Raw genomic sequence first — 288,358 nt, 5'->3', positions numbered from 1 at the left:
AACTAATAGAGCACTTGCATAGGAGTGGAATTGACATTTTGAGATTCCATGATTGTTTACAACCCTTGTCTCCACTGTTGAGGAACAGTGTTTTGTTGTTTTTTTTTTTTTTCTCCATACTATTTGTTTAACTCTTTACTTAGTGTAGGGTTACTCTTATGAGTATAAATTAAACTGAAAATAGATCTTTGTAAAAATTAATAGTGAGACTAGAGGGAGGAGGAAGAAGGGTGGAGGCAGGGTAGCGTGGGAAGTATCACTATGTTCCCAAATTTGTTTATATGAAATACATGAAACTTTTTTTACAGGCAAAGTGGACAGTGAGAGAGAGACAGAGAGAAAGGTCTTCCTTTTCTGTTGGTTCACCCCACAATGGCCGCTGCAGCTGGCGCGCTGCACTGATCAGAAGCCAGGAGCCAGGTGCTTCTCCTGGTCTCCCATGCAGGTGCAGGCCCAAGCACTTGGGCCATCCTCCACTGCCCTCCCGGGCCACAGCAGAGAGCTGGACTGGAAGAGAAGCGACCGGGACTAGAACCCAGTGTGCCGGCGCTGCAGGCAGAGGATTAGCCTAGTGAGCTGTAGCACTGGTGAAACTTTTATATCTTAAATAAAAATTCAAAAAATGAATAAAATAGATTTCAGTCCATTTGTGTCCCTAAGTTTTCTGGTCCCTGAGGTTGCTGGTATTAGTTGCTTTATTATGACAGTCTGTCTTCTTAAATTGAAGTTTAAAAAAAAATCATTGTCTAATGTGTCTATTTAATGCTTATAATTCTAAATTCTACCCCCTTAAATTTTTTTTTTGATTGGGGCCAGTGCTGTGGCGCAGCAGGTTGACGCCCTGGCCTGAAGTGCCAGCATCCCATATGGGCGCCGGTTCTAGTCCCTGCTGCTCCTCTTCCAATCCAGCTCTCTGCTATGGCTTGGGAAAGCAGTAGAAGATGGCCCAAATCCTTGGGCCCCTGCATCCACATGGGAGACTGGGAAGAAGCTCCTGGCTTCGGATCGGCGCAGTTCCGGCCATTGCAGCTAACTGGGGAGAGAACCAGCATATGGAAGACCTCTCTCTGCCTCTCTTCTCTCTGTGTAAGTCTCTGACTTTCAAATAAATAAAAATCTTAAAATTGATTTTTTATTTTATTTTGAAGGGAGGAAGTAAGGGAGGGTTGGGGGGTGGAGAGAGAGAATATGGATCTCTTATCTCTCAACTCACTCCCCAAATCTCACAACTGCTAGGGCTGGACCAAGCTGAAGTCAGGATCCAGGAACTCCATCAGGGCCTCCCACTTGATTGGCAGAGACCCAGCTATTTGAGCCCTCCCCATTGCCTCCCAGGGTGCCTATCAGCAGCCAACTAGAATCTGAAGCCAGGACCCCATCCCAGGCACTACAAGGTAGGATGCAGGCATCCAGAGCTGTATCCCGACCAGTATGCCAAGCACCCACCCCAGTTCTACCGTCTTGGATGTTAGTATTGCCAGTGTGCTCTCCGATTCTTCTAGTCTAGAATCTCATGGCTTATTCCTTTTCAACTTTTCTATTTTGTTCCAAGTGTGTCCCTTATAACAAATATAGAACAGATTTTATTTTTACCTTGGTCTGATAATTGCTGCTTTAAATAGTGGTGACCAGCTTGCCAGCATGTCATGTAACATATGTGACTATAGTTCATCCACATGACATCATTCCTGGTTTATATTCTTTAATTTCTTATTTTGCTGGTTTTCCCCACATTCTGTTCATTTCCTCTGTTCCCTCTTGCACTGTGGAAGTCCTAGTGTTTTCTCCTCCACTAGTGGTTGCCTAACTTTCCTCCGCAGACTCCTGCTGTGTGAAAACAAGATGTAACTGACTCCCAGCACATGGTGGCTGTGCTTTTTCTGCCCCAGAAGATGGGACCTTTTTCTCAACATTCTTCCCACTCCTCGCTCCCTTTCAAGGCCTTGCCTTCCCAGTCTCTCTTCCCCTTCCCCATCTCAACTGTTAGACATCCTGGGGAGGTTTAAGATTTTAATTCCCAAGATTGATGGATTTTTTTAACCTATAATGTATCTCTTCTATTGTAAAAGCTGTTTTTTAACACTCAGATTACATAGTCCCATTCTTTCATTAGCCACTTAAATAGAATTTCATTTAGCATAAATGTAAATATATAACAGATTTTGACATGATTTATGCTGTTTAATTTACATACATATGAGTAATTATGTTTTACTCACCACTTTTTCCACTTTCGCCTTCCCCTACTTTGAAGTCTGTCCTGATTCGCCTGTTGGTATGTTGGCGAGAAACCCGCGGAACCCCCGAGTCCTTGCTCGCTTGCAGACACTGTTACTTCACTTGGTCAGAGGAGCCCCGACTGTGTGTCAGATTCTCTGGCTTCAGTTCTCTTCTGCCTGCAGTACTTCCGCATGCCTCTGTCTTCACTCTTACAGCTAAGAAGCCTTAGGTCAATTTGACTTTTCTTTGCACAGAGTTTCTTCTGTTTGGAAACTTGAATCATTTTCTGTCTTCAAAGTTGGGGATTTTACCAATTTATATATGTGTCTTTTCTCTTCTGCCTGGAAGTTGAATTTTTCAAATGAAAGTTCAAGGCTTTCTTCAGCTTAATTTTCTTCCATCACTTATTAATTGCTGAATCTCCTGCATCCATTCTTCTTTCTTCTTTGGGCCTCTGATTGGTCTCCTGGTTCCTCTCTTTCCTCTAATGATTTCTGCCGTTGGCATTTCTACTCTGTGTGTCGAGACATTTCTCCCACTTCATCCTCAAGGTCATCGGCAGTCTTTTATTGGACACTATTGTCTCACTCAACTCAACAATTTTTTTATCTTAAAGATCCTGGGAGTTTTTTCTTAGTTCTAATTTGATAAAAATAAATTGGCTATGGTACATTCAGGTTTCCTTAGGTTTTCTGCTTATATTGTGCTTGTTTAATAATTTGTAGATGGGAGATTCAAATATCATAAAATCAATCCATTCAAAGTGCATGATTAAGTGGGAATCAATACAGTCACATTATTGTGCACCAGCTCAGTGTAATTGCAAATCATATCTGTCACTCCAAAGTTAAACCCCTTACCCACTCAGTAATTTCTTCACATACCTGCTCTTCCAGTCCCTGGGAACTGCCAATCTGCATTCTCTCTCTTTGGATTTATCTTTATCTTTTCAGGATATCTCATGTAAATAGAATCATATAAAATGTGATCTTTTGCGCTAGAATCTTTCAGTTAATGTATTTTTGAGGTTCATCCATATTGTAGCATAAATCAAGATTTCATTTGTTTTAATGACTGAATAACATTCTACTTTAAAAAGATATGGAAATTTTTACCCCTTCATTTGGTGATGGACATTTACACTGCTTCCACATTTTGATCATTTTGAATATCAGATATATGATGTGAGAATACTTTCTCCCACTCTGTGGGTTGTCTTTTCACTTTATTGATAATGTTCTTTGATCTACAAAAGTTTTAAATTTTGATACAGCCCAATTTATTCTATTTTTTCTTTTGTTGCTCATGTCTTTTGGTGTTGTATCTAAAAATCTATTGTTAAATTCAAGGTCATGAAAATTTATTCCATGATGCCTCCTAAGAGTTTTATGATTTTAACTGCTACATTTATGTTGCAGATGCATTTTGAGTTAATAGTTGTATGTGGTATGAGATGGGGATTTAACTTGATTCTTTCATGTGGGGAAATCCAATTGTCCTGGCACTTATTTATTGGAGAGATTATTCATTCTTCATTAAATGGTCATGGCATGACTGTTGAATATCAGTTGGCCATAGTTGCAACGCTTGCTTTCTGGACTCTCGCTCTATTCCATTGGTCTACATGTCTGTTCTGTTGTCAATACCGCACTTATTTGATAATTGTAAGACTGTAGGAAGGTTTGAAATCAGAAAATGTGAGTCCTCTGACTTCATTTGTTTTTCAAGATTGTTTTGGTTATTAAAGAATGCTTGTAATTCTTTATGAATTTGAGAATTGGCTCTTGCATTTCTTAATCATTGTATTTTTTGAAAGGAATTGCATTAAGCATACTGATTTTTGGGGTAGTTTAGCATAATTAAATATTTTTCAGTTCATAAACACTGATGTAATTCACTTTTTTAGATTGTCTTCCATTTCTGTCAACAATATTTTAGTTCTCAGCATACAAGACTCTTATTTTTTTATTTTTTTTATTTGACAGATAGAGTTAGTGAGAGAGACAGAGAGAAAGGTCTTCCTTCTGTTGGTTCACCCCCAAAATGGCCGCTACAGCCAGAGCTACACCGATCCGAAGCCAGGAGCCAGGTGCTTCTTCCTGGTCTCCCATGCGGGTACAGGAGCCCAAACACTTGGGCCATTCTCCCCTGCCCTCCCGGGCCACTGCAGAGAGCTGGACTGGAAGAGGAGCAACCAGGACAGAATCCTGCGCCCATATGGGATGCTGGCGCCACAGGTGGAGGATTAACCAAGTGAGCCACAGCAACGGCCCAGCATTTAAGACTTTTAACTGTTAATTAGTCAAGGCTCTTGAGCGATCCAGAACCAGTAAGATAAACATAGATGTAGAGAAAGATTTATAAGGTGGGATTGGCTCACACAATTAAGCCTCATGCAAGTTGGAAGCTCAGAGAAATCGATGGTATAGATTTAGTTCAGATTTAAAAATCTGAGATCTATGGGACTGATAGCATAAGTCTTGAGCCAAAAAGCTTGAGAACCAGAAGTGTCTATGAGGGCAGAAGTAGATGTGTGTTCCAGCTAAAGCAGAGAGCTAACTCATTCTTCTTTCACATATGCATTCTATTCAAGCCTTCAGTGGATTGGATGATGCCCATCCTCATTGGCGAGGGTGATCTTCTTTACTCAGTCTACCAACTCCAGTGCTAATCTCCTCTGGAAATACAATCAGAGATACATCAAGGTGTAACATTTTACTATTTATCTGAGCATCCCTTAGCCCAGTCAAGTTGATACACAAAATTAATACCACAATCTCCTTGGCTAATTTTTTCTAGGATATTTTCTTCCTTTTGATGCTATTATAAATGAAATTGTTTGTCTAATTTCTCTGAGTTTTTGGGGGAATATATAGAAACATAACTAGTTTCTGTAAATTGATCTTGTACCTAAAAACTTTGCTAAATTACTTATTAGCCCTAGTAGAATTTTGTGTGGATTTGAGGATCCCTTACATATAAGATCACATCATCTGGAAATATAAGGAGTCTTCATAGTTAAAGGAAATGCAAATTATGGTAAAACTCTACATGGGTTTGAAATTTTTTTTTGCACCAAAGTAAATTTATCTTGTAATTCCATGAGTATTTATTTCATTCAAGATGAAAAAAGTTCCCATCTCTTGCTCACTCCCAAATACCTTCAATTATTAGGGCTGGCTTGGGACCAAAGTCAGGAGCAGAGAGCACAATCCAGTTCTTCCAAGTGAGTTGTAGGAACCCAATTACTTGAACCCTCACTGCTATCTCTAGGGTCTGCATTACCTGGAAGCTGGAGTCAGGAATCAAATCCAGGTACTCCAATGTATGACACAGGCATCCTAACCACTAGGCTAAATGCTCACTTCCTGAAATTCTTGAAGTGCCCTCATAGAGATCACTTTACGTCCCCTTCCCCCATTTGGATACTTTTCACTTCTTTTTCTTGCCCAATTGCTCTGGCTGGAACTTCCAGTTTGATTTTAAAATGTAGTCATACAAGTATCCACCCTTGTCTTGTTCCTCACGACACAGGCTTCACTCAGATTTCCCCAAGTCACACATCAGTTCATCAGCCAACACATTCACAACTTCAAGGACTGTATTGCTAATAACTTTTAACACAAAGATGATATTTATTTTGGAAATCTTGGAAACAAAAAATTATCAAAAAGCTAATGTTCATGTGTATGCCCACTGATGACTTTACATTTCAATGCTGATCTCTTATGAATGTATACATACTCAATAAATATATTTTATAAATGACAACCCCTGGGGTTGAGATCACACTTTACATATTTTGAAGTCTACTTTCTATAATAAGTAAACCTTATAAAACTTTTAAACATACTATTGTTTTGTACATCTTTAAATTGGAACTCTACATTGGTGTAATAGTAATTACGCTATTACCCCATGTCCAGAACAATTATTTCTTACAGATACCAAATTGTTCCTCAAATTTTACCTAGGTACTTTTAAGAATATACACAATTCTTTACATAATTAAAAGGAATTAGTATACTAGTGGCTTAAACTCATAATGGTTATGGCCTTTAAAAGGTGAAAAGCTTTTAGTTGTTTTTTAAATTTTTAAACTCTGAAATCTATTAGCATTTTTAAAAATATGAGTCCATAAACAAGCTCCTGTGTAAATTTGGTGGTGGTGGCTTGTATGTTTTAAAGGCAAGTTTAGAAGATAATTCTAAATGGTGAAAAGTATTTAAGACTTCTATAACTTTTAAAAAAATTTTATTAATACAAAGAGAATAGATTTTATTTATTTCATAGGTACAATTCTAAGAAGGTAATCATATTTCCCTCCTTATCTCTCTCCCTTCCTCAATCCCCCTCTTTCCTTCCTTTTTTTTAAGTTTTGCAAAAACATTATTACAATCCAATCTATAATCATAGGCTTAATGGATTACTAACCCATTAAGAAAAACACAGTTCCACAGGAGTATATACAAGGGCTAAAGACAACAATCAAATCAGAGCATGTCTGTTTCATTCCTATACATTTTTGTATTCTATATTAATTACCACATATCAGAAAACATGATATTTTTGGACTTGCTTCTTTCACTAAGCATAATGGTTTCCAGTTGCATCCATTTTGTTGCAAAAAAAAAATTCACTCTTATGCTGAGTAGTATTCCATACTACCACATTTTCTTTATCCAGTCATCAGTTTATGGTCATCTGAGTTGATTCTATAGCTCAACTAATGTGAACTGAACTGCAAAAAACATGGGGGTACAAATAACTCTTTGATATGCTGATTTAATTTCATCTGAGTAAATTCCAAGGAATGGGATGGCTGGGTCATATTGTAGATCGATTTTCAGATATCTGAGGAATCTCCATACTCCCTTCCATAATGGTTGTACTAGTTTACATTCCTGCCAACAGTTAATTAGGGTACTTTTTCCCCACAACCTCATCAGCATTTACTATTTTTTTGATTTTTGAATGATAGCCATTCTAATTGGGGTGAGGTGAAATTTCAACAGTGGTTTTTATTTGTATTTCCCTGATGGCTATTGATCCTGATCATTTTTTCATGTGTCTATTGGCCATTTATATTTCAAAGGATGAAAGACTTCACTAACTTATAAAAGTTAAAAGTACCATCCATAAGTAGAAAGTAAATTCCTTTCTTTTGTTTTGCATCTGGTTTATTTAAATACTTCCTTTTACAATGCTTATTTAGAAAATAACTATGAGCCCATTAAGAAAAAAAATGGTACATTTCTCCACATACTCAATATCTGATTCAAAAAATTCTGTTTAATCATTGCTGCTTCTATTGTTGATAAAATTGGTAAGAAAATGATCTTGCTTTCTACTTTATTATTCCTCAATAATTTGGAAAAGTTAATATAAATTTCTTTATGATCAAGATGGAGTTCAACAAATATGAAATAATAAAGCAAAAAAGAATTCTAGGCTTCAGTGTTTGGCAGAAATATTAAAGACTTTGGAAGCAAGGCCATAGAAGTCGACATGGGAGAGAAATCTTGAGTGCTCATGTCCACAGGCAAAGATTTTGCAGTGGACAACTTGCCACCCCCTCATCTCTCTGGCCTTTCCCACACTCTAAACTGCCCTCAGCGCTGTAGCCTTCACTCTACAGACAATGTCTTTTATGACCATCATTATAGCTTTTAAACACCTTGTATGCTCAGAATCAACTCTTTTTTTTTTAACTTTTATTTAATGAATATAAATTTCCAAAGTACAATTTATGGATTAAAATGGCTTCCCCCACATACCGTCCCTCCCACCCACTACCCTCCCCTTTCCCACTCCCTCTCCCCTTCCATTCACATCAAGATTCATTTTCGATTATCTTAATATACAGAAGATCAGCTTAGTATACATTAAGTAAGGATTTCAACAGTTTGCTCCCACACAGAAACATAAAGTGAAAAATAATAGATGATTTTTTTTAAATGATGATGAAATCAGATCAGACCTATTGTCATGTTTAATCCCAGTGAGAGTCAAGTTGGGAGTTGATAATTTCTTTTTTTTTTTTTTTTTTTACAGAGGATCAGTTTAGTATACATTAAGTAAAGATTTCAACAGTTTGCACCCCCATAGAAACACAAAGTGAAATATATTGTTTGAGTACTCGTTTTAGCATTAAATCTCAATACACAGCACATTAAGGACAGAGATCCTACATGAGGAGTAAGTGCACAGTGACTCCTGTTGTTGACTTTACAAATTGACACTCCTGTCTATGGCATCAGTAGTCTCCCTATGCTCCAGTCATGAGTTTCCAAGGCTATGGAAGCCCTCTGAGTTCTCTGACTCTTACCTTGTTTAGACAAGGTCATAGTCAAAGTGGAGGTTCTCTCCTCCCTTCAGAGAAAGGTACCTCCTACCTTGAAGACCTGTTCTTTCCACTGGGATCTCACTCGCAGAGATCTTTTGCCAGAGTGTCTTGGCTTTCCATGCCTGAAATACTCTCATGGGCTTTTCAGCCAGATCCGAATGCCTTTAGGGCTGATTCTGAGGCCAGAGTGCTATTTAGGACATCTGCCATTCTATGAGTCTGCTGAGTATCTCACTTCCCATGTTGGATCACTCTCCCCTTTATTTATTCCATTGGTTAGTGTTAGCAGGTACTAGACTTGTTTATGTGCTCCCTTTGACTCTTAGTCCTTTCATTATGATCAATTGTGAACTGAAATTGATCACTTGGAATAGTGAGATGGCATTGGTACATGCCACCCTGATGGGATTGAATTGGAATCCCCTGTTATGTTTTTAACTCTACCATTTGGGGCAAGTCAGCTTGAGCATGTCCCAAATTATACATCTCTTCCCTCTCTTATTCCCACTCTTATGTTTAACAGGGATGACATTTCAGTTAATTTTTAACACTTAAGAATAACTGTGTATTAATTACAGAATTAAACCAGTCATATTAAGTAGAACAGACAAAAAAACTACTAAGAGGGATAATGTATTAAGTTGTTCATTAACAGTCAGGGCTATGCTGATCAAGTCACCGTTTCCCATAGTGTCCATTTCACTTCAGGAGGTTTCCTTTTTGGTGTTCAGTCAGTTGTCACCGATCAGGGAGAACATATGGTATTTGTCCCTTTGGGACTGGCTTATTTCACTCAGCATGATGTGTTCCAGATTCCTCCATTTTGTTGCAAATGACTGGATTTCGTTGTTTCTTACTGCGGTATAGTATTCTAAAGAGTACATATCCCATAATTTCTTTATCCAGTCTACCGTTGATGGGCATTTAGGTTGGTTCAAGGTCTTAGCTATTGTGAATTGAGCTGCAATAAACATTAGGCTGCAGACCGCTTTTTTGCTTACCAATTTAAATTCCTTTGGGTAAATTCCAAGGAGTGGGATGGCTGGGTCGAACGGTAGGGTTATCTTCAGGTTTCTGAGGGATCTCCAGACTGACTTCCATAGTGGCTTGACCAGTTTGCATTCCCACCAACAGTGGGTTAGTGTCCCTTTTTCCCCACATCCTCGCCAGCATCTGTTGTTGGTAGATTTCTGAATGTGAGCCATTCTAACCGGGGTGAGGTGAAACCTCATTGTGCTTTTGATTTGCATTTCCCTGATTGCTAATGACCTTGAACATTTTTTCATGTGCCTGTTGGCCATTTGGATTTCCTCTTTTGAAAAATGTCTATTGAGGTCCTTGGCCCATCTCTTAATTGGGTTGTTGGTTTTGTTTTTGTGGAGTTTCTTGATCTCTTTGTAGATTCTGGTTATTAACCCTTTATCTGTTGCATAGTTTGCAAATATTTTTTCCCATTCTGTCGGTTGTCTCTTCACTCTCCTGACTGTTTCTTTTGCAGTACAGAAACTTCTCAATTTGATGCAATCCCAATAGTTAATTTTGGCTTTGACTGCCTGTGCCTCCCGGGTCTTTTCCAGAAACTCTTTGCCTGTGCCAATATCTTGAAGGGTTTCTCCAATGTTCTCTAGTAACTTGATGGTGTCAGGTCGTAGACTTGGGTCTTTAATCCATGTTGAGTGGATTTTTGTGTAAGGCGTAAGGTAGGGGTCTTGCTTCATGCTTCTGCATGTGGAAATCCAGTTTTCCCAGCACTATTTATTGAATAGACTGTCCTTGCTCCAGGAATTAGTTTTAGATCCTTGATCAAATATAAGTTGGCTGTAGATGTTTGGGTTGATTTCTGGTGTTTCAATTCTGTTCCATTGGTCTATCCATCTGTTTCTGTACCAGTACCATGCTGTTTTGATTACAACTGCCCTGTAGTATGTCCTGAAGTCTGGTATTGTGATGCCTCCGGCTTTGTTTTTGTTGTACAAGATTGCTTTAGCTATTCGAGGTCTCTTGTGCCTCCATATAAATTTCAGCACCAATTTTTCCAGATCTGAGAAGAAGGTCTTTGGTAGTTTGATTGGTATTGCATTGAATTTATAAATTGCTTTTGGGAGAATGGACATTTTGATGATATTGATTCTTCCAATCCATGAGCATGGAAGATTTTTCCATTTCTTGGTATCCTCTTCTAGTTCTTTCTTTAAGGTTTTGTAATTTTCATCGTAGAGATCTTTAACGTCCTTGGTTAAGTTTTTTCCAAGGTATTTGATTGTTTTTGTAGCTATTGTGAATGGGATTGATCTTAGAAGTTCTTCCTCAGCCATGGCATTGTCTGTGTATACAAAGGCTGTTGATTTTTGTGCATTGATTTTATACCCTGCTACTTTGCCAAAATCTTCTATGAGTTCCAATAGTCTCTTAGTAGAGTTCTTTGGGTCCCCTAAATAAAGAATCATGTCATCTGCAAAGAGGGATAGTTTGAGTTCTTCCTTCCCAATTTGTACCCCTTTAATTTCTTTTTCTTGCCTAATAGCTCTGGCTAGAACCTCCAGAACTATATTGAATAGCAGTGGTGAGAGTGGACATCCCTGTCTGGTCCCAGATCTCAGTGGAAATGCTTCCAACTTTTCCCCATTCAATAGGATGTTGGCTGTGGGTTTTTCATAGATTGCTTTGATTGTATTGAGGAATGTTCCTTCCAAACCCAGTTTGCTTAGAGTTTTCATCATGAACGGGTGTTGTATTTTATCAAATGCTTTCTCAGCATCTATTGAGATAATCATATGGTTTTTCTTCTGCAGTCTGTTAATGTGGTGTATCACATTGATTGTCTTGCGCACATTAAACCATCCCTGCATACCAGGGATAAATCCCACTTGGTCTGGGTGGATGATCTTTCTGATGTGTTGTTGCATTCTATTGGCGAGAATTTTATTGAGGATTTTTGCATCTATGTTCATCAGGGATATTGGTCTGTAATTCTCTTTCAGTGCTGCATCTTTTTCCGGCTTAGGAATTAAGGTGATGCTGGCTTCATAGAAAGAATTTGGGAGGATTCCCTCTTCTTCGATTGTTCTGAATAGTTTGAGAAGAATTAGAGTTAGTTCTTCTTTAAATGTCTGGTAGAATTCAGCAGTGAATCCATCTGGTCCTGGGCTTTTCTTTGTTGGGAGGGCCTTTATTACTGTTTCAATTTCTGTCTCAGTTATGGGTCTGTTTAGGTTTTCGATGTCTTCCTGGTTCAATTTAGGTATGTTGCATGTGTCCAGGAATGTATCCATTTCTGATAGGTTTCCCTGTTTGCTGGCATACAAGTCCTTGTAGTAATTTCTGATGATTCTTTTTATTTCTGTGGTGTCTGTTGTTACGTTTCCTTTTTCATCTCTGATTTTATTGATTTGGGTCTTTTCTCTTCTTTTTTTAGTTAGTTGGGCCAATGGGGTGTCAATTTTGTTTATTTTGTCAAAAAACCAGCTCCTCGTTTGGCTCATTTTTTGTAATGTTTTTCTTGATTCAATCCTGTTGATTTCTTCTCTGATTTTAATTATTTCTCTTCTCCTACTAGATTTGGGTCTGGTTTGCTGTAGGTTTTCTAGATCCTTGAGGTGAATTGAAAGCTCATCTATTTGGTGCCTTTCCAATTTCTTGATGTAGGCACCTATTGATATAAACTTCCCTCTTAATACTGCTTTTGCTGCGTCCCATAAGTTTTGGTATGTTGTGCTGTTATCCTCATTTACTTCCAGAAAGTTTTTGATTTCTCTTTTGATTTCTTCTATGACCCATTGTTCATTCAGGAGCATGTTGTTCAATCTCCATGTGTTTGCGTACGCTCTAGGGATTCCTGAGTTGCTAATTTCCAACTTCATTCCTTTATGGTCTGAGAAGCTGCATGGTATGATTCTAATTCTTTTGAATTTGCTGAGACTTGCTTTATGGCCTAGTATGTGGTCAATCCTAGAGAAGGTTCCATGTACTGCTGAGAAGAATGTAAAATCTTTAGCTGTAGGATTGAAAGTTCTGTATATATCTGTTAGATCCATTTGGGCTATAGTGTCATTTAAATCTACTGTATCCTTGTTGATCTTCTGTCCTATTGATATGTCTGTTTCTGAGAGTGGAGTATTGAAGTCCCCCAGTACTATTGTATTGGGGTCTAAGTCTCCCTTTAAGTCCGTTAACAAATCTTTTAGATAAACCGGTGCCCTGTAGTTAGGTGCATATACATTGATAATTGTTATATCTTCTTCTTGTATTGATCCCTTAATCATTATGTATTGTCCCTCTTTGTCTCTCTTAACGGTTTTTGTGGTAAAGTTTATGGTGTTTGATATTAAGATGGCTACGCCCGCTCTTTTTTCATTTCTGTTGGCATGGTATATCTTTTTCCAGCCTTTCACTTTCAGTCTGTATGGATCTTTGTTGGAAAGATGTGTTTCTTGTAAGCAGCAAATAGATGGGTTTTGTTCCTTAACCCAATCAGCCAATCGGTGTCTTTTAACTGGACAGTTCAGGCCATTCACGTTCAATGTGACTAATGATAAGTGGTAACTTTGCCCTGCCATTTGCCAAAGATAAGTTCTAATATATGCTTTGAATTCCCTGTGATCTTTTGCTGTGAGCTTTCCTTCCTTGGTTTCCTTCCTTTACCTTCTTTCATATTGATGACCGTGTTTCTTTGTTTCTGTGTGTAACACATCTTTAAGCATCTTTTGCAGGGCTGGACGAGTGGCGACAAATTCTTTCAATTTCTGTTTGCTATGAAAAGTCTTTATTTCACCTTCATTCACAAATGATAGCTTTGCAGGATATAATATTCTGGGCTGGCAGTTGTTCTCTCTTAGTACCTGGGCTATATCTCGCCATTCCCTCCTAGCTTGTAGAGTTTCTGATGAGAAGTCAGCTGTGAGTCTGATTGGAGATCCTCTGAGAGTAATCTGACGTTTCTCTCTTGCACATTTTAGGATCTTTTCTTTATGTTTCACTGTGGAGAGTTTAATTACAACGTGTCGTGGTGAGGATCTCTTTTGGTCATGTTTATTAGGGGTTCTGTGAGCTTCCTGTACTAGTATTTCTCTGTCCTTCTCCAAACCTGGGAAATTTTCTGCTAATATCTCACTAAAAAGGCCTTCTAATCCTTTCTCCCTCTCCATGCCTTCAGGAACTCCTAGAACCCGAATGTTGGTTTTTTTAATAGTATCCTGAAGATTCCCGACAATATGTTTTAGATTTCTAATTTCCTCTTCTTTTCTTTGGTTTGACTGTATCCTTTCCTGTTCTCTGTCTTCTAAGTCCGATATTCTCTCTTCTGCTTCACCCATTCTGTTTGTAAGGCTCTCTATTGTGTTTTTCATTTGATCTATTGAATTCTTCACTTCAGTCACTATCCCAGTTTCCTGTTGTACTAGTTGTTTCGTTTCATTTTGATTCCTCCTTAATATTTCATTTTCACGAGAGAGATTTTCTATCTTGTCCATTAAGGATTTCTGTAGTTCAAGAATTTGTTTTTGAGAACTTCCTAATGTTCTTATCAATTTTTTGAGATCTGCTTCTTGCATTTCTTCTATGTCATCATCCTCATAATCTTGAATTGGGGTGTCTTTTTCATTTGAGGGCTTCATGGTGACTTCCTTGTTTTTTTTTTTTATTTTTGACAGGCAGAGTGGACAGTGAGAGAGAGAGACAGAGAGAAAGGTCTTCCTTTGCCGTTCGTTCACCCTCCAATGGCCGCCGCGGTAGGCGCGCTGCGGCCGGCGCACCGCGCTGATCCGATGGCAGGAGCCAGGAGCCAGGTGCTTTTCCTGGTCTCCCATGGGGTGCAGGGCCCAAGCACCTGGGCCATCCTCCACTGCACTCCCTGGCCACAGCAGAGGGCTGGCCTGGAAGAGGGGCAACTGGGACAGAATCCGGCGCCCCGACCGGGACTAGAACCCGGTGTGCCGGCGCCGCTAGGCGGAGGATTAGCCTAGTGAGCCGCGGCACCGGCCGACTTCCTTGTTTTTATTACCTTGGTTTTTGCGTTTGTTATTTGGCATATTGGAGATATTTCGTTTCTTCACTGTGGTGCTTTTTCTTGTTATACTATGACTCTAGATTAAGTGGACTATCTGTTTTTGATGGAGCCTTAGGGCTTGAGATGGGTGTGGCCTGAGAGCTCTGTTTGGTGTGCCAAAGGTGACACTCCCAGGTTAGGCGTGGTAAACCTCTCTCTCTTTTTTCTTTCTTTTTTTGATTCAAAAGGGAAGTTATTCTGCACAGCTGACTGAAGTTGGAGGTAGTTAGCAGGCAAATGATATACCCACAGGAGCCAGCGATCGGAAGGTCTTTCCCAAGGACCACACAGGGAATCTGTTCAGCCCTCATAGTGGGCTCAAATTCTCCTTCAGTCTCCCACTAGGTTGCCAAAGTTACAGAATTGTAGCGTCTCTGGAGAGTGCTCACGTGAATTCCGTGAGTTCTCTCCCCCACCGTCTCTTTTTTCACAGTCTCAGTTCAGTAGCACCACAAATTTACTAGGTCCTAATCTCCTGTTAATTCGCCCCGCCCAGAGTCAGGTTTTTCTGCTAGGCTCAGGGCCGGTGCAGAGCTGAGGTCGCTCTGCTTATGACGTATGTCCAAGATGGCGCCTGCTGTTTGTCTTGCTCGCCCTTGAGAGGTGAGCGGAGAGAGAGAAACCCGTGTCCATACCAGTCACCTTTTTTTTTTCCTCTCTCTCTCTTCCAGTTAGCCTGGTGAAGTTCCCCCCTCCCCGGGGGTCGTTCCCTCTAGTCTCCTCTCTCCGCTTGCCTGCCGGTGTCTCGGGCTATTGAGGTTCGGCTCACCTCGCGTTCCAGCGCTGGTGTGTTGAGTCTGCCACTGGTGTCCCGAACTGTGGGCTCCCACGCTCTCCACGCAGGTCCGCTCCCCTTCCAGCGCCGATGTGTGGACTTGGAGCCCTGGGCGTCCCAAGTCTCCCCACTGTTGTCTGTGTGGCACGCACTCCCCTTCGAGCACTGCCACGCAGACCCTGCAGCTTGCGCAGCTCGGTCCCACGGCTCGGCTTCCGCGGCTCGGTCCCGCGGCTCAGCTTCCGCGCGGTGGGCGAGCTTGTTCTCCCAGTAGGTCCTCCGATTCACGGCCACTGGATCCAGAAGAGTTTCCTCTGCAATATTTTCCTGGTTCTTTTTTCTGAGGCTACCGTAACTCCCCTTTTATTAAACTAAATTTTCCCGGACTATCGGTGCGCGCCCTCACTATTCCGCCATCTTGGCTCCGCCCCCCCAGAATCAACTCTTTTCTGTAGAATTCATCAGTTCAGCTACAGAGTAACAACATGTCCTTGGCATTCAACTCATTTATTGGTACTTAATATTAAAGGAAACAAATATGATCTGAATGTCATTCCTGAACTCCAGGTACTAGAGTCGTGCCATGGACCCAACTACTATGGCCATTTTCTACTGCTTTTTCCAAGCACAACAGGGAGCTGTATTGGAAGTAGAGCAGCTCAAACTGGCACCCATATGGAATGCTGGCATTGTAGATGGCAGCTTAACCCACTGCTCCACAAAGTGGGTCCTGAAAGCTCAAGTTGATACAATTGCATTGTGTTGGGTGTGCTTCCATTATACATGATGAAGCCAGTAGTCTCCCCGGATCCTGAAAGCAAAAATGCTGAGGCTTTGTTAGATTATCCTTGTGATCCTATAGAGTCTAAGGCATAATGGGTAAAATGGTCCCAATACTAAGTCTTGTTTAATAGTCTCCTAATCTACATTTTACTTATTACCATTTCAGTTACCTGCAATCAACTGTGAATCAAAATTATAAAGTGCAAAGTTTCAAGAATAGAGAGTTCATAGGTTGTAAACTGAATGCTGTTCTTGGTGGTGTCATGACACCACATGCCATTGTGCTCTGTCCTACCCAGAGTGTGAATCCTACCTTTGTCCAGTGTATCCAGGCTGTCTAAGTTACCAGACCATTGGTCACTTGATAGCTGTTTCACTTACTCAGGTCAGCCATTGTGGTATGCAGTGTGTGTGTTCAAGTACCCTTACTTCACTTCATAATGGCCCCTAAGTGCAAGATTACTGAAGCTGGAAATTTTATTATAATATATTGTTACCACTATTCTATTAGTTTTTATTATTCATCTATTACTGTGCCTAACTTTATCAATAGTATGTACATATAGGAAACATATAGGGGGTTTGGATTATCCATTGTTTCAGGCAACCAAGGGGGAAAGGGAGTCTTGTAATATCCTCATGAATAAGTTGTGACTACTGCACTTCTCTTATCTTAAATTTCTGTATCTTTGCATTGAGAATAAATGTTCTCAAAATGTCTCTAGCAGCCTACTATGTGAGCTACTACCACTTAAAACAGAGTGACACAGTGAGGTCCAGGTTAAGGTGGAGGGGTAACTAAGGATAATCAGAAAAACTCTATGGATAAAAGGTCTCTACATATGTACATTCTTGCATTTATGGTCCAATGATCTAACTCAATGACTTACTGCAAAATGCTTACACTGACTTATTGAAATTCACGTGATTGAGTTTATGATGCTGAACAGTAAAACCCTGGCAATAGTTTGTCAACATTTTCCTCATTCTTAGAAACTTTCCTTATATAAACTTTTATTTCTTTGCCCCATTCCAGCTTCCATCACTCCCACTCTATATTAAGCCTATGCATGCCTAGAGTCAGAAATGGAATTATCTTGTCAGTCTTCTCTGAGTTTGCATGGATCCAGTTCACACTCTTTGAAGATACCAGATATGTATTAATTAGAGTGGCCACACTAATGATATCATCAGACTGCAGCTGATCTAGCCCTCTCAGTGTATTACTTTGAAATGCCCTAGCTGGCATGCATGAGGGTATTGAAAAATATCAACCCTTGGGAACAAGATTTATCACCCCTGTCAAATAACACTCACATTGATGAATTCTGACATTCACCTCAATATAAGTCAGAATCCACTTATTATTTAATTAGCTAATCCTATGTAACTTTTGCCATTAGGTCTGACAACACAGGCAGCCTCTCTCTTTTCCTGTATCATGGTGTAAGCCAACATGAATTAAAAAGGGATTTAAAATTGAGAGTTCAGCCTTCAAAGTCATTTATTCTTTGACCTTCAGCTTAGCATCCTTTGGGTGATATGAGCTTCTATGAACTGAAACCTGTTGTAGCACTGTAAGGTCTGGTCGCATTTTGAAAATGAAATTTTGACATAAAATTGAATAATTTCTAGAAGGAGTAGCTTATGAGGGAGATAATGGCTCATGTGGTTTATCTCAAATATGAATGTTCTAAATCAAATAGTCTTTGTCCCTAAAATCTATGTATTGACAAACTGAGCCAGACCTTCTAACTCTCCGAGAATATCTGAGTTTACCAATAGAATCAAAAGTGCTTGTAACTCCATTTCTTCTATCACCAATGTAGTTAGATCTCCAAGAAGAAAGTGGATAACCATTCAATTAAACACCTGAATGTATTTAAATCTTAATTTTTTTAAGCAAGAAGAGTCAGAATTTGCTAGGTCATTTGGGACACAAATAGTTAACTTCACACCTGGCAAGCTGAACCCCAGTTAGAATGACCCCGAGAATGTCAAGATGGCACTTTACAGCCCAAGAGCCTGCTGGCACTCTGGCTCTTAGAGCTACCCACGTGCCCTGAACATATCAAACTGACAAGATCATACATCGTAGACAAGTGGTCTTTTGCTCATTCAAACCTACTTCATTGCAGTGTGTAGGTTTCTGCACATCCGCATGTTCCCCACCCAACAAAAAGCATAAATAGGCTGTTGCCTCCTGCATGGTGGGCTGAATCTCTTCTCAGACACCTGCTCATTGTCTGAGCATAAAACTTAATTCTACCATGGTGTCCTATCTGCAATAAAAGGCCTTTCTGCCTTAACTAGTTGCCTCCTTGTCTCTTTGAACCCTAAAAAAAGCTTAAACAAGATGAACCTACCAAAATCCTAACATCTAGTAATCCTCACAGGGTACAATGAACAGAGTTGTTCTGTTAAACCAGCGACCTGTCTCCCATGACATTAATCTACCATTGATGTTCCTTTCCTTTGTGGAATTCCCTTTCTTCTCATCCCAGTCATGTGTTTCTACTGGTGACTGCCATTTATATGCTACTATTCTAGCCAAAAGTTGGGTGAGCTCCTGTCTCATCTTGAGCCCAATTTATCACCCAATTCTAAAGCCTACACTGATGTTCAAATACGAAATAGGTGATTCAAGCTGGACCAGAGGACATCTTAGCAGAATATAATTGCGAGTGTCAGGATCTCCCTTTTTGGCTCTTGAGTAGATGAAAGGGTTTAGTCTAGCGTGTCCAGAGCTATGTTGCCAAGTATGGAAAAAAAATCATTTGGAATAGGAAAATAATCTCATGCAGAAAGAATCATAGCCAAGAGGCAATAAGAGAAAAGAAATCTGATTGCATAAACTCCGTCAATCTAGTGATCTGTGTCCGGTTCCACCCTTTTATTTTCCATGCACTGGTAGTATGAGACAATGAATTCTTCATACTTGCATAAGTTAATTGGTTAGAGGTTGTTTTTTTTTTTTTTGTCACTTGAAACTACAAGATATTTAAATTACTGTGGAACTCCTGAAAGCTTAATATTTTTCAAGAAACCTAGTGGTTTCTGATGAGCAGGAAACTTTTTGAAAAGAAAGAAAAATTTACATTTAAGCATAGATTATATGCAACACACACAGAGTACATATTGTTATAACAAAGTAATAACTACCCCCAGTGATCAGTCCCAAGAGGGAGTTGACATTCATGAAGATGTTCAGATCATGAGGTTTTCCCACATAATCTGAATCCTGGTTGTGCCACATACTAGTACCATATACCTTCAGGCAATTTTGTAATTTCCTTAATTTCTATTTCTTTATATGTAAAATAGAGATGATAATGCATAGCTCACCTGATTCTTACAGTGTATGGTACACACAGCATACTCCAAAGTGGTATCTATGATGAAATCTCAGCTAACTGAATTTAGGTACTTAGAGTAGATAGAACTAAGATATCCCAGAATCGTAAGTGTGAAGAAACTTGTTAATTTAAAACAGTTACTGGGGGTTCGCTATTTTTTTTTATATTTATTTATTTGAAAGGCAGTTACAGAGAGGTGGGGCGGAGGGAGGAGAGGTTTCTTCTATCCACTGGTTCACTCCCCAAATCACTGCAACAGCTAGAGCTGGGCTGATCTGAAGCCAGGAGCCAGGAGCTTCCTCTGGGTCTCCCACGCGGGTGCAGGGGCCCAAGGACTTGAGCCATCTTCCACTGCTTTCCCAGGCCATGGCAGAGAGATGAATCGGAAATGGAGCAGCCAGGACTCGAACCAGCGCTCATATGGGATGCCAACACTGTAGGCAGTGACTTTACCTGCTACACCACAGTGCTGGCTTCAGGAGTTTACTACTGACAAAGATAAATGGCTTACAGCCTTCTCTCATGGAAGTTAGTTTTCTAGGAGACAGCATTAAATACAAATATCTTGTGGAATTCTACATAGTTGGAACGTTATTAGTGACCCGGGAAGCAGCACACAGTATAGAATTATTGTGTCTGGAAGTTCAACATGACAGAGTTATCTAAGAAAGCTCTGTGAATCCTGTCTGAGCCAGGTTTATAACAGACTTCTCATCAGAAAACATAAAAATTATCAGAGGAAAAAAATAATGTCGGATTTGAAGTATTGAAAGAAGAAAAGGTTGAGAATGATCTTATTTACAGTAAGTTGCAGAAATTAAGGTGAAGGATCAATGTCATCAAGATGACAGAATAGGAAGTCCTAGAGACATACCAATCCAACTGTCATCCATGAACACAAAAATTTTGAGAGCTCTGAAATGCATGTGGAAAGTTCCAGGACGCTCATGCAGCACAAAATCTTAGCGCAGCTGCTGCACTGTAAAGATAAGAACAGTTTCACTTCACTCATATCATTCCTGCACAAGCTGGCACAGGTCAGAGCCAAGAAAGAACCCTCAGCACACTGTTGATTCCTCCTACAGGGGGAATGATAGTGAAGAGAGCATCCAATTTCCCTAGACTTTGAGCTGCTTCCCAAGAGGCCTTCCTCTCTATCACCTCACTTCACCTAGGACACTGAGGAAATCATCATAATTAGGACACGTAGGGGTAAGTAAGAACAAAGGAAATGGCCAGGTGCTCATGTCAACCAGCCCACAAATCTCAACAACTTCCCTGTGGATTTAACCAGCCAGCTGGTAAACATATGGTACACAGCCACTAGCCTGGGTGTTGACCCAAGCATTCAGCCAACCTATGGATCTTAGAAGCTTATGTTCTACACACCATTGGAGCTGGCACCAATACACTTTGTCCAAGAATGTGTAAATTTTAGATCTCAGAAGTGGGCTCAATTTCAAAGGGTTGGGAAAAAGCACAAAACCTTGAAACTGCTCTATCAAGAGGGATGCAGCGAAGTACAGCTTTCACCCGGTGCTCAGATCTTTCAAGACATTTCCTGGGCATAGCCACATGACATTGCCCTACACACTGAATGAAAGTCTCACCATATCCTGAGAATTCTCCCTCTAGAGAGAGCAAGAGGAGTGTGTGTTCATTCATAACAAAAGGTTTGAGAGACCCTAAAAATCTCCATACAGGCTGACTGCTAAAGGACTTTCCCTGTCAAAGCCATCACAAAAATTCCAGAAGTTGACAACATAAAGAACCAGGGAAATTTGACCCCACAAAAAAAAAAAAATAATAAATAAAAGCCATGGTAACTGAGTCCAAGGAAATGGAGTTCTACAAATTGCCTGACAAAAAGCTCATCATAATTATTTTTAAGAAGCTATTGAGCCGGCGCCGTGGCTCACTAGGCTAATCCTCTGCCTTGCGGCGCTGGCACACTGGGTTCTAGTCCCGGTCGGGGCGCCAGATTCTGTCCCGGTTGCCCCTCCTCCAGGCCAGCTCTCTGCTATGGCCAGGGAGTGCAGTGGAGGATGGCCCAAGTGCTTGGGCCCTGCACCCCATGGGAGACCAGGAGAAGCACCTGGCTCCTGCCATCGGATCAGCGCGGTGCGCCGGCCGCAGCGTGCCGGCCGCGGCGGCTATTGGAGGGTGAACCAACGGCAAAAAGGAAGACCTCTCTCTCTGTCTCTCTCTCTCTCTCACTGTCCACTCTGCCTGTCAAAAAAAAAAAAAAAGCTATTGAACCAGATAACATAGATGGACAATGAAATGATATAAATAAAATAATATGTGAGCAAAATCAGATATTCAGTAGATAGAAAGAACAAAACCAAAATATCGGAACTGGATAATGCAAATACCAGACTTAAACAGAAGAAAAAAATCAGTGAACTAGAAGACAGGTCTTTTGAAATTATCTAATCAGAACAGGAAAAAAAAAGGATGAAAAAAAATGAATAAAGCCTACAGGACTTAAGGGAGACCATTGAGTGACCCAGCAGAATTTATTATGGGAATCCTAGGGAAAGAGGGAAAAATAAAAGAACAGAAAGCTCTCAAGAAATAATGTGTGAAAACATCCCACATCTGAAGATAAAATTCATCTAGATCCAAGAAGCCAAAAGGTCCCCAAATAGACTGAATGTGGGAATAATTTTTATAATTATGTGAAAGGTCAATATACGAAAAGCTGTTGAAACTAAATAAAGCATTTTTAAAATGTGTACATATAAGAATGTTATTAATTTGTCACTTCTCTACCAAGTTAATCTGTAGTTATTTTATCCAATATGATATTCAGGATTAAGATGTGTTATAAATGTAAATATATACAATATTTCAATGACTTGGTGCCAAAAAGAATTTAAAATATCACATCAATATTTTTATATTGATTACAAGTTGAAATTGCAATATTATATTAGGGTAAAAATAGATTTTTAAAATTTACAGTTCTGGGTTTTTTTCTTTTACTTTTATAGTGTGTTTATCTGAAAACTTTAAATATTATATTCCCATTGGTCAGCCTTGATCCATAGATTTAATACAATTCTAATCAAAGTCCCCATAGGCTTTTTGTTAAAATTGACAGACTAACTATAAAATTTATATGGGAATGCAAAGAATCAAAACAAACTTTTTTTAATATTTTAAATTTGAGAGACAGACATAGAGATATATAGAGTGAGCTGTCATCTGCTGATTCATTCTCCAAACACCCAGTGGAGTTAGGCAGAGACTGAAGCCGTGAGCCAGGAGCGCATGAGTGGCAGGAATCCAATTACCTGAGCCATCATGCAGCCTTTCAGGGTCTACATTAGCCAGAAGCGAGAGTTCAGAGTCAGAGCAGAGAATCAAACATAGACATCTCAACCAGAGCCTTAACTACTAGGTTAAATGCCTACCGCCAAAACCTTTTATAAAAAGCAATTTTGAAGGACTTGCACTACTCGATTGAAAAGCTTATTGTAAAGATACAGTAACCAAAGTAGTGCAGGATTTGGCATCGAGACAAAAGGATCTATAGAGTGGAATATAGAGTCCAGAAATTGGGACCCACGTCGTGGCATAGCAGGTAAAGCTGCCACCTGCGATGCCAGCATCCCGTAAGGGCACCACTTCTTGTCCTGGCTGCTCCACTTTGGATCTAGCTCCCTGTTTGTGGGCTAGGAAAAGCTGTGGAAGATGGTGCAAGTGTTTGGGGCCCTACCAGCCATGCTGGAGGCCTGGAAGGTTATCTAGCAAATAACTACACACTAATTTTCAGTGAGATATGATAGTAAATCAATGAGGAAAAGATAACTTTAAACAATTGGTGTAACAACTAGATCACTGCAAAGGAAGGAAAATAAACCTTTACCTCTGTCTTACGGTACACACAGTTCATTAGAAATAGAAAACAACATGTATGAGAGGTCAAGGTCCTTACTGAGCTCCTGCATTAGGCACCAACAGACTGGAACAAACAATGCATTCACTTGTGCCAGGTTCCACATAGTCAAATTGGACTTTAGGCCGGCGCCGCGGCTCACTAGGCTAATCTTCCGCCTTGCGGCGCAGGCACACCGGGTTCTAGTCCCGGTCGGGGTGCCGGATTCTGTCCCGTTTGCCCCTCTTCCAGGCCAGCTCTCTGCTATGGCCAGGGAGTGCAGTGGAGGATGGCCCAAGTCCTTGGGCCCTGCACCCGCATGGGAGACCAAGAGAAGCACCTGGCTCCTGCCATCGGATCAGCGCGGTATGCCGGCCGCAGCGCGCTGGCCGCGGCGGCCATTGGAGGGTGAACCAACGGCAAAGGAAGACCTTTCTCTCTGTCTCTCTCTCTCTCACTGTCCACTCTGCCTGTCAAAAAAAAAATTGGACTTTAAAATGGGTTCCTTTCCATCTGGAAAACTTCATGTTGAGTGAAATAAGCCAGTTCCAAAGGGGCAAATATCATAAGTTCTCCCTGATCGGTGACAACTAAGCACCAAAAAGGAAACCTGTAGAAGTGAAAGTGACACTATGAGAAACTGACTTGGTCAGTCCTTGTGATGACTGTCAAGGAACAGCTTACTATTTTATTCTTTTTAGTATTTTTCTACTTAATACCATTGGTTGAACTCTTTAACACCCAATTATTCTCAGGTGTTTAAAGTTAACTGAAAATTGATCCCTGTTAAAAATAAGAGTGGCAATAAGAGAGGGAGGTGAAGTACAATTTGGCACATGCTCACTTGGACTTACCCCTAACGGTAGAGCTAGAAATGTGCCAAGGGACTCCAAATCCCATTAAGTTGGCATGTACCAATACCATCTTATTAGTTAAAGTTCATAATTGATCAAATTGATCCGTTTAAGTTTATAATTGATCATAAAGATAGGACTAAGTGTCAAAGGAATCACATAAATAAGACCAGTGTCTGCTAATAATAATTGCTAGAATTAAAAAGGAGAGAATGACCCAACATGGGAAGCAGGATATACAACAGACTCATAAAATGGCAGATGTACTGGACAGCACTCTGGCCTCAGAATCAGCCCTTACGGCATTCAGATCTGGCTAAAAAGCCCATGAGAGTTTCTCAGGCATGGAAAGCCAAGACTCTGTGGGAAAAAAAAAGACCTAAATGAAAGATCTCTGTGAGTGAGACCCCAGTGGAAAGAAGGGGCAGTCAAAGAAGGAGGTACCTTTCTCTGAAGGGAGGAGAGAACTTCCACTTTGATTATGGCCTTGTCTAAATAAGGTCAGAGTTTGTGAACTCAAAAGGCTTCCATAGCCTTGGCAGCTCATGACAAGAGCCTCGATGATTATTGATGTCATAAATAAGAGTGTCAATTGTTAAATCAACAACAGGAGTCACTGTGCACTTACTCCCCATGTAGGATCTCTGTCCTTAATGTGCTGTACTATGCAAATTAATGGTAAAACTATTACTCAAACAGTACTCTATACTTTGTCTGAATCTTAAGAATGAGATGGGAGAGGAAGTAGGAGATGGGATGGTTTGAGGTGGGAAGGTGGTTATGGAGGTAAAAAACCACTATAATCCAAAAGTTGTACTTTGGAAATTTATATTTATGAAATAAAAGTTTTCTTAAAAAAATGGGTTTCTTTTCAAAGAAACTGGAAATACAAGCAATCTGTTATAAGAAGCCCTGTTTATTTGAGCTGACATGTTAAGGAAGTCTACTCTGTTTAAACCCTGTCAGGAATATAATTTTGAAATGACCAATCTACTTTGGGAACCTTATTTCTGCTTTCTTCAGCCTTTTTCTGCCTAAAAGGCCCACCCCCTTTTTTCAGCTCAGTAGATTACTTATCCATCCTAAGTAAGTAGGACGCTGCCCATTCAGAATTGCTTAAAAGCCAATTGGACCTTTAAACTTTCTTATAAATGACAAATATTCAAACCATAAAAGAAAAAATGATTGGATCTCACCAAAATGCAAAACTTCCTGTGTAAGAGAGACACAATTACCAAAAAAATGCTGGTCACAAACTGAGAGAAAATATTTATAATAAATACGCTCAACTAAGGACTGGGTACTTACAGAATACGCAAATGATCCAAAATTGTTAAAACGCAATAATAAGAAAATTAGCAGTATAATTACAATTAGACAAAGGTTTTAACAAAAACGCCACACAAGATGGTTGACAAATAAAATAAAAATACATTCAATTGTTATTAATGAAATACAACTTAGAAAAATAATGTGAAACAACCACAGACACATGAAAATGGGTAAAATGCTTTGATATTGGTAAAATACTAAGTGTGAGTTAGGAAATAGAGATACAGGAATTCCAGTGCATTGCCGGTGGGATGTATGATGTGGCCGCCACTGTGGGAAACAGCTTGACAGCTTCTTGAAGGTTAAACATATACTGATCACAACTCAAATTCATAGGTGTTTACCCGAGAGCAACAAAAATCAGATCCAGACAGAGATTTGCTCATGCAATTTCAAAACAGATTTATTCATGATAACTCCTAACCAGAACAACTCACTGGCTATCAACAGGTAAGTGAATTAAAAAAAATTATGGGAACTGGTGTTGTAGCATAGCAGGCATCCCATGTGGGTACTGGTTTGTGTACTGACTGCTACACTTCCGATCCAGCTCTCTGCTAAATGGCATGGGAAAAGCAGCAGAAGATGGCCCAGTTTCTTGTGCCCATGCCATCCACACAGGAAGCCCAGATGAAGTTTCTGGCTCCTGGCTTGGCTTGGCCTAGCCCCAGCCACTGTGGCCATCTGGGGAGAGAACCAGTGATGGCAGATCTGTCTTCCTCTCTCCCTCTCTTCCTCCCTCTCTCCCTATGTCTCTGTAACTCTGCCTTTCAAATAAATCTTTAAAAAGAAAGAATTATGGTACCCATAAAGTGGACTATGACTTAGCACTGAGAAGAGACAGACTTCTGATATGCACAGCCAACTGAGTATATATTGAAAATAATGCATGATGAGTTGAGGATTTTAGATAGAAAAGAGTACATACCTTTTGATTTTTATATGAAACTCCAATATAGGAAAATCTAATCTGCAGGGACAGAAGCATCACTGGATGCCTGGAGTCAGAATCAGGGTAGAGTTTGACAAGGGAAGAGCACAAGGTAATCTTTGGGGATGTTGGACATGTTCTATGCTGGTTCCATGCGTGTAAATAGATTTATCAAAATGCATCAAATATTTCATTAAAATGAGTGCATTCATTTTACATAAATTAGACTTCAATAAAATTGGAAAGTTTTATAATTAGTCAGAACAAAAGAAATTTTAGAAGTAGGGTTCTGAGAATACTTTTAACTTTTATTTAGGGCAGGTGTTTGGCACAGAGGTTAAGATGGTGCTTCAGACACCCACATCCTCTATTGCAGCACCTGGAACGAATCCTGGCTCCACTTCCAATTCCAGCTTCCTACCAATATGCACGGCAGGAGGCATCAGGTGATGGCACAAGGACTTGGGTCCCTGCCACCCACACAGGAGACCTAGACTGTGTTCCTGGCTCCTGACTTCAGCCTGGTCCACTGCCAGCTGTTGCAGACAGTTGAGTGTAAACCAGTATATGGGGATCTCTCCTTAATCTACCTCTCTCTCTGTTGTCTGTCTTTCAAAAGAAAAAAGTAAGGTTTAAAAAACTTTAATGCTTCTTATAATTTTTATTACATAAATTTTTGCTGATAACATTCTCTTTCTTTCCACGCTATTCTTAAATTTACCTATATAAATATTTCTCCTCACTTTGTGATTTTGGTCTATCACCCAATATAGCAACAGTGTTAAGAAAGTCAAGTTTTAGGAATACAAAAAATTAAGAGACAATTTGAACACAACTTCATAAACCTAAGAAACTATGGCATCTTAGCCACTGGAGAATAATTTCGTTATAATGAAGAAAGGAAGAAACTCCCTTCAGAGCGCCAAACTACTGATGCATATCTACACAGGAAAAGTGGCTTTTGCTGATAGTCTGAGAATAATTTCCTGGCAGCCAAGTGTTGTAACCTACATACTAGATGAAACATCTTTGTGAAGAAATGAAAATGCAATCCCTAAGACAAATTGTTATAGCTATTGTCATTTTTTTTCCACCAGAGAAAATAAAGTTAAAGAACCTCAAGTCATAAATACATGGATCATAGCTTGTGAGTTTTGTAACATTTTATCAACTATAAAAGAATCTAGTGAAGCTAAGCATGTACATTTTTTTTGGTTGGTCTTTTATGCCATTCTTGAACTATTATCTTTCAGTAGCCAAAAAAATACCATTCATGCTTACTAAAGGTGAGGAAGTTCAACTTGTTTATCAAGAAAGAAATATTTTATTGCTTATGTTTTCCACACTGAAGCAAACTGATAAGCTTTAAAAGAGGAAATCCACTCATGCTAGGAATATGATAGAAGAAATTATCTTTGGGCTTAACCTTCCCTTCCTTCTTGGTATAGGCATACAGAATAAAATTTTCAAAATGCATTCTTTCACATCACATGCTAGCAGTTCATATTTCAATACATTCAGCATATAAAGAATAGTCCAGTCTGCACTGATAAACAATTTTTAAAAAATATATCCTTTTTTTATTTGGTTATAGATCTACAACTCTCACATGTCCAACCTGAACTATAACTATAGTTTTCTTTCCAACTCATGATTTTCACTTCTCAAAATTATATAAATGTATGACAAGACAATGGAATTAAAGTAGATGACAACTAACAGTCTGAAGACATATGCATACTAAAGTAAAGGTCAGATGGCTATCCATGCCTGTGAATGTCCTGCACACTATACATGATTCTAACGTGGGCTAATTTCATTGTGTTCACTGTAATGAGACATCCCTTTAGCTTTTTTCCTTTCTTTTTCCCCTCTCCCTTCCAAAAGGTGTTTGGCTCTGCAACGGAAATCACTCATCTCCTTTCCTGTTGTTTGATGAAGATGCCAATATGTGCTGTATTTCACTCAAAAGAACTGAAACCTTCCTGTGCCAGTCATCTTCCACCCACCCGGCTGCTTACATACATCTCCTCTCTCTGAAGTTTCCATGCTAATTGGAATATTTAGCAATAGATGCCGAAGAGTGTTGATAACTTTATTTTAATATTCATAGGACACCTGATTACCCATGTGGAAGAAATGTGTGATTAAGTCCTTGCCCCCTACCGTACCTAAAAGTCCATTACTGAAGGAATAAAAAGATCCACGTTCTCAGGGTAGGAAAGTTTTTAAGAAATTCACAAAAACTCATAAAAGATGAATCATACTTATTAAGAGTCTGTTTATCAGTAAACATACAAAGTAAGTAAAAAGTAATACAAACAAGTGACTCATAAATATAAAAGACTCATTAACAGTTATTGTCAGAAAAAACGTAAATTAAAAATATAATTTGATAATTTTTGGTGCTTCCTATATTGGCATAACTTACAAACCTAACAATACCATGTATTGTCTACAATAAAAATCATCAAGGAAGGCCAGCGCTGTGGCTCACTAGGCTAATCCTCCGCCTAGCGGCGCCGGCACACCGGGTTCTAGTCCCAGTCGGGGCGCCGGATTCTGTCCCAGTTGTCCCCCTTCCAGGCCAGCTCTCTGCTATGGCCCGGGAAGGCAGTGGAGGATGGCCCAAGTGCTTGGACCCTGCACCCCATGGGAGACCAGGAGAAGCACCTGGCTCCTGCCATCGGATCAGCGCGGTGCGCCGGCCACAGTGCGCTGGCCGTTGCGGCCATTGGAGGGTGAACCAACCGCAAAGGAAAACCTTTCTCTCTGTCTCTCTCTCTCTCTCTCACTGTCCACTCTGCCTGTCAAAAAAAAAATCATCAAGGAATTGTAGACACTGTTGATGTGAACACAAATTGGCACTACTCCTTTGGAAAATAATTTTTGAATTGTGAATTTGTGATTAATCATATTCTCAACAAACCAGGAATTTCCTTGGGAATGGAGCAACTCTTACATATATATACATATATGAAGGAGATATATATAAGAAAGAGCAACATAGTAACAGAAAAAAACCTAAACAAGCTAAATTTCTATCAACAGGAGAATTAAAACACATATATCCGCATAGTAGCCACCTGATGAAACTACACAACAGTAGAATGAGTGAACTATACTTAGTTGCTTCAGTGTGGGTGAATCTTGGACACATATTTTTTATTTACTTGACAGAGTAAGGCAGTGAGAGAGAGAGAGAGACAGAGAAATGTCTTCCCTCCGTTGGTTCACCTCCAAATGGCCACTACGGCCGGAGCTAAGCCGATCCGAAGCCAGGAGTCACATGCTTCCTCCTCTTTTCATAATACTCAAACTATACATTCATGTGAACTTATGTACACAGTCACATGTAATTAGCATATAAAAAAGTAAGTAATTGATAAATGAAATTCAGGACAGCATTTACTTTGTCAAGAAAGAACACGTGTTGGCAACAGTATTTACTATGTTCTAAATGTTAAACTGAAATGTTTTTTCATTGTTTATGACTTATATGTATCAAGTATTTTGTATCTAAAAACAAATGTACATTATGGGCTAAAGTATGCCCTTCCCCTAAAATTCAGATGTTGAAGTCATAACCACAAGAATCTTGGAGCATGGATGTATTTGCAAAACAGGGTCTTCAGAGAAAGAATGAGGTTAGAATAAGCCCACGTGGTGTGACCTAATGCAATGTGACTGATGCCCTTAGAAGGGTGAGTGGGACACAGACACACACCCAGGAAAGCCTGTGTGAAGACAGAGTGGGAATCCTGCTATCGAAAGGGCCTCAGGAGACATGAAACCTGGTGCCACCTTAATCTCAGACCTCATTTTCCAGAGCTGTGAGAACCACCCTGCTGTGTCATTTTGTTATGGCAGCCCCAGCAAATGAATGCAATAGAATTGCATTGTTGTAAATGACATTTTTGAAAGCCTCACTCCCCTGCTCCAGAATGGTCCTGTGCTTGCGAACAGCTTCAACTATAAAAGCAGAGAAATGTGATAGGGCGTTTGAAGTGGGGCTATGGCACCCTGCATAGGTGCCCGTCTGCCTTAGCCTCTGGTTCCAGACAAAGGCAGGCTGAGGGGAAGGATATGGTGCCCCAAAGGGATCTGCTAACGACACATGTCTCGCCCACCTAAAGACAGTCTGTGCACTGCTCACGATGCCCTAGCAAGCAGTGTGTTAGCCCACTGCCTATTACCTATGGCAGGGAAGTGATGGTATTAGGGACACCACACAACTCTCCAATACCAAATCCATGACACCTGCAAAGAAAACAAATTTTAAATAAATCAGTACTTAATTGATTGCTGTCTGGTTTCCAAGCAGTGAAACTGCCAAAAGGTTACAAGTTTTGAATTACAAATAATTGAGCCTTAGAATAATGATAATAAAATCAAGTGAACACTTTCCAGATTTCGGAAGAGGGGTTTAAGCTAAACTTACAAGTAATATATCACAAAGAAAACTGTATATCTGATTTTATACATAAAATATCAAATATAAAATACAAAGCCAAAATTCTCTACTGCTTCACTGATGATAATATCAATTGATATCATACTATTCTAACCTCTTTTTTCCATGTAATATTTCTCTCTTCTCTGGCTAAAACATTCAGTGACTAACATCAGTGTTGACAAACCAATGAATAAGTTAAACAATTTTAATCTGTGTCAGTGCAACACTTGAAAAGCAAGCAAATAGAATTTGTTTTTACCAGGATCCAGAGATTCCTTAAATAGGTGAGTCTGAACTGATGTTGCAAAGCTACAGAAAATTACCATAATTAATGATGTAAAACATCTTCCCATTTAGAATATAACCTTTGCAAAATGCATAGACATCTATCACCACCTCTGATTTAAAATTTTCCCGTACGCCCTCAAGAGTCATGCTTTGGTTAGTGTTTTCTCTATCTATATGCTGTTTCCTATAGTTGTAGAGACTAAATACTCCTCAATGACCACGGAACAGCTCGAAACTGCTCTTTTTCTTATTCCACCATCCATGCCCTTGGAAGTAAATCCTCCCTCAGGTCTCTGACACTTCTGGAGGCGCTTTAGCTCTGTATGACCCATACACACACACACACACACACACTTAAATGCAGAATGCACCTCTGACTTGTCTCTGAGTTTCTAGTGTACCTTAGAAGAATAGTTTTGTATGTAGGGAGTTCTGATATTTATTGGCTCAAAAAGTTACAAAAACTGATGCATCTGTACCCGAAGCTGCCATAAGTTATTCGATGTTACTTCTTTCTGTATCTCGCAGACCACTTTAATCCTGACACGTGAAAAAGTCGAGTTCCTTTGGTCCACTTTGTCTTCGATATTTTTTCACTTTAATTCACAAATTGGTTATTGTTAATGACTGACCATTGGATTTGCTCAGGTTACCAAATAAGAATAGATCCTTGGAATATCAAGTTCAATCCTATCAGAGTTGACAGATTCATAAATGATGAGGAATCGGCCTCCAAATGAAACACTTAAGAAAGGGACACTTGCTTGAAATTTGAATTTCAGGTTTTTTCTTAAATATTTTCTTATTCCAGATATTTTTGAAATTACGATACTTTCATCCATAGAAATTTTTAAAAACTAAGTGGCAATTCTTGCCAATCAGTGCTTCTGAAAGAGAATTCTACAGGAAATTGGGACAAAGAGAAACTTGATGGACTTCGCCAGCTGACAGAGCTAACCCACGCATACCCTTCTTTTTTCTTTTTCTTCTCTGTAATGTCATTCAGAGAAGGCAAGAGTCTGTCTAATCAAGGAGACTGGAATAAAACCCCCTTTTGAAAAACTTAAGGTTTCCTCAGTTTAGTCACTCTGAAGCCACACAACTTACCTTTACATTCCAAAAATGATGACTGCAAAGAAAGCAAAGAGCCAGCTTCTGTAGAATAGTCATGATTCTATTATGCTAATACAGCAACCTGATGTGCTAAATCTGCTGAGAATGTTTCCAGGAAGATCTTACGAGATGAACAGAATTACTAAGCTTGCTACTTCTTTCTAGTACCTATCACTAGACATCATCATATTGTCCCAGCTTAATTTCAGTTTATGGAGAGAACTTTGGATATGTTTTTATGAACACTTAAAAATTTTTTTCTAAAGGACCTAATATTGAATCTAGAAAACATTGTCAGACTATAAATTTTACCAGACATCTCAAAAAGACAGATTTTTTTTGAACCTTATTTACCAGAACAGTATTTCTACAGGATCAGCATCTTAACTTTTTACAGAACTGAACCAAATGCTTTTAATGATATTTTAATTCTAGGTCCATGCTGTCCAAAATGGTAGCCACTAGTCAAACGCAGCTATGGAGCACTTGAAATATGGCTAGTCCAAACCAAGAGAGATGAAATGTAAAATACAAGTCATATGTTGGAGGTTGATGTTAAAAAAGCAACTGAAAGCATCGCATTAATAATTTTACAATGATTATATGTGACAATGATATTTTAGAAATATTTGTGCAAGTAAGGTAAACATTATTTTGCCTGTTTATTTCTTCTTGTATAAATATGACTAATAAACACTTTAAAAGGTGAAAGATTTATATTATCTAAAGATAAACCAGATCATAACAAAAGCTTTTTTTTTTTTAAAGATTTGTTTATTTATCTGAAAGAGTTAGACAGAGAGGAGAGGCAGAGAAAAAGGTCTTCCATTCGATGGTTCACTCCCCAGTTGGCTGGCTGCAATGGCCGGAGCTATGTCGATCCGAAGCCAGGAGCCAGGAGCTTCTTCCAGGTTTCCCACGTGGGTGCAGGGGCCCAAGGACTTGGGCCATCTTCTACTGCTTTCCCAGGCCATAGCAGAGAGCTGAATCGGAAGTGGAGCAGCCGGGACTCAAACTGGAGCCCATAGGGGCACACCAGCACTTCAGACCAGGGCGTTAACCTGCTGCACTACAGTGCTGGTCCCCATAACAAAAACTTTAAATGACATATATGGGTGGCTTGCTTTGTAACTCACATATTACTTTTGTGCAACATTGTTCTCACCTTGACCTAGTTTTGCTGAAATCAGAAATATGCAACTATTCAATATTCTGGATTAGGAAATTTAAGGAAACAATGGACAAGGGCTGATTTTTCAAAGATGGGTCCATGTTTAAGAGGTAATAGTTTGCCAAGAGTTTTCTTCCATCAATAATTGTTTTTGGATCTCATGACAATTTTTTCACTTGGGTTGTCTGCAATCTTTGCATGGCAAAATCATGTTGTGTGGTACAAGATGCATACAAACACTAAAGTGCTGAGCAGCAAAGTAGGGGAGCCACCTCAGGTGCCACTTCCACTGCAACCTTCAATGTCTGATAATCACAGCAATGTTACAGAATGCTGCACATTCAGAACACCCATATAACAAATGAAGAATTCAAAAAGTAGCTCAAAGTCTTTAAAATACAATCGCCATAGATAAGTGAAACACAACTATTAAATTAAAGGGACATGCTTCCTTTTCTTCTCACAGCACTTAATCCACAAGTTGTTTTTTAGCCGGTGCTGTACAAAGAATAATTTTTAAATGTTAAAGACATAATGGGAGTCTGTCTTACCATTATTATTAGAACTCTGGCTGTCTTAAGTTCTTTACCTCTTTGTCTTTGAAAGCAGACATTACTTCCCAGCATCATCTAATGAACAGTACAAAAGCAAGGACACACAGATAATAGGAGAAAGATGGCTTTGGAGGCGCCTCCGAACATAGAAAGTATATTGCACACTCTTCAGATTCCCAAATTCCTTTTAGACCATGCTTGTTTGCTGTAATTCCACCCACTAGAAATGATTCAGAATCAGACACTTAGCATTCAGATTCTCCATCTGTGTTATTTAAACCAGAGGGAAAGAGACATGAGCAGTGAATAAGTAGTGTGGCTCTCCTTACACGGTTATTGTTGCTAGGGAAACCACTTCCTTCTAATCCTTGTGTTCAGCCTGTCCATCCCACTATCTGGTATCATCGCCTCTTGAGGAGAGCAACATCACAGCATGGCATAAGAAGAGGAAACAAAAGGGACAAAAACCAGCACATTATCCTGCTGTACACAACATTTCTCAGAAAATCTACACCGTAGTGACTTCTGAGAAGTGAAAACCAGAGCCAATCCCCTAAAAACTGCTGTCTGCGCATGTGCTAGTGGCTCCACAGTACTGCATTCACACATAGAAGATGCAAAAACACCAATTTCCAAGTCACATCTGTTATTGCAGAGGAGAAGCAATGTGTGAGGCCTGGACAGGACAGGGCCTGGCAGAGCAGCCTCTCGGGGCATGCTGGGTTGGAAATGGAGCCCTCATCTTTCTGAGAGCTGGAGTCACGGGCTGACAGTATGACCGGTCCAGTGACTTTGTGGGAGTAGATCCTGAGAACCAAGCTAAGGAGGACTGAGACCCTCTAGGTCCTAGGGCCAGGCTGAGATACAGAATAGAAGATAGCCCACCAAGGGCATCATGAAAGAATAAAGAAAAGCTGGCATATGCTGGTCAAAGCACCTCAGGCCACAAAGGCAACTTTTCTTACAAATCCAATAGTCATTCCCTTCTGGACATCTTAACAACTCATTCAGGACCCAGACTGGTTTTACAAAACAAACAAAACCTTGGAACATAATACACAGTAACTAACCCTGAATGAATATAGTTAAAAAGAAAGTTCTACTCTCAACTATGTAGAAGATATCAAAAAGTCAGTTCCTATATTAATTTTGGTTTTGGTCTGTTATTCTGGTATTTACTCCATGCACACATAAACATGTCAAATTGAAGTGAACATACAAGACAGTGGCTGTAAAGGGTCAACATTGTCTACCAAATTCCAGAGCCAGCTGGCAATATTAAACAGTTGTGGCCCCAGCAGATCATTATGCAACCGATTCAGTTACAAGGCTGCAAAATAAAATATCTTGCACTGTTCCAAGAGAACCACAACCCAAGGATGCTTATTAGCAATCAAGTGAACAAATGGGTACAGCTTGATATGAGACAACGTTCAAAGACTACTCAGCACAGTCTGTTTGCTTAATTCTTTTATGAACCATACCACATGAGACTTGGTGGTCTTGCTTGTGCTTTCTTTTGGAATGATAATCAAGGGTAATCCTTGACCATGGCTACTCTGAAGAGTGCCTATGAAGACCACCGTGGGACATCATGCCAACACAAAAGGGGCTTTGTTCAGCCCTGCTATGCAGTCCCAGAAGACAAGCACTTAGAATGCCCCCCCCCCCAAACCTAATAACAACTTCTCTACTGACTACATGGAAACAGAAGCAAGTTGTCTGAAGTTCTATATCCTTGAAAAGCAAAATCCATTCACTATTCCTACCTGCCTTTCTGGGCTGTGTTACAAAATTGAAGACACTTTTGAATTCTGCTCCCTGTGCTGTGAAACTTACTTTTTAACCTGTTTATGCCATCAGTTTTGAGACTTTAAAAATGTGTTAATGATCTCTGAGAGAAATCTAAATCTTTTAAGGATTATGTACATTTTTTTCAGAGGAGTTCATTTTTATAAAACTTAGAAGCTTACCTTTTACACAGAATCATTAACTATAATGTTAATTTCTTGTAAAACATGAATTAAGAATAAAATAATAAATTATTATAGATCATACTTGTTTTAATTCCATTTTTCTAAGTAAATACTCTGCCCTGTGACTCAAGACTAAATAGAAAATTCCCTTCCTGATAATGTGAGGAGTTAGCTGCAAGTCTAATGAAAATCCAATACCCATGCAATGTAGAAGATACTTGGTCCACCATGCCAGAGTGGAGAGAAAATCGGAAGCAAGTGGTATCAAAGTGCCCCATGGGTGCTCTCCAAACCGCAGCCTTAGCACCCCAGTGCCAAAGACAGGGTCATCCATGCAAAAAGTGCTCCATAATCTGATGTACAGACTCAGCCTTTCATGATCTTGTCTTTCTTACACCCATAATATTCCAAATATGAGCATGACTTTATTTTATCAGAGGGGCCAAAGCACACATACAATTTAGTAGTTCAGTTCTGAAAGCCATTATGAAGTATCTACCATGTGGTAGGCCAACTATTTATGAGTTCCAAATTCTTGAATTAACTTGCAGTTTATTTGATTGGTTCACTATCAGTCAACAGTGCACAGAAATAGTACTATTTGATCAGACTGCATGTATAATGAAATAATTTTTTGCCTTGGTGGATATCCAATGAGACAAGAATTGTTTCGTAGAATTTGTACTCTTGCCTGTCCTCATTCCCCAGTGAAAGTGCATTTCTCAGAGAGAAGGGAGAGGGGAAAGGAGGAGGCTAAGCCCACACTGGCAAGTCCTAAAGGAACCAGTAAAAGCCAAATCTGAACAATGGAGAAGTATTCTAAGGAGTGGAAATTGGAACCTGGGTATTGATGATATCAAGGAGGACTTGACTGTGCCTAAGTAATTAAGTGTGCCTTTTAGTATTTGTATTTACACAGATGTGAAATTTACTTTATGTAAAAAGCCACATAAAAAACACAAATAGTTTTTATTTCCATTTATGTCTGAACAACATTTTATGGTGCTGAATGCCCCTGATCATCAACAGTAACCGAGGCAAAGGTCTCTCTAGTCTCACCTGTGACTGTGCCCACACACAGTGGATGCAGCTATATTCTGCACAAAGCCTTAAGGGAGGAAACAAAGGCAAGTTCAGGAACCAAAAGGATTTGTAACAATGGGTTAACTAGGTTCACAGCATAATATATAAGTAAGTACGTATCTTTAAGTTATGAGACTAAACTTTTATCTGATACACATACCTAAATAAAAATTAAAATAAACTTTAAAAAGCCAAGGATGAAGTTCAGTTCACAGGAGGCTGAATGCAGTGGGAAATGACAAAGTCTCTGGAAAACTCCATGTGAGGAATGGAGGAGGCACAGTGGACAATGGGTGAGGGAACATGAGAGCGAGAGGAGTCTTGAATCCCTGTTCAAGGTGTTCTGAAATGCTACAGCATTGCAAAGCTAAACCCTTGAGATCTGTTGCATGAGCAATGTTCATAATAGTGAATATCTGATATTCAGCTATGAATTTCTTGGGATGAAATTTCTCAAACCCAATTTTTCCTCTAAAAAACAGGGAAAAGAAAAAGAACAATTTTGTAAGTTGGAAGAATATAGCAGCATCATATTTATATGTAACACTCAAATTGCCTTTTCTCCTGTTCAATGTATAGAAGGTTGTCCTTGCCCACTCGGCCTTAGCTTGAGCCACAACTGAAGTTAGCTAACCTGAGAGCTTCCTCCAGCTTCCCCTTTTACATTTTGCCTTCTTTCGAGGTAGCCTCTTTCCAAGTGATCTTTCAACAAGCTAAATAGTTTCTTCAGTACATGGGTACCTTGGATGATTTGGCTGTAGTAAGTAGTCTTAGCAAATAGATGGTTTTATCAGGCCCTTTAAAGTCTGAAAAAAATTTAAATTTCCCTTAGATGGCCTCAGCTGAAGGTTGGACTATGTTATGGAGCCCCTGGCAAGGCCCAAATGCCCTGATTAGAAATCAGCAGAACCGGCTGGATGATGTGCTGAGCACCATTTTTGAATGTGGCTTTCTCATCTTTAGGAATATTTCTGAATGCAAAATTGGCTGTAGAATATCTAGTCTTCACTGGGCTACACCAAAACCAAACAAGGCAGACACTGCATTTCCATTCCTGTAGCTTAAAGAATGATCCGATGGGAAGTTTTCACTGAATATTATTAGAAAACAATGCATAGGATTGGGAAGCCATGATATGCTCTGGTGACTCTGAACTGTTCTTAGCACGCTCAGAGTTTATATTTTTCCTTCAACAACTTCCTGCACTGTACTTAAAACTTATACTTCCATATCTATTTCTGAAATTTCATAAGCAATTTTTAAAATATAAAAATATGTTCTTAACATTTGATTTTACAATTAAAGATAGAAAATATCACAGAAGTTTTCTCAGCTTGTTGGGTGAATCAGATTTCTAAATGTGTGTGTTAAATACCACATTTTGAAAGTTTTCTACTAATTACTGCCTTTCAAAATAGTTGTTACATAATCAAGTGTGGCATCTAGGACATGACTTTTTGAGAAATAAAATTTTAAAGCACAATCACAAATACATAAATAGAGAATCACCAACAACAGCAAAGAAATTCACAGAAAATACATCTACTAAAATCAATTAATAACCATCAAAATTGACTGCTGAGTTGACTAAATTTACCAAAAATTATTTTAAGAAATATTATTTTGGAATGTATTTAAAGAAAATGAATCCTTTAAACATATCCCCTGAATCTAATCATTTTTCTCACCATCTGTTAAGAACTTAAAAGATATCAGGAATGATTTTTATATGTCCTACACAAATTATGAAGTATATTATATTATCCCATTTATAGAGAAGGAAACTGAAGGCCAGTCATGATGGAAAATTTGTCCAAGTTTAGATGGCAAAAAACTGCAGAGTTTGGCCATACCTTTCTGCCACATAACATGATATTCACCACAATTATATTAATTGATATTTTTAAGAATGTATACATCTGGCTGGCGCCACGGCTCAATAGGCTAATCCTCTGCCTGTGGCGCTGGCACCGGGTTCTAGTCCCAGTCAGGGCACCAGATTCTGTCCCGGTTGCCCCTCTTCCAGGCCAGCTCTTTGCTATGGCCCAGGAATGCAGTGGAGGATAGCCCAAGTCCTTGGGCCCTGCACCCGCATGGGAGACCAGGAGAGGCACCTGGTTCTTGGCACCTGGTTCCTGTGCCGGCTGCAGCACGCCGGCTGTGGCGGCCATTGGGGGGTGAACCAATGGCAAAGGAAGACCTTTCTCTCTGTCTCTCTCTCTCATTGTCCACTCTGCCTGTCAAAAAAAAAAAAATGTATACATCTAAAAATAAAAGCATTAAACCTAAAAAATTGCTTAAAAGATTTATTAAATCTTGCTAATAATACTGTATCATAAATGGATAAAACTTGAGTATAATAATATAAAAAGAATATTCCCTAAAAATATCATCATTTTTGTTTTAGTCCAATCATTAAATCCCACAATGAGGAGAATTAAGATCCACTTCTTGAAAAGAGATTCAGAGTTTATTGACAAGTTTTAAACCACCATACAAGGAAAACTTAACAGAGTAAACCTTAAACATAGAAGACTCTATGAGGACCTCGCAGATTAAGCTTGGCAACTCGATGTTTTGGAGTTCTGGCAAGATGCTGACTAGAGGCACCAGAAACACTTCCCTCCCACAAAAAAATGGATCAAAAATGAAGGACAAACAGATACTTTACAGCTAGAATATTCTGGACAGAATGGGTGATACAGTGCAGATGAAACAAAGAAATGGGGACACAGACTCCCAAACTTTGGGTGAGGAAGGGAACCAGTGCCCACAGTGTGGACCAGTCTGAACCTGGACAAGTCCTCTCCATGAGCAAGAGGTAAACGGAAGGCCAATAGCCAATATTGGCACCAAGGACCACTCGAGTTATTGCTGCTGGGGGATCCTGCAGCTTTCTAGGCCCCAGTTAAGGATCTGTTGGGGAGTGCAGAGCATTGCACTGCTGCAAAGAGGAATCCAGTTCACCACGTACCCCCTCCCCCAGCCAGGCTGCTGCATAGGTACCGCGTTGACACCAAGCACAATTGCACCACCTCTACCGCTGTGAGCAACTCGCCCTCCAAGGCTGTTAGAGTGGCTTCCCCTCTGTGCCCTTCATGGACACTGAGAGCTGCAAGCCACATAAGCTTTGCCATAAACCCAGCAAAGATATAAAAATATGCAAAAGATTAAAACTACCCCCTACCCCACCTCCCAGGCTATACAAAAAAATCAACTCAAAATGAAACAAAATATCTAAATGCGAGATCTGAAATTATGAAACTGCTAGAAGACAACATGGACGAAACACTTCAAGACATTGGCATCAGCAATGGTTCTTTGGATAGACTCCAAAGCACAAGCAACAGAAACTGACAAAATCTCTGTCATGCATTCTTCTGCAAAAGCAAAAGAAACAGTCAACAGAGTAAACAGACAATAAACAGAGTGGAAGAAAATATTTACCAGAAACTCACCTGAAATGGATCAATATTCAGAATATATAAAAAAAAGTAAAACTCAACAAAGAACCAACTAAACATTGAGAAAATAATCTTAATAGGCATATCTCAAAAGACTAAATACAAATGATCAATGAACTCATGAAAATATGCTCAATAACATTTGCCATAAAGGAATGCAAATCGAAACTGCAATAAGATATCACCTAGAATGGCTGTCATAAAAAAGACAAAAACTAACTAGTGCTGATGAGGATTTGGAGAAAATGGAACTCTTTGCACTGTTTGCAAAATGTGAGTTAGTACATCTATTGTGGAGAACAGAATGGACGTTCTCCAAAAAACTAACAATAGATCTTTCATATGGTCCAATTCTCCCAATTCTACTTATATAATCAAAGGAAATGAAATTGTCATGTGAAAGAGAAGCTGCACTCTCATGTTCATTGCATCACCATTTACCACAGCCAAGATAGGGACTCAACCTAGGTGTCCATCAACAAATGAATAGATAAAAACAATGTCGTGTATATATAAGACTAATTTTCAGCCATAAAAAAAGAATGAAATCCTGTTATTCACAGCTAATAGATGGATCTAGAGGACATTAAGTTAAGTTAAATAAACCAGAAGCAGAAAGAAAAATACTCCATATTTTCTCTCCAATATAGAAACTTTAAAAAAAATGATGTGGAGGTAGATGAGTAATTACTAGAACCTAGGAAGAGTGTGGAAGGTGGCAGTGGGAGATTGGATAGCAAGTACCAAAGAAGTTAGGTAGAAGGAATAAGTTCTAGTGTTTCATAGCATAGTGCTATGAGCTAGTTCACAAGAATGTATTATATGTTTTATGAAGAACTAGAAGAGATGAGCCAAAATCTTCAAACATAAAGAAGTGACACAGAGATTGAAATGATAATGACCCTAAATTGACAAATACATGGTGTATTCCTGTATTGAAATATCACACTGTACCCTAAAAATACATACAATTATTAAATTTCAACAAATAGAAAAATTTAAAGGGAAAAACCTCTAATTAGATGTGCTATGAATATTTCACTGAGATTAAGAGTTTTCCTTTTAAATATTTTCTTTTAAGACCTACATCCTCAGTTCATTAGCAGCTTCAAATTTTTTCAATGCTGAAAAGTCTGCAGCTGTGGGCAATGGCACGGAATGTTTCAGGCAAGAAGATCTTTTTTGCATAAATCACAAGCAAAATCTACTCCTTGACAAGATTATCAATTTGCTTTAGTAACAGAGGGACTTATGTAAGTTTAAAAGTTTGCTCACCTCCTACTCTGAGTCATGTCTTTGTTTCAGGGTTCTCAGATTTCATGAGAATCTCAATCCTAATCTACTATTGGGTTATCTATTTCATATCCAGTCCATTTTTCCCCTCTAAATTTACTTAAGTCCGTTACAGAATCATCATTAGGTTCCTTCTCAGAACTGCAGTAATCAACCTGGGGGGAAATTTAAGAATTAGGGTCACTCAACTCCTCCCAGTGTTTGCTGTAAGATGACTACATGGACATTGCTGATTACTCTGTGTGCCGTGCTCTTAATGTGCACACATTGGCCATTCCTCCTCTCAGTATCGGAAAGAAAATTCGTTTTTCTGATATAATTGATTTATATTTGTCTTGTGGACACGAGAATCACAAAGCTGACTCTGTTTTCATCTTTCATTGTCAAGTAGAAAGTTGAGAGCCTTACTTCTTCCACTCTTTTTTTAGGATTTTATGTTGTGATTTTTGAAACAACTTGTTCCTGCTAAATCATTTTCCTCCCACTTTCTGCTTTTGTCCTGTTTTCTCCATTGTTTGTTTTACAGTTTATGATATTACTACACTGGATTGATTTTTCTAAATTGGCTCAATTACTAATCAGATTTCTTGACATCATGACAATTCAAACATGATTTTAACATAAATTTCCCAATTTTCACCTAAATACAGCCAAACTTTAATGAATGCTTCTTCAAACACCTTCTCACATTTAATTTTCTACTAGGGCACCTCCTGCTCATTCATGTCTTGCATTAATGCCTGTACTCCATGCGACAACCAGGAAAGTCCATCGCTCAGATCTCCCTTCAAGAAAGAACTTGCTGTTCAGCAGTGAGAAGGGCTGTTAAGGGACAGCCTCCAGCTGCAGTTCCTTCCAGACTCACTAGTGCCTCAGCCTAGACCTTTTCCCCTGGCCAGCACCCAGCCAATGACTGAATGGTACCAGGGCCTGCCTAATGAGGGAGCCCTCTAATGGTCAGTTTTTGATCTGCGGTTCACTGTTGAGTGGGCCAGGACTTTGTCCAGCCTGCAACACAGTTTGAGGCTCTTTTTGCCCAGTGCTGGCTCTTTCCTGTCAGAACAACATTGTGGTCTGAAAACATTCCATGCCCAAACCCCCATATCTTGTAGGAATCATCAACCCTTACACTGCTGACCCATAAACCTCATTCTGCCTAACTCCAATCAGCATCTTAATCTTGAAGAACACAGCAAGACACACTAGATAATTCAAAAATGTATATACTGCCTCATTCCAGACTATTTAAGTCATCTGCGGAACGCCTCAAAGACACTTTCGGTAGAATCTAGCCACATTGAACTCATAATCTCTTTTTTTTTTTTCCTGTTCTTCTTTTCCTATCAGTTGACATGACTAGTATCCATTTGGTTGTACAAGTAAGAGACCTGGAAGTTATCCTTAAGGTTTCTTCATGTTTACTTCACAGATTCAATGTATCACCAAGTCATGTAGGTTGTACCTCCTGAATTCATTCCTCTTTCTGGTTATCTCTACTTCCATTGCAATAGTCTTGGTCTAGAATACTGTCCATCACCTTTTGATTTTATTCTATGCTTACCTCCAAAGAACCATATCCACTATAATCATCATCCAATCCATTTTCCATACTGCAGCTAGAATTAGTTTTAAAACACAAATCGGACCTTGTCACCACATAGCTTAAATTCCTTCAATTATTTCTCATTGCTCTGACAATAAAGACAAAATTCTTTGGGGGCCTGCATTATAGCACAGTAGGTTAAGCTGCCCCTTGCAATGACAGAATCCAGTATCAGAGTACCGGTTCCAGTCCTGATTACTCCACTTCTGACCTGGCTTCCTGTAATGTGACAAGGAAGGCAACAGAAGGTGGCCAAAGTACTTTGGACTCCAACACCATTTGGAAGACCAGAAGGGAGGTACTGGTTCAGCCTGACCCAAACTTGGCTGTTGTGGCCAATTGGAGAGTAAACGGATCTTTCTCTCACCCTTCCTTCCCCCAAAACTCCCATTGCTCTGCCTTTCAAATAAATGAATAAATCTTAAAAAAAAAATGTAAAACTGTAACACAGTCCATAAGCCTCTGAGGTCAAGTTCCACACTCCCTGCTGCATTGTAACTCCATGATGGCAGAGACTATGACCATTTACATTTACCATTTTATCTCCACAGATTTCTTGAGCACCTGGTGCATATACCTGTTACCAGGTGTTCAATATTTAGTTGGTTAACTCACAATTAAATGGCTGAGTAAATAAATGAATCAAGAAATTGCATCTATGCACAACCCACTGCATACTTTTTGCTTATTCATTGTAGTACACTATGTCAATGTTCTATCTAAATATCCATCATACATAATTCTCAACAGAAATATCACCTCCATAAAGAAGGCTTCCTTGGTTTACCTAGCTGAAAGTAGTTATGTTAACCTACTATAAATGCCTACATTCTCTTTGTATGTTATGCTTAATATTTAATCATTTGGTTCAAAGTAATTATTATAAATCATATATCTCACTAAAGACCTATATTCCTTGTAGTGAGGAGCCTATAATTTTATGTATTCTGAGCATGAACTAACATACATACATCTATATGACTGTGAGTTCTCATTGACTGAATGGTTTGATTAACTGATTTGGCAACATCTGGATGATTTTCCCTGCCACTAGAGAAACATGATTGTGATATTAGAAGGAGTGGATAAGGCTAATAAAAATGTGATGGCCCAGTAAAAATGTTGGTAAAGCAATATATCTCTTGAATCTAATGTTAAGTATCAACAAAAGGAGACTCATTTGGCCTATAAATTTTTGTTGGTTTTCTAAGCTCAAATGTCATAAAATCTACTTTGTAGCCACAAAATGTGCAGGAACTATGTATTTTTAAGAATTTCTTAAGCTTTATACTTGAGAAGGTTTCCAAAAGAATAATAAATGTACTACTGGGAACATAAAAGTTGATTTCAGACAGCCAATTTTGCAAACTGTTTTAAAATCTTTAATTGTTATGATATATTTTAATATACACTGCAAAATAAAATATCACATCAGAAACATGATATCATAGTATTGTTTTGGATGGGGTTAAGCAGTTTGTTTCAGAAATAATCATTCAAAATTAAAATATTAAAATAATAACTGATATCAGAATACAGCCAAACCTCTGGCTGCAGCATGAGAAATACTGTTTTGGAGAACTGAAGTATTAATCTAATGCTTCGTTGAAATCTAAGTTTCCATACCTATCAAAGTAATTGGATCTGCTATGCATTTATTTGTAAGATATTTATGAAGCACTGACTATGTGTAAACACAGGCTCAGAAATAGATTATTAAATGGTTAAGAAAGCTTCCTTAAGCAGCTTGCAACCCCAAAAGGAAGACACCATGGGAAAAAATAAATAAGCCCAGTGTAAGTGTCCTAATAGAAGCATATCTACACATACCATACAGAAAGGTCAATTATGGAGGAGAAACAGTGGGAATGATCATCTCTGCTTAGTGAATTGATGCCAACAAAAGGGAGCTTCATTCAGAAAGCTGAGAAGCTCATCCATTAAATGAGTGAGGTCACATCACTTCAGATTCACATCATTCAGATCTCTTACGCCAGAGTACCATTACTACAACAAAGACTAATTCCAAATGGCTAGAGCCTGGGGTGCAACCTGGTTGGTATAGGAATCCAGCCTAACATAACTGTAGCCATAATGGTCATAACCAACACCTTTTTCTTTGTTGATCCTAAAAGTCAACCCAGATCCTCTAGGATAGGCAAAGTCATCAAGATAATCTGCCATTTTGTGCCCAGAATGTCTCATATCTGATGCCTGAAATGTCAATATTTCTTGAGAAAATTGAGTTGCGTTACAGCTACAAACTCCTTTTCTCCTGCCTCATGGCATGATAAACCGCAGGTATTGTGACCACCAAAGATGCATTTCTAGCCATAAGTCCCTGAAAAACTATGCTCTATGTGAATCTTGTTCACCTCTCTTGGATTTCACCTTCTGTGGGGAGCAACTCGGACTAGACTAAGTTACTGGAATTAAGACTTAATTCTATGCATCTGCTCTCCCACAATATGGCGCTGAGAAGGGAGAAACAGCTTCTACACAGCTGCCTCCAGTTCAACCAATAGACTATGGGACCTGCTCCTGATTGGAGGAGAGCAGCGTACTCGGCGTGTGGGCAGCCGAGTTGGGATTGGTGGAAGAGGACTATAAAGGAGGAGAGAGACAACATGCACCAGGAACATCTAAGGGGAACATCTGAAGGAACACCTGTGCAGCCCCCGAGAGAGCCGGCCGGCAGTGTGCTGCTCCCCCGCGGAAGTGGGGAATGTGGCAGGGGGAACCGCCCTTCCACGGAGGTGGAAGGGACGGTAGCCAACCTGGAAAGAACCAGCAGCAAACCCGGGGAGGGCCGAGCAGACGAAAGAACAGCGCAGGGTCCTGTGTCGTTCCTCCACGAAGACGGGGAGCGACAACCTTCCATCTTTATTGCTTCGTTTCAATACATCAGATTTTTACTTAACAATAGGGTCTGAAAACCATAGCAAAGTAAAGAGTAAATAAAGACATAGCATGCTATGCCAAGGAATTGCTCCTATACCTGAAAGGTGAAAGGTGATAGAACACCAATATGTAGGACAGACATATGATCAGGGTCTTTTTTTTTTTTTAAAGTTTCATGAGAATTTTGTACCCATATGGATTCCAATGAGAGAAGTTTAAAAAGTGTTTTTATAGTGAAGACCCTTTTATAAAACCCATTTTCTCCAAAATTCCCAAAAGTGAGATTTATTCTAGGGCTACAAGGATGTTTCAACATACAGAAATCTATAAATGTGGTATACACATTCACAGAATGAAGAACCAAAACCATAGGATCATCTCAATACATGCAGGAAAAGCATTTGACAAAATTCAACATCAATCATGACAAAAGCTGTCAACAAACAAATAGGATATCAAATAAATCTATCTCACCACACTAAAGGCTATATATGACAAGCTGAAAGCTAACACTATGTTCAATGGTGAAAAATTGAATGTTTTGCCACTTCTGTTCAATATAGTACTGGAAGGTGAAGGTTGAGCAACCAGATGAGAGAAAGGAATATAGAGGCATCTAACTCGGAAAGAAAGAAGTTAAATTCATCCTGTTTACTGACGAAATGTTCTTATACATTAAAAACCCCAAAAGATTCCACCAGGAAACTGTTGGAACCAATAAATGAATTCAGTAAAGTTATAGGATACAAAGCCAAAATGCAAAAGTCAGTAACATTTCTATTCACTAAAGCAAATAATCTGAAAAGGAAATCAAGAAAATAATTCTACTCACACTAGCTATGAAAAACATGAATGTAGTTAAGGAGAAAGACTACACTAACAACTATAATTAAAGACTATAATAAAAACTATGTTATTTAAAAAATCTGAAGACACAAATAAATGAAAAGACATTCCATGACTGTGAATTAGAAGAATTAATGTTAATCTGTCCATACTGCCTATATATATATATATATATATATATATATATATATGCTTGCTCCTGATTCCATCTTCTTGCTATGCAGACTCTGAGAGGCAGTGGCTATGGCTCAAGTAATTGCATTCCTGACACCTGCATGGCAGACCTGGATTGAATCCCCACTTCCCAGCTTCAACCCTAGCCAGGGACATTGCAGGCATGTAAGAAGAAAGCCAGAGGATTGGAACTCTCTGTCTCTCTCTCTCAAGTAAATACATAAAAAGTAAAGTTTTCAAAGTGAAAATAGACATGAGATTATATCAAACTTAAAAGCAAAGGAAACAATCATGAGTAAAGAGAAAACCTATGCAATGAGAAAAAAATTGCAAACCATACAGCTTATAAGAAGATAATATGCAAAATATAGAATGAAACCCAACAACTCAATAGAAAAAATGAAAACAAAGCAGTTAAAAATGGACAAGGTCTGGCCGGCGCCGCAGCTCACTAGGCTAATCTTCCGCCTAGCGGCGCCAGCACACGGGGTTCCAATCCCGGTTGGGGCGCCGGATTCTGTCCCGTTTGCCCCTCTTCCAGGCCAGCTCTCTGCTGTGGCCAGGGAGTGCAGTGGAGGATGGCCCAGGTGCTTGGGCCCTGCACCCCATGGGAGACCAGGAAAAGCACCTGGATCCTGGCTCCTGCCATCGGATCAGCGCGGTATGCCGGCCGCAGCGGCCACTGGAGGGTGAACCAACGGCAAAGGAAGACCTTTCTCTCTGTCTCTCTCTCTCACTGTCCACTCTGCCTGTCAAAAAAAAAAAAAAAATGGACAAGGTCAACACAATGATAAATGTTTTCAATGACAGTTACGCTAATTACCCTCATCAGAACATTATACCACCATATGATCTGAAACATCACATAAATCAGAACGATCGTTATGTAGCAGTAAAAATATAAAGTGACTAAAGTAACGAATGTTCAATGCTATGGTACCTTGTGACTTCCTCTGCACAGGAAGTAATCTACTTAAAGAGTCTGAGACAGAAGGTGAGATTTTCTAATCCCTATTTTGTCAGGGACAACCCAGCTTCTCTAGTCTATAATACAGGACCTTGAAACGTGCCACTGCAGTGAAGTCTGGAGTGACCTCTAAACAAACCCTGTTTGCTGTCTCAGCTCACACAGTTTGTCTGTAGGTTCCGCACTAGGAGAAAAGATCTGGTTAGGTATTTCTCAAAATAAGGCACACAAGTGTCTAAGAGATATATGAAAAAAATGCTCACCATCACTAATCGTGAGGGAAACACAAATTAAAATAATGAAATATCTCACATCTGTTAGAATGGTTGTTACAAAAAAAAAAAAAAACGTTGGCAAGGAGGTAGAGAATATGCAAACTATTGATGACAGTATAAACTGGTACAGCCATTGTTGAAAACAAATTTTGTTTCCTAAAATGGAGTTTCCTAAAGCATTTAAAAAGTGGAACTACCATATGATCTAGCTATCTCACTGCAGGCTATATATCCAAAAGAGATGACATCAATAAGTCAAAGAGTTGTCTGAACTCCCATGTTCACCACAGCATTATTTATAATGGACAACATGTGAAATTACCCTAAATAACCAACAGCAAATGAATGAATTTTAGAATGTGGTATATGTACGCAATGGAATACTTGCTACCCAGCTATATAAAAAGAAGGAAATGTATGAACCCAGAGCGGGGGGTAGGGGGAGCATCATTACGTTAGGTGAAATAAGTTAGAAAGCCAAATATTGTATGACCTTATTTCTATATGGAATTTTTTAAAGTTGAACTGAGAGTAGAACGGGGTTTACCAGGAACTGAGTGGGAGGGGCTTGAGGGAAATGCTGGTGAAAGGACACAAAATTTCAGCTGGAGAGAAGGAGTAAGTTCAAGAGATGATCTGCAACATGGTGATCATAGCTAATAACCATGTGTTGCATTCTTGAAAACCACTAAGAGATCCTTTTTTATTTTGCCATCCTAATCCTTCCCTAATTTTTTCCCTTCTTATTTACTTGAAAGGCAGAGAGACAGCAAAAGCAGAAGCAAAGATATTCCATTCAGTAGTTCACTTCCCAAATACAACATCCAGGACTGGGCCAGGCCAAAAACCAGGAGCTCAGAACCCAATCCAGGTCTCCCACAAGGGTGACAGAACCCAGATGCTTAAGTCATCACCTACTGTCTCTAAGAGTGTTCATAAACAGGAAAGAGACCCAGGACTCTAAGTGGGCACTCCAATATAGGATGCCGCAGTCTCAGGCAGTGTCCTAACTGCTGCACCACATGCCTGCCCCTAAGAGAGTAGATCTAAGTGTTCTTATAGCACATCAAGAGTATGTGAGGCAGGGCATACGTTAATTATCTCTGTAGAGTCATTCCACAATGTGTACATGCTTCAAAATTTATTGTACATGAAAAATACATATACTTTGTCAGGTAAAAAGATTAACAATGTGAAAAAAATCTAAAGTACTATATGAATTATAGTATCATTATCAGCATTTATATCACATTAATGAAAGAAATCTTAAAATTAAAGGTGATAATTTTTAATAAAAAGGGACAAGAAAAAAGAGACAAGGCAAATACAGCACAATATGAAATCTTTGACCAAATCTCAATTTACAAAAAAGATCTATGGGGGCCAGCTCTGTGGCATAGCAGGTGAAGCCGCTGCCTGCAGTGTTGGCATCCCATATAGGGGCCAGTTCAAGCCCAGCTGCTCCACTTCTGATCCAGCTCTCTGCTATGACCTGAGAAAGCAGTAGAAGATGGCCAAAGTCCTTGGGCCCAGCACCCTTGTGGGAGACGTGGAAGAAGCTCCTGGCTCCTGGCTTCGGGTTGGTGCAGGTCAGGCTATTGCAGCCATTTGGGGAGTGAACCAGTGGATAGAAGATCTTTCTGTCTCTCCTTGTCTCTCTGTGTAACTCTAACTTTCAAATAAATAAATTTTTTTAAAAAAAGCTACGAATGGCATGGTTGAGCAAATGGAGCATTCTGAGCACAGACTGATAGTAATGTTACTGTTGTTAAATTTCCTGAGTGCAATAGTTGCATACTGTATATTGAAGAATATCCTTGTTCTTTAAGAGTTTCAGGCAGAAAAATTTAGGGATAAAATTTCATAATGTGAGTAAGTTATCCTCAAATATTTCAGAATAAAAAAACACAGTAATGCTTATGTAAACAGAGAGCTAAAGTAAATGTTTGGAGGGATGGAGGTGTTGATTTACTCTTATAAGTCCTGTATGCTTGATATTTTTTTCAAAATGTTGGGGAAAAAATTGACACCTGAGTCCCACATGGAAGTTTCTGACTTGATTGGCTGAGGGTATAGCTAAGCATGGGGATATGTTGAAGCTCCCTAGATGACACTTAGGTGGAAAACTACTGCAGTCCCTCAAAATCATTACTTCACAATTATGTGGGGGTGAAAATGCCAGTTCCTCAAACATGGCAGTGTTGAACTCTGACCACATGCAGACACTCACACAGGCATTTCTCATGTGGTAATTGACTGCCTTAACCAACAGGGAGGGTAGAGGCTTGAACAGACATTTGATTTCAGTATGTTGTCCCTTTATATAAGCTGTATCTATGTGAGTGATCTACTTTGCAGTAGAAACACAAACCATTCCAACTCAGAAATAAGCCCAGCCCATTTAAATAGCATCTGCCTGGATTATGGAAACTGTTAGACCAAAAAGTTAAAATTTGAAAACCCCATATGAAAAACTCAAAATTATATGTAGTATTGATATATATCACTGCAAGCCAGAGTTTTTCACACACAAAATTAATGCAAGAAAAGAGATGATAAAATATGTACACAGTTAAACACTGAAAGTGATAGAAATACAAATTCAAAATCAATAGACTAGTAAAAAAAATTGAAATTTCTATCTAGCCTTCATCCAATATAAAAGTGAAAATCTCCAACTAAGGCATATTTTATGTTACATTTTCAAAAATATCTAATGGATGATATAGTATCAAAGTAACTTTATATCACTCTATCCACATATAAAATTTAGATTTCATGTGGCCTGATTTCAGAGATTTGTGTTACTTGCTTTGGGAAAATTAGACATCATCTGAAGCTATAATTACATCCTATTTTTGCCGTGACATTTGTCAGCTAGTCAGTGCTCTTGCTCTTTCCATGTTTTTGCATGTCATAAATTAAATGGTAATATTTCCATAAAAAGAAAGATTATAAGAATAGAAAATATTCTTCAATACAGCAGATTCATAATCTCTAGGCTTACATAGTTCCAAACAATGTATTTATTATTATTTTGGTAATTTATCACTAAACAAAAGTTTATCCTTTAATAAAATGAATTTAGTTGGTCCAGTACTTTGCTACATTTGTGTTAAGTAAGTTCTAGTTTCACAGCCAAACTTTAAAATCTAATTGAGTGCTTATTTGAGACTGTCAGGTGCTCTAAGAGTCTTCACCTTCTAATGTTCCTTAACGAAAACAAATTTAATTTGGCTGTTAGTGCAAATGTTATTCCAAAGAAACTCATTCCTCTGATCATTATCTAGAAAAATGAAATCATTTTCCCTGTCCCTTGCTTCTTACCACCATCTACCCTCCCACCCCCACCAAGACCAGAAAGAGGTTTATAGGTTCTTTAAGAGCTATAATGACCATGTTTTGGCTTTTCATTTACACTTCTGGAATCAGTCATGAAGAACTCCTTGAACAAATTACTTACTTATACCCAGTAGCCTTAAGAGAAACAATTTAGAAATGGGCAAGCAGCAGCTGGCATCGTGCCATTCAGGTTAAGCTACCACCTGTGACACTGGCATCCCATATAGGTGCAGGTTTGTGTCCACTTCTGATCCAAATCCACTTCTGATCCAGCTCCCTGTTAATGTGCCTGAGAAAGCAGCAGAAGATGATTTGAGTGGTTGGGCCTCTGCCACCCATCTGCAAATCCCAGATGAAGTCCCTGGCTCTTGGCTTCTGCCTGGTCCAGCCCTGGCTGTTGTGGCCATCTGGGAAGTACACCAGTGAATGAAAGAGATCTCTCTCTCTCTCTCTTTCTCTCTTTCTCTTTCTCTTTATTCTCCTCCCCCTTGGTAACTCTGTCTTCAACTTAAAGAGAAGAGGGGAGGGAGTAAATGTAAAGAATTAACCATCATGCAAAGTTTGGCATGGTTATTATGTGGAAAGTTATAGTGAAGGAAAGGAAATTATTTCTCTTCTTCCTTATGAATTTACCCTTTCCTGTCTATGAACATCAATATTTTCCCAGGGGAGAGATGCGTGTATGTGTGTGATCCGATAGCTGTTCACTGCACACTGAGATTATACATGTTCATGTGCAACTCACATCCTTGGTGAGATTTTGAGACCAGGATTGTAAACACAACACCCATTCTAGACATTCCCATGGGAGTTGAGTTGCAAGTAATAGATATGAGCTGTTCTTCTTGCGGTCCCAAGGGGTTATTCTAAAATCTAAGTTAGAATATACTTCGATAAGGGAGGGAAATAGATTATGGAGGGTGATTAACTTTTGTGGGAAAGCAATAGCGTTTCTCAAAGTAGACAGAGATTGGCAAGGAGATAATCTAAGAGATCTGGAGATGGAATGGGGTCAGGAACTGGGGCCCTGCAGGAACGGTGGAAACTCATGGCAACTCTGCTGCTTCACTGGACGGGAGCCATGGCTAACATACTCAGCTGCAGGTCTTACTCCCTTGCTTTTAGTTTTCTTCAGTACTTAAACACATCCAGATACAAACTTCATATTGTTTCTGGTGCTTGTGATGGAGAAGTAACCAAGAAATAGGGCCATGGAGACAGTTTGGATTTTCAGCCCTTTCACCACACATAGCCTCTGCAGAGGACTTTGGGAAATAGCACCATTTTCCTGAGGGGGCTGAAGTACATGAAAGTGATATTAAAACAAAAATAGGAACAGTAAGATCTGGCATCTATTTTTTCCAATGTATGGCACTGTCAGCCATGTTTCTTCTTCATGTGTACTACATTAGATACTGTGAAAAATATTTTTAAATGAAAGTTCTTTTTTCTTTCCCTTTTTGATGATAAAATATCAAGAAATAACAAGGCTGGCATTGTAGCATAGAAGGTTAAGCCTCTGTTTGCAGTGCCAGCATCCTATATAGATGCTGGTTTGAGTCCTGGTTGCTCCATTTCTAATCCAACTCCTCATTGATGTGCCTGGGAAAGCAGTGGAAGATGACCCAAGTCTCTGGGCCCCTACACCCACGTGGAAGACCCAGAAGAGGTTCCTGGCTTCAACTGCAGCCATGTGGGGAATGGACCAGCAGATGGAAGATTCTCTCTCTCCTCTTTCTCTTTGTATTTCTTTCAAAAAAAATAAATCTTTTAAAAATAGGAAATAGCATAGAACTTTGAATTTCTACTCTGAAAACTTACTTCTTTAAAATGCCTCTAAAGATGAACATGGGCTACCACAAGATCATCATTAGAAGCTTGGAAATTTGGATAATAAAGTAATATAAAAATATTTCAAGTCAGTATAAGAAGAAAATGCGATGGTTTTTCATTTGGGAAAATTTCTCTTAAAAACATGTATGTAAGTATAAATGTGGTTTAAGCAAGTGACTGGACCACGTCACACAAGTAGTAAGCAGCAATTAAGAGTCTATCCCGGACTCTTGGTGTTTCCCATGATGCAGTGCTATCCTCTAACTGTATAATGTTGGTCTTCAAACCCAAGTGACCAGAATGAACTTGTCAGTTTCTTGGGACCTGACAGGAAATCCTGCTACAACCTAAGGGGCAGGATATGACAGAATCACTTTTTTTTTTAATATGTAACAGAGTTTTATCAGTGGCAAGCCATAAAATGACACTAAACCTTTTTGGTTTTCTTTTAGGATTAAAAAAGAGACATGGGAGCCTCCAGAATAACATGTAGCAAATTCTCCTGATGGCAGTCCTAAGAAACAGTGAAACTGAGGGAATTAAAAGGTGACTGGCAGGAGGACCCATTGTGTTCTATGCATTGACACATAGATCAGAATGTTGGGAAACAGTGCAACTCTGAATACAGGAATATAGATTTCTTGTCATATATCATGTTGAATAGATGTTTTTAATATTCACTATTGAATATTAAAATTCTATTCCCTTGAAGCAGGAGAGGCATCAAGAAAGAAAGAAAAATGACATGTTATCTTTTTTGACTGGGTGAACACTGAAGAAGACTCAGAATAAATACTATCTTAATCATGACAGGTGTGCCAGGGGAAAGCACATGGTATTCACTGCAAGCACAAGAGCACCAGATGAGAGGTCCAGTGAGCCCAGCTCTGTGGCTGTCACACCAAATATACAACCTTGAACAATCTATATTGCTTACCTTGGTTTCCTCACCTGCCAAAGGCAGCTATTTATGTGGCTTTTGTATACCTTTTAGCTTCATGTAAGGAGCAAATTAAAAAAGGGATATGACTACAGAAGACCATGACAAAAATATAAGTGGTTCTAGCAGCTTAGCAGAATAATACATCTGTGGTATGGACATTATACTTGTCAACCACAGAATTATTTTAATGAACAACTGCAGATTAGCTGAGCCACCCATACAGAATTAGAAAATATAATTGTTAAATACCTGAGAAGTAAATAAATGAGATAAAATAAATAAATGAGAAAAACATCAAAACTATTTTTGAGTGTAGTTTCAGGCAATGACATAGATTCCACATATGACATAGATTCCACAAATAAATATAATATCAGATTCTTGGGGGGAAATTATTGATAGTATAAAAGTAACATTTTTAATTAATGAAATTCAGAGTGGTAAAATGTTTTGAAAGAGGAAATAGAGCAAAGAATAAACAAACTGATTTTCAACTCTAAGTGTTTACAAAACACTTAGAAAAAATTGCTGGAATTGCAATATTACAATGGTGGCTGCAGGATGCACATTGTCTCAGTATGACTGGGTTGCTAAATAAAACGCCACTGACTTGGCTTTTAAACCACAAACACTTCTTTCCCGTGGTTCGGGAGATTGGGAAGTCTAAGACAAAAGCACCAGCCTAGTCAATGTCTGGTGATAGCCTGTCCCTCATAGAAGGCACCATCCAGCTGTGTCCTCACATGGTGAGAGACAGAACAAGCCCCCCAGGAGCTCTTACATCAGAGAAGTAATCCCTTATATGGATTATGAGATGCCCTCATGACCTAGTTGTCCCCTAAAAGGACCCACCTCTTAGGGAGATCACATTGTGCATTAGGTTTCAATCTGGGTATTGAGGTGGGGATGGCTCCAAACATTCAGATCATAGGTCACAGGGTTGCATATTTCCAGTGCTATAAGGATGTCATTCTTTAGAGTGTCTTCCTCTACATTTTCTAAGGCCTACTAATTATGTCTCGCAGTGGACAGGCCCAGCAATGCCATCCAAGTAAGACTTCCTGAGCTTAAATTATTAACCACAAGGCATTCATTCCTCATTTCTGCATTTCAGCGAAGTGTGATCCTATTCCTGTTGCAGCATTCAACCAAATGCCCCAGAAGCCTTGGGGTTCATGCTGATGGGCTTATCCTAGGACACCCTGGCTGACTCCTATTCCAGAAGGGCAGACTGAAAGATAACTCCCAATGTGTAGCATCACATTTTTTGTCAGTACCACACAAGGTTGGGTTATTAGAATGGCATCAATAGCAGCAGACAGTTGTCAACACTGTTAGCCATAAAAAAAAAAAAAAAAAGTTCCAGACTTGGGCTGCGAAGAATGCACACCTGAACCAAGGGTTTGATCTCTGTATATGGGCTAATGCATGGGCTCTCAATCATTTCTTTTCTGACCACAGGGCTACCTTTGTTCTACACTACAAGGTGTGCTTTAGCCCAGACACCCTTGGCCACTGACCAGTGGGGCAGTCACCTGTCCCTAGTTCAGGCTCCATGCTATGTACTCAGCAGCCTCCTGGGTTCAGTCCTACTCATTTACTCTGAGAGCTTTGAGTTAGTATCCAGTCTTGCCATGGATCAAGGGGGTAGTACCATGTTATTCTGAGCAACACTGCACATTCTTTTTTTTTTTTTTTTTTTGACAGGCAGAGTGGACAGTGAGAGAGAGAGAGACAGAGAGAAAGGTCTTCCTTTGCCGTTGGTTCACCCTCCAATGGCCGCCACGGCCGGCGCGCTGCGGCCGGGTGCACCGCGCTGATCCAATGGCAGAAGCCAGGTGCTTCTCCTGGTCTCCCATGGGGTGCAGGGCCCAAGCACTTGGGCCATCCTCCACTGCACTCCCTGGCCACAGCAGAGAGCTGGCCTGGAAGAGGGGCAACCGGGACAGAATCCGGTGCCCCGACCGGGACTAGAACCCAGTGTGCCGGCGCCACAAGGCGGAGGATTAGCCTAGTGAGCCGCGGCACCGGCCCACTGCACATTCTTGTTCTGTATGCCTGATTAAAAATTTCATACATCTCAATACTGATTAGCTTCTGGAACTAGTCACAGAGGTAGTAAGTAGGTCAAAATGATTACAGGGATGGAGGGAGGTACTAAATGGTCTGTACAACATTTTTTGTAGTTTACTCAAAAAGTCCTATACCCTTTATCCTTGGCTCCTCTCATCTATTGCAACCCAGTGCATGTACAAATGTTCTCTTGGCCCATCTCATCAGACTGTGAGACTTGGCAAGGAGAACCGATGCAAATACACTGATGCTCACTGTTGCTTGCTGTGCAATGAGCAATTAAGTTCTTTGTCTCCGAGCCAGATGTCTCCTGTCTTTTGCCAGAATCCTTAAAATAGTAGCAAACTAACTGGCTAGAGTGCTTCTAGGGTAAACTCAAAATCTTCACAGTTCTTGGCAGATATTACAAAGAAGTTTCAGATCCATTGATTAGAAAATAAATGCATAAAATTTTCTATTCATTTTTATAAATTTTATATATACTATAACTCATGTGGGTCTGTGAATTTCATAACACATTTTAAAGTCAGATTAACCACATACATAGGAGCCTGTTTAAAAAAAAAATCTTTTTTTTTAACTCAGCATGCACTAGGAATGGGCCTTGGTTCTCATTATCTGAACGCCTACTTATACTGATAAACAGAAAATATATCCAAGTTGGCTTAGTTGTGAAACCAAGAATCATGTTTATTCATTGTTAGAGTTTTCAAAGCATGTATATACAAGGGATCATAAAAGATAATAATGAAAAATAATAATTCTAGCTTTTATTTGTTATATTCCAGGGATGGGTCAAATGTTTAGTATAGAATATCTACTTAATCCTAAAAGCCTCTTAACCTCAATTTTTTTTTCCAATTCATTACCAACATGTCTGAAGTTCATCACTTAGTGAATATTTTACAACATTCAACTTAGAGGTATATATGGATTTAAGCTTTGGACGAGGAGGATGTCAAAGGAGAAGGTGAATGTATTGCACATATATTCAAAGGACACTAGATGAGCTCAGTAAGAACAACCAAGACCAAGAATGGCAAAAAGTTTTCACAGACCTCCAGAACTGGATCTGGAGCTGTGAACACTCTGCTCAGGACTGTTTATGGTCGTCTTTTCTTTGGTGCCCTCTGGTAGCCCTCAATCCAAGGCTGAACTGCTGCCACTGGCTAACAGTGGATTAAGGTCCTCACGTTTTCACTACTGGAGAAAAGGGCTCGTTCCTCTCACTTAGGTTTAAATTCTTAGGAAGGAGTTGGACATGACATACGTCAGGTGCCCACTCCTTGGACTGATCACTATAGCGCAGTGGACTATGACTGGAGACATTTACTAAAGAGAGTGTGTTAGGCTCAGAAAAAAAGGAAAGTTGCCAGGCAAATCAAGTGAAGAAATATCAGATCAAACAACTACGAGTCTGGTTTATCCTTTACAATTCTGAACTAACCATATCAATACCATTGATTTACTTTTTGTAAGAAAAGATGAATTGTTACTCTATAACACAAATTACATGGCATTTTGAGGGGCTGAATCCACATGTCTAAGAACCTGTTAATACTTCAGAGTATAGCACAGAGATGACAGGAAAAAGATGTTCTTATATCCAAGAAATGCATTCTAAACACATTGTAGTCCTCAAGGATCATCAACCCTAAAATATTCCTACCACCAAAAGGAGATCCCCTCGTATAACCAATAAAAGCAGCAGAGTTTATTCATCTTTAATAATGAATTATATTAAGCCTATTCAGTGTCTCAGAAATTTGCTAATTGATTCAGCAGCATGTTTAAATTTACATTAGAAAGGCAAAATCTCTTGTTTAGAATATGGATGATATTTATATGCAATACTAATCATGGATTTTGACGTCAAATGTGTTCAGCTAAATGTGAGCTGTTTGCAATGATTAACACTTTGAAAAACATTTATTGTAATAAATTTAAACTATGGCAACTTCTTTCACTAGAGTATATTTAAAAAGACTATTCCTGCCTGGCGCCGTGGCTCAATAGGCTAATCCTCTGCCTTGCGGCGCCAGCACACTGGGTTCTAGTCCCGGTCGGGGTGCCGGATTCTGTCCCGGTTGCCCCTCTTCCAGGCCATCTCTCTGCTGTGGCCCAGGAGTGCAGTGGAGGATGGCCCAAGTGCTTGGGCCCTGCACCTGCATGGAGACCAGGAGAAGCACCTGGCTCCTGGCTTCGGATCAGCGCGGTGCGCCGGCCACAGTGCGCTGGCCGTGGCGGCCATTGGAGGGTGAACCAACGGCAAAGGAAGACCTTTCTCTCTGTCTCTCTCTCTCTCACTGTCCACTCTGCCTGTCAAAAAAAGAAAAAAAAAAGACTATTCCTGAGACTATCAAGTGTACATAGCAGGACAGTATTATTTGTGCGACCTTACCCATTTTTAATATTGGCACCTTTGTATTAGCACATTAAGATGTATTTGTTTAGGGCCAGCACTGTGGCATAGTGGGTAAAACCAGGGCCTGCAGTGGTGGCATCCCATGTGAGCCCCAGTTCAAGTCCCAGCTGCTCCACTTCCAATCTGGCTCTCTGCTATGGCCTGGGAAAGCAGTAGAAGATGGCCCAAGTCCTGGGGCCCCCACACCCACATGGGAGACCTGGAAGAAACTCCTGGCTCCTGGCTTGAGATTGGCACAGATCTGGCCATTGCAGCCATCTGGGGAGTGAACCAGCAGATGGAAGACCTCTCTCTCTCAAAAAGATGTATTTGTTCAAGAACAGTAATTTCACTTGCCAAGTGACTCACTCAGTTATAAGAAAGCTACCTGACAGTGTGAAAAATCGGTTTGAAGTGATGATTTGGGCATTTTACAGTGTGTGACATGCGAATACCCTGCACTTCTCCAGGGGTCAGTTGGAGGGAATGAGGACTATATTGGAATAGATATTGATGGGTCAGAAAATAAATAGCAGCTGCTGTCAGCACTGTGTTGCCCGGCAGCCACATGTGAGGAGATATTTTAGAGCTGGAAGGCCCCTCCCTAGTTCCCCTGAAAATAAGTTCCACATGACTGCCCGACATCAAACATTTTGTCCTCATGGACAAAAATTTTAAAAATGTAAAATATTAATCAAATAATTACAAATTGTATTTTATCATGGTGTTAGCAATAAACATGAGTTTATTGCTAATTCATATCAAAATGTTTTCTTTGATCAAAGGCTTATTTCTTTTTTTTCTAGTTGAGAAGATACTAAAACATGTTGATGAGCGTCTGAAAGCATGGAGGCTCCTGGACGCTGTGCTGGCTGTGCCTAAAGGAAAAGATGGAGCTGACTAAAATCACACTACTTTCTCTTCAAGGACAGCCAGCCTGGAAAATTGCATTCATTTAGGCTCATGTGATTTGTAGGATAAGAACTACAATGAGACAAAATTTTCCAAGCGATTAGCCAATGAGTATAAGGATCAAGTCATGTTTTGTAAAACTAATATTTGCAACATAACCCATGTGCAACAGTTCATTTTCTGTTGATTTAAACAGAAATGTTAGAGTTAAGAAATTTAGGTTGAGGAGTCTGCTTTGTGACTCAGTGGGTTAAGCTGCCAATTAAGGCTGGCATCACATATAAGCACTAGTTTGAGTCCCAGCTGTACCACTTTTGATCCAGCTCCCTTACTAATGCACCTGGGAAAGCAGCGGAAGATGATCCAAGTGCTGGGGCCCCTACCACTCACGTGAGATAGAGCTCCTGGCTCCTGGCTTCAACCTGGCCCAACCCCAGCCACTGCTGCCATTTAGGGAGTGAACCAGTGGATGGAAAATTCTCTGCCTTTCTCTCTCTCCCTCCCTCCCTCTGCCTTTCAAATAAATCTTTTTATTTCTCATTTAAATTTCTTTTTTTTCAACTTTTATTTAATAAATATAAATTTCCAAAGTACAACTTTTGGATTATAGCAGCTTTTCCCCCCATAACCTCCATTCCACCCACAACCATCCCAACTCCCATTCCCTCTCCCATCCCATTCTTCATCAATAAATCTTAAAAAAAAATTTTAGTTTAAGAAGACGTTCAACATAGAGGCAGCTATTTCTAAGGGAGCTTCAACTTGAGTTGAATAAGTTGGCAGAACAAAGTGTTTTCTGCAGAATATACTTAGCATTTCTTGGCTGATTTGATGTCACATTCTGAATGCTAAGCCACAAATAGGTAAGCAAATACTTGTGAGTTGTTTGACAGAAGTAAATATCAATGCCTAAATAAGAAGATGCCACTTTACATTATTCGATTAGTCATCAGAAAAACATTAATTAATGCCTACTGTATTACTTTTTAGGGACACTGGCATAAGTCTGGAGGTATTAACAGTCCTAATGAGCTTAGGCGCCTACACGTCATTCTGTAGGCTGGGTCTCTGGATGTTGGAGGTGGGAGATGGTGATGATACTGCTGGAAAGGCAAAGGTGAGATGCTGAAAGGATTGTTTGCCTTGGCAGAGGAGTTACTCAAACTAAAGCTGTTGGGAGCCGATGACTGATATTTTTAAGATTTATTTTTATTTATTCAAAAGGCAGAGTTAGAGAAAAAAAGAGAGACAGAGTCTTCCATCCACTGGTTCACTCCCCAGATGACCACAACTGCCCAAGCTGCTCCCATCTGAAGCCAGGAGCTTCTTCCAGGTCTCTCACATGGGTGCAGGGGCCCAAGGACTTGGGCCATCTTCTGCTGCTTTCCCCATAGCAGAGAACTGGATTGGAAGTGGAGCAGCCGGGACTTGAATAAGCACTCATAAGGGATGCTGGCACTGCAGGCTGCAGCTTTACCCACTACATCACTGTGCTGGCCCCCAGTGGCTGATTTTTCCTGGAGGAATAGTATGAGTATTTATTATTGAAAAAGGTATCTAGAGTAGTAAAATGATGCATTGGATTACAACCTTACTTTTAGGAAAGCACCACCTGTGGAGTTCTTAAATAAACCAGTGCCAAGGCACCACCTTTGAAAGATACCTGTTCAATTAGCCTGAAGTAAGGCCCCCAGCCTAGGGGTTTCCAAAACAGCCCAAGTGATTGTAAGCTGCAGATAAGGTAGGAGAACCACTGCTGTAGAATATGGATCTGAATGGAACAAGATCGCACTATGCTCAGGGGGGAGATAATAAGGAACTGCACTAATAGTATCATGGCAAACTGGGTGCAGGAAGAAGAAATTTGATTGGTTGGATTTACCATGAATTATTTCAAAACAATAAGGATAATAAAACGGGTGTCTCCAGGTTCTAGCCACATGGCTCCACCGTGTGGACAAATGGTGATGCACCAAGTCAGTCGGTTGACTGCTTTTTTGCCTCTGATCCTGGTTGCTGTTACACAAGAATATTAGCATAAATAAACTCAAAAGCCAAAAACAATGTGTTGATTATGAGAAAAACATATTGACACCTGAAAATACTTAGATTTCAAATACTTATTCAAACCTGATAGGATTCTTTACAAATGAATTATTCTATATAATTTTTCCTTGGGTATAACATTTATGGAAAAGGGATTTACTTGTATCCACTAAATTCAAAATGTATTGACTAGTAAAATAGCCACAGATATTTTGGGTAAAAGATTAAAAGTGGTGCTTCAAGGACTTCTAAAAGGCCAAACATTAACTGCCCTTTATATTTATTTGTAAGATTCTTTGAAAGTAGTATTAAAATCATGCCATCCTTATTCTGGGGATATACTGAAATAATTCAAGTAGAAATTTTAAATTGATAAGAATAAAATAAATTGACTAATTTTTATGACTGCAGAAGTTTCTCTTATTAACATTCCATATAATTCTCTTCAAAAGCTGGAAAGTATACTTCTTAATGGCAAAATAAAGCATTTTCAAAGTCTATAAACTTTTATACATGATTGGCTATTGCAATTTATCAATATCTCTTCAAGCAAATTCTGAAAATGAGATGATTAAACTAGTGAAATTAACATTACATTTCTAATTCTCCAGCCTCCAGACAATTTTCACAATAAGCAGTTTTTCAGTTCATAATTAAGGTGTACTTTTCATTTCAAGGCTTGAATAAAGCTTAAATTTCAAGTCTATGCTCTGATTTGATTTAATATATCAATCCAAAGACTTATATTTTTATTCAATATGGTTTTGTTCTAGAAGAAACATAATCCTTACTGCTGAAATGTTTCAGAATTTATTTAAACAAAGAACATAGGGGCCAGTGTTGTGGCACAGCGGGTTAAAGCCCTGGCCTGAAGCGCCGGCATCCCATATGGGTGCCAGTTCTAGTCCCGGCTGCTCCTCTTCTGATCCAGCTCTCTGCTATGGCCTGAGAAAGCAGTAGAGGATGGCCCAAGTCCTTGGGCCCCCACACCCGCCTGGGAGACCCAGAAGAAGCTCCTGGCTCCTAGCTTCGTATTGGCGCAGTTCCAGCCATTGCGGCCATCTGGGGAGTGAACCAGCAGATGGAAAACCTCTCTCCCTGTCTCTAGCTCTCTCTGTAACTCTTTCAAATAATAAATAAAAATAAAACTTTAAAAATAAAGAACACAAATTAGTTCTAAAAATGTGTCAATGGATAAGAATATTACCTCCTTCTTGTGATGATATCCTGTTGATAAAAAATGTCTTTTCTACACTTGGAACAGTAATTAACTTAATAAATATTTTGCAATATATAAGGTATTATTTGGTCTAAAAACAAGACCCCTTACTTTGAGAGAGTTTAAGTCTTTTGAGGTAAAGGCAGACACAGATAAAACAGGGATGGGCATTTGACCTGGTCATTAAGATGCTTATGTCCCATGTTGAAATACCTGAGAATAATACTTGGTTCAGCTTCTGACTTCAGTACCCTGCTAATGCTGACCCTGGGAAGTCACAGCGATGGCTCAAGTAATTGGGTTCCTGCTACCCTTGTGGGAGATCTGGATTGAGTTCCAAGCTCCTAGGTTTGGACTGAACCAGTCCCAGTCAGTGTGAGGCATTTGGGGAGTGAAGCAGAAGCTGGGAGCCTTCTTTGTGTGTTTTTCTGTCTCCCTCTGAAATTTAGGGGAAAAAAAAAGTAAAGTTTTAAACAAGAAAGCAACACGGAACATAGTTTTTAAAAAGCAGAGGAGTGAAACAAAGTAAATGCAATGTGTAAGAATAGTTCATTAGTTCATGTTTCTAGAATGCCCAGAACTAATACTAAAAGAACTTTGTATAGGCAGGGGTTTAAGGCTCTGCTGTCGTGCACTGTGACAAGGACAGACACTGAGAAATCAAATGTGCTTTACAGTCTAGCAGCATTGACCTCATCCAGGAGCACTACAGAGGTGGGGAATCTTGACTCTGACCTCCTTAATCAGAATCCACATGTTAGCAAGATTCTCTGGGTGATTGTGGGAGCTCTCTCTTATAATAATAGTGGGCAAAGTTGTTTTTTTCCCTGTAAAAAGCCAGACTGTAAGTAGTTTAGGCTTTGATGGACAGGTGATGTCAGTCTGAAACACTCAGCTATGCGGCTGTAGTGTGAAAGCAGGCACAGGTGATAATATATGAATGTGGCTCAGTTTCAATAAAAATTCCTTCCTGAGGAGGTTACTTTATGGGTCAACCTGACTGGGATACTTGATTGAATGTTGTTCTGGGTGTGTCTATGAAGATGTCTCTGAATGAGATGAACATTTCAATGAGTAGACTGTGAATGAAGCAGGTTACCCTCCCCAGTGTGAGTGAGACTTAGTCAATCCTTTGGTGGCCTGAATGGAACAAATGGCAGGGAAAAAGGAGAATTTTTTTCTCTCTGCCGGGCTGTTTTCTTCTCCTGCACTAGGACTTGAAATTACATCATCGACTGTCCTGCTTCTCAGGACTTCAAACTCACGCTGGAACCTGCACCATGGGTTCCCCAGTTTCACTGGCCTCTTCAGAGTTACACTGAAACTACACTATCAGCTTCTTGGGTCTCCAGGTTGCAAAAGGCCAGCACAGATTACAGGATCTCTCAGCTCCCATAATTGTGTGAGCGGGTTCCTTATTATATATGTAGATACGCACTGAAAGTCCATGGCATGGGTTAGTAATAGAATTATATGAAGTATGACTGCATGGGATACTCCTAATCAATTACTTACGAGAAGCCAGGAGCTGGGTAGCTGTGAATATACTTTTGACTTTTTTTTTTTTTTAAACTAGTCAATTTAATGAGGTGGCTGGTTGCTCCAGTGTTGCTGGACAAGGTGATGGAAGAAGGATGAACTCAGGGATTCAGATTCTCAGCTCCAACACCACATACATGGTCTGAAAGCTCTATGTGTGCCTGAGGAAGACCTTCATCTCCTGAGGCTTCAGGGGCTGGGAAGACTGAAAAGTCAAATGCAGAATCTCATCCTCATTACAACTCAAGTTGAATTCTCAGCCTTTCAGGCTGTCTACTGTGAAGGCGAGGGAGTTGACCCAGAAAGAAGGAGAACCTTTAAGTTGGGATGGGGATGGGTGGGAAGACACAGATAGAGCCAGGGACATTGAGCTGCGAAATTCTGATGAGTTGCTGCCAGCAGAAGAGACCTCCCCACCACGAATTGTATCAGATTAACTGCATTGCCTGGAGAAACTACTGATTTTTCTCTGAAGCAGCTGCCAAGCAAATGAATGCAGATTCTCCCCCAGATCTTTCTCCCCTTTTCTTCTGGACCTATTGCTCAATACGTTGATAGGTGAGGTGCAAAGTGTGACCTTGGGTTTGTATGCTACCTTCCAAGAGAGTTACTTAGGTTTTCTAATTGACATAGACAAAAATTGAGGAACTAAATGTGAGAATGGGTTCAAAGTAAGCAGAAGGGATTTGGGCCAAATTTATTGATAGGGGTTCACCACGCAGAGATTGTGGGTTTAAAGGTACAGTTTAGAAAGTTAGAAAAGGCGGCCGGCGCCGTGGCTCACTAGGCTAATCCTCCGCCTGCAGTGCCAGCACTCCCGGTTCTAGTCCTGGTTGGGGCGCCAGTTCTGTCCCGGTTGCTCCTCTTCCAGTCCAGCTCTCTGCTGTGACCCGGGAAGGCAGTGGAGGATGGCCCTAGTCCTTGGGCCCTGCACCCATATGGGAGACCAGAAGGAAGCTCCTGGCTGCAGATCAGCGCAGCCAGCCGTAGCAGCCATTTGGGGGGTGAACCAAAAGAAGGAAGACCTTTCACTCTGTCTCTCTTTCTCACTGTCTAACTCTGCCTGTCCAAAAAAAAAAAAAAAAAGTTAGAAAAGGAAGTAACAGTTCGACTGACTGAAACAGGTTCCATGGTCCATAGTGAGTGAGCTGCCTTGGATTAATGTAGAGGAAACAATTCAAAGGCCTAGGGATCTTGGAATATGAGAGTGGATTAGTCAGTTAGGTCCTATTCACCCACTGTAGAAGAGACCAGAAACACAGCCTTTATCCATCAGAAACAGGTATGTAAAGGGAACCCTTGCATCTTTTAGGCAGGCAGAGTTAGACAAAGGTCTTCCTTCCGTTGGCTCACCCCTCAAATGGCCGCTTTGGCCTGCGCACTGTGCCGATCCGAAGCCAGGAGTCAGGTGCTTCCTCCTGGTCTCCATGCGGGTGCAGGGCCCAAGGACTTGGGCCATCCTCCACTGCCTTCCAGGGCCACAGCAGAGAGCTGGACTGGAAGAGGAGCAACCGGGACAGAACCAGCACCCCAACCGGGACTAGAACCCGGAGTGCCGGCACCACAGGTGAAGGATTAGCTAGTGAGCCTCAATGTCAGCACCCTTGCATCTTTGAAAGGCTTTGTGATAGCTCTTCTCTGTGAACTAGACCTTATAGTGGGCACTGAGAGCCTTAGTACCCCAGAAATGAATTTGCCTTACCTGCATGCAATGTATCTGCCAAAACTATGACCCATGGATTTACCCAATGACTAATCTACTGGCACAGCATTCTGCATAGCATTGCTTCTCATCAAGAAGTTTACTTCACCCTAAAGTATGGTAATAGGCCCATGCTCAGAGAATTTATTGGTTCCATGTTCCCCAACATCCTGAAGCATTGTGTGTGACAGGATATTGGGGTGGCTTTTTGAGGACTCAGTCACAGTACCAGCTAGGTGGCAACACTTTGAAATGTTGGGGCAAGACTTTTCAGAAGGTTGTTCCTGCTCTAAATCAGCCTGTAATATGTGATCTGCTTGTTCCATAGCAAGGATTCACAGGTCCAGCCATCAGGGGGTGGAAATAGGAGTAGTACCTCTCACCATTATTAATAGTGACCAGATAGAGAATTTCTGATTCCTGCCCCTATGACCTTATGCTCTGCTGCCTTGGAGGTCTTAGTTCCAAAGGGAGAATGCTACTACCAGGGGACACAATGATTCTGTTGAACTGGAAGATAACACATCTGCCTGGCTGCTTTGAACTCATTACACCTCTGATTAACAGGCAATGAAGAGAATTAGCATGAAGCCTTCATGACTGAGCAGGATTACTAAGGAGAAAGTGGATTGCAATACCACAGTGCAGGTTAAGAATGATCATGTCTGAAGTGCAGGAGATGCTGTACGCCACACCTTAGTAACTAAGAACAACGGAAAATTACATCAACCTAATCTAGGCAGGGCTACTAATGTCCCAGGCCCTGCAGGAGTGAAGATGTGTGTCACTCCACTAGGTGAACAACAAACTGAACTGCTACTACAGGAAAAGGAAATACAGAATGGATAGTGGAAGAAAGTACTAGCGAGCATGTTACAATCACAGGGCCAGTTACAGAAATGAGGATTGTAACTGTTAAGAGAGTTGCTCTTTATTTTGTTATGAATACATTTGAGGTACATATACACACAGATATATACAGATATTTCCTTATATGTAAATATCTTTATCAAGCAATATAAGATGTATTGGCTTATCATATATTAGGTATTGGTATTTAAGTATTTGAGTTATGAGATGTCAAGAAGAGTAAACATCATTCAAGGATTTTGCCTTTTCTGGAGAAGGGGCTAGCAAATGTTCAGTTGTATGTTGGACATCTGTGTCACGTTAAAGTGGAATTATGACCTTATTATTGTGTCTATTTGGCGATAAAATGGGAGCTAAGAAAATGTCTGTAGCTGCCAAGTTGATAAAGGGGCTTGTAATTGTTAACTTTATGGGTCAAATTTGCCAGGATGTGTGATATCGAGGTATTGACTGAACACAGTTCTGGGCTTGTCTATGAGGTGTTGTTTATGGATGCTAGAGTTTGAACATGATTTGGCTCCTGAACTCATGTAGGCCTTCAGATCACAAAGTTCTAAGTTAATGGTACTAAGTGAATGGACACTTAATGAAGTTATGGTATTTAGGAAGTGGGCCTCTTGGATGGGCATGAGGTCATGGGGGGTGCACCCTCGTAAGTCAGTTCTTGTTAGAGGACTAGTTATAAAAGCCTGACTTGGGCCCAGTCCCTGTGTCTGCTTCCCAGTTGGTCATCCTGTCCATCCTCTACCTGTGCTCCAAGCTTCATTGTGGCCACCTGCATCAGAGGCTAAACCAATGGGGACACCCAATCTTGGATCCACACCTGCAAAACTATGAGCCAAATAACACTTTTCTCTATAATGTTTGCTTTCTTAGTTATTTTGGTGTGGCAAGGAAAAGCTGCCTAAGAAGATCAAGCTTGACATCACTAGGCTGAGTGAAGCAGTTTGCCCTCCCCAACACGAGCAGGCGTCACCCAATCTGTTCAATGTCTAAATGGCACAAAGGGTTCAGTAAAGAAAAACTGGCACTCCACACCTCTTGTTTGTTTATTTATTTGAAAGGCAGAACAATGGGTGGGAGAGTGGGGGGGGGGGAGATCTTCCACTTGCTTGCTATCTAAATGCTTGCAATAGTCAGGCTGAAGCCAGGAACTCTGTCAGCGTTTCTCATATGGGTGACAGGGATGCAAGTACTTGAGTCATCATCTGCTGCCTCCCAAGGTGTGTATTATCAGGAAGCTGGATTGGAAGTGGAGGCAAGACTCCATCCCAGGCACTGTGATATGCAATGTGGGCATCTCAAGTGGTGGCTTAACCCATTGTGTCATAACCCCTGCCCCTGTACCTCTTTAAGATTGGGCATTGATCTAATCCTGCGTTTGGACTAGAACATACACTACCAACATTCTTGGATCTCTAGCTAGACGGCAGTAGTAGTTCATAGGATTTCTCGGCCTCTATAACTGCATCAGCCAAGCATATAAGCCAATTCCAATATATAATATTATATATTACTTCTATTTGTATTATCCTATTGGTTTTGTTTCTCTGGAGAATCTTAATATAATTATGAACAGCAAAATTTGATTTTCATATAGTCTCCATTTTTCACATGCCATGAAATATTATTGTTTTTGAACTTTTAAAACCATTTAAAATCATAAAAACCATTCTTAGCTTGCAGACCACACAGAAAACAACCACTGGTTGGATTAGATCTGTGAGCCACAATTTGCTGACCCATATCCTAGAACATAAGCAGTCAATAGAGGAACTGAAATAAGTTACTGTTTTTAATTATTTTTATCACCTAAATGCTAGATTCTAAAATAACAAATAACTAAAGAGCCTGATGGCTTTTATTGCTCTATAATCAAAGGGTGTTTTAGTCCAACTGTGGGACAATGAGTTTATGAATTTCTTTCTTCACTACTTGTAGCCAGCCAGAATGTGCTCATCAGTTTTTTTAAAATGTGCATTAAACTTCACTGTGGTCATATCATGTATGTGAGGCCAACAAATGATTTAGCATCTTCCTTTTCTTTTTTAAAAAAGATTTATTTACTTGAAGGGGTTACACAGAGAGGAGAGGCAGAGAGAGAGAGAGAAAGATCTTCTATCCACTGGTTCACTCCCCAATTGGCCGCAAAGGCCGGAGCTGCGCCAGAGCCAGGAGCTTCTTCTGGGTCTCCCATGTGGGTGCAGGGGCCCAAGCACTTGGACCATCCTCTGCTGCTCTCCCAGGTCATAGCAGAGAGCTGGATTGGAAGTGGAGCAGCCAGGACTCGAACTGGCACCCATATGGGATGCCAGCGCTTCAGGCCAGGGCATTAACCCGCTACACCATGGTGCCATCCCCTAGCATCTTCCTTTTCTAAGGGTAGCAAGTAATAAAAGCATGATTTCTTTCAATCAGCCTAACAGAATGGGATAAAGGCTCCCCATTACACAAGCTGTAAAGATCGTTTACCCAGTGCTTCTTTAAGTGTGGCCCATGTTCCCAGCACTACTGGGAATCAATTAGAAAAACACACCTTTCAGTCTGCCCAACACTGGCTTAATGAGAAAATCATCAGTCTGCTTTAACAAACTCTCTAAATGGGTATAATGAATATGAGAGTTGAACTCGTTAGGAATGATTTATATATAAGAGTTCCACATCAGCTTGACCAGATTGGATCTCTGTGGTTTTTTTGTTGTTGTGACTTTTTTTTTTTTTTTTTTTTTTTTTTTTTTTTGAGACAGGAGGAATTATCATGTGCTGGTTCACTCCCCATATGCCCATGATTGCTGAGACGGGGACAGGTCAAAGCTGGAGCCTGGAAAAGAATCCAGGTCTCCCATATTAGGTGGCAGGAACACAATTACTGAGGCATCACCATTTTCTCCCAAGGTCTGCAAAAAAAGCAGGAACTTGGAGTCAGAGCTAGAACCAGCCATTAAACCCAGTTACTCCGATGTGGGATGCAAGTGTCTTAACTGATATTTTAATCACCATGTCAAGTGCCAGCAAGTTTTGTTAGGAAAAGAGGCACAGAATAGAGAGGAAGCAATGTACGAATTTACAGCCAGACTGAATTTATTCAGAGAAAATAAATCTGTAGAGGTGGGTGACCAACTGCCCACGTGCATACTTAAGGAACAAGTAGCAGGAGGCCAGACTCCAGGGGCCTGGCCTTTTTATATTTTAGGAGGTCTGGGGATGGGGGTGGGGTAGGGGGTTCAGCAGGCAGAGGGGAATTCGTGCAACTGGTCTTTCAGGTGGCTGTAAGGGGTGGGGTATGAAATCAATAGGGCATGAGACCCAGTTGAGTTTCAGGGGCAAGAAATACATTCCAGTGTTTATCTGTTTTGGGCAATGAGAGAGAATGGCTGAGGCCGATGTCCTTATTCCATCATGTTTTGTTTTTTTTTTTTTTTTTGTTAATTTATTTGAGAGGCAGAGATTCAGGGAGGCAGGAGAGAGTTTCTTTCCATTTGTTCCCTTTCCAAATGCCCACAATGTCTGGTGCAGGGCTAGACCTGAAGCCAAGACTCAGGAGCACAATCGAGATCTCCCACATGGGCGATAGGGACCCAATTACCTGATCCATCACTGGTGCCTCCAAGGGTCTGTATTACCAGGAAAGTGGAGTCAAGAGCAGAAGCCAGGACTCAAACCTAAGCACACCAATGTGGAGCAGGTCAAATGCCCACCCTTTCAGGGCCTTGTAATGCCACCACTGCATCCAACTTGTAGGCCTTTGAAAGGCTGAATAATTTTATGTTCGCAAAAACTTCCTCACCTAATGTTAATCTTTAGAAAAACCTAAAATTTTTATCAACAATGATTTCTAAGCCATGCTTCAAATTTCACATCAAAATATATAATGTATTACCATCACATTGCATATGTTACATGATAAAGATGCTACACTATGTATTGCTCTACCTAGGAGCATGATGAAACATTCATTTCATAATCCAACATCACATCCAGCTAATCTGAGCACAGATATTGAGTATCACTATGGAATTTATCCCTTCATTCTATTTTCTTTTAATGAGGATTTTGTAAAGGACTCTTTATCAAGACAGTCAAATAATTTCCAGAATAAAGTGATGCAACTCTAATCATTTTACTCTTAAAATTTTTTACTCATTACACACATGACTCAACTTGACATTAAAAACCCTGTGCAAATCTTCCTGCTAATTCAAATCTCATTTAGAGTCTCATTTAGAAGCATGGAAATTGTACTTTGAAAATATTGGGATAGGGAATGGGTGTTTTCCCTGACAACTGGAATGTCTGCATTCCTGCATCCTATATAAAAATGTTGGGTTTAATTCCTAAATCTGTCTCCTGACAGCTTCCCACCAGTGCATATCCTGGGAGGTAGTATGATGGCTCAAGTAATTGGATTGCAGCTACCGATGTGGGAGACCTGGATCGTATTTCAAGCTCCAGCCCTGCTGCAATAATTCAGAGTAATACTACTTTTTAGTTGGAACTCAGAATGCAAATAGGTAAAGGCACCAAGTTCTAAGTCCCCACTCTGCCTTCAATTAGAGAAGTAGAAAAGAAATAAACTGGTGCTCAATGGAGTGAATAGTAAAAAAATATCACTCAGGCTAAGTGACTAATGCCGCATCCAGCCTGCTCACTTTATTAAGAATTGTACACAAGCCTTAACATTAGCCTATCACCAACTTTATTCCACAGATGCTTGGATACAGCCCAATTCCTACTATACCTGAAAAAGACAGTTAATTTTCTTAGACTACGATTTGTTTAAGGTTTAAAAAATAGACCAGGAACACCAGGTTTTTCATATTTATCTTCCTAAATGAACCATGACACTCAACAATTTGACTTAGATCCCTGTGGAAATCATAGTCTGCCAACTCTGCCAAATGCCCGTTTGTAGCTGCTTCTATTTAAAACGAAGGAGTTGTCAAATAGCTCACAGAAGAACAAAAGCCACTGAAATGATGCACAGAACTGCCACAAACCCAAGATTGCACACACATACTCTACTTATCTGGATTACTTCTCTCCCTGCCTGCCTTTTGTACCTTTTTCTTTCTTCCTTGTAAGTTCTTCTTTCTCCATCTCCACCAGCTCTTAGTTGTCCATAGTGCATTGGACTCAGACCGCCATGTCCTCTTCAGCATCATCACGTCTTCTTCCCTCTTCCCTACTTTTTAGCAATGCACTGGTCTAGACTACGGACACATGTTCGATGGCACGGATCTCCAAAATGATCAACCACAAATGATAAAATTTAAGGAATTCTAAAACCGTAGCAAACCACAACTGCACCAAAAAGGGGGGGGGCTCCCCCTTTCTTAAATTTGTAAGACATTTTCATAGAAAGCAGAGTAAAGTCATCTTCCACCTGCTTTCACCCCTGTGGACGTTTCAAGACCTAAACTCCGTGTCTCGTCATCATCATCTGATTTTTGGATGAAATTTTCCTGGGGGCTTTGATACACAGAACTAGGTTTCCTTAAATGCGACAAACAGAACTGGCAAAGACTTAACTAATACGGATTTTGTACCTCAAGTGCAATTTTGGAAGCTGTAAACCTCTGTGACGGTAGTTATCGTTAAGACTCCCCAGAGTCCTTTACGAAGATGAGAATCTCAGGAGAACCCCGCAACCACCAGGACTCCCGGCTCCCGAGAGGAACTGGAAGCGGGCGCAAGCGTTACCCACAGGAAGGCAGGGGAGGCGGACAGACGAGGCCCCACTAGTGGCAAGACGGCAGCGTCCCACGTGCACTGCTCCGGTCGGCCAGCCCTGTTCTGCTCTCGGATGGTGACAGGGCTCCCAGGACACTGGTGTCCTCGGCTCTCCCGCCAAACACCCACGAACGCCTCCGCTGCAGGCCTCAAGGACGCAAGATGGCTGCCGACTTCGCGGCTCCCTCGGCGGTGCCCCGCCTCTCCTCAAACACCTTCCCCTTCAACACGGTCACCCTCCCTCGGGAATCTCCCTCAGCCTACTCCTCCCCTCACGCCTCGTCCCCTTCGGGTGCCCTCGGACCAGGCTTCCTTAAGCACCGGCTACAAGGGCCAACGCGCAGTCCCCAGCTCCCTGACCCGAGGGGGCGGGAAAGCCCGCGGCCCCGCCCACGTGCGTCGCAGGAGCCGCGCCGCATCCCGCCCTCCCAGGTTGCTCCGCGCAGGGCTCGGCACGTGATCGTGACGTCAGCGCGCGCGCCGCCGGCCTGGCGCACTCTCGGCTTCCGCGATCCCGCCGCGCTCGGGCTCGGACTTCGCCATGTACCACAACAGCAGCCAGAAAAGGCACTGGACTTTCGCCAGTGAGGAGCAGCTGGGCCGACTGCGGGCCGACGCCAACCGCAAATTCAAATGCAAAGCGGTGGCGAACGGGAAGGTGAGATTCCCCTCGAGGGGCGAGGGGCCGGTGCGGTGCGCGGCTCTCAGCCTGGTCGGCGGCGGGAGCTCCCCGGGCGCCCCCCGCGGCCTCTGCCTCGGCGGCGCGGGTGTGCGTGCGGGTGTTGGACAAGTGGGCGGGCGCCTTGCCGGGGTCCGAGTCGAGCCAGCGCAGTCCCCGCGTCGGGAGGCAGACGAGTAACTAGTGCTCGTAGCACGCTGAGAGCGCGCGGGCGGGCGCCTTCCACTCGCCCCGAGGGGATGGCGGGGAAGGCTTTTCCCCCGGGTGCAGGGTGCGGGAGATCGCGCGGGTGAAAAGTGGGCGGCGAGAAGTTGCCGGGCGGTGCGAGGTGTGTGGCTGCTGCTGCGGAGGGGGGGAGGGGTGGTCGCAGGGGCTGGGGAGGGCAGGCGAGGGACTTGGAATCTGTACTGAAAAGGCGGGAAACCTTGCAGAAATTCCAGCGGGAAATTAACTTTCTGGGATCTTGGTTCTGGAAGGCGATCTCAGGCAGCCTGGAGGGGAGCGCGTCAGGCGAGGCAGAGAGGAGACCCTGAGCCCAGCCAGTTGAAGACTGCCCACGGCCCCATAGCCACATCCCTTCCGTTAGGGGTCCCCGCCGGCTTTAATCCGTCAGCTCCACCCCTACCCCACCCCCCACCCACCCAGCACACGCCTCACTCCAGCAAGGGTCCCATGCGCCAGACCTGTTGGTACTGAGCTGCTCTAACTCACGTGTGTTTGCTATCACTGTGTTGCACCTGTGCTAACGATCGAGCGCTACTTTTAAAATAAAGTGCCCAGGACTGGGTAGCTTACAACAGCAGAAGTAGTGAAGGTGCTTACTGTTTCCTGTCGCAGCTGTGTGACATGATGGTTGACGGACAGAGAGATGCTGGAAGTTTGCCAACCACTGGAAGACCGTGTGCTTTTCGATTTATAATCGATGGCATCAGATCTGTTAGCATACGTATGCACGGACTTGGCTTCATGAAGTTCAGCTGACAGTCTGAGGCATTGAAATGACCACATACACTCTGACATGTTTTCCTGAAGCTGTTTTGTTTATGATGAGCGAGTCTAAAGAGAAAATGAGGCGTGGTGTATTTGTGTTTGTTCGAGAGGAAAGCTAAATGTAGTAAGAGAAGGCTTTGACGGTATTTAATTCACTGAACCTGTGCTCTGATTTTTGATCAAAAGGTTCTTCCAAATGATCCAGTGTTTCTTGAGCCTCACGAAGAAATGACACTCTGCAAATACTATGAGAAAAGATTACTGGAATTCTGTTCCGTGTTTAAGCCAACAATGCCAAGGTCTGTTGTGGTAAGTTATGGTGGCTTTGGAGTTTAATGTCCTTTTAGTGACTTATGAAATCTGACCTCTTTGAAATCTAATAAATTTTCTGTTGACTGCTCAAAAATTTACCTTGGTTTTAATTGTTCAGTTTTTGCTGTATATTTTTCAATAAAGGCCAAAAATTATGAATTACTGTATTGTGTCTTGCAAAGTATTTCTTAGTCACATTTCATAGTCAAAAGAGCCTAGAGGTCTAGTAGACAGGCAGTGACAGCTCATTCAATAGAAGAATAAAAAATCAAATTGCTTTCCAGTTGTTCACTAGTGAACAGTAGAACTGGAACCAGAACGCAGACCAGTGCTTTTTCAAAGGTACCTGTTTGAAATACTGTGTTCATTTATCAGTTGTAATCATATGCTGCAGCTGAAATTCATGCCACAGATTGGTTTTTAAGATTTATTTGTTGGAAAGGCAGACTTGGAGAGACAGGCAGAGATGTCCATCCGCTGCTTCACTCCCCAGATGGCCCCAGTGGCCTAGGTTGGACCAGGCCAAAGCCAGAAGCTTCATACAAGTCTTGCACATGGGTAATCGGGACCCACTTGGATCATCCTCCACTGCTTTTCGCAAGTCATCAGCCAGGAGCCGGGTCAGAATAAGATTCCAGCATTGCTGGTAGCAGCTTTTACCTGCTAAGCCACAACAACGGCCCTGACAAGATTTTTTTAAGATTTATTTATTTATTCAGAAGGCAGAAGATCTTCCATCCACTGGTTCACCCCACAAATACCCACAATAACCTGGGCTGGGGCAGGCTGAAGGCAGGAGCTAGAAACTCTGCCCAGGTCCCCCACATGGGTGGCAGGGTCCCAAATACTTGGACCATCATCTGCTGCTTTACCAAGTGCATTAGTAGGAAGCTAGATCGAAAGCAGAGCAGGGGCCAGTGTTGTGGTGTATCGGGTTAAAGCCACCGCCTGTGTCGCCGGCATCCCATGTGGGTGCCAGTTCAAATCCTGTTTGCTCCACTTCTGATCCAGGTCCCGGCTAATGTACCTGGGAAAGCAACAAAAGGTGGCCCAAGTCTTTGGGCCCTTGCACCCATGTGGGAGACCTGGAAGACACTCCTGGCTTCGGTTTGGCCCAGCTTCGGCTGTTGCAGGTATTTGGGGAGTAAACCAGAAGATGTAAGATCCCCATCTCTCCCTCTTTCTCTAATTCTGCCTTTCAAATAAATAAATCTTATACACACACACATAGATATATTAGAGCAGCCAGGACGGGAACTGATACTCCTAAATGGGATGGCAGTGTTGTAAGCTACAGCTGTTGCAAGCTGTGGCTTAGCCCCCTGTGACACAATACTGGTCCTCATAAGGTGTTTTTTTTTTTTTCTTAATTAGTGGAAATGCTGCAGGTTTATCTTTGGTTTTGAAAATTCTTATGATTGATTGAGGTACATGGTTTTCAGGACCTTGTTTTTTTATTTGCCAGGGTCAACAATGATAAGGAAAACTAGGTAGCTGAAACTAAAAAACTGAAAGATAAGAGCTGGCATCGAGCAATAGTGTATAAAGCCACCACCTACATCCCTGGCATCCCCTATGGGTGCTGGTTTGGGTCCCAGTTGCTCCACCTCCAATCCAGTTCATAATGCCCTGGGGAAAGCAACAGAAGATAGCTCATTTGCTTGGGACCCTCCCAGCCTAAGTGGGGGACCCAGATGAAGCTCCTGGCTTTGTCCTGGCCCAGCTCTGGCTGTTGCAGCTATCTGAGGAGTGAACCAGCAGATGGAAGATTTTCTATCGTTCTCTTTCAAATAAATCTTTAAAAAAAAATTTAACTCCTAAAGAGTGAAAAACCAGAGTGGAGAAGTAGAGAGGGTGTGGGAAATAGTTTTACTTTGCTTATTACCCATTTATTATAAAGATCAAATGTGAAAATCTTAAGTTTTAGAGTAAATAACTTCATGTCCCAGTAGCGAACAACTTTCAGTATCTCTGTAGTTGAAAAAAATTGAAGTATATTGGAAAAGTTAAGAACAAAACTATTTATAGTGTTTTTGTAGTTTACCAAGCTTTTATCTGAGAGAGCAAAGATTTAAGAATTTTAGATAAACTTGATTTGTATCTTTCTCCATGTTTGGTTCTGTTTTGTTCTAAGAGAACTGCAAAATGAAGTATTTGGTTTCAGTTGTCTTTTTTTTTTTTTTTTTGAGATTAATTGATTTATTTGAAAGAGTTACACAGAAAGGAGAAGTAGAAGCAGAGAGAGGTCTTCCATCTGCTGGTTCACTCCCCAAGTGGCCACAACGGCCGGAGCTGTGCTGATCTGAAGCCAGGAGCTTCCTCCAGGTCTCCCACATGTGTGCAGGGGCCCAAGGACTTGGGCCAGCTGCTACTGCTTTCCCAGGCCACAGCAGAGAGATAGATCTGAAGTAGAGCATCCAGGACTTGAACCGGCGCCTATATAGGATACCGGCACTGCAGGTGGTGGCTTTACCTGCTATGCTGATGAGTGGTCATTTTGGATGAAAAAACAGATTCCTTGAGTGAAATTTTTTTGGGAATTTATCCAACACATTTATTTATGATTGAAGAATTTTGTTTCATATAAAGTGATAAAATGATAAATAATTTAAGTGAAATACTTTTTTTCTACGATAAAATAAGTAAGAGGTTATTGTCACTGATTCTAGCCAAGTGATTTAATGATTGAAAGTACATACAAGTCTTAGTTGAATCCAGCCCTGTCCCTTATTAGATGTGTGAGTTCAGCCTTGTTGATACTCAGTTTCCATCTCTATGGATATACTAGTACTGCACCAGGCTGTATAAGAATTGAAGTAGGATGATAGTTTTCTGCTTGGCAGAGTCTGGCGTTCAGTAAATGGTAGGTGCACATTTTGTGGTTCTGTGACAGTGATCATGGTTATATGACACATCTGAAGTACATTTACAGAGAAGACTTAATACCACAACTGTTGCTAGTATTTTTTCAGGATTGGCACATTTGTATTCTTTTGGTTTTCTAATTAAAAAAATTTTTTGTTGATGTGAATTATAAAATACATAACATTTTTAAAATCCAGGGACCATAGGGAAGATAGCTGAGGGTGGGCTGGGAAAGAGCAAATAACTGGTAGAAAATGTCTTTGGCTCTGTTTCTTTCATTTTTCAGCACAGTTTATTTTGATTAAAGAATTAACAGGTATTGGTATTTGTACACTGAACCATTACAAAGAAACATGTAACATGTGAATAGAATAATATAGATATGTATTTTTTTTTTATCTCAGGGGACAGCTTGTATGTATTTCAAGCGTTTTTATCTTAATAACTCAGTAATGGAATATCACCCCCGGATAATCATGTGAGTTTAAACCTCTCATTTGTTATTTTCACTAAAGACTTTAATGCTGTTTGAGTACTGTGTGAGTGTGTGTGTAATGTGTATGTGTATGTATATTTGTGTGGGAGGCTGTGTGAGAACTGACCTTCTAAAGGATAATTTAGGTTTGCATTCTTTTGTCCACTCAGAACTTAAGATCCTTGATTACCTGTACCTCATGTAATACTGATGGCATTTGAACTTCATCCTGTCCACATTCAAATTTATTTTTCTCAAACTTGCTATATCTTGTTAGTGATACTTTTGTTCTCCCAGTTGCTCAGAAACTCCTCTCCACGTTCAGTCACTTTACAGATCCTATAGCTTCATACTGATTTTAGTTGAACAAAGGTCTAGTTTTCTTTCTGCTCTATGCTGAGCACTATGGTTATAATTAAAGATGAAATTAATGTGCAGTTCATCAAAGAGCTTGCTGCCAATTCCGTTTTCCCGCTTGTTTTTGTTTTTATTCTGGTTTCCACCAGTCAAGGTTAGGCCCTTGGTTTTACTTTCAGTATATTGATTTTTCCAGTGACTTTATTACTGGTTTCCTGCTCTAAACTTAAGGCAGTGGCCACATGAGTTTGACAAGCTTCTCCCTTAACTAATGATCTCCTGTCTACACTTGGAGACTTCCCACCGAGAGCATTCAGCAGTAGTCCTTTGACCTTCTTTTGTTCCATTACTATTAAGGTGCAATGTGTATATTCTTATATTTTTAACTATTATGTTGTCTATATCTCATGCAAAGTATTTAGTTATTTTGTTTTTCCAAGGTGCAGTTGAACTATACCTGTATAATTGCCATTGAGCCAATGATGGTTGAATGCTATGGATAAATTAGGTGGTTCAACCTAATTTTATAGTTTGTTTACTGTTTCATAATAAAAATGTGAGCAGGAACTACTCTTTAAAAATATTTCCTTCATTGTCTAGCACAGTCATTTGTTAATATGCCATTTTAGAAAGTACTTCTAGAAATTTAGATATTTCTCACTGTATGTACCTGTCCTTCTACTTACTCCTATCTCTCCTCCCCTTATTTTTTTCCTTTAGGCTTACATGTGTGTTTTTGGCCTGCAAAGTGGATGAATTCAATGTATCTAGTCCTCAGTTTGTTGGAAATCTTCGGGAGAGTCCTCTTGGACAGGAAAAGGCACTAGAACAGATTTTGGAATATGAACTACTGCTTATACAGCAACTTAATTTCCACCTTATTGTCCACAATCCTTACAGACCGTTTGAGGGCTTCCTCATTGATTTAAAGGTAAACTTGCTGCTGAAAAGTAAACTAGTACAGTGTACTTCTTTGGTGTTGTTCATTACTCCTCCTCTTCCCCCCAAATCCAAAACTTTAAGACCTGTAATGTTACAACATGGATGTAAACTGAGTTCTGGCTCAGACCTCTAGATTGTAAACTTTTGGGTGCATCTGAATTACCTGGAGAGCTTGTTAATTCTGTTTTTGGGTGAGACTTGCGGAGTTTCTCATTAGTGATCTGCAAGTCCTAGTTCAGCCAGCATAATGAATGCTTTTAAGCAGTGAAGGTTACTCCTCTAACCTGAAGTATGTTGACACAGATCTAGGCTGGGTGATTGAAAGACTCACAAAAAGACCTTAATTTTCAACTTAAAAGATTGCTAATTCTGTTTGATACTGAGTGAACTAGAGTCAGTAAGTAGGCATCAAAAATAGAAGCAAGTCAAAGGCAGTCTAAGTTGTTTGGCCCTGAAAGAAGTTAGGTAGTCAGAAAGGATCATTTAAAGTGAAATTCAGAGCAAGGATAAGAATTAGGTTAGGGAAGAGCATCCAGGTAAGAGGGACCTTCCTGGTCAAAGGCTCAGATCAAGAAACTCTGATGCCTTTAAGAACCTAAATGTAGTCTAGAGATACAGGGTGACAGGTATCCCGGAGAGCTGTTGTCTGAGTGGCAAGCAGAGTCCAGACTCCAGAGACAGATGCTGGAAGACTTTGAATAAAGCAAAGGAAGCCAGTGAAAAGTTTAAGTTCATCAAGTGGCATGATTGAGTTTGCAGCTTTAGATTGTGTTGGGTTGTATTTATTGCTCGTATGTATGGGTCAGGCTTAATGTGAAGAACAAATTAGACTGGGTGATAGGATAACAGTGCTGTTAGACAAGTTCAGACAAAAGGTAGTGATTGGCTTTACTTATTAAGTGGCAGTGAGTACAACGAGAGCTTAACTGGGCATCTCAGCTCCTTTGTGGAATCAAAGGAATGTGAGGATTGATGGCATACAGAGAGTGAGACTAGAGTAAGACTCTGAATTTCTGACCTTGAGCATCCAAGTTAGATAGTAGTGCACTTCACAGCTCAAGGAAACATTGGCGCAGGAGAGATTGCTTGATGATGAAGGAATTTGCCTTACCTGCAGGACATCATTTGGATGTGGAGGTCAGAGGAGGTGACCAAGCTAGACATAGAGACTGCAGGTCACTGTCCGGGAGGATTTAGAGTGGCTTGGTTACAGGCCAGTAGAGAAATAAAGAAGCCAGTAAGGCTGTTGAATATTTGCAGAAGTAGGATTTGTTTGACAAGCAAAGTGGAGAACTTTAAAAGATGAGCATGGGCAGCTCTGCCACTCAGTTCAGGCAGAGCGCAATAAAATGGTCTTGTTTGCTGGATTTAGAACCAGACGTCACTTGTGATCTTGCAGAAATTGGTCTCTGGAGTGTGGAGGCAGAAAGCAGATTAGTGCTGTTTGGGGGAATAAATGGAAAGTGAGAAAAAAAGCAGTCATGCCTCACTAAACAATGGGGATACAGTCTGTGAAAATCATGGTTAGGTAATTTCACTGTGTGCAAATCCACAGCAGGGGTGGGGAACAGAGAGCCTGCAGAGTCTTGGTCTGGCAGCCAATTTCAAGTACTTGAAATTCAGTAAATTGGTAGCAGGCTAATTTTTAGGTTGATAGTTTTGTATGTCCTGTGAGTGCTAACTATCCAGACGGCCCTCAGCAGCTAGTTTCCCCACTCTCGTGGTTAGAGTGTACTCACGGAAACCTAAGTACTACTGCCAGCTTTTAAAGCTTGGCTGTTAGACACACGTTAGGCTTACACAGGGTCAGGGTGCTCAGTAGCACTATCTTCTGAATCCACATCTTGTCACACCTGGAGGTCTTCAGGGGACACTAAACTCATGGAGCTGTGCTCTGCTGTAACAACAGTGCCTTCTGAGGGACCTGCCTGATAAGGCTTTAGTTAGCTCTTCTTGCATATATGAGTACACTTCGAAATAATGACGAAGTAAATAGTAAATGAGCAGTGACGTGGTCATTCATTTTTCTTTCTCAAGTATACCGTTCATAGTTGTATGTACTTTTATGTGACTGGCAGTGCAGTAGATTCGTCTACACCAGGATCTCCACAAACATGTAACGCCAAGCGCTGTGTCACTAAACGGTGCTTGGGACCACTGTTCTATATGCGGTCCATTGTTGACTGGTGCGTCTGTGTGGTACATGATTGTACATATAACTGGGATTCAAAACCTTCCTTGAAGTTGGGGAAGAAAAAGATGGAAAGGTTGAGAAGGTGGGGACACTGCTGGAAGTAGAGGGAAGGGAGGGTTTTTGTTTTTTTCATTTCATTTCAAAGACCAATGAGTATTTCAGTGTTGAAGCAGGGAGCTAGTAAAGGAAAAATGGTAATATATAGTTCATTTTCTTTGGAATTAGGGGTTGGTATTGGAGAATGAGCTTCGAGGGCATAGTAACTGTTTCTTGTAATAGAGGGAAAGCTGAAAGTGTTGAGGGGTGTTGGTGACAGGAAGTCACGTTTTTCTTTGTTAGGAATGGACATTGTTTTCTGAGAGTGATGCAGTGTCTTGGAATCATCAATGACATTGAAACAATTGAAAATGTTTACCATAGTCACTGGGAAAAAGGGAGACCAGATTTTCTGTGAAAACATCATTGCTTGGCAGTGTTAAATGACTTGCTGAGCTCCTTAAACATGAGTTGAAGTAACATGGTCAAACCTTTTGGTCACGTGGTTTTCTCTGACAGTACCCAGAAATCTGAATGTAGTTGCAAAGACAACATACATCTGTCTGTCTGTCTAAAGTTTTGCCAGAAATGTGTTGGCAGCATATTGGGGCAGAGAATTCAGGAGAAAAATGAGGACCAGAGGACAGTAGTTAAGTGGGGGCAAGTAGAGGGATAACTGACCAAAGGTTCTGAGGAGGGAGAACAAACATTAAGTAACTGAGCAAAAATGTTTGGAAAAAGGGACATTTATGGTCAGAGTGGAGTGTCTGAATTTGTCATATCAGAGATTAGGCATTTGGGGATACTGGATGTAACTAGACAGTTGATTCTAAAGTTTTTTTATCAAACCAAGATTGATTTCCATTTACCTCTTTGCAAAAGTAAACTTTTAAATAGAGGGATTTTTATGATAAAGTGAGATGGGGCTGAGGTTCTGAAGTGTGGCCTTACATCTGAACCATCTTGATTGCCTGGGAAGCATTTATTTGGGAATACATCAGTTTACACCAGCAGAATGTCCCAGTGCCTCCCCTTCCCTTCCTCCTCAGGTGGAAAGTACAAAGAGAAGGGAGTAACATAAACTGAGTATAGTGTGAGATACTGCTCTGCTGGCAGCTTCAGATACATTATCTTAAAGCATACACTTCTTGTTCTGCATTGTGTTCAGAAAAATTTGAAAACCATGAGTTAAAGGGTAGTATCAAAGAGGACAGATTATTAAATAAAATATTCATAACTTAATGATTGCAATTTTGCTACATGGTGAATATGCCTACAAAACAATCTTATATTGTAAGGTTGTCTTTTGGGTATAGGAAAAGGAGTTACATTTATAAAAATCTCCTGCACTAGTGTTTCCGGAATAATATAGTGTTGAGCTGTTGTTTGTCGATTAAACTCCCAGAAATGATGATACTTGCCAACTCTTTTTCTAGACTCGCTATCCCATGTTGGAGAACCCAGAGATGTTGAGGAAAACAGCTGATGACTTTCTTAATAGAATTGCACTGACGGATGCTTACCTTTTATACACTCCTTCCCAAATTGCCCTGACTGCCATTTTATCTAGTGCCTCCCGGGCTGGAATTACTATGGAAAGGTATTTGTGTTTTACCTTAGATCAGATTCAGTCAGCATGTTTTCTTTATGAAATCTGAATTGTAAAACAGTTTCTTAAATTTTTATGTTAAAAAATTTAAGACATAAAAATTGTATGTATCATGGAATTTTTGTGCAGTGTCCATTCAGGGGTAAATGTATTTTATCCTTTCACATTTCACAAATTTAACATTTCTTCCAGGTGGAAAGACCCAAAAATCCTGCCTTTTTTTTAATAGATAAATATATAGAAAATTAAGATTATTTATGTTCGACCTACTGTGCAAAGTTCTTACCATATAGCCATAACCTAGTGCCTATCAATCAACCTTTCTCAGTTCCTCCCTACTTCGCTCTGCAGCCTCTGGTAACCGCAGTTGTATATTTTACTTCTGTGAAATCCCATGTGAATGAAATCATGTGATACTTGTCTTTCTGTTTTTGGCTCATTTGATTTAACATAGGGACCTCCACCTCCATCCATGTTGCAGATGAAAAGATTTTATTCGTTTTTTAGGACTGCATAATATTCCATCATCTGTGTGTGCCACATTTTTTTAAAATCAGTTCGTCAGTGGATGGGCCTTTAAGTTCCATTTCTGGGCTGTTGTAATAGTCCTGCAATAAACATGGGGGTGCAGGTATCTCTACAATAAATGGGCTTTTGTTTCCATTGGATATATACCCAAAAGTAGGATTGTTGGGTCATGTGGTAGTTCTATTTTTAGTTTTTGTGTAACCTCCATACTGTTTTCCACAATAGCTGTGTTAATTTATATCCCAATAACAGTGCAGCTCTTCATATCCTTGCCAACAGTTGTTACGTTTTAGCTTTTAGTAACAGCCAATCTAACTGGCTTTCTCAATGTGGTTTTTATTTGTGTTTCCCTGATGAATGATACTGAGCATTTTTTCATATACCCGTTGGCCATTTCTGTGTTTTCCCTTGAAAAATGTCTGTTTAGAACTACTGCCCATTTTTTTAATTCTATGGTGGGTTTTTTTTGTTTTTAGTTTTAAACATTCTGAGTATTAATTCCTTATCAAGTATACAGCTTGCAGATATTCCATCTATAGGCTGCCTCTTCACTCTGATTGTTTCCTTTGCTGTGCAAAAAATGCCTTGGTTTGATGAAATCCTATTTGTCTATTTTTACTCTTAGTTCTTGTGCTTTTGGGGTCTGATCCATAGAATCTTTGCCTCTTCTAATGTTCTGAAGTGTTTTCCTCTAATGGTCTCTAAATTTCAGGTCTTAGGTTTATCTTTAATCCATATTGAGTTGATATTTGTGCATGGTAAGAGATGGTTATTCTGTTTGATTTTTCTGCATATGGATATCCAGTTTTCCCAAGTAGAATATAGGTTAGTGTTGGCTGGAGTAGTTTAATGATGGTGAGAATAAATGATTCTCAGTGATAAGTAGAATTTGACATACATGAAATATTAGAGAATAAAATATTTAGAAAAACAAAGACAGAATATGAAGATCTAATATGTTACATTTTTTGGAGGACCACTAAACTAAATTAGCATGCAGTAGGAGAATGGTGAGAAGACATTGGACAGGGTAGGGAATTCTGGCATCTAATGTTGCGTGGTTACCGTAGAAGCTGATTATAGAGTGCTTTAAGCCAAAGGCTTTTTTGCCTACATTATGAAGTTTTTTGTTGTTGTTGTTTTTGTTTTTGTTTTTGTTTTTGTTTTTTTGACAGGCAGAGTTAGTGAGAGAGAGAGAAGGGTCTTCCCTCTGTTGATTCACCCCCCCCCCCCCCAAATGGCCGCTACGACCGGCCGATCTGAAGCCAGGAGCCAGGTGCTTCCTCCTGGTCTCCCCTGCAGGTGCAGGGCCCAAGAACTTGGGCCATCCTCCACTGCCTTCCCAGGCCACAGCAGAGAGCTGGACTGGAAGAGGAGCAACCAGGACAGAACCGGCGCCCCAACCGGGACTAGAACCCTGGGTGCCGGCACAGAGGATTAGCCAAGTAAGCTGTGGCGCCGGCTGAAGTTGTTGAGTGAAATACTCTTTGGTGTTCCTAAGCATAGTTACTTGCTAGCTAGCCTTTAAGGAAAATTGACATGAGTTAAGGGGACCACTCAGTCCAGAGACATTACAGTAACTTACGCTTACAGTGACTAAAGCTGGAATCACAAAAAAATCAAAGATCCTAGATTATAGATGAAGACACCATCTGTCTGGCTTAATCCACAGGTAAATAAATATTCATGGATATGTATGAATTGGTGTACAATATATATAGTTCTATTTCCTTCGTTAGTTTAGAGAAGCTAAAAGGAACCATACCCCAGCAGCAGTGGGCATATTCAGTGCCCAAATCTTGATTGCTCAGACTGTTCTCCAATAAAAGGAACTGAGAATCTTTGGAGAAAATCATTGAGTCTGTGTGACAGTTTGGTCAGTGAAATTGCCACATCCCAAAATAATTCCACATGAGAATTCCCAAATCCTGAGTAAGTTGTGTTAAAGGACAGGAGAATTAAGGTAGCAGGTAGAGCTAAGGTTGCTAACCAGCTGACCCTAATTTAGGGAGATTTACCATGTATTTACCATGTGTCCAGTAGAATAAGAAAGGTTCTTAAATGTAAAAGAGGTGATCCAGAGAGATGGAAGCATGAAAGGGAACCAACCCCACATTGCTAGCTTGGAAAATGGATGACTGGGCCCCTGGGCCAACGATGCAAGGAGCCTTTAGAAGATTGAAAAAGAAAAAAAAAATATTTTCTCCCTAAAGCCACCAGAGGTGATGCAGTTAGTCTTTCCTATAACTTGATTTTAGCCATTTTTGTAATTCTCCAGTTATTAGATAATAAACTTATTATCCACCAGTGTTTATAAAAATACCATCCTGTTAAAAAAAAAAAACAGTTGGCAGTAGAGATATGAATTTACTCCTAGGGTTCTATTCTGCTCCATTGGTCTGTGGATTTCGTTTTATGCCAGTACCATGCTATTTTGATTACTGTAGCTTTGTAATAGATTTTACAGTCAGGAAGTGTAATGCCTCCTACTTTATTTTCTTTACTCAATGTTATTTTAGCTATTCAGGGTCTTTTGTGGTTCTGTAAAACTTCTAGTAGAGTTTTTCTAGTCATTGGAATTTTTATAAGGATAACATTTAATCTGTAAATCACTCTGCACGGTATGATAATGGTTTTTCCAAAACATGGGATGTCCATTCCATTATTTTGTTTTTGTTTTTGTTTTTTGTCTTTGTATCTGTACATAAATAGTTGTTTTTTTTTTGTTTGTTTGTTTGTTTTCGTTTTGGTGCAGTAAAGTTTGTTTTGGCAGGAGGAGGAAGCACTTGAGAGAGTGGGAGGATTGGAGTAGAGTGGAGACCTCTGGAAAGTGGTGGGAAGGAAAGCACTGAGTGAGCTGTCTGGAGGCTGTGGATGGGATGCGTGGTGGGGGAACAGGAGCAGGACCAGCATGTGGAAATAGAGCGGTCCCTTTTTGTTGTTAAGGCTGTAGCTCTGGCAGTTAATGGGGGATGGCATCTTGGCTGCATCTGCTCTGAAGCTCTGGGAACACTTGTCCTACAAAGACAAAAAGGTAGAGATGAGCCCCAACTAAGAGAAAGAAGTGTCAGTGTGGAGAATCCATTGGGTATCCAGTTTGACAGTACCAAGCCAGTGCTGCTTAGGGATTTAGCATTTAGACCATGAAGACTCTGAGAGCCGTAAATCCCAACCTCTTCCCTGGCTGCCTCTTCTACTCGCTTTCTGGTAGAAGCTTTTCGTCTTGGCTGACCACATGTGTAGAAAGAAGTGTCTACACAACATTATGTCCTGCCAGCCTGTACTGTGCCAAGCACTGACAGGGAGAGCATGGGATCAGGGTCTTCCATCTAGCCTCCAGCTTCGGCTCTGCTTAAGTGAATTACTTTGATTTACCATCTGTGACGTTAAGGACACCTACTTAAATTTTATGGTTGGTGAAGGTTAAATGAAGAGTGTGTAAAATGGCACAGTGATTCCCTCAGGCACCACAAAGCTTACAGGGACCTGGTTGGTGGTCCCTGGTGAGGAAGCGAAGCTAGTGTGGAATTTGAGAAGCAAGATACAGACTTCACTATTGAGCCCCCTCAAATTCCATCATTTTCCTCCAACTTAGCCACCATTTAACTCTGGCTTATGGTTCCCTCCTGCCTGCAGTCAAGTCTGCTATGGCCTGGACCTTCTATAGCAGAAGCTGGAAGCAACTCAGTGAATAGTATTTACTGGTCTGTCAGGGTCTGTGACTTGGAGACAACGTGTTAGAAGGAAGAGGCTGGAATTAGCAGAGGCTGTGATTTCTATCACAGCTGCAGAGAGACCAGACCCCTCAGGCAGGAGGCACAGCCTGCGTTCCATGAACTTGTAGATGACCTGTGCGAGTCATTACATACATTCCATTATTCTGTAGCCCCTTCTGTTCCTGTTACAAGTGATGTATAATTTTATTATAGATATCTTTGACATTTATGGCTAAACTTATTCCCAGACTTTCTTTTCTTTTTTTTCTTTCTTTCTTTTTTTTTTTTTTTTTTTTTTTTTTGGTAGCTAGTGGAAATGAGATTGCTTTCACTATTGGTGTATAACAGAGCTACTGATGTACGTTAACTTTCTGCCATGCAACTTTGCCAGATTTGTGTATGACAACTTTTGGTGACTCCTTCGGGTTTTACATATAGAAGTAAAACCCGAAGTGACTTCCTCCTTTTGCATTTTGGATACCCGTCATTTCTTTATCTTGCCTATTTGCTCTACTTGGACTTCCAGTACTAGGTTGAATAAAAGTTGTCTTGTCCCTTGTCTCGTTCCAAATCTAGCAAGGAATTCTTCACCTTTTCTGTTGACTTGTTATATGGCCTTTATTATGTTGAGGTATGTGCCTTCTATACCTAATTTGGCCTGGGTTTTTATCATGAAGTGATATTGAGTCTTATCAGATTACTTTACTGCACCTTTTAAGATGATACAATTTTTGTCCTTCATTGTGTTGATGTGCTGTATTACATTTATTTATGTGCGTATGTTGAGCCATCCTTGCATTACTGGAACAAATCACACTTGATCATGGTGAATGATTTTTTTTAATATCAAGATCATTATTTTATTTTGTTTTTTAAAGTCTTGTTTATTTGAGAGGCAGTTAGAGGGAAAGATACAGATCGTGGATCTACTGTTTCATTCCCCAAATGGCCACAAGAGCCAGGGCTGGGCTATGCTGAAGCCAGGAACCAGGAACTTCATCCAGGTCTGCCACATGGGTCAGGGACCCAAGCACTTGGGCCATTCTCTACTACTTTCCCAGGAGCATTAGCAAGGAGCTAGATTGGAAGTGTAGCAGCCAGGACCTGGACCTGTGCCCATATGGGATACCAGCAGTGCAGGTGGCAGCTTAACCTGCTGAACTACAGCGCCTGCCCTGAATGATCTTTTTAATGTGCTGTTGGATTCAGTTCCCTGGTATTTTGTTGGAGTTTTGTTTCTTTAGCAAGGATATTGATCTGTAGCTTTAAAACAAATATATTTGAAAGATAGAGTTACTGAGAGAGAGAGAGCTCTTCCATCCTCTCAAACACTCACCAAATGGCTGTAGCAGCTGCTGCTGGGCCAGGTGGAAGCCGGGAGCTTCTTAGAGGTCTTCCGTGGAGGTAGAGAGGCCCAAGCACTTGGCCATCTTCCACTGCTTTCCTAGGCATATTAGCAGGGAGCTGGATCAGAAGTAGAACAACTCGGACTCAAACTAGTGTCTATATGGTATGTTGGTGTTACAGGCAACAGCTTCACCTGCTACGCCACAACACTCGCTCCATCTTTGTTTTTTGGTTCTGTCCTTGTCTGGTTTCCATAATGCTGGCTGCGTGGCCTCAACTTGGAAGAATTCTTTGTTGTATTTTTTTCAAATACTTCAAGAAGAATTGGCATTATTTCTTTTGGTAGAAATCAGCAGTGAAGCCATCCATCTGGTCCTGGGTTTTTCTTTTTCATCCCCCCCCCTTTTTTTTTCCTCTCTCTCTCTCTCTCTCTCTCTCTCTCTCTCTCTCTCTCTCTCTCTCTCTCTCTCTTTTATATTATTTATTTGAAAGGCAGTGTGACAGATCTCCCATCCTCTGGTTCACTTCCCAAATGGGTGCAACAGCCAGATCTGGTCCAGGCCAGGATCAGGTACTCCATCCTAGTCTCCCAGTTGGGTGGCGGGGACTCAAGCTGTTGGGTCTTTTGCTGCCTTTCTTTGCAGGAAGGTGAATCAAAGCAGAGGAACTGGGGACCTGGAACAGGCATTCCAAGATAGAATGCCGCAGTGTTGTAAACTGGTTTATGCCACTGGGCATACCACCAACCCCGTGGGCGTTTTGTTTGCTGCAAGATTTTTTATTACTGGTTCAGTTTCTACCTGTTACTGATCTGTGTAGGTATTCCATTTCTTCATGATTCATTCTGGGTAAGGTCCAGTTAATCTAGGCTGTAATTTAATGCTTCTGTTTTTGTTTTTGTTTTTGCAGGGGGTAGGTGGGTGATCTGTCCATATCTGAAATTGGAGTGTTAAATCCTCATACTATTGTTGTATCACAGTCTGTCTCTCTCCAATGTTAGTAATTGCTTTATGGATTTAATTGCTCCAGTATTGGGTTCGTATGTATTTACAAGAGTTATTTCTTCTTGCAAGATTGAAAGCTTTATCATTGTACAGTGACCTTCCTGATTTCTCTTACTGCTTTTTATTTACAGTATACTTTATCTAAAAGAAGTATGGCTACTCCGCCTTCTTTTCAGTTTCATTTGCATTGAGTATCTTGTTATACGCAGACATAGGGATCCTTTTTTCTGCCAAGGGTCATCTGGACATTTATAACATCTGTGGGCCATATCACAGTACCAACTTAAACATTAGACTGCCATATGTTTATGGAATTTTGAGTCTTGCCCTTGGTTAACCTGGCAGGGCCTTAAGTTTTTGCCCTTGGGCCAGACATTTCTCACCCTGATATAGAGGCCTGTTGATATTTAAGGTAATTATTGATAGAACAGGTCTTAGTACTGCTGTTTTAAGAATTCTGCATTTTTATTGTAGAACCTTCCTTTCTTTATCCATGAAATGTAATCTGTAGGTAAATGATTTTCTCCAGTGGTGTACTTTCTTTTCATGGTGATTATCTTTCATAAGTCAGTGAATGTATAGGTTTTGCTTTGTGGTTACCTCAAGATTTAAATGAAAAATATCTTTTGACCCTAACAGGCAGTCTTGAAATTATAACATTGATTTTACACTTGATCTTAGCCAGAAGGCTGAGAAGCGATATAGTATTGATTTTAAAGATGGAAAAGGAAACAGATAAAAAACAGAGATATGAAATATTAGTAAAGCTCCATTCTATTCCACATTATGAGTTTTTGTTGTTACATTTGACTTCTTTCCATATTACCTGTCTCTTAACATTTTGGTGTAGTAATTGTGTTTGTTTTTAGTCTTCACAGCAAAGATATAAATGATTTATATACCATGTTTTGGTATAGGTAATCTTACCAAGTGAATTTGCTGCCTTCTGGTATTTTTTCCTTACTTGTTAATAGCTTAGTTTAACAATTCCCTTTAATGTTTGTTTCTCTTAACCTAGGTCTGGTGATGATAAATGTCTCAGCTTTTGTTTGCAAATGCCTTTATCTCTCCCTCATATCTAAAGGATAACTTTGCTTGATACAGTCTTCTTGGCTGCCAGTTTTTCTGCTGTAGTTCTGTGAGAGTCTCCTCTCACTTCCTCCTAGGCAGGCATGTTGGGATCTCTTTGTTGTTTACTTCTTATCTCTTGGAGCTTTGAGAATCCACTCTTCATCTTAAACCTTGGAGAACTTGATTATAGTATGTCTGGGGATAGACTGGGTTGGTTGAATGTGAATGCTGACCATTGACCTTCCTTGTACATGGCTAGTTGTATATTTCTTGAGGTCTGAGAAGTTTTTTCTCATTTCTTTCTATGCATATGCTTCTTTTTTTTTTTTTTTTGGACAGGCAGAGTTAGAGACAGAGAGAAAGGTCTTCTTTTTTCCATTGGTTCACTCCCAAATGGCTTCCACGGCTGGTGCGCTGCGGATCCAAAGCCAGGAGCAAGGCGCTTCCTCCTGGTTTCCCATGCGAGTGCAGGGTCCAAGCACTTGGGCCATCTTCCACTGCTTTCCCAGACCACAGCAGAGAGCTGGACTAGAAGAGGAGCAACCGGGACTAGAACCCAGGGTACCAGCACCACAGGCGGAGGATTAGCCAAGTGAGCTTCCGTTGTGGTTTTGATCTGCATTTCTGTTACAGCTAGTGATCCTGAGCATTTTTCATGAGTCTGTTGGCTATTTCTATTTCCTCCTTTGGAAAATGCTTCTTTAAATCCCTTGCCCATTTCTTAACTGGGTTGGTTATTCCTTTATTGTTGAGTTTCTTGATGATCTCTTTATATATTCTGGATATTAATCCTTCATCAGTTGTATAGTTTGCAAATATTTTCTCCCATTCTGTCAGCTGTCTCTTCACCTTGCTGATGGTTTCTTTTGCTGTGCAGAATCTTCACAATTTAATGTAATCCCATTTGTTGATTTTGGCTTTGATTGTGCCTCTGCTGTCTTTTCCAAGAACTCTGTCTATGCTGATGTCTTGTAGGGTTTCTGCAATGTTCTCTAACAATTCGATGGGGTCAGGTCGTACATTTAGGTCTTCAGTTCATTTTGAGTAGATTTTGGTGAAACGTGTCAGGTGAAGGTCTTGATTCATGCCTCTGCATGTGGTGATCCAGTTTTCCCCGTACCGTTTGTTGAAGACTGTCCTTGCTCCAGGGGTTGATTTTAGCTCCTTTGTCAAAGACAAGTCTGTTGTAGATGCTTGGATTGATTTAGGGTGTTTCTGTTCTGTTCCATTTGTCCATCTGTTTTTGTACCATTACCAGGCTGCTTGGATTATTACAGACCTGTAGTGGGTCTTTAAATCTGATATTGTCATGCCTCCGGCTTTGTTTTTGGTATATGATTGCTTTAGCTATTCTGGTTCTTCTGTGTTTCCATATGAATTTCAACATCATTTTTTCTATATCTGAGAAGAATATCTTTGGTATTTTGATTGGTATCACATTGATGGAAGATTTTTCCATTTTTCTGTTTCTTCTGTTTCTTTAATGTTTTATAATTCTCATTGTAGAGATCTTTGACGTCCTTGGTAAAATTTATTACAAGCTATTTGATTTTGGTAGCTGTTTGAATGGAATTGATGTTAGAAGCTCTTTAAACATCTGTGGCAATGTCTACATATACAAAAGCTGTTGATTTTTGTGTGTTGATTTTATATCCTGCTGCATTTCCAAGCTCTTCTATGAGTTCCAATAGTCTCTTAGTGGAGTCTTTTGCATCCCCTACGTATAGGATCATGTCAGCTGTGAATAGGGGTAGTTTGACTTCCTCTTTCTCAATTTGTATCCCCTTGATTTCTTTTCCTTGTCTAATGGTTCTGGCTAGAATTTCCAGGACTGTATTGAAAAGCAGTGGTGAGAGAGGATACCCTTGTCTGGTTCCTGATCTCAGTGGGGTTGGTTCCAACTTTTCCCCATTCAACAGGATGCTGGCTGTGGGTTTGTCATAAATTGGCTTGTTTTGAGAAATGTTCCTTCTATTCCCAGTTTGCTTAAAGTTTTCATGATGAAGGAGTGTTGTAATTTGTCAGATGCTTTCTCTGCATCTGTTGAGATAATCATATGGTTTTTATTCTTCAGTTTGTTTTTAAGATTTATTTTATTTATTTGAAAGAGTTACAGAGAGAGGCAGAGACAAAGAGAGAGGTCTTCTATCCGCCGGTTCACTCCCCAGAAGGCCACAACGGCCAGAGCTTCACCGATCCTGAGCCAGGTGCTTCTTCCATGTTTCCCACATGGGTGCAGGGGCCCAAGGACTTGGGCCATCTTCTACTGCTTTCTCAGGCCATAGCAGAGAGCTGGATTGGAAAAAAGAGCAACTGGGACTAGAACTGGCACCCATATGGGATGCTGGCACTTTAGGCCAGGGCTTTAACTCGCTATGCCATAGTGCCAGCCCCTTATTCTTTAGTTTGTTAATGTAGTGTATCACATTGATGGATTTGCAAATGTTGAACTATCCCTGCATACCAGGAATAAATCTCACTTGGTTTAAGTGGATGATCTTTCTGATATGTTGTTAGATTTGATTGGCTAGTATTTTGAAGATTTTTGCATCTATGTTCATCAGGGAAATTGGTCTGTAGTTCTCTTTTCTGTTGAGTATTCCTCAGGTTTAGGAATCAAGGTGAGGCTGGCTTCATAGAAAGAATTTGGGAGGATTCCCTCCTTTGAATTGTTTTGAATAGCTTGAGATAAATTGGAGCTAGCTGTTTCTTAAATGTTTGGTAGAATTAAGTGGTAAAGCCACCTGGTCCTGGGCTTTTCTTGGTTCAGAGAGTCTACTGATTCAAAAGCTGTCTTGGTTATTGGTCTGTGTAGGTTTTCTTTGTCTTCATGGCTCAATTTAGATAGGTCATATGTGCCCCGGAATCTGTCCATTTCTTTTAGGTTTCCTGTTTTGTTGGCATACAGTTCTTTATAGTAATTTCTGATGATTTGTTTTATTTCTGTGGTGTCTGTTACGTTTCCTCTCATCTCTGATTTTGTTAATGTAGGTCTTCTCCCTCCTTTTTTTGTTTAGGTGGTCCAGTGGTGTGTTAATTTTTTTTTCCAAAAAAAAATACCAGCTCTTTGTTTTGCTGGTCTTTTGTATTTTATTGACTTTGATGTTGTTCTGTATTTATGTTCTGCTTCTAGTTTGGGGCTTGGTTTGCTGTTGCTTTTCTAGGTACTTGAGATGCATTGACAGCTCGTTTAATTGGTACCTTTCCAATTTCTTGATGTAGGCTCCAGTTACTATAAACTTTTCTCTTAACACTGCTTTTGCCGTATCCTGTTATAGTTTGATGTATTATCTTCATTGTTTTCTAGAAATTTTTTGATTTGTTTTTTGATTTCTTCAATGACCCACTGTTCATTCAGGAGCATGTTGTTCAGTTTCCATGTGTTTGCATATGTTCTGGGGATTCTTGAATTGTTGATTACCAACTTCATTACATTGTGGTCCAAGAAGATGCATGGTATGATTTAGATTTACTTTTTTGACAGGCAGAGTTAGTGAGAAAAAGGTCTTCCTTCCCCTCTCACCTGGTCCATGGGACCAGCTTTTTTCCTTATTTGCTCTTGTGGTGTGGACCAGGACCACCTCTGTTGTTCTCTCTGGGTTACCCAGTGCGAATTCCCCATGGCTTTATATCAGGTGTGCAGTTTCTACCCTTCTTCAAATTAATTTTGCCCCACGTGATTCAGAACATCTTGTCGCTATTCCACCATCTTGGAACCCTCAATATATCGATTTCCCAGCTTCCAAGGTGTCCCTGTGGGATCCTTGTAGCTTCCAGTAGCTCAGGAAGCTCCACCGGGTCCTCTCAGCGGCATAGCTAGGCAGCACCATGAAGAACCCACGTGATTACCTGTTGATGCCTTCTGTCACATTTTATATTTCATTTGGTATATTTTTCTGTTGATTTTTTTATCTCTTGTTTTTTTTTATCTCTTGATTTTTTCCAGAAGTACATTTATAAATTATTAATAAATGGATGAAATGAGGATATTGGCCAGAGAAGGAACGACCTCATTTAGAAAACGTTGAGAGTATTGAAAGTATTTCTTTGTACTTTATTTTATTTTATTATTATTATTATTATTTTTTTTTTTTTTTGACAGGCAGAGTGGACAGTGAGAGAGAGAGACAGAGAGAAAGGTCTTCCTTTGCCGTTGGTTCACCCTCCAATGGCTGCCGCGGCCGGCGCTGATCCGATGGCAGGAGCCAGGTACTTATCTTGGTCTCCCATGGGGTGCAGAGCCCAAGCACTTGGGCCATTCTCCACTGCACTCCCTGGCCACAGCAGAGAGCTGGCCTGGAAGAGGGGCAACCGGGACAGAATCTGGCGCCCCGACCGGGACTAGAACCTGGTGTGCCAGTGCCGCAAGGCGGAGGATTAGCCTAGTGAGCCATGGCACCGGCCTTTTTGTACTTTAAATTATGAGTCTTGTAAAAATAGAATACAATATGGTAGTACATCATGAGCAGAGATAGTAGCATCCTTTGCAGATGTTTTGCTGGCATAGTCAGACATTTTTTCTCATGTAGGTTTAAGAGCTGAATGATACTTCCCACCCATACTCCCACCTTCCCTCCTTTCTTATTATTTTCTTTTAATTTTTACAGTGACCTAGCAGTTTATTTTATAATCACAAGCTTAACCCTCCACTAAGTAAAGAATTGAAGTATTAAGTAGAAAATCCACTGTTCCTCAGGGGTGGAAACAAGGGCTATAAATAATAATCAAATCTCAGAATGTCAGTTTCACGCATGAATATTAATTTTTTTGTACTCTGTATATTAATTACCACAAATCAAGGTAAACATGTTTATCTTTGTGGGACTGGCTTTTTTTCAGTAAGCATATGGTTTCTAGATGCATCTATTTTGTTGCAAAAAAACAGGATTTCATTCTTTATTACTGAGTAGTATTCCATAGTGTGTATATACACATTGTCTTTAGTCATCAGTTAATAGATGCCTGGATTGATTCCATATCTTAGCTGTTGTGAATTGAGCTGCAATAAACATGGGGTACATGTTTGATACTTTTTTTTTTTTTATAAAGATTTTATTTCAGAGGTAGAATTACAGAGAGTGAGAGGGAGAGACAGAACGGTCTTCCATCTGCTGGTTCACTCCCCAGTTGCTGCAACAGCTGGAGCTAGCCAATCTGAAGCCAAGAGCCAGGAACTTCTTCCAGGTCTTCCATGTGGGTGCAGGGGCCCAATGACTTGGGCCGTCTTCCACTGCTTTCCCAGGCCTAGCAGAGAGCTGGGTCAGAAGAGGAACAGCCAGGACTGGAACTGATACTCAAATGGGATGCTGGCACCACAGCCAGAAATTAACCTACCATGCCACAGTGCCGGTCCCTCGTATACTCTTTGATTTTTTTTAATTACTTCTGTCATTCTGTTAAATCTTCCCATTAGAATATTGCATCATTTCTCTGTTCTCTTGAATTTTGAGTTTCCTTAAAACAGCTATTTTTAAATCATCATTTAAGCATTTAGAAATTTCAGTTCCTGCCGGCACCGTGGCTCACTAGGCTAATCCTCTGCCTTGCGGCGCCGGCACACCGGGTTCTAGTCCCGGTCGGGGCGCCAGATTCTATCCCGGTTGCCCCTCTTCCAGGTCAGCTCTCTGCTGTGGCCCGGGAGTGCAGTGGAGGATGGCCCAAGTACTTGGGCCCTGCACCCCATGGGAGACCAGGAGAAGCACCTGGCTCCTGCCTTCGGATCACCGTGGCAGTCATTGGGGGGTGAACCAATGGAAAAGGAAGACCTTTCTCTGTCTCTCTCTCTCACTGTCCACTCTGCCTGTCAAAAAAGAAATTTCAGTTCCTAGTTGGTTGGCTCTGGCACCGTGGTTTGCTCTGTAGGTGAGAGCTCCTTGAAGTTCTTGATGCTTTTTGGAGAAGAACATTGTCTGCACAGTAAAGAGTTAGTGTCTGCAGTCTGGCTTCTGTGTCTGTCCTATAATTCCTGTGCTGTTTGCCGTGCTGCGGAACGGGGCTCACTGCCCAGTGCTGTGCCTGTGCAGCACTGCTGATGCTGCCCGGCCGAAGCTCCAGACGCTCTGTCTGCAGGCGTGACCAGGACCATGGGAACCAGCTCAGCTGGGGCTTACCACCCAGGCACTGAGTTCCAGAACAGCAGCTGGAGCTCCTTAGTCAGCTGCCATCTTTTGTGACTCGAGTGCTTTATATCCTATGTGGCTGGGAAGGTTGGTGCGGAAAGAACATTATTAAAAACAAAGCAAAGTAGCGTTGCACCAAGAGGATACATACATGTATGACTAATGCAGAACTAAAACAAGTGATCCTCGAAAGACTGTATTTACAAGTTTTATGAACTGCTAAGCAAATATGTGCCTTGTTTTATCATTGTTCCCTGCTTAGTGTGTGTGACACATGGCACTCAGTAAGTGTGCTGAATGAATAATGCTTCAGAGGGAGTGCAAAAGAATTGCAATTGAATCATAAGCTGATAGTGGTTAATATAAATGTTCATAGAGAACCAGGCTCTTAAAATCACTTGGTTCTTAGAACAGTATCTTTTACACAGCTTTTAATATTTTTTCTGTATTACTGTTATTAGATTTGTAACTACCTGAAACACAGGTTAGCACATCAAACCAATTTTTTCTTGATGTATTTAATTTTTTTGTTTATGACCTTTGACTTTTTTTACTTCATTTGTGAAATCATTCAGCTGGACATGGCTAAATACAGGAGTTGATAAAATTTTGTAAATAACTTCTGCAAGTTTATAATCATTTCTCTGTAATTTCAAATTCTGTGAAAGTGACAATAGATAAGAAAGATGTAGTTTAATTTTTCTGGCAGTTAATGGAAATATTGTTAGAATTCTTTGCAGAAATATTAATATTCCTGAATACAGGAAGCTGTCTTGGCATCACATTTTGTAGTTTATGCAGTAGGTTGCTTTTCTAAGATACAAACAGCTATGACTCTCAAACCACATGTGCATCCAAGATGCGGGAGTGTGTGCTTGCTGTATAATATTTGTGGTATAACTCTTTACAAACATAGCTCACCAATTGCATATAAATATATACTTAATTTGCATTTGCTAAGCAAACATGACGTGTGCTATGTACTATTTGTGTGTTTCCTGTACTCTGCGTCGCACTACAGTTTAGGAACGTAAGAATGAAGCAGATACAGGTGTTTGGCATAGTGTTCAAGATGCCAGCTAAGATCTTGTGTCCATAGCGGAGGGTCTCACTTTGATGCCCGACTCTGGTTCCTGGCTCTCCTTCCTGCTGTTGCAGACCCCGAGAGGCAGCAGTGGTGACTCAGTAACTGGGCTGCTGCCACCCACTTGGTAGACCTGGGTTGAATTCTGGCTTTATCCCAGCCCAACCTGGTCCTGACCGCTGTGGGCATTTGGAGAGCTAACTAGCAGATTAAAGCTCTGTCTGCTCTGTGTCTATGTTTATCTTTCTGTCTCCACCTCTCAAATAAAAAAAAATTGTTTTTAAATAATGAAGAGGACACAAAATCCCTGCCCTGGTTAGTAAAGATAGCCACGTGAATAATTGATGTCTGTGAAATTTAGATATGCAGCTTCCAGTCTGTAATGAGAAAAAGCACGCTTTTCCACAGTTCACATCACCAAACTTTTGGTTGATAATGTGCAGTGTAGATGCATTGTCCTGTGGTGCGATTTTAGTTACTTAGTCACAGTGGGAGGAAGTATCCTCAGGGCCAGATTTGAACTGATGTTTACATCTTAGAAATTCACTTATCCTACCAGATACCCAAAACTGAAATTGTAGTACCTTGGGCTAATTGCGAATTAAAGAGGCCCTTGTAGCATTCTGCACCACTGTGGACATGTGGGCATTATTTCCTTTAGGGAAATGCTTCACAATGATTTTTGGTTTACAACTGACTTGTAGGTCAGCCTTTGGGGTGTATGAGTATTGCATTTACATTTTTTGCTGATTTCAGAAAGGGGAAGCCCTGTGCTGCGGTTATATTCTAAATGTTGCAGCAGATTATTAGCTGGAGGATGTTTTGTTATTTCTTGGTTATTCTTACTTGTGGACTTGTAACTTTAATTCTCAGCAGTGATAATGCTGCCTATTTATTTTTTTAACTGAAATATGAAAATTCTAAATCAAAGTTGAGACTGAGTTGCAAGCTCAAACTTGATGAAGAATCCGGTCATTTAATTCTTAGGAACAATCATGTTGTTGTTTTGCTTTAAAAAGAAAAAAAAAGGAATAAAGACAAGTAAAGATGGAGAGTTTGTTGTAGGGGGTAAGCCATGGCTTGGGACCCCCTCTGGTGCTAGAGTGCTAGTGCAAGCCCCAACTCCCCGCACTGATCTGCTTCCAAGTCAGCTTCCTGCTAATGCACAGAGAAGCAGTGGATGATGGCTGAAGAGCTTGAGTTCCCTGCCATGCAGCTGAGAGATCCAGATGGAGTTCTGCCTCTTGGCTTCAGCTTGGCCTAACCCTAGCTGTTGTGACCATTCGGGGTACAAACCGGTGGATGGAAGATCGACTGCTCAATCTCTGTCTGCTTTTCACATGAAAAAATAAATCTTTAAAGACAAAATAGAAATGAAAATGACAGAAGTTTAGGGAGAAAAAGGAAAAGCTAAAAGCTTATTTATTTTGAATTACTTAGAAATTCATAATTGTCAGGGTAGTTACTGGTTTTCATAGCCAAAAGCAATTCTTTGAATAGGTGATAAACTGTCAAAACTTTGTAATGAAATTTAAATAATCTGGATAGTTTAAAAGAGCAACAAAAATTTTTTTGATATTTTTGTAACTTTATTTCACCCAAGAGAAAAAAAATTTTTGCATTCATGTTTGAAAGATGACTAGTGCTTTGAGAATCTGTTCACTTGGTATTTAACAGTGATAAAACCTTAAAATAGCTAAACATTTAAATACAGAAATTTTTATACTGCTTTCAGCGGTCCTGAGAAAAACAGGTCATTGAGCTTTACATTATATCTATGGAAAAATGTTATTACCTTTGATTTGAATTTGGTACAGATAGAACATAATAGCTTTATACAGCTTGGGGTGAGAGGCTAGATATTTGAGTGCCTGTTAAGTCCCAGGAAGTGCAACTGTAGACAACCAGCCTTGATATTAAGGAGAGAGAAATTGCCAACAAGTGCCAGATTCCACCTCTACTACTTCCAACCTTGATGGCTTTGGGCAAGTTAAGAAGTCAAGATTTATCTATTCCCTTAACTCAGATTCCTCATCCATAAAATGAGGTTAGATTTAAAGGGTTTCTAATTTAAACAGTTTTATTATAGTATTGGCTATTATTGGTGTTGTATTGCTATTCCTCTGAAAACTTACTTAAAGTCAACTTATTTAAATTTTATAATATCTCCTAATGTAAGGTGATAAATCCTTAATACTGTGAGAGTTATAGATAATACTTTAACAGAGTTCAGATGCTTTTAAAATGAGTTCATTTTAAAACTGCCATTGAAGAAATGAACATGGAAGAAACTCATTTGTCATTTTTTCTCAATATGCTGCGTATTTTCAATAGAGTAAATCCTTTTCCTTTCTTTATCAGTTACTTATCAGAGAGTCTGATGCTGAGAGAGAACAGAACTTGCTTGTCCCAGTTACTGGATATAATGAAAAGTAAGTAAAACCACACTTCTCCACATGACTTTCTTACATAATGACCATTTCAGCATTTCAGGAGATTGGAGCAGATTCTGAGCAGTTTCAGTGAGTAAAAACAGGGTGATGTTAAAGGGTCTGCATGTATATGAAATGGGCACTGAACACATCTGAAGGGAACCAAACTAAGGGTAATGTTTTATTTTGGAACTTCTGTAGATAAACTAGTTTGACCTAGTCATTTGCTAGTTCTCTTGTCCGTTGAAAGTAAAAAGGCTGTCACACTGCAGTGTCTGGAGACATTCTGGATGTCAGCTTAGAGCGTGGCAATGGCTGCTCTAGGCATCTATCTGGTAGGGCAGAGGTCAGAGCAACGCTGAGCACTCTGCAAGGCACAGGGCCTGCCGCTGGGCTGAACAGTGCTCCCTCAACAGTGTCCGTGTCCTCGCCCCCAGAACCTGTGAATGGTACTTCATGTGGCAGAACAAACAAGAGCTGAGGAGGTTTTGCAGATAACCTAAGGAGTCTGAGATGATGACATAAACCTTGATTATTGAGGTGAGGACTAAATGCAAGCATCCTGATGAGAGAAGGAGGACGATTTGACATGGAGGAGACAGTTACAGACGGGAAAGATGCTGGCTTTGAAAATCGCAGTGATGTCACAGTAAACCACAGGACACCAGCGGCCGCCAAAACTGGAAGAGGCAAAGAAAGAATTCTCCCCTAAGACTGCAAGAGAGTGTGGCCCCACCATCTTCCTTTGGCTCAGTGAAACATTTCAGACTCCAGAGCTCCAGAAGTGTTGTGTTAGGCCACCAAGCTTATAATGCTTTGTAATGGCCGCCCCAGGAAAGGAATCTAGCCCACTTTATTTTTGGAGTCGGGGTTAAGAAACTGCCTTAAAGGTTGAGTAGTGTCTGCGCTTCACTGCCCAGATGAAACTGCCAGTCTTCTCTGTATCTCCTGCTCGCCCATGGCTCTCTGAATGCTCATGGCTGCCAGCCTGCTCTTAGGGTTAAAAGTCATGTGTTTGTGTGCCCAAACCTTTTTGTGCCTATTGTTAATTAAGTTTTAAATATAAGTATTGAAAAACTCAATAGAAAATTAAAGATATTGATCTTAGATGACAGTAAATAGGTATACATTTTGAATGTATTATATTTTAAAACTTAAGATTCTTAAGGACATAGGTGTTAAGTCTTGATTGTCTTGATTTTCTTGATTGATCTTGAGGCCTTTTCTCATTGAGCATGGTGATTTGTGGTCTATGAATCGGTAACTGTAGGCCTTCAGTTAAACCACTAGGGGGTTCACTTTGAAAGCTAATTGTGGTTTGGCCATAGCTATTAGGATCTTAGGATTTAGTAGATAGAAGAGGTCCTAAAAGAGAATTCACCATACTCATTTTATTGCTTACATCTTTATTACTGATTTCCTATAACCTTTATTTTGCTTTTTTGATAGAAAATAAGAATCATCCTTCATAAAAGAATGTTTTAATAATTCAGTTTTTTATAACACAGGTATTATCCTATAGATGTGCAGTTATAGGTGTTAATTCAGTTAAACACTGCTTTATTTGCATTATAGGCATTATGAAATAAGTCATTAGGAACACATGGCTGGCTAATCCAAATCTCTGATCATTCTCATCATAGATCTTTAAAAAAAATTTTTTAAGTTTATTTTCTCTCTAGAGAAAAGGAGAAAGAAGGTAGAAAAAAAAGAAAAATCTTGCATCTACTGGTTCACTCCTCAAATGTCTGCAACAGCTGGAGTTGGGCCAGGCTGAAGCCAGTAGCCAGAACTCCCATCTGCATCCCCCCTTTGGGTGGCCGAAGCCCAAATACTAAAGTCCTCATCAGCTGCCCCTCAAGATGCATTAGCAGGAAGCTGGGTTGGAAGTGGAGGTGTGAGATTCCAACCAGCACACTTATGTGGGAAGTTGGCAGCCCAAGTGGTAACCTAACCTACTGCACTGTAATGCCTACCCCATCTGCTAATGAATCCTAGGTGTAGTGTAGTTGTGTAGCAAGATGAGCTAAAGCATGTTTCTGCAATTGTAAAGTTACTGATGAGCTAGTTTGCGTTTAATGTAGTCTTCGTTGAGTTAAAGCACAGGATCACCCTTGGGTTTTCACTAAGCATCCCCTTTGTATGTTGACAAGTTTCCTTGTAAACTCTTGGCCTACTATATCTGTACCACAGACTGTTATAAATACTGAGGGTGCAAAGGAACAAAGCATATTCTCAATCATTTAAGGGTTTTGTTTTTTTTTTTTAAAGCCTCAAAACTGTAAGAAGTGACCATAGTAAAATGCCCACCCACCAAAAAAACGACACCTGCTATATTAAATAGTAAACTTATGTTTATGCTGTACATGATATGGGCTAAACAGCAGACAGCTATAATTCTTGGAATTAAAAGTATGGTGTTTGGGGGATTTTAACGAAGAATGATACAAATACTGTTAAGAATTTTAAGTGTTTTTTCTTCTTGTTTCCTATAAGAGATGGGAGATTATTATTCAGCTCCCTTACTATGAGAACAGGGCTTTATATTGTTCAACTATTATTCTATTTAAACCCTTTTTAACCCCTATTTAAACCCTCCATATAGGCATGAGAAACTTAGTAAAAAAGTATGAACCACCCAGACCTGAAGAAGTTGCTGTTCTGAAACAGAAGTTGGAACGATGCCACTCAGCTGAGCTTGCACTGAATGTAATTACGTAAGTAGAAGTGCCAGTGTTACCCATTCCACCTAGTACTTAAAATATAGGTTCATCTAGGGAAACTGGACGCATTAAGTCAGATTTTTATTAGGTGGCTATTTCTAACAGTGTTAAATCCAGGATGATAGTTTGGATCTCATCATGCTCTTCTGACAATGCTGTGACGCATGTGTTCTTTGGCTTACAGGCTGTGCCCTATCCTTTCTGAATCTTGGTGCCCTATCCTTTCTGAATCTTGGGCATCCCTCAACTTTGTGCTGCCCTTTTCATCTTTGGTCTCTTAGCGAGTCTGGTATCTGGTGTGAGGAACTAGTATACTGGTCCAGACTAATTTCTGTTAGCTACAGTAGGAAATTGGCATAGTTGCTTTCAGTGACAGACGTTGTGCTGAAGACAGGATTGGTAAGGAAATTGTGCTATTAGATTTTGTCTTGCAACAGGACCATCTGAAATGTTTCTGAATTGATAGAGCCAAAAGTAGAAATCACTGTAGAATTTGCATTTCATGCTTTGCAAATTGAAGGATCCACTTAATCTCTTAATTTAAGCGGTTAGAGATTAGGGTAGGTAATAGGAATGCTGAAACTGACATTTTCTATTTCCTGAAGAACACATTCTGATTCTAAAGTTCTTCCTAGCTCTAGCTTTGGCTCACCTACCTAGTCCTAGCTCTTGTGGGCATTTGGGGAGTGAAAAGCAGCAGAAGAGAGCTCTCTCTTTGCCTCACATAAATTGTTGTAAAGTTTTGTTTGGAAGACTTAATGAGAGTGAGATGCATTTATGACAGTTGGATCTCTACAGTTGATGAATCTGCTACAGGATGTGTTTGAGAAGCAAGAAACATTCAGGGTCTTCAGATCAGGTACATGTTAGCTGTACAATCACAGGAGGGTAGTATCTAGGATACACCAAGTGTGCAAAATAAAGGACTATTTGTTGTTATAGCTGTAACTGCAAAGTATGACTTAGTATGAAAGTTGAAGTGGTAAATTTTACTCCTGGGTAAAAGAAATATAGTGAGAAGTAAAGAAAAGTGGACTTCAATGAATAAAAGTATCATAGAACTCATCATGTTATTTTCATGGTGATCTTGAAATGGGCTAAGAACAGAGGTTGGTTACTTAGGCCTACAGGCCAAATCTGACCTCTTACCTGCCTTCCTCAGAAAGACAGTGTTGCAGGAACAAGGTATACCTAGTAATTTACATGTGGGAGTTCTTCCAAAGTTTCACGGAAAATGCATATTATAACGAGTACATGGATTTCAAAATTTCTACACCAAAATAAACTTACCATTTAATTCTTCCATTGCTCATGAACTTCCTGATGCTCCCTCATATGAGCAACTGTGCCATGGTAGAAAAGTTGAGTGGTTGTGACAGAAATTGATTATGGCCTCCAAGGCCTAAAATATAATTCCCAGCCCCTTTAAAGAAAAAACTTTATCAACCCCTGGATTAGACCTTTGGACCGTTCATGCTACCTTGGTAGCTAGGTCACTGACAGGACCATGATTCAGAATTTTTGATTGCTAGAGTTTACCTCCAAGTTACCTTCTGCTTTGTATCCACATATCTATGAGTACTTGCGGGGCACTTCTCAGATGTCTGTGAAGGGCTTTGGGGGGGGGGGGGGGACTAGCGACATCTACTTCTGTAAAATACAGTAAAAATGAATTACTAGAAAAGTGAAATTAAAGGCATAGAAATAGATGCCCAAACTTTATTAGACTCAACAACCATGAAGGTATCTGTTAAGCTGTTATAAAAATTTCTAAACACACAGTGTCTCTAGTATTGATCTCACTGCAGACTGGAAATAGTTCATAGACCAGACACTAATGAGTAGTACCACTTTAGGACAAAATACTTGTTTTCCTTAATCTTTAATGTTCTTTTCTTTTCCTGTAATTACTGCATTGTTAGTGGAATATGGATAAAACCTAAGTTTCCTCTGAAAAAAAAAAAAAACAAAAACAGATTTCTGCCAAGAATTCGTTAAGTTTTATATCCGTGTTCACCTGCCCCAACTTTTCCTGTAGGGGTGTGTGTATCAGAAAAGTTCATTTTCTTTGCATTCATATTCTCATACTGTACAACATTTAGTGTGATGAGTATTTAGTAACTCGTCAGTCTGGGTGGAAAGAGTATTGTCACTATGGTAATTTAATTTCGTGTTTCTTGGTTTACTATGTTTCCATGTTAAGTGGTTCTTTGTATTTCTTCCGTAGTGTTTATTTAGAACTCTTAATGATTCTCCAGCATTAATCTGTATATTCATCTTCTTAAATATGATACAGCTGTTACACTTTTTGATAGAATCTTTGGCCTTATACTTTTACATATTCATGTGATTTTTTTCACCCTAAAGTAACCAGTATTTATTTTGCCTTTTGTTTAACTGTTAAAACACTCAGAATATTTGTGAATGATGTGGATTAAAGATAGAGCAAACTTTAACTATTAACTTTCATCGTAGCTCATTTTGGACTATTTCATGGTTTTCCTAGTTACTTGAAATATGACAGATTGAATTCCTGTGTGTAGTCATTTTTTGCCTATCAAATCGTTAATGTTTGTTAAATGTCTTTGTTGTTATTGCTCTTGTTGTATTTGAAATGTAGAGACACAGCTCTCTATCCACTGGTTCACTCCCCAGATGCCAGGGCACCAAAGCTGGGAGCTGGGAAATCTAGGGTTGGCAGGAACCCCTCTGGGTTCTGCATTGAAAGATTGACTTGAAAAATGTTGCCTTCCTATTCATAACTCTTTGTATCTGTCAATGTATCCATGCTTGTTCTACACTAGATACACAGTAATGCATATGCCCTTGCTAGTTCATTTCTAAATAGTTACTATTACCAGTACTGGATTGCTGCTTATTGATGGTTGATTCACTCCAGGAAGAAGAGAAAAGGCTATGAAGAAGATGATTATATCTCAAAGAAAGCCAAACAGGAGGAGGTATGTTTACTCCAAAGATGAACAGTCAAGTCTGTTTCCTCTTAAGATTTATTGTTCTGAAGTACAGGCATTACAAAAGTGTGGCTTTTTAAAGTCTTCATTTTTTGCATGCTTTTTAATGTACATTGTCCATTAGGAAAGGGGGTTTTCTCAGTAAAGTACAGTGGTTACTTGATAAAGAATCAGTCCTGTTTTCACAGAAGAGGGCAGGGATACACGTAAATGCCCAATTTTTGCTTTATTTCTTATTCTCTAAGGTTTTTTCCTTTGCCCCCCTTTTAAAAATTGTACCTGGAAACTCAAGAGATAAATAACTAAAGGTCAGGCCTGTGACTTTGATTCCTCATTGAGGCAGTCAGATGAGACCATGCCAATACTACTGTAAGTTTGAACTACTTCAGATTTTCCTAATTTATTTCTCTTCTGTAATCAGCATAGGTAATGAGACTTTGCTTAAAAAGAGGAACCTTAGTAAACAATACTGGTTATGCTGTAATGTTAAGTATATCTCAATTTTTTTTTTCCTTCTTAGGAAGAATGGACTGATGACGACCTCGTAGATTCCCTCTAGCCCTTTAAAGTTGATTTGTCACTGCTAACTAATCAGCAGAAATAGGAAGCATATCTGGATTTTAACTGCATTTAAAAAGTTCATTGTGAAAAATCCAATCTTTTCTGTTATTTAAATTGTTTACCCTTTATGGCAGCTTTGTGTAAAATAAACCCAGAATAAAATAAACCCAGAATAATACCAGGTTTGGATATTCTTGCCCTACCATGACTAATGTCAAATTAGTCTCTCTGGTAGGCAAACTGAAGTCGCAGTTTATTTGCCTGTATTTCATACAGAATCTGACAGGCAACCCCATCCTTTTTGGAAAAGGCACCAGAGAAACCAAAACCACGTAGAGTTTCAAAGCTGGTAAGGAATGTGTTTTGCCCTTCAGGAACTTAAATGACTTCCGATGCCCTGGTATCCACATTGCTATTGAAGTGCACAATGTATTTCAGTTGCTACGTGGCTCTGAAAGCTGGCCATTCTAGGTAATGAACATTTGATATGTTTTCTTCAGTTACTGGAGAACATGTTTGAATGGGTTTCTCAGTAAAAATCATATTGAAGTGAGTTGATGTGAAATATATTATCTGCCTATGAATCCAGGCTGCCTCTGCTGTACCATGTGACCTTCGTAGGTCATTAAACCTCTGTGGGCTAGTTTCCCAGTTTACTCATGGAATCAATTAGAATACTGCTGGCATTTAGTAAGCATTCAATAAATGGTAGCTATTATAGTTAGAACCAAATTGTGGCTGTTGTATACGGGAACAATTTTTTTCCTGGAAAACTGGCTTGAAGGAATTCTAAGGAACTTTGCTGCCCTGAATCTTCTTAAATGGTCTGAAAGAAAACACACCTTGGACTCCGTGCTTGCAATTTCCATGAGGGTAGGTAGCATTTTAATCACATCTTGGTATTTGAAGGTAGACCTTATATGCATATTCATGTGTCATTTTCTATGATTTAGGCTTCAGTGTTTTGGGATTTGGGATTTGGGGGTGAAGGGGTTGGTTGGTTTCCTTCTTACGTTGGAATGAGAGGGTAGATCATGAGAGCAGAGGGAAAGAAGCTGAAGGTTGAAACCCTCAGTGCAGTCTAGGCAAGCAGCTGTGCCGCTGGGCTCCAGAAGGAACAGATGTTCAGTCCACCTCCTTTTTCCTTCCAGACACCTCCCACTCGGCCCCACTGATGAAAACTCAAGAAATACAGTCTGTCAGATGGTCAGCTAGTTACTGCAGGGCCCACAAAGGTAAGTGACAAAATTCCCCATCTAACTTAAAACAGAATGTTTCTAAAATGTAAAGAGCAGGGTGCTGTAATAAAAGGCATCAGATGGTTGATAATGGGTGAAGACCAAGGTGTGATTAGTGGAAGGGAACCAATGCTTGGAAGTAGAGTTAGGTCCTTTTTGCTTGGTGTCAGAAACATCTTAGGAGATAACTGACAGTCCATATCCTTTCCATCCTGTGAGGAAAAGGGGCGAGGGATGTGGTGGAATGCTTGAAGCTATTCCAACGACAGGATTGCTCTTTACAGCCAACACTATGCTGAGCGTAGTTTTGTGATTGGTTATTAATGTTTTTCCCCTGTATTTTATGCATCAGAGGAATGGAATAAACTCGGTATTTAACAGGGGAACTGCTTTTCCTAAAACCTCAACTACTTTGATTTTTAGTGAATGATATTCTGTCCTACTTTTTGTTTGCTGCATCTCCCCTGCACAAGTATGATAGGTTAGGAATTGTTGCCTTATATAGAGAGTGAATCCATGGAATCGTTTTTAAAGCAACCCTAGTATCGAAAATTCTGAAGTTTCTTCTCCCTGGGTAGTCCTTCAGTGCTAAAACTTGGACTGCCCTTAAGGGAGAAAGAAATGAAATGCTTATGTTTAGATAGAAGTAAATGTATACAAGATATCCCTTGGTTTTATTTTAACTTAGCCCTTGTAAGCACTTCACAAAAGTACACATACAGAAGTAAATAAAACTATACAAACTAAATATCCAAGTAATCTAATTCAGAGATGATGGATCAGTTGTTAAATGGCTGATGAGGCTGTCTGCATGAAAAAAGGGTAGCACAAAAGCATGATAGATTTTTTTTTTGCATAAAGGAAATAGGTAAATTGCAAAATGGCTGAATGGATAACATGCGTTGATCAGTACAATGACCAATACTATTTATTGAATTCAAACTATTTACTGTTGTAAACATTTAACAAAAGCATTTGACAATTCCAACAAAATAAGTGGTATGTTTAAAAAATAAAGCTGATGAGCAATAGATCCATTCTTATATATTTTCTTTTAACAGTTTCAGCAAGAGAAATAGCACAGTATTTTAAAAAAGTATACAGCAAAGATTGTTCCGATTATAATGGCAAACTCTGGAAACTGTAAATACAAATAAAGTCATTGAACAGTCAAATGGTCATATTCCTAATCAGGAAGAAGGTACAGTGAGAACAGTCTGCAATCCAGTTATACTCTAAATCTCGTCAGCAGAGTCCATAGCTTGTCTTTTCCAAGAGACAGCAGAACTTTGGCAATTGGATGTACGGAAAATATATGTTCCAAGTTCAGTATGCAGTCATAGCATTTTGTGTATGGTGGTCTGTACACCAAGGCTCAGAGGTTGGTAAATGTGGAAAGGGTGCAGATACCCTGCACCAGTAGCTTACCAAGTTGCTGGCACAGTTACTCACCAGCAGCATCTTGGGTTCTGTTTGCATAGTTCACACATCACTGGAATGTGGAAAGGTGTGCTGTTTTTTTGGCAAGAGCAAAAGAGACGTTATACTGACGTGAATTGACATGCTGAATCCATGCAGAACACTGGGGTGAAGGCTGCTACCTGACATCATTGGTTTTTGTATACTGGTTTTGTTTTTGTTGAAGCAGTTCTGTGATAGCCAGGAGTTTTTTCAGTACATGCTAGACAGAAAAATAAAATGAGAACTTGGTCAGAGATTTGAAAAGTGTTAGTGAAAGCTTTAGTCCTTAACTGAATATTTTTGTTGACATTTATTTAGCATTCATCATTTTGGCTGAAAATAATGTAAGGAATTAATATCTGAAACCATCTTAATCTAAGAAGAAAAACAGGATTTTAGAATCACTCAGTGTTTTCAACCTCTTCTACAGAAGAATCCTTGCCAGTGGGCCGCCAGTGCAATGATCGTGTTCACTAAGATTTTATTCTAGACATGGAGTTAGAAATACGTATCAACTTTGAGAATCTCTTGGAAAGTCATTTTCTGTCTCTCACATACAGGAACTGGCCAAACTGGAAGAAAAAAATATCCTATATTGTACATGTGCATGAATGCACTACTCTTGTCCACTAGAACTAATGTTTTATTAGACTCCAGAGCAAGATGTGTGCAGTATCATCTTTGTGATCTTCTGAGTCAGATTCTTATCAACGGTTACCTTAGGGAGTGTGGTGCTGACACTCTGCCTAAGTGTTAATGAAACAGTGTGAATAAAGGCAACCCCCTACCTGCTGTGCACCACGCTCATTGCTGAGTGTTCGCAGTTCATCGGAGTGAGCCACACAAATCTCGTGCAATGCTGCTAAATCGCGGGATAGATCAGTTCTAGAATGCTCTGTAGTGTCTGGAAGTTCAGGTACGTTCTTTAAGGGAATCATAAGACTGCATTTAGTCTCTTGTGTAAAGACCTTTACAGTTTCTAACATAAGAAATAATAACTGCTAAACTGGATTAAATGCTACTATGCTTAAAATTCTTAGACTATATTAAGAGTATAGCATTTAGCATAAAAGCAGGAACGTCATGACAGTTTTGAAATTAGCTGTGGACTACATTTAAAATAATTGCTATGTGGAAATGAGGTATCTTTGGATTAGTTTTATGAAATAACTTACAAGTATTTTTGTATAATTCCCAATCCTTTCACTCCCTAATGGTGACAATATTTGTATGCATTCTTTGTAAAACAACTGGAATGACGAAAGGGTTAGATATAAATACTGCAGTATTTGCTTTCAGACAGTTTACAGACAAAGTAAGCCAACCATAGCAGCACAGACTTAGAGACCACAGGTATACAGGGGGCAGGAGAATGGTCAGCCCCAAGACTGAATAAAATACCTAAGTTTCAGATCTGTAAACTCTATACAGTTGGAAGTAATAGCTCTTCTTTCACCCCCCCCCCCCCCCGGTTACTCTTGTCACTGAGTAGCTACTTTTTTCTAATACATTTTTGATATTTGCTAGGAATCACTATTATAACAATTTAGAAATTAAGAGACAAATGATAAGTATGGAGCTATGCATGCAATAGACTGTCCATTGACTGGTTTACTCTCGAAATGGCTGCAACAGCCAGAAATGCATCCAGGGCTCCCCCAAGGGGGGAGCCACCTTCTACAATATTCCTAGGCACATTACAGTAGTGTGTAGGTGCCAGGACCTGCCACTGCTCTGAGAGGGGATGCCAGCTTCTCAAGGCTTGGCTTAACCCACAAAATCAAATTGCTGCCTACAGCTGACTTAAATTCTCCTACCCTTGCCCAAGTTTACTTCCCTATACTACTTTGCTGTTTTCTCTATTTGTATACTGAATTGTTACTATTTAAGAAAATTTACTAGGAAATCAAATAACTCAGTGCTTCAATCTTTTCTACAGAATCCTTATCAGTTGGCAGCCAGTGTAAAGATAGGGTTCATTAGATGACAGCATTCAATCAGAAATTATAAAACTAGGTAGGGCTATCTTATAACTTATCAGGCCCCAATGAGGCATAAATATTCACACTGAATGTAGCACAACACCAAGTCCACATACTTGGGAGAAGCCAAAGGCTACTCATTCTCCACTCGAGCATTATGTAACCTGCTCCCATTTGTGGATCATCCATGTTGTTTCAAAACCCAGAAAGCAGCAGCAAAGTTAAAGGTGCTAATAGGCATGAGCATATCACAATAGAGACAAAGCTTGAAAGATAGTGTAAGGCCAGGCAGAAACACATGGCAGATGTAGTCCAAAAGCCATAATAAGAAGGCAGACAAATAGGATTTTCAGTTGTGCGTGTAAAATCTTTCTAAATAGGTCTCACATTTTTTTGACAATTATATACCTACCCCAAGTTCATCTAAAAACATGATCATGCGGTGTTTGTTGCTTTTGATGAATGGATTGACACCTTCCATATATGGCTCCTAGAAGAAAAGTTTACACTTAGGAAACAAACATCAATCTCTAGTGAGAACCATACACATGGCAAGGATTTTCATGAAACTGATGTCCATCAGCAGAGCCCACGGTCCTGAGAATTAATTTCATCATGCACTGAGTTATGTTCTAGTATAAGCGGGCAGCTACACTGAGGAACTCGATTATTTTTAATCAAAGAAGGAGAAATCCTGGCTCAAAACACACATCACAACAGAGTCTGGCAGACACAAACTGCTTACACATACATTCATTCAAAAATAATGGAAAAGCTATTACTTGCCCAGCACCAAAACAAACGGGCCCAAGCCACAGGTTAGAATACAGCAAAGGTTATAAGGAATGAAAATATAGTGTGATAAAACCTCAAAATGAAAACACATTATTCATAACCTGCCACAAGATTCAGATAAATTCTAAAGCCAAATCATACTAGTAAGCTGCTCATTATACTCAAAATCCTAAGCCTACTGAAAGAAATGCGCTATAAAATAGGAATACTAATGCAACTCTTAAAAGTCCATGACATAAGGGCCTCAATAGGCAATTCCAAAAATAAGAAAGAATACCCACTGAGTTTTGATAAGGCTGTAGGGAGCAAATACATTGCAAAAGCTTAAATTTTGCTCCAAACCTACGAAATATGGTAAGGGGTGACAGTATGATCTCAACCATACAAGCAACAATTGTTCAATCTGAAATGTGATCACATGTGGGTATTTTAGAACCCCTTTCACACAGGCTGAGGAGATGGAACCATATAGTGCATGGTGATACCTGTATCTTTTAAGGTCAATGAACTGATTTGCAAGTGTGGGTGTGGCAAAATCAGCAAGAAGTGGACTGCCTTCACAGGTGATACTCGGCATCTTCATGGAGGATTTGATCAGGAGATACACTGTTGGAAAGAACTTTCAGGAAGCAACTGGCTTCCTGTAGCCCTTCAGGTTATCTTCCTCATAAGGTGGGGTGAAGACAAAGACCCCACCCATTTAGCAGAAGGTGGAGATGATTTGGTCTGCTCTGTTGCCAGTACTAGGCTTGCTAGAAGGATGAACTAAGGTGTCTACCGCATTATGCTTGATAATGTGATCACTTAGTAACAGTGACTGCTCCCGAATACATTTTTCTTTTAATGTTTACAGTGAAATAAAGTTACATTTTAAATCTTGCTCATTGGTCTTTATATTTAAAAGGGAGAATATAATCTTCTCTGTTGGCTAAAAATGAAAGCTTTTAAGTTCATTTGTTAAAAATAGAAAGTCCAAATATTAAAACATAGCAAGTGAAACAGAATCTTTATAAGGTATACACTGTTTTGTAAAATTATTTAAGCTATATTTCTGTATCACAGTTTGATTCATAAAGTATCAAGATGTTTTTACCTTAGCTCCAAATTCCACAAGATTTGCTAAATTCTGCACAGACTTGGCCACTAATATCAGTGTTCTTGCAGCAATAGGAGATGGTGAATCTGTAGGAGAATTGGCCACAGCTACTGACACAGACTGCAAAGGCACTTGCAAATAAACCATTATGTATTTACCGGTTACTGCTGTTAGTAATTCAGTAACTCTTAAGTTTTTGAGAAAAAGCAGAGCTACACATGAAAACCTCAATATATTTATTAGTACTTTAGCTTTATGAAAAGGGTCCTCTAAAAACTAGGTGGTGGTATCAAAGCTTAAGAACAAAGAGATTTTTGACACCTTTATGTGGAGGAGAAAAACATGCAATTTAATAAACATTTACATAATGTAGATAGGATAGAAATGCAAAGTATTGTGGCTATTAAATACAGACTCTGAAGTTTAGAAATGACCTGGCTGCCTGATTTTGGATTATACTGTCTTAAGGCACTAAACTAAATACTATGGAATAGTGGTTCAGAGTCCAACATTCAGGTACATCTCTCCAAATGATCTTTAATTCTTAGCTGATGAAATGCTTGAGCCCGTTAAGTAGCAATAAAAGATATTAATGGTAACTCATCATTGTATTCAATGTCACAAACATACCACATCACGTTTACTGGAGTTTAAAATGGCCAATGAACATCACATTGTCTATAGATACACACACAACACTCCTGCACCTGTACATGGAATTTTATTTTGATCTTCAAGTAGCTCCAGCTTGAGTAGTTTTGCATGGGCTAATTACAGAGAGTTTGCCACCTTGAAAAGCCAAGTTACAAACTCTTAAAATATCATCCTAAGATTTTTGGATACAAAGAGGTAGATAAAAAATGGAATGCATTGAATCTTGCCAGGTCAGGTTTCAGACTACACAAAAGCTAATAATGAAGGAGGAAGAAAAGGGAAGAGTACTTTAGAATGTTTTAAACCAAGTCTTAGAATTTGATCATTTGCAATACATTTAAAAAGTGATTATTCATCTTAAATAACATGAAATTGCTTCTTTTAATCAAAACTTGTAAAGATTACCTGAGATGATATTAAACATCCGAGGATTCAGAATCGCAGGACAGATAAGCCGCAGGAATACAAAACCACTGAATACCAGGTAAAAAAAAAAAGTTTTAGAGAACTACAGATATTATATGAAAAGGGAATTTAATACTCAGTTATTTTAGGCTACTATTACATTCTATACTTAGGGAAGCGGCATCCTTAGGAATCAAACATTTCTGGAATACTACAGGAGTACCTTTTATAGGCATGTAACTTGAGTAACATTCCAAAAATCAACCTTTGATTTACTACATCTGAAGTATTATTCCACCATACTTAATAAAATTCCTTCTAGAGTCTAACATAATTGTTAGTCTTTCTTCTCTGATTCGATAGCCCAAATTCTCTGCATTTGCTAATAAAAAGTTAGTTAGCCAAGTGGCACATATTTTAATATCATAAAAACCTGAGTATGTTACTTTTCAAACAGCATTTATATTCATGGCAATCACATAATTCTTTAAGCATTTTGATACTTAAGTATGTTATTCTGCAAACCTCTTAACTGTGCTGAAACACTATGCTTATAATTGTTTTCTGTTCCCCCCATCATCATGAAAGCCAAGAAAAACCAAATCTACACTTCTTAAATATTTATATCATAATTAACCAGGAGATTTTTACCTGCTAGGATTAGAAGCCCCTTGACAGAATATAGGTTGGAGGCAAGATTAACACACATTTTCAAAACTCATGGTACATACTGGCATCTTTAGTGGTTTCCTCTAGGTTTTCTCAGATAACATGACTGGCAGTATATATTCCATATAATAAATCATTAGAAAACAGTTACATTCTCTGAGACTTTTGCACTATGCTTCCAGTTATCTTCAACTGGTTAGGGTATGCTTAACAAAAGCCTGCAACAATGTTATGGATATTGGATTGAGTTTCAGAAGGTCTCCTTTAGCTCTGCTTCCGCCACTGACTTTCCCTATACATAATCTTAGACAAATTATTTACCCTCTCCAGGTCTGCTTCCTTATTGGAAGAGTAAGAAAAAGAATAATAATCAAGTCTTTTTATAAATTCCATGAGTTGCCAAAGCAGTTCGTAATAATTGCACAGTGAACATACTGAAGCACAGTTTCAGAACTAGAGGCTCTGACGGGAGACTAACCAGTTACAGGTCGTGTTTCAAGCAAATTAATGTCTAAGTGACTCAGTGTTCTTCCTTTTTACTATGAAATCAGTCACGCATACTGCGTATACAGAGGGTACTACATGAAGTAAGCTACAGATTTTGTATTTAGCTTTTAACCTCATTCAGTAAGACTTAACTGACAAGCATTCAGGTCTGTATAAAATGTAAAAGTAGCTAAATGTCTCCTAATAACTTTGAAAAAGGCAGCTGAGTATTTCTGAGTTAGATGGCCCCTCAACAGGACTTTGACATTAAAAAAAAAAGAAAGAAAAAGGCCTTGATTTTGTAGTGTTACCCTTAGAATTTTCAGTTAATTCATTTGACTCATACTGGTGCACACTACATGCAGTGATAGAACAAATGAATTGATAAGCCTTACCTAACAACTCTTGTTCTCATGGTAGTATTTGTAGGCCACTTGTGCTGAACAGATTTCTGTAAACACCCATAAATATATCTCAGTGTCCTGCCAAAATAACACAATCATCTCAAAAAGGAAAGCAAATAAAAATTCTGATCTCATGGCAGCCAAAGCTTGATTTACATAATTTAACACTTTAATCCAAATGGCCACTTCTAAAGTATTTTGCCAAAAGTAAGGAGAGACATTTACCAAGAAGTAAGGTAAACTTAGTTTTTAACTATCTCCTTGACACTTATTTTGGGAGACCTTTTACTGTTTTTGTCCAACTTCTAGGAAGAAGATAAACAGAAACTAACATGGAACAAGTTGTGAAGGAAAAGATTTTATCTACCTGATCAAGTCTGTTCACTAACACTGGAGGCCTTCAAGCAGATATTGAGTGATAATCTGATGTACACTTGAGTAAGAATTCAAATACAGAGTAAACATGTTTTCTGTGATCTCAGATCTGAGACTATAAGCCTCTTTATTCATTCCCCAGGCTACAATATAAACCACATATGCTGGTCGGTCTGGTTTAAGTCACTGCTTTCCTTAAAACTTAATTTACCATGTAAAGATTAAAAAGCATTAACACAGAAAAGTTCTCACATAGTTCAGAAATAGGACTTATTCAAAACATGGGTACAGAATTTTTTGTCAAATGAAAATTTCACCACTTACGGTGGAAGTATTTCTGAAGCCATGAATATTTTCTCCACAAGCTCTGAAAGTATGTTCAATAGATGTGCTAAATTAGTGTTCACATCTTCATTTTTTTCTAACTTTGATGGACTTAACTAAGAAAAGGAATAAATCAATATAAATGCATTTTGGCAGTGATAATACAAATGAATCAAGGCAACACTTTTAAAGTACTTCATGAAACTCCTACAGGGGTTTTTACCATTCGTTCCAACTTATAAGCAGTGATTATTTAATTCTAATTATTTGAAGGGAAAAAAATGACTCAAGTGAAAACCTTAACTGATTCAGACTTAATTTAGTAACTAATAACATACCAAATACCTTAGACAGAATTATGAACCTTTCTCAAAGCTTCTCCAGTAACCCCAGACACCTAAGAGGCATTAACATCCAGGCAGTATATATGAATGCCCTAGCCTCCTTCCAAAGACCAGAGACTCCATACAGACTGTGTCAACCTTCTTACTTCTTACAACTCTACATTTATCCCTATTTTCCAATATCAAATAATCCTCACTTTATTAGTAAGAACTGACAATTTTAAAGAATTAGCATTTGACAGCTCCCAGTGTACATAATCAAAAGTAATTCCTTACTTTAAAAAGTTTGCATCAGATCTACTAAACTCATTTACTATCTTCTGTTATAGTTCTACCATCAAAATGACAGAATATAAGTACAATTCCACTCTATCTTAATGGCTTATGAATTTACACTGAAGCCTTAATAATTAATCCTAAAAAGATCCTTTGATTTGCTCCTGTGGAAAATCTTACAATTTCGCTCACTTTCCCCAAAAAACCCTTCCAGGACGAGTGCTCGGAAGCAATGCATAAGCCTTGCAGCAGAAGTCCCTCTGTATGTTGTGCACACTTTGTGAACAGAGGATCATTACTAAGAGAAATGACAGAACATTTAGTTTCTGACACAGCTGTAGGTTTTCTAATCCCAAGATAAAATACGTGTTTTTAAGAAGCTTGCTTGGCCAAAAAGTTATAAGCACATTTATAGAAGATGCAACTATTCTGATGAATAAATTTAAAAAGTCACTATTTTCCTTTAACTATATGAAGTATTGCCTACTGAAATATGCTTTTCCCAGAAATGTTTAAAACACTATGTTCTTACCTCACAAGACTGCTTACTTTCCATTATTTTTAAAATAGAGTCTTTCAAAGCATGATGAACAAACTGTGTAGCTGTGGCTTTCATGTACTGCTCCATCAAGGTGCTTGCAAGGGTTGTGGCTCGAAACAGGGTAGTGGCTTCATCTATACAAATATTTATATTACAAGATTATTTGCAAAGGGCTGCATTCATGTGGCACACTGATAAATAAATTCATTTTCCCTCAACAGTCATTCAAATGTACTTTTTACCTGCGGCACTGTGGTACTGACTATAAAGACATCTTGCATTTATATTAAACTCTTAAGACTTTCATATGGATTGCCTGATTTGATCATAACAGCAAAGGGTATTAACATGTTCACATGAACAGTTAGCCAGTTAATGATAAAATGAAACGAGCCTGATTGCTTGCTCACTGATCCCAGTCCTCAAAAAAATTGAGTTAATTCCCAAAAAGATAATTTCAGTAGTCAGTTGACTGGCCTAAAATATGGGTATTCTTTTTCAATAAATTTTTAATAAGGCATAAATAATGTTAGGAGAAACAATTTCAGTATAAAATAGGCACCACTGTTTTATCTAATCCTTGACACCTATACTATTTTTACATTTTTCATGTATAAGAGAAAATAATTCTATACTTTATAATTTTTTGGAGATCCTACACATGAGGACTGTTCCTGAATCAAAGTGCTGGAGATAAATGGATTATTCTGGCATATGTGTAAGCTATTTTGTATCCAGTAACCTAGGAACTGTCTGCAGAAGCTAGAAATAAAACAGCTGATAAAACCTCCTTTGCAATGAATTAGTATTAAAAAAAAAAAAAAAAGGAACCAAACTAATAATAATTAAGCCTCATGGGCCACTGGCCTAGGCAGAGAAATCACGTTTTATAGTTTCCAATACTAATCTGTCATGACTAAAACATACATTAGAAATACCAGCTCCAGGGCCCGCACCGTGGCTCACTTGGTTAATCCTCCACCTATGGTGTTGGCATCCCATATGGGCGCCGGTTCTAGTCCTAGTTGCTCCTCTTCCAGTTCAGCTCTCTGCTGTGGCCCGGGAAGGCAGTGACCCCTGCACCAGCATGGGAGACCGGGAGGAAGCACCTGGCCCCTGGCCCCTGGCTTCAGATCGGCACAGCGCTGGCCAAAGCGGCCATTTGGGGGGGGGGGGGGGGTTGAACCAACGAAAGGAAGACCTTTCTTTCTGTCTGTCTGTAACTTTGTCAAATACCAGCTCCTTACTAACCAAAGAATCAGAAATGATATCCCAACTGCAATTTTTAATTTCCAAAAATAAAACTCCAGTACAAATTAACTGATTGGCATGAAACACAGCTATCTGATTTAAGTTATCTTGAATAACATTTTGCATTATGATGTAATTTTAATATATTCAAAGAAAATCCATGTAGGCTTGATAATGAAATGTAACTAATTTTAAAAGTATCATACTAACACCAATACTATACCTTCCATGCTTATTTCTCTGTCATTTAGTGTACATAACAACAATGATTCAAGCTTTTCATGAAGAAAAATCCTCAGCAAGATGCTAGCCAGTAGTGTTCTGTCTTGTCCACACACATGTGATAACGCGTAGACTACATGAAGCTCCTTTTGCAGTATAAGCTAAAAATGACACCAGAAAGACTACTTAAAAGTACTTATAGCATTTACCATTCTCACAGAAACATGAAATATGTTTTCCTAATTTTACACTTAGAAATACGTTGCAATGAATACTTTATTAAAAATAAGGCCATACATTTGACATCGCAAACAAGTCATTCTTTGGGATGCCTGCATCCCATGTCCGAATGGCTGCTTTATATCCTGACTTCTCTACTTCCAATCCAGCTTGCTGCTAACACACACCCTGGGAGGAAGCAGATGATGGCTCAAGTACTTGGGTCACTGCCAGCCACACCCAGGGACCCACATGGAGTTTCCAGCTGTGGCCTAGCCCAGCAATGACTACTGTGGGGATTTGGGAAGTGGACCAGCAGACGGAAGATCCCTGTTTGTCTCTGCCTTTCACATTAAATGAAAACAAACCAATAAAATTTAAAATAAATAGAATGAGCTTGAAGTGTACATATTTCTAGTCCTTTAAGACCAAAATTAACCTACTGCAATATTTTTTACCTCCTCTGGCTATCAGTATACCACTAAGCTATGAAATTACAATATTTAACTTAATAGCTATTATATTAACTAAAATATTTCTGTTAAAAATATTCCACCAAAAGTGATTAGACCAGTAAATACTTAATACCTCTTTAAATTCACTGTACTCTTCCTCTGGCATGATTTTTTCCATAGAATATCGTGCTCGAACACGCAAGGATCCTGGTTCAATACCTTTTAACGGTATATGGGAGCTGAGCAAAAACCATTCATCGGTGGCATGCCCCTTCTGTAAGCGGCTTAACTGGCAACGCATAAATACTTTGAAAGAAAAACAAATGCTTACTAAGAAGAAAACATTTTACTTAGTCACACAAGTAAAATTTCCTGATGCTCACAGTCTCTATAGTGTCAATCCTTTCTTTTAGAGGAACGTTAAGAATATCAGAAGTTGGATAGTGAGTTGCTACTTCATTTACTGATTACCAGCTGTGTGCTAGTACTGGGTGCTAAGTGCTACACCAGTGGTTAATGCTCTTGCAGTTCAGAAGAATCATATCTGATTCAGCCCAGACAGCTAGAAATCCATTCCCAATTGGTAACCCTTGAGATGACTTGTAGCAAGATCTGGAAGTATAGCTAAGAAAACGGTAGAGGGGGAAAAACCAGTCCAGACAGAGGGTGTGGTCTTGCTTCTGTCATTACTTAGAGAGTTGGATTTTATCATAAAAGTCATGAGAAATGACTTTAAAAATGTTAAACATTTAAACAGCATCGAAATTACAGAATAAACATTACTTATGGAGAAAAATTCAGGCTTTGATCTTGCTTAATGTATTTGGTCTATGTATATCGCTTCCTTCACTAAGCTGAGTTTTAAGAAGGTATTAACCTAGTTCAGCCTGATGTGAGCTGCTAAAATCCCACTGCCAACTGCCTTAGCAGCGGGCTGGGAAGAGGTGTGCTGCTTAGAGAAAGAATTGGGAGCACCTGATTACCAGAATTCAATAAATAGCACACTGTAGTTTAAAGAAATTTTTAAAAACAGATTACTTTTTATTATGCTAAAACAGGAAAGTAAAAAAAATATAAAAATTTGAAAGCTGGAATGGAAAGAAACCTGATAGAAAGATGACCACAGTTACCATTTTCTTATTCTTCCTATTTACTGGGGAGGGAAGAATGCTTAAGTTATTTTTAGGGGACCAAGTTCACAGTATCTGTAGTTTAGCCATTTTGGTCTTTTTTTCTTAGGTACTTAAAATGTAACAGAGAAAAATTCTCAAATTTTACACTGGTGCTTTTTTTTATTTCCATCTTAAGCTGTAGTTCCTTTAAAACTATTTAAAGCATGCCTTTTAACTTTAGAAAGAATTTCTGTATCAACTTACAGATATCAGGATCTTTGCTTTTCTTTGTTTTATTACTAAGAGTTATTTCAAATCTATTGATGTCAGGAGGAAGATCGCTAAAACAAGAAGAAAGAAAAAGAATTAACAAAATGTTCGATGTTCTGGTATTAAACTACTTGAAGTACTTAATAGTTCTGGTATCAAGCCCCCTATTTATGTTTAAAAAAAAAAAAAAAGTGTGCTGGATTTAAAACTAGATTTACAACATTTTTTTTAATTTCATAAACAAGAACACAGACAAGCAACTTATACACCTTCCTCACCAACTTTAAACTTCTAAATTAATAATTTATTCAACTTAAATCCTAGAAACCCTAGTAAACACCTTGTATGTGTGGACTAGTCAATGTTTCTAGACTTTTCAGTTACACTACTTTGTACTAATAGGTGAACAAGCAAGGGCACGGATAGTGTATCACTAATAAAGGTAAACATACAACTGAAAACAAATTATGTGTTAATAAAACACCTACACTTGGTATTCTATTTTAACAGCTTACATACACAGAGAACCAGAAGAGAAAAGAAAATGCAATGAATGCAATGTGGTAAAAGAAAATTATGTAATGTCACAATAAAATAAGACTTACTCAAAGACAAACTCTTCTGACCATACTGGGTTTTGCCCTTCCCTCGCATGAGTTTTTGCTACCTGGACACTATTCAGATAGATGTTACAATATGGATTAGTAAAGTGTTTTACTGGGAGTTTATGGGCCTCTTCAATATGTAAAACAAGGCTGCTGACCTAAAAAATACAAAAGTACATACAAAAAAGTTATTATTCCTTTATTTCAAGAATTATGCATTAAAATTCAAAAGCAATCACTATAAAAGCTTCTAATAATTTGTTTTCCTTTCAGGAAATCTGATTTTTGCTTATATTTTCCCCCCTTTTTGTGTGACACACAATAAAGTCATTTAAAATAATTTTTCTGACTTAAAATATGCAGTTTTATTTCTCAAGTTATTCCTGTTACTTATTCCTGCTGGCATAGTGAAATGTCCCTTTTTCTATCCTAAAACAATGATATAGAGAAAATGATATAGAGAAAAGGATTCTTCAGTAAACAACCATCACGACTTGAATCAAAATCCTGTGCTATGTTATGTTTATCTGGAAGATTTCAATCACTGTTAAAGGAAATTCCACAGCAAAAGAGTTTAAGACCTGGATCAGCCTTCTAATGAGTATAGAGTCTACACTGTAGACTGATCCAAGGATCAGAAACAGGATATGTGCACCATCTAAGAAAATACTTGGCACATAAAAGCAGCTCAGGAGATAATAGATACAAAAGTAATTTTATGGCTAAACTTTCATCCAAGACACAACTTGTTCTCTGCAAAAATTCAACCTGGTTTCTCCCAGTTTATAAAACATTATATTATATTATGAAAATATTTGCTGTTTATAGGTATACTTAAATATCCTTGGAAGAAGGGCCAGATCTCTGGTTATAGGGACTATTTAATTAAACAAATTTTAACCTTTATCCACTCCCAGTAGAACAACATGTTAAATTCACAAATTATTGGAAGTGTCTGTGAGAAGAATAGGAATCACTTAAGTCATATATGCATACTGTATTAAACTTTCCTCAAAACCCCACAAATGTTGAAATTTGCCTAATTTACTCCAATAATCTAGGGGTTACTCTAAGTGTATTATATAAGTACAAAATAAGCCAAGAAATAAGGTTATAAAGTCATCTTTATATACGTAGGAAAAATAAGTCTAGTTTAACTTTTCACAAATGAAAAGTATAGGACATGTTACAGTTTCAAATAAGATTGCGTATTACCTAAAAGTTACATGGTAGGTTTCTTTTATTTTATTTTTATTTTTATTTTTTTTGACAGGCAGAGTGGACAGTGAGAGAGACAGAGAGAAAGGTCTTCCTTTTGCCATTGGTTCACCCTCCAATGGTTGCCACAGCTGGCGCGCTGCGGCCAGCGCACCATGCTGATCCGAAGGCAGGAGCCAGGTACTTATCCTGGTCTCCCATGGGGTGCAGGACCCAAGCACTTGGGCCATCCTCCACTGCCTTCCTGGGCCACAGCAGAGAGCTGGCCTGGCAGAGGGGCAACTGGGAAAGAATCCGGCGCCCCAACCGGGACTAGAACCCGGTGTGCCGGCGCCGCTAGGTGGAAGATTAGCCTATTGAGCAGCGGCGCCAGCATACATGGTAGGTTTCAAACACAATTAAAACAGAAACCAACAGCCAAAAGTTTATTGGGATTAGTACTATAAATCAGATGACCTTTCCAGTAAGTACCTTTAGTTCCATTAGATATAGGCAAAACAATTTTTGGAAGGAAATTGCCCAATAGAATAGTCTCTGTTGTTTCCAGTTTGGCATTATTATTTTAAGTGGAAGTACAGTGCGTTTTTATTCAGAAGTTGGCATTAAAGACTAAGAACCAGAAGATTTAACAAACATTCTCTCTTATAAAGTATTAACGATTTTACTGTTTTTGAAGCAAGTGATAGTGTGCCTTTAAAATGTGTGAGAAGATAAAAATTTCTTCCCCAAAAATGTTGCTCATACTAGCTCAAATTAAAAAAAAAAAAAATACAAAGAGCAAAGTGGTAGTGCATAGTGTGACAATTACAAATTAAGAAAATGAAATTTCACCTGACGAAGACGTTTATTAGATGCCCCTGGACTACTTTTCCGTAAATTGCAAAATGCCTGTAGACCTTTCATCCAATCCTAAAAGAAATAGCACAGCATTTTAAAAAACTATCTGGTTTTCAATCATTTTTTTTTCCCAAATTCAATAGTTCTTACCTTCCCTAGGCTGCCATTTCTATTCTCAGAACACTGCAATTTATTCGTGCTCCAATAAAGTAACAGAATGTTAAACACTTTTAATTACAAAACATTGCTTTGATATATATACTGTCTCTAAATTTATGGTAATTACACCAACGAGTGGCCGTTAATTAGCCCCAAAATGAAATTTATATTAAAGTAGTTATTTCACCCAAATACCACCTTAAGTGGAAAAAAATGTTTCTTACATATGAAAGTTCTCTTTCTTTAAAATAAAAAAAAAGATTAGATTTTGGGCCTTTTTATCACTTTATTTTCAATGTAACAGTTTTCTATTCTAGTTAGTAAGCAAACATGGGTTAGTGTAAACTTTATAGTAGTTTAGGAAACATTTATCTTACCTCTGCTTGCTCTGGAGTTTCTCCCGCAAAGTAAAAGATGTAATGTTCTTCACTAAAGTGCTGAACCACTATCTGAAAACAGTTTGGCCTATAAAAAACAAAACAGTTACTAAGATGCTTAACAAAAAAAATCAAAACATTTGCACCAACCTTTAAAATAAGTGCAATACATTATTTATGTAGGATTACCTTGATTTTTAGAGAAAAATCTTCCATTATACTAACTGTAAGATGTTAGCTGCACACATTTTAGAAGATTTTCATGTCAGGACCATTGAAATCTTATCACCCTATCAAAGTATAAATTTTAAAAAATTTTAGGGGCCGGCGCTGTGGCGCAGCAGGTTAAAGCCCTGGTCTGAAGCGCCTGCATCCCATATAGGTGCCGATTCGTGTGCCAGCTGCTCCTCTTAATCCAGCTCTCTGCTATGGCCTGGGAAAGCAGCAGAAGATGGCCCAAGGACTTGGGCCTATACACCCACGTGGGAGACCCGGAAGAAGCTCCCGGCTTCTGATTGGTGCAGCTCCAGCTGTTGCAGCCATCTGGGGAGTGAACCAGCAGATGGAAGACCTCTTTCTGTCTCTACCTCTCTCTGTAACTGTCTTTCAAAATAAATAAAATATATCTTTTTTAAAAAAGCATTGCATATACTGATTTTAAAAGATATTAGAGAAACAGAAGAGTTATAAATGAAATTGAAGTAGCTAATCGACAAAGACTAGAGATGTTCTCAGGCCAAAAATGTTTGTATTATCTCTAAATAGATTGTGGATGACTCTCATTTTATAGTTTTAAAGTTTTTTACTAATCCATCCTTTATCCTTATCTGTCAAAATGGAGACAGAATATTCCCCCTACATATAAGCTTGTCACAAGTTTAATGATCTGACAGTGGTGTATAGCAAATATAGTTCTGGCTCTCCTTTATTATTATACACCACTATAAATAATTTGGCATGTAAGTACAATATTAGGTAGTAATTTATATCTTTTTGAAGACACACTGTCTTCCAGCTACCCTTGCAGATATTTATATAATGTTTAGTAAGGAACTCAAATGTTATTTCTATTTGCTGTTTTCAACAAAGGGTTTATCTTAGTTTTAATGTTAAGAGGACATAGCACATTAGCTGCAGTTCAACACATGTATATAATAGAAAATATAAATTGGCAACTTTAGATTCTGAAATTGGTCTATATCAGACTAACCCTCCTGACTAGACAAAAACAGTAGCTTGAAAGCACTGGAGAATACCCAATGCAAAAAGCCTTGGGGAGCCACAATCATACTGAGTAATAAACCCAACATTCTCTTCAGGTTTCCTTTTAAGGCATTTGCCAACCCCTAAGCTGTGTAGGGAAGCTAAGATGCCAAGCAGAAAGCAGCAGCTAAAAGACTAAAAACACTAACCAGGGCCGGCACTGTGGCTCACTAGGCTAATCCTCCGCCTTGCAGCGCCGGCACACCGGGTTCTAGTCCCAGTCAGGGCGCCGGATTCTGTCCTGGTTGCCCCTCTTCCTGGCCAGCTCTCTGCTGTGGCCAGGGAGTGCAGTGGAGGATGGCCCAGGTGCTTGGGCCCTGCACCCCATGGGAGACCAGGAGAAGCACCTGGCTCCTGCCATCGGATCAGCGCGGTGCACCGGCTGCAGCGCGCCGGCCACGGCAGCCATTGGAGGGTGAACCAACGGCAAAGGAAGACCTTTCTCTCTGTCTCTCTCTCTCACTGTCCACTCTGCCTGTCAAGAAAAAAAAAAAAAAAGAAAAAAGAAAAAAAAAAAACACTAACCAGGAAATCCAGCAGTCTCACAGTTGGGAGAGAAAGAGTTCAGAGTCTTCAAAGAAAAAGCTTTCAGGGCCAGTGTCATGGCCATGGCGTAGTGTGTTCAGCTGCCACCTGCAATGCTGGCATCCCAGTTAGGCACCAGTTTGATTCCCGGCTGCATCACTTTCGATCCAGCTCTCTGCTATGGCCTGGGAAAGCAGTGGTGCATGGTCCAAGCCTTCAGCCCCTGCACCCACATAGGCGACCCGAATGAAGCCCCTGGCTCTAGCCTGGCCCAGCCCTGGTCGTTGTGGCTACTTAAGGAGTGAACCAGCAGGTAGGAGATTTCTCTCTGTCTCTCCTCTCTCTGTAACTCTTTCTCTGTCTCTCCTCTCTCCGTAACTCTTTCAAATAAAATAAATAAACCTTTGAAAAAAAATTATCTTTCAGCTGAGAACCCTTCAGGGCTCATGCTTCTGTAATTACGGCAAAACTTAAATAGGACAGCCTTCATCATACCTAACCCGACCCTCACCCCTATTCCATCTGTAAAAAGAACAATCCTTTCTGGAGGCAGCAACATTATCCATGGCTTCCACCATTTTTATACTCATTGTCCACCATTCAGTCAAACTTCTGTGCATTCTAGGACCCAGACTCAAATGACTTTAACAGGAAAATAAACAAAAAAAAAAAGATATTCATGCAATCCAAATAACTACAATTAAAGCAGATAGCAATAAATTTTACACAGAAAACTGGGTTTGCATTAAAAAATGATCAAATGGAAAACGATCAAAAATGTAATTTCAGATATTAATGAGTTGATTTAACTGAAAGATCAGAAGGAAATATCTAGCTTGAAACGCAAAGAGGGGAAAAAACAACAAAGGCAGTAACAGGCACACTGATACAGTGAAAAGGAGCAACAAGTTTAACAGCAATCTTGAAGACAGGACAGTGTGGCAGAAGCCCTGGTTAAAAAACACCAACAATTCTGAAACAGAAAATATCAGGTCTTGGGTTGAAAAAGCTCTATAAACACTATGATAAATTTTTTTTTTATTTTACATTTGGCACATCTTCATTTTAGTGCTGAAATTCTAATATAAGGAAACATTTCAAAGCATCCAAAGAAAGAGGAATTACATGACCTCTAAGGAAAAAAAAAAATCCATTACCCCTCAAAGGAGGACATGAGAATGACAAGGAATATGCTGGAACGCAGACAACGACCTTCAAAATGGTCAAGGAAAATTACTGCCAATGTAAAATTTAATGTCTAGCAAAATATCCTTCATCAATGAATGTGAAACAATAAATAAATACTGCCGAAGTAAAGATCTAGGAAAAATTGAGGTATAGAAATTCCCATGAATATTCACTAGAATAATTCCATCACCAAAAGATCTTTCAACTTGTGCTTCTGAAATGGTTAATGTTTTAAGTAAAGTGGCATTAAATGTCTAATACAAAGCAACACGGCCCTTACAGACTTTTTAATACTGCTGAAAATAATCTGGAAAAACTGGACATCTGTGCAACTAGAGTCATGCAGAAGAGCAGCCACACAAAGCAGTGCCGTCCAACACTGTGTCAGTAGCTGGCGCGGCAAGCACATCAAATCACTGCCAAAGACTGTCGATGACTTTCCCCTTAAACTTCATATATGCTACAGGTCGGTGTACTGCATTCCATACTTATACACAGCATGAAATATTTAATGCCTACCATGTATGTGATAACACAATAAAAAAAAGATAACAGCATTTATTCACAATCTGCTTTTGTGCCCTGATGTTTGCATTTTATGACACATAATTTGAAACTCTTGCAGTAACTAGGATAGGGATAACTTAATCTCTTTAAATTGTACTTCAAAAGAACGAGATCTTCTTTTAACTCTAGCAGTTCTCTGTCAAGTATACTGTGGTCCAATCTTTTGATAGTGCAAAAAGATATTTTCAATCTAATTGCACCTGTTCTCATAGAACATGTCAATAATGCTAAAGCTTTTTCTCGAACTTATTAGAAGATTCATATTATCCAAATAAGAAGTACTACTGGTCAATCATTTTAACCTTTCTTTTCCAAGGTTCAGCTTCTGCTCTGAATGTATTAGCTGCTCCTGTCATGAAGCCTCATCACGAATCGTAATTTTAAATAGCATTTCCATAGACCCAACTTTGTTTCAAAGGATTCATTTACTATCTAGAAAACTTTATCCTAAATAGTTGTGGTTTCTCTTTGAGTGACTAACACTCTTCTTCCAAGTGTTTCTCTAATTTCTGCATTTTCATCAGTTTGCAGTGAAAATGTAGTGTCTGGGTATAAATACAGTCTGTCATTTGGATTCACTAAAATGAATGCACTTACGGATAATACTATCTGAATACTACCTAATACTTGACAAAAGTGGTATCTCTTCTATTACTTTGCTTTTTTTTAAGATTTATTTATTTATTGGAAAATCAGAGTGTTGGCAATTCCCAACTGGTAAAACATGCAATTCTTCCCAATTTTGTGAGAGGCATTTTTGCATCACCTTCAGCTTACTGATTCCTAACAAGCTTTCCAGATCTAATCCGATTCTATAGACAGATCTGTAAAAAAAAGAAGTGGGGAGAGACCAAACTGCTTATCACTTGGGAGTTTACAGTTGACATTCTTCTTGAGAAGAAGGTGTTCAGTGGTATGGCATCAGAATGATGTGTCTTGTGCCACTGACTTATTAACTTTTATGCTAATAAAATACTTGAGCTGGGCAAGACAAGATTTACTGGGTTCAATAATCTAAGTTCATTACATTTTCTTAGTAAGTGGTATAATTTGTTTTTTTAACTTTAAGACTACTGCTTTTATCTTGTGAATCTATTGACTTTCCAGTGCAAAAATGAGCAAACTCGTTTATGGTACAAAAATAAATTGTATATTAAACCCCATTATAAAGAAGTAACAATGAAGAAAAAAACCCTAAATTAGCTAGGTTCTTTTCCAGACTCCCTTATATATTTCACAACAATAATGAAAACAATTTTAACTTCCATTTCAATAGAAAGAATGTAGAAAACAAAGTGAAACTAAATTTATGCATGAACTCGAGACTTCATTGGTGATTCACAAAAAAATTGTGAATAAAGTGAGAGTAACTGCATGATTTAACAAGAAAGAGGGATTGAAGTATGGCCACTAGAGCTTTTTTTCTGCAGCTATTATGCACTAATCCTCTTTCCCAATACATAATTAAAATAGCTTATAGAGGGAGCTGTATAATTTCAAGTGTCACAGTTACTGAAATGTAAAAAGACTTGTTTTAATATTTTTAGTACAATAACATTTTACAACCACCAGTGTCTCAAAGGACAGCTACAAAGATTCATGGCACATTACTAGGGAAGCTCTGTTCAACTATGCAAATAAATTCATACCCATCTTCTAAGACTCATCTCAAGAGCCATTTTTTCATATTACAATCAACCTCCTAAATCTGGGGGTTCAGAATCCATGTATTCAAACAACCTCAATGGAAACTATTTCAAAAAGATTTACAATTGTACTGAGCATGTACAGACATTTTTCTCATCGTCAGTCCCTAAATAATCCAGTCTAAGAACTACAAGCAGGGGCTGGCACTGTGGCGCAGCGGGTTAACACCCTGGCCTGAAGCACAGGCAACCCGTATGGGCACTGGTTCGAGACCTGGCTGCTCCACTTCCCATCCGGCTCTCTGCTGTGGCTTGGGATAGCAGTAGAGGATGGCCCAAGTCTTTGGGCCCCTGCACCCACGTGGGAGACCCAGAAGTTGTTCCTGGCTCCTGGCTTCGGATCAGCACAATTCCGGCCATTGCGACCAATTGGGGAGTGAACCATTGGATGGAAGACTTCTCTGTCTCTGCCTCTCCTCTCCTGTGTAACTCCGACTTTCAAGCAAAATAAATAATCTTAAAAAAAAAAAAAAACTACAAGCAGAATGGGCATTTGGCCAGTGCTTTAGCCACGAGTCAGGACACCTGCATCCCACACGGCAGTGTTTGCATTTGACATCTTCCAGCTTCAATCTGATGTAGACCCTGAGACACAGTGGTGACGGCTCAAGTGGTTGGGTTCCTGAAACCAGGATTCAGCTTCCATCTCCTGATTTCTCCCTCATCTTCTGTCCCAAGCCATGTGGGCATTTGGGGAGTGAACCAGAAGAAGGGAGGTCTCTGTCTAGGTGTCTCTCTCTTATGTGTCTCTCAAATAAGAAATTAAAGTTTTAATATAAAACACAAATGTACATTTTATTAGGTATTTTAAGTGACGTACAGATTACTTAAAGTATATAAGAGGGAGGCTGGCGCTGTGGCATAGCGGGTAAAGCTGCTGCCTGCAGTGCCGGCATCCCATATGGGCACCAATTTGGGCCCTGGCTGCTCTCCACTTCAGATCCAGCTCTCTGCCATGGCCTGGGAAAGCAGTAGAAGATGGCCCAAGTGCTTGGGCCCCTGTACCCGTGTGGGAGACCCTAAGAAGTTCCTGGCTTCATATCAGCCCAGCCCCACTATTGCGGCCGTATGGGGAGTGAACCAGCAGTTGGAAGACTTCTCTCTCTCTTTCTGCCTAACTCTTTCAAGTAAATAAATAAATCTTTGAAAAATTATTTAAAAAGTAGACAAGAGGATGTATACAGATTATATGCAAATGTTATATAAGGGAGTTAATATCTTTGCATTTTTGTGACCACTAGGGCTCCTGCAACCAGTCTTACAGGGATATTCTGGTACGATTACTTAATTCAATAAACTTGGCTCCCAAACCTCATCCCTCTTTCATTGTTTTAACTATTTTTATCACTTAATAAACTATATTTGGTGATGAAGAATGTTGCTGTATGTCCAACAGTCATGTCACCCATAACTACTGCAGGTTCACTACTTGTGAGATCCATTCCAGCTACATAGCTGGGCACCAAATGGCTTCAATCTATCAGAGCAGTCTGATTCCCTGGCTACTCAGGCAACCAAAAACTTAATAGTGGGGGGGGGGGGGGGATGTTGGCTGCACTAAGGCATAGGGGGAAAAAAAAACCTTGAGGAAACCCCATTCTCACCCAACCCAAAACAAAAGCTTTCTAGGGTAACTCTTTTTATGAGATTTTAGGGAGTGTTCAGGCAAAAAAGATGATATCAAGGACAAATGAATTTATGAAATTCTTTCTATAATAAAAAATTCACAATATAAATGCTAAGATTAAAAAAAAAACCTGCTGTAAAGAAAATTTTTTATTCATCACTTCAAATATATTTGACCAATTAAAATAACTGACTACCCATGATATCACAAGTGGTATTAACATAATCTCCTCAAACCACTCAGGGAAAAAAAATGACTAGGTGGCATGCTTTATAGGCATTTCTGTAGATATATTACATAACTTTCACATGATAAGACCTAGACTTGCCAAGTAGAAATGCCACCCCACAGTAAATGATAAATGACAAAAGCTGAATTTATCTCGGATTTCAGAATTTAGATTACAAACTTAATATTTTTAAAAAAATTCTCAAATCAATGTAAGAGAAAAAAAACCTTTGTACTTCAAATCTGAAATAGTCCATTTTTTATTTTCATATTGCAATTGCTTTTTAATGTCAAGTTTCTTAGGAACATACCATAGAGAGTTAATAGTACTGCTTGTACACAGTACTATCAAACATACTGCATTAACAAGACAATGTGATAAGAATTAGAGAAAAAGTGGTAAGACTCAGTGAGTCGCTAAAATCTCATTGGTGAAGACAAGGAGGAAATCTGCTAGATAGGTCAAGTCACCATAAGAAATGTCATTCAAAGATTTCAACATAATACAGTGGAGAACAATTTTCACAATTAAAATAGACAAGGAAGACAAAAATTACCCTCAAAAGTACGTCTGAAATTTCTGGAAGATGTTTTAGGATACTCTAAGTTGATCTGCTATTTTAAATGATCTGACCATATTATTTTATTATAAAATAATTCCAAAAAGGGAAACAGAAACCAATTCTTACCTTCCAAAGAGACTATCGTGCACAACGTAGACAGAACATACACTGAGATCTATTAATCCTTTTGGTTTTGTAGCTCGCTTTTCACTTTCAAAATAAATAAGTTGGGCATCACTGCCCTCTAAGATAAAATATAAATTTTTCCAGCGTTTTCCTTTGCCTGTTTAAAAACAAATTGTTTTCTCTTAGCCAAACAATAATGTGTGAACCTGTACATATTAGAAACATAAAAATTACTGTTGTCCCCGCCAAAAACTGTATATACTTCAAATTTTAATTCCAAGCTTAAACAATGCACCAATCCTTGTATAATGGGAAAATACTTGTTATACTGTTTTAATGAGTCACAGAATAAATAACAAGGTTACCTTAACTGTATCTTCAGAGATTTCATTGTAATCAAATCTCCAAAATACTTATTTTGGAATAATTCTTTTGCAGTCTTAAGGAAAAAATTCTTCTATCAGACACCCACCCAACTTCCCAGTGTGTCTTAATGTCAAATTGAGGCAAATCTATGAAAACAGCAACACCATGAATGTGTTGAGTGCCATAAGGAATTTCTCTTAAAAAAAAAAAAAAAAATGGGAAAAGGGGCTCAAGGGAACAGGGCAAAGAATCAAAACACCTAGCCTAGAAGCCACCTTCAAGTTTAAGGGCATACATGGCAACATACAAGTTCGTTCCCTAAGGTTCTGGTGGAAATGAGGACTTAATGTGGATAAACTAAATTCTGAAGAATGCTAACACCATAAGCTCTAAGCAAGTGTCAACTACTAATAATTCATGTCAACACAACTCACTAAATACATACCAAAGTTTAAGCCTTCATATTTACAATGTCCCTCTATCAGCTGTGTCATTGGTAAAACAATGAAGTTAAATTCTCAGTTTTAAGGTTTACTCACCCTTTTTCAGAAGATAGCCTTTCTTAACAATATTTTTATAAAAGGCATCTTTTGTTTTACGACGAATTGTATTGTAGATTTCCTTGCCATCTACTGAATCATTGAGTACTTGTTCTTGATCCTGAATTTTTAAAATTATTAAAATTATTTTATGAATTCTTGATGGAAATGTAGCAAACATCTAAGAAATTTATGATCTTATCTTCAAATTTCTTATTTTAGAGTTATTCTTTAAATCTTAACGGAAATTAAATTACCAATTACCAATTAAAAAGCCACATAAAGTATCTTTAATACTAAAATCTAGACATACAATAACATATAAATTAAAAGCCTTCACTTTCCAAAGAAATTCTGATTTCTTTACCATTTCCCTAGAACATGTCCCATGAACAACCAATAAGCCATTTCCAAAAAGTCAGTTTTGGTATATTTTACAGCAAATACTATGATTTTAAAAGCTTTAGTTTGTCCTATCATAACTGGAAACAGTGACTATAGAATACTACACCCAACTGGAATGAGATAAAGGAAGACTGAAACTGCAGCCACCTGAAAGGCCCAACAGTTCCCTCATTTAACCAAATGTGTTGAAAGCTGTAACCAGCCATCTACAAATGGTGTCCCAATCTTTCTCGTCAACTGGTAAAGTTTCCGACTGTTATCTCTCTAACCCCACTTTTCCCACAGGCCCTGCTGGCTTTTATTGCTTGAATCTGTATAATGCTGACTTTTAGAAACGCATATTCCATATTGTAGCAGAACTGGCATTAATTGCCAAATCCCTCAATTAACAAAAAGATGTCAGGAAAAGGAAAGAGTGCCTCCACAGAATCAATATTCAATTCTACTTTCAGTGTCCACTGCACTTATTTTTACTTTTTTTGTTTATCTTTTGGGCAGTTCAGAACATCTGTAAGGGTTAGTATTTTATGCCTTTTAGTCCAGCTCACTACCTGTTTTTGCACGTAATTTTTACTGCTCATTCCTTTAAATATCGTCTGGGATCGCTTTTAACTACATAGGCGGAAGTATACTTGAGACAGAGATTGAAAGGCCCACAGAACATAAAATATTTAATATCTGGTCCTTGACAGAAAAATGTTGCCAACTCCTGGTCTGGAGTATGATGCAAATAGTGAAATTAGTCATCTCCACTGCATCACCATTTGGTATTTTTACTGTGTTGCCAAGTATTGCAGCACCTTACCAAAAATAATTAAAAGCCATCTTTGTTGTATTTTATTAGCTTTCACAAAACAGCTAACAATTTAGAACTCTTAATTTTCTGCTCATGATGGTAAAAGAGAGAGCTAAGTAAGATGTCTGACAACTATTAGAAGAATCAGAACGTGAATGCAAATAACGAGCAACACTCTAGATTCTACTGTGATGGCAAAATGGACTTCGATGAGCACAACTCAGGCTACAGTCCTCCAGCTGATAATGCACTCAATGAATTTCTAAATGCAACAATCACTGAGTGAACCATTTCATTACTCAGGGAAAGGCAGGAAATATAATAGTCTGATCTAGTTGGTCATTCAATAGAAAGGACATCATCATTATCCAGCTTTGCAGAAAAGTAATCCGAGTATTCTTTAAATTTCTGGTTGGGCATCAAAATTTACTTAGCATCATTTGTAACTGGACAAGTGCTGAAAATGGTTTTTATAAAAGGCGACTGAAGGAAAACGTAGAAATTTAAAAGTTCTAATTGATATTTATAAATCTAAACATAAAAATGCTTTATGCTTATGGACTCAGGAAGACTGTACTCTCCAGCAACAGTATGAGCCACTGAAGTTTTCAAACGTACTGCATTTTGATGATACAAGAACAAGAATCATAACCCAGATCTGGTATTGCATTTTGACAGTGACAGTGCAAGAAGCAGCAGAATAAGTACAGCATGAGAGATGTGACTCAAACATGGAGGCAGCATTTAAACTAAGAGTGTGTCTCCAGGTATGTCCATTTCAAGGATGTAAGCCTTTTATGTCCTGGAAAATACAGAACAAAAATTGGGGTTTTCTACATTTAAATTCTGATTACATTTCCTATTAAAGGTGTTTTCGGATTAGCCCTTTAGTCTTCTACAAGTCATTTGTAAAATGACTTAAGAGTATAAAAAATTTAAAAGGTTACATAGGATCTAGATAGCAAATGGTGATGGCCATGTTGCTGGCCATACAGACTTGTTAGTTACAAAGCACCAATTCTTACTTCAAGATTGAAAGACAGTACTTAGTATTAGTTGCAGAATGGGGCATAATTGTATTTTGTCCCTTAAGATATATTACTATACGAATATTTGGATCTAAATATGTGATTTCAAGATAATATATATAGCTCTTCAAAAATAAAGATGGGGCTGTTATACTGACCTATAAGAACTGAATGAGTCCAATGTATTAGAGAACAATATAAACAAGACATCTTTACCTTCCTAGTGTTAGTCAATCACTAGATGATTAGAGAGAACACTTTTCTTATACATTATTTATCTTCCCTGCTCTCAACAGTTTTGGACAGGGAGGTCTTAGGTTTTATCAGTGCCTCTCCAAGGTAGCTCAGAAGTTAGCTATACAGGTTCCTGAAGCCTGACTTTAGATGTTAATTGTGGCTAAGAAAACTCCATTTAATAAACTGATTCAATAAATGTTTCCTGAGTGCCAGACTCTATTCTAGTTTTTGAGATACATCAGGTAACAAAACAAAGATCCTTATCCTCAAGGAACTTACGCTTCAAAAAGTTCAGGAAAGTGTATGTTGAAAATATCATGCATGGATTTGAAATATTTATGTACCAAAGTACACGTATCTTTTAACTCTAGATTACATGAACTTTTAGAAGTACACTCATATGCTAGCCAGCGAAAGAGAAAATAAAGTAAATTCTATTATAGGTTAGAAGCTGGTAAATGCCTTGCAAGGTATAGCATGTTGCAGTCTTGAATAAGCCATCTAGGTAAGTCTCATTGTGAAGCTAACTTCTAAACAAAAACACCAAGATGAGAGAGTTACACAAGCAGATACCTGGTAGAAAATCATTTTGGGCAGACTCAACAAATACAAAGATCCCAAAGAAAAAAACAACCTGGCACAGTTTAAAAAAGAAAAAAAAAAAAAAAAAGGCATGGAAAGAATGAGAGGAATAGTACAAAGAAAAGAATTCATGCAACTAATGGGATTGCCCTGAAAGGCTTTTGTTTTCCTCTGAATGAAATGTAAAACATCTTCAATATTCAACAGAGGAATGACATGACCTGACTCGTTTTTAAAGGGAACCCTCTAATTGCCGTGAGGTATAAGGCACAAAGGAAGAAGCAGGGAGATGAGTCAGCTTCAGTTGGTGTTCATATTCCAAATTTCCAGATGCATTTAGAAGGGGAACGACATACATTTCCAGATACATTTTGAAGGGAGAAAAGGAGGGGTGGGGAAGGGGAGGGAAGGAGAGTCCAGTCAGGGATGACTCAATGCCTAAAGGAATTTACTCAACCTCTTTGTTCTGTCTCCGTATCTGTAAAATAGTCATAATTATAGTGTCAACCTCATCAAGTTGTCAAAAAATTAGAATAATATATATTTTAGAAGTGCATAATTATAGCCCTAAAAAGTGTCAGTTGTTTTTACTGTAGGGTGTTTGGTCTCCACAGGCTGCTCCTGTTTGCTGCAAGAAGTGTCAGTTTCAGGAAGTAAGCCGACCTTGCTGGATCTCTGCTGTTTCTGGTCACGTTCCTACCTGAAGCTGAGGACACGGGTCACCTCAGAGGAGTGGTATTACTTCGATAAATAATCAGTTTGTCTGTTCTCCAAAAAAAACACAGTAGAATGCTGCTGGAAGGCTAGCGAGTATTTTGACTCGCTACTGTAACCTATTTTCACTCCAGACTCAAAATGCACACTACAAGTACTACTACACAGGTTCTGTATAAACAAATTACTTTATAATTATTTATTTTTTAGATATTCAATGCATTGGATAGCACATTTGCAAAGAACAATTTGAAGTTTGTTCGGTTATGAAACAACTTGTTGTTACACTAAGACACAAAGTATTTGAGGTAATTCTTAAAGTGATCTTATCTATTAAAAGTTTACTAGATGTCAGGCATGTGGCATAGTGACTTAAGAAGCCACTTGGGATGCCCTCATCTCACAGTGCCTGGGTCTGATTCCAATCACACTCTGGGAGGCACCAGATAACAGTACAAGTACCTGGGGCCCTGCCACTCATGGGGGTCCTGGCTTCAGCCTGATCCAGCTTTGGCAGTTGGCAGCATTTGGGGAGTGAACCAGCAGATAGATCTTTCTGTGTCTGTCTCTCCCTCTCTGCTTTTCCAATGAAACAAAAATAAAATTTTAAAAAGGACAGAGATGGGGAAAAAAGGGCACCCTGATACACTGTTGGTGGGAATGTAAACTAATACAACCATTATGGAATACAGCAGGGAGATTCCTCAAAATCTGAAAACATCTATATGACCCAGCAGCCCTACTCATTGGAATTTACCTAAAGGAAATTAAATTATGATATGAGTTATCTGTAGCCCCCAGATTATAACAGTTCAATTCACAATAGCTAAGATATGGAATCAACCCAGATGTCTATCAACTGATGACTGGATAATTGCATAAAGAAAATGTGGTATGTCCATGGTGGAATACTACCTAGCCACAAAAAAAAAAAAAAATGAAAAAAAAAAGAATCATTTTTATTGTCTCTCACAACAAAAAGGATACAACTTGAGGCTATTATGTTTAGTGAAATTAGCCAGTCCCAAAGACAAATATGTGTTTTCTCTGATTTGTGGTGACTAATATACAGACTACAAAAAAAGATAATCTATAGGAATTAAACCGACATTTTGAGATTTGATTATTGTTTATAGCCCTTGTCCATACTCCTAACGAGCATGTTTTTTCTCCTTACTACCTGTTGACTTCTTTACTTAATGGGAGATTAAGCTTGTGATTATAAAGTAAACTAAAAATATGTCACTGCATAAATTAAAAGAAAAATAAGAAAGGGATGGTGGGAATGAGGGAGGTTAGAGTGAGAAGTACTGTGTTCCTAAAACTGTATATACGAAATCTGTTCCACTTACATACAGTTAAAAAGTTAAAAACATGCCATTTATTTTTTTTATAACTATAAAAATATATAATTAGAATTCAGGATGAGAAATTATATGATTTAATTTGTGGAAAAGTAACATTAACAAACTTATGAAACGAAACTGTGACTAACTCAAACAGCCAATGGATTAGGGATGTAATTAAAAATTAGGGACATAGCAATGGTAACCTGTGGCACAATCTGTCACCTGGAGATAAAGGCTCTTCTGACTCCTAATAAAAAAAAAACCTACAACACTGCTCTGTAGAAAGTACATACTGCAATATTTTGATGCTTTTCTTTTTCTAAGTAGGTTTTCCTTATGTAGTAATTAGAATAGTGAGCAGCCAAGATCACCCAGAACTGCCAACAAAAATGCCTCATCTGCATTAACTATAATTATTAGGAAGCTGTCAACCAGGAAGTGAAACTTGAGATGGATTTCTAACAAGCAGAATTTGGATACAGAATAAGAGACAGGAAGGTACACACTGCAATGTAAACCAATAAGTGGGTGCCTTATTGTTGGAGAGCAGAGAGTCATTCATTCAATTAAGATTTATTGAATACTTAATATCAAGTACTGTTTGGGGTAAAACAGTTCAAAGCAAACAAAAATCTCTGCCCATAGACCTTACATTCTACTAGAAAAGCATGAGGAAATGAAGATATTTAAAAATGTGACAGAATTGTGATGACTCTTGCATTTATATTTATTTTCAGAATAATGATTTCTCTTTCAGTAACTGCAATGGGTAGTAGATATAACCACCTAAAGCTAACTTTTTAACATGACAAAAATTGAAAACCACAGACATTACACATTACTGTACAACTTTAGCTGGGCACCCAAAACCTCTTTTACGATTCTTTTTATCCTTGGGATATCAGTACCTTCATTTTCTACATGAGTATACTCTTGAATCACCTTTTCCTGATCCCTGCTACACCCTTTCCCTGACACACTTCAGAAAGCACAATGAGGAGGAAATGAGGGTCAATCACCCTGTGCATGAAGCAACCAATACTAAAGGAGCAGTCCTGTTCTAGGACAATCTTTCCTCTGATGTTCGGGATTACATTCACTTCTTATTTTCTCCAGGATCTTGTACATCAGGTACTGCTGCCACCCATTCTCCTGACCCCAGCCCCACTGCCACCCTCCTCTTCACCTTCCTCTTTACTCAGAGGATGCAGACATTCTCAAACTCTTTCACCACACTACTATAGGCAATTAAAAGGGGGGAGGGAGAGCTCAGTTTAAAACTCTTTTGGCCCTAATGCTCTTCTATAATTAGTTTTTATTTCTTTCTTTACTTACCAAGCTTACCTAGATAAGCTTGGCTGTGATTTATCCCTGTAGCTTCCAATTTTGCCTCCAGCAAACTCATTCCTTGACTTAGTGCAACTTGACAATAGTTTTATTCTCAAAAAGCCACCAAAGACTCCTAATTATCTAGAATCAACATATACAAAAACTAAGAGATTCTCTTAAAATTAATATTCTGAAAGAACCTGAATAATCTGAAGTTTTAAGCTTTATTCAATTTTCACTACATGAATGTGTGCATAAACATAACAACCACTAGAATGTATTTAAAAACTAAAGGGTGTTCATTGTGAAAAAAACAAAACAACGAAAACACTGACCTGCATTGGTACAGGTTCCTTAAGATAATACCCTTCAACAATCTGCTCTTTTCTATAATGATCTATGATGTCACCAATGCTGTTAAAATAAAAATTACTACATTCATATAATTTGTCTCATAAAAACTGCAATATTTTAAATATATATATATATATATATATAAACTCTGTTACCAAGAATTATCAAGTCTTTTTTAAAAGGGTATAATGTGAACAAATAAATAGAATAAGTGATTCTAAGAGTCACATCATTTTAGAAAAACAACAAAGTTCTAATATAGGTTTTTAGGTCAGAATAGATGAGTCAGAGATTCCAATTTCCCATACACCTCCAGTGAGCAGTTATGACAACAAAACCATACTTAAGAGTCACTATAAACTGAAGAAATTATTTTAAGTCTACCTTTTGGGGACAGGAATAAGATCACTTCTGAGATACTGAGAATGAAGAACTGAAAAGTGACACTTATTTAGCAAGTAGAATTCAGGTAAACTAAGAATTCTTATGAGAAAATTTATACATTTTGCTGTTGTATCAGATGCAGTTAAGTCATAAAAAACATGAACAGCAGGTAAAGTAGGGAGGGAGGGAGAGGAAATGAGATAGAATAGCAGAGAATGGTAGTGTCAGATGTACTGAATAATCTTACTTTCCGTAACTTTATCAAAATAATAAGTGGTAATCACAAAGGTTTATCTTTCCTGGGAATTATTACTGACATTAATGTTGAAATGGGAGCATTTATTTCCAAAACAACTGAAAAAACTGCCATTTTCCCAGCACCAGAGTCACATAATTTTGACCTTTCTTAAAAAAGAAATTTACTTTTAAAACTAGAAACAATACACTTGAGCTTTATAAGGCGATCATATCCAGGGAATAAAAAGTCTAAAAATAACAGACTTGGAAGAATATCCAGGTCAGTATATTAGCATATATTTAATTAGCATATATAATTTTTTAAATCATGAATTTTGGAAGGACGCAAAGTAAAAGTCATTAATTTATAGTCATGTTTAACACTACTAATTATATTAAAAGTGTTATTTTTAAATAGGAAATTTTACGTAATTTTGAATCCATTATACTATAGTTATCAATATTTCAACTATTTTTTTTTGCAAAAGTAAAAGCTAACTATAAATTTCTTATGATTTACCTGTTATAATATCGGCCTCCCATCATAAACTGATTGTTTGGTGTTGGACATATTTTAAATCGCTGAATATTTTCATTGGTGCGAAAATACAGTGAATAATCCCCAGGAGTATTATCTGAGGGCCTCACAAGAAAACTGCAGACTTGGCCAACTGTAAAAATTAAACTGTTAGTTTTATTTCCTAATTATCAAATTAAAATGAAAAGGAGTTAAATAGTAATTACAAAGTGCATTCAAAGTCATACACATGCAAATTTTCACCAATAACTGCTCTTTAAAAACACTTTTTTCATATTTTCTGGTTTATGATTCACAAGTACCCATCTTGCTTGTCTGCTGTATCTCTGATCTATCATACCAGCTTCATTACATAAAAATGCAAATCAAAAATTTTGCAGCAATTACTTCTGGTCAACAACATCCATACCTTTCATAACTTGGAAAGAAGAGCAACTATATTTAACAGGCATTGGCCGAAACTGCCACATTCTATTTGTAAATTCCTTAATAAAAAGGCCCTAAAAATTAAAATCACTTTTGTTTAGGACAGACTTATTACTTTATCAATATATTCAATTAATAATTTGAAAATAATGGCTAGTAAAGAGAACAGTACCATAAAGCTTACAAAGGTGAATTGAAAATAACTGAAATATTTGTGGAACTATCAAAATCAATATACATGCACTGTATTTCATTCAACAGGCATGATCCTGTAAAGATAAGAAGCAAATTATCACAATAAATATATTCATATTAAGAATTTTGATATTTTCAATTGGCAGTGATTTAATATGGAGATGTTTTTCTGTTTGAATCTTAAAGACATAGGAAAAAACAGGACTTTACTGTTTTTGGAACCCCATAGTGAACACACAGAATAAGATATAATTTTTGTAATTTACTAATAGTGTTATTCATCTAGCCAATGCACCTGCTATCAAGATCATTTTTGACAAAAAGAACTGAAAAAAGAATCCTCCTTAAAGTGAATCTTCCAATCTTAATACACAATTGAAAAGAAATGAATGTGTTTCTTAGTTGATAAAACAAATCATATTTCTTCTAAAATGGAAGATATAAATTATTCATAAAAATGTGGCTGCAAGTGCTTAAGTGTATTTTTCAGGGAAGAAAATCCTGCTAGATTCTCAAAATAACACAGACCAAGATAAAAAACAAAGTAACATAAAAAACTTAAGGATATCCCCCTTCCAGCTTTATATGTCTAAAACTAGAGCCTCAAGTGAATTAAGTTTTTACTACTCTCCAAAATTCAACAAATTCATTAAAATAAGTATTTTTGATCCCACTTTGAAAGTTGTAATTTTGGCTTAGCAATTGGTCTCTATGACTATCATATAGAATTACTATGTTTTTTATGTTTCGAACCTATTTAATATAGATTAGATTAGTAGTAAAATTACACACTCCAAAAACTACCTCAAATCTTCCAAAAAAGCAAATTATTGTTTAAAAGTACATTGCCTTATGGTCTACAACAACAATTCAGACCTCATCTTTAATAATCAATGGATTATTCACCATGCTAATTTATTTCAGCAAATACAGAAATTATGAAACTAGTCATTTTTAAAGAACTAAGACTGCTAAATTACATAACACAGGTTAACCTTGTTTCAAATCTTTCTAAAATACAATTTACTGAAAAACTATTTGGTACGTAATTCACCCTTAAATATTTAGCAAGAATAAATGATGTTAGGATTTTTTTTTTTTTTTTTTTTTTTGGATAGGCAGAGTGGACAGTGAGAGAGACAGACAGAGAGAAAGGTCTTCCTTTGCAGTTGGTTCACTCTCCAATGGCTGCCGCGGCCAACGCACTGTGCTGATCTGATGGCAGAAGCCAGGTACTTATCCTGGTCTCCCATGGGGTGCAGGGACCAAGCACTTGGGCCATCCTCCACTGTACTCCCTGGCCACAGCAGAGAGCTGGCCTGGAAGAGGGGCAACCGGGACAGAATCTGGCGCCCCGACCAGGACTAGAACCCGGTGTGCCGGCGCCGCAAGGCAGAGGATTAGCCTAGTGAGCCGCGGCGCCGGCCAGGATGGTTTTTAAGTAACAAATCCACAATACCAGTCAATTTTTACTTTTAATTTTTAAATTTTCATTATAATAACAGGTTTTGGGAAATGTTAAAATTAGTACATTTTAAATAAGACTCAATTATATAATTCTACAAGTACACAAATACAAGAACATTGGCCTGCTATAGTTAACTGACAATCAAAATAACACATTATCACTCCATGAGGGGCTGAGAGACTAGTTTTTATTGTAATGGAAAGTATATGGCCATTAAAAAGAATAATAAAACTATGCATCTGCAGTTATGCACTGATCTCCCAACATATATCCTAACATAAAATATGATGCACATTGTTGTAACTGTGTGCGTGTGTAGGAGTGAGGAATAGAGATACACAGACACAGAACATCTCTAGAAACATACAGAAGAAAACTGTCATCAAGTTTACACGTAAGGAAAGAGACAGGGCCTGGATTAGAAGACAAATACCCTTTGTTTTATGCCATGTGTATGCTGCAACTAAAAACTATAACAAAAAACAGCAGCTTGTCAGAATCTGGCAAGAAATTAAAATATCCATAAACATTAACTGAACAGTAAAGACAAAACACATTATATGATAAATGGCTAACTCATTTTTTTATTCTTTTAAATAAAAACATTAGAAAAGGCAAGTGAACATAGAAGTACCTGTCATTAGTAAATTATAAGCTTCTTGTTTGGAAATCTTCCCGTGGAACCATCTTAAAAAGATAACAAATTAGATATATAAATCAAAATCTATTATGTTATCATATGATCAGAACTAAATAACGAACAAATTTAATTCAAACTGACAATAAAATAAATGCAACTGATCAAATTATCTAATTCCCATAACATTTGTTACATTTTATAAACATATTACACTCATTTCAATATAAAAAAAAAACCCTAGACCTATACACATAAACTACAATTTCCAAAGTAATAATCAACGTAAAAATAGCTATGAATTTTCAATCCTGTACTGACTATATGCTTGCTTCACAGTTAGCCCTTTTTTTCTTTTTGGGAATTTAGGCAGCGGGGCGGGCAGGGGCACAAGGCTAAGTACAGGTAAAACCCAAACCAGAACCACCCAGAAAATATGATGTTAATTAATTTTTGTCATATTTCCCTCAAAGGAAAATTTCTTATAACATACAGTAAGTTATTTTCTCAAATAATATGAGATTTATGCATACTTTTTGAAAGCCTAAAGGTAAAATTTTGTGATGACAATGAGTTAATACCAACATTAAGCATTGAAAGAAAAGGACTGTTTCTAATTCTATCTGAACCAATAGCCTATCAAACTAGTAAAGTATTTTATAGTATGTATTTTTAAAGTAAAGATATAGGGGCTGGCATTGTGGTGCCTACATCCCATATGGGCACCAGTAAGTGTCCTAGCTGCGCCACTTTTCAAGCTCCCTGCTAAAGCACTTGGGAAGGCAGTTGAAGATATGTCCCAAGTACTTGGTCTCCTGAACCCGGAGGTGAAGTTCCAGGCTTCTGTCTTCAACCTGGCCCAGCCCTGGCCTCTGTGGCCATTTGTGGAGTGAACCAGTGGATGGGAAGATCTCTGTCTCTGTCTCTCCCTCCCTCTGTAAACTCTGCCTTTTCAAAGAAATAAATCTTTATTTTAAAAAAATTAAGAATTCAGTTATTATTGTAAATGGCATCATTTGATTTAACTGAATTATTTAGAATTTACCTTCAAAGAAAATAGCATCTCTTTTAAAGAAAAAAGTAATGATTAGTCATCAAAGGATTTAAAATCTCCTCTTATTTACCTGTGGCTTATCTACCATACTGATTAACACAACCTGACACTTCCCGATCACCTCTACCACCTTGCTGCCTCTTCTTAGCATCTACACTTATTTCAAATAATGAATTTCAGCACAGGATTGAAAGTACATAAAAGACTACAACAGAAAGGTATTTTAAAGTCTAATATAGTTTTCTATTAAAAATAATAAAAACTAATACTTTTGAAATTTATATTTATTAAATAAAAGTTTTCTATTAAAAATACAAATATCCTTGTAATATTAACAAAAATCTAATGTTACAAGTTTTAAGTTATCCACACTATTACAGGTAAAAGTATGAAAAGTCAACTTCAGCTTTACCTTCTTACATAATGAAAAGTTAAACTTACAAATTCTCTCTTAAATCTCATTCCAACATTAACTCACTAATTCGGTTTCTGTGCTGCTCCCAGTGCAAATTATGAAGATTTTAAAAGAAAACTATGGCGACTAAAGCAATCTTGACTGCCTTAAAATGTAGTGGCGCTCCATATTTCATTTTAGTACAGGTAAATTGACTACTTAGTACAAATGCCACAACAGGATTTCTATATTCTGGGGCAGAGTGCACTAGATGAACTCCAAAGAGGAGTTTAAAGCTACAGAAAAAAAGAGAATTCAAAGAGGAGGCTAAAGAAGCAACAGATGGGAGGAGGTAGAAATTAACAAGATTTTTAGCTTAAAAACTGTAGTATCATTTTCTAAAGAGATTAAGAGTTTCATTCATTAGATTTATTCCTATACAATATTTCTCTCTTTTTAGCACACTGTTTGACACTGTGATTAAAAACATGACACTTTATTCTTAAGCAGACCCTACTCTAGCTAGGAAAAAAAAAAAACAAACAGTGTGTAACTGTAAAAATGACTTAGAAAACTCAGTAACTGTGATGACAGATACACAGACAGAAAAGCACCAACTCCAGTATGTACAGAGGAGAAGATGGAGGAAGAGTTACAATGGGAGGAGTGACAATAAGCTAAGTCTTGAAGTCTGAAAGAGTTGGGGACTCTGGCCCAGGAAACAGAGCTTGAGCAGTAGTATAAAGGAACACAACAGTATAGTGTGCATTTGAAGACCTCCAAGATGGCGGGTATAAAAACAGAAATGACAAGGGATAGGACTAGGAAAGGATAAGAACTAGGTCACAGATGTCTCTTCAGGCTCTACTAAGATAACAACAGAGAATCAGCTAAGGATTTTAGGTGAGAAAGAGATACAATCAATTATGAGCTAGTAGAAGAAAGAATCTGAGAGGACTGGAGAGTTAATACAGACCAACTTAGAGATATTGCTATATCAGAACCTTGTAGAAAGTTATTTTAAAAAAGCCTGAATTAGAATATGTTTATTACTTAAGACAAAGAAGAGGTTACACATACATACATTAAATATTTTAGGAGATAAAATCATAGGACTTGGTACCAAATAATGGAAACAGAGTAAGAAAGAAACTCAACCAGTTATACCATCCACTTAATTTCAAAAGGCATTCATATATGTTACCGAAAACACCTGGGAATTTAAGACACTTCACTGCCATAGCACCACCTTAAGAAATTAAAGGAAGCACACACACACATCAAATAAATGAGCAAGGCTAACTTTGCTTATGCTAAGCATGAAATGAGTGAAGATTATAACATTAAGAAAATGGAAGAATGAAAATGGCATTAAATAAAAGATGCCCCAGTGAAAGTGGGATTTATACATTACACTATGAGAAAACTGGATGTACTTTTAAATACTGACATTTGACCAATATTTAAAATAAAATGAACCTACACTAGTGTTTAAAATAACAAAAATCTAGATTTAGATTTTCTCTTAAAAATCAAGATTTCACATTCTTGTACATATCAACTACACAGAACAGTTACCTTACAATAGGCAGACTTTCTAGTGGAAACACTTCAAAACTAATACAATCAACAAAGTACACTGTCATTGACTGCAGTCTATTTTTAGCTACAAGGAATAATATAAAAATGTACTTAGAATATACCTCATATAATCCACCTATAGAATGACAGAAAACTAACTTTTAAAAGCTCTAATGAAAAGGTATTAGAAGACGAATAGTCTATTAAAATAATATGAATAAGAATTGAGATTAGCAGTTAAGATCTTTAAAAGAAATCTTACATAATCAAAATCAGTATGAATAGAAAAACTTCGTAGAATCTTGCTGAAATAGCAAATGATCTTGGAGAAAATTACTCTGACCACCACCAACAAAACACTGAACTATAAAATTTATAAAATGTACACCTACAATAAAAGAAAAATAATGATAAAAAGAAAACAAAGAAAAATTTGAAACTGTGACATTAATAATATTAATGTAATATTTAACAGAAAGTCTTTAGTTTGGTAATACAAGTTTTTGTACAAATTTTAGATCATCACCTGTTATTTAAAAATAAGACCTTATTACCTAGCCCCTGAGAAAATACTTAGACATCATTCCCTCAATGAATTAAAAAAAAAAAAAAATTAATCCAATCAAGAATAGATCTAAAAATATGTTCGGCTGAAGTTTTCTCATTAGAACGTTTACTCTCCCTCCCTGTGTCTGTCTGTCTCTCTATATATATGGTTTTCCCCTTTTAAAATTAACACAAACTTACATTTTGCCTTCATGTGGATCTTCTTCCCGACCCTAAAGGGAAGACATTAAGACAGTATTTTATATAATTAACTATTAATCTACTTTTATTAAAACCTCTGTGTCCCACTCTCAACCCCAATTCCCGTCTGGATTCATCACTGCAGCTTTGTCCTGCATTTTGAAAAATCAAATAGAATAAAACCAGATTTTTAAAACTAAACTTTGATTATCTCCCTGCTGCCTACAAATTCTTCCTTCTGCAATGAAAGTCCTTTACCAAAAAATTCAAGTCTATGTTGCTTGTCTGATGTTATCAACGGTCTTTATATACCTATAGAAAGCCATATATAACTATCTATTTTGCTTCCCTACATTTTTCTACCACTACAGACTATTTTCTTTTGTGGAACTCCTAAAAAATGAGTATATAAAATATATCTTATTATCTTTTGAACTTTACTTAATCTGTACTCCTATTTTTCAGATACACTAGTGTTATTCATACTACACAGTGGCTACAAACATCTTAAGGTCTTAGCCTTAAGTCTTAGTTAACATTCACCACCACAGGCAACAGCTATAAGAACTAGCACAATGCTGGATGCATAATTTTCACTGAAGTCTCTACTGAACTGCAATCCTAACATAATACCTGACACTGAATTTTCACTGAATACACAATAAGGAAAGAAGAGAAAAATAGTCTAAGCATACATGGATTTAATTCTCTCAATTTTGTCCTCACTCATTTAAATACCTAATCAAACTAAGATCCAATCACCATACCCAAGGCAGTATGCTAAAGCAACAACAATAAAATGAATAGAAGGGCCGCATTGTGAGGCAGTGGGATAAGGTGCATGCAATATGTAAAGTTGGCATCCCCTATCAGAATGCTGGTTCGAGTGCTGGCTGCTCTGCTTCCAATCCAGTCTCTGCTAATGTGCAGGGAAGGCAGCTGATGATGGCCCAAGTGCTTGGGCTCTTGACACCTATGGTTGACTTTGACTGAGTTCCTGGTTCTTGACTTCAGCCTGGCCCAGACCTGACTATTTCGGCCATCTGGGGAGTGAACCAGCAGATGGAAGATTTCTGTCTCTCTGTCCTTCTCTCCCTGTCACTCTGCCTTTCAAATAAATATATATATATTTTTTAATAAGTGAATAGCATTTTTATAAATGAATAGCCCAAAAGGAATTCACCTCTTATTGACACAAAAATTAATGTTATATGATGCAATGGAATACAGAACAAAGTGCTCTATAAACACAGGAGGACACAGTTTAACCTGAGAATCTACAAAAGCATAAAACCTCTGTCAAAGAAGGGGTGACACCTCAACTGAGTTGATAAAGATGAATAAAATTTGACATGACAAGAATATCAAAGAAGAGGAAATACAGGTACAGAGATATTCACGCTACAAACATTTACTGAATGCCTACTAATGCAGATACTGTTCAAAGCAATGGGGAGACATCAGTAAATAAAATCTCCTCTCAGAGAGCATATATTCTAACGTTAAGACATAAAAGTATAAATGTGCTTTAAAAACAATAATCTGAATTTTAATGTGGGAAATTCCTTAAACCCAACCATTAACACAATGCTTGGAACATGCTCACAATGTAGATAAGGTCCAAATGGCTTTCCAACCCAAAAGGAACTGACAACCTTCCAATGAATTCTAATTCTAATTCTAAAATTATAATAATACTGGTTTATAATTCTAACTTGGAATTCTTCCACTAAGTATGGCTATATTCCACAAACTATGACTATATTCATTTTTAGCAGCAATTCCACATTGCTTATTCCTACTGAGGTGATAACCCTTTGCTTTTTCATGTCTCCTTATCTTAGACTGGGTTTGTATCTTATTTTTCTACCAACACTGGGTACTTTTCAATTATCTTTATTACAGTTTATCTTGTTATATCTGATTTAGAATTCCAACAGCTCAAGGATAGTTCAACGACACTACAATTCCTTTAAATCATCTAGAAGAGGGTGATATACAGCAGGGAGATGGAAACCCAACATTGAAGTTTAAGAAATTCTGTAGAATATCTCTCTATGTAACTCTGCCTTTCAAATAAAATATAATAATTTTTTTTAAAAAATGTTGTAGGAAAATCAACATAGGCAGAAAGATGCCTCAGTTTCTTTTTTTTTTTTTAAAGATCTATTTATTTATTTGAAAGTCAGAGTTACAAGGGAAAGAAGGAGAAGCAGAGAGAAAGACAGACAAAGAGGTCTTCCATCCATTGGTTCACTCCCCAGTTGGCCACAACAGCTGGAGCTGCACCGATTCAAACCCAGGAGCCAGGAACTTCTTCTCTATCTCCCACATGGGTGCAGGAGCCCAGGCACTTACATCATCTTCTACTGCTTTCCCAGGCCATGGCAGAGAGTTGGACAAGAAGTGGAACAGCCAGGACTTGAACCAGCAACCATATGGGATGCCGGCACTGCAGGTGGCGGCTTTACTCACTACACCACAGTGCCAGCCCCAATGCCTCAGTTTGAATATTTTTTGCCTATATGGAATAAGTATTTCTCCCACTATTAGGATACAGAATACTAATTTAGGGATTAGCTGTTCTAATCCCCATTCTTCTACCATGTGACTATGAGTGCGGAATATATCACACCATTTCCTCAACTCCTTCCATCTTTTCTCTATATTTTACTTTTGTACACCAAAATCTGGTTGCCAGGATATGCACACAAGATGATTAATTCTAAAGAAAAATATTCTCCACTACCATCTTTCTGGAGCAAATCAGAGTATGGGTTTCTGAATGTTACAAGGTCCACAGCATAATTTAAAATCAGTAGGTTCGAGGGTTATAAAAGAACAGAAAGCCATCTATCTTGCTAGATAAATCGGAAAGGAAAGCATGACTTCCGAAATTATAATGTCTGGCATATCTTAGTGGTAGTGAACACTGAATGCTCACTTGTTATTTAAAAATGCACATATATGGTAATTTTTACAGTGTGATAACATGACTAATAACACATTATATGATGGTAACAAAAGAATACTGAAAATACAGAACAATTTGTGGAGGCCGGTACTGTGGTGTAGTATGCTAAGCCTCTGCCTGTGGTACCAACATCCCATATGGGAGCCAGTTTGAAACCTAGCTGCTCCTCTTCCGATCTAGCTCTAGGTTAACGGCCTGGGAAAGCAGTGGAAAATGGCCCAAATGCTGCACCCAGGTAGGAGACATGGAAGAAGCTCCTGGGTTCAGACAGGCCAATCTTGGCTATTTCAGCCATTTGGGGAACCATTGGACAGAATACCTTTCTTCGTATCTCTCTCTCTCTCTGTGGAACCAGTGGACAGAATACCTTTCTTTGTGTCTCTCTCTCCTCCCTCCCTCCCTCCCTCCCTCTCTTTCTGTAACTCAAACTCTCAAATAAATAAATCTTAAGAAACAAAACAAAAAAACCGTGTGTGGTAATAAATGTGTAATGTACTTGAATTTTTCCAAGGTTACTGAAAAATTATACATATATTTGATAGCTAAACTATTTGAAACCAAACCATGATCAGTCTTAAGTAATTTCATTTGAGTAAGAATAGGAGAGTGATAAAAAACTACAAAAATAAACAAATTTTTAAGACATTTTTAATTCAGAAACTCACAAAACCTTTCTGAAAATTGGCAGGTACATATTTTAACAAATTGGCTTGGCTACTTTCTTTACAAAAAATAGCATTTCCTAGAAGTAAAGATTTCTTAAGGAAAAATTTCCTGTACTTATAAAGTCTTCCATAAAAGAAATCATACGTAAGTAATTTCCATGATTATGAAGAAGTTTGATTCTTTTAAAAAATATTTAGAATTTTGAGTTGAAAAGAACAAACTTACCACCTCTTCCACTAGGTCTTCAACAATAAGGCCTTGCTCGTCTGTTCTTAGATTTGTAACCCACATCCATCCATCTTCTAATTCATTATGAACAATGAACATATCTCCTTTTAAGAAACTAAAGACATCAATTATGAAGTTATTAAAATAAAAAATGTTAATCATGGAGTTCTGAGTAGTTGTATTCCATAAGCACAAATATGATACTGGGAAAATGTAGGTGATTATAGTCCTAAGCCAGGAGCCAGGTGCTTCTTCCTGGTCTCCCATGGGGTGCAGGGCCCAAGCACCTGGGCCATCCTCCACTGCCCTCCCAGGCCACAGCAGAGAGCTGGACTGGAAGAGCAGCAACCGGGACTAGAACCCGGTGCCCTTATGGGATGCTGGCGCCACAAGGCAGAGGATTAACCAAGTGAGCCACGGCACCAGTCCCTACAAACAACTTCCATTAAGTAAATCTATTCTCACATTCTTAAAAGTTTCTTTATACTATTCCAAGTTTGTTTCTTAGACAAGATTCAGAAAACAAGTTGTGTACAAAACTTTCCTCTGTACTGGATGATCACAAAACATCACAAGAAACTTAGTTATACAACTCTTCTAAAAGGTGGCCACTGCTGCACTAACTGAATGGCAGTACACATTATTCTTTAACTATTGAAATTATTCTTTTCTAAAATCATCCAAATGAGCACATTAAAAAAAAAATCTTGAGTGTAAAATCAGAATATATAAACAAGAACTGAAAATGTAAAATGGTGCAATTTCTTGACTAAAAGTAGTCTTTAAATTTCAAGTTCTGTTACTATTGCTATGCCAACGTTTTATGGTACAAAAACAAAAAACTTCTAAAAAAAAGATTACTAGCACCAACAACATAACCCATAAGATTCTTTTGTACTATTTTGCATTTCCCCAAAAGAGGTTAAAGTACTTTATTAAATCACATTAATTTTCAGATATTTTTACCTTTTAAAATATTTCACAGGTATGCACAAATTTTTCAAAAAATTCTAACACCATACAAATTTATATTAGCAAATTAAAAGTTATAAATTCTAATTTGTTTGAATTACCATCTTCTTAGATCATCACTTCTGCTTTTGTTGGGTCTCAAGACTCATCTATCTATCTATATATATATATATATTTTTTTTTTTTTTTGGACAGGCAGACAGGCAGAGTGGACAGTGAGAGAGAGAGACAGAGAGAAAGGTCTTCCTTTGCCGTTGGTTCACCCTCCAATGGCCGCCGCGGCCAGCGCGCTGCGGCCAGCGCACCGCGCTGATCCGATGGCAGGAGCCAGGAGTCAGGTGCTTTTCCTGGTCTCCCATGGGGTGCAGGGCCCAAGTACCTGGGCCATCCTCCACTGCACTCCCTGGCCACAGCAGAGAGCTGGCCTGGAAGAGGGGCAACCGGGACAGAATCCGGCGCCCTGACTGACCGGGACTAGAACCCGGTGTGCCGGCGCCGCTAGGCGGAGGATTAGCCTAGTGAGCCGCGGCGCCGGCCCATCTATATTCTTAACAATTGATATCTTAAATGGCTCTTATTTATCTTGCATATCTACTGATATTTATTCACATTAGAATTTAAAACAAATGTTTTTAAACATTTACTAATTACCATATTATATATCTCATTACATAAACTACATGAGTATTCATTATAACTTTTAAAAGTTTATCAAGAATACTACTATACATGTCTGCAAGTCTCTAATGTCTGCTTCCAACTGAAAATGGACAGATTCTCACATCTGTTCCAGCACTCAGTCTGTTACTACATCATTTTTTGCTTAAAGGGTACAAAGAAAATCTGGCTTCACATAAATAAGTACCTATGAAAAGAGTATTTTAATAACCTTTTCAGATAATTACAGATATTCCCTGGTATTGTACCAAATATAAATATTCTATATTACACTAACACAAGTGTTACTTTATCTTATAGCTTAGTTATAATGTGGTATCTAAAGCTATGTGTCAGTGAACTTTATGCATTCAAATGACATCAATTGGTCTATTTTGCACTCTGGATATCTTAACTGCACAGAATTTTCTAACATCCTGCATTGAACATTTAGAGAACACAGTTTCAGGGGCCGGCACTGTCGCTTAGCGGATAAAACTGCCACATGCAGCACTGGCATCCAATATGGGCGCCAGTTCGAGTCCCGGCTGATCCACTTCCAACTTTCTGCTATCGCCTGGGATAGCAGTAGAAGATGGCCCAAGCCCTTGGGCCCCTGCACCCATGTGGAAGACCTGGAAGAAGCTCCTGGCTCCTGGCTTTGCAACCACCAACCTCTGGCTGTTGCAGCCACTTGGGGAGTAAACCAGCAGATCAAAGACCCCTCTTTCTCTCTGCTTCTGCCTCTCTGTAACTCTGCCTTTCAAATAAATAAATAAATCTTGGGGCTGGTTTTGTGGCATAGCAGGTAAAGCCACCACCCGCAGTGCCGGCATCCCATATGGGAGCCAGTTCGAGTCTGGCTGCTCCACTTCTGATCCAGCTCTCTTGTGGCCTGGGAAAGGAGAAGATGGCCCAAGCGCTTGGGCTCCTGCACCAGTATGGGAGACCCAGAAGAAGCTCCTGGCTCCGGATAGGTACAACTCCGGCCATTGTGGTCAATTGGGGAGTATACCAGTGAATTGAAGCCCTCTCTCTGCCTCTCCTCTCTCTGTGTAACTCTTTCAAATAAATAAATCTTAAAAACATAAATAAATAAGTAAATCTTAAAATGAAAAAGAAAATACAGCTTCACTGAGCAGTGCATATGCCCCAGTTAACAAATGATACACTATCAAAACATCTCATTCTTTAATATCAACACCGATCTCAATAGAAAGCCATTGTTTTGGAGTTGTCAAACTCTTGATGGCTGATGCAAGGTTTCCTAAATTTGAATTTTTGCTTGCAAACTCACATTTTGTCATTGGCAACCAATACTGTCAGTTATTTTCTTGACATAACACTCTCACATTGCTTTTCGAAAAAAGATGTCAAAACTGGAGTCTGAATAACAGCTTGCCTGTCAGTCATTCTCTCAAGTAAAAACAGTATGCATAAAAGCAGATTGGTTGAACTCAAGACATTGTACTTTGCAACACAGAAGTGTACTTCCCATTTCATCTAACAGAATATTAAAAATGTGTATAGTTGATGGTTGAAATTTAATAGCATAACCATTTTCTCTACCTTATTTTGAAAGACAGGGTGACACAGAAAGGGAGGGAAAGAGAGGGAGGAGGAGAGGAAGAGGCAGGGGAAAGAGGGAGAAGGAGAGGGAGGGGGAAGAGGAAGAAAGATCTTCTATCTGCTAGTTCACTCCCCAAACGGTGGTAATGGTCAGGGCTGGGAGGCTGAAGCAGGGAACTACATCCTGGTCTCCCATATCGGTGGCAAGGGTAACAAGTACGTTAGTCATCTTCCACTACCTTCCGAGGCATATCAGCAGGGAGCAGGATAGGAAGCGGAACCACTGGGACTCAACTGGTGCTCTAATTATAGTAATCGGTGTGGCAGGTGGCAGCTTGACCTGCTGTGCCACAATGCTGGCCCCAAGAACATTCTTAGGTGCAACTATTTTTGATTACTTGCAAGTCTGTGGCAATGAAGAATACTATACAACCTAGTGCCATCCACCTTGATTTTTACTTAACTACCAGTAGTTTTACCATCCACTACATTTGTACCATCACTGTAAAAATCACAGTGGAAAAGGTAAATGATGTTTTAGTATAATTATGGAAGTACTTCTGATCACAAGGATTGTGGTGGTTAATTCTATGTGTCAAACTGTGTCACACAGTACCCAGAATAAATACTTCTGCATTTATCTATGAAGGTAGTTCAGAGTAGTATCAGCATTTTAATAAGTGGGCATATATAAAATATCCTGCCCTCTCAGTGTGGGTGGGCATCATCCAATCCAGGGCGAGTCTGAAGAGAATAAATTTGTAGGAAAGAGAATTCTGCCCCTTTCTTTGCTCCCTGGTTGAGCTGGGACACTTCATCTCTCCTTCCCCTGCCTTCACACGGGGTTACACCTACTTTCCTGATAGGCTTTTGGGCCCAGACTGTATTACACCAATGGCTTTCTAGGTCTCCAGCTTGCAGGAAGCAGACCACAGGACTTCTCAACTTACATAATTATGTGAAACAGTTTCTCACAGTCTCTGGAGAACTCTGAGTGAACTTCAAGAAATTCATGGAAAGAGGGAATTAAATGATGATGCTGGAGCGGGTGTCCAGCCCAGTAGTTAAGATGCCTTCCGCATTGTAGTGTCTGGGTTCAATTCCTGGCTCTAGCTCCCTACCAAACAGATCACAAAAGGCAGCAAGTGAAGGTTGGAGTATTTGCGTTCCTGCCATCCACATGGGAGACTGGGATTGCTTTCTGGCTCCTAACTGTGGCCCAGCCCAGCCCTGGCTGTTGCGGGCATTTGGTGAGTAAGCAAGCAGAAAGCAGTTTTCTTTTTCTTTCTGCCTCTCAAATAAATAGAGAAAAAAACAAACAAATATTACTAAAGATGATGCACATTTTCATGACCTTTTTGAAAGACCTTTATACATGGGCCATCTGAAACAGATATTAAATTCCAGAGTTACATGGATCATACTTCAAGAACTGCTGTCCTAGATGATCCCACTTGGAATTTACAAAGTATCTACAATTCCTGAATTTTTAGTTCACCACCATTCTCATTTATTAGATATATATTTTTTTGCTTTCTTTTAATGGTCTTTCCAACTTAAAAGACAAAAGGTATGTTTAAATAGAACTCAAGACTTTTAGAACTACATACAAATGGAATTCCTATTAGAGATCAAATACCTATCCTGTTTTCTTAATACCATATTTCCAGAAATTTTTAGTGCAATGTAAGATTTTCCACTATATTTTGAATGCTCCCAGTGATTTCAAAGAGCAACTCAGAATCAGTAATTTTTTTTTTTTTTTTTTTTTTTTTTTTTTTTGGATAGGCAGAGTGGACAGTGAGAGAGAGAGAGACAGAGAGAAAGGTCTTACTTTTGCTGTTCGTTCACCCTCCAATGGCCACCGTGGCCAGCGTGCTGTGGCCGGCGCACCGCGCTGATCCGATGGCAGGAGCCAGGTACTTATCCTGGTCTCCCATGGGGTGCAGGGCCCAAGTACTTGGGCCATCCTCCAGTGCATTCCCTGGCCACAGCAGAGAGCTGGCCTGGAAGAGGGGCAACCGGGACAGAATCCGGCGCCCCGACTGACCGGGACTAGAACCCGGTGTGCCGGCGCCACAAGGCGGAGGAGAATCAGTCATTATTCAAAAGCAATCTTCCATATTTAAGGTAAGAAACATTCTGGCAACATTAAATGGCTTACAGAAAGTATAAAAATTTGACTATCATTTATATAAGAAATCAAATTACATAAACGAAAAACAAGATATCACATTCTATAATTCTATAATATTCTATCATTTAAAATTATCCACCCCTTATGTAAAACAGAAGGCTAATTATCATCTCAGCATCATTTATAGCTGTGGCATAACTGTCACTTGGTAATACAAATTAAAATGAGTAAAGGTAGAAGAAAACTTGCCTTACTTGGTTTACAGGCAGTGTAACAAAAGCTAAACTATTTCTCCAACAGATCTTTATTCACAATCTGAACAGATAAGCCAACCCAGGATGGTAAGAATAACAGATCCAGGATTACCTTCCTGGAGGCTATTTTCTGAATTTCTAAGACTAACACATCCTTCAAAGTCTAGCTCTTTCAACTGCCTATTTCAATGCTTATACATGAGAATATACTATAAAATACCTTATTTCATCAGTGTCTGGTACTTTTGTGTAAGGCAGAATGGCTCGCACACGCCTTCTATCTTCTACTGGCTAGAAACAATTAAAAAACAATTAAAGAAAGATTTACAAAGGATAGTCTTTTTGTCTTTACGTGGAAAGAAGTAGGTCCACACAAAGTTAAAGCCAATATTTTATAACCTCCCTGGAATCATCATTCAAATTAATTTTTACTGAGCATCTAAATACCCAGAGGCCAGAAATACCTGCTGCTTGTTGTTAAAGAAATTCTTTTTAAAGTATAACCAGAATGTTTTTAACAGGTAATATGAATGAACATTTAATTTTAAATAAACCACATAGGATACATAAATTAACCTTTCTCTGCAGCATCTTCAGGATTAGCATATGAACTCAGTAATTACTCCACAGACATTCAAATATATTTGGTAGGCTATTACTACACAGTATTAATATTTTTAAAATCTGCCTACTTAAATACAAAATTACATAAAAATTACTTTTCCTTTTTTCAAAGATGTTACTAGCTTTGTTTAAAGTGACATTACAACCACAAGAATTTAATGCAATACATACTTCTTGAATTACAATAAACATAACAAATAAATTTAATAAGCACTAAACCCATTATTAAAATGAAAAAACAAAGTTCTCAAAGATATTTCATCCAAGTTTTACTTGCCTCTGGTGGTGCAACTGGATAAAGTAATTTTTCTCCTTTAAGTAAACAAGAAACATGACTGTAATAACCTATTAGGTCTGACAGTGAAGAAAAACGTCTTCCACCAATGTAGTAATCTCCACACATGGCAATAATCCTATTTGGACAGGAAAAAAAACATATCACTACATAAAGTCTTTAAGCCAGTTTAAGACTAAATTTCATCAAGAAATTATAAATCCATTAATATTCACCATCTTTTCCTTTGTACCTATATTCCTATATTAAGGTAGTACTCAATATCTTTATCATGGGCAAAAATACATGAGACTATTTCTTTTATATGTGAATTTAATGACATAAGAAATTCAATATTAAATTGTGTATGTATTTATTATGCTTCATGAGACCTACAAACCTCTATATAATGCAATCAATTGGTTGAAAAATTCAGCCTCAGATACCTCTCTTTACTTTCCATATTTGAGATTGAATTAGCTATTTCAAGTAAGTTCTCTCTGGCCAAAAGTAGATCACAGATCCACAAAATGTAACAATTTCACACATATGTAAGTATATGATATGCTCTTAAAGCTTATTTTAAAATCTAAAAATCAAAGGTATATACTTTATCAACAATATAGGTTCTACATGGTTTTCTTCCTTTGTCCCATAAAAATGAACTAGGATATGATAAATATAAAAATATTTATATTCAAACTATACTATCTACACTTGAAAATCAACATGACCATTCATTGAAGTGACTGCAAAGTTTCAGAATAGTGAATCTAAGAATTAAAGGCTCAGGGCAGGTGCTGTGGTGTAGCAGGTAAAGCTACCACCTGCAGTGCCAGAGTCCCACGGGCACCGGTCCGATCCAGTTCTCTTCTATGGCCTGGGAAAGCAGTGGAGGATGGCCCAAGTCCTTGTGGCCCTGCACCCAAATGGGAGACCTGGAGGAAGCTCCAGGCTCCTGGCTTCAGATTAGCCTAGCTCCAGCCATTGTGGCCATTTGGAGAATGAACTCGTGGATGGAAGACCTCTCTCTCTCTCCCTCTGCCCCTGCTTCTCTGTAACTCTGCCTTTCAAAAAAAAAAAAAAAAAAAAGAATAATAAAAAGAATTAAAGGTTCAAACCTTTATTTTTAAATAGTGTTTCCTATATTTTCCTATTCTGCCATCTAAAAGTATTATGAAAATTATTTACTTGAAGACAGGTTTCTCTATTATTTAAATGTCACTGGATCATTTACTTTCCTTGAAAGCACGTAAATTTATGAGTACTACATCAAAATAGCTAAACTGTCCAGCCTTAAAACAGGAATAAAGACTTACCTAAAATGATTGACAACGTTTGTCTGGCTAAGAAATGAAAGTACAAAGGAGCCAGGCCTCCGATCACTCTCTCTTATAAGGTAGCTGCCAGCCTTCCCCGCCTGCCTGAGGCGTTCTTCTGCTATAGTTCTATCAAGTTTTCCATGATACCACCTAGGGGGAAAAAGATAAAAGATAAGAATAAAAATAGCGCTCAAAAAATTAACTATGTGGACTGAAAAACATATAATTAGAAGTAGTTGAAAAACATACTCCTAGGTTTTAAAAGCCTACAGGTAATTTAAGCAGTTACATTTTACTCTCAGTTATTACAGTTTTAACTCAATTATTTTAACTACTTCTCAGTCTTCAAAACTATCCTTTTACTCAGTTTTTAATTTGTTGTAAAAGCCTTTGTCCAATCCACTCATATCTGAACTTCTCCCATCTCCACTTCCAGGATTGTCTATCTGTTTAAAGTACAAATACTTACTCCAATCATCCTTACTTAAAAATAACAATAGCATGGATAAATGGAAATGAATGATTAATTTTTTTACCATTCTAAAGATTAAGGAATCGAAACTTGACATAACAAAGCACAAGGAACCTGGGAGAAAATGTTTTATTCCATGCTACCAAACTATGCCTATAAAGGCCTCAGGAACTAATAAAAACAAAAGCACACTTAGAATGACAATGTCATATGAGGATGGTAATAAATCTACAAAGCAATTGTTATGAAGTATTTTTATGCTTTGATACTTTCTCAAAAGTTAAAGATACTTGTTTCTGACATGAAACCTTCAGAAATATATATATTGTTGACTTAAATATATATTAATATAAGCCAATGATAACACTATTATATGACTATAGCTGATTCTGTAAGTTTGCTGGAAAAAAGCTTATTATTCTTTCCCTTCTTTATTAAAAACTTAAAGTATCTTGAATTATGTTTGGTTGTCTTAAAAAAATCAACCTACTGGCCAGTGCCGCGGCTCACTAGGCTAATCCTCCGCCGGTGGTGCCAGCACCCCAGGTTCTAGTCCCGATTGGAGAGCTAGATTCTGTCCTGGTTGCTCCTCTTCCAGTCCAGCTCTCTGCTGTGGCCAGGGAGGGCAGTGCAGGATGGCCCAGGTCCTTGGGCCCTGCACCCGCATAGGAGACCAAGAGGCAGCATCTGGCTCCTGGCTTCAGATGGGCTCAGCGCACCGGCCACAATGGTCGGCCGGCATTGCAGCCACTTGGGGGGTGAACCAACGAAAAAAGGAAGACATTTCTCTCTGCCTCTCTCTCTCACTGTCCAACTCTGCCTATCAAAAAAAAAAAAAAAAAAATCAACCTATTGAGGGGCTGGCACCATGGCGCAGCGCGTTAAAGCCCCGGTCTGCAGTGCCAGCATCCTGGCTGTGCCACTTCCAATCCAGCTCTCTGCTATGGGCTGGGAGAGCAGTGGAAGGCGGCCTAAGTGCTTGGGCCCCCGCACCCGAGTGGCAGACCTGGAAGAAGCTCCAGGCTCCTGGCTTCAGATTAGCCCAGCTCAGGCCATTGCGGCCATCTGGCGAGTGAACCAGTGGATGGAAGACACCCCTCCCTTCCTTTTCTCTCTCTTTCCATGATACCACCTAGGGGGAAAAAGATAGAAGTAGTTACACCCTGTGTAACTCTGCCTTTCAAATAAATAAATAAATGTTTTAAAAAAATCAGCCTACTTAAAGGTCTGTATGTAATAATGAAAATAAGAAATAAAAAACTTAATCATGGAACTTCATTTTAACTTAATAGGAAAACCATTAGTATTGGAGAAGAGAAAGAATGATAAATACAGTATTCCTCTAAAATCCTCATCAGTTGAACCATTATCTTTGAGATGAGTGTCAAATAAATTTAACTTGCTTCTGGGTTTTTTATTTTATCTGAAAATTTAGAGACCAGTGAAGTTCCATAAGGAACTAAAATTTAATGACATTTTCCAATAAAATTTTAAAATTCAAGACTAGTTTTTATTTGGTTGTGAGACTCTGAGATACCCTGAGAATATGAAACATGTGGAGCTAACCCAAGCAGATGTATGCATCTAACAAAGTCAAAATTAAAAACTTTTAAGCAAGTTCCTATTCTTTGTATACTTGATATTTGTTAAATTTGTGCTGTGTTTTGCACAAAATGGCAGGATTAAAAGATTTTATTTGATCGCCATCTTGTGAGGTCACCATGAGATGAAGAAGAAAGGTGCGAGAATCGTTATACAACTGCTATTTTATGATAAAATTTATAATATATACTTATTTGTGGCTTTTACTTTTCATGACTATGTATTTTCTGTAACATTTTAGTACCTTAAAAATGGTAATCATTAAAAAAAAATGGTAATCGTCAAGACAGACATCAATCTAAAAAACTATTTCCTGAGTATTAGTAATTCCTCCTTCTCTTCCCAAAAGCTCATAAGCTTCAAACATAAAGTAAAATAATTATTGATTTTTATTTTATCAAATAATCAGCTTATAAGACTATATGTAGTTGATCTGATCTTCAAAAAAGTGTTCAAACATTTCAACTGTTACAAGCCTCTAGATGTACTTGGAAAAAAAAAATCAATGCCTTAATTAAAACTGATTTTTGTAATTCTCTTTATTGTTTACTTCAAGCTATCAGGTGAATCATAATATCAAGAATATTTTCAGGGACCAGCACTGTGGCTTAACAGGTAAAGCTGCTGTCTGTGGCACCAGCATCCCATATGGGCTCTGGTTTGTATCCCGGCTGCTCTACTTTTGATCTAGTTCCCTGTTAATGGCCAGGGGAAAGCTGTGGGAGACGGCCCAAGTGTTTGAAACCGGCTCCTGCCACCCATGTGTGAGACTTGGATGAAGCTCCTGTTTTCCATTTAGCTCATCCCTGAACATTGCCTGGCCATCTGGGAAGTGAAACAGTTGGTGGAAGATCTCTCTTTCTCTGTCAAACCTCTGGGGTGGGTGCTGTGTGTCTCCCTTTAACTCTTTCAAATAAATGTTTTTAAGAACTTAAAAAGAATATTTTCAATGTATCTATATCTACATTTTTAAAGCTACTGTTAAAGAAGAAAAAGCTCTTCAATTAAACAGGCATCACTGGCTTTTCTAAACTGTAATTTTGGAAAATCATTAGAATTATAGCATAAAATGACCATTTCAATTACAGATAGCATCACAATATACAGCTAAAACAGATGTTTTGCAAATTAATCAAATAAATCCAATGTCACATAATTTGATTAACACAATTCACAGATTTATTTCCACATCAATTAAACCTTAATTCTTTTTTTTTTCCCTGTGGTAACACATTAACTTTAATGGGCTTAATGTTTTTTTTAACTTTTATTTAATGAATATAAATTTCCAAAGTACGATTTATGGATTACAATGGCTTCCCCCACATACCGTCCCTCCCACCCACTACCCTCCCCTTTCCCACTCCCTCTCCCCTTCCATTCACATCAAGATTCATTTTCGATTATCTTAATATACAGAAGATCAGCTTAGTATACATTAAGTAAGGATTTCAACAGTTTGCTCTCACACAGAAACATAAAGTGAGAAATAATAGATGATTTTTTTTTAAAATGATGATGAAATCAGATCAGACCTATTGTCATGTTTAATCCCAGTGAGAGTCGAGTTGGGAGTTGATAATTTCTTTCTTTCTTTCTTTTTTTTTTTAACAGAGGATCAGTTTAGTATACATTAAGTAAAGATTTCAACAGTTTGCACCCCCATAAAAACACAAAGTGAAATATATTGTTTGAGTACTCGTTATAGCATTAAATCTCAATACACAGCACATCAAGGACAGAGATCCTACATGAGGAGTAAGTGCACAGTGACTCTTGTTGTTGACTTTACCAATTGACACTCCTGTCTATGGCATCAGTAGTCTCCCTATGCTCCGGTCATGAGTTTCCAAGGCTATGGAAGCCCTCTGAGTTCTCCGATTCTTATCTTGTTTAGACAAGGTCATAGTCAAAGTGGAGGTTCTCTCCTCCCTTCAGAGAAAGGTACCTCCTTCTTTGAAGACCTGTTCTTTCCACTGGGATCTCACTCGCAGAGATCTTTTGCCAGAGTGTCTTGGCTTTCCATGCCTGAAATACTCTCATGGGCTTTTCAGCCAGATCCGAGTGCCTTTAGGGCTGATTCTGAGGCCAGAGTGCTATTTAGGACATCTGCCATTCTATGAGTCTGCTGAGTATCTCACTTCCCATGTTGGATCACTCTCCCCTTTATTTATTCCATCGGTTAGTGTTAGCAGGTACTAGACTTGTTTATGTGCTCCCTTTGACTCTTAGTCCTTTCATTATGATCAATTGTGAACTCAAATTGATCACTTGGACTAGTGAGATGGCATTGGTACATGCCACCTTGATGGGATTGAATTGGAATCCCCTGGTATGTTTTTAACTCTACCATTTGGGGCAAGTCAGCTTGAGCATGTCCCAAATTATACATCTCTTCCCTCTCTTATTCCCACTCTTATGTTTAACAGGGATCACATTTCAGTTAATTTTTAACACTTAAGAATAACTGTGTATTAAATTCTTAGTTCTTGACAAAAACAGTGTTTCTCAACCTGTCTTTTTAAAACCTATGTTTTTTATAAACATAACAAATTAAGAGTCCCTAAAACAGCAGCTCCACAGAATCACATATTCTATTTAACCTCCGTAACCAAAAAAAAAGGCTGCCTACCTTAATTTTCTAATGTCTGTAAAATAATTTTTTCATTTTTGACATAAAACAACATGGAATATGGCTTCTCAAAATACACACCTAATTACAAAGATCTGACACTTCTTCAAAGTGGACATTTTCATAATAGATTATTTGTTGACCCAATGTTCAGCTTAAAAAAAAAAAAAAGCCACACTTTCTTCCCCTACAAAGCTATAGCAGCAGCTACAAAGAAATGATGAATGAAAACATAAAACATGTAGTTATTCAACTCCATATTACTCTAAGTCTTTATAGTCAAATCCCAATTTTGCTGGTGACTGTTCTCAAGTAAGTTTTTAAAAATAAACTACAGGGCCAGCGCCGTGGCTCACTTGGTTAATCCTCTGCCTGCGGCACTGGCATCCCATATGGGTGCCGGGTTCTAGTCCTGGTTGCTCCTCTTCCAGTCCAGCTCTCTGCTGTGGCCTAGGAGGGCAATGGAGGATGGCCCAAGTGCTTGGGTGCCTGCACCCGCATGGGAGACCAGGAGGAAGCATCTGGCTCCTGGCTTCGGATTGGTGCAGCTCCAGCTGTGGCAGCCATTTGGTGGGTGAACCAACAGAAGGAAGACCTTTCTCTTTCTCTCTCTCTCTCTAACTGTGCAAAAAAAAAAAAAAAAACTAGAAATTCAGATACTTTATCAAATGTATTAAGAACACATCAAGGGACCAGCACTGTGGAGTAGCAGGTAAAGCTACTGCCTGCAGCACCAGTATCCCACACAGGTGTGGCTTGAGTCCTGGCCACTCCACTTCCAATCCAGCTCCCTGCTAATGTGCCTGGAGAAAGCAAAAAATGGTCCAAGTACTTGGGCCCTTGCACCCACATGGAGACCCAGAAAAGCTCCTCCTAGCCTCTGGCTTTGGATCTACCCAGCTCAGACCACTGTGGCCATTTGTGGAGTGAATCAGCAGATCTCGATCTCGATCCTGATCTCTAACTCTGCCTTTCAAATTAAAAAAAAATCTTTGGGGCCGGCTCTGTGGCTCAGTGGGTTAACGCCCTGGCCTGAAGCGCCGGCATGCCATATGTTCGCCGGTTCTAGTCCTGGCTGCTCCATTTCCGATCCAGTTCTCTGCTGTTGCCTGGGATAGCAGTGGAAGATGGCCCAAGTCCTTGGGCACCTGCACCCGCATGGGAAGACCTGGAGGAAGATCCTGGCTTCAGATCGGCGGGGTTCCAGCCTTTGCGGCCAATTGGGGAGTGAACCATCGGATGGAAGACCTCTCTCCCTCTCTCTGTGTAACTCTGACTTTCAAAGTAAAGTAAATAAATCTTTAAAAAAATAAAATATAAAATAAATAATAAAAAAGGAAACATCAAAGGAACAAAAGTGTATCGTATTAGAGATATGATTAAATTTTGAACATGACATGAGATTACTTAATAACAGTGACCTCGGGGTTGGCATTTAATGCAGCAGTTAACATGCTACTTAGGATACCCCATTTCTTATCAGAGTGCCTGGGTTTGAGCCCCTACTCTGCTCTGATTCCAACTTCCTGCTAATGTGTATTGTGGGAGGTAACAGGTGATGGCTCAAGTACTTGGGTCCCTGGCATCCATGTGAAAGACTCAGATGGAGATCCACGTTTCTGGCTTAGGATCAGCCCAGCTCCAGTTGTTATAGGCATGTGAGGAGTAAACCAGACTGTCTCTGCCTTTCAAAGAAATAAATTTAAAAATTATAATAAATCGGGGCTAGCGCTATGGCATAGCGGGATTAATGCCATGGCCTGAAGCGCCAGCATCCCATATGGGCACCAGTTCAAGTCCCGGCTACTCCACTTCCGATCCATCTCTCTGTTATGGCTGGAAAAGTGGTGGAAGATGGCCCAAGTCCTTGGGACCCTGCACCCGTATGGGAGACCCAGAAGAAGCTCCTGGCTCCGGACTGGAGCAGCTCTGGCCATTATGACCAACTGGGGAGTGAACCAGCAGATGGAAGACCTCTGTGTGTGTGTGTAACTCTGACTTTCAAAATAAATAAATAAATCTTAAAAAAAAAAAAAAAAAGAAGTGCATGTGTGTTCCATATAGTCAGAAGGACATTTTGGACAACGACAGAGGGAATGTATATACATATATAGTACTATAAGATTACAATGGAGCCAAAAAGCTCCATTTCAAATAAATAAATCTTTTAAAAAATAAAATAAAAATTAAAATGAATGAATAAAACGAGCCAAATCACCTAAGTTAAATTTTGTAAATCTGCTTACATTTGTGACAATTTTAAGTCACAACCTATATCTGGCACACAAAAGCAAGTTTAAAAAGTGCTCATTACATGAAGAAAGAAATATTTAATCACAAAACATAATGTTTAAAAAGACTGTACAATTTATCTAATTTGACTTCCTTGTTAATAAAATCCGAAAGCAAAATAAAAATACTTATTTCAATGTCCAGATAAGAAGTGTTGATTTTTGAGGCCTGTTACATATATATAAAAGAATATGAAAATAAGTTAGGCTAAATAGAACTCAGAGAAGGATGGCTATAATGACACCCCTAAACTTGTTCAAAAGAGACTAAGTAAATCATCAGAAGACCAAGGCTCAGTATCAGAAATCTCCCTAGCTGACAGTGACAACCCCTAAACTTGCTCAAAAGACTAAGCAGACTAATAAAAAGAACAAGGTTTAGTATCAAAATTCTCTCTACCTATAGCCAAGTCTACATTTTTTATGTCATTACTATCACTTGTAAAAATAGGTAATACAATCTGTCTCAACCTCTAAGTAAATTAAAAACTACTTCCAAACTTCTTAGAAAACTTAAAAGATACTGCATGGCTATACAATATAATGGTTAACAGTAACTGGTGGGGCAATACAGTGGAGAGGATTAAAGCTGCCACTTCCAACACTAGTCAGAGCATCAGTTTCAAGTCCTGCTGCTCTTCTTCCAACCCTGCTCCTTGCTAACAAACCTTACAAAAGCAGCAGCAAACGGCCCAAGTACTCGGGTCCCTGCCACCCAGGTGGGAGACCCAGATGCACTTCCAGGCCCCTAGAAGCAGGGGACAGGAACTGGCATTGTGGCATAGCAGGTAAGGCTGCTGCCTCCAACGCAGACAACCCATTTGGTCACCAGTTCATGAGGTGGCTGTCCATTTGCAACCCAGCTCCCTGCTAACATGCCTGGGAAAGCAGCAGAAGATGGTCTAAGTATTTGGACCCCTGACCCACATGGGCGACTGGGAAGCAGCTCCTGGCTCCTAGCTTTGGCCTGGCCCAGCCCCAGCAGATGCTGCCATCTCAGAGGTAAATGAGAGGATGAAACATCTCTAACTCTGACTTCCAAATAAATATAAATCTTTTAAAAAGAAGAAGCAGAAGCAACAACAACGGGAGCACCAGAAGGGGACGGCTTTTTAGTGCAATGAATTAAACTGCCACTTGCACTGCTGGCCTATCATATCAAGTGCCAGTTCAAGTCCCAGCCGCTCCACTTCAAATTCAGCAACCTGCTAATGTGCCTGGGGAAGCAGCAGCAAAAAGGTTTGAGTATTTAAGGCCCTGTCATTTAAACTAAGTGACTCTATGTATCTATGCATAGAGACTAAAATCTAGTCACCAGTAAACTTACTTGAACAATCACAAAGCTGAGCAAAGTAGGTACAGGATACCTGAAACTATCACTTAAATTTCAGAGAAACATGTTATATGTATGTTGCATATTATCAGATTTATTTGTATGCTTAGGCAGGTATCAAGAGTATATGTGTGGGGGCCAGCGCTGTGGCACAGCAGGTAAAGCTGCCGCCTGCAGTGCTGGCATCCCATATGGGTGCCAATTCGAGTCCCGGCTGTTCCACTTCCGATCCAGCTCTCTGCTATGGTCTGGGAAAGCAGCAGAAGATGGCCCAGGTCTTTGGGCCCCTGCACCTGTGTGGGAGACCCGGAAGCTCCTGGCTTCTGATTGGCACAGCTCCGTCCCTTACGGCCAACTGGGAAGTGAACCAGCAGATTCACCTCTCCCTTTCTCTTTCTCTTTCTCTCTCTCTCTCTGCCTCTCCTTCTCTCTCTGTGTAACTCCAACTTTCAAATAAATAAGTAAATTTTAAAAAGAGAAAAAAAGGTGTATGTGTGAACAGGCAAGTTTGTGTCGAAGGACTTTATAAACCTCACATCAAATCAGTTAAAGAACAGAATTACTATTCCCTTTTGTAATAGGTAATGCATTTACAAAGTCCAAAATAGGTTTCAGTTTGGAGGGAGTATTTCTAAAGAAACAGTACTGTCTTATGTTTTATCCACCCAAATTAAATCAGGTCAAAGACAACATATAAAAGGCAGGAATGAACACAGCACTTTCATGAGTTTATAAACAAAATTCTATACTAACATGCAATCAACCAAGATTATGGTGTTCACACCAAAGCACTACACCTTAGAAAACAAAATAAATAAATATATAAATAAATAAAGGATAAGGAAAAATAATAACCACCACACCTCTTCAAAAATGTTATGCATTACCTAAATGTGATGAAAGGAAGAGAAGGAAAGCATAATTAATACTTACTAGCAAAAGGCCAACATCAATTCCTATATCATATCATCAATCTCTCTCATCTGTGTACTTTCAAGCCTCAAAACAGGCCTTTTTTAGAACTTCAATAACTACTGTGCCATCCCCTCACTGCATGAAGACAGGACAACAAAATTACTTGTGGCCACCTAGTCCAATGCATTTTTTCACATAAATGTAAGCTGCCTTGAGCAATCCTTTGCTTTAAAAGAAAAAAAATAAATTTAAAGGGGTTGGAGGCGATTGGGGAAGGTCAATGCTCAACCTACCGCTTTGGAAGGTATGCTAATTCAGCAGCTACTTAATGCAACATTTTTCAACCTCTATTTTCAGGTATATCTTTAAGTCACTGAATCTGAAGGTTAAAGAAAACGTTTACATATATTGAGTCCACCTTTAACAAAACACATGCCAGGGAGAGAGACAGAGTGAAAGGTCTTCCTTTTGCCGTTGCAAGCAATTCTTTTTCTTGTGTTGGTTTCTATACTTTGATGGCTTCTCTTTGGGTATCTGAATTGCCAGCATCACTATTCTTGAGCTTTGGGGCTATTATTAAGTAATAATACGGAACTACATGGTAAAAATACTGAACAACACACTTGAAACATTATGATCCAATGAACAATACAGAACAATTCAACTTAGTATGGAAAGTATTAGGATGTAGGGAACAGAAAACTACCTGGGATCCTACATCCCAGGAGAGTTCCTGTCCTAAATTCCTAACTCCAACCTCCTGCTAATGCAGGCCCTGGATTGAATGGGTTCCTACCACCCACATGGGAGACCTGGATGGAGTTCCTAGTTCCCAGGTTTGACTTGTTCCAGCCCCAGCACTGCTGTAGGCACTTGGGGAGTGAACCTGGGATTAGAGGCAGCAAGCTTTCATTTTCTCTCATGCTTGCTCTCTCTGCCTCCTAAATAAAGTTTTAAGAGAAAATAGGTAAAGATATGACTATGCAATCTTGGGAGGGTAAAACGCATACACAGTTTCAGGATAAAAAGTAGTTGTTTTGAGAAAAAAATTATCAGAGGGAAGGAACTTCAAATAACTAATCTCATAAGGTCACAGATAAGCAAACTGATTCATCAACTTGAAAATGCAGACCCATATATTCAGCTCTCTCAAAAAGTAGTAATCAAGGCCATTGATGAGGAAGGAAGTACAATTTAAGCATGTTAAAATACCAAGGAAGAGCACTTAGGGGAATATGTATTAGAAATATATAAGACAGGAACAAAAGGCTCAACAGAGCAGCAATAAAAGCACAATTAAAGGTAGCACAAATTTTTAGTATACAAGTAGCACCCTCAGGTACTTTTTCCCAGAAACTCAGATTCTCTAGCACTACAGAGTAACTTCACTTTGCAAAGCTCCTTTCCCACAGGAAAGAAAAGAAAATTAAATGAGTTTAGAAGTTAACAGAAAACAGCTTTATATCTGCTTTGACAGCTTATAGGTAGGAAGCTCCCCAACAGAGATGCAGTGGCACAGGAGGACTAAAAACAGATACAGCAAGGATCATGCAAATTTCCTTACTCCCATGTTCCCAAAGCTTAGTTTGTGTAGAACATGTCTAGAAAGCTCAGAGAAGAGAGATATGAAGAAAGTGGGGCTTATGATACATGAAATCAGGTGCCGTGAAATCTGAGGGAGAAAAGTAGAAAATTTAAGGAAGAGAAAGAGGAAGAGACTTTGGTATCAAAGTGTTTTGTATTGTCAAATTTAACTATGATTATGGATTTGAGAGCCACAGCTTAATAAATTTTAAAATTATTGGCAGAGACCTTAAAATAATAATTTCTAAAGAGACTATAAGACAAGTATAAAGATGAAATTTAACCATAAATTCAAGTGTCTAAATCAAATTCACAAAATTAAAACTAAAATAACAGCAAATAAGGCATATTTTAAAACAAATAACAATTTGAAAGTTTTCATAGGAAAAACACTTACTGAAGCATGAAAAGAAAGTAAACAGAATACAGATAATAGCATAAAGGATGAATGATACCATTTGATGTTTAAAAACTGTTAATGCAGGCCGGCGCCGCAGCTCACTGGGCTAATCCTCCGCCTTGCGGCGCCAGCACACCAGGTTCTAGTCCCGGTCGGGGCTCCGGATTCTGTCCCGGTTGCCCCTCTTCCAGGCCAGCTCTCTGCTGTGGCCAGGGAGTGCACTGGAGGATGACCCAAGTGCTTGAGCCCTGCACCCCATGGGAGACCAGGATAAGTACCTGGCTCCTGCCATCGGATCAGCGCCATGCGCCGGCAGCAGTGCGCTGGCCGCGGCGGCCATTGGAGGGTGAACCAACGGCAAAAAGGAAGACCTTTCTCTCTGTCTCTCTCTCTCTCATTGTTCACTCTGCCTGTCAAAAAAAAAAAAAAAAAACCTGTTAATGTGTGTATGGAGTCCCAGAAAGGAGGTAAGAAAGATTAGAGCGAAAACACTTTAGAGGGGACAGCACTGTGGCGCAGTAGGTTAATCCTCTCCCTGCAGCACCCACACCCTGGCTGCTCCTCTTCTGATCCAGCTTTCTGCAGTGGCCTGGGAAAGCAGTAGAACATGGTCCAAGTGCTTGGACCCCTGCACCCATGTGGGAAACCCAGAAGAAGCTCCAGGCTTCGGATTGGCCCCGCTCTGGCCGTCACGGCCATTTGGCGAGTGAACCAGCAGACAGAAGACCTTTCTCTCTGTCTCTCCCTCTCACTATCTGTAACTGTCAAATAAGTAAATAAAATCTTAAAAAAAAAAAAAAAAAAACTGAAGAGAAAATGGCTAAGAATTTTCCAAACCAAATGAAAAATATTAACCCCCAAATATTCAACATATACCAGATAAGATGTTATCAAAGAGGAAGGAGGAAAGGAGAAAGAGGAAGAAGAGGTAGGGGAGGAGAAGTACAAGGGAAGGAAGATGGGGAAAAAAACATTGAGGCGCATCATAGTAAAGATGCTAAAATATCAAACATAAGACTAAACCTTAACAGCACAACATAAAGACATTATCTTCAAAGAAACAGCAATAAAAATCTTTGCTGACTTTCCAACAGCCATACTGGAAACCAGAAAGAATGGAATCTCTTCACATTTCCGAAAGGAAATATATCAGAACTCAGAATCTTATGCAGAGACAATATTCTTCAAAAACGAGTATGTTTTCAGATACACAGAAGGTAAATTGATAGATGTTTGCAAAAAATAAAAATTAAACAGTCCATATGCAAAAGAAAAATGGTATTACAGAAGATGGAAACGCAGTCTAAGTGAAGCGCATCAGAAAGGGTAAAAATAAGACTATTTTTAAAAATTCATGGAAAAATAAAAGTAAATAAAATATTGCTTACTTGATTTAAAACATTTTTAAATCCACGTATAGTTTTCTCATATTGTGCACTGTCCATTAACTTTTTAAATAGCTTTAGTACATGGGTAAATCTAAATACATACCGATTATAAAAATCAATAATAGCATCTCATGAGTATTAAAGTTTATGCAAGTTCGGCACATGCTCACTTGGACTTACCCCTAATGGCAGAGCTAGAAACGTGCCAGGGGATTCCAGTTCAATCCCATCAAGGTGGCATGTACCAATGCCATCTCACTAGTCCAAGTGATCAATTTCAGTTCATAATTGATCAAAAAGATAGGATTAAGTGTCAACGGGATTACATAAATAAGACCAGTGTCTGCAAATAATAATTGACAGAATTAAAAAGGAGAGAATGATCCTACATGGGAAGTAAGATACACAGCAGACCCATAGAATGGCAGATGTCCTAAACAGCACTCTGGCCTCAGAATCAGCCCTTAAGGCATTCAGATCTGGCTGAAGAGCCCATGAGAGTATTTCAGGCATGGAAAGCCAAGACACTCTGGCAAAAAAAAAAAAAAAAAAAAAAAAAAAAAAAAAAAAATGACCTAAATGAAAGATCTCCGCGAGTGAGATCCCAGTGGAAAGAACAGGTCATCAAACAAGGAGGTACCTTTCTCTGAAGGGAGGAGAGAACTTCCACTTTGACTATGGCCTTTGACTATGGCCTAAATAAGATCGGAGTTGGCAAACTCAAGAGGCTTCCATAGCTTTGGCAATTCATGACAAGAGCCTCAGGTAATTACTGACATCATAAATAAGAGCGTCAATTGTTAAATCAACAACGGGAGGCACCGTGCATCTGCTCCCCATGTAGGGACCTCTGTCCTTAATGTGTTGTACTATGCAAATTAACAGTAAAACTACTACTCAAACAGTATTCTATACTTTGTGTGTCTGTGTGGGTGCAGTCTGTTGAAATCTTTACTTAGTGTATACTAAGTTGATCTTTTGTATATAAAGAAAACTGAAAATGAATCTTGATGAAGAATGGGATGGGAGAGAGAGTGGGAGATGGGATGGTTGCAGTTAGGAGAGAGGTTATGGGGGGAAAAGCCTCAATTATCCAAAAGTTGTACTTTGGAAATTTATAGTAAATAAAAGTTGAAAAAAATAAAGTATATGTACAATGAAAATGCAGGACAAATATTTAAAAAGAAGAAGGGTTAAGCTGAGTCAATGTTTAAGTTCTTAACTCCATCAGGGAAGTGATAAAAGTAAATAATGTCAGTAGACCCTAATAAGGCAATGACACATACTATAATCTCTAGACAACCAATAAAACACCAAAACTGTAAGGCTGTGTAAAAACTATAAAATCGGCCGGTGCCACAGCTCACTTGGCTAATCTTCCACCTACGGCGCCAGCACCCCAGGTTCTAGTCCCGGTTGGGGCGCCAGATTCTGTCCCGGTTGCTCCTCTTCCAGTCCAGCTCTCTGCTGTGGCCCGGGAAGGCAGTGGAGGATGGCCCAAGTGCTTGGGTCCTGCGCCCATGTGGGAGACCAGGAGGAGGCACCTCTGAAGCTCCTGGCTTCAGATCGGCACAGCGCCAGCTGTAGCGGCCATTTCAGGGGTGAACCAATGGAAAAAAGGAAGACCTTTCTCTCTGTCTCTAACTCTGCCTGTATTAAAAAAAAAAAAAAAAACTATAAAATCTACTTATAAGAGCTGCATCTTAAGAACACAAAAAAAGATACCACACTCGCACTAATCTAAAGAAAACTGATGTCATGTAAGAAATATTAATAGGGAAAATAAGGCGAATTTCATAATAGTAAAGGATCTATTCATCGAAAATTGAAGTTAATTCTAAATATGCATATAACCAATAATGTAACACCACCATATATAAAGCAAAAATAGAATTATATAGAGTTCTACATAGATAAAAATAGATAAATCCATAATCATAGTAGGGTGGGAAACCTTAGACACTTCTCAATAGTTGATAAAAGTAGACAGACAAAAGAAAATCATCAACATATGAAACATATAACTGAAACATATAACTAAGACTGATTAAAATAGCTGACTTATAAAGAAAACTGCAACCAACAAGAATACACAAATCCCTTTTTAGTCAACATGGAACATTTACCCAAAACTGACCACATGGTGAATCAAAACCCAAGACGCACTTCAAAGGATTCAAATCATTCAGATTATATTCTCTGGCTTCAATGGAATTAATCAAGAAATCACTGACCATCCTCCAACTAAAATACTTCAAAAGTTCCCAATTATTTGGGAATTAAGTCTTATGCTTTTTAATAGCTCCTAATTCAAAAAATAAATCAGAATGCAGACAGGTCATATAACAATTTATGATGTGTAACTGAAGGTATACTTAAATGTGTAGCCTTAAACACTTAAAAAAGACAGAAAACAATTTTCTATGTCAAGTAATTAAAAAAATAACAAAGTTAAATCTGAAAATGCAGAAAATACAGCCAAATTTATGAAATCAAAAGCAAATATGTAGCAAAACTTCAGGAAAAAAATCAAAAGTTGGTTCTTAGAAAAACTAATAAATTGATAGATCTAACAAGGCTAAACAAATGAAGACAAATGCCACAGATTATCAGTTTCAACAATAAAAAGGGACCTCCTAAAAATGAATGATTTATTATGCTATCATCAAGAGTTATTGCAAAGATCAAGAACCACTAGGGCAGACTTGAGATGTTAACAGACACACATATATTACCACTCATTCATAACAATGGTGAATGTGAAAAAGGCAGCTTTTTTTTATAGTTGATGGAAATGGATCAACAGGATATCCTTATTTTTAAAAAATTAATCCTGACCTCTTCCTTGAGCCATACACAAAATTAAATTCCATATCGAAGTTACATCTAAAAGTGAAAGACAGAGCCCAGTGCTGTGACAGAGCAGGTAATGCCAGCATCCCATTTTGGGCACTGATTCCAGTCCCAGCTGCTCCACTTCCAAATTCAGCTCTCTGCTATGACCTGGGAAAGCAGTGAAAGATGGCCCAAATCCTTGTGCCCCTGTACACGTGCGGGAGACCTGGAAGAAGCTCCAGGCTCCTGGCTTTGGATCAGTCCATCTCTAGCTGTCACAGCCATTTGGGGAGTGAACCAGTGTATAGAAGACTTCTCTCTCTAGCTCTGTCTTTCAAATAACAAATAAATCTTAAAAAAAAAAAAAAAAAAAGTGAAAAACAAAACACTAAATCTCCTAGAGAACAAAATACACAAATATATTTTTATTCTTGGGGGAGGCAAAGATTCCTTAAACCTGATCCAAAAAAGCACCAGCCATGCAGGCAAAAACTGTTGTAATAAAATTTTGTTCACAAAAAAAAAAAAGGCACTGAAAAAGTGGAAAATCTGGAAAATGCAAGCAGCATACAAAATTGAAGGCATTTGTACGAAATAATCCATCAAAAGGCTCCCTTTCAGGATATAAAACACCCAGAAATCAATATGAAGACAAAAAGAAAACTGCGCAAAAGACATCAATATCCACTCCACTTTAGGGGGCAGATTATTCAAATGGCTAATAAACATGAAAAGACATATCTTCATCATTCATCTCATAAGAAAAACACAATTTAAAACCACAAGGGCTATCTCACTATCTACACACCAAAACCACCACAATGAAGACAGTAAACACCACCAACTGCTGGCAAGAACTTTAGAGCAAGTGGAATTCTCAAACTCTGCTATTCAGAATGTAAACTGGTCCAAACATTTTGCAAAACTATGTATTATTTATACTTATCAAATGAACATCCTGTGATCCAGAAAGCATTATCCTGGGTATGTAACATATGTTCATGTATGTATGTCAAAATTCCCTACAAAAGAATCTACAGTAATGATCTTTGTAACAGACAAAACTAGACACAATCTAAATGTCACATTCATCACTAACAGAGAGGATAGTGCACTTTGGTATAGACACTTTTAACACTACAAGCAATGAAAATGAGATATACTACCTCATGTAACAACATGGATAAACACACAAAGTTAATGAAGTAACACAAAAGGGTATTATTGTATAATTTACATGAAATTCAAAAAGTCAAGAGTAATCTATGGTATAAGAAGTTAGGGGTTTTGGGCCAGAGCTGTGGCATAGCCGGCAAAGCCACCAACTACAGTGCCATCATTCCAAAAGGGTGCCAGTTCCAGTACCAGCTGCTCCATTTCTGATTCAACTCCCTGCTAATGCACCTAGGAAAGCAGCAGAGGATGGCTCTAGTGCTTGGGTCCCTGAACCCACGTGGAAGACCTGGAAGAAGCTCCTGATCCACCCAGCTCTGGCCACTGTTTGGGGAATGAAGCAGTGCATGGAAGATCTTTCTCTTCCTTGTCGCTCCCCCGCTTCGTGGAGGAACGACACAGGACCCTGCGCTGTTCTTTCGTCTGCTCGGCCCTCCCCGGGTTTGCTGCTGGTTCTTCCCGGGTTGGCTACTGTCCCTTCCACCTCCGTGGAAGGGCGGTTCCCCCTGGCCGCTTTCCCCACTTCCGCAGGGGAGCGGCACACTGCCGGCCGGCTCTCTCGGGGGCTGCACAGGTGTTCCCCTTAGATGTTCCCCTTAGATGTTCCTGGTGCATGCCGTCTCTCTCCTCCTTTATAGTCCTCCTCTGCCAATCCCAACTCGGCTGCCCACACTCCGAGTACGCTGCTCTCCTCCAATCAGGAGCAAGTCCTACAGTTTATTGGTTGAACTGGAGGCAGCTGTGTAGAAGCTGTTTCCCTTCTCAGCGCCATATTGTGGGAGAGCAGGTGCATAGAATAAGTCTTAATTCCAGTAACAGTCTAGTCCGAGCTGCTCCCCACACTTCCTCTCTCTGAACTCTGCCTTTCAAATAAATAACTAAATCAAGGAGAGAGAGAGAGAGAAAGAGAGAGGGAGGGAGGGAGTTAGGATTTGTCTAATCTTGAGAGAGGTGGTATGGGCATTAGACTGGAAGCAGGTACAAAAGGACATACAGTTTCTTAAGTATGGATTACATCCACTTGTTAAAATTAATTGAGTTCAACACTTCTGATACTATTCTTTCTGTTGTATATTTCAATAAAAAGCATGCTTAAGTAAAAAAATATTTCTAAATGCAGAAAAAACTTTATTCATGAAGCAGTCCTTTCAACACGAAAGGAGAGCAGGTTTAAAAATGTCAATGGCTTGCATTGTGGTACACTGAATGAAAGAGCCTCCAGTGATGCTGGCAGCCCATATGGGCACCAGTTCAGTGCCAACTGCTGCACTTCTGATCCAGCTCCTTGCTAGTGCACCTGGAAATGGCCCAAGTGCTTGGGCCCCTGCCACCCACATGTCTCTCTCTGCCTCTCTGTAACTCTGCCTTTCCAATAAATAAATCTTAAAAAGTCGGAGGGGTGGGGGAGACAAGATCATGTTAAAGATAAAATCCACAAGCAAAGACCACCCACATCTATCTTCCAGGAAACAGTTTAATCCTGTTTGTGCTGGAACTGAAAAGGACTGATGATTAACAGTACAAAGAAAAGCCAACACCACAGTCATCTCAAATGGTTCCACTTACACAAATCTGGCTGATAATTTAAAGTGGAACAAACCTTCTTCTTAATGAGTACCAAAACTGCTATACCCAGTGCAGCTGCTGACAAGAGCAGAATTTTCAATGGAAATTTTCAACATTTTTTCAAAGAAATATAATAGGAGATGAAACATTGGTTTACTAGTACAATGTGGAAAACAAAGCACAATCAAAGCAATGGCTACCAAGAGCAGGGAGCAGTCCAGTCAAACCGAAAGCAATACAGGGAAAACGAAATGGCAATAGTTTCAGGGCTGCTCAAAGCTTGCTTGTTGACTTTTTGGGGTCCAAAAAAGAGTAACACCTGTTTATCATGAGAGTGGTTTGAGAAAGTTAGCCAAAACTTCAGCACAGAAGCAGCCAGAAATGAAAATCAAAAGTCCTTCTCTCTCCAACAATACTCCTCAAACAAGGGCAGTACTATGAGAATTTTGATGAGAAGTCATTAGACAGCGACTTTACAGCCCTACTTGGCGCCTTCTTTTCATTTCCTATTCTTAAAGAAAAACTTTAAAGGCCACATATTTTTCCTCGGGTAATAATGTTTCTATTTTTTTAACCAAATGACTGAATTATTTAGCTCATTTTTTGTTTGAGAAGCAAAGAGAGAGACAGAGCCCATCGACATTCTCCCCCAAAATGCCCACAACAGCCCCTATCTGGGATTGAAGCCAGGAGTCAGGAATTCAACCTATGTGGGGGTAGAGATCCAAGTACTTGGGCGATCACTGATGCCTTTTGGGATCTATATCATCAGGAAGCTAGAATCAGTAGCTAGAAGCAGGTATCAAACAAAGGCACTCAAATATGGGATACAGACCTTTTAACCTCTAGGTCAAACACTAGCTATTCTGTTAATAACATTAAATAGACTGTATCAACATGATGAAATTTCAAGGACCCTCAGTTCTTTAGGGATGCAACAGACGCCTCGTATCATCGCTTAGGAAAGTGTCTTAAACTTCACAGAGCTTACGATGAGAAATCAGGTTTATGTTTTCCATTTTTGTCTTATAATTCATTTTCCACAAACATTTTGGAGTCCTCTTGTATACATACTGTGTATATATGTATATATACAATAGTATGTGTATAAAAACTATTAGGCAAAGTTATATCCCTACTAGATACCTCCCAAACAGTACACTGTCCAGCTGTTAGCCTCCTCCTCATCTATTACATCATCTAGTCTTAACTTCCCTTAACCCTCAGCACTGCCAAATGTTTGTACAGGCCAAGACTGTGGTAAGTCCTGCAAATTCACAGGTACTCAGCCCAAAAACCTAAAACTCTGTGGTCAGTTATAGCTGCTGAGTCAATGTGTGACAGAGCCAGACCCTAGCCCTGTCTCATCAGTTCTGTTTTTCTATGACTAACACTTCATGCCCACTGAGATCAGAGCTGTGACAATAATCCATGCTTCTGCCTCTCTGGCATGTGCATTGTTATGCCTATCAGGATTCTGTCAACATTTTTTCTTTTTTCTGTTAATTTGGTATTCATCTAAATATTTACTCATATTCATCATCTTTTGAACTTTTCTAGTAATAAAAAAACTGAGTATGTTAGTTTCTCTTTATATCAAAAGTTTTTCCATTTAAAATTATTACAGGCATTACTCTAGAACTCATCACTAATATCCTTAGAATAAAACAACTATAATTGCAGATATTATTTTAGAAACAACTGGATATAGGAGAAGCACCTGGCTCCTGCCTTCGGATCAGTGCAGGCGCCGGCCGCAGCGCGCCAGCCGCGGCGGCCATTGGAGGGTGAACCAACGGCAAAAGGAAGACCTTTCTCTCTGTCTCTCTCTCTATCCACTCTGCCTGTCAAAAAAAAAAAAAAAGGAAGAAACAACTGGATGTGATTTTATCCAAATATTTTCTATCATATTTCTGCATTAATCAGATAGCTTCCTGACTAGGGAAGTTGCCTCCTATCCCTCTCAATTGTAATAAACAAACAACACTAAAATATCTACTTATTCTTGTTTTATTGGTCATCTCTTCCTGGCCACATATTATTGTGTGTCAAAACAATAACAAAAATAATAAGAACATAGCATAACTTCTAGACACTGGTACCTCTATTTCATGTTAACATGCCATTCACTAATTTTCAACATTTAAATAGGTTCCTGGTTCCTGTGACAATTCATATCATTATCACCAACCATCAGAATGTGGGTGTCAAATGTTCCTCTTTTTCTATAGGAACCATACACAATGCTAGTTTTGAAAGCACATATAAGATGGCATCAGCACTGTGGCGCAGCAGGTTAAAGACCTGGTCTGCAGCACCGGCATTTCATATGGATGCGGGTTCAAGTCCTGGCTGCTCCACTTCCAACCCAGGTTCAATCTAATGTGCCTGGGAAAGCAGCAGAGGATGGCTCAAGTCCTTGGGCCCCTGCACCCATGTGAGAGACCCAGAAGAAGCTCCTGGCTCTGGATTAGCCCGCTCCGGCCATTGTGGCTATTTGGGGAGTAAACCAGTGGATGAAAGAATTCTCTCTCTCTCTCTCTTTCAAATAAATAAAAATAAATCTTAAAAAAAAAGGACATACAAGAAGATGGGAACGATATAGAGATGATTAGCACAGCCCTTGTACAAGGATATGTGCAAATTCATGAAGCATTCTGAAATACTTAGGTATTCTCAGCACCCCCCCCCACATATGAACATTCAGTACGTGAGATGATGGCTATGCTAATTTACTTGTCTGTATATCAGAATATTGTGATATATATAATTAAATATATATAATTTAAAAGAACTACATACAAACCTTATATATAAGGGTACTTGAAAATATTTATGGAAAAGAGAAGTAAAAGATATGCTTGTTTAAGGACAAAGAAATCTGAATCCATGCAGTTTTTTCATAATATACATTTTCTGTGAAGTTTCTGAAGACATCTATGTAAGTACTTTTTTTTTTTTAATTTGACAGAGTTATAGACAGTGAGAGACAGACAGATAGAAAGGTCTTCCTTCTGTTGGTTCACTCTCCTAATGGCTGTTACAGCCGGCGCTGGGCCAATCCGAAGCCAGGAGCCGGGTGATTCCTCCCAGTCTCCCATGCGGGTGCAGGGACCCAAACACTTGGGCCATCCTCCGCTGCCCTCCCAGGCCACAGCAGAGAGCTGGACTGGAAGAGGAGCAACCAGGACTAGTACCCAGTGCCCCAACCGGGACTAGAACCCGGGGTGCCAGCGCCGCAGGTAGAGGATTAGTCAAGTGAGCCATGGTGCCGGCCATGTAAGTACTTTATTAAATCCCTTTTTGATAATTATAAAACATTGGCATCACTGTGGATTTTAAAATGAAAGATGTTACACATTATTTCACAAATGGAAATACTGAATCATGAGAAACATAAGTAATGTTTCTGATATAATGATTCGCTAAAAGCATTAAAACCACAAAGTCAGGTTTTCCAAAGCCTAAACTATGGGTTCTTCCTGTGGACCACGAGTACTTCCACTGTAAGCACCAGGTAGACAGAAACCTTGCTGCCTACTATGTTTTCCAAAATGCACCCTGCAAAGAATATTCACTGAGCACTTAAGTTTAGGAAAAGCAAAGTAAACAAAAAAGTTGTTTAAAGACTCCCGTGCTAACGGTGCATTCAAAATTTCCAAGAGCACAGACACAAAATGCAGACGTTCCAAATCACTTAACCAGCATAAAGGTCAAAGAACACTAACTCCTTTAATTGAACAACACTGCTCACAATTTAAGGAAATGTTTTAATAGGCTTATAAAAGAGCTGACCCCTATTGAACGGCTAGTAATTCCCTCTATTTGTTCAAAATTGCTTTCTTCTGATAAAATGCCTACCTTAATTCTCAATGTTTTTGATGAAACAGGTCAACAATTATTATAAATACAGTATCACTTTTCAATAATACTAAAATAAAAAGAAACCCAAGTTTAATGATCATTATTGATAAAAACATTCTATCAAACGTCATCATTTTGCTATTTTGAAAAAACTGTTCCCCTAGTTTGGTCTCCACTCTACTTATTCTCTTAAAGGAGTCAGCCTCAAATTGCCACAAACCAATCTCCTTTCAACTCCTTTAAACTTAAAACCATTAAACTGCTTTAAGTCACTTCCAGTTTCCTTCTAGAATATAAGGTGACTAGAAATCATCATTCCATCCTAACAAATAAAAAGCTGAACAAGCTGAAAAATTATCAACTCTTCCTAGATCTTTCAGAGAAGTGAAGCCATTGGTCAAACCCAAAATGGATGGCCTAATAGGTGGACATAAAAAAATCACAACTCACCAGAGCAGAAACCCACAAGAAAAACCTCCCTGGGAACCAGTGCCATGGGAGCAAAGCCTAAACCGTAATTTAAAAATTGCTGAAGACTCAGTGAGGACAAATCTGAGAGTTAAAAGCTGTACAGAGACCCAGTCATAGGTACGTCCTGATATGTTTTGAATTTAACCACTAAGAACTCTACCAAGTCCCCACAATAAATATCAGAGAAAAATACCCTGAGCAGAGGGAGAGCAAAAGAAACAACTTTGAAATACATCAGAGCTTTCTGATCCTCTTAACTAGGTCTGCCTTCAGGAGAAATTAATTTATCAGAGCCTAACCCAATTGGGGTAAGAGAAATATGTAACTCCAGCCCCTTATATCCACCTAAGGGGGAAGGGAATCGGTAGGGGATTGAGAAGCACTACTGGAGTTCACAGTTCAGAGACACAGGCTCACCAAAATACAGAGTAGTCACCCATGTACAGAATGGTTCCCTGACCACTACATTACTAAAGCCCTGCTTACAACATGTCCTTTTACCCAGTATACTGTGTATATCTTTCAAAAAAAAAAAAAATCTGTTTTAAGATGTAGGGCAAGCATCAGAAACAGATATAGCAGGAATCTGGGAATTATCAGACTAGGAATTTTAATAAACTAATGACTTAATGCTTCAATGAAAAAGGTAGACAACATGGATAATGTAAGCAGAGATGAAACTTCTAAGGAAGATAAAAAAGAGCTAGAACTAAAAACCACTGTAATGGAAATGAAGAGTTCATTAGTAGAGTGGAGTCAACTGAGGAAAGAATGAGCATGAGAACAGATACCACAATAAATTATTTACCAAAACTGAAAATTAATTTTAAAAAAGACTGAAAAAAAAAACCAGAACATCCAATAACTATAGAACTACAAAGTTAATTTTTATATAATGAGAACACCAGAAGGAAAGAACAAAACAAGTATTTTAAATAATGACTAACAATTCCACCAAATTAATGTCAGACACTGAGTCCTGGGCCTATGAAACTTACAAAACCCAAGATAAAGATGCCAAAAACAAGATATACAATTAGGTATATCATATTCAAACTTCAGAAAACCAAACATGAAGAAAAAAATTGGGGGCAGATGTTTGGCACAGCAATTAGGGGTTGCCCATATCCTCCATCAGATTAACTGGGTTCAGGCTCTGCTTCAATTCCAGCTTCCTGCTAATGCCCACCCTGGGAGGCTGCAGGTGATGGCCCAAAAACTAGGGTCCCTGTCACCCAAGTGAAAAACCCAGATTCTGGGCTTCTGGAATTGTCCTGCTCCAGCTCCAATCGTTGAAGCATTTGGGGAGTGAAACAGCAGATAGAAGATTTCTCTATTGCTGTGGGCTTTCAAAAAAATTAAAAATAAATTTCTTAAAATAAAAAAGAAATGAAGAAAATCTCGAATGAAGCCTGAGACAAAGCACACCTTACCTATCTATAGAGGGCCAAAGATTACAAATTCACCTAGCTTCTCAGAAACCACACAATAGAAAATGGTGAGAGGAAAAAAAATATCACCAACCTAAAATTGTGTACCTTGTGAAACTATCCTTCAAACATAAAGGAGAAATAAAGACATTATTAAGTAAAAATGAAAGGAATTTGCTATCAGTAGATCTACCTTGCAAAATGTTTGAAGCAGTCCATCAGAGAGAAAGAAAATGTTTTAAGTCAAAAACTGTGATTTACATAAAGAAAACACTGAAGAATGAATACATGAAGACAAAATAGAAATTGTCGTTTTTCTTTTTCTAGATTGATACTAGGTAACAATCTGTTCAAAATACCAGCAACGATGCATCTAATTTTGTGTATTTAGACTGAAAGAGAGCAGATACAAAGGACAGGAACAAGCAATCAGGAAAACTGTTACTATGAAGAACCTGTAATACCCATCAAGCATCATAATATTATTCGAAAATAAATACTGAGTACCAGCATTTTAGCACAGCAGGTAAAACCACTGCCTGCAATGCCAGCATCACATCTGGGCACCAGTTCGAGTCCCGATGCTCCACTACTAATCCAGCTCTCTGCTAATGTGCCTGAGAAAGCAGCAGAAGACAGCCCAAGTGCTTACATTCCTGCACCCACATGAGAGACCGAGATGAAGCTCCTGGCTCCTAGCTTCGGCCTGACCCAACCCCAGCCATTTGTAGATTGAATCAGAGTATGAAGATCTTGCTCTCTCTGTCTCTCCCTCTCTTTCAAATAAAAATAAAATAAATCAGAAAGAAAGAAAGAAAAAAGAGAGATAGAGAGCAAGCAAGCACCTGGGTAAATTGTAAACATATATTACAAATCCCAAGGCAAACACACCAAGTTTTTTTTTAAAGGTTTAACTGATACGCTACAAAAATGAGAAAAAAAATGGAGTCATATAAAATGCTCAATTAAAATCAAAATGCTAGGGCTAGTGCTATGGTACAGCATTTAAGCCACCATCTGCAGTGCCAGCATCCCATACGGGTGCCAGTTTGGGTCCCAGCTGCTCCATTCTGGATGTAAGCTCCCTGTTAAAGCACCTGGGAAAGCAACTGAGGATAGCCCAAGGGTTTGGGCCCCTGAACTCACTTGGGAGACCCTGAAGAAGCTCTTGGCTCCTGGCTTCAATCTGGCCCAGCACTGCATGCTGTGGCCATTTGGGGAGTGAACCAATGGATGGAAAATCCCTCTCTCTAACTCTGCCTTTCCAATAAATAAATAAATAAATCTTTTAAAAAACTCAAAGTTCACAAAGTGTGGAAGATAAAATCTTTACAAAGAAAAAGGGAAACAAATCAAAAACAGTTAATAAAGATGGCAAATAATTACCTGCAGAAATAATCACTTAAATGTCGACAGTCTACGTACACAGCACATCAGAAAACAAAGCCGAAGTATGTAAGCAAGAAGCTCATTTTTAACATAAAAACATACACAATTAAAAATACTGGGATGGAGAAAGATATACCATGTTAACACTAACCAAAATAAAGCACTATGGGTAACTGTCTTAATTGCAGAGAAAATTTCAAGAGCAAGGAAAACTGTTAGGAATAATGAGGAAGTATTACAAGATGATAAAGGAGTCAATATCACAAGAAAATACAACAATCTTTAATGTATATGTTTCTAACAACAGAGTACAATCACAGGAGGAAGAAAAAACAAAAAAGAAAAAACAGCAAGAATGCACAACTACAACTGAGTCTTTAACATGCCTCTATCAGAAATGGAATGATCCAGCAGGCAAAAAGTCAATAAAGATACAGTTGAACTTAACAGCACTATCAATCAATTGGATATAACTGACACCTATATACCACCTCGTTCAGCTATAACAGTTTGCATATTCTTTTCAAGATCACACAGAACGTTCACCAACATAGACCACATTCTGAGTCATAAAACACATCTTAAATTTAAAAACATGGAAATCACACTATATATGCTATTATTATACAATGGGATTAAACTAGGAATCAATAAAAAATAGTTGGAAAATCCAAAAATACATGAAAACTATACATCCCATTTACTAAATAACACACAGGTAAAAGAAGAAATTCCAAAGTAATTTAAAAATATTCTGAACTGGGGCCAGCACTGTGGCGTAGTGGGTTAAGCCATCACCTGCAGTGCCAGTATCCCATATGGCATATGAATGCCAGTTCAACTCCCAGCTGCTCCACTTCCAATCCAGCTCCCTGCTAACATGCCTGGGAAAGCAGTGGCAAATGGCCCAAGCGCTTGAGCTCCTGCACCCATGCAGTAGACCAGGAAGAAATTCCTGGCTCTACTGTGGAACAGCTGTGGCCGTTGTAGCCATCCGGCAAGTGACCCAGTGGGCAGAAGATCTCTCTCTGTAACTCTGTCTTTCATAAATAAAATAAATAAATCTTAAAAAAAATCTGAACTAGGCCGGCACCGCGGCTCAATAGGATAATTCTCCGCCTGCGGCGCCGGCACCTGGGGTTCTAGTCCTGGTCGGGGTGCCGGATTCTGTCCCGGTAGCTCCTTTTCCATTCCAGCTCTCTGCTGTGGGCCAGGGGCACCCGCATGGGAAACCAGGAGAAGCACCTGGCTCCTGGCTTCAGATCAGCGTGGTGCACCGGCCGCAGCAGCCATTGGGGGGGTGAACCAATGTAAAAGAAAGACTTTTCTCTCTGTCACTCTCACTGTCCACTCTGCCTGTCAAAAAAAAAAAAAAAAAAAAATCTGAACTAAATGAAAATGCAACTTAACAGCTGCAGGATACAGCAAAAGAAAGACTTAGAAATGAATCTATAGTTGAATCACATATTAGAAAAAAGGATCAGTTATCTAAGCTTCACCTTAGGAAACTGAAAAATAAGAGCAAATTAAATCCAAAGTAAGCCAAAGAAATATAAAAGCTATAGCAGAAAACAATGAAATTAGAGACAGGAGATCAGAGAAAGTTAACCAAACCAAAAGCTAGTCACTTGCAAAGATCAATAAAATTGTTAAAATTTCTGTTCATTTCTGATAGCAGAAATAGAGGTTACATGATTAAAGATTCATGTACATTAATAGGACAATAAACAAATATTATCCATAACTTTATAGTCACAAATTTTATAACCTAGATGAAAGGGACCAACTACATGAAAGACTTAATCTGCCAAAACTCACATACAGGATAATAGTTCATCTGAACAAAATTATATTTACTTTAAATTGAATCAGTAATTAATTACTTTCAAACCCAAAAGCATCAGGCCCAGAGATGTTCACTAGTTAACTCTACTAAATATTTAAGGAAGAAACTGTATCAACAATGTATTCGGATTTTTAAATTTACTATTATAAGGAAGAAGACATGGCATTATTCCATGTGCTTAAATGATAACTTGCTTATTGAGTTTCAGAAGAAAAAATATGACATGAGTAATTGTACTGCATTACCTATAATGTTATATTGGCAAGTTGTAACATAAAGCTTAAATCTGTGTTTCTCAAATGTGAACCATAGAAGTTTAATGCTTCGTATATACTGTAAGTGCTACAAATAGTCTCAGCACTAAACGTGTATTGATACCTCTCAAATGAATGCAACTTTTGCTGCAGGCATTTTGATATGCCTCAGAAAATATGAGTGTCTTCAAATTTGTTTAATTGGTAATGATGATACTTCCTGCTCTTTTGTTGTTGTTGTTCCATATTTTTATATCTAAATTTAATTTTTTACATTTTTATTATTGTTAATCTAAGTACAATTTGTTCAATGGTTAAAATGTGGTAAAGAAACTTAAAAATAGCCTCATTTATATAACTACATTTTGTGTTCTATATTCATATACTTTCAATGATCTGTATTTCTGTTTAAATATAAGTGATGATATTTAGGCTTTGTTTCTGTTTAATAAGACTTTTTACCTTTGAGTAAATGAAGGAATGTATCTTTTTGAAGAGATTTATATTTTGTAAATAAAAATTGGTTGAAACAAAAAGAAAAAAAAGAAACTGTATCAATTCTCTGAAGGCTCTTTCAGAAGGCAGAAACAGAAAGAATACTTTTCAACTAATTCTATTAGGTCAGCATTGCCTTAATAACACCAGACAAAAACAGTATATGTAAATACAAATAACTCTCATGAACACAATATTAGCAAAGCAAATTCAAGAAAGTATAGAAAGAATTAAATACAACAATCAAGTGGGATTTATCCAGGCTATCCCAACATTAAAAAAATCAATTAACATGACCAGCCAGATCCACAGGCTGAAGATGAAAAGTCCCATGATGTATCAGCAGATACAGAAAAACCATCTGACAAATATTTTTACTCACTGATGATTAAAATAATCAGTACACTAGAACAGAAAGGAATTTCTTCAAGCTGATAAAAAAAATCTATAAAAAACTTATAGTAAAACCCTTAAGTTACCAAATAATCTGGGGAACAAGGCAAGAACACCTGCTTTCAGCACTGCTTTTTGACGTCATCCTCTAATCCCTAACAGAGAAAGTGAAAAAGAAGAATAAAAGTATCTTCATTCTCTGATGAAATAACTGTCTACATTAAAAATCTTAAAAAAAAAAAAAAAAAGACAAAAAAAACAAAACTCACCTCATGGACCTAATAAGTGGTAACAGCAAGGTTCCAGAATATAAGAGTCAATGGCTTTCCTGTATACACCAGAAACAAGCAACTGGGATTTGAAATGAAAAACACAACCACTTAAATAGAATGCTGAGGTACAAATCTAACAAAATATATACAAGATCTATATGGGGAAAACTAAAATCTGATGAAAGAAATAAATAAATGAAGATTACTTCATGATCACGATATAAAGACTCAGTAAAGACGCCAGCTCCTCCCAACTTGATGTACAGTTTCAACACAATCCCACTCAATATCACAGGAAGTCATTTTGTGGATATCAACAAAGTCACTCTCGAGTTTATAGGAGGGAGGCAAAAGAGACTTACTATACACAGTAATCAAGACAGTGAGGTACTGGCAAAGCAACAAAAAAATCAAGGAAACAGATACCCACAAACAGACCAAAATAAATATAATTAACTGACCTTTGACAAAGGAACAAATGCAATTCAGCAGAGCAAAGAGAGTCTTCTCAATCAATGGAGCTCTATAGATTATTCACATGCAAAAAAAATTAAAGAATCTAGAAATTCACAACTTTCACAAAAATTAATTTAAAGCAAACCTAAAGGTAATATTCAAAACTATAAAATTTCCAGAATATTAGAAATATTAAATGCCCTTGGGCATGGCAATGACTTCTTAGAAACAATACAAACACACATAGAGACACACAAATAGATGGATAAATCAGACTTTATTAAAAACTTCTGCTATGCAAAAGACTGTCAAGAGGATAAGACAAGCCACAGACCAGGAGAAAAAATGCACACAAACACATAATAACTGACTGTTACACAAAATATACAAAGAACTCTTAAACAATAAGAGAGCAAACAACCTGATTAAAAATATTTAAAAGACACCTCACCAAATATGATACATAGATGGTAAATAAGCACACGAAAGACATTCAGTATCACAGACACTACAGAAATGAAGTGTAAAAGGAAAAAAAAAAAAAAAAAAAAACTAGAACAGACAAAACTCCAAAACATTGAAAATACAAGATGTTGGAGAAGATGTGGCGCAACAGAACTCTTAACTCACTACTGCTGAGCATGCAAAATGGTACACTTTTGAAGATAGTTTTGATGGCTTCTTTTAAAAACTAAACTTTTCTTTTTTTTCTTGACAGGCAGAGTGGACAGTGAGAGAGAGACAGAGAGAAAGGTCTTCCTTTTTGCCGTTGGTTCACCCTCCAATGGCCGCTGCGGCTGGCGCGCTGCGGCCGGCACATCGCGCTGATCCGATGGCAGGAGCCAGGTACTTATCCTGGTCTCCCATGGGGTGCAGGGCCCAAGCACTTGGGCCATCCTCCACTGTACTCCCTGGCCACAGCAGAGAGCTGGCCTGGAAGAGGGGCAACTGGGACAGAATCCGGTGCCCCAACCGGGACTAGAACCCGGTGTGCCGGCGCCACAAGGAGGAGGATTAGCCTAGTGAGCTGCGGCACCGGCTCTAAACATACTCTTACTACACTATCCAGCAACCAAGCTCCTTTGTACTTACCCAAATGAATTAAAAAATCTATGGGCTGGTGCTGCCACCACCCACAGTGCCAGCATCCCACATGGGCACCTATTTAAGTACCAGTTGATCAACTTCCAGTCCAGCTGCCTGCTAACGTGCCTGGGAAAGCAGTGGAGGATGGCCCAAGTGCTTGGGCCCCTGTACCCACCTGGGAGACATGGATGAAGCTCTAAGCTCCTGGCTTTGGCCTGGACCAGCCCTGGCTGTTCAGGCCATTTGGGGAGTGAGCCAGCAAATCGAAGATGGATCCTGCTCTCTCTTTGCCAATCCCCCTATAACTCTTTCAAATAAATCGATCTTTAAAAAAAGTCCATATAAAACCCTGAACATGAATGTTTACAGTTTTCTTTCAAAACTTGGAAACAACCAAAATGTTCTTCAGTACTTGAATAAATAAACTATGATACACTTAAACAATGGAATATTATTCAGAGTTAAAAAGAAATTGGCAGCCGGCGCCACAGCTCACTAGGCTAATCCTCCGCCTTGCAGCGCCGGCACACCGGGTTCTAGTCCCGGTCAGGGCGCCGGATTCTGTCCCGGTTGCCCCTCTTCCAGGCCAGCTCTCTGCTGTGGCCAGGGAGTGCAGTGGAGGATGGCCCAAGTGTTTGGGCCCTGCACCCCAAGGGAGACCAGGAGAAGCACCTAGCTCCTGCCACTGGATCAGCATGGTGCGCTGGCCGCGGCGGCCATTGGAGGGTGAACCAACGGCAAAAAAGGAAGACCTTTCTCTCTGTCTCTCTCTCTCACTGTCCACTCTGCCTGTCAAAAAAAAAAAAAAAAAAAAAAGAAAGAAAGAAAGAAAAGAAAAAAAAGAAATTGGGTATCAAGCCATTAAGACATGGAAGATTCTTAAATGCATGCTGCTCAGTGAAAGAAGCCAATCTGAAAAGGCCACATACTATAAGATTCCATCTATTTGACATTCTGTAAAGGGCAAATCCCGGGATACAGTAAAAAGATGAGTGGTTGCCAGGGGTTACAGGGGAAGGAAGGATGAAAAGGCAGAGTACAGAGGATTTTTAGGGCAGTAGAACTATTCTGTGTGAAACTGCAATGGGGAAAACGTGTCACTGCACATTTGTCCAAATCCATAGAATGTGCAACAGCTAGAATAAACCCCAGGGACGGTACTATGACGTAAAGCTGCTGACTATAATGCCAGCATCCCACATGGGCGCCAAGCATTTGGTGTCTTGGCTATTCCACTTCCATCCAGCTCCCTGCTAATGGCCTGGGAAAGCAGTAGAATACGGCCCAAGCACTTGGGCACCTGCCACCTATGTGGGAGACCTAGAAGAAGCTACTGGCTCCTGGCTTCACCCTGGCCATCTGGGGAGTGAACCAGTGGATGAATATCTCCCTCTCTCCCTCCCTCGCTCCATCTCTCTCTCTCTCTCTCTCCCCTTCTCTCTAACTCTGACTTCCCAATAAACAAATAAATTGAAAAAACTCCCAATGTAAACCATGAACTTTGGGAGATGATAATATACCAACGCAGACTCAATTTCAACACACATACTATTGTGCTGGTCGTCAATTGTGGGAAAAGTTTTATGGATAAGGGTACAAGGAACTCTTTCTCTTAACTTTTGCTGTGAACTTAAAACTGACCTAAATATAAAATTCATTAATTTAAAAAAAAAGTGATTTGGGTAAAATAAATTCTTTTTAGGACTACCTAGAAGTATTCACCATTTTATTGAAATTGCATTTCCATCAGCTATGTATCACCTCACCATTAAATCCAACATTTTTTCTAATTTTGCATCCTTGTTTGCCCTCACTGTCTCAAAAATCTCAGTGTGGAAGAGTAAAACAAAAGGATAAGTTGCTAGTCAGAAGGGTTTCGTCCAGAACAAGCCAATTAACTTGTTGGCTACCAAGACACTTCATTAAGTAGCAGTAGCCAGGATAACTGCTCCAAGATATACAACCCAAACTTTAGTCAGTCAAGTTTGAAGACATGACTGTACTAACAGTGGCTGATACATTCACACAAAGCTAACAAGTGATTAATGCAGAACCACAAGGACAACTTATCAACAAGAAAAAAAAAAAGGCCTGTATGTATCTCTATCCAGTTTAATCTCAACCATGCTTGCTAAGTGAGAAGGCAACAGTAATCTTAAGGCGGTGTAATGGAGGATGCTAATAAATTTCAAAGGATTGACAAATAGGAAAATAAAACCACCTTTTAATAACATCATTACAAGGAGATAACAATTGATTCAGGCCAATAAAAACCATCAACGTATACTAAAACAACTCAGTACTTATTATTTATTAGCTACAAAGGGAAAAGTACCCTTAAAATAGCAAAATCTAGTGAAACCCTCCTTAACCAAGTTCAAACTTATGTATATCACATCAGGACAACAGATTTCACGTGACTTGTATCTAATGTACCAAAAACTACTGACCTAAATTTCGGCCATGAATGACTAACTTGAATCTAATTACAAAAAACAATCAAACACAAATTGAAACATATTATCCAAAACAACTGTCCTGGATTCTTAAAAAAAAAAAAAAATGCTAGTATCATAAGAGAAAATAAAATGTCAGAAGAAATGTCCTAGATTCAAGGACATTAAAGGGCCATGCAACTAGGGGTGGTCATTTGAACAGTAGTGAAGTCATCACTCAGGACTCCCCCACCTTACATCGGAATGCCTGGTTCAGGTTCTGGATATTTTTTTTTTTAAGATTTATTTTATTTATTTGAAGGACAGAGTTACAGAGAGAGGTAGAGCCAGAGAAGAGAGAGGTCTTCCATCTGCTGGTTCACTCCCCGAATGACTGCAACAGCCAGAGCTGAGCTGATCTGAAGCCGGGAGTCAGCAGCCTCTTCCCAGGTCCTCCACATGGGTGCAGGGTGCCAAGCACTGGGACAATCTTCCATTGCTTTCCCAGCCCATAGCAGAGAGCTGGGTCAGAAGTGGAGCTGCAGGGACTCAAACTGGCACCCATAAGGCATGCTGCTGCTCTAACCCGTTGCACCACGGCGATGACCCCAAGTTCTGGATATTCTGCTTTTGATCCAGGTTCCTGCAATGCACACCTGGGAAGCAGAAGATGATGGCTCAAACACTTGGGTCCCTGCCACACTATGGGAGACAGGGCTTCAGCCTAGCCCAGCCCTGGTGGTTGTGAACATTTGGAGAGTGAACCAGCAGATGAATATCTCTCTCCATCAATCTCTTTTAGCTAAAACTGAAAATAAAATTTTAAAAAAGTTTTAAAGATAAAAACAACAGGATAGGGAAAACTGATGAGAACAATATTAAACATCAAATTCATTGTATTTTGCTATGTAGACTATTGCCTTTATTACTAGGAAATACACAATAAAGTATTTAAGAGAAAGGACAGGTATCCTCATCTAACATCCAAGCAGTTTGGCAAAAATATATATGTGTATAAAAAGAGAAAGGAAAAAAAAAATGGGGCTGGTGCCGCGGCGTAGTGGGTAAAGCCGTCGCCTGCAGTGCTGGCATCCCATATGGGCTCCAGTTCAAGTCCCAGCTGCTCCACTTTCAATCCAGTTCTCTGCTATGGCCTGGGAAAGCAGTAGAAGATGGCCCAAGTCCTTGGGCCCCTGCACTCGCGTGGGAAACCTCGAGGAGACTCCTGGCTTCAGATGGGCACAGCTCCAGCCATTGCGGCCAATTGGGGAGTGAATCAGCAGATGGAAGACCTCTCTCTCTCTCTGCCTCCTGCCTCTCCTTTTCTGTGTAACTCTGAATTTCAAATAAATAAATCTTAAAAAAAAAAAAAAGGCAAAGGACATTTAGGTTATCTGGTACAGTATTACAACATTTCTGCAGATTTCAAATTTTTCAACATAAAAATTTGTGCGGGAGTTTGTTTATTGGACATGCATTCTGAACAAAAGGATATGGAAAATTCATATATTTTATGAAAATATTTACATAATGAAAAGGAAATAACTGTACCAGAAACAAACAGGTTTCATCTTTGAACTAATACATATCACTTACTTCAACTTAATCACTAACAAACTATCCCTTAATGAGTCTCCATGTTCTGAATCCACAGGACTATACTTTATCTTTTGCTACAATCCCCATTATTTAAATGTCAGTAATCACCCAGCAGGTTACTGTCAGGTCTTGCTAACCACAATGTTTCTATAATCTATCATGTTTATTTAATTGAGACATTCTGGTTTACTTGTCTAAGAAACACTTCTGCACAAGTTTGCTTGATGAGATTACTGTCATTGTTTGAGAAGAAACCTTTATTTTTTTCATAATATATCACCCTCCAGTAGTATTTCAGCTGTATTCAGAAGAATGAATGCTAGTTTGTCATGTAACCAATATAGGAAAAGCATTACTCACAGAAGAAACAAAATTCAGAGATAAAAAATGTTACAGCAGTGTGAAAGAATAAACAGTACAGTACTAACAATTTATTAAACAACATTTTTAAAGAATAAAGTGAAATGACAGTGTAAAGAAATATTAGTTATCTCCTATTCACTTTCATTATTACTTCAAAAATGGCTTCATGATAAAAAAAGATGCTGATCCCAGTGATCACAGAAGAGGAATGTAGTTATTCTCATAGTAACTAGAGGATGCTGTCTCAGGTCAGTCTGAGATTTGTGTTCCTTTCTTCCAAAATCCATGAGAAAGTAATCAAATTTATGCAATAACTAAAAACAAATATATAAAAAAAACCACATGGTTAATTCTCCTCTTTAATTGCCAGCAATAATAAATACAGGGAATTCTTACATGATTCCAAAGAACTACTAAAATCTCATCAAAATTGTATTCCTCTTGACACCAGCAATAAGCACTGCAGTGCTCCAGGATTATTAAGTACAATAGCAATTCCACCCTATATACGTCAATTAACTTTCTTAGTCAAGTAGGACTAAAAAGCAGTAAAATATTCATAAAGCCCTACTATGGTCACTATTTAACCCAGCGATTAGGAGTTGCCACTATATCCATGCTTTATCAGCTGCCTTAAAACTCAATTAAAGGACAGGTGTGTAGCCTAGCAGTTAAGATGCCTGCATCCCACATCGGAGTGCCTTGGGTTCAAATCTTGACTACAGCTTCCAATTTCAGCTTCCAGTTATCGAAGATCCTACAAGGCAGCAGGTGAAAGCCTAAGTGGTTAGGTTTCCGTCTCCGTCCCCGTTCCTATCCCCCTCCTCCTCCCTCTCTTCTTTGCCTTTCAAATAAATAAATCTTTATAAAGTAAGAATAAAAATAATAGTAACACTAAGTGTTAATACCAATGAATACACAAATACAGAACATTTGCTGGAGTAATATCATCCACAGGATTTTTCAGGGTTACCATGGTCATGGCAAAGGAGTCTTCCACACTATAGTAATCAGAAATGCATTTAAATATGCTTTCCGTCTTTCAACATAGATATAATCAAAAGAGATGCAAGTCACTGAACAACAAAGAAAGAAGACAGCTGATCTTCCATGCAGTGAAAAACAAGAACTAAAAGAAATGAGAATCATGTATCTCAAGGAGTAAATACACATTTAATCTGCTCTGAAATCATTCAAATCCACTTTTAAAGATTGAGTTACCTGTGTGTCATCAATTCAGGTCATCAAAACAAAACACAGCTTAGGTGGCTTAAACAACAGTAATTAAATTTCTCAGCTCTGGAAGTTAGAAATCAAAACATCAAGGTGCTAGCAGGGTTGGTTTCTGGTCAGGCTTCTCCTCTTGGTTTACAGAAAACAAACAGCCTTCTCACTGTGTTCACACATGATCTTCTCTCTGCACTACGGGTCTCTATTCTTCCTCCAAGGGTATGAGTCCTACTGGATTCCTAAACCACCTTTATCACTTCATTTAACCTTACTTACCTCTTTTAAGACTCTATTTCCAAATACAAACACTTCAGAGGTTAGGCTTCAACCTGTAAACTGTAGGATACATAATCCAATTGACAACATCTAGGAACTGCCAGCTGCACATTATATTGTTTTGTATGGTACACATATACAAGGAGCCTTTTAAAGTTCATGGATGTGTATTATGAAAAAACCATGCACATACTTCAAAACTTTTTTGGACTAGGCCAGCACTATGACGCAGTGGGACTAAGCCTCCACCTGCGGTGCTGGCATCTCATATGGGCAACGGTTCTAGTCCAGGCCACTCCTCTTCTGATCCAGGTCTCTGCTATAGCCTGGGAAAGCAGTAGAAGATGGCCTAAGTGCTTGGGTCCCTCCACCCATGTGGGAGACCCAAAGAAGTTCTTGGCTACTGGCTTCGGATCAGCCTAGTTCCGGCCATCTGGGGAGTGAATCAGCAAATGGAAGACCTTCCTCTTGTCTCTCCTTCGCTGTCTGTAACCCTACCTCTCAAATAAATAAAATCTTAAAAAAAAAAAAAATACTTTTTTACACCAAATAAAATGTAGCTTTTAATTCAATTTATCCACGTGTGCGTGTTCATGTGTGCGTTTTATATACAGGAAAGGGGTAAGAAAAAAGGAGAAAGCATAGTACAGGTTGTTGGATCAGGGATGAACAACCAGTAAAGCCTATGCAACCTTCCAATATCTAAGAAACTCTTGTTCCAAGCATTTCAGATAAGGGAAACTCAACTTGCATTAGAAATCCAGCTATATTACTCATTTTTTTCTACAATAAAAATGAATATAATTAAAAATTAAATAACCTATGTAAAGTACCTTACATGTAACACATGATTAGTAAATATTCTGGTCCCTTGCTTCAAGTCTCCTCTAAAAACAAAACGTGCTGGGGCCGGTGCTGTGGCACAGCGGGTTAAAGTCGCAGCCTGCAGCGCTGGCATCCCATATGGGCACCGGTTCAAGTCCCGGCTGCTCCTCTTCGGATTCCGCTCTCTGCTGTGGTCTTGAAAAGCAGAAGATGGCCCAAGTAATTGGGTTCCTGCACCCACATGGAACCAGGAAGAAGCTCCCTTCTGTCTGTGTAACTCTTTCAAAAAAATAAATAAATCTTTACAAAAAAGTGTTAAAGATTATCTAAATTTAAATGTATCTGAAAATTTACGAGAACAGGGTTCTGTTCCCATACTACAAGACACTTTAAGTCACTCTCATAAGTTTGCTTCTGTACCTTGGCAATGAGAAGATTTCTCCTAACTCTAAAATTCTCTATGTACATGCATATCATCTTATGACTAAAATATCAAATACCAATGCCACAAAAGCCAATCAAACTTTTTTCTCTGTAAAACTCCAATATGAAGATTTTGGAATGAAATCTCAATACCACCCTTTCATTTACTTCCATTCTGTCAACTCTTCCATGACTATCCTCCAAACTTGAAGAACTTAGCTATATAATGTATCTGTAGGTTTTATTTCTCTCTGATTGATGCTCATCTTCCAACTAGATTATACATTCTTTTATGGTTCTTTTTGTCCCTTTTAATGGTCATTGTTTTATTCACTAAATCATGTACTCAAAAAATACTCAAATCACACACAAAATTCTGTTATGATGTGACAAGAACACAGAGAAATAAACTGTACTTACTACCAACTTATTAGATTAGATACAATGGATTACAATTAGAAACATTACATCATATCTAACATCTCACTTTTTTTTTAACTTGGACCCAAACTCAAATGCGTTGTCTGTGATTTCAAATTTACATGCCTATCACAGAAATACCCATATATTCAAACAATGCACCACAACCAACTCCCAAATATTCAATATTTTTGGTTTAAAATTAAGATAATGGTAGCCAAAAAGCAACACCTACTGTGGGGATATTTAAATCATATAACAAGGGGCCGGTGCTGTGGAGTAGCAGGTAAAGCCATTGCCTGCAGTGCCAACATCCCATATGGTCACCAGTTTGAGTACCAGCTGCTCCACTTCTGATCTAGCTCTCTGTCATGCCTGGGACAGCAGCAGAACATGGGCCAAGTCCCTGGGCCCCTGCACCCTCGTGGGAGACCTCAAAGAAGCTCCAGCCTTCTGGTTTCCAATCGGCCCAACTCCAGCCATTGCGGCAATTTGGGGAGTGAACCAGTGGATGGAAGACCTACCTTTCTTTCTCTCTCTCTCTGCCTCTGCCTCTCTGTAACTCTGCCTTTCAAATAAACATATAAATCTTCAAAAATACAATAAAATAAATCATAGTAAAATCATAATAAAGACAATCTATCCTGTTTGACCTAAAGTAATAATTTATACGTATCTACCCTTTCTCCTATGCCCTACCCCTCACCACTAATATTCTGGTGTTATGTGAAATTACAGGTCAATGAGCAATATGTGGTACACAATTCTTTGGTACCCTCAAGAAAGCTCACATGCAAACACATATCCCATTTTAGAGTTCCCTGCCATTCTTATTTTGTGCTGGATCATGTGACTAGCACTGAGCATGATGAAACATGAGCAAGCATGAGGAACAACGAGGCTGGGCACCTTGTAAGTCTCTGGAACCCAGCTGCCACGCTATGAAGAAGCCCAAGCTTCTTGAAGTGGAGCAGCTACCAGGAGGGAGCAGGGAAGGGAAGCTGAATTCTAAACTAAGAAGCCACCTTTGGGGGCTGGCGCTGTGGCACAGCAGGGGAAGCCACTGCCTCCAGCACTGGCATCCCCTTTTTGTCTTGGCTGTTCCACTTCCAATCCAGCTTCCTATCAATGGCCCCGGGAAAGCAGCAGCAGATGACCAAAGTGCTTGGGCTCCCGCCATCCATGTGGGAAACTGGGATGAAGTTCCTGGTTCCTGATCAGCCCAAGCAGTTGGGACCATCTGGGGAGTGAACCAGCAGATAGAAGACCTTTCTCTCTCTGTAACTCTTTCAAATAAATAATAAATCTTTTAAAAATGAAACAAACAAAAAAAGAAAACACCTTGGGATGTTACAGTCAAGCAAAGACACATGGAGCAGTCTCCATTACACCCTGTCCAAATTTTAGAATCAAGACCAAATAAATGACTGCTATTGTTTTGGCAATTGAGTGTTTTACTACATAACAAAAGATACCCAAAACAATATATGTAATCCAATCAGAATAGCTCTTGCTAGGCTACCAATAATTGCTAGGAACCAATAATTTACAGTGGAAATAAATTATCATTATTATTCTAAATATTTTCTCTCAAAGGTATTTGAGTGTTGAGTGTTCTTAAAGGCATCCTGCTCATTTTCCTAATGGCGAAGAGATAGGAGCAAAGCAACCAGAAAGACCCCTTCTTTATTTTTCTTTTCTTCCTAATCTAAGGCTGTTCTTTTTCTTTACATTTCTGCTAATAATGTCTGCCTGCATTCTCCAGTGTGGCTAATCTATGAGCAAGACCAGTCCTAGCCTTTGGCTGTGCTTCAGGCACTGCATTCAATCTCCCTCCAGATCACAGCTAAATAATTAAGAGTCCAGCAGAACAGACTCTTCACTAAGGCCAAAGTGTTTATATTCACTATACTCATAATTCTTTTTGACCTGATGGAATCATAACCAAAGAGAATTGGAACCAATAACCTCTTATTCAGAAAATAAAATCAGCAGTAAGAAAAGGATACCTGCTTTCTAATTGCACCCATTTCTTATCCATTTAAACCTCACAATGCTATGGTTTGACCCTCACTCATGAGATTTACCTTAATCTAACCTGAATCAATTAATTAATGTATTTAACTTCCTAATATATCTAAAACTCCCCTGGAAGAGGGACTGATTGACAAAGAGGGCATCTGACTCATTGTAACCTTTGAAGCAGGGACTATACTGCTCTACTCATACAAATAAACAAAAAATACCCAAGTTCTGGTCAGCAACCACTGTGTCTAAAACTAATCTCTACAATTCTCACCCCCTTCCCGTTTTAATAAGGTTCCCCATTCCTACTTTTACAGAAGACAGGTTATTATTTAGCCAAATTATTAAGGCTTTTTCCATTTATAGAGAATAATTGAATTTTCCCTTTAAGATGGTTTAACCTACTGCTGGAAGCTCTTATCAAGTGAAAATTAGAAATATAATTCATCATGCTTGTGGCACAATGGTGTTATGACATAGTGTTAAGCCACTGCAGAACACTGATTGATGTTCTGGTAGCTCCACTTTTGATCCAGCTCCCTGCTAATGCACCTGGGAAAGCAGCGAAGACAGCCCAGGAGGTGGGCCCCGACATCTATGTGGAAGACCTGGATGCAGTTCCAGGCTCCTAGCTTCAGCCTGGCCCAGCCCCGGTCATTTGGGGAGTGAACCAGCAGATGGAAGATTCTGTCTCTCTTTCTCTCTCTCTGTAACTCTGCCTTGCAATTAAATATTTGTAAATTGCTTTAAAAATTTTATTTATTTGAGAGTCATGATTCCAATTCAACTCTTGTCTAACTTGAGAATTTGCACACTGAACCACTATACTATATTGCCTCCAGTAACTCTAGATTGACATCTAAGATTAAAAAAAAAAAGGAAATTTGCACTTCTAAGTAGTATATTTTAAAAGCATACTTAGACATGGAGGGTACTTTTAGAACATCAACAACTGTCATATACACAGACGTACAAGTTTTATTCTTACTCCTAAATACAAAAAAATGATGAAAATCTCACTGAACAGACTTCTCACAAATCCATATTTTCCTAAGTACACACTCATCTTTATTATTAAAAATTTAACAAGAACACTCTGCTTTCCACTCAATTCTGCTGTAAGCTAAAATTGCTCTAGATAACAATCTATTAAAAAATTTTTTGAACTACAATATCCTAAATAGGCCTAAATCAATTCAGTTATGAACTGGTATAAGACTAGATTCTTTTAATATGAAAAATTACAGTTTATTAAAACCTTAGCAATAAGTACTTAATATTAAGTGTGCACATAATATTTACCTGTCATTTTTTCCAAAAAAGACTCGAAGGTGTGCAAGTAGCACTAAAAAACCAATTTTTAACATTCCCAAGAAATCTGCAAGACACACACATGAAATAACTTGGAATAAAATCAAACAAAAAAATTAATGTGTCAGTAATACAGCATCTTTTCCTAATTTTCCTAATTACTTTTTTCTTAAGATTCATTTTGAAAATCAGAATTGCGGGGGGGGGGGGGACACAGAGCTAGAGAATCTTCCATCCAATGGTTCACTCCCCATATCCCATATGGCCACAAGGGCCAGGCAGAAGCCAGGAGCCAAGAGCCTCCTCCAGGTCTCCGATGTAGGTGCAGGGACCCAAGGACTTGGGCCATTCTCCACTGCTTTCCCAGGTTATTAGCAGGGACCTGGATTGGAAGTGAAGCACCTGGGTTTCCAACCAGGCTCATGTGAAATGCTGTTGCTGCAGGTGGCAGCTTTACCTGTTACACCACAGCTGCAAGCCCTCCTCATCACTTTTTAAAGTCTTTCTAAATCCTCCAAAGTATTAAAAACAAAACAAAACAAAACAAAAAACACCTTTGGCTTGTCCAGAGTGACCATCCATCCACATACCAACCAAATGTTTTTTTCCTGATGCTCACCAAGGCTGCTGAAATCCTAAACATCATTTAAGACTGATGTGACAGATCACGTTTTGCCTACTAGTGTCCCTTCCTGTTCCAACATTTAAGTTATATTTAAAAAGTCATGCCCTGCATATTCTAAATGTCAAAATTAATTTCAAATAGAAGACCGTATTGGCCACCAACAAAAATTCTGAAGCGAAGCGCCGTTAAAATCTGTTTCGCATGAAGACTGTACTTCGAGCGTCTGAACTACAAAAGCATTACAGGTCCATCAACCAAGTCAGTCTACGAAACACGTTACCAGCTCAGAACCTGAGTCCTTCATCACACGCCTAACTCTCACAACTCTTCTTTCTCCCGGACCCACGTTCGCCTAAGGGATCAACACTTCGCTGCATCACTCTGCCTTCGTAGACAGAAGTTGGAGAAGTCGGTGCCACAAAAGCAAAGCATTCTGGTCAATGGATTGTTTTCTCTCCACGCTATCCCTACACACTAACTCATCAGGGCGCACACACACACAAGTCCATGTACACTGCGACTGCCTTGGCTCCGGGCAGGCTTGGCGAATCCTGGGGCACCCATTTGCAGGGCACACAACCATATCCGGTTCTCACTGGACACACACTTTTCCCATGCGTCCCATCTTAAAAACTACATCTTCCCAGAGGAGCCATGAACACACAAAGACGCCCCGGGAGCCCGCCTGTCGGGAAGAGGAGCGCTCCAGTTAAATCCCTACGCGCGACACCCGCAGCTCCACCAACTCTGCACAACAAATCACAGCCGCCAGAGAACAAGGTGCGTCTTCCCCCAAGCCCGCAACCGCACAGCCCACTTACTGGTTAGTCGGCGGCGCCGTCAGCGGGATGGCCACCTCTTCCTCCTCGTACTCTGGTCCATCCAGGGAGTCCCCTTCGTCCACCGTGCCCAGACCCGCACCCAGCGGGGGCAGCAGAGGCGGCGGCGGCGGCGGCAGAGGCGGGAAGCCGCCGCCCGGCCCGAGGGTCTCGGCCGGCAGCAAGGGGGTCCCCTTGGGGAGGGCCATGTCCCCACTAGGTCCAGCAGCGCCTCCCCCTGTCAGTCCCGCGCCCCCCAGGGCCCCCGCCACGGACCCGGCCCCCAGGAACCCCGACCCCACAGCGGCCCCGCCACCCAGCGCCCCGGCCTCCACCAGCCCGGGGCAGGGGGCGGCGGCCGCGGGGAGCTTCACGCGACACACCACCGGGTAGGCGGCACCGGAGCCCGCGGCCGCGCCGCCGCCGCCGCCGCCGCCTCCGGCTCCGGCAGCCACCGGGCCGCCCTCCTCACTGCCGGCCTCGGCGGCCATCATGTTGAAGCCCGCTGCGCTCAGCCTGCGCGGCCCGCCCGGGAGCCCCGGGGGCCAGCAGGCCCGGGCTCCGAGCCGCCCCACCCAGGCGCGTCCCCCCTTCAGCTCCCCAGGCGGAGGAAACAACAACAAAAGGAGAGAGCCCGCCGCCGCCGCCGCCGCCGCCGCCGCCGCGCCCCCTCCCCGGGCCACAGCCCAGACTCGCGGAGCCGCCTGCGTTACGGAGCGCCAAGTGGGCAAAAAAAGCCCAGCGCCGGCACAAACGCCGCCCCGGGCTCGCCTCGCACACCCACACTCACGCGCACACACATGCACGGACGCGGAAAACTTCCTGCGCTCGGGAGGAAGGGAAGCCCGGGGGAAGCGGCCGAGGCGGCCGCCGCTCCCTCAGCCGCCGCCGCTCGCTCACCACCCGAGTTCCGGCCACCCCCACCGCAGCCGCCGCCGCCGGGGCCGCTGCCTGGGACGCAGCCCCGGCAGCCGCTGCATCCTCCACCAGCCCGGCGCGGGGAGGGGTGGGCAGGGGAGGCGGGAGGGGCGGGGTGGCGAGGAAACCGCGGCGCTGCTCGCTACCTGCAGCGCTCGGGTAGTGAAACCCGAGACAGACCGGGAGGGAGAGAGAGAGAGAGAGAGAAAGGAGGGCGGGGCCGGGGAGGAGCGGCGGGGAGAGGAAGGGCGGCGGAGGCGGAGGGCGGCTTCTGCGCAGGCGCGGCCGCGCGGGGCGGGCGGGGCGGGAAGCGGCCCGCGAGGGGCGGAGGCGGCGCGGCGGCCTGGCCCGGCCGCGCGCGCGCGCGCGTGTGTGTGCGTGTGTGTGTGTCTGTGTGTGTGTGTGGCAGGCTGACATGAAACCCCGGGAGGCGAGAGGAGCTGGAAGAGCATGGAGCGGAAGGAAGAGCCCACCGGAGCCACTGCCGCGCTCGCTGACGGTGACGAAAAGCGGCGGCGCGGAGGCCCGACGGGGCGGGCGGGCGCGCGGCGAAGGTCAGCGCAGCGCGGGTGTGGGGCGCAGTGACCGCACGGCGACTGCCGCACTGGCAGGTCAGCTCCAAGGCGGCAGTCCCGGAACTCGGGAAAGCGCCGCGGGTGCCGGGAGCCGTGCGGGCAGGCGGTCGTGGTGTGGAGCGCGGTGTCCGCCGCCCCGTGCCGGCGCCCGTCCAGGTGGACGGTGAGGAGGTGTGAGAAGTGCCGGAGCCCGGGGCGGAGCGCCTGCACAAGCCCCTTGTCCAGGGTGTTCAACAGTAATAGCCTGGACCTCACCCTTAAAGCGCACAAGGAGGGGTTTTGTGTTCTCTTTAAAAGTATCCCTGGGGAACTGGTCCCAGGGCCTCCACCACGGGATACCAGGCTCTCAGGATGCTCGAATCCCTTTTTTTTTTTTTTTTTTTTTTTAATAAAGTGGTGTAGCGTTTGCACATAAGCACACCCTCCATGTACACCAACTCCTCTCTGGATTCCTTGCAATAACTAACACAGTGTAAATGCATGTAAATAGCCGTTATACTGTATTGTTTTGGAAATAACAAGAATCAAAATGACATTTTTGGTACAGATGCATGCTTGTAAAATGTTTCCCAGAGTTAGTTAATTCCTCAGATGTGAAGGGCCGACTAGATGCATTCACAGACACGCAGGAATTATTCCCATTGTTTGAAACCAATGGGTTGGCAGCTTGCCTTTTTCGATTCAAAAATTGTTCTGAGTTGGGGTGGATCTCAACACTGAATATCGTTGGATATTGTTCTTTCAGGTCACTATTTTCTCGGCTAAGGATGATCTAACTGACAAAGCAGCATACTGGGGAAGGCAAGGAGCTGTAATAGAAATCCAGGGAAAAGGGAAAGATGACTAAAGGAGATGGGGACGTGCAAGCAAGCCATTCTCCTCTGTAAGTTTGCATAGGTGTATTTACCCAGGCAGTGACGACAAGCAACTGGATTAAGAAGCAGACCTCTGCATGGTGCTCACATGTTAGGCAGTGCACCACTCCAGATGGATCAGTCACAAGAGCTGGAGTTCTCAGAGCGGACTCAGACCAGCAGTGTCCTAAGAACTGGTTACAAATGCAGACGCTCCAGACTTTCTGATTCAGAAACTGCAGTAACCTGTTGTAATGAGCACTCCAGGTGATGGTCCACCTAAGTTTGAGAACCAGTGTACTACAGTATGCTAATCAAGAAGGAGGTATGCAATACCTTAAAAAGGTTCTGAAAGAAAGAGCGCATTATTCATTAGGTGGGTGAGTAAGAGATATGGATTGCTAAACAGCCATTCTGGAAAGGAGGTTAGGAAAGAGCAGAATGGAGGCGTTCTTAAGGTAGATCACTTCTAAGACTTGGGCACCTGGGAAGAGTTCATTTCCCTTTTAAACTTACTCCCTCAGAGTTAGACTAGACCATCAAAGCACCTACTCTGCCCACTACCCAACGTAAAAACCCCAACAACAGCGTCCCCAGCAAGTCCTCATATAACCCGTCCTAAAAGCCTACAGGATGTTAGCCACTGGTCCTCCAGAACGTCTCTCAAGCACCACCATAGGTCCTTGCAGGCAGGACATTTGGGCTGGCAGATAGCTGCCAGCTCTTGGCTGTCCCCGAACATCGCCAAGTGCCCACACGCCGTATCACCGTCCGCATTTCCCTGAGAGCCCTGGTCCAGCTCAAACACAGAATTACCTCCTATTTTGGAAATTCTTTAGCACTTACAGGCCAATATTTAATAAAGTCTACACCAATTATACACTGATTACTTCTAGTTACTTTTAGGTGTATGTTTCTACAAAATTGCTGCAAATAAGAAAGTACTTCAAAAATTTCACAGAAAATGGGATTGAACAGTAAGTTTATTTGGTGCAAAAAATTTGCATTCCATATATAGTTTTTTCATGATAAGTGCTTTCCATGAACTTTTTGAAGACCCCTCAGAATGTGGTCTGTCCTACTCCTCCCTGAGTCATTAAGCATCCTCAACGCTGCTTTAAGCAAATCTCTGTCCTCCTCACGGATTGGAACTGTCTCTCAAATAGCATACATTTGTAAATAGTACCAGTACCTTATCTAGTTGATTGTTAACCTTAGACTTGGTACTCTCTTTTTCATCCAAAGATACTATCACATATTTTTGAGACATTTTTGGATATTTTATATATTCCTGTTAACAGTATTAGACATATTTAGACATTGAACTTTTACTTTTGTTTATGTACTTCCTGAATCTCAAATGAGCCTTCTATCTTTGATGACTTTGTGTTTTTCCCCAAAAGGATTAATGTTTCTACTTCCTTTATTTTTGTCTTTTCCCTTTTTTTCCTGCCTATATTGATTTACTGTCCTCTCATTTATTGTCTCCTCTTGTCTTTCTTTGTTATTATTTCTCCCTCAGTTTTCACTTCCATGTCTGCCCTTAATTTTCTTTCAAGCTCCTGTATTTCCTGATGTAAATACACTTCTTGAAGTTTCAGGAATTAAAGACTGAAGAACAAGTTAGTAAAACAAACTATGAAATACCTAGGGTGAGGCATCTGCAGGATTTAGTGTTAGGTATGATCTTATGTAATGTCAGATAACAAAAATAATGTTGATTACATTCATAGATAATGTTGAACTGAAAAGCAAGAAAATACAAAAAAGGAAAATTCAAAATAGCTTTTAACTTTAGTAAAATAATTATATCTGTGATTTTAAAAAAAGAACTGAAGATATTGAAATGTATTGAATGATGACTGAAGAATGCTGGACAAAAAAATTGTGAATGAAAAACTAGAAATTTAAGAAAATGAATTTTATCATTCTGATTTTATTGGACCCTCATACATGACTTTAGTACATCCAAAGTATTCTGCAGTTTTGATATCGTATGTAGGTGGGAAGGAATTCTGACTCAGTAACATAACCATGAGCACAATTTTGAAGAGCTTCAGGCCGGCGCCGCAGCTCACTAGGCTAATCCTCTGCCTGCAGCGCCAGCACACCAGGTTCTAGTCCCAGTCGGGGCACCAGATTCTGTCCCGGTTGCTCCTCTTCCAGTCCAGCTCTCTGCTGTGGCCCGGGAGTGCAGTGCAGGATGGCCCAAGTCCTTGGGCCCTGCACCCGCATGGGAGACCAGGAGAGGCACCTGGCTTTGGATCAGCACGGTGCACCAGCCGCAGCGTGCCGGCCGCAGTGGCCGTTGGAGGGTGAACCAACGGAAAAAGGAAGACCTTTCTCCCTGTCTCTCTCACTGTCCACTCTGCCTGTAAAAAAAAAATAAAAACATAAAAAAAAAATAAAGAGCTTCAAAGGGTTAAGAATTAATAGCTGTGTTTGAAGAATTCCAAATTGTGTTCCGTATCATAGTATGTACTACTCAGCTACACAAATCAGCATCCAAGTTTATCTCATTAGTGTCAAAAGGCTTCATAGACCCCACAGTTATGAAAAGAAGCCTTTACTTCTAATACCCTTGCTGCATTGACCTCATCTTAAAAGCCTCCAGAGCACAAATCTCCTTATTAGGAAGATCTTTGGAAAAGATAACACTGAGGAGATGCAGGTTAAAGGAAATATTTTGATTAAAAAGTAAGCAGCTCTGTAGAGATTACAGTATGTGGTATAAAAGCTAAATAAGATTTATGAAAATTATAAACACCACAGAGAAACCAAAGAATAGTCTGATCTCTGAGGCTGTAAAACAAACTTCAAAGAAAATTATCAGGAGCTCTCTTGGAACATTTAAACTTAAATATGGCTGAAGAGGCTTAGAAGAGTCAGATCTAAATACCCCTTCTTTTGAAAGATTAAAGAGTAGAAAACTACATTATTATTATTTAGGTTATCCCTATTTTGTCATTTTGCAGATTGCTTCTTCTTTATTGGAAATTTTCTCCATTATTTCTACACTGTATCTTTCCTTATTATTTTCTTCTTTTTTTGTTTAAAAAGACTTAGTCATTTATTTTAAAAGTCAGAGTTACAGAGATGGAGAGAGAGAGAGTGATCTTCCATCTGCTGGTTCATTCCCCAGATGGTGGCAATGGCCAGGTCAGAGCCAGGCGCCACAAAGCAGGAGCTTCATCTTGGTCTCCCAGTGGGTGGAAGAGGCCCATGCACTTGAGCCATCTGCTGCTGCTCTCTCAGGCCATCAGCAGGAAACTGGATCAGAAGTGAAGCAGCCAGCACGGGAACTGGTACCCATATGGAATACTGGTGTCACAGGTGCGGCTTTACCTGGTGCACTACAACACCAGGCCCAATTATTTTCTTCTAAACAGCAACATTTATGTATTTACCTTTGTATGCCTTGGTTCCATTGCATTATAGTGCCCCATGGTAGAAGTAAAAGAAAAAAGGAAGTAGAATGCTTTCAGGCCTGGGACCCTACCTAGTTCATAGTTCCTTCACTATTACACTCCCTTCTTTGCACATGCCAGCAACATTTTAAACACCACTTGAAACACAAGCCAAAATCCAACTGAATTGGGCCTTTTCACCTCAGGGGTCCTGCAAAGTCTCTCAGCTTACATTCCATGGTCTACCTGAGAGTGATCTGGTAACCTCTTCACCTCCAAATTCAGCAAGTACATTGAATACACAGTGCTTTTTAATGGTCCTTAAAATGACTATGCAATGAAAGGGTTAAGTAGAGTCTTGAGTAGAGATAATTATAGATAAACAAGGTATGAGCTTTACATACTTCAAAAGCATTATGAGTGATGTAACTTCACTAAACTAAAAATAGTTTCTAAGATATTTCTAACTATAATTATGTCTTGATTCACATGATGTTTTGAAAACTTCAACTTGGCCTGTTAACTTTTTATTTCTCAAATTTTTATTCATTTTTTATGTAATTGTTTAAAAAGTGAAATGTAACATGCCATACTCATATGGTAACATATAAGCAAGAGATTCCAGATTTCTGAATTTCAAGAAAAATTAAGATGCTATTGAATTGCTATGAATTTCCCAATTTTGTGAAGTGAGGAGTTTTTCTGTTTCTGTAACTACCATTTCCTGCCACTATATTTTATAAAAGGAAAGAGCACTGCAAAATAGGCAGGCAGAGAGGAAGAAAAGAGAAGGGACGGAAATCATTTCAGAAAAAAAAAAAGGAAAGTCCTTTATATATATATATATATAAATTTTCTTATATATATAAATTTAGCTTTATGAAGTTCTTACCATTTATCATGTCCTTATTTTTGGTTTACCGTGGGTTTATTTTATTTATTGATTTACAGCCCAAGCATCCTTCTTTATTTTTGAGACTTAACATTTTTTCTTTTTTAAAAATTTATTTTATTTATTTGAAAGACAGAGTTATAGAGAGAGGTGGAGGCAGGGAGAGAGGTCTTCCATCTGCTAGTTCACTTTCCAAATGGCCGCAATAGCTGGAGCTGAGCCAGTCCGAAGCTGGGAGTCTCTTCCAAGTCTCCCACATGGGTGCAGGGGCCCAAGGAGTTGGGCCATCCTCTGCTGCTTTCCCAGGCACATTAGCAGGGAACTGGATTGGAAGTGTCTCCCTGCCAACCACGGGGGAGACCCAGGCGGAGTTCCAGGCTCCTGGCTCAGCTCAGCTGCTGCAGCCATTTTGGGAATGAACAAGCAGGTTGGGGATCTCTTTCTCTCTGTCTTCTCCCTCTTTCTCTGTAACTCTGTCTTTCAAATAAATAACATAAATTTTTTTGGTTTTTAAAAAGTCATGCCTCATACTTGTTGAAAATCTTAAAGTTTTCAAAGTGTTTTTGTCGCTCCCCCTCTTCGCGGAGGAATGACACAGGACCCTGCGCTGTTCTTTTGTCTGCTCGGCCCTCCCCAGGTTTGCTGCTGGTTCTTCCCGGGTTGGCTACCGTCCCTTCCACCTCCGTGGAAGGGCGGTTCCCCCTGCCACTTTCCCCACTTCCGCGGGGGAGTGGCACACCGCCGGCCGGCTCTCTCGGGGGCTGCTCAGGTGTTCCTTCAGATAGATGTTCCTGGTGCATGTTGTCTCTCTCCTCCTTTATAGTCCTCTTCCACCAATCCCAACTCTGCTACCCACACGCCGAGTACGCTGCTCTCCTCCAATCAGGAGCAGGTCCTACAGTTTATTGGTTGAACTGGAGGCAGCTGTGTAGAAGCTGTTTCCTCCTCTCCCAGCGCCATATTGTGGGAGAGCAGATGCATAGAATAAGTCTTAATTCCAGTAACTTAGTCTAGTCCGAGTTGCTCCCAGTTGCTCCCCACAGTTTTCTTGTGATTGATTTATTATTATAACTGGAAGTATGACTATTATCCTTTATTGATAGCCCAGTAAGACTTTTTGAGTTCCAAAGATAAAGTCAATTCACCTCAAGTTATAAAGCTTTATTGTAAGGTTTCATGGGGAAGTAAGGCATGACAAGAAAACTGTTTCACAATAAAAATGTCTAGTGTCATGTGGAACTGTAATATCTTTCATGGTTCAGCATCCAGAGGCAGCTCGCGGGAACAAACAGACACATCTGTGGTCATGTCTGAAGAATGGGGTCATATTATCTCCTTCAGTCATTGCACAATTTTCCTGACTCAAGTACCCTGTCACTGCTTCCGCTGATTCTGACTGTACCCCCAATGCCAGTCATCCCTTTCTGCACATCTCTCTACCTGGTTGCCACGACTTTGCTTCCGCTTACAACTATTTATGAAGAGCCAGAGAGAGGATGAGCCACAGTAACCATGGTCTTTCCTCTTAGTGATATGAAGACAGGCAAACATTTGCTCAAGTAGCCACATAAATAAATGCAACACTTAACACTGAGATATGTTAGGGAGAGAATAATTAATAAAAATCTGCATGATATTTGTAGTCACCTAACAGAGTCTTTGCCAAGTACACACACAAGAGTGATGGTGTAATAACACAGACCCAGTAACTCAGCCCAAAACGTGGGAGGCTGTGACAGACTGTCTGAATCTCATCTCTGCCCCTTCTAGCTCTGGAATTCTGGCCAAGTTCCTTAACTTCTCTAAGTCTGTTTTCCCATTTGTTATATGCATGGCTAGCAGTACCTATCTGGCCTATACCGGGTTCCCTTAGAAGTAATTTCAAAGTGTTGATTTGGGAGGTGATCCTAAGAAGCTCCAGTTTTGGAAAGAGGAAGTGAGACAGGGAAGGGAAGGAAGCCAAGAGAGGCTGTGTCGCTAAATGTTAAAAGCTGGGGTGGGGGTGGTGCTTGATCTCATGGGGACACTATGGGGGACCATGTAAAAGTTCCATATGGTGGGGCTCAGTCTCATGGGACACTATGGGAGACCATGTAAAAGTCCCGTATGGTGGGGCTCAGTCTCATGAGGACACTATGGGGGACCATGTAAAAGTCCCATATGGTGGGGCTCAGTCTCATGGGACACTATGGGGGACCATGTAAAAGTCCCATATGGTGGGGCTCAGTCTCATGGGACACTATGGGAGACCATGTAGAAGTCCCATATGGTGGTGCTTGATCTGATGGGGACACTATGGGGGACCATGTAAAAGTCCCATATGGTGGGGCTTAGTCTCATGGGGACACTATGGGGGACCATGTAAAAGTTCCATATGGTGGTGCTTGATCTGATGGGGACACTATGGGAGACCATGTAAAAGTTCCATATGGTGGGGCTCAGTCTCATGGGACACTATGGGAGACCATGTAAAAGTTTCATATGGTGGCGCTTGATCTCATGGGGACACTATGGGGGACCATGTAAAAGTCCCATATGGTGGGGCTTAGTCTCATGGGGACACTATGGGAGACCATGTAAAAGTCCCATATGGTAGGGCTCAGTCTCATGGGACACTATGGGAGACCATGTAAAAGTCCCATATGGTGGGGCTCAGTCTCATGAGGACACTATGGGGGACCATGTAAAAGTCCCATATGGTGGGGCTCAGTCTCATGGGGACACTATGGGGGACCATGTAAAAGTCCCATATGGTGGGGCTCAGTCTCATGGGACACTATGGGGGACCATGTAAAAGTCCCATATGGTGGGGCTCAGTCTCATGGGACACTATGGGAGACCATGTAAAAGTCCCATATGGTGGTGCTTGATCTGATGGGGACACTATGGGGGACCATGTAAAAGTCCCATATGGTGGGGCTTAGTCTCATGGGGACACTATGGGAGACCATGTAAAAGTCCCATATGGTGGGGCTCAGTCTCATGGGACACTATGGGGGACCATGTAAAAGTCCCATATGGTGGGGCTCAGTCTCATGGGACACTATGGGAGACCATGTAGAAGTCCCATATGGTGGTGCTTGATCTGATGGGGACACTATGGGGGACCATGTAAAAGTCCCATATGGTGGGGCTCAGTCTCATGGGGACACTATGGGAGACCATGTAAAAGTTCCATATGGTGGTGCTTGATCTGGTGGGGACACTATGGGGGACCATGTAAAAGTCCCATATGGTGGGGCTCAGTCTCATGGGGACACTATGGGGGACCATGTAAAAGTCCCATATGGTGGGGCTCAGGCTCATGGGGAAACTATGGGGGACCATGTAAAAGTTCCATATGATGGGGCTCAGTCTCATGGGACACTATGGGAGACCATGTAAAAGTTTCATATGGTGGCGCTTGATCTCATGGGGACACTATGGGGGACCATGTAAAAGTCCCATATGGTGGGGCTTAGTCTCATGGGGACACTATGGGAGACCATGTAAAAGTCCCATATGGTAGGGCTCAGTCTCATGGGACACTATGGGAGACCATGTAAAAGTCCCATATGGTGGGGCTCAGTCTCATGAGGACACTATGGGGGACCATGTAAAAGTCCCATATGGTGGGGCTCAGTCTCATGGGGACACTATGGGGGACCATGTAAAAGTCCCATATGGTGGGGCTCAGTCTCATGGGACACTATGGGGGACCATGTAAAAGTCCCATATGGTGGGGCTCAGTCTCATGGGACACTATGGGAGACCATGTAAAAGTCCCATATGGTGGTGCTTGATCTGATGGGGACACTATGGGGGACCATGTAAAAGTCCCATATGGTGGGGCTTAGTCTCATGGGGACACTATGGGAGACCATGTAAAAGTCCCATATGGTGGGGCTCAGTCTCATGGGACACTATGGGGGACCATGTAAAAGTCCCATATGGTGGGGCTCAGTCTCATGGGACACTATGGGAGACCATGTAGAAGTCCCATATGGTGGTGCTTGATCTGATGGGGACACTATGGGGGACCATGTAAAAGTCCCATATGGTGGGGCTCAGTCTCATGGGGACACTATGGGAGACCATGTAAAAGTTCCATATGGTGGTGCTTGATCTGGTGGGGACACTATGGGGGACCATGTAAAAGTCCCATATGGTGGGGCTCAGTCTCATGGGGACACTATGGGGGACCATGTAAAAGTCCCATATGGTGGGGCTCAGGCTCATGGGGAAACTATGGGGGACCATGTAAAAGTTCCATATGATGGGGCTCAGTCTCATGGGACACTATGGGGGACCATGTAAAAGTCCCATATGGTGGGGCTCAGTCTCATGGGGATACTATGGGGGACCATGTAAAAGTCCCATATGAGGAGGAAAGTGGCTGGAATGTTTATTCTCCCTCTGTCTTTGCTGAAGGCTTCTTTTGGATTCAGTATTTCCCTCTATCACAGCAGAGAACAATTTCAGAGGAATAGTTGCAGAACACAGATGCTGTAGCAGTATACCAGAATGGTGAGTCACAGCGGTCCAACGGTCAGCTGCAACACCTAGCCTCATAAGTTTTTTATGAGGATGCAAAATAAGGAAATAGTGGGGAAAAGTAAGAGCTCAACAAATTATTTGGCATAGAGAAAAAGTCTTGTTGAGAGGATGTTGTGCACTTATGGTAACATCCCGGGGCCATCCTAACAAGCATCTTAACTGGTAGGCTACACACCTGCCCCTGCAGTGCCAATTTAAAAGAGTTGAGCAGTTTGTGTCCCGGAAGAAAAGGGCAAAGTTTTTCTTTGAACTTCTATTAGATTTCACCATTAATTTTTTTTTTCCTCTCTCTTTCATTATATATGAAAGGCAGAGTGACAGGGAATAGATAGATTTTCCGTCCACCAAGTCAAGTCACTCCTCAAATGCCTGCAACAACCAGGCTGAGCCACTCCACACCTAGGAGCCTTGAACTCAATCTGGTTTCTTCACATGGGTGGCAAGGACCCATGTACTTGAGAAATCACTCCTGCCTCCCAAGATGCACGTGGGCAGGAGGCTGAATGGGAATAGCGAGGACTTGAATTCAAGTACTAAGACAGAGGATGTGGTCATTCCAAGTGGTCACCAAATGCCCACCCATACTAACAGTGAAAGGAGGATTAGACTCCCTAGGCAAGCAGTTAAGAAAAGGTGAGGAGGCAAGGTGAACATTTTTGGTGGTAGAGAATAAAAAGCCAACTTTACTAGAACAGAGAGTTTGTATTTGGAAAGGAACAAGAAGTTATGAGAACAAATTTATGGCCATTTTTCAAGCTAGTAAGAGGCATTTGGATTTTATTCTAATGCAAACAAGCATCTGCTGAAGATCATTGAATAAGGAAGACCAGAATGAAAACAAAACTCTAAGGATGAGCATGAAGTGTTAGATCCTGAAAAGGACACTGAAGTTCACCTAGTACAAATTCTACCCGAGGCAAAGTACTTTTATAGAAACTCCTCTGTGTCTTACTGAGAACTGAACATTTTAGTGTAGTTGGTGTCCATTGCATTTGGCATTCATTAGCTGTAAATGTTAGAAAGCAGTTCCCTTTATTAGAAATGTGACTTCCTCACATTGGCCCTAGATCATGTTTCTACAGAAAATATAGAGCCCTAAAAATACCTGAATACTTTGGAAATAATGAGATACATTCCATAAGATTATGAATTAGTACTGAAGAAAGAAGACTTAGCTCATGGACTGCATGTATTTGACTCTCTTAAATACCTGTGTTGAAGCAGTGTGAGGATGAGGCGAGGCCTTTGGGAAGTTAACTGGGGTCTGATGAGGTCAAGAAGACAGATCTGGGCTGGCGCTGTGGCACAGAGGGTTAAAGCCCTGGCCTGAAGCACTGGCATCCCATATGGGCGCTGGTTTTGGTCCTGGCTGCTCCTTTTCTGATCCAGCTCTCTGCTGTGGCCTGGGACAGCAGTAGAAAATGGTCTAAGTCCTTGGGCCCCTGCACCCACGTGGGAGACCCAGAAGAAGTTCCTGGCTCCTGGCTTTGGATCAGCTGTCGCAGCCATCTAGGGAGTGAACCAGCAGACGGAAGACCTCTCTCTCTGTCTCTACCTCTCTCTGTAACTCTGTCTTCCAAATAAATAAAATAAATCTTTTAAAAAAAAAAGAAGAAGACAGATCCCTCATGAATGAGATTAGTGGTCTTATAATAGTCACAAACAAGCATGCTTCCTTTTCTGCTTCCTACCATGGGAGAAAACAATGAGAAATTAGCTGTGTACTATCAGGTTCTCCAGAACCTGGTCCTTCTGTCACCCTAGTGTTGGACTACCATCCTACTATGGTAATTAGTTATAGTATCCTGGGTTGACTACCAAAGTTTTAGAATCTGAATTATCTAGATTCTAGACACAGCAAGTACTATCAAAATTTTTTGATTTATCAATAGAGCATAGATAATTAGGTTTTTGTTTCAAGATGGATATCCTTAGTTCTTTTTGACTGAAGTATTAGAATTGATTTTTATATTTTCAGTTTTGCCATTTCTCCAATGGCTCTATTAATGAATCTGACAAAGATGAGAGTTTGCATATTTGTGCTTTGTCAATTGGTATGAATATTTTTTAAGTCTTAGTTGATAGCAAGGTTATTCGTTAAGTTTTGATACACTTTTGAAATGTTTGAACCACATTAAATATTTTGGGTTTGAAAAATCAAAACAAATATAGGAAGTTGAAAAATACAGTGGCATTTTCCTAGTCAGCTAAAAATATATGACTTATGCACATAGCCTGACTCATTTAGAATTGTGCTTTCCTCAAGTGAAATAATCAGTCATGTAAGACTTGGCATTAACCAACGTATAAGATGACTTTGGCCAGAAGTTTCTAAAGTGCATTATGTATTGATGTTCTTATTTCCTGAGCCTTCTGACTGAAGTAATACATAATATGCTGTTTACACAATCTTCATTCTTAAGCTATATAAATCTATTTGGCTTTTTTGTTCTACCAAGCCAATCATCACAGTATCACAGCAATAGATTCATCTAATTAAATTACTATTAAAAGATTATGTGGTTATATTTATTTTCTTTTTATTTCACAGCTATAAAAATCTTCATATTATAGGGCCCATCTAATATGAATAAAAGTTCTGATATTTACTAAAAGAATAAAACTCTATAATTCCTTTCATCTAAAAATAATTTGTTGTCCCTTACAACAATTTTTTTAATTTATTTTTCTTTTTTGATAAGTTGATAAATATTAAAATTTTCTTTCATTTTATATAGACTATATAAGCATGCATTCTATAATTGCACAAGACTAATCCATTTTCCATGTTATAACAACAGTACTTAGAAGTTACGTATTTCTGGGCCAGTGCTGTGGCACAGCGGGTTAAGACACTGCCTGGGATGTTAGTCCTATTCCTGGCTGTTCCACTTACGATCCAGCTCCCTGCTAATGTGCCTGGGAAGGAAGATGGTCCAAGTGCCTGGAGCCCTGCTGCCCAAGCAGGAGATCTGGATGGAGTTCTTGGCTCCTGATTTCTGCCTGGCCCAGCCCCAGCTACTGTATCCATTTGGGGAGTGAACCAGCAGATGGATGTATGAACTCTCTATCTCTCTCTCTCTCTGTAATTCTTTCAAAAATAAATAAATCATTAAAAAGTAAGTTATATACTTCTAAAAGCTTTAGAAGCCTTATATTTTTTAGTAGCAAATATTTTACAGTTTTTGAGTACAGGCTTTGACATATTAGCATTCATTTTTAATTACACAATTAAAATACAGCATCAGAAAATAAAATCAAGCAATGCTATGACAAGAGGGAGGAATTCAGGGAATGGACAGTCTTTACGGCAGATCCTGGGAGTTGTTTACCCACAATCCTCCTCCCTCCTCCCTTGCTAACTGAGCTTTTCTCAGCCACCTTTGCAACTGAACATGGTCATGCCACCCAGCTGGAGTCTTTTATGGCTTCAAGATTTGAGTCATAGTTAAAAATGCCTTCTTCATTTCCATTACAAGACTATTTTTAGAATTTTCCCAAGTTATCTTCTGGTGTTTTTTTGTTTGTTTTGTTTTTGTTTTTGTTTTTGTTTTTGTTTGGTTTTGGTTTTTATGTTGTTCACATCTCTGATTCATCTAGGATTATTTTGGTGTAAAAAGTGAGGTCAAGGCCAGCATTGTGTCGTAGCAAGTTAAGCCACTGGCTGTGACACTGGCATCCCGTGTGGGCGCCCGTTCCAGTCCCAGCTGCTCCACTTCTAATTGAGGTCCCTACTTATGTGCCCAGGAAAGCAGCAGCAGATCACCCAAATGCCCGGGCCCCTGCACCTATGTAGGAGATCCAGAAGAAGTCCTGGCTCTGGGCTTTGGCCTGGGTCAGCCCTGGCTGTTGTGGCCACTGGGGAGTGTACCAGAGAATGGAAGATCTCTCTCTCTCTCTCCTCTCACTTTTTCTCTTTCTCTGTGACTCTGACTTTCAAAGAAATAAATCCAAAAAAAAAAAAAAAAAGAAAAAAGAAAACAAGACAAAAGAATAAGGTTGTTACCTACCTCTTTTTTTCCTAAATAAAACTTCCTCCTTTCAACTTAGCATTGCCTTTGTGTTTTCTCCCATTATACAGTTTCACAGCTTTAAAAATAAAAAATCCTCAACTTTCAGCAGTGTGGTATTATTAAAGAAAGGACATAACATTATGATTTTCATATTCTAGTTATCTTTGGCATCCAGGGAACACTTCTCTTATACTTAAATGTTTGGATAATGAGAAACCAAGAACAACCAGTTTGACCCTTGCTACCTATGTGGGAGACCTGGAAGGAACTCCCAGCTTCTGTCTTGGGCCTGGCCCAGCCCTAGCTGTTGCAGCCATCTGGGGAATGAATCAGCAGATGGGAGATTCTCTCTCTTTCTAGGTCTCCCTTTCTGTAACTCTGACTTTCAAATAAATAAATCAATCTACATTTAAAAAAAGGAAGGAACAAACAGCTTAAAATACTTCTCCCTTCCTCTACTGCATTCAAACATCCACTTTGGATGAAAATACCAAGGGAAAAAAAGAGAAACTTCCATGAATATTTGTGAAATATGATTGACAGAAGATTTTGTTGAAAATTTTTCTTGTATATTAGAGAGATTTCTGGCAGCACAACTTCTCAAAAGTTAAAGAGAGTTAAACTTCTCAAAAGTGCCAGTATCCCATATGGGTGCTGATTCTAGTCCCGGCTGCCCCTCTTCCAATCCAGCTCCCTGCTGTGGCCTGGGAAAGCAGTGGAAGATGGCCCAAGTCCTTGGGTCCCTGTACCCATGTGGGAGACCGGGAAGAAGCTCCTGGCTTCTGGCCTCAGATCCGCCCAGCTCTGGCCATTGCAACTCTTTGGGGAGTGAACCACCAGATGGAAGATTTCTCTCTGTCTCTGCCTCTGCTTCTCTGTAACTCTGTCTTTCAAATAAATAAATAAGTCTTTTTAAAAAGTTAAACAGAGGCCTTCTGTAGTTAAATATATATACTTTTTTAACACAGGGAGGGATCACTTTCTGCTTCTCTGTAAAGAGATATATTTCATGTGTCTCCTCTTTCTCTGGATAAATCATGATTTCCCTACACATAGCAATGAAATACTGCTTGCAGGTATGCTCCAGAATAGGAATCTGAGGTTACAGGAAGATCTTCTCTAAAAAAATATGCACCCTTATCAAAGAGATGTGAAGAAAGATAATTTTTTTATAAAGCTGGCAACATATATTGTCAAAGCTGCGAGATGGCATATGGGGGTTCATCATCCTATTCCTTCTACTTTCTAAGTTCCATAATGAAAAGGGTAATATTTTAAACATCAATGGTCCTTTGTAGCTTATTTTTATAAAGATCCTTCGAAGATACAGTAGGTCTTTCCATCAAGAAGTGAGCAGTGCTCACCCCCAAGTGATGAGTTCAAATCAAACAATGGATTGGATAAAGAAAATGTGGTATATATACACAATGGAATATTACTCAACCATAAGAAAGAATGCAATCCTGACATTTGCAACAAGATGGATGCAACTGGAGATCATTATGCTAACTGAAATCAGCCAGACTCAAAAAGAAAAACATCACATAAATATTATGTGATTATTTTACAATTTACTGTATATGAGTGAAATGAACATCTTTTCATTTGATTATTGTTTATAGCCCTTTTCTAAATTCTAGAACTTATGGTCTTTTTTTTTAAAGATTTTATTTATTTATTTATTTAAGAGGTAGAGTTATAGACAGTGAGAGGGAGAGACAGAGAGAAAGGTCTTCCCTCTGTTGGTTCACCCCCCAGATGGTTGCAAAGGCCGGAGCTGCCTTGATCTGAAGCCAAGAGGCAGGTGCTTTTCCCGGTCTCCCACACGAGTGCAGGGGCTCAAGCACTTGGGCCATCTTCCACTGCTTTCCCAGGCCACAACAGAGAGCTGGATTGGAAGAGGGGCAGCCAGGACTAGAACCAGCACCATAGGTGGAGGATTAACCTACTGCGCCATTGGGCCAGCCCCACTTAGGGTCTTTTTACTTTTTATTTGTTGAACTCATTATTTTGTGGATCATTAAATATTTGACTATAATGTAAATTAAAAATGTTATCCCAAAAATTAAGGAAGTAAGAAAGAGAGGAAGAGACAGAGAGACAGAAAGAAAGAGAGAGAGAGAGAGAAGGAGGGAGGGAGGGAGGGAGAAGAGGGGAGAGAGGTGGGGGGATGAAAGAAGTATCATTATATTCTTAGAACTGTATTTATGAAATACATTGAGTTTGTTCTCTGTATTAATTCACATTAACATGAAAATTTGATGAGAATTGCTTGGTAGTAATTATCATGTATTTTCTGTGACTCTGAGAATCTAGTGTATTAATAAACTCATCAAAAAATCAAACTGGAAATAAAAAGTTACCATTTCCCAAGCATTTAGAAATAATCTTTATGTAACCAAAAAGAAGGAGAAGCCTGAATGGAAGATAATCCAAGATGGACATAAAGGCATCTTCAAAATAGTCCTGGTAACACAATGCCTTCCCAGTAGCCTGAAGTTGCATCACAACACTCAGAATGGGGCTGGCTGTGGTGAGACAAAAGCACGCCCCACTGTGTAGGACATTATGTCATGGCTTTGCAGCTCTTGCTCATTCCCTTTGTGAACAAAGAGTCTTTCTCTGCATTACAGCTTTGAACTGCTTTAGGTTTTACAATTAAAACAGTATCACATTTAAATTAGTAAGGACAACAGCAAATAAGTAAGCACACCAACCTCTGACATCCATTTCAACACCAAGCTTCAAATATTCTTTCACTTGAATGCAGCGAAGACTGAAAAGTTTGATGTTCATCAAAGTCTCATTTGGATTGAGTTCTCATTCTGAATTTTCTAATCATAACTTTGTTTTCATTAGGATTCACTTCTGCAAAAATGTTAATTAAAGGGGCTGGCATTGTTGTGTAATGGGTTAAGCTGCTCCATGCAAACTGGCATCCCATGCTGGTCCAGATCCCTGCTAATGCTCCTTGGAAAGCAGTAGAGGATGGTCCAAGTGTTTGGGCCCCTGCACCTGTCTGAGAGACCCAGAAGAAGTTCCTGTCTCCTGGGTTTGGTATGGCCCAGCCCTGGCCCAGCCTTGGCTGTTGAAGCCATTTCGGGAGTGATCAGCACATGGAAGACATTTCTCTCTCCCTCCCTCCCTCCCTCCCTCCCTCTCTCTTTCTCTCCCTCTCTCTTTCTCTTCCTCCCTCTCCCTCTGCCTCTCCCTTTCTCTTTCTGTAACTCTGCCTTTCAAATAAATAAAATAAATCTTTTTAAAAAAGTTAATTAAAAGAAAAAGAGGAAACATTTTGGGGAATGTATGCTTTGTTCCCAATGAGATCCCTCTTTTTGGTGATTCAGATCAAAAGATAATTCATGTTTATTCTCTTCACCTGATCCCACTGGAAAAAAAGGCTCAAATGATAGTAACTTGGGTAAGAATGTGATGCTTCATATTAATACAGAGGTGGCAAAAGAAGAAGGAAAATATCAGAGGGAAAAAACAGAATCAAAGTGGGGAGGGACATTGTGTTTCATTATGGTTGTTTTATTTTGATAGAATTCTGGGGAAAGCAAAATTGTAAAAAATTTTGTAGATTTTCAAAAGGTGATAAGAACATGCTTGAGTTGCTTTTAGGTTCATATCTGTATTTATTTTAGATGAGTTTCCAAGTTGACAGTGGTCTGAGGTTGAAATAAAGTGGGCTGAGTTTTATTCAGATTTTAGTTCTATAAAATGAACTTTATCTAAGCTAGTCCAAACATAAAGGTTAATGCTGCTCCTTAAGGTCTCCAATTTCAATTTCAATAACTCAAGCATTAAATTTAAATCAAAAGAATGTCAGAAGATATTGTATATGGAATGCCCTCCTGATTCATTCAATTGTCCACTGAATTCAAGGAACAGTACAATGCAAAAATCACAGGCATTGCTTCTACTAGAACAGCAGTTGTGTTCTAGATCTACCACATAAAAGCTGCATGATCTTAGGCAAATGAAACTTAGTGAACATTTACATATTTAACTTCAATGAATGTATTTCTTAGTTCTAAAAATTCTATCTGGGATTTTTGCCAAGATTGCCTAATACTATTTAAGAATGTCATGGTTTTTTTCCCCCTATTTCTTTCTATAACTTTCATTATTTGAAATGAACTTACTTTGCTTTCAATATCTAATAATTACATTCTCTGTACTTCTTAGAGGTCTAAACTCGTTGACTTTGGCTTATGATGGACTACCATGTGTTTTATAGTTTTGGATTGTAAGTACATTCTAACAAGAACTTTTTCTGTGGGAATCCTGCATGCAGTATCCTTGTTAAATAGTTTATATTTCTGAATGTATGCAACTTGGAAGAATAGGGACTGGATTTACTCTCCCTCCCCCAGAAACCACTAAAAATCTCAATGACATGTGTGAAACAACAGTTTTGTTTTTTTTAACTTTTATTTAATGAATATAGATTTCCAAAGTACAGCTTATGGATTACATTGACTCCCCCCCCCCCATGACTTCCCTCCCACCCACAACCCTCCCCTTTCCTGCTCTCTCTCCCCTTCCATTCTTATCAAGATTCATTTTCAATTTTCTTTATATACAGAAGATCAGTTTAGTATACATTAAGTAAAGATTTCAACAGTTTGCACCCACATAGAGACACAAAGTGAAAAATACTGTTTGAGTAATAGTTATAGCATTAAATCACAATGTACAGCACATTAAGGACAGAGATCCTACATGAGGAGTAAGTGCACAGTGACTCCTGTTGAAACAACAGTTTTTAAAGGCAACAGACGTTAATCTAAAAATATAATGAGCCCTGAGAGATAGGAAACACATCAGAGAAAGTGTATCCAGGAAGAGCCAGTGGTTGGTGAAGAGGTAGAACTGAGAAAATGGAAAGGCCACAGAAGATCAAGTTTACAGGCCAGAGTATCAGGTAGGAGACAGTTGCCTAGAGAGTTCTAGAGATCTATAGAAGGTCCCTTTCAAGTTTAAACATTCTAATGAAAAGGCAGAGATTGAAAAAGTTAGATTAACAAAAGGCAAGTCCAACTATGCACTATCTACAAAAAAAACCCACCCATATTAAATAAGAAATAATGTAAGAGTAAAATGACAGAAGATGACATACTATATCATCACCAATAAAAACAGTTGAAAATATATTTCAAACTGAAGAATATTACCAGGAATACACAGGGCCATTTCCTAGAGTGATTTGATATCTGCTTCTGCAAGACCCCTTGAGTATTACTAACTTGATTGTTAAGAATCTACAGGGGAAATAACACCCTGACCTCAGAATCAGCCGTTGAGGCTTCCTGGTCTGGCTGAAAGGCCTGTGAGAGCATTTCAGGCATAGAAAGCCAAGACTCTGTGGCAAAAAATATCCTACACGGAGGTCTCTGTGAGACCTCAGTGGAAAGAAAGTGTCATCAAAGAAGGATGTACTCTTCTCGGAAGGGAGGAGGGAACATCCACTTTGCTTATGGCTGTGTCCAAATACCGAAGGAGTCAATGGTCACAGAAGGCTTCCATAGCCTTGGCAGCCAAAGGCAAGAGCCTTGGGTGGTCATTGACGTCATAAATAAGAGTGTTAATTGTTAAAGGAACAACGGAAGTCACTGTGCACTTACCCCCCTATAGGACCTCCATCCCTATGAGAATTGATTGCAAATTTTGTTCCCAAATTGTACTCTATATGTTTTGTGTATGTGCGGGTGCAAACTGTGGAAGTCTATGCTTAGCATGGAGTTGGTCCTCTGTATTTAAAGTCAAACTAAAAATGAACCATAGTGAAGAAGGAGATGGGAGAAGGAGATGGGAGAGGGAGAGGGAGGTGGGATGGGAGTTGGGGGGTAGGGTGGGAATGGGGGAAAGAACCACTGTATTCCTAAAGTTGTATCTATGAAAAACATAATCATTAAATAAAAACTTAAAAAAAAAAAAAAAAAGAAAGACAGGGGCTGGCGCTGTGGCTCACTTGGCTAATCCTCCACCTGTGGCGCCGGCATCCCATATGGGCGCCAAGTTCTAGCCCCGGTTGCTCCTCTTCAAGTCCAGCTCTCTGCTGTGGCCTGGGAAGGCAGTGGAGGATGGCCCAAGTGCTTGGGCCCCTGCACCTGCATAGGAGACCAGGAGGAAGCACCTGTTTCCTGGCTTCGGATCAGCGCAGCGCAACGCAACGCCGGCCATGGCGGCCATTTGGGGAGTGAACCAATGGAAGGAAGACCTTTCTCTCTGTCCCTCTCTCTGTCTATAATTCTACCTGTTAAATAAATAAAAAAAAAAAAGAAAGAAAGAAACTATTAGGGGTCCAGCACTGTGGTGTAGTGGGTAAAGCTTCTGCCTGCAGTGCCATATGGGCATCAGTTCCTGTTTGGGCTGCTCCACTTCCTATCCAGCTCTCTGCTAAAGTCTGGGAAAGCAGTGGAAGATGGCCTAAGTCCTTGGGCCCCTGCACCCGTGTAGGAAACCGGAGGAAGCTCCTGACTCCTGGCTTCAGATCAGCACAGCTCTGGCCATTGCGGCCACTTGGAGAGTGAACCAGCAGATGGAAGACCTCTCTGTCTGCCTGTCCTTCTCTCTCTGTGTAACTCTTTCAAATAAAATAAATAAATCTTAAAAAAAAAAAAAAAAAAGAACCTACAGGCAGGGGCTGGTGCTGTGGTGTGGCAGGTTAAAGGCCTGGCCTGCAGTGCCAACTTCCCAAATAGGCACCAGTTCCTGTTCAGGCTGCTCTACTTCCAATCCAACTCCCTGCTAATGCACCTGGGAAAGCAGTGGAGGATGGTCCAAGTGCTTGGGCCCCTGCACATGTGGAAGACCTGGCTCTTGGCTTCAGCCCAGGCCAGCCCCAGTCATTGTGACCATTTTGGGAGTGAACCAGTAGATGGAAGACCTCTCTCCCTCTGTAACTCTGCCTTTCAAATAAATAAAATGAATCTTTAAAAAAAAATACAGGGAAAGGAGGGATGTCCTAGACCCCTAACAGGCAAGCAATTGGCATTAAGGCAGGGAATTTCCAGGTTTACAGAACCCAAAGAGAATGAAAATTCCATTTTCAAACTTGAATCCTGTTCCGAGGCAATTTCTAAGAGAAAACTTTGTTTTCTGATCCAGAACATAGTGAGATGACAAGCCTTCTTGTCACCTGGTGTCACTAGGTACGTTTCTTTCAGCTTCATCCTTTTATTGAATCCCAGTGAGTCCATCTTTTTGTAGAGGGCCTTAGTTCTAAACCTCCCCCTTGGAGCCACTGTTGAGTTGCGTGGGTTAAGCCACCTTGTGTGATGTCCACGTCCCATATCAGAGCACAGGTTTGAGTCCTGGATACTCTACTTCTGATCCAGCTCCATGCTAATGCACCCACGAAAGCAGCTGAAGATGGCCCAAAATTTCGGGTCCCTGGCACCACATGGGAGACCTGGATGGAGTTTCTGGGTCTTGGCTTTGCCCTGGCTCAGTCCTGGATGTTGTGACCATTTGGGGAGTGAACCAGTGGATGGAAGATCTCAATCTTTCTCTCGATGTCTCTCTGTCACTTTGTCTTTCATATAAATAAATCAATAATTTTTAAAAAGTAAATCCTCTTCCCCACTCCTGGATCAAGTCTGTCTCCTTACAAGTCTATGCTTATAGACTTGTATAGGCACTTCCTTTGCCTGCCTTAGACAGTCCCAGCATCTGTTCCCAATGTTAGCTCCAGTTTTTAGTTTTCTCTTCACCTTTCACCTCTGGGGATTTCCTTTACTTCTTTGCAAGCTCAGTTCTGCATTTAGAAGAAAACTTGTTACATTTTACAAACCATGTTTGCCATGTCTTGTTAGAGGTTTTTGGGGTTTAGATTGCCATAGTACAATGTATGTCTGTAAGTCTGTGTTCCTTTGGATGAAATAGGGACAAGGATGGCCACTGTAGGAGGAGAGTGGGGTTTGGAGACAGTGTTCACAGAACACAGGGCACACAGAGCCTGGTGCCTGGGCCATGGTCAGAGCAATACAGACAGTTCTCATGGCGTGAGTGACTGTGGAGGCAAAAACATGGTGCAGGAAACAAAATGGGAAGACACCCTCTAGAGATTACAAAAATTGGTTAGACAGAGGTTTTGTTATTGTTTTTGTTGTTGTTTGTTTTTTCTTTTGACAGGCAGAGTGGACAGGAGAGAGAGAGACAGAGAGAAAGGTTTCCTTTTGCCGTTGGCTCACCCTCCAATGGCCACCGCGGCCGGCGCGCTGCGGCTGGCGCACCGCACTGATCCGATGGCAGGAGCCAGGTGCTTCTCCTGGTCTCCCATGGGGTGCAGGGCCCAAGGACCTGGGCCATCCTCCACTGCACTCCCGGGCCATAGCAGAGAGCTGGCCTGGAAGAGGGGCAACCGGGGCAGAATCTGGCGCCCCGACCGGGACTAGAACCTGGTGTGCCGGTGCCGCAAGGCAGAGGATTAGCCTAGTGAGCTGCGGCACCGGCCTAGACAGAGGTTTTGTTATTTTTATAGACTTTCTTTATAAATTTTTTTAAAGATTTATTTATTTCTTTGAAAGGCAGAGTTATAGAAAGAGATAAGGAGAGGCAGACAGAGAGGTCTTCCATCTGCTGGTTCACTCCTCAATTGGCTGCAGTGGCCGGGGCTGGGCCAGGTCAATGCCAGGAGCCAGGAGCTACATCCAGGTCTCCCAGATGAGTGCTGAGGCCAAAGCACTTGGGCCATCTTTTGCTGCTTTCCCAAGCCTGTTAGCAGGAAGCTGGATCAGGAGTGGAGCAGCCTGGAGTGAACTGGTGTTCATATGGGATATTGATGTCACATGTGGTGACTTAACCCACTGCGCTGCAATGTTGGCTCATAGACTTTCTGTAGAACTTCTGCTAGGACATCTTTTTCAAGAACTTGTAATTTTTGGTATTAGTGATTGTGGATTATAATTTTTCTTTACATGAAGCACTCTACTTTTAAATGAGGAAAAGTCATATATAAAATGGCTTAACTGAGAGTAACTATTAACTAAAGAAACTATGTGTGCTTTTAAAGGCTTATATATTCAAAAGGCAGAGCAACACAGAGAGAGGGACATGGACATACACACACACAGAGAGAGAAAGAGAGAGAGAGAGAGAAAGGGGGAGAGAGAGAGAGAATCTTCCATCTAGTGGTTCACTCACCAAATGGCTCTAATGGCCAGGCAAAAGCCAGAAGTCAGGAACTCCATCTGAGTCTCACAAGGCTGGCAGAGGCCCAAGTACATCTTCTACTACCTTCCCAGGTGCATTTAGGGGGAAGCTGGATGGGAAGCAGTATAGTCAGGACTAGAAATGGCACTCTGGCATGGGATGCAGGCATTGCAAAGTGGTGGCTTAACCTGCTGCTTCACAAGGGACTATATATTTGACAGGAGATTAATTCTGAATGAAGGGAAACTCATCTGCTATCTTTGTAAACATCAGTGTTGAAGAAATTGAGACACAAGAGCTACAGTTTTTGCCCTAAATGACCCGGCGATCTTGTGAAGATACTAGATTGCAAAAGAGCAGCTGATTAGATGACCAGAGAATACACACTTTTTTTTTTTTCCTGAAATACAGGTTATGATAATACATAGGGTAGACCTCAGGCTGACACAGGAATGACTTTACAGCCTCTCTAAGAGGACAGTGATCCACTGAAGTTGGGTGGAATGAGGTAGATGGGAGGACTGTCCCCAGAAGAGGGGAGACAAAGAAGGCATTTGAGCCAGTGCTGCAGCTCACTAGGCTAATCCTCCGCCTTGCAGCGCCGGCACACCGGGTTCTAGTCCTGGTCGGGGCACCGGAGTCTGTCCCGGTTGCCCCTCTTCCAGGCCAGCTCTCTGCTGTGGCCAGGGAGTGCAGTGGAGGATGGCCCAAGTGCTTGGGCCCTGCACCCCATGGGAGACCAGGATAAGCATCTGGCTCCTGCCATTGGATCAGCACGATGCGCCGGCCGCAGCACACCCTCCGCGGCGGCCATTGGAGGGCGAACCAACGGCAAAGGAAGACCTTTCTCTCTGTCTCTCTCTCTCACTGTCTACTCTGCCTGTCAAAAAATTAAAAAAAAAAAAAAAAGAAGGCATTTGATACAGTAACCAATTAAGATGCTACATGGGATACCTGTATCCACATGTAAAGACCTGCATTTGAGTCCTGGTTTTGCTTCTGATTAGTTTCCTGTTAAGTCGCACCCTGAGAGACAATGATCTCTCAGATGGTGGAAGTGGCTGAGTCCTTGTTACTCACACAAGGGACTTGGAATGAGGGCTCAGATCCTGGCTATGGTCTGGCCCAACTCCAGCTATTGTGGGCATTTGAGGAGTGAGCCAGCAAATGGAAGATCACCCACCCTCTTGCTCTCAATTAAATATAAATAAGTTTTCAAAAGATAAGCATGGGCATGGTAGCAATAAATGGAGGTACTGAGGAGGCCAGGCCAACTAAAGGCAATACATTGTAAAAGGAAGGCACCATGGGAGTAAAAGGCACATAAAGGAAGGCTGTGAGTGCCAGGGACTTCTATTACCAGCACTGAGGAGCAAATCAAAGTTGGGAATGAAAGACATAGTCTAAGAGACTTTATAGGATAATTGGCACTCCCAGACATTGAATGACACATTCTTTTACATATGTGTCTCCGTTCTTGCACTAAATCACATCCTCCCTGAGGGGATGGGCTTTGGCCGTCTTGTTTGGTGCTGCACTCCTAGCATTTTGAGCAGCACCTGACACAGCCATCACTGAACGAACGAACGAATGAATGAATCGTTCACCCGGCGGCACTGTGCAGAGTATGTGAGAGGAAAGGCTTTCCCCACTAAGCAGGCCCAGTAAGACTGGAAATAAAGGGAGGCCTTGTAAAACCAGGGTCCTCAGCCCTGAGGGCCATGACTTCCACACACCAGCAGTTCAGGGCCTGGCATGATGCCTTAAGACAGCAAATGTTTATCCAGTGAACGAGGTGAACGGTATGACTTAGCGACTCCATTTGTTGTGGGGATAAGGAAGGGAAGGGCATGGAGAATGACTTTCAGGTTTCTATTATTAGTGACTGGGAGGAGGATGACGCCGTGTATAGAAATGAACAAATTAGGAAGGAGCAGTAGTTCCAGAGAAGAAAACATTCCATGTCCTGTTAGAAACCCTGGATACAACTTACGCTCTTAATGACCAGAGGGCTTCAAAAAGTTCATGGAAAATTTACATTGTCTTAATTCCATTTCTCCATAACCTTTTTGTAGTCCTTCTGTTATGAAAATGCTTATAGTTATTGAGCAAGTTCAATGACTTAACATAAACAAGCTTGTGTTTCACAGGTACATCAGTTACAAGATCATATCTTTTTGCAAATGATTTCTAGAGTTTCCTTTTTTTGTAAATTATTAGAAAAATTCAAAAATATCTTTCATGGCTTATATCTTTTTTTTTTCTTAAAGAGAAGCTAGTGTGTTCTTCTTTACTCTACTTTTTTTTTTTATTTGACAGGTAGACTTATAGACAGTGAGAGAGAGAGACAGAGAGAAAGGTCTTCCTTCCATTGGTTCACTCCCCAAACGGCTGCCAAAGCTGGTGCTGTGCCAGCGAAGTCAGGAGCCAGGAGCCAGGTGTTTCCTCCTGTTCTCCCACACCGGTGCAGGGGCCAAGCACTTGGGCCATCCTCCACTGCCTTCCCGGGCCACAGCAGAGAGCTGGACTAGAAGAGGAGCAACCGGGACTAGAACCGGTGCCCATATGGGAAGCTGGCGCCGCAGGCAGAGGATCAACCAATTGAGCCACGGCGCCAGCCCCGAGTTACATCTTTCATAGCAAGGTATTTTATGATAAAATTTAAAATATTGGTAATCATAATGGTTTTTCACCTATTTTTAAATTTTACAAGGAGTCTTCAAAAAGTTCCTGAAAAATGCATATTATGAAAAACCTATACTTGTATTTAAAAATTCTTTGCACCAAAATAAACATCTTTCAATTTCATTTCTCCCTGGGCTTGCTGAGGAACCACATATATTATTCAATAAGTGTGAAGTTTCAGCTATGTAAGATGAGTAAGTTGTAGAAATCGGCTGTGCAATGTTGTGCCTACAGTTAACAATGTTGTACTGTGCACTGAAAATTGTTTTAAAAATGTTTATTTATTTGAAAGGCAGAGTTACTGAGAGAGAGCATGAATGAATTCTTCCATATGCTGGTTCACTCCCCAAATGGCACAATGGCTGGGGGCTGGGCCAGGTAGAAGTCAGGCACCTGGAACTCCATCCAGGTCTCCCATGTGGGTGGCAAGGGCCCAAGTGCTTGGGCCATCTTCTATCTGCTTTCCCAGGCCCTAATATTAGCCTGGCCTTGAACTAGTGCTTATATGGGATGCTGGTATCACAAAAGGCAGCTTAACCTGCTGTACCACAATGCCAGCCTTTGAAAATTTTAATCTCAGGTTAAATGTTCTAACCACAATAAAAAATTGTATATTACATTTTAGCTGCATAATGTGAACTTGATATGTTTATGTTTGCTTTTTATTTCTGTAATTGTCAACACTGAGCCATCACAGTGTTTCCTCATTCAACTTTTAATTCATCTTTTACAATTCTGATATCATGTCATGGCACAGTGGGTTTGCAAATTAATTAAATGGTCCTTGCATTCAAACTGATATGTGGCTAAAGTGTGCCTGTGGTTAGCAGGACCCTAAATCAACTTCCTGTTGCACACAGCCTACAGAATACCCTTATCTTGAGTACAAGCAGAACCACAAAATGATGGGTTTCTCACTCCATTAGGTTATCTGAGTCCATCTGAGCCTACTGCAGGAAGCAGTTCTCTTGATGAACTGCATGGTCTGGAGACAATGTGGCAGGGACTGGTGGGCAGGCCCTAGAAGCTGCAAACAGCCCCAGGTGACAGCAAGAAACCTGGGAACACAGTCCCACAGTGCAAGAAAATGAATCCGATAGCAGCCAGTGACCTTGCAAAGACTGCACAGTCTCTGAGGGGATCATAGCTGTAATTGACACCTGCATGTCAGCAAGGAGAGAACTCAGCTACTTTGGGCCTGGGATCCTGAACCAGGGGACATGTGATAATAAACTTTTGAATTCAAAATTGCTAAATTTAGGGGCCCGGCGCCGTGGCTCACTTGGTTAATCCTCCGCCTGCAGCGTCGGCATTTCATATGGGTGCCATGTTCTAGTCCCAGTTGCTCCTCTTCTAGTCCAGCTCTCTGCTGTGGCCCGGGAGGGCAGTGGAGGATGGCCCAAGTGCTTGGGCCTCTGCACCCGCATGGGAGACCAGGAGGAAGTACCCAGCTCTTGGCTTCGGATTGGCATAGCTCTGGCCCTAGTGGCCATTTTGGGTGGTGAACCAACAGAAGGAAGACCTTTCTCTCTGTCTCTCTCTCTCACTGTCTAACTCTATCTGTCAAATAAATAAATAAATAAATTGCTAAATTTGGGAAATTTTGTTTTTCAACAATATAAAATTAACATGGAATGTATAACAGTATTATAATCCATAATCCTTATATATCTTATATATCAAAATTTGTCTCATATCCTAATTTTTAATTTTTAGACACGGAGGAACTCAGTTTATATATTTGTTTCTTCCTCACTACTCAAACCCTAGGCTTAATTGCCTGTGGCATGTGTTGGTACCTAATTTGCTTTTGGGTTATTAAATTTTTTAAGGCTAGGAATACAGCCTTTAATATCCCATATAGGATGCTTGTATCCCACATCTGAGTGCCTGGTTTCAATGGTTTCAAGTTCCAGCTCAACCCTTGATTCTAGCTTCCCACTAATGCACACCATGAAGGCAACAGGTGATGGCTCAAATATTTGGGCCCTTGCCACAAAAATGGGGGGCCCAGATTGAGATCTGGGATCCCAAATTTGGACTGGCCCAGCGCTGGCTGTTGTGGGCATTTGGGGAGTGAAACCGCAGATGGGATGTCTCTTTGTCCTCTCTCTTTCAATCTGCAACTCAAACAATAAGTCTACATAAAAAAATAAATATTTTGTAACACCTTTCAGAAAATTATCATTGGTAGATCATAACTTTTCCCTCAATCTTTGTTACTCATAATTCTGTTGATAACATATTTAGTTGCACATTTAAAATACAAACTCCTGTTTAGATATTAATTAATTATAAGTAATTATTTTTAGCACTACAAAGGGATAAAACCATGTGTGTGTTTAAGTGTGAAAGAGTAAGATACCCAGGTTATGGTGTTAGCATGCTTATCAATTTCAAATTGCTATTTAGTGCTTATCTATTTTCACCTTAAGGTTTAACAATAAGCTTACCAATCTTTCAAATGTTAACTTTTACTTATTCAGCATTCCAGATACATAGCAACAAGTTAGTGAAATGCTATTCTTTTTTTTTTTTTTTTAGACTTTTTTGGTGCTGATATGGATAGCCTTTTAGTTTAGCTTTTTTTCTTTCTCCAATATCTGTGGCCTTTAATTGACATCTAAATAGAGAACATGTCTTCCATAATTAGAATATGAAATGTCCACGAGCAAAATAGATCAATTCCTTGTTTTTTTTTTTTTTTTTTTTTTTTTTTTTGATAGGCAGAGTGGACAGTGAGAGAGAGAGACAGAGAGAGAAAGGTCTTCCTTTGCCGTTGGTTCACCCTCCAATGGCCGCCGCTGCAGCCGGCGCACCGCGCTGATCCGATGGCAGGAGCCAGGAGCCAGGTGCTTTTCCTGGTCTCCCATGGGGTGCAGGGCCCAAGCACCTGGGCCATCCTCCACTGCACTCCCTGGCCATAGCAGAGAGCTGGCCTGGAAGAGGGGCAACCGGGACAGAATCCGGCGCCCCGACCGGGACTAGAACCCGGTGTGCCGGCGCCGCAAGGTGGAGGATTAGCAATTCCTTGTTTTGGCAAATGCGTGGGAAAGCATGGTGTAGGTCGGGGCGTCCACGTGGCGGGGCGGGGTCAGCGTCTGGGGACGCAGGTGAATATCCACGAGCCACGCGTCTCCTTGATTACTTCTGTGAGCACCCGGTTAACTCTCGGTGCTGCTGCACGGTTCTCATCTTAAAGCCTTCTGACTCGATTTTGGTCTCATACGTCGCCCCACAGCCCCGGAGATGTCCATGACTTTGATAGCTTTAGCTCAGGGAACTCTTTTAGAATCTGCTCGCTTGGATCTCCCCCTCGTCTGGGAACAGCGAAGAGGCAGCCCGTGGATCGCGCGGAGCAGACCTGTTGCCGTGGCCGGACCCAAGCCACCATGCCCGGCATCAGAGATAACTTTTGCCTGTTTTTGAATTTTATGTAAGTGGAATCATATTGAATATTCTCTTTGATGAATGGATTCTTTTTTTGACATTGGATTTGTGAGATTAATTTCTGTTGTAGTTCATTTACTTTTACTGCCATAAAGTATTCTATCGTATGAATATACAGTAATTTATTCCATGGTAGATGGACATTTGGCTGTTCCCAGTTTCCGACTATTACAAACAGTGCTGTTATAACCATGCTAACCCATGTCCTTTGTTGAACATACATACACATTTCTTTTGGGTATACACCTGGGGGTGAAGCTCCTTGAACTTATGTGGATGCATTAGAGGGTGCTGCCAAAGCATTTTCTAAGCTGGTTGTTCTGATCAACACTCTCAGTGGCAAACAGGAGTCCCAGTTCCTCCACGTTTTCTCTAGCACTTAATATTAATTCTTTTTAATTGTAATGATGCAGGTGAGACAGAGTGGTATCAATTTGCAATAGTTGGACAAGCAATCACCTTGCTCAGGTTCTTCATAGGTTTATTGGCTATTTGGAGATACTCGTTTTTGAAGTGCTTTTTCATGCCTTGTCCTCATCTCTTGGACTGTCAAATACTTTCTGTTTATAAGCATTCTTTGTATATTCTGGATATGAACTAGTAAATATATAAGGAATAAATATGCTTTTCTACCCTACAGCTTGTCTTTCTATTCTTTTTCAAAAAGGATTTATTTATTCATTTGAAAGATAGAGCGACTCATAGACATGGAGAGAGAGGGAGACACAGAATGTTCCAAACTCTGATTCATTCCCCAAATGCCCACAACCGCCAGGGCTGGGCCAGGCCAAAGCCAGGCCCCAAGAACCATGTCTAGATCTCCTTCCCGGGAGATAGGAACCCAAGTCCTTGACTCGTCATCCACTGCTTCCCAGGAGAATTATCAGAGAAGCTGGACTGGAAGCATGAATGGTCAGGGTTCTAACCACATACTCTAGCAGGGAGGTGGGTATACCAAGCAACAGCTTAACCTGCAGCCCCACAAGGCTCACCTACCCCTTTTGTTCCTAATGGTGTCTTTTGTTAACTTCAGTGTAGAACAGATTCTCTTTTTTCTCTTTTAGTTTGTCACCTTTTATATACCATTAAAAATTTCATCAGACTTCAAATGTATGAAGATATTCTGTGTTTTTGTCTAGAATTTCATAACTAACTTTTCACATTTAGCTCTACAATTCATCTGAAATTGATTTTCATATGTAGTCCTTTGAATATTAATTCCACGTATAAATAGTGAGAGTTTTATTTATTCCTGATCCTGTGTTTCTTATTTATTCTTTTTTTTTAAGATTTTATTTATTTATTTGACAGGCAGAGCTACAGACAATGAGAGAGAGAGATAGAGAGAAAGGTCCTCTCTCTGCTGGTTCATCCCCCAAGTGGCCGCAATGGCCGGAGCTGTGCCGATCCAAAACCAGGAGCCAGGTGCCTCCTCCTGGTCTCCTGTGCAGGCGCAGGGGCCCAATCATCTGGCCATCCTCACTGCCCTCCCAGGCCACAGCAGAGAGCCGGAGCAGAAGAGGAGCAACCGGGACTAGAACTGGCCCCCACATGGGATGCCAGTGCTGCAGGCAGAGAGGATTAACCTAGTGTGCTGGCCCCTCTTATTTATTCTTATTGCATATGTACTTAAGGGGATTTGTATCATGATGTTGCATGAAGTGTTCAAGTTTGTTAATCGTATTGATTAGAGTTATTAACTCTTGAGGTTGTTAAAGCATCCTATTATGTTGGGCCTTGTATATTTCTCCTTTGAACTTTTTCAGTTTTTTAAAAGATTTGTTTACTTATTTGAAAGAGTTACAGAGGGTGGGGGCCGGTTATCTTCCATCCACTGTTTCAATCCCTAGATGGTAACAATGGCTGGAGCTGGGCCAAGCTGAAGCCAGAAGCCAGGAGTTTCTTCCATGTCTCCTGCATGGGTGACAGGGGCCCAAGCACTTGGGCCATCTTCTGCTTTTCCCAGACCATTAGCAGGGAGCTGGATCAGAAGTGGAGCAGTCAGGACATGAACCAGCACCCATATGGGAGGCCAATGCCACAGATGGTGTCTTTACCCACTATGTCACAACTCCAGCCCATCAACTTTATCAATTTTTAATTTGTATATTCTAAGGCTATATTATTGGGTGCATTCAGACTTAGAGTTATAATATTTTCCTGTTGGTTTAACACTTTGGTCATTACAAAATTTACATGTTCGTGTCTAGTAATATTTCCTGCCATTATGGCTGCTTTGTTCTGTTATTTTTTTAAAGTTTATTTATTTATTATTTAAAGGCAGAACAACAGAAAAAGAGACAGAGATCTTCCTTTGGCGGCTTCATTTCCCAAACGTCTGCAACTGCCAGGACAGGACCAGGACAAAGCCAGGAGCCAAGAGCTCTATTCAGGTCTTTCGAGGAGATACAGCGACCTCCTCCTGTGAACAAGAAGTCACTAAAGTGACTTGCTGGCCATCAGCTGGGGGCTGCTCTCAGCTCCCAGAGGTGGCCCACCATTCCCTGCCACGTGGCCTTTTTTGCAGTGTAGCTGTTCTCTTTTCGAATAGTCAGTTTGCATCTCTCTGATATCCTCTGGGGTCAGCATCAGTTTTTGTTTTTAGTCTTTAAAAATTTTTTTATTTATAGGGGGGGAGGGAAATCCCCCATTCACTGGTTTATTCTCCAGATACCCACAATGATTGGGACTGGACCAAGATGGAGACAGGAATTTAATGCAGGTCTCCCACATGGGTTGCAGGCACCCAACCACTTGAGCCATCACCTGCTGCCTCCCAGGCTGTACATTAGTTGGAAGGTAGAACTGGGAGAAAGCCAGGCCTTGAACCCAGAAGCTCTGATATGAGATGTGGGTATCCTAAGTAGCATCTTAGCCACTGCACCCAATGCCTGCCTTGACAACTCAGTTTTCAGAGACTTGTGTGATCAGTGAGGTCTACCAGAATGACCTTCCTCTCTTGAGGTCAACAGTTTGGGACATCAATTATGTCTGTAACACTCCATCCCAGCAATATATAGCTTAATGTTCGACTACATGGAAGAAGGAGTGCGCTAATCAGGAGATGGGAATCTTGGAGGGCCAGCTTAGAGGTATTTATTGTGTCTCACTACTCAGAACACATTGACAAAAACACAGGTAAACATCCAAACCCCTGTAGCACATACATTCTACAGAGCTTAAAGGAAAAAAAAATGTGTAGTTTATTTGCAGTATTTCATCATTAGGAACTGTAGGAGATAGCCAGATATAGACAGTCATCAGACTACTCCCATATACCTCATTTGCATTTGCTATTATTCCTTGTTAGTTTTTAATTAACTATTTTTAACAGATGGCATTTTTTCTCTCTGTGCTTATAAATGTGTACATAATGAAAATGTCTGAGCTGTTATGACACACATCCTTCTGATTTTAGATTCACAGAATTTCAGAGGGACATTAAGAATTATACCTTTTTTTTCTGTTAGTATTTTAGCTAAGGTCCTTGAAAAGAGCCTTCCTCCATTTATAGTTAACAAAATATCAAGGTGTTATTCTATGTTTTTTGCATAAGTATACTTCCTTTCAAATGATAACAGATGTGACCACCCCTGCTGAGTGCATTTCTTGAAATAGAGCAGAAACTTAAATAGCTAGAATGGGCAGGATACCAAGGAAACAGGCTAATCAGGCAGATGGTGGCTGCTTCCTAGGGAAAGTCTGACTAAATCAGTAGCTCTGCAGCCATGATCTGAAAAGAAAGGCACACTAGCGGGCATGGAAAACACAATGTTTTTCGTATTTTTTTCCCTTACCTCATAATAAGTCATTAGATTTACATACATGTTTCTATCTGTTACCATAAACTATATGGTGAAATTTGGTTATTTCCTTCACTACAATACTTCCTCTTCATATTAGCAGAACTTTGTCCAAAAATTTTTTTTACAATTCAGATACAGCAATGGATTTCCTGTTTTTATTATTCTGCAATACCTTTTGAATATTTGCAATACTTTTGAGGGAATCTATTGGTCTTTTAAAATTATTTAATCATTTTGGGTTTAATCTATTTCAAAATGTATCAAAATAAACACGTAAATGATGGGCTTCAGTTGCATAAAAAATAAAAGCCACAATCAACTGAATTGCATTTGTTAAAGAATGAAATTTTGCATAAAACACAGAAGTTAAAAAAAAATCCTAGCAGGAAACCAGGAACGGAATAAAAACACAAAAAGGTATCTCTGGCACAATGCCTTGAAGGTCAACAGTCATGGCCAAGCGCATGAGGTAATGTCAGAAATAAGAAAACACCCTGGGCTGGATCTTTGCCACTCTGATCTTAAGATCATTAGTGTTTGTGTGAAACTGTAATCTGATCAGTGATTCAGAAAGTTGTCAGTTGAATGTCGCATTTCATTTCTACTGCATGATACCCTGGGAAGACAAAGCAGTTCCTGTCACCCCCATTCTACATATGAATAAATAAGTGCTACAGAGAAATTAGCTTGCCATGATTCACAGAATTGCTAAATGCCTGAGCAGGAACAAGAACTGAGTCTGCTAATTCTGAATCTAGTGTACTCTGAACTAAAGAATGGAACAGTCCAGAGGGAGTGCCGATCATTTGAAGAAATGAATTTGTTTTTAGTTAGCATCTTAATATATTAAGATAGTTTCTTTTTTATGTTTATTTATTTATTTGAGAGGTAGAGTTATGAGAGAGGGAGAAAAAGGTCTTCCATCAACTGGTTAACTCTCCAGATGGCCATAAGGACCAGAGCTGAGCCAATCAATCCTAAACCAGGAACCAGGAGCTTCTTCCAGATCTCCCAATGGGTGCAGAAGGCCCAAGGACTTGGGCCATCTTTGACTGGTTTCCCAGGCCAAAGCAGAGAGCTGGATTGGAAGAGGATCAGCCGGGACTTGAACCAGTGCCCATAGGGGATTTCAGTGCTGCAGGCTGAGGCTTAGCCTTCTACACCACAGTGCTGGTCCCAAAATAGATTCTTAATACAGCATGCTGCATTTAATTTATAAAGATAATGCTGAGGTGGATGGTTTCGGGGGTGGGGGGTTTGTAGCACAGCAGCACAGCAGTTATACCACTGCTTCCAAAGCCAGCATCACATACTGGAGTACTGTTTGAGTCCTGGCTGCTCTACCAGGCTCCTGGCTTTGGCCTGGCCCAGTCCAGGCCAGCATTTGCAGCCATTTGGAGAATGAGCCAGCAGATGGAAGGTCTGTCTGTCTGTCTGTCTGTCTGTGTGTCTTTCACTCTACCTTTCAAATGAATGTCTTTTTTTTTTTTTTTACAGGCAGAGTTAGTGTGAGAGAGAGAGACAGAGAGAAAGGTCTTCCTTCCGTTGGTTCACTCCCCAAATGGCCGCCACAGCCAGCGCGCTGCACCGATCTGAAGCCAGGAGCCAGGTGCTTCCTCCTGGTCTCCCATGCGGGTGCAGGGGCCAAGCACTTGGGCCATCCTCCACTGCTCTCCCGGGCCACAGCAGAGAGCTGGACTGGAAGAGGAGCAGCCAGGACAGAACCGGCGCCCCAACCGGGACTAGAACCCGAGGTGCCGGCACTGCAGGCGGAGGATTAGCCAAGTGAGCCGCAGCACCAGCCTCAAATGAATGTCTTAAAAAAAAATAAAGATAGGGGCTGGCTCTGTGGCACACTAGGTTAAGCCTCCACCTGCATCACCATTATCCTATATGGGTATAGGTTCTAGCACCGGCCGTTCCACTTCTGATCCAGCTCCCTGATGGTGGCCTGAGAAAGCAGTGGAAGGCAGCCCAAGTGCTTGGGCCCTTCCACCCATGTGGGAGACCTGGAAGAAGTTCCTGGCTCCTGGCTTGGGATTGGCTTAGCTCTTGCCCTTATAGCCATTTGGGAAGTGAACCAGTAGATGGAAGACCTCTTTCTCTGTAATTCTGACTTTCAAATAAATAAATAAAAATAAAGATAATGTTTAAGATTAGCATCATTAAAACCCTGTCCTCAGCTCCTTTCTGAAAGCTGTGCGGATGTGAGTTGCTTCCACGTTTGCCTGGATTTCTGTGCTTTATTTTCCTAAGTATTATTGAAAGCAATCAAAAGGCACAAGCATGAAACAAAGGAAACCTGATCGTCCTTACAGAAGAGAATCCTTCTTGTTGAATTTCCGATGCCCAAGATAGGTCCCACAAACATCCAACTGACTGGGGAAGGATATGAAGTGTGCATTTCACAAAGGCAGTGAAGAGGAACCAGTGCAGGTCGGCCTGCAGTCTGAGGTAGGCACCAACACACTTGAATGATCCGCTCTTGTCTTAACAGAGAACAACTCCCTGAAGGGGCACTGTTACTCCTTCTGGGTCTGTCCTCCTCGCCTCTGAATCACATACATATCTTAGGCAGAGTAGGAGTCCACTGAAGCCTCTGAATATCCGACATCTATAATCCAGAGCACAGCTGTAGTCTTTCAGAAGACAAAGGCTCTGATGCATGCACGCTTAAACTTTTCCTTGAGTCTAAGTAGAAATATAAAAATTTAATTGTTTAAAATGCATGTGTTGGGGAGGTCTTTGGCACAAGCTAACCACATTGTTTGCTAGACGGTTTTTCCTTCATTTCTGGACAACCTTCTAAGTGTCTCCCAGCTGTCCTTGCAGGTAGATATGTCCTTCTGACAAAATCTAGGCAAAGGAATGTATAGGAAAGTGCTGGGGGGCCGGCGCCGCGGCTCACTAGGCTAATCCTCCGCCTTGCGGCGCCGGCACACCGGGTTCTAGTCCCGGTCGGGGCGCCGGATTCTGTCCCGGTTGCCCCTCTTCCAGGCCAGCCCTCTGCTGTGGCCAGGGAGTGCAGTGGAGGATGGCCCAGGTGCTTGGGCCCTGCACCCCATGGGAGACCAGGAAAAGCACCTGGCTCCTGGCTCCTGCCATCGGATCAGCGCGGTGCGCCGGCCGCAGCGCGCCGGCCGCGGCGGCCATTGGAGGGTGAACCAACGGCAAAGGAAGACCTTTCTCTCTGTCTCTCTCTCTCACTGTCCACTCTGCCTGTCAAAAAAAAAAAAAAAAAAAAAAAAAAAAAAAAAAAAAAAGTGCTGGGGATCATTTTAAGGTCAGATCCTGAACCTTTCACATGCTGGGTATTTATACCCTGGGGGTATTTCTGGAAGGTTTGTATAGAAGTTGACAGAGAAAAGGAGGAGGAGGAGGGAGAAGAGGAGGAGGAAGAAGGGCAGGAAGAGGAGAAAGGAGGAGGAGAAACAGAAAACAAAACAAAATCGAAAGTTGATAGAACCCCTTTAGCCTGGGGGACTGTGATGGGGCAAAGGAGAGAGGGAAGAAAGGGGGAGTAGGAGGGAGGAAGGAAGGAAAAAAGGAAAAGAGAAAGAAAGAAAAGAAAACGGAAGTCACTCAAAAAGCCTCAGCTGTCTTGATCTATTTATGCATGAGAGACACATATTTCCGTTGTGTTTGAACCATTTTCACTTTGGGTCAACTTATTACAGTTGCTCGGTAGCTAGCCTAACCTTAACTAATTTCTGTAGTGTCTCACCAGAGAATACCCTTAGAGTTTTCTTCTCTCTTCATGAATGAGAACATTGCTAACTCTTTTCTTATAGCTCACTGCACGTCACTGTTGCCTCACCACTGACCTTCTGTATCATTTCTGGAGAAAACTGCACGTTCCAATGTCATCTCGTGCTCAAGAGCGCCAGCTCACTCTGGCCCTAACTAGCCTCAACTGCTTTATGTATTTTAACTCAAAGGACCCTGGCCAACTCAGCTGAAACTTCTCTCTACTGAATACAATCCTGGATGAGGAGCAGTCAAGATTTGCTGGAGATGTTAGAACCAGAGGCACACGAGAGCCCAGAATATTACTCAACTTCCATGCTTTGAATTTAACTCACCTGGGCTGTGAATCCGCTCCACTGTAGTCAATGCTTGGAGCCAGACTGGACTTCTCTTTCCACACACTAATGAGCTGGAGGGCAATACTAGAGCATAACTGAAGGGTTAGGAAAGAAGTCAGATTGGCGATCTTGATGCCTGAAATAGCAGGAGGTTTGGGTCAGACATTTACATTTCAAGATATGTTAGTGACACTCCAAAAAAGGCAGCAGGCACCCTAGTTATAAATAAATTCACACACATGTGGCTAATCTAATGATATGTCAGGTAAAGAATGAAGAACAAGAAGGGTACTGTTACTGGTGACTGGGTTTCCCAATCCTTATTTTTTTTTTTTTTTTTTTTTTTTTTTTTTTTTTGACAGGCAGAGTGGACAGTGAGAGAGAGAGACAGAGAGAGAAAGGTCTTCCTTTGCCGCTGGTTCACCCTCCAATGGCCGCCGCTGCAGCCGGCGCACCGCGCTGATCCTGGCAGGAGCCAGGAGCCAGGTGCTTTTCCTGGTCTCCCATGGGGTGCAGGGCCCAAGGACCTGGGCCATCCTCCACTGCACTCCCTGGCCATAGCAGAGAGCTGGCCTGGAAGAGGGGCAACCGGGACAGAATCCGGCGCCCCAACCGGGACTAGAACCCGGTGTGCCGGCGCCGCAAGGTGGAGGATTAGCCTATTGAGCCACGGCGCCGGCTCCCAATCCTTATTTTAATCTATGATAATATCTTGCTTATTGACTTATTCTCATTTTGGAAAAAAATTCAGTGTTACAAAAAAGTTATAAAATATTACAAAGAATTTCTGTATTTTTCACTCAGTTTGTTCAAATGTTAATATCTTAACCTCAAGATAATTGGGACGCAGGAAATTAACGCTGAGATTTCATGACTGACTAATCTACAGATTGTATTCAAATCCATCAATCATCCCTCTACTGTTTTTATTTGGTCCAGGATCACAAACTGCATTTAGATGTCTCATTTTCTTGGTATCTATGAGAGTTCCTCATGCCTTACTTTCAGATTTTTTTCTTTCATGACATTTGTTGGTATTGCTGAAGAATGCTGGTCAGGTAATTTTAAAGAATGTTCCTCAATTTACTTTATTCAGGTATTTCCTCATAACTGCATTCAGGTTAGGCACTGTTGGTAATCCATTACAGCAGGGATGCTGTGCCCTTCAAAGTACATGATGGCAGGAGACACATATCAATATCATTTTTGATATGTGTTGTCACATATAATGTTAACTTTGAAACATATCAACATCATATTATTCACTGAGAAAGGCTCAGTGTGCTCAGATAAACATTTTTCATTCGTTAGATGCTGTGGCTTAGGGTGACCCTGGAAGCTATTGATAGAGGGTAGAAAAACCTCTTTGAGCCAAGGTTTCTGAATAACTGTGAGGAACATAATCCCTTCCAGCTCTATCCACTAATCTGTAGCCATCTTGGTTTGTTCGTGTGTGAGAAAAATACATTTTTGGTTTGAGCCACTATACATTTTGGTTAGAGTTCTTAGCCTACCTTATTATATTATCTAGGGTTAGTTAGATTCAGTACCCTACAAAGAGAGTATTTCATCTAAAAACATTCCTACAATTTTCTTCTACTATTCCAGGAGCCTCTATCTTCCAATATTTCTACGTAATTCCATTAAAATTTAAGTACTTTGAAATATTTTATGCTTTATACACCATTGCTATTTTAAGTTATATTGTATTTTGAATTATAATTGTTTTTAAGCAACACCAAATTAGTCACTATTTATTTTCTATAGTGTTTAATCAGATTTATCTGCATGATCATCAATTATTATTATTATTATTTATAGTCATTACTTCTAGTATCCTATTCTTTAACAATGATTTTTAGGAAGATAAGCAAGTGGTATTTTTTTGAAATATCTTCATTAAATGATGGTTTTCCTTTTGGAGATATTTTGGGTTTTTTTTGGCACCAAACATATAAAAATAAAAATGGATTATATTTACCTGAAAAATTGAGATTCTCAGGTTGGATGAAAAGAACTAATTTCAGGATATTTGCCTTTATTTTTTTCCAAGAATCATGCCTAAAATATAATAATCTTAAATCAGTGAAAGTAATATGAGAAAAAAGGTACAATAATAATCTAAACAAAGGAACAAAGGAAATACAACAGAGCAACATCAATGTTAGAAAACAATTATAGCAAAAATCATTATTAAGGTTAAAGAGGTTGACTTCTTAAGGATAAAAGGATCAATTCACCATAATAGCAAGAACTGTTAGGGCTCATCAATATCCATTTTCTCTTCCTTTTTGGCACACAACTTAAATACTTTCATCATCTTCTTATAATTTTATTGGGAACATGTAACTGAGTTTTAGCCAGTGGAAGATTTCCAAGAGACATTTGCCACTGCAGCTCTGGCACATTAACGCTGTCAATGCATGGCCTTTCAGATCCCCTATACATCCTGCAGTAACTTTCAGATCTGTTGCTGAAGATGGATACGCACTAGGTACTGTTGTATACCTTTCATTCTTCTCCTTATTGATTCACATTTTTGTTGTAGTTGTTCTGTCCCTGATACATAATTCATAGGATTCCATTTCAGGAGAAACCAAATAGTCACACATTGGATGAAACAATCCATTACTGGCAGATCATAGACTTTGGACCAAATGCCCTGACTGGGACAGACCGAGGTAGTGTTTTCTGGGGAGGTGAGTGTATGCTCCATGTGGTAATAAGTGAAAGGATAACAGAAGGTTCCTTTTCCTTTTTTTTCCCATGTAACAGTTCAAATATATTTTTCAATTCTAATACAGTTGAGTTAGAGCCACATGGGCATGTGTGACCTTAAATATTAAAAATCATAAGAAAATCACAGGTTAAAATTTTATAAAAATGAATTTAATAACTGAAATAGAAAAAATTCTGTAAAAATTTAAATACCAAAAGTCACTCAATAAGTATAAACATGTATCTGAGGAGACAGTAATGAGAAAAATTTAATCAATAGGCAAAAATTACCCAAAGGCAGAAAGTACAGAAAGCTCTTTGCAGGTTTCACCAATGTTTCAAAGCACAGAAAAAAATCTCTCCTTTGTACAAAATTTGATTTAAAAAAAAAAAAACACAGAAAAAGAGGGAAATTCTCTAGCTACCTTTATGAAGTCAATGTATTCTAGATACCTAAACTGGAAAAACAATTAATAGAAAGAAAAAAATATAGATTGATCTTCTTACTGGGTCTATATACAAATATCTTAAAATGTTGACAAGCAATTTGTTTTATTAATTTGAAAGACGGAGTGACAGAGAGAGAGAGGGAGAGAGAGAAAGAAAGCAAGAGAGAGAGAGAGAGAGAGAGAGAGACAGAGGTCTTCCATTTGCTGGTTCACTTCCCAAATGGCTGCAATGGCTGGAGCTGGGCCAGGCTGAAGCCAGGTGCTTGTGCCTACGTGGGTACAGGGGCTCAAGTATTTGGGGCATCTTCTGCTGCCTTCCCAGGCACATTAGCAGGGAGCTGGATCAGAGCGGAGGAGTCAGAGTTCGAACTGGCACTTTGAAATGGGGTGCTGGCCTCACAGGCATCAGCTTAACTTGTTGTGGAACAACACCAGCCCTGAATCATGCATTTTTAAAGATATTTTATGATCAAATGTTGTTTATCCCAGTAATTATGTTTGAAGATTTATAAAATTCCCATTGACATTAAGAAAAGGCCCTTATGTTTAATGTCTCCAGCAATTACCATTATTTCTCTGGACTTTCTAAAATAAAGATTAGAGTCACATAGAGAAATAATCAAATATTTAATATTTGAAGATTATTTACATAGAGAGTCCAATAATGGGTACAGCCAAAGAACTAGAATGGGATAAGTAAGTGGAGTTTCTACATCCAAGAACAAGGTTGGATGTCATTACGTCATTGGGGGCACTGCCTTTGGAAGGCATTAATGTAGTTATCAAGTGACCCTTCAAGAGCAAATTATAAAAAGGGAAATCCTCAACAGAATACCTATAAGCCAGCCTTAGTATTTTTCCACATAATGTATAATTCAGTTTCATTAATATTGCCGTGCCAGATACTGATGGCCTATAGTGATATTACTAAACTCTATTTTGGATCAGAACTAAGTTAATAGATCAATAAAGCAAAAGCCAGAGGCAGAAACAGACTCACATCCATGAGAACTTGGCATGTGCCAAGTATGGCATTATGATTCAGGGATGTGGAGTTAGTCTCTATTTCAATTTCTGCAGGAAAATCCCAGATGCTGGATATTTTACAAGTAAAAGAGGTTTACTTAGCTCACAGGTATGGAGGCTAAAAGCCCAGGATCCGGTGTCCTCATCCTTTGGCCTTTCAGCTGCATCATCACATGGTGGGGACCCACACAAAAGAGACTGAAGACACCACACGATGAGACGAGAAGTCAGAGAGAGATTCAGAGGTGAGGACTTCTCTTTTATAATAACTTGCTCTTGTGGGGCCACTAGATAGCTACATTACTGCCTTCCAAAGGCGGTGCCCTCAGTGATGTAATGACATCCAATTAAGACCAGCTCCTAAAGGTTTCACAATCTCTCAACATAGCCACATTATGGACCAAGCTTCCAGCACTTGCAGCTTTAGGGGGTACATACAAACCATATCCAAGCTAGCATATGGGACAAAAGAAAATAATTACTCAATAGATGACAGTAGGGCAAAAGGTTAGTCACATTGGCAAAAAAAAAAAAAAAAAAAAAAATTTCTGCCTCACACTACGTTCCAGATGAGTAAATCTCAACTATAATGAGCACAACAGGAAGATCTATAGAACAAGATTGCATTTATGACTTCAGAATAGGGAAAAATTTCTTAAACCAGACTGAATAGCATAAATTACCAAAGAAAAGTTGATGATTTTACAATAAAATGAAAAATATATTGTATAAAAGATACCAAAATTAGAAGTCACAGGGTCTTAGTCTAATCAAGCTGCTGTAACAAAAGCACCATAGGCTAGGAAGACTTGAACAGCAAGCGCTAATTTCTCATGATTCAAGGTCAAGGTGCTGGCAGGTTCAGTGTCATAGATGGCCATCTCCTTGCCATGTCCTCACATGGAAGAAACAGCAAGACAGCTGTCCTGAGTCCCTTTCACCAGGGCACCAATCCTCTCCATGAGGGCTCTACTCTTGCAGCCAGATCACCTCTCCAAAACCCCAACTTCAAAAACATCACATTACAGGTTAGGATTTCAGCATACAGATCTGGGGAGGACACAGCCCCAGAGACTAGGAGAAAATATTTACAATGTAATGCAAATTACAGAATAACTCACATCTAGACTACATAAAAGATTCCTCAAGCAGATGAGAAATTGCAAGACAGGACAAAAACATAGTGACAGTTGACAGAAGAGGTGACTCAAAAGCCAATAAACAATGAGAAAAAAAATGCTTAGCCAAATTTTAGTGTCAGGAAGACACAAATGTAAACAAATACATTTACCTATAACACATAACAGGTTTCTAAAAATTCATATGACTGAAAAATAAATCCTTAAATATTAACAAGTAAAACACACACACACACAAACACACACGTACACACAAACCACTGATAGAAAGGCAGTGTTAGTAGCCTATCCAATATGCACCCTGCCCCCTTCTTCCTAAAGAATTGAAGTGGAATCCCGCCCAGAACAAAAAGTGTTCACTTCCTAATGATGAATCATGACATTCTTGTCCTCTCTCTCTTAGCCTTTCTTGCCAAGAGTGGTTCCATGTGACACTTTCCTGGCCAATGAACCATAAGGAGCAATTCTCAGGATTTCTCAGGATATGTATCTGTGAAAACTTTTGCTGTCTCTATCCCTGTCTATCTTTTGTCCTGGTTTACACTTAAAAGTGATGGTTTGAGATTTATGTGATGTATGGATCATGTGGCTATCCTGTTGTTATGAACAAAGAGAACTGTAAATACATCGTTGCTGTAGTTAACTCCTCTTACTCTTGCAGCCAAGTTCAATTCTATTTGACAAAAGCACACTGGCAAGCAGAATGTCAATATTTGATATAGATGATTCATCTTCAAAATCTGGACTTTCATTTCTATTTCTATATCTTATAGGAGACCTTACACATGTGCACAAGGAGACATGCACAGGCCCACATCACAAAATTCATCATCAAACACTAGGAACAATCTGATTGTCCCTTAATGAGGGTACAAATAATAAACTTTTATCTACTTCTACAACAATATGTGTCGTTCCCCCTCTTCGTGGAGGAACGACACAGGACCCTGCGCTGTTCTTTCGTCTGCTTGGCCCTCCCCGGGTTTGCTGCTGGTTCTTCCCGGGTTGGCTACCGACCCTTCCACCTCTGTGGAAGGGCGGTTCCCCCTGGCCACTTTCCCCACTTCCGCAGGGGAGCGGCACACCACTGGCCGGCTCTCTCGGGGGCTGCACAGGTGTTCCTTCAGGTAGATGTTCCTGGTGCATGTTGTCTCTCTCCTCCTTTATAGTCCTCTTCCACCAATCCCAACTCTGCTACCCACACGCCGAGTACGCTGCTCTCCTCCAATCAGGAGCAGGTCCTACAGTTTATTGGTGGAACTGGAGGCAGCTGTGTAGAAGCTGTTTCTCCCTTCTCAGCACCATATTGTGGGAGAGCAGATGCATAGAATAAGTCTTAATTCCAGTAACTTAGTCTAGTCCGAGTTGCTCCCAGTTGCTCCCCACAGATCCCCCTTTCTTTTTATTTTTGGCGATGATACGCGCCTGTCTTCGGTGCCCCACGGCACACACTCTGCTCTGCTCGCTAGAGTTGCCCACAGGTGCTTACAAGCCTACCAATCAGGCAAACCGAATCCGGGTCCTCTCTTCGCCATTTTGTGAGGAGGTTTTTAGGCGCTGATGCATGCCTGTGTTCGGTGCCCTGCAGCGCATGCTCTGCTCTGCTAGAACTGCCTGTAGGTGCTTACAAGCCCTAACAATCAGGCAAACCGAATCCAAGCCTTCTCATTGCTGTATTGTGGGGAGACTTATTGGTGTTAATTCGTGCCTGTCTTCGGTGACCTGCGGCGCATAAGCTGCTAGCCGCCCTCAGGTGCTCACCACCTCCCTAATCAGGCAGACCAAATCCAAGCTCTCTCATTGCCATGTTGAGGGGAGGCCTTATTTTTCTCTATTTCTCTATCTCCGGGCATTCCTATTTCTCCCATTTTACTTCTATCTGCCAGCATTCCTATTTCTCTCATTTTACTTCTAAACTTCCCGCGACTTCTCTTATCCCCGCGGTTTCCCGGCACCCGCCCTGAGGCTGCTTCTTGGCACCTCGCCCCGCGGCGGCAGCTTCACGGCTCTGCGTGGCTTCCCAGCGCCTCGCCCCGCCGGCACCCGCCCCGAGGCTGCTTCTCGGTGCCTCGCCGCCCCACGGCGGCTTCCCAGCTTTGCGCCGCTTCAGCCTGCGCTTCTCTCATCTGCGCGGCTTCCCGGCTTTGCGCGCGCACCACGGCCTCGCGCTAGCCCCACGTTCCCTATCTATTCACGCCCCGTGCTCTCTCTGCACGCGGCGGCTTCCGTGAGTCACACAGCGTAGCTTACGTTTCCGCCACTAGCATTCAATCTAAGTTCCCTGGGCTAACCTGGCGAATTCAACCTAGCTTATGCGTCTCCGCCTTATGGTTTGGCTTCCCGTCTTTTGCTCCCCGGGCTAATCTGATGGATTCCAACCTGGTGGCCCATGTCTCTGCCTCTGGTTCCAGATTTTCACCTTTTGCCCCCCGGGCTGACTTAAAGAATTCCAAGCTGGCTTACGTCTCCGCCTCGGCCTGCACTCGCGGCTTCATCCTCCCTAACATTTTTCTCTACCCGGTATATTTCCCTAAGTTTTCTTCCAACAATATTCCTCCCTCATTTCTCCTGGCTTCTCCCCACAGTCCGTATCCGAGTCTGTTTGTCCTAGCTTTCACTTTCGCTTTTGACCTTAGAGATTTCTCCCAGCTTCCCCCTGTAGTCCGTATCCGAGTCTATGCCTAGGCTTTCAATAGCTCCTTCCGGCACCTTTTTCGTCCAGCTTTCCCTAGGCTCTTTGCTAGTCTCTCTCTCTCCGGTATTTTCCACTTCTTCCCGTTTCTTCCCTCCTAAGTTTCCTATCTGAGTCATGGCACCATTATGTCGCTCCCCCTCTTCATGGAGGAACGACACTAAACCCTGCCTAGGCTTCATATCCAAGTCACGGCACCATTATGTCGCTCCCCGTCTTCGTGGAGGAACGACACAGGACCCTGCGTTGTTCTTTCGTCTGCTCGGCCCTCCCCGGGTTTGCTGCTGGTTCTTCCCGGGTTGGCTGCTGGTCCTTCCCGGGTTGGCTGCTGGTCCTTCCCTGGTTGGCTACCATCCCTTCCACCTCCGTGGAAGGGCGGTTCCCCCTGCCACATTCCCCACTTCCGCGGGGGAGCGGCACACCGCCGGCCGGCTCTCTCGGGGGCTGCACAGGTGTTCCTTCAGGTAGATGTTCCTGGTGCATGTTGTCTCTCTCCTCCTTTATAGTCCTCTTCCACCAATCCCAACTCTGCTACCCACACGCCGAGTACGCTGCTCTCCTCCAATCAGGAGCAGGTCCTACAGTTTATTGGTGGAACTGGAGGCAGCTGTGTAGAAGCTGTTTCTCCCTTCTCAGCGCCATATTGTGGGAGAGCAGATGCATAGAATAAGTCTTAATTCCAGTAACTTAGTCTAGTCCGAGTTGCTCCCAGTTGCTCCCCACAATATGGTATTAATCAGTCTAATGAGTGAGCTAGATCTATGTACAACATAGACACTTCTCAGAAACATATAGATAAAAAAAAGTTGTACAAGGGTAATATGATACCATTTATGCAGATTCTAAAACATATGGACCAATTTTTTATATGGTTTAGGGCCCCATATCGATCTAGCTAGGTTACAAACATGTGCAAGAAGGAATACAAACTTTAGACTAGCAATTACTTTAGAAATACCATGAGGGAAATGGAATTTGGGAAAAACTACTGAAGTAATATCTATCTTTTAAAACTAAAAACCAAAAATAAGGATGGCAGTATATTTATGCATGTACATCTGAACTGTGAGTATACGGGTGTCATATTATCATGTGTACATAGCTGTACTTTTGAAATAAATATGATTTGGATATTGGCAAAAAGAGTATGGAGGAGAATGTATGCAATTTCTTTTTTTTTTTTTTTTTGAGTGCCAACTTTTTTAAAGGATTTATTTATATTTATTTGAAAGGCAAAGTGACACAGAACGAGGGAGAGAAAGAGATCATCCATCCGCTGGTTCACTCCCTAAATGGCCACAATGGCCATGGTTGAGCCAGGCCGAAGCCAGGAGCCTGGAACTCCATCCTGGTCTTCCACAGGGTGGCAGGCACCAAGTACTTGGGCCATGATATGCTGCCTTCCCAAATGTTTTAGCAGGGAGCTGTAGTGGAAGCAGAGTAGCTGGGATCAAACCTGTGCACCAATACAGGATGCCAGTGTCACAGGCAGTTGCTTAACCCACTGCACTGCAATGTTGACCTGTAAATGTATACAATTTCTAGGAAGAAAGTTATACAAAGTTTTAAGGAATAGAAATGGAGCTCTGAATCACTAGAAAGACCATTTCTGGATGAAAAAAAATCACTAACTATATAAATCACTCACAGATTAATATACAAATGTAATGTTAGCCAACTGAAAATCTCAGTAGGATTTATTTAGGACTTTATAACTTTTAATTTCATTTGGTCTGAGAATAATCATGGAATATTAATGAGAGAAAGATACAATGAGAAAAGACTTTTACCTAATGTTGTATTAGTTAGCATTCTCTAGAGAAGCAGAATTAATAGGATGCAAAAATGAGAGGTATTCATGGGTGGGGATTTGGTACCGCAGCTGATTCACACATCCCACATCCAAGTGCATTTTTCCAACCCAGCTTCCTGCTAACGCACACTCTGGGAAGGCAGCAGGTGATGTCTCAAGTACTTGCACATCTGCCACCCACGTGGGACACTCAGGTTGAGTCCCTGACCTTGGCTGTGGCCTGGCTCAGCCCCGGCTGTTGTTTGTGGACATTTGAGAAGTCAACCAGCAGACGGAAGATCTCTCTTGGCCTTTCTATGTATGTCTATCTCTTCCAAATAAAATGTAAAAACAAACAAAATCAAATATAGATTCTGAAGATGGAGAGAGAGAAGTCTTCAAAAAGCTCATGGAAAAAAGTGTATAACAAAAGAACTATTCATGGATTTCAAAGATCTTTTGCGCCAAAAGAATCTTATCCTTTTATTCCATTTTCCCCATCAACTTTTGGAAGCACCCTTGTATGTATACAGAAAGAGGTTTATTTTAAGGCGTTGACTCATACTATTGTGGAGGTTTGGGTCTCAACTCTGCAAGGTAGGGCAGCAGGTTGGAGAGTACGGAAGGGCTGTATTTGAAGTGCGAGATAGTCTGCTGGCCAAATTTCTTCTTGCTCAAGGACGCCAGTAATTTTTCTATATAGGCCTTCAACTGATGGAATGAAGTTTATCTGCATTAGAAAGAGTAGTATGTTGGTGCTGGCACTGTTACTTAGCAGGTAAAGCTGCCGCCTGCTGTGCGGGCATCCCATATGGATGCTGGTTTGAGTCCTGCCTGCTCCACTCCCAATAGCAGGGCGCTATTCCTGCTATGGTCCGGGAAAGCAGTGGAAGATGGCCCTTGTCCTTGGGCCCCTGCACCCACATGGGAGGTCTGGAAGAAGCTCCTGGATCCTGGCTTCAGATCAGCACAGCTATGTCTGGCTGTTGTGGCCATTTGGGGAGTGAACCAGCAGATGGAAGACTCTCTCTCTGCCTCTGCCATTCAGTAACTCTGAATTTCAAATAAATAAATGAATCTTTTCAGAAGAGAGAGAGAGAGAGAAATATGCTTTACTCAATATTTGCAGATTTAAGTTAATCTCAACTAAAATATACTTGCAGATGGGACCAACATTGTGTCATAATGGGTTAAGCTGCTGTCTGCAATGCCAGCATCCCATATGGGCAAGGGTTTGAGACCTGGCTGCTATACTTCTGATCCAGCACCTTGTTAATGTGCCTGGGAAAGCCGTAGAAGATGGCACAAGTGCTTGGGCCCTGCACTCACTTGGGAGACTGGAAGAAGTTCCTGGCTCCTGCTTTGGCCTGGTCCAGTTGTGGGCATTTGGGGAGTGAACCAGCAGATGGTTCTCTCTCTGTAACTCTGTCTTTTACATAAATAAAAAAATAAATATTTGAAATAAAATAAGATATACCTTTACAGAAATATCTAGAATGGTTGATCAAATGCTTGACAATGACCTAGCCAAGTTGACACATAAAATTAACTATCATACCTGTCATGTTTCAAAAACTACAATAGCAAGATTGCAATTAAAACAGTGAGATGGAAAAACGTAGGTTTTACCTGGGTGAAAAGATAGACAACTGAAGCAAGATCACAGAATCGTCACCAGTAACTGATAGGTTGAACCGAAGAATGTGCAGGTTGAATGTCTCTTATCCGAAATGCTTGGGACAAGCAGTGTTTCAGGTTTTTTCAATAGTTAAATATACATAATGAGATATCCTGGGAGTGGACCCACGCTGAAACATGAAACTCATCTATGTTTCACAAACACCTTACATACAGCCCGCGTGCTTTGTGTCTCACTTCTCCCCAGGCCTTGCTGCAGCCCTGGATCACAAGAGGCTATGGGATCTGTTTATAATCCAGACTTAACTTGAAAGTGCACGAGAGTCATTTCCAGAGGGATATTACTTATTTCCAATGGAAAACAGAAATGGCAGATAAATTCTTCTCTCTTCTCCTTTACAGACTACCTAGAGATGTGGTACTTATACAGCCTCTTGGAAGGCAGTCCGTCAACACGTAATCAGTTGAGCTTGATACCACACAGTGGCAAGTTGGTGGTGCACTTGTCCTAAGACACACTGCCTCACCCACTTCTTTCTCTCACTTGTGTTTCTCTGGGATTGGACTCCATGACAAGGTAAGGGAACAGAAGACATTGCCAGGCCATGGTTGCTGGAGAATCTATGCTAAGACAGTGACCTAATTATAAACAATCGTCCCTGAAGGGTTTGTTTGAAACAAGTTTATTTTATAAATGTCATAGTACATAATATAAATACTGTTATGATTGGCTATATATGGGGGTCATTTTAGAGTACCAGGATGTAAAGTGGACAAATAGAATTTAAATGATCTCTACAATATCCCTTCTAATTAGAAGATGTGATTGAAATATCATTTGTTTACATACAATTATTTCCAAGTTAGACATTGAGGTTTTTGATACACTTAATTAAAATGGACATTTAAATTATAACTTTGAACAGTATCCGCTTAATCTTTGAGGATGACCTTGGGGTAATAGCTAGCTGGTAGAATTTTGCCTATTTTTGAAGTAAACATTCCCTAAATGTCTGTAAAACTTGTTACGAATTAAAGACATTAAAATTTATTAATTCTATGGTTTTACAAAAATGTACGTTTTACATATACTTGTGAAAATATAAATTTATAGAATAAGAGTACTATTTTCTATAAAATAGAAAACTTCTGTTTAAATGCAAAAATGTAAATGATTTGGGCAGAAGATAACTCCTATCTGTCAGAGAAAATATAATTCAAATAAAAACATGTATAGGCCGGCACCACGGCTCAATAGGCTAATCCTCTGCCTGCGGCGCCGGCATCCCAGGTTCTAGTCCTGGTCGGGGCACCTGATTCTGTCCCGGTTGCTCCTCTTCCTGTCCAGCTCTCTGCTGTGGCCCGGGAGTGCAGTGGAGGATGGCCCAAGTCCTTGGGCCCTGCACCCACATGGGAGACCAGGAGAGGCACCTGGCTCCTGGCTTCAGATCAGTGCGGTGCGTTGGCGGCAGCATGCCAGCCACAGTGGCCAATGGGGGGTGAACCAATGGAAAAAGGAAGACCTTTCTGTCTCTCTCTCTCTCACTGTCCACTCTGCCTGTCAAAAAATAAATAAATAAATAAAATTTAAAAAAGTATAATGCTAAGTAGTTTGAACTGAGACTAAAAATTAATAGCTATAGTTAAAAGATAAAATTAGTTACAGATGGTAAATTACTTGACACAGTAATTTATCTGAAAATGAATAATTTATACTTTAATGCTGAATAGGAAATTAACATATACTGTTTGAGAGAGAGAGAGAAACAGAGATCCCTTCTTTAATAAGCACTGCCTCTATCTTTCCAGGAAGTTACTAAAATTAATTTTTACAAATTATGAAATTATTTTCCTCACCTAATGGGCTATTACAAGCTTCGAAATAATTTCCATCTTTAGGTGATACAGCTGAAAATGATTTGATGAACTTCTTATAAAACTCCATTATCTGCATAAGGAATTTTCTATTCTAATTTTCTATTCTAATCTTATTCTGATTTGTATTTTATTTTATTAGAAAGGCAGAAAGAGAGAGAATGAGAGAGATAAGGGAGAAAGAGAGAGAGAGGGACAGGGAGAGAGAAAGACATCTCATTTGCAGGTTTCCTCCCCAAATGCCCCCAACAGTCAGGAGTGGTCCAGGAGGAAGCCAAGAGCTCACTCTTGGTCCCCTACAATGTGTGGCAGAGACCCAGGCACTTGAATACTCACCACACAGCTGCCTCCCAGGGTGCAAAGTAGCAGGCACCTGGCATCAGGAATGGAGTCAGGACTTGAACCCCCTCTGATATGAGATGTAGGAGTCCCAAGCAGAGTATTAATCACTATGACAAACACCCATCCTTAACTTACTCTAAATCTACCAAATAAATAAATGCTTTCTTTCAGCAGAGAAAACAGTTGTTCCATTCAGCTATTGATGAAGAATATTAATAATATGATCACTGGAAAACACATTTCATAGGCTATTCCTAAAGCATGGGAAGAACTGTTACATAAAATACTGCCTTATACTTATATTCATAAAAATAGACCATTAGCTGTACAAAGGAAAAACAAAGCCCCCTTCAGGGTTCCCTCTGTTCCTAAAGCAGAATGGTAAAGTCTGGAATTGAGCTTTTCCATCCTCTGGAGCAGATCAGCAAATGAAAAGAACCTCAAAGAGAGTCAGCACATTCAAGCTTTCTTTGGAAGAAGCTTCTGGAATACTCATTCTTTTCGACGTGGCTGATTTGGTTACTTCTTGAGGTATATCTTTCAATAACAGCCAAGAAACCATGGTTTAATTTTAAGCCATTTTTTCTTTTCTCAAAAATATTCAAAATAATATCAAATAAAGAATTTCAGCAAGTTATAAATTCCTCGTTACATCAGAATGTTACACCTTTTGATTAGTTTACAGGAAAATTGAGTGAAATCAGGATAAACTGATATTTTCTATATAAAAATTGAAAATTTTTGTATACTTGATTAAATGGTACTTAAAAATGAGTACCAGAATTTGGTAAAGATAATGATATAATTCTTTCCTTTGAATAAAAATGCTTTTATGTGTCTTTTTCAGTTAGGAAAGGTATTAAATCATACACTCAAATAAACCAAATAGTACTGGACCTTCAAGGCACTTGAGTATAAAGTTTATATCAGTGTTTTTAAAATTAAAGCATTTTCAATTTCCAGTAAAAGCAAAAATACTCATTAATAATCATTTGAAATAAGTTTAAATGTAGTCTATTTCACGTTATATATTTTATTCCTTAAATTTTCTTTTATAATAAGTATATATTTATGCTAGTGTATTTATAATTTATAAGTAAAAAAATTATAGTATATGCTCAATATCCTGATTGATCAGAATATGTGATTCCAAGATATTATTTCACAGGTATTAATTAAAAATAGTCATATATTTTCCTTATTAGGGCCATGCTATGTTGTCTTTAGGACAGTATCCTTATAATCTTAGCTGGACAGGTACTCTGAGGGTTCCTGTCTAGTTTTACTACCTACGACTTCTTTTCTGTGGTAATTCCTATCTTCCTACGTATGTCTCCTTCTTCACTTAGCCTTCAACAACTGATTCATTGCCTTTCTGTACACCTTTAACTCTTGCCATTGTTCTTAGCAACTGCAAGAACCATGAAATACCCTAAGCTTTAGCCACTCTAGTCCTTGACATCTCCTCTTTCACTCTCTTCCTCAACCCACACTTTGCCACTGGAACTTATCACCGTCAGTGCAATGACCAGCATTTTAAGTATACTATTATATGACCATCACCTGCTGGTCTTCTCATTCATTACCCGTCCACACCATTGCTACAGTTCTTGAACCCCATTGTAGTCTCCAAACTACTGACCCCGTCCTTGTTTGCTTGCCAAGAGCTGTAGATTGGTGGAAAAAGTAAGGTAGACTCATAACACTTGAAATTCATGACCAAAATACCTCAGTTGGCCATTCAACACTGCCTAGCACACCTGTGTTTTCCCAGTAAATTTACTTTTCACTCTCTCAGATGACTATTTGAAAACCTTCTTTCACCCTTCACATCTCTTCCCTGAGCTTAGCTAAGAAAATAGAAGGCATCAAGGTAAACTCCCTCCTGTTCCCACACTAAATCTAACTAAACAGAACCTGTGCCCTGTGTGTTTCAGTGAAAGAATTATCCCTTGTCTCTACCAAGTGCAAACTCTTCTACTTTTCTTGGACTGTAATCCCTTCTTGTTTTCTTATGGACTAGGACTTCTCTCTCCTATCTGACAACATCACTTGCACCCTTCCTCCTGGATCATACCTATCCGCATATCTAGCATGAACACAATAACAAAAAAGAAAGCACACTTCTGGTGACCTCACATTTTCCCCCTCAGATACTACCCTATTTCTTTTCACCCTTCTATTAAGTGCCTTGAACACATTCTTAATTCTATCATTTCTGTTTCTTGCAATTCATATTTTTTACCCCGTTCTAATTTAGCTCCCATTTCTACCTCTCTCTGCATGAAACTCGCTTTGTCACGGCCTCCCACAGCCTCTGCATTGCCAAGCCCAGCTCTCTTCTGTTCTTACCTCGTCTGAGGCCTTGGCAGCCTCAGACACAGAAATCCACACCCTCCTGGAAACCTCTTCTCCCCTTGGCCCTGGGACACTATCCTCTCCCGGTTTTCCTCTTAGCTCACTGATGCCCCTTTTCCATCTCTTTGCCAAGGCTCAGCGCTTGCTCTGTCTTCAATGCTATCAGAACTTTGCCCTTAAGAACACTCATTTAGTCTAATGGATTTAAACACCATGAATAATGCCAGCAGCTTTCAAAATTGATTTCTATCCCAGTGTCCAAAATTGAGTTTTTCATGTTCTTCACAAACCTAGGCTTTTGTTATTCTCCTCAGTATTTGGCACCATCATGCATCCATTTTCTCAAATAAAGCTCAGGCATCTGCTTTAATTCCTCTCTTGATTCAATTCCCTGCAGCCAATCCATCACCCTGTTCATTTATGTCTACAACAAAAAGCATCTCAACTTTCACCACTTCCCTACACCCATATGCCACCATCCTAATTAAATCACCATAATCTCTTTAAATTTGAAAGAACTTCCCAACCGATCTTTTTTTTTTCTTGATTTTCTTGAAAATATTTTTTCACATAGTAATCAGTTATCACCATTTAAAGATCTGAATCAGGCATGTCACCTACCTGTTCCTTAGACTCATTCAATGGGTTGTCATTGTCCTAAAAAGAAAAATCTGTATTTATGCTGGCCTACAAAGCCTGGATGATGCGGCTCCAAAATTCTACAATATCACCTCCTGTCCATCTCATTCTCCCTTGACTGCCTTATGCCGATCCAATTGGCATCCCTCTTGTGTTTCTCAGATTCCTCAAGTGCTTCCTGATGCCGTGGCATTTGTACTTGTCCGTTTGCCTGTAAATCTCCTCTGTCAGCATTTTGCAGAGGGAGCTCACTTTCCCTGCCAGGCCTCAGTGTCTACGTTACTTCCCAAGGGTTCTCCTTTGACTGCTCAGGACACTCCTTAGCTGAAAATATTACTCTTCATTGAATCTCCCTTCATTGCACTTCTCATTGTCCCTATCTGGCTAGGTTGTCCAATGCTGCTGCTTTGTGACACATCACAGGATATAAGTTTTACATGGGTAGAAGTTGTATCTTGCTTACTATTCTACCTTCGAAGTCTAGTACAATGTCTGGCATGAGATAAATTCTCAATAAATGTTTATGAACAGGGGCTGATGCTTTGGCATAGCGGGTAAAGCCACTGCATGCAGTGCTGGCATCCCATATGGGCACTGGTTCTAGTCTCGGCAGCTCCTCTTCTGATCCAGCTCGCTGCTATGGCCTAGGAAATAAGTTGAAGCTGACCCAACTCCTTGGGCCTCTGTAACACTGCACCCATGGGAAGACCTGGATGAAGCTCCTGGCTTCAGACTGGCATAGCTCTGGCTGTTGTGGCCAATTGGGGAGTGAACCAGCAGATGGAAGACCTCTCTCTTTCTCTTTCTGCCTCTCTTTCTCTCTGTGTGTGAATAAATAAATCTTAAAAAAAGTTTATGAATAAAGCCTTGTTTTCTCTTCACTTCATGCTGCATTATCTTGATTTTCTTATTATTACTCTGTCTGACCTTTCAAATTTCCTCCTTTTACCCTCTAGTAACTATCTGCATTAACCAGTTCAGGCTTCCATAGCAAAAGACTGGGTAGCTTGAACACAGAAATTTATTTCCTCACATTCTGGAGGCTGGAAAGTCCAAGATCAAGGTTCTGACCGATTTCCTTCCTGGATTACAGAAGCCACCTTCTGCACATGTCCTCATACAACTCTTGCTTGTTCTTGGTACATGCACATGGGGATGGGATTGGAGAAGACTGAGCTTTCTGGTGTCTCTTTTTTTATTTTATTGTATTACTTTTATTTGAAAGAGAGACAGACAGATAAAGTACTTAGATCCATTGGTTCATGCTCTAGGATTGGGCTGGGCCAAACCCACGAACCAGAATTCAATCTCTGGTCTCCCATGTGTGTGGCATGGATTTAACTACTTGAGCCATCACATGCTGCCTCCTAGGGTGTGCATTAGCAGAAATCTAGAATCAGGAGTAGAGCAGGACTTGAACCCAGATACTCCAGTATGGGATACTGGAGTCTTTAACTGCTAGGCCAAATGTATACCCTGGTGCCTCATTTTTTAAGGACACTAATCCTATTGTTTGAGAGCACCACACCTATGACTGTATTTAATTACTTTCTTAGGGGCCCCACCTCCAACTGTAGCCACAATGGACTTTCAGTCTTCAGCATATTTATTTGGGGTAGACTCACCATCCATTTTACAGTGATTTTACTTATATTGTCTTATACTGACAATTACAGTGTGCCTCTCTCTAACACTCCTAGCTAAGTCTCACTTAAGCCTGTTTTTGCTGTTTTCTGTTGTTACCTGTAGAGAGATGCACAAGCACACTTTGCTTTGCTCTTTGGTATATACTCCCTTCCCTTTCGCCACACAAGCCCTTAGTAGTACTTGTTCCTTAAGTAGTTACTGGCTGAATGATTAAATCCCCACCCATGTTCCATTCATGAGCTTTCACCCAATGCTAAATTCATTCTCACCAACTGTTGATTATATTTACACGTGAATTACCCATTTTTGTCTCAAATTTGTTTAAGACAAACTCATTATTTGCTCAACCACCAGCAAACTTCCTCTCTCATTTTTTTTCCTCTGTCGCTGTGTTAAATTCATCTATGCCTAAAATGTTGGCATAGTCTATGACTCATTCATTACTTTCTCATCTATTCTATCTAGTTAACCCCAAGACCACCTTTAAAACCTTACATGAAATTGTCTTCTTCTAACATTTCTCTGCCATTTTAAAAATAAACTTTTTATTTCAGAAGAGTTTAAGATTTACAGAAAATTGTAAAGATAGAGCAGAGAATTCTCTTATGCTCTACACTCTATTTCTCTGATCACTAGCCTGTTAACATTAGTATGCTACCCTTGGTCAACTAAGGAAGCCATTTTGATGATTACTAACTAAAGTCCACACTGCACTCAGACTTTCTTAGCTTTTACCTGATGTGTTTGCTGTTTCAGAATCTTACCTGAGGGCCAATGCTGTGGCACATCAGGTTAAAGTTCTGGCCTGCAGCGCTGCCATCCCATATGGGCACCAGTTCAAGTCCCAGCTGCTCCACTTTGGATCCAGCTTCCTATTAATGCACCTGGGAAAGCAGCAGAGGATGGCCCAAGTCCTTGGGCCCCTACACCCATAGTGGGGACCTAGAAGAAGCTCACAGCTCCTGGCTTTGGATCAGCTCAGCTCCAGCTGTTATAGCCATTTGGGGAGTGAACCAGCAGATGGAAGACCTCTCTCTCTCTCTCTCTCTCTCTGTCTCTACCTCTCTCTGTAACTCTGTCTTTCAAATAAATAAATCTTTTTTTTTAAAAAAGATTCTTACCCAGGATACCACTTTATATCCAGTTGTTGTGTTGAAATGAATTTTATAATTTTATGCTGCTTGGCATTCATCTGAAATTTATGTTGGACTTTCTCACATCAGAAGCAGGGCTCAGTTTCCTCTGACAGTTCCTCGTCTTCCCCCAGCTCCTCCATGTGATTGAGCCAAATATCTGTCTTAAACAACTTCCTGCTGGTGACCACCTTCCTAGAGGACAGCTAGACACAGCCTACTTCAGTGGCCCTGCTGACCCTCACACCCCACATGGCCTTGCAGATACACCAGAGCGGCCACTTCACGTGGATTTTAAAATTCTTGCTGCAAAAACAAGCTCATTTTTAAATTCCATTTTCCTGTGGAAAATGGGTTAGGGTTAGGGTTAATTTTATTTGAAAGGTACTCAAAATTCAATAGATCTATAGCCGGCTAACTGGTAAGGTGATAATTTTGCACAACCTGCAAATGATGTTTTAAAAATCCAAATGGCCCCAGGAGAAAAATGGTTCCCACCCCTGTGAGGCTGCTAGCATCCTTGGCTCAGAGCTCCATGCTTCCATTTTCTAAGCTAGCAATGTGGCATTGGTTCCCGCTCATGCTTCAGTCTGCCTGGTTCAGCTCATTCACATTTAAGGACCCTTGTGATTACATTGGGCCCATCTGGAAAATCCAGGATACTCCTATATTAGAGTAAAACAGTTAGCAACCTCAAATCCATCTGCTACCTTAATTCCCCTTTGCCATTTAACATAACTTACTCAGGATTTGGGAATTCAGATGTGGACATGTTTTGAGAGGCCATAATTCTGCCAATCAGACTGCCACATAGAAGCAATAATTTCTCCAAGAATTGCCAATTCCTTTTATTGGAGAATAGTCTGAGCAATCACGTTTTGGGCACTGGATATGCCCACTGTTGCTGGAGGATGACTCCTTTTAGGCTCTCTTGATTAACAAAGCAAGGAAATATGAGTCTATGTACTGTACACAAATTCACGCATATACATATATCCATAAATGTTTCTGTATGTGTCTATGGATTAAGTCAGACACGTGGAACTTCACCTATAATCCAGGATCTGTCATTTTTTTGTGTGTGACCCCAGCCTTTGGAATTGTAGACATAAGTTTGTATAAAGTCTCTGGACTTGGATCAATTTTCCTTAAAGACTAATTTTATCAATTAACTATGCCTAGGAACACCAAACAATATTTCACTCAATAACAATCTATTCATAATTTAAGCCAAAAAATCTTAGCTTATATAAAGCTCTCTATATTCAGCTTCTACAGTAATTTTTACAAAATTCCCTAATATAAACATCGTCTTCTCATCAGTCCATCAATGCTCCTGGTATATGTTAATCTAGTTAGTTTTGTGGTCCTCCAAAATGTAATATTTTAGGTATTAATATTGTATCTTTGCTTTCCCAAATATTTTATTCACTGTTATTTCATATATGTGCAATTCCACCTATCACTGAGAATCCATTTATTCTAACCATCATTAAACTATTACAGCCAACATTAATATTTCTGTCCTTTAATTTATTGTACTTGGGAAAATTAGATATGTACACGCAGAACAATGAAACTAGATACCTATCACTTACCATCTACAAAAATCAACTGAATATGGATTAAAGACCTGAATATAAGTCCTGAAACTCTGAAACTGCTAGAAGAAAACATAGGGAAGAAGACACCAGAATGGGAAAGGATTTTCAAGATCAAACCCCAAAAGCACAAGACACATAAGCAAAAATAGACAAATGAGATTTAATCAAACAAATGAGATTCTGCACACCAAAGGAAACAATGGAGTGAAGAGACAGCCTACAGAACGGAAGAAAATATTCGCAAGCTATACAACTAAGAAGTGGTTAATTTTCAGAGCAACTCAACAGCAAAAACCCAAAAAATTCCAAATAAAATATGGGCAACAGATCTCAATAGACAGTTCCCAAAGGGAGACACAAACGGTCAACAGACACATGAAAAAAATTTTGAACACCACTAATCATTAGGGAAATGCAAATCAAAACCACAACGAGACATCACCTCACTCCAGTTAGAATGTCTATTATCAAAAAGATGACAGATAACAAGTGTTGCTGAATATACGGAAAAAGGGAACTGTTACATACTGTTGGTGGGAATATCAAGTAGTACATCCTTCATGGCAAACAGTATGGAGGTTCTCAAAATTAATGTGATATGATCCCACAACCCCAAATCTAGGTATATATCCAAGGAAAATGAAGTTAATCAGTGAAGGAGATGTCTGCACCCCTTTTTATTGCAACACTATTAATATAGCCAGGAAATGTAAACAGCATAAGCATCTACCCACTGATTAGTGGAAAAGAAAATGTGGTACACAGACACAATGGAATACCACTCAGCCACAATGAAGGATGAAATTGCAATAACATGGACGGAACTTGAGTTCATTGCATGAAGTGAAATAAGCCAGACACAGAAAGACAAATATGAAATTATCTCACTCATACGTGGAGTCAAAAAACCAAAAGGTGATTTCACATAAATTAAAACACAGTGGTTGTTACCAGAGGCTGGGGAGAGAAAGTGGGAAGGACAGAGAAAGGCTGATATCAGGCACTAGGTTACAGAGAGGCTGAAGTACGATGTTTTGGAGCTCCACTGCTCAGAACAGTGACTATAGGTCACATTCATACACTGTGTGCTTCTCTATAAATAAAAGTCAAACTAGATGATATGAGTTTTGGTGTTACTACCATAAAGATGTGTTAAATGTTTGAAGACATTAATATATTTACCCTGAATGGACATTACACAATGTATACAGCTACCAAAACGTCACATAGTACCTCATAAACATGTACAACTACAAACATCCTACAACAGTTGAATCGGTACTCCATAATGTCTTATGCCTTAAACAATATTTAATAATCCTCGTAGGGGCTGGTGTGATGGTGTAACAGGTAAAACCACCAGCATCCAATATGGGCACTGGTTCATGTCCTAGCTGCTCCACTTCTGATCCAACATCCTGCTAATGGTCTGGGAAAAAAGAAGATGGTCCAAGTGTTTGGGCTCCTGCTACCTGCATGGGAGAATTGGAAAGCTCCTGGCTCCTGTCTTCAGCTTGGTCCAGTGCTGGCCATTGTGGCCATCTGGGGAATGAACCAGTGGAGAGAAGATCTCTCTCTCTCTCTCTCTCCCTATCTCCCTATCTCTCTGTAATTCTGTAATTCTTGTTTGTTTTTTTCTTTTTTTTTAAGATTTATTTATTTATTTGAAAGGCAGAGTTATAGAAGGGAGAGGCAGAGGCCAAGATAGAGAAGTCTTCCAACTGCTAGTTTACTCCCCAAATGGTTGTGACAGCTGCAGCTGAGCCAGTCCAAAGCCAGAAGCCAGGAGCTTCTTCCAGATCTCCCACATGGGTGCAGGGGCCCAAGGATTTGGGCCATCCTTCACTGCTTTCCCAGGTGCATTAGCAGGGAGCTAGACTGGAAGTGGAGCAACTGGGACCAGAACTGGTTCCCTTATGGGATGCTGGCACTTCAGGCAGCAGCTTTTCCCATTACACCACAGTGCTGGCCCCAATGAAAAAACTCTTAAAAGCATAGGTTTAAAAAACATTTGCACCCAAGTCAACTTTTCATTTAATTCCATAGTTCATAATTTTGGGGGTACCCTCGTCCAAGTATTTTGGTTTCTCATTACCTTTGTGGTAAATTAACACAAACTCAGTGGCTTACACCACACAAATTCATCATCTTACCTTTCTAGGGGCTAGAAGCCCAAACCGGTTTCATTAGGATCAAACCAAACTGTTAACAGGATTGTACTCCTCTGTGGAGGCTGGAGGGGAGACTGCTTCCATGCTGTTGCCAGCTTCTAGAGGGACCCTGTTCTCCACCTGCAAAGCCAGCCATTCCATCTCTCTGCTTCTCTTTCGCAGGCACATTTTCCTCCCACTGATTCCCCTCTTCGGCCTCCTGCTCCACTGGGCCCATCTGGATAATCCAAGTTGACTGCCCCATTGTCAGGACAGCTGACGAGCGGAGTGAATTCCATCTGCACCTTTAATTCTCCTTCGCTGTGTAACAGAACATAGTCCATAGTTTAGGGGATTAGGATGTGGACGTCTTTACGGAGCCATTATTCTGTCTACCACAAAAGGACTGAGGTGGTGGAGCCTAATTACTTGTTTAACAACCATCTCAGCTGATTCTGATGGAAACAACAGAACAACACACTTCAAGAAAGTTCCTCTAGATATCTATGCATAACAGTGATGTTTATTCAACTTTGGAATTCAAACACAGGACAATTGGTTTAAATAGAATATTTGATGCAAAGAAAAATTAAAATCAGGCTGATAAGCACAGTACCTAGAAAGAAAAAGAGTCACTGGCAGATTTCTTGATTTTTTTTAGGGGTTTTATTCTACAGGACCATTGCAGGATGGTAACACAGTTTTACAATCAACTCTAAAAATTGTGGGGGTCAGCGCCGTGGCATAGCACCTAAAGCCGCTTCCACCTGCAGTGCCAGCATCCCATTTGGGCACTGGTTCTAGTCCCAGCTGCTCTACTTTTGATCCAGTTCTCTGCTGTGGCCTGGGAAAGCAGCAGAAGATGGCCCAAGTCCTTGGACCCCTGCACCCATGTGGGAGACTGGGAGGAGGCTCCTGGCTACTGGATTCAGATCAGCACAGCTCTGGCCATTGAGGCCATCTGGGGAGTGAACCATCAGATGGAAGACCTCCCTCCCTCCTATCCTCTCTTTCTCTATCTCTCTCTACCTCTGCTTCTCTGTAAGTCTTTCAGATAAATAAATATTTCAAAAAAAGAAATTGTGCAGCAAATATACTAAATGCCAGGAAAAAAACTAGTACATAATCTAAGATATGGAATCAAATATTTACTTGGTTTTAAGACTAAATATTCTTAAATATTCTCTAATATTTGGGTATATGCACATTTATATGTAATATGTAAGCTTATTTATTTATTTATTCATTCATTCATTCCATTTACATGATATCCTTAAGTATTCTTTACCATCTCTCCAAAGTAGCAACAAAAGCTACAACTATGGTAGGAATAGCATAACTAGCATAATCCCCTAACATCATGTATTACTGAAGAGACTGTTTACTGAGACATATTATTTATAAGAATAAATCTAACTATTTCATTGTACAGCTCATTCTAGTTTATACCAATCAGGGTGCAGCTCTCATGAACTAAACAGCTCCTCCAAAACCCCTACCTCCACCACACTCTTGGATTGAGGATTGTGTTTCCAGCAAAAGAATTTGGAATCCATTCAACCACAGTAAAGTATCTACTGAATAGTTTTATTTTTTTTAAGATTTTATTTATTTATTTGAGAGACAGAGTTATAAACAGTGAGAGGGAGAGACAGAGAGAAAGGTCTTCTGTCTGTTGGTTCACTCCCCAAATGGCCACAATGGCCAGAGTGTGCGATCCGAAGCCAGGAGCCAGGAGCTACTTCCAGTCTCCCACACGGGTACGGGAGCCCAAGCACCTGGGCCATCCTCCACTGCCCTCCCGGGCCACAGCAGAGAGCTGGCCTGGAAGAGGAGAAGCCGGGACTAGAACTGGTGCCCACATGGGATGCTGGTGCTGCAGGTGGAGGATTCACCTGCTGTGCCACCGTGCCGGCCCCTGAACACTTTTCAATAGGATAGTATCTTTCAAGTCACTGGAAGAAAGTACCTTCTCTGTGTGGTAACTGTTCTTTCATTTAAAATCGTTTTGGATATTCAGACATTTCAGTTGTTGAGACACATTTTTACTCTATTTCATCATTTGACAGCTTGCACTGCTCCCTGCTGTAGGATACGGAACCCAAACCAGACTCGGAGGGCATAGGATGTGTATATTTTTCTTCCCAGACCGCAGCCATGACCTGAGCACAATAAGGCTCCTGGATCAGGTTCCCCTGTGCTAGGTGATGTGAAGGGCATAAATCAATGAAGATACAATCCCATTCCTAACTAAAGACACATACAGTCACAAACAAGCCAGAGGCTATGATTCCTAAATCTGTTTCAGGTTGTAATTAAGACAATTTTATGTCAGTACTACATCATTCAAATCAAATAATCTGATTTTGGCTCTGAAGTTAAATTTGCAATATCCTATGGAATTTAAAAATACAAACAGCTTATATCAACTTTAATACTAAACAACTAATAAAGCATAATATAACTCAGTTTGTCAATTTCAGATGATATATGTACCACTAGTAATATCCCAGACGGTATTAAGAGGCACAAGGCATGATTTTGTGAAGTTGATGGACAATGGTATTAATAAACATTGAACCATATGAAGACAAAGTTATATTCTCTGCACACAACTCTCAATCCTTTGATTTCATCAAAGAGATACTTTCAATTTGGTGTTAATTTATCTCTGAATTTTTGATCCAACATTGTAACAAGGTGGAGTAGATTTTGGACAGGACTTCCATCAGGAAAGATACTGGCTGGAGTATACACAGGTTGAGTATCCCATATCTGAAATGCATGGAAGCAGAGCAGAGGTGTTTTGTATCTTTTTGGGTTTTGGAATATTTTCATGTACATATTGAGATATTTGGGAATGGACTAGCCTAAACATGAAATTCATTCACAGTTCATATACACATAGCCTGAAAGTAATTTTAAATAATATATATATTTTCTAAAGATTTACTTATTTATTTATAAGTCAGAATTACACACACACACACACACACACACACACACAGAGAGAGAGAGAGAGAGAGAGAGAGAGTGTGATCTTTCTCTGCTGGTTCCCTCTCCAAATGGCCAGAGCTGGGCCAGGCCGAAGCCAGAAGCCAGGAGTTTCTTCCAGGTCTCCCATGTGGGTAGAGGGGCTCAAGGACTTGGGCCACCCTCTGCTGCTTTCCCAAGGAGCTGGATTGCAAGTGGTGTAGCCGGGACTTGAACCAGTACCCATATTGGATGCTGGAGCTGCAGAAGGCTGTTTAACCCACTGCTATGGCGCAGTGCCAACCCCCAAGATTTGTATTTTTGAGAGAGGGTGAGATGGAAAGACTCAAACCGGCATTCGTACAGGGATCTTCTATTTATTGGTTCAATTCCCAAATGCTAGCAAGTCAAGACTGGCCAGGCTGAAGCCAGGAATTCAGCCCAGGTGTCCCATGTGGGAAGCAGGGACCCAAATACTTGAGCCAACACAGCTGCCTCCCAGAATCTGCATTAACAGGAGGCTGGAATTGAGGGCAGAGCTGGGTATCAAAGCTAGGATGCACATCTCAACTGGCAGCTTCCCCACTCGACCAAACACCCACCCCGATACAACATTTTTAATAACTTTATGCATGAAACAAAGACTGTACACATAGAACCATCAGAAAACAAAGGCATTGCTAACTCAGTCACCCATGGGGACCATCTGTGGTTTTTAGCTTCGCCATCCCTCCTGACCCTGAGTTTGTTTGCAGCTGATAGACAATCATTTTCTTTTCTTGCACTTATTCATGCATACACACTTGACATTGACATTGCCCTTCGTGGTTTTGTTTCCCCTGGGGTTGCTGAGTAAACAGTGTGTTGTGTGACTGTGTGATTGTGACTCGCTGCATGAGGTCAGGTGTGGAACTTTCCACTGGCAGCATCACGTTGGCGTTCAAAAAGTTTCCTATTTTGGAGCATTGTGGATTTCAGATTGTCATATTAAGGATGTTCAACCCCTGCCGATGTTGTTATTTTTACTCTTCTGTGCTTATATTTATTATTGCTTTCTATTTATGGCAAGCAATTTTGGTTTTCTATTTATGGTGGTAAAAACCAGTGAGTTAATTTCAGAAAAAAAAGTTTTGCAGTATCAATGATAAAAAGATGGTGCAAAAGATGAAGAAGGAGTGAAAGGGAGTGGAGATTGGTAGACATGCGCTGGGGGTAACAGGAAGGCTGACTTAGCTGAGTGGAGGAGACCCTGTGACTAGTTTGTTAGATAACCTGGGGCACATTACTTAGCATTTCTGGCCTCAGTTCCCACATCCTCTAATTGAACAGCTGGAGTTAGATAATCTCTGGGGTCTTCCTTAGCAATAAAATCTGCAATATAGACCATTGGTAATGCTGCAGGTGAGATTAAGACAAATCTTGTTGGCTAGAAATATATCTTCAGGCCAGTTGGATTTTGTGCCCTGGATTTTGGGGTGTGTCTCTCCAGGCGCACAGCAACCATCTAGGCTAAGTTTACTATGGACGACTTCTATCTCCCTTTCTGTAACTTCTCTGCTCCTTGTTCTCATCTCTTCTAAGGAGCCAATGTCTACTGGATTCTCCAGGCCACCCAGTGAACTGAGGCCACGACAGCCAGTTCAGCTGCACCTTCCTAGGAATCAACTTGTGTCTTCCTTTCTTGTTGTTTTAATCACAGTTTCCATGTATATTACTTCCAATCAGATTTCCTCTCTCATAGCTGCTACCGTGAAATGCAATTGGTGAATAAACACCAGTGAAAAGTAACATAAGAGCTTACGAGGCTAGCCCCCACTGGAACATTAAGTATTCCTATTAACTGTATGACCCAAGAGATAACCATAATACAGAATATTAAGAGTGTGGGAGAAATTTTGAGGAGTCTTTTATTTATTTATTTATTTATTTGACAGATAGAGTTAGACAGTGAGAGAGAGAGAGACAGAGAGAAAGGTCTTCCTTTTCCGTTGGTTCATCCCTCAATGGCTGCTGCAGCCGGTGCACCGCGCTGATCCGAAGCCAGAAGCCAGGTGCTTCTCCTGGTCTCCCATGTGGGTGCAGGGCCCAAGCACTTGAGCCATCCTCCACTGCTCTCCCGGACCACAGCAGAGAGCTGGCCTGGAAGAAGAGCAACGGGACCAGAACATGGCACCCATGTGAAATGCCGGCGCTGCAGGCGGAGGATTAACCCAGTGAGCCACAGGGCAGGCCCGAGGAGCCTTTCTAAAATTCTTTATCTAACACATAGGTATCTACCTACTATTTACATGTAACAATTCTAAATTCATCTCATTGCAAGGCAAGGAGAAAATCAACATCAGAATTAAAAAGATCTTGGATTAAATAGTAGAAAAATCTTGGGTCCTGAGTAGATCATGTATCTTCTCTTCTTTTAGATAATTATTCCTCACCTCTTTTAAATGGAGGCAAGGAATCTTCGTTTTGTTAACTGCTATTTTGGCAGGGTTTCATAGTTTAGCTTTATGTGAATATATATTCAGATTTTTTCAGAAAGCTGTTTTCTTGGAAGCTTATTGAAATATTACTTTGGGGCTAGTGCTGAGGTGTAGTGGGTAAAGCCACTGCCTGCAGGGCTGGCATCTCATAGGGGCGCCGATTCAAGTCCCAGCTGCTCCACTTCTGATCTCACTCCCTGCTAGTGAGCCTGGGAAAGACACAGAAGATGGCCCAAGCCCTTAGGCCCCTGCACCCATGTAAGAGGCCCTGAGGAGGCTCCAGGCTCCTAGTTTCGGATTGGCCCAGCTCTGGCTGTGTGGCCATTTGGGGCGTGAACCAGTGGATGGAGGACCTCTCTCTGCCTCTGCCTCTCTGTAACTCTGCTTTTTTAAATAAATAAATCTCCTTTAAAAAAAAAAAAAAAAGGAAATGTTCTTTCTAAGTCAAGGTCCATATGTCAATATTTATTAGAAAGTGGAATTGAAAGAATCAATTCCTTGTTTGCATTAATTTTAGTCTGGAATTCTAGTACTGGCATTACTTTTATTACCCCTGTGTGTGTGTGTGTGTGTTTTTTTTTTTTTTTCCCTAAACAGGACTACTCTCCACCAAGAGGCTAATCCTGACACCGTCCCATCATACATGTACACCAGCGTTCAGGTATGAGATGGCAAAATATTTTCAGAAATTCTTCCTGTTGCTTTTGGCATTCAATCAGACCACACCTCCAAAGGACTCACCAAACAGTTGAAATAAGGCCACTTTCCAGACACATCTTTTATCATCCTTTTCCCTTCCCCACTGTTAGTCACAAGGTGACTTGGGTACTCAGTGTTCTCACAAATTCCAGCTACTTTTGACCAAGATCAAAGTGACCTTCTTCAGCTACGCTTTCCCTGGCTATGCCACGTGGGATTGTGTTTCTACCACTCTACCCAGTTGTTATTTCTTCTTGGCTGGCTGGCTTCCCAGTAGATCCCGATTTGGAAAAACAGGTTAGATTAGTTTAGCTGGTGTCTGTCAAGTTAGATTCTAGGGGTGGAGGAAATGATTTAAAAGAATCTCACGCATTTTGAAGCAGCTTCATCAAAGGCTACATACAAAATAGAGCAAATAGCTTTCAAAAATAACGTCTTGAAGGTATACCATGGCAAAATCTACTGACAAGGTTTCCATTTCTTTTAAGTATTTATGTTTCCAGTCTAAATTCCAGCTTTCCTCTACCTTTAATTACCAAAACGTAGCATGTAAAATTCAATGAGAACTACATCTGCATTATTTGTCCACATGTGTTTTCACTCAGACTTAAGAAAAACACTGCAAGCATAAACCTCCCCAAACAAACATTTTGTGTGAGCATCACCTCCAAAAGCCAGTGACAGTGGAAAAATGTAACCTGTTTCCCTTTTGCATATCCTGTCATGCTAAACTTTCACTTGATAATGAGTGGATGGTTCTGCAGTCACAGCTGCACTGCGGGAAAGGTATGGTTTGCTAAGTAAGGCAAGGAGGGCCAACTGGGGAACTGTTACACTCAGCTACGATGGGTTTCAGATCCTACAAGTATTGTTTCTAGCTTTTATTATTACCTTGGTGTTTTAGTATTACCTTGGCCCATTAATCATAGAATAGGATTTTCTGGAACTGTTTGCATAATGCAAAGAATTCAAGAGAAAGTCAGAAGGTTGTTTTTCTGCAACCTCTTTAATAGCAAAATAACAAGGACTGAGAGCTTGTTGTGATTATCTGTGTTTTCAGCCTCATTCCTTATTTGGATGAATGTGATGAAGGTTAAATAAACTGAAAGCCAAGGAAATTGCGATACTCTAGCTCAGATCCTAACGCAAATTATATGCATTGTTCCAGTTAGCTGAAATATACATTATACTTTGGACTTTATGTCTCGACTTCTAGGGGTGATTTAGTGGGCCTAGGTTGAATAGGGACCAGTTTGGGGACAAATGATACAGCGAATGAAACTGTACATCCTGAACACCATCTTGCTCTACAGTCTGGGTTAGGTCACTTCAAAGCCCCTTCATCTCAGTTCCCACCTCAATAAAATGAGATTTAGCATGAAAACTAGAGATGATATTTCTTAAATGCACAGGGCTGGGGAAGTCAGGGTTTTAAAAAATGTTAACTGTAATTAGATTCACTTTAAGTAAGAAATAGCTATAAGTTTGGCCTGTATTCTTTCTAGATGTTGGTAGCATAATTATCACTGCTCAAATCAAAGGCAATTCCTAGCTCTTAGTCCTATAACTGGACATTTTTTCTGCTACTATAATAGTGTTAGAGTCATAAATGTTTCTTTTATTTATATATTATGCAAGTGAAATAATTGGTAATGGCTACATAAAGTTTATAAACCTATTTATAAAATAAATCTACAATAGAAAATAATTTTTTACACTAGCAGCTGATTATTTTTAAGGTTCATAATACAATTTTAGTTCTATGACAACCAACTAAGGACTTCTAACAATGTATTGAATCATAGCTGTTGACCTGCATTACCATACACGGTTAACTATCCATGGAGGAAAGGATATAGTCTGAATGAAAGAGGCAGTAAATTCAGTCACAGGGGCTCACGACGAAGGTAGTAAGGGAGAAGTGAGAAACTGACAGCAACGTAAAATAGTGACAGGAAGGCTCAGGGAAGCGAAGGATCTTGGTCTTGATGACTGCTCCATTCCCAGAGCTTACAGCAGTTCCTGGCACAGAGCAAACATCGGATAAATATTTGCTGGAAAACTGAACTGAGATTTGTCAGGATATTAAGAAGTAGTTCTTTTCTTTCTATATTTGTTGCATATGATAGAAGCATGTGGATGGGGCTGGTACGAGTCCCCGCTGCTCCACTTCCAGTCCATCTCCCTGCTAATGGCCCGGGAAAGCAAGAAGATGGGGCAAGTGGTTGAGCCCCTACTAAAGCGGGAGACCCAGAAGGAGCTCCTTGCTCCTGGCTTTGGCTTGGACCAACCTTGGCCTTTGTGGCCATTTGGGGAGTGAACCAGAGGATGGAAGATCTCACTCTCCCTCTAACTCTGCCTTTCAAATAATAAATAAGTCATCATATAATATCTGAATTTAATATTATCATTTAAGGAATCATTGCATAACAATAAACCTTTGTGATAGAAAAATAATCATTTTTTTACAGTAGGTCATTATATTCCCAGAAAGAATTATACAACAAAGGTTTTCTCCAGAAAAATTATAAAATTTAAACAATTTTAATGTGTTCAATTTAAACTTATTTTGATATGTGCACTCTCTCTCCATATATATATACATCTATATTATATATACATATATATTATATATACACAGATGTATATATACAAACTTGTATATACACAAGTGACTTTAAGTTGTAAAAATGTGTATTATGAAAATATTATGCATGACTCTCTTTTTCCTCTAAAATAAATTTATTATGTAATTCAATTTTCCCACAAACTCCTTGAAGTTCTAATGAATTTTTGTATGTATATTTACTATGTACATATGAATAGAGAATATGTTGGGAATGTATATGTGTATACATACATTTATATAAATATATCCATCCATATATTCTTTATACACATATACAAACAGCATACTTAAGTATTATAGCCAATCACTTAATGATGTGAAGACATTCTCTAGAGTCCTACCCTGTGCCTGGGACGTGGTGGATGCTCAGTGAATATTTCTTGATTAAATGTATCTGACTTACGGAAATGTTCCCTGCTACACATAAGACATTTTGTTTCTAATACACATGTTTATAATCCATAGTAACTTGAGTGTATTCTGGAAATACAGAGTAAATCAAACAATTTTACAAGTAAAACTGATGCAGAATAATCTGGAACACAGAATGCATCACATTTGTCAAAATATTTAACTCACTAGATTTTTGATTTCCAGGATCTAAAATGTGCACACCAAAGATTAATACTTCAGTTTAAAAGTCTGTATTTGTTTTTAGTTTATCTGAAGGGCAGACACACACACACAGATACTGCACTGGTTTACTAGCTGAGGCTCAGCCAAGCCCAAGCCAGGAGTTAGGAACTCAGTGCAGGTCTCTTACTTGGGTTGCCGGCACTCAGCCACTTGATCCATCAGCTGATGTCTCCTGGGTGTGCACCAGTGGGAAGCTGCAACTGGAAGCAGAGCTGAGACTAGGACCCAGGCACCCTGATACGGGATGAGGTGTCCAGGGACTCCTTAACCACTGTGCCATATACCTGCCCCAGAAGATTATTTTTTAAGGATAAAATGAATAATTAAAAATATTATTTTGGGGCCGGCACCGTGGCTCACTTGGTTAATCCGCTGCCTGCGATGCCGTGGCATCCCATATGGGCGCCTGGTTCTAGTCCCGGTTGCTGCTCTTCCAGTCCAGCTCTCTGCTGTGGCCCAGGAGGGCAGTGGAGGATGGTCCAAGTGCTTGAGTGCCTGCACCTGCTTGGGAGACCAGGAGGAAGCACCTGGCTCCTGGCTTCAGCTCGGCGCAGTGACAGTGTGCAGCCATTTGGGGGGTGAACCAACGGAAGGAAGACCTCTCTCTCTGTCTCTCTCTCTAGCTGTCTGTAATTCTACCTGTAAAGTAAATAAATAAAAAAAAAATTATTCTCGACAGTGTTAACTTTAAAATCAGTAAGAATGCACTTATTCTAAACCACTGAATGTAACTTGAGAACCAAATTTAATATCTCTTATTTTATTTATATTATTCCTCATAAGTAGAAATATTCGTGACCATTCTTTCATCCCAATTTCAGGAAACAAATCTGGATTCTCTTCCTCTGAATTCCATTATTGTTGTTACAGCAATAGCATTTTAGAACCCTTGAAATCTTAGGTAGAGCAAGGGAAGGCATTCAGACTGTTTTAAGTTTAATTTGGACCTGCATTGTGGCCCAGTGGGTTAAGCCACTGGTCTGCAATACTAGTGTCCCATTTGAGCACTGGTTTGAGTTCTGATTACTCCACTTCTGATCCTTCTCCCTGCCAATGGCCTGGGAAAGGCAGCAGAAGATGGCCCAGGTGCTTGGCCCTGTGCCACCCACGTGAGAGACCAGGATGGAGATCCATGTGCCTGCCTGTCACCATCTGGGGAATGAACCAGCAAATGGAATATCTTTCTCCTCTCTCTATCTCTCCCCCTCTCTGTAACGCTGCCTCTAAAACAAACAAACAAACAAATCTTTAAACATTTATCTAATTGGATTGAGGCAATTGGCAACATTAATTATTACCTTTTTGTCTTTTTTACTTCTCTAATTCTAAAGCTTATTTTAGATCTGAATCAAACTATGCTTTCAACCTTCTTCTTCTTCTTCTTCTTCTTTTTTTTTTTTTTTTTTTTTTTTTTTTTTGGTAATTCCAGGCTGAGGAAATTATTTCCTAAATGCCACACGGCTTAGACAGTTAGTTGTTGAAGTAAGAGAATCATATAGCTTCCTTAAATCTATAGTAATAGTAAAAATATGGAAAAGATAGTATTTTTAAAAGTATTTACTTTTAAGAATTACAGAGATGAGGGAGATGGAGAGGGAGAGGGAGAGAGAAGCCTTCCCACCACTGGCTCACTCCCCAGATGGTCACAGCAGCCCACGGATGTGCTTGGCCAAAGCCAGAAGCCAAGAGCCGGGAGCTTCTTTTAGGTCTCCCACATGGGTGGCAGGGACCCAAACACTTGGGCCATCTTCTGCTGCTTCTCCCAGGCCATTCGCAGGGAGCTGGATCAGAAGTGGAGCAGCTGGGACAAACAAATGGTGTGTCAGCATCGCAGGTGGTGGCTTTTTCCATGTTGCCACGACCCTGGCTCCAGGAAGATTATTTTGAAACCAGTTCTCTTAACCTCTTTCTTTGCTTTTTGTACTATTGAAAAAATCAGCCAGTACTCTTGAGGGGAAAAATGCTGTTTTTTTCCTTCAGTGGCAAGGGGTATGTATATGTGTGTGTGTGTACCATTTGTGTGTGTATATATATATATATATATATATATGCAAGAAATTGGGGAAAATGTTTTCCCACACCACCCAAATGTACAGATTACTAACTAGCACAAACATTGACAACACAATTTAGAGTTAATATTAGAAAATAGTCAGAATGTTCTAATCTATAAATCATTGTCTCTAGTAATGAACTTCTTCATGGGAGGAAGCTAGCGTCTTAACTTGTGAAGCAGTGTCATCAGATAACCCATCATCATTATCCCGAGTGCAAAAAAAATCTTTGGCAAAAATTAAAGTAGTCAGTTCCCAGACTAACTACAGGTTACTGTCAAAATATCTATTTTTCAGTTTGATATCTGAACAGGGAGCAAAGACTTTTCTCAGAGAAGTGAATTTTCTAATATTAAGACCGAGAGTGAAGGTGGTGGAAATTGGAGCACTTTTGGTGACTTACAGAGCAGACAAAGTCAAGATAACCAAATTAGATTTGGGCTTTCCTTGGGGGTTGGCACTGTGGATTAGCGGGTGAAGCAGCCTCCTACAGTGCTGGCATCCTATATGGGCACCAGTTCGAGTCCTGGCTGCTCCACTTCCGACCCAGCTCTCTGCTATGGCCTGAAAAGGAGTAGAAGATGGCCCAAGTGCTTGGGCCCCTTTACCTACGTGAGAGACCTGGAAGAAACTCCTGGCTGCTGGCTTCAGATTGGCCCAGCTCCTGCTGTTGCAGCCATTTGGAGATGGAAGACTTCTCTTTCTCTCTGCCTCTGCCTCTCTGTAACTCTTTCTTTCAAAACAATAAACAAATCTAAAAAAAAAAAAAAAAAAACAAACAGATATAGGGCTTTCTGTCTGTAGGCCCTAAGCAATGACTGCAGGGTCGGATTTGTAGTCAGAGCTCCCACAAGGTCGTTTTACAGAGATTTCCCTCCCAGATAGAATTGAAAGTCGCAGTCGTTTATAAGAGCTGACTCTCATTGTTTCTTGAAGAATCTTCATCACAACTCACCTGCTGTCTTGACAAGCCAGCTTTCTCTTACTATTTGGCTTTACCTGTTGATGCATTTCACTAGGATCCAAGTGTATTTCCTTTAATTATGCTTCCTTAATATTTTTTTTCTTATACTAAAAAGGACCTTTCTAGATCTGTAAACTTTCAGTTCTACCAATAATGCAACCTTCAGTAGAATGAGGCTTTGCTTCAAATGATTTCCAAAAAAGTTGTATGTCTTCCTTTTAACAATACATATTTCCCATGAACTATATTTGTAAAAAGACAGTTATTTATCTGAAGGTAGTGTTATAGAGGCAGAAGGACAGCGAGAGAGAGAGAGAGAGAGAGAGAGAGAGAGAGAGAGAGAATCCACTGGTTCATTCCCTAAATGGCACGAAGGCTGGAGCTGTGTTGAGCCTGAGTGAGACCAGGAGCTTCATTCAGGTCTCCCACATGGGTGGCAGGGCACAAGTCAAAGTCCTTAGGCCATCTTCCACTGCTGTCTGAGGAGCATTAGCAGCGAGCTGGACTGGAAGTGAAGAAGCCAAGACACAAGCTAGCTCTCATACTGGATGCCAAGGTTGCAGGTGGAGGCTAAACCCATCAAGCCAAAAGGCTGGGTCCATTGTGTCCTCTTTTGATGATGACTAAACGTCTTATTTTATACAAAAATTTCATTTCTCAATACTGTTTTTTAAAAGAGCATAAGGACTTCAGGAAGAATATAGTTGGCCTTATGACAAACTTTGAAGAATGGGCTATGAATCTGTGGTCCAATATTGAACAGTACGCTTTCCTGGAAAGATCCTTCAAACAAAGCTCTGCATCCTTCATATGAACATTGCAATTGAAGGGAGTAGATATGTGTAAATTCTGGAAGTACATTTCCTTTGCTGTCCTTCTGGCAAAATCTGTCTCAACTTGCTTTGGATGACATTTAGGAAAAGTTTATGCTTTCAAGTTTGTAATGAGTAGGAGAGCAGATTCTAATTATAGCTCTTCCCAGAGCATCATCATTGCCCAAATTGGCATAGTTATAGGACATCATTAAAGTGCTTGGTTAATCAATGTATATGCAAGAGAATGATGTAATATATCAATTAGAAATCAAGATTTAGGATGCAGAATATAGCCAAAGCATATTTTTCAAAAAGCTGAGACTACAAAACCTTTTTGAGAATCCACAGAATATTCACAAAAACTTCCCTGTAATCCTGGGTCAGGGGTGAAGTCCCACATGTTGCAAATTTTAACATGATCATGCTCTGTTACAAAAAACAGGATAAATAACAATCAATAAAAATCAGTATCTGTAAAAATTCTACACGTCTCCAATATTAGTTGCAATATTTTCTCTAGGATGATGATTCTGACTAAGAAATTTAAATCTTTGGGTTGTTTTCTGTATAGTGGTTAAGATGCTACCTGGGTTGGGGCCTGTGGTATGGAGTAGTAGGTTAAGCCTCTGCCTGCACCAGCATCCTGGATGGGCACCGGTTCTAGCCCTGGCTGCTCCACTTGCAATCCAGCTCCTTGCCAATGGCCTGGGAAAACATGGGAGGATGGTCCAAGTGTTTGTGCCCCTGCACCCACGTGGGAGACCTAGAAGAAGCTCCTGGCTCCTGGCTTCCAATTGGCCCAGCTCCAGGTATTGTAGTTATTTGAGGAGTGAACCAGCAGATGGAAGACCTCTCTTTCTGTCTCTCCCTTTCTGTCTGTCATCTTAAATAAATAAATAAATAAAATACCTTTTAAAAAATGCCACCTGGGACACTTGGATTCCACATCAGAGTGCATGGGTTCAAGTCCCAGCCTCCTGCAAATGCAGACCCTGAGAGGCAGCAGCGGAAGGCTCAAGTACTTGGGTCCCTGATAGCCACATAGGCTTGGATTGAGTTCCAGTTCTCCACTTTGGCCTGTCAAGTCCTAGCTGTTGTGTGCATTTGGAGAGTGAACCAGTGGATGGGACATCTTTGTCTGTTTCTGTCTCTACGTATGCTTTCAAGTAAAAAAAAATTACTGGGGCTGGTGCTGTGGCATGACAGGTAAAGCCCCCGCCTGTAGTGCCGGCATCCCATGTGATTGCCAGTTCAAGTCCCACATAATCCACCTCTGCTGTGGCTTGGAAAAGCAGTAGAAGATGGCCAAAGTGCTTGGGCCACTGCATCCCCGTGGGAGATCTATAGGAAGCTCCTGGCTCCTGGCTTCGGATCAACCTAGCTCTGACCACTGCGGCCACTTGGGGAGTGAACCAGCAGATGGAAGATCTCTCTCTCTCTCTTTATGCCTCTGCCTCTCTGTAACTCTGCCTTTCAAATAAATACATAAATCTTTTTTAAAAATTACTACTGTTTCTTTAAAAAGAAAAGGAATCTAAGTTTTAAATAGTGAGAGGCAGGGGCTGGTGTTAGGACTTGTGATGCTAACATCCCATAATGGAGTACTGGTTTCAATTCCAGCTGCTCCACTTCCAATCCAGCTCCCTGCTAATGTGCTTGGGAAAGTAAAGTAGCAGAAGACGGTCCAAGTTTCTGGGTGCCTTCCACCCACGTGGGAGACCAGTATGGAGTTCCCGGCTCCTGTCTTTGGCATGGCTCAACCCTGGCTGCTGTGGCCATTTGCAGAGTGAACTAGTAGACGGAAATCGCCCCCCCCACCCCCCGTACATCTTTGTCACTCTTTCAAGTAAGTAGATAAATCTTTAAAAAGTGACAGGTAATAATTGTGTCCTTTAATAACATAACAAGCTTATCCACAATAGCAATTGACAGTAAATAATCTTATTAAGGCAAATGAGTAGTCCAACAAACAGGATTATTCTCAGTGGTTCCTGAAGCCAATGAATAATTTTACTTTTCATTTCTTCTTGTGTATTTTATAGTTTATAGTCTATAATCAGCCTGTATTATTTTTAAGATATGAAAGACAAACTCTTGAGGAAAATAAACCCAGAAACCTTTTCCAAACCTACTCTTGGAGAGTAGCCTGTGTCAAGAACAGTCTAATTTATTCATGAAAGCAAAATCTTTTTGTAACTAAGTATTGGGCAGAAAAACAAATCTGATGCACATATTTTGTTTTGGTAAGGAAAATATCCTTTAAAAAACCTTGGATTTTTATAAAACAGTAAACTCAGTACTTCTTCAGAATTTACATTTTGCTCAGTAGCAACTAGATTTGTTCAATGTCACCAGGTAAACTCAATATTGTTGCTCTGCTTGCATCCTCCCGGCCCACCCTGAAGATCACCTGCCAAGACCCTGCCTCAGATACCTGGCTCCCAGCTCCAAGGCCTTCTGTTGCTATCTGCATGGCCTGCACACAGGGCAGGCCGGAAGTGACTCCCCAGATCCACCCTCCAGGCAACATGCAAACAGGGAGGGCACAGCTGAGAGATTTATGTCCTCACTCCCTCTTTGCAGAAGGGCATGTTCTACCTGGCTTCCCCAGAGAGCCTCCAGCAGGGCTGGGCCCCAGCTGCCCACAGAGCAGACCTGATCATTACTAATGTACCCTTCGGGTTTTCCTTGCTTTACTGTCTCTCTATCCCCACCCCCTCACTTCCCAAATAAACAACTTGCATCCATTCCCTGCCTCCCATGTACAGGGCAATGCTGTGTAAGGTTGCATGCTACACATCAGACAGTTTCTTGAAACCAAAGGCTTTATCACTTTTACTCTATATTTCCTTGTACTTGACGTGCCTCTGAACATATGAAAACCAGGTATTTTCCAAGGCTCTAACTAGATCTGAATTGTGCAAACCATACACAACGTAGACTGGATTAATTTCTTAGGACACAATGGAATGCTATGGCGAGTAGTTACTAATCAGAAGCTTGTAGGTTATCAAAGTGGAATTGAATCAGGCGTTTGAGGGATGCCTAAGATTCTGTCCAGTGGAGAAGGAGCACAGGGACCCTGCAGACAAATGAAAAAGCAATGGCGAGGGCAGGGACGTGCTGAGGCACATGGACTTTTGGAAGAAAATGATCATAGAATTCTTGAGTTTAATCTTGGCATGTGAATAGCAAGAGAACAGAAGGAAAACGAAGTTAAGTTAATCCACAGCAGCCTGGACATCCAAGCAATCTTTGAAGAGAGTGGGGGCAGAATGTTTCAGAGCTGTACTTAAAGAGCTATTTTTTTCATATGACTTCTAAAAAAAAACCTCACCCACGCATTGACAGTCACTTCCTCTGCTAACATTATTCTGAAAAGTCTGACTCACTAATAGGGAATTTTTCCTGAAACTCAAGACACTTAGAATTTGGGCATATTTTTCTTCTATTTCTTAAAGAGGAAAAGGAACATGATGAAGAAGCTGGTCTTCCGACAGGATTTCAACAAATGTTTCCATCTTGCCTTGCCTATTTGATTACATACAACTCATTTCTTTAAGCATTGCACTTGTAGACTATTAAGTAGCCCCACTTTTCCCTGAAGGGGACCATGAGATGTTCACTCTTTATTTAACCAAGCTTGCACAGAGGAAGAATCCAGAAACCACTGTGATAATGAAGAACGGAGGGTGGGATACCTAGAGACCAGAAAGCTCAGGTTCTGACTCTGGCTCTCCCTTACCTTGGCTTGTTGGCCATGGGAAAATCAATAAAGCTTTCACTATCAGTATAGTGAAAGACTGGATTAGAAAATCTCTTGGGGCTGGTGCTGGCCGCTGCAGGTAAAGCCCCCACCTGCAGTGCCGGCATCCCATATGGGCACTGGTTCGAGTCCTGGCTGCTTCTCTTCTGATCCAGCTCTCTGCTGTGGCCTGGGAAAGCAGTAGAAGATGGCCCAAGTGTTTGGGGCCTTGCACTCACATGGGAGACCTGGAAGAAGCTCCTGGCTCTTGGCTTTGGATCTGCCCAGTTCTACCCATGAAGGCCATTTAGGGAGTGAACAAGTGGATCGAAGACCTTTCTCTCTGTTTTTCCCTCTCTCTGTCTATAACCCTACCTCTCAAATAAATAAATAAAAATCTTAAAAAAAAAAGTTGAAAGAAAATAAAACCAAAGTCTCTGAAATTTCTTCCAGCCCTAATCTCTTTTAATTAAATCAAGTTCAGAGGATAAAACTGAGTCCCTTAAATGTGACACTCAACAAGATTTATTTAAACATTGATGACATCGTAACTTTTTGAAAAACTATAATGCAAATATCATCATCACTAGCTTCTTTAAAAGATCTACTTTTTATGATTTAACATAAGACTCATCAATTAAAATAAGCATATTAATGTTCATATAAAACAGTAATTTTCTAAAATGCATCTGATGGCACCAGGCCTGAGGGTATATTCCATTAGTTGCTGGAAAGATGATTGCATTTCATCAAGAAATGAAACAGAATTGAAGAACTAGATTCTGAACATGTCCCTACTGAAATGTAGACATTATTGATAGATGATAGTTGATAGTCTGTTTTTAGGTCTAGCATTTATTAACATACTGCAGCATAAAACAAGATGTTAAAAAAAAATCTGGCTGCTCCTACATCTAAAACTCTGACTGAAGTAGGAGCCAGAGAAGCAGTCATTATAATTAGTTCTGCCTTCTTTTATCATGTACTTTCTGGATCAAGTTGTTAATTTATTCGTTATTTTATTTATTTGGAAAGAGAGATGATAGATCGATCGACCGATCGCTAGCTCTTCCATCTGCAGGGTCACTGTAAATATCCGCAACAGCCAGGGCTGAGCCAGGCTGTTCTGAAGCCAGAAACCCAGCACTTGGGTGTTGGGGATGTAACTACTTGAGCCATCATCTGCTGCTTCCCATGGCACATGTTACCAGGAAGCTGGACCCAAAGTGTAGTCAGGACTTGAACTAGGAACTCTGATAAGGGATGCAGGCATCCCAAGTAGAATCTTAATTGCTTTGCCAAATGTTTGGCCCTGAAAGGACTTCAGATTTTTTGGTGAATATTTTTCCATGTGATGTTAGAATATGGTGTTTTTTTTTTTTTTTGAAAGAGTGATTTACTTATTTGAAAGGCAAAGCAAGAGCGAGAGCAAGCGAGAGAGAGGAGAGACAGAGAGGAAAAGATCTTTTATCTACTTGCTTACTCCTGAAACGGCTGCACAGCCAGTTCTAGGCCAGGCAAAAGCCAGAAGCCAGGAACTCTATCCTTGATTTGCAGGTGCATTAGCAGTGGCACAGCAGGGACTTGAACTGAAGCTCCAATACGGGTGGCGGACATCGCAAGTGGCTGCTTAAGCCACAGCACCATGGTGCTGGACCTGCTGGAAAGACTTTAATACAGAGAGAGCAGTGTGCGAGCTGTAGTTTGGGGCAGAGACCTCAGGAGCAGGCGAGAGTGTGAAGGAGGCAGTTCTTTTGTCCCGGGTTAGCTCTGGAGGGAGAACACAGCAGAGCAGCAATTTTAACACTGGCTTTTGTGTCTGGAAATCTGATCAGGAGCCCTGGTGTTATCCAGAGACCCTGAATAGGAAAACCGTGTGCTCCATAAATATTTTTCTGTTTTTCTTTTTTAGTCACATTGGGTTTTAGAAGCCCTTAGCCAGATTATTTACTTCACAGACATCAAATGGCTCAGGGAAATACAAAACAACTATACTTTGAACTTAATAGTACAACGGCAAAATAACTTTTCATTCCAAAGTATTTGAAAATATGTCCAATGTACTTGTTAAGACAAAATTTCAAACCCAGAAATATTATGTCTCAGAAATAGTTTTGGTGAGAAGACCAAGCACGGGATGGGGAGGAGAGAAGGAGAACTCACACGCGCAGTGTGCTCACTCTGGGCCAGCTACCTGGGCACACACCTCAACTGTGTTAATTTACGTCGCCCTCACAAACAACTCTGTGAGGGAGGTACTCTATTTTACAGTTGATACAATTGAGGTTCATTAAGGTTAATTAACTTGCTAAAGATACTAGGAGCTGTGTTTTCTAACACCATGTTGTTTTTTGCATTAGATTATACAGCTCTGCTAGAATTAAAAACAACACTGTACATACATTTATTTTCCTAGAATCAAATCACCATCATTCCATTTTTTATTTACTTATTTTAAACATTTATTTATTTATTTGAAAGACAGAGATACAGAGAGGCAGAGGCAGAGACAGAGAGAGAGAGAGAGAGAGAGAGAGAAAGGTCTTCCACTTGCTGGTTCACTCCCCAGATGGCCTCAATGGCTAGAGTTGTGCTGATCCAAAGCCAGGAGCCAGGAGCTTCTTCCTGGTCTCCCATGTGAGTGCAGGGCCCCAAACACTTGGGCCACCTTCTACTGCTTTCCCAGGCCATAGCAGAGAGCTGGATAGGAAGTGCAGCAGCCGTGTCTTGAACCGGCGCCCATATGGGATGCTGGCACTGCAGGCGGCAGCTTTACCTGCTACACTACACTACTGGCCCCCATCATTTCATTTTAACACAAGCAGGCAAAGTCCCAGGATAGAAGAACTCTGTTGAACTACTACAGCTATTGGCACTATGAGGGTCTGTTTTTTGTTACTGTAATGATATACCCCAGCCTGGAAAAATCTGGTAGAGAAAAGAGGTTTTACCTAGCAGTAGTTCTGGAAGTTCAAGGGTAAAATGCTGACATCCGCTTAGCTCTGGTGACGGCAACATGGTGGATGGCACCTCAATGCCGGGTGTGCTTGCAGGAGCAAGAGGTCGCGTCTCCGGACAGGAAGCCAGCGAGCCATCCAGGGGTCAGGCTCACTCCCCTTCCTCAGATCTAGCTACAGTTCCCTTGCGTTTTGCTCCATTTCTCCCCCAGATGCCTACTTTGCTTACCTCTGTAGCTGTGGTGGCTGGGAGAGTGCTGGCTCGTGGATGATACTCAATAAATGCTTGTTGAATGAGTGAAGGGAGGAAGGAGAGGCCTGGGGGCTAGGATGCCATCTGCTTTGCTGTTGGAGGTTGGCATTTCCTACTCTGACACAATGTGCTAATTGTTCCCGCAGGCCAGCATGACCTGGGCAAGCTGCATTGTGAGTATTGCCACTTTTCTTAAATCTTATTATGCACGTTTATTGAAATATTCAAACTTGGAATCAACCTCCTCTCCCTCCATCTTCTCCTTTATTCTTTCCTGCCTCTGCCCTCGCCCTTCCCTTCTCCCTACCTACTGCCTTGTCTTTTCCCAACTCCCTCCCTCCCTCCTTCCCTCCCTCCCCCTTCCTTCCTTTCCTTCCAAAATAGCTAGAGTTGCTTAGGTTGATTTTTCTCCAACCTGCCTATTATTTAGCTGCTTATTTTTTCATGTATGATTTCTTCGTATTTTGTGCAGAGTTACCTGACATTAAGAAATACTCAGGAATCAAGTGGATTTAATTCTTTATACTTTCCAAAAACACCTCCACTAGTGTTTGACTTCTTTGATACTGAACTTGCCTTCTACCCCAAACACTAAATAAAACGCGGCTTGTGCAGGCGTTCCAGGTCTCACCCATGAGCACTTCCATCTAGTTATTTACTTAATTCCACTCCTGGAGCAAGACAGGGATGCATTACAATTTGGGTAAATAACGATTACATTGTTCCCTTCTCATATAATTTACTGAGGACTGGCACATCTTAGAGTAAATCACTAAGACTGGAATTGGCTGAAGTGAAGTGCAACTGTAAGACTTCTGTGTACAAACAGCTTCCAAATAACAGTTTAAAATGGTCCTCCCGCAGCGTCCGCCGATCTTGCTGGCAATTTTTTCTCATTGCCCTGGGATGAATTCAGCTGAGCTAGGAGGCTTAAACTCAGCAGACTGATTTTAAAACAGCTTAGTCAAAATTATTTTTAAAATACAGAAAATGGACTGAAGCTGAGTGTGTGTGTGAATTTCCCCGCCCCTAACTCTAATTTTTATTCTACATTGTGTCAGTCCCACACATCTCCTGCGATCCATCTGATACAGAATCTGTTGTTTTTCCAGCAGTAACAACTTCATGTGAAATCTTCAATCTGACCTGAAATATTTTCTCTTGTCTCACCATTTATCTTTGCATCAGTACTAACCAGGGTGGTGTACTGAGATGTAATTCAGTAAGTTCACTGTGCCAATAGCTTTATCTATATGTACAAATAGACATTCCCAAATCCAGTTCATTTTAAACACTTTAATTTAGCTAAACTGCAAAGTGGATTGAATTATTCTCATTTTGTCTATGGGCGTGCAGGCAGTGGGAGGTGGTGAGAGATAACTATGGTCTTACAATCATTATGGGTTGCATGTCTGATGCAGACAAAATAGAGTTTCATCAATTTAACACACGTTCCCTGAAACTCCAGTGGGCTGAAACTATTCTCTTAGGCTCTGGGATTACAGAGATGAACAATCTTTGTCTCGCTGTTGGGGTATTTGTTTCTTAAGGACAAACCCATGCAAATAAAGCAAATCCAGTAGGAGGTCTGCTATCATTAGCGTATTACAAAATAATAAGGGAATAGGAAAGGATTACCTAACTCTACCTGTAAGAACCAGAGAAGGTTTTGCAAAGGAGGTAATGACTGAGCTGGCAGTGGGGATGTCTGAGATATTTTTCCAAGCAGGACAAGTCAGGGGAAAGCACTCCCCTAAGGGGAATAGTACATAAAAAGTGCAAACATGTAGAGTTCAGGGTGCCATGAATGGTTCAGTCTTGCCAGGACCATGAAGTGTGTGCAAGGAAGCAGCAGCAGATCACCCTGAACAAATCGGCCAAAATCAGAGTGGGAAAACTTCGAATGCCTTGCAAATGGGATGTCATTTTTATGCCAAAAAGTAATTGGCTTCTGAGAATCTTTATTTGTGAGTGTGATGGTCACCTCTTTGCATTAGAAATCTATTTCTGGCCGGCGCCGCAGCTCAATAGGCTAATCCTCCGCCTTGCGGCGCTGGCGCACTGGGTTCTAGTCCCGGTCGGGGCGCCGGATTCTGTCCCGGTTGCCCCTCTTCCAGGCCAGCTCTCTGCTGTGGCCAGGGAGTGCAGTGGAGGATGGCCCAAGTGCGTGGGCCCTGCACCCCATGGGAGACCAGGAGGAGCACCTGGCTCCTGCCATCAGATCAGGGTGGTGCACCGGCCGCGGTGGCCATTGGAGGGTGAACCAAGGGCAAAGGAAGACCTTTCTCTCTGTCTCTCTCTCACTGTCCACTCTGCCTGTCAAAAAAAAAAAAAAAAAAAAAAAAGAAAGAAATCTATTTCTGAGAATACCATGGAGAATAAATTGAAGGAGGACGACACTGAGGCATGAAAGTCTGTAAGAAGGCTATCAGGAGGAATCAGCTAGATAATAAATGATAAATTTCTGAAGACGGAAATTCAAGGGAAGAAGTTCTGAGAACCTTGGGACAGCAGAATGGACTATCTTGGTAACTGACTTGCTATGAGATGCTGAGCTTGATAAGAAAGAGAGAGAGAGAGAGAAACAAGATATGTTTGAGTTTTTGTCTTTTGCAGGTAGATAGATGGTGCTATTTTTTTTCCTAAGACAGAAAATCTAGGAGGTAGAACAGGTATGGGCAGCGCTGAGGTCAATTTTGAATGAGATAAATGCTGCAAGGTGAGTGATTTTCCAGTGAGCTGTTGCATATGTACCCTGGTGCTAAGAAGGAATATGAGTACGGGTTTTAATTAGTCCTTTCAGGTTGCTATAACAAATATCTTGGACTGGGAAATTTATAAATAATGGAGACTTATTGTTCATGGTTCAGGAAGCTGGGAAACCCAAGATCAAGAAATCAGCAAGTTTGGTGTCTGGGGAATGAGCTTCATTCTCTACTTCAAAGATAGTGCCTTCCAGGGGTGATGTTTGGTACAGTAGTTAAAATCCTGCTTGGGATGCCCGTGTCCCATATCAGAATGCCTGGGTTCCAATCCTGGCTCTGCTTCTGATTCCAGCATCCTGCTACTGTGTACACTGCAAGGCAGCAAGTGCATGACTCAAGTAGCTGAGTCCCTGCCCCTGACGTCAGAGAGCTAGACTGAGTTCTAGGCTTCTGACTTCAGCTTGGCCCAGCCCTAGCCATTGTGGACATTTGGAGAATAAACCAATGAATGTGAGTTCTCTGTCTCTCTGCCTTTCAAAAATAAATAAATTAATTAATTAAATAAAAGACTCCTTCCAAATGTATCTTCACATGCCAGAAGGGGTGGGCAAGCTCCCTTGGGCTTCTTTCTTAAGGGTATTAATCCTTTCTAAGAGCGTAGACCCCTAGTGACCTAATCACCTCCAATAGCCCCACCTGTTGACTACTGCACTGGGGATTAGGTTTCAATATATGGATTTGGGGCAACACAAAACATTCAGATCATGGTAGTGTGTGTTTATATAGAGTACAGGTTGAGCCTCTTGAATCCAAACATCCAAAATCCAAACCTGAGACCATGCTCCGACACCTGAGACTTTTCAGTGCTGAACAATGCTTGAAACAGTTCAGAGGATTTTTTTCTACTTAACATTTTATTATTTTTTGGATAACTTTTTTTTAAGCGCACAATATGGTCCAAGGCTTAATGGCTCTACTAAACAGTTTAACAAAGGTAAAAAATACCATAGAACAGCAGGAAAATAGGTATGGGCTATAAGCAATAATCAATTGAAAAGTTGTTCAACTTCAGAGCATTTCTGATTTCCAATTCTCAGATTTGGGGTGCTTACCCAGTAAAGTCTGTCCAAATAGTCCTATTAAACAAGAGTGTCAAATTGTTAAGTCAACAACAGGAGTCACTGTGTACTTACTCCTCATGTGGGATCTGTCCTTAATGTGTTGTCCAATGTGAAGTAATGCTATAACTAGTACTGAAACAGTATTTTACACTTTGTGTTTCTGTGTGGGTGCAAACTGATGAAATCTTTACTTAATATATACTAAACTGATCTTCTGTATATAAAGATAATTGAAAATGAATCTTGATGTGAATGGAATGGGAGAGGGAGCAGGAGATGGGGGTGGTGCGAGTGGGAGGGAAATTATGGGGGGGAACCATTGTAATC

The 288,358-nt window shown here is 40.1% G+C and overlaps 2 protein-coding genes, 1 long non-coding RNA gene and 1 other non-coding gene across 6 annotated transcripts; 3 read left to right on the top strand and 1 right to left on the bottom strand.

Annotated features, from left to right (window-relative positions):
* Positions 1–73,750: 73,750 nt before the first annotated feature.
* Positions 73,751–108,048, top strand: CCNH (cyclin H). Its single transcript, XM_002713905.5, has 9 exons — positions 73,751–73,958; positions 75,156–75,278; positions 78,551–78,624; positions 79,699–79,909; positions 83,587–83,750; positions 100,990–101,060; positions 103,666–103,777; positions 106,683–106,743; positions 107,276–108,048. The coding sequence occupies exons 1-9, from the start codon at positions 73,842–73,844 to the stop codon at positions 107,312–107,314; spliced, it is 972 nt and encodes a 323-aa protein (XP_002713951.1). The 5' UTR covers positions 73,751–73,841; the 3' UTR covers positions 107,315–108,048.
* Positions 108,049–108,456: 408 nt separating this feature from the next.
* On the top strand, positions 108,457–116,987 carry LOC138845133 (uncharacterized). The gene is made up of 2 exons (XR_011381863.1): positions 108,457–108,551; positions 116,816–116,987. It is a non-coding gene; the product is annotated as an uncharacterized lncRNA (long non-coding RNA).
* On the bottom strand, positions 109,457–203,288 carry RASA1 (RAS p21 protein activator 1). Of its 3 annotated transcripts, none has more exons than XR_011381862.1 (25): positions 202,422–203,048; positions 159,919–160,071; positions 158,599–158,738; positions 157,922–157,988; positions 152,110–152,227; positions 148,245–148,276; positions 144,466–144,518; positions 141,725–141,875; positions 140,565–140,643; positions 133,790–133,910; positions 132,885–133,041; positions 125,092–125,179; positions 124,550–124,627; positions 122,501–122,658; positions 121,890–121,966; positions 120,647–120,819; positions 119,841–120,000; positions 118,358–118,500; positions 117,206–117,321; positions 116,498–116,553; positions 114,948–115,015; positions 113,886–113,974; positions 112,410–112,487; positions 110,804–110,938; positions 109,457–110,235 (listed from the first exon to the last, which is right to left on the bottom strand). XR_011381862.1 is itself a non-coding variant. In XM_070056402.1 (25 exons), the coding sequence occupies exons 1-25, from the start codon at positions 202,910–202,912 to the stop codon at positions 110,152–110,154; spliced, it is 3,096 nt and encodes a 1,031-aa protein (XP_069912503.1). In that variant the 5' UTR covers positions 202,913–203,288; the 3' UTR covers positions 109,457–110,151. The 3 variants fall into 3 exon arrangements, 2 of the variants coding, with proteins under 2 accessions (XP_069912503.1, XP_051709982.2); XM_070056402.1 differs by having other exon boundaries at positions 116,498–116,584; positions 202,422–203,288; XM_051854022.2 differs by having other exon boundaries at positions 116,498–116,584; positions 157,922–157,992; positions 158,603–158,738.
* On the top strand, positions 180,675–180,779 carry LOC127492924 (U6 spliceosomal RNA). Its single transcript, XR_007922740.1, has one exon. It is a non-coding gene; the product is annotated as a U6 spliceosomal RNA (small nuclear RNA).
* Positions 203,289–288,358: the final 85,070 nt, after the last annotated feature.

This window comes from Oryctolagus cuniculus, chromosome 14 (genome assembly GCF_964237555.1).
Source record: "Oryctolagus cuniculus chromosome 14, mOryCun1.1, whole genome shotgun sequence".
NCBI classification, from domain to species: domain Eukaryota; kingdom Metazoa; phylum Chordata; class Mammalia; order Lagomorpha; family Leporidae; genus Oryctolagus; species Oryctolagus cuniculus.
Note: the sequence above shows the minus strand (reverse complement) of the source record. Positions and strands in the feature narration are given on the sequence as shown.

Excerpts from the sequence above, each read along its gene's own strand:
- CCNH (XM_002713905.5), top strand. The coding sequence starts at position 73,842 with ATGTACCACAACAGCAGCCAGAAAAGGCACTGGACTTTCGCCAGTGAG. Across the intron at positions 79,910-83,586 it reads GCTTCCTCATTGATTTAAAG|ACTCGCTATCCCATGTTGGA; the intron begins GTAAACTTGCTG and ends CTCTTTTTCTAG. Across the intron at positions 101,061-103,665 it reads GTTACTGGATATAATGAAAA|GCATGAGAAACTTAGTAAAA; the intron begins GTAAGTAAAACC and ends CCCTCCATATAG.
- RASA1 (XM_070056402.1), bottom strand. The coding sequence starts at position 202,912 with ATGATGGCCGCCGAGGCCGGCAGTGAGGAGGGCGGCCCGGTGGCTGCC. Across the intron at positions 133,042-133,789 it reads AGGCTATCTTCTGAAAAAGG|GCAAAGGAAAACGCTGGAAA; the intron begins GTGAGTAAACCT and ends GTTTTTAAACAG. Across the intron at positions 125,180-132,884 it reads CACGATAGTCTCTTTGGAAG|GCCAAACTGTTTTCAGATAG; the intron begins GTAAGAATTGGT and ends TGTTTTTTATAG.